This window comes from Cupressus sempervirens, chromosome 10 (genome assembly GCF_028749045.1).
Source record: "Cupressus sempervirens isolate cs-2001-9-10 chromosome 10, ASM2874904v1, whole genome shotgun sequence".
Lineage (NCBI taxonomy): Eukaryota > Viridiplantae > Streptophyta > Pinopsida > Cupressales > Cupressaceae > Cupressus > Cupressus sempervirens.
Window position 1 is genome coordinate 742,013,852 of NC_143127.1, and position 288,358 is coordinate 742,302,209.

A 288,358-nucleotide genomic window follows, 5' to 3' on the forward strand; every position below is an offset into this window, starting at 1 on the left:
CATGACTTGTTATCTGCTCTCCGGTATTTGTTCATAATTACTCTATGTTTAGGTGTTTTAGGCTTTCTATATCTCTTCATTCGTTAAGTTTTAGGTTTGTAGTTTAGTTCTACTATGTGTGTTGCACCTTGTTTTAGCCCTTTACGTGTATAATATTTGTCCATTTTCAGTCTTTGCTGCAATTAGATCTGAAATGTGCTATCAACTCTCATTCTAAATCTGGGCTTTAGGTGAGCCTCATATAATTGATTTTAGAGTAATGCTTTTGGGAACTCAATTTGTTTTACTTTCCTATTTTGCTCATTACTAATATTTTATTTAGGATTTTTTATATAGCTTTGTAATGGATTGTTGGAGAAGAGCATTGGCATCTGCGAACTTGAAGCTAGAATTCGATGTTCTCTTGATTTGTAACAAACTTATGTAATTCTGGGACTTTCTCCTTTAATTTTGTAAATCTTTAACGAGTTCACTGGGGTATGCCCCTTTTAATTCTGTATAATATTGGACTCTTGTCCCGGGCAAGACTGGAGGTTTTCTTCTTCGTTCTTTCCTACCAGTGCCTGTTTGTACGGAGTTACGCTTATGTACTTCTTTATTATTTAATAAAATATATCAAGGCCTCGACCATTCATTGATAAAAAAAAGAAAAAAACAATTTCTTTAACAATATTTATTTCAATAATTCTCTCTGTATTAATTAATATGCTACATAAATTCGTTTCAATGACCGCGACTCTATTTCAAGCCAAATTTTAAATGATTGAAGTTAAATTCTCTTTCTACCCGAAATTGGGACACGTGTACTCAAAGATTCTACCTAAAATCTTGACTATTGACTAAAAGAAAGATTGACGGCTTGAGATGAATTTTGGGCTGATTTGGGAAATATTTTCACATGTGCCTAGAATCATGACACATGTTCGGTCATTACAAAGCTCAATTAAGTGTCAGGACTTGGTTAATATTATTAATAATTTGTTTATAAACAATTATCACAATTATCAATATATTTTAATAATCTAAAGATAATTAAACTATATTACATTTTAATTTTGAAACTAAATAATAAATATGAATAAAAATATGGCATTTGTAATTATATTTTTAAATTTTAATTATTTTATTTGAATTAAACTATTGTCATTATAATTTATTATTAGTACTTGGCAGTAGACTTAGGGCTAAGTATAATTGTGATACATTTTGGATTTACGACTTTAACTGGTGATTAAATTTGTTTATGTTTTTATGAGTAAGAATAAATCATTGTTATTTCTTTTATCAAACTAATATATTACATAGCATAGATGCAAAAAATTTAACTTAAACTTTTTTATAAAATATTTTTCTAAGTTATGATTGGATGAATTCATTTAGCTCTTATATTAGTCAGATTTGATAAATTTCATTTAGCTCTTATATTGGCCGGATATAAGAGCTAAATATTTCATTTTCAATGTGATTCATTAACGTTAATATTTTGATTTTTTAATGTAAGTGCATTGGTTTATATTTAATATTTTAATAATTTATTTTTTATAAATTATAATACAATATTACTTATATTATATAATGATTTAAGATTTATTATTATTATTATAAAAATATTATTATTTTCATATTGTAATTATTTATTATATAATAGAACATATAATATAATTATTTATAATATAATATAATTATAACCATATGATATATGTAATAGAACATATATATCAATGATTATATTTATAAATAAAAATTAAATTTAAATTAACATCATTATAGAAAAATATAATTATATAACATTTTTATTAATTAAAATATTTTATATATTATAATAAAATTATTAAATTTAAATTATATTTATATAAAAACTAAAGGCAAGTACTAAGCCACTATGTGGCACTTGTTTCATATCTTGCACCAATTTTATTTTATAAAATTTAATATATCTTCATTGAATTTTTTGTATCATCTTTATAATAAAAAGTTTATGATAGAAAAGAAAATCATTTTTATAATAGAAAAGAAAATCTTTTATTTATATTATATTATAACTATTATAATAATTATTATAAATTATATTATATATATATATATATATATATATATAATATTTAATATAAATAATTAAATTAACCCAAAATTAGGACACGTGTACTCAAAGCTTCTACCCAAAATTTTGATCATTGACTAAAAGAAAGATCGATGGCCTGAGATGAATTTTGGGACAATTTGGGGAATGTTTTTCCATGTGCCTAGATTCATTTAGAATCGTGACACGTGTCTGGTCATTGCAAAGCTCAATTAAGTGTCAGGACTCGATTAATATTATTAATAATTATGTTTAGTCTTTAAAAAAAGTTATTACTTAATCTCGACTCGGCGATGTCGTGATTGTTAAGTAAAAGGTAGATCAACGCCAATGCCAATGATCTAGGATGAATTTTGGGTAAATTTTAGGTCCCCATCACTATTGTTAAGAAACATCCATATTCATGACACATTTCCTTGACAAGTGTCACGATTCTGGATGACTCTTGATAACAACGATAGCATTCCACAAATTGACCCGAAAATTATATCGATGATTAAATTTGATTTTTATTAATTTATTTATTTAAAATGAACATTGAACAAATTTTAAAATTCAAATGTATATTAATGTAATAAATTTTTGCTTTTTATTATTATAGTTATATACAGAACTACATTATTGAGTCTTTATGTCGTTTACATGTACATTGTACATACTATTAGTAAAGTACCTAAAGGCATTAATTACTTAATACTTTTGTTTTAACTTTTAACTATTAACCTTCTATGTTTTTAGAGTATAAAGTTGAAAGTTCTGCAAGTCAAGAGTCCGATATGATACGGTTTTCAAATTTCAACTTTTTCAAAAACTGACAGAATTCCATTTTGTGTTCTAAAGACTGAATTTTGAAAGTGTGAAACTTGAGTATCAGAGGACAACACCAATTATCGAATCTTGATTCTAGGTATTTAATTTTTTATAAAAAAATTTAATTGTAATTTGTAGTAATAGAAATCTTGATTTTAATTGTCTTAGGCTTACATTTTACAATTTTTTTAAATAGGGCTTGAAGAAGAATTTTGTGTAATAACTAGTAGCAGGCATGAGCAAAAAAAAGTCAAAAACCTCCCCTACGAGTGCAAGCATAAAGGAAAAGAAAGGCATTAAAGAACTCAGGTAAGTGCTACATACCCCAGGTTTCAGCGATGAATGTCATGATATTTTTTATCATGTTATCCATGGAGATTTTGGAATCATGGGAATTAGACATTCATTGTTTAATAAGTGGAAAGATCCGCAAAAGGGGAGAATTTATTACAAATATAACAACAATATTCGTGCACATACAAATAAACTGGTTGCTTTGGTTACTAGATTAGCAAACCTCGTTGTACCCAAAGTATAAACTTGCCCTGAAATTGTAATGTTATGTGCTCAGAATTATGATGAAAATAGAAAGACGATTGTAAACCAAAACACTCAAGAGGAAATTTTATCCATAATTGAGAGTGAATTTTTCACTTTGTTAGACCTAGGGCTAGGGTTTAAACCAAAAAGATTTAACGAGCGTATTGACTTGGATAAACTAGCATAGGCTTATGACAAACTGGAAAGAATTTTTCAAGATTCATATATTAAGGGTTTAGTAAACTCAGAGTCCTCTACTAGTGTTACACTGGACATAGACCATAAGCCTCCTTATCAGTATGATATTTTTGTGTCATGGGTTCAAAATACTATTTCTTTGTTATCATTTTGTCTGGGATTGGATAGTAATAAGGAAGTGGGGGCTTGTGTTTTTGAAATGATTTATAATATCCATTATCGAGGTCAATCAGTTAAGAAGGTAGATGTAAGATATAATTTTGTTGAGCACATTGTTGAATCTATGCAACAATAATTACTAATGATTAAACAAAGTACAACTATAGGCAAGATGAAGACATTTAAGTTCACATGTTACTTATGCTACCTTCTTTTAGCAAAGCATTGCCAATATTTGAGATAGAGAACAACAAGCTTGATATTAAGGTCTATAAGTTTGATGAGAAAACCCAAAAGAAATCAAAGACTCCAAGTCCAGAATATGAGTGGACAAATAAGATGAGGATGATTGCTAACAATAAAAATTACAACCATTTTGTAGACTTCTTTTTGGCACCTATTTACCAAAAAATCATAGGCACTACGGTGCCTAGATTGCCTGTGTCTTGTAAAGATTGCATTCAACTCAGAAGTTAGATCCAATTGGTTGATTGGTTCTTCATGGAAGAGTACATTGTCTTGAGGTTTTACGGTTTAGTCATTGAATCCTGCAAACTTCCAATGCATGTTATAGAAAGGATTTTTGCATTGGAATATGTATAACAGATGGAGAGCGCAGATGAACTTTTCACTCGACAACAAAAGAAAACAATATTTCCTTCCTTGTCTTTCATAATTGGAGGCCTCACATTTGAGAGAAAGGCTTTCGAAGTGGCAAATGACTTGGTAACTTTTTTTGGCTTTGATTTTGTCAGTTACTAGAATTATGATCCACTAAACATAATAAAAACAAGATTTATTGCCAATGGGAACTCCGCGAGCAAATATCAACATTAGGAGATGTCATTGATAGAAAAGTTAAAAAAATATGAATTCATGGGATGAGGTTAAGAAAGAGATGGAGAAACATGCAATAGAGAATAATATTCAATGCAAGAATTGTCATCCCAAATTACGACATTGCACATATCAGAGCCTCTAACATACTTAAATTTCTACAAGAAAACATCTCAACCTTCTAAGAGGTCTATGCCGAGAGAAATTAAAAAGGCATGCCCAACTGAATTGTGGTGTCAAACCAAGATGGCTAATTTTTGGAAAATGAGGCAAAATTTGGGTGAACCAATGACTTCAATGGGTTTTGAGAAAATTGAGGAGGATGGAATTTTCAATGATTTTTGGAATAAAGAACATCCAACTGTACTAGATGATTTTGGCAAGTTGTAGTGACAATGATATTGAAAGACAAAAGGACCTCGAGTTTGATGTTGACATTCAAGGTATTTAGGGTTTCAAGTCAACTGGGGGTAGACATATTGTTAATCTTCAAATGAGTGATTCTACTAAACAAACATATGGTAAAGGGGCAACTATGATACAAAAAATGGGTTACGCAAGTATAGGGCCCATTAGTGCAAGTGGTGAAGGGATTTGGAATCCAGTTCTAGTACCAGACCCACCCAAAAGAGGAAGTAAACTAATCATTGGACTCTCTGATAAGATTGAAGATAATTCATCTAGAAAGGGCAAAAAACATTATACTTCTACTTCTGAAGGTCATTGCAACACATTATTTGTTAAGTCTTCAAATCCAGTTGTAGTTGATCCCACTGGCACTGGCACTAACATTAGCACTAGCATGGATGAACCTTGTGCAAAAAAGAAAAAAATTATGACAATTACACCGCAAGAAATGTCAGCGGTTACTTCACCAATGTATGCACCAATAGCTTCTGTACAAAATCATGAAAATAGTCCTAAAACACCAGGATTTGGAATGGGCCATCTTTAGTATGTTGGCAATCCTCAAAATACAATTATAGGTGGAGTAAGTTTAACCAGAGTTGGAGGAGCATACAACAATACAACTGATAATTCACCTTTCAAACACTCAATTGTGTCAACAAACCTATATTTTAGTTTGAATGAGTTTGCTTCAAAGTTTGAATAGACAAGTGAAATAAATAGGCAAATTATGAAGACTTTGAAAAGTGATGCAATTGTTGAATGTCAGGGATCTACTAACAGAATATTTTCAACATATGATCCAAACAATGAAATGATGAACTTCATAGCTGTTATGCCCCTGGGTAGAGATAATAATCCACCAGAAAATGTAATAAATCATAACGATGTACAAGTTACCAATCTTCAAATGGATTTGTCACAAGTGAAAACTATTGACAAAATCAATATATCAAAAGAGAGCAACAAAATGATCTACTCTACACTTCTGAAAGTGGAGAGGGAAAACAAAACGCTTACAAAGAAAATAGAAAAGTTACATGCAGACCTTGATAGTGTGAAGGCCAAGGAGAAAGTAGTAGATGATAGGTTCAAAGAATTGCAAAATAGGAAAAAGAATTCTTCTCCTACAGAGGCAATTGTCCAGCAATAAAAGATGAATGAACAAGTGAAAATTTTGACTAAAGAATTGGATGAGTGTCAAAAAAGAATTCAACATGAAAAAGCCTCTACTGCACAATTGTTCAAATTTGTAGAGAGTAGTGCACAAGTCAATAATAAATTGAAAGTTGACCTGGACTCTGCTATCAAGGAAAATAATAATTTGAAGATTAAATTGGAGAATGAAAAAAAGAGAGGAGTCTAAGGCAAGGATAATTTATAATTTGCAAAAAGAACTGGGGAATGAGAAGAAAAAAGAGGAGTCTAGTGCAAACACAATCCACAATTTCAACAAGCAACTGGAGAATATGAAAAAAAGAGAGGAGTCAACTGCAAAAACAATCCTTGATTTGAAGAAGGAATTGGAGAATGTGAAGAAAATGAAGTCTAGTGCTACTACAAGCAATAACACAATCCACCGAATTGGAGAATGCAAAGAAAAAAGATGAGTCAGATGCAAAGAAAATCCTAGATTTGAAGAAGGAATTGGAGAATGCAAAGAAAGAGGAGTCTACTCAAACACTTCATGATTTGAAGAAGGAATTGGACAATGCGAAGAAAAAGGAGGAGTCCACTATAAAGACAATCAATGATTTGAAAAGGGAACTCAAGGATGGGAAAAAAAAAGAGATAACTATTGCAAATACAATCCAAGATTTGAAAAAAAAAAATAGAGAATGAGAGGAAGAGAGCAACTAATTGGCAAGGGAAACTAGAGGAAATACAAAAAAAGAGTGAAAAAGAGATGTCTAAAATGAAGAAAAAGACAGAGAATGTAATTGCACAAAATAGAACAACATCTTCTGAAGACCATCATGCAAAGGATACTCTAATAAACATGGTTAAGCTTATCAAACAAGAAAATTGGGACAAAATAATGAAGAACAGTGATAGTTTGTTTGAATGGCTTGATTTAAATAGAAATCTCAGACTTCTCTTTGAAAATGTAAAAAAAGATGTTCAGGCTAAAAGAGGAATCTTCACCAATTCCTTAAAAAATCATGCTAATTTTATTTTGAGTAAAGTACGGAGATCCAGTGACTGGGATTTGACAAACCATGGAATAAATAACCACTTGGATGCCTCTGTAATGTCCTTTGCTATCTGTCACAATTTTGAACAAGTAATGGAAATAGATAAGCTCTCAAATTTGCTTCCAAAGACTTGATGAAGATGAATCACAACATACTGAACTTGCTAAATGTTGGATTACCAAATCCAACTAACTTAGAGGACAAATTCATTGGAAAATAAGATTACATGAAAAAGTTGCAGAACACCGTGAATTCTAATTTAGGCAACTTTCCTGAGGAAACCACTCTAGAAGGAATTGCAAGTTGCATCAAACCACTATCAATAATGAATGTAGTTATAGATAAATTATTTGATTCATATTAAACTATCTCTCTGAAGTATTCATTGTTGACGAAATTATAACTATTTAGCTACAACCTCAAAGAAATGGAGCTTCCAAATGATGCAAAATGGAGCACCTTAAAGAACTTCATTGGAGCTGGGTTATCTTCTCAAACTGTTATTTTTGCTATCAGTGGCAGTCATATATGATAGCACTAAGAAGTAACAACTAGGTGATAGTACTATAATCATTTTGTTACTTGTTCTTCTTTAATTTCAAATTTTGGATTTAATTTCAACTTTGTTTAATGTTAATTGTTACAAGAATCAAGAGCCAACATATCAGGATAGTTGGACAACTAGACACTGGCATACTATCACTACATAGAGCAAATGGAAACTTTTTCCATACTCCTACTTGAAAAAATTGTACAATTGGCAATGTGATTATACACACATAATGTATCATGTAGTAATAATCTGATTATATATACAATTACAAACCAACCTACAACTATTGTTACTCCTTGTATCTGCAAAAGGGAATGTAGGGTCATTTCAATTTGACATTGAGTCATTTGCAAAGGGTTGTAATTGTTTGTAATTGTTAAATGTATTATGTTACAGGCTGATTTATAATTATAAATTATAATACAATTTTTTAAAAATAGAGCTTATTCTGTTAAATGCATTATGTTACAATTTCTTAAAGAAAATAGAATCAACGAAAATCTAAAAGTAAAAATGTCTAAAAACTAGACTAAATGAAAATCTCAAGTTCAACATGAACTATTGTATTTGTTACTAAAATTCTACACATGCTAGAATTTTACCTTAATAGTAACATTGTAGAAGAAATCATCCAAATCATTCATTTTCTATTCATCTACATTTCATAATTTTGCAATCATATAGAAATCATGAGAAAAAGGAAATACAATGTTCATTGTATAAATCATTAACTGATATGCACAATTTTTAGTTTTACAAAGTATGGAATGAATAGAAAAATGTTGGAAATGAAAAATCTCACACAAGCCGTGAGTCTAACTACTGCCTTTTATACATATTGAGAACAAAGAAAAATATAGCACAGGAAGGAAGAGTTAGAGGTAACCCATCATTGCCTTTTCAGCTTTTGACTAGTTATATGATCTTTGATGCTACTCCTGGTCTAGCTCTCGATTTGACAATTCTTGGTCTTCGTTCTCCTGCACAGGAAAAAGTGGGGTTAGATCTTGGAAGATCTAAGCAATGACTGAATACCTACAACTACGTACCCACACATGCAATATTTTTCCTATTCCAAATACATATAAAAAATAGTAAAGTGTATTCTAAGTGTTAAAGTGAGGAAAAAGCATAAAATATAATGTTAAAGGGACATATTAATTCTGATATGAAACCTTTCATTATAATCAAGAACAAGCATGTTGATTTCACAAGCAGCAGGTGCAAATCATAGAAGGATAGTTTATGAGTGTCATGAGCCCATGCTCGAACCTCATGAAATACTCTTTCAAATATACAATAAATGAGAGGATAAAACCAACATGAAAACTGATAGATGGGGTTTGTCAAGAAAGCCTTGCATTTGAAACAGCTCTATATTAAGGGAATTAAAAACATATGGAGAGCAACTCCCTAGTCTTTGAAATGGGTGCCTCAAGTTTTTCCCAAATACAATCTCAAGCAACATCTTATGCACTCCTTGCAAGATTTCGAGGCATGTAAATGAAAACTTTAGGAGCCTCTGAGAATTCTTCTGCTCAACAACGTGAGAGTGAACATTTGCAAAAAGTTGACAAGACTGTATTTTTACATGTCTCTACTAAATTAATAGGGTTTTTACCAAAACAAAAAGATTTAGCAAGTTCTAATATTGTCTTTGAGGCCATTTTGGAGAAAATAATGGCACTTTTTTTTTGTTTGAGTACATTGGAGAGATTATGACAAATACAGAACAATACTACAATGAGGAGTATAAAGATAAAAACATCCACACCTATCAAATGCTATTTGATGTAGATCATGACATGAAGACAAGGCACTTCAAAGATGGTTTAAATGATGACGAGGCTCTTACATTGGATGCTACCCACTATGAAGATGTTTTAACATTTGTTAATCACAAGATATATCTGAAATAAAAGAATTGACTTGGGATTATGATATTAACTTTCAAGACAAGCATGAAGTTAAAGATTTCCACTGTTTATGCAGTACTAATTGGTGTAGAGACTTCAAAAGAAAGGTCACTAAAAGAGATTGCGTTTGTTTTTATTTTGGAGAGAAGAGGAAGTTACCTTCTAATAAAAGTTGATTAGATAAAGCTCTGGACTAAAGAATGGACTAGCACCTAGAAACTGTCCAAAACTTCAAAGGCACGAACAACAAGATTAAATGCTTTTGTATATAGTGAAAGCCCAAGATAAAACAAGGAAAAATTTCATAGCAATGAAACCCTCCACTTTGTTTCAAACAAATCAGGGTGCCATGAAACTGGATAAACAAACCTCATTTTTCTATAGGCTAGCAGGGGGTGAGACTGCACAAAAAACTAGCTTACAATGTGAACAAACTAACAAAAATGCAATAGAAGGCAGTGGAGGAGCTTTCTGCACTTGGCATAGTCCAAGTTTAGTAGGGTATGAAAGAAAGATGGTTTATTCCTACAAAGCTTGTAACAAGTCTACCAACAAATCTTTCATATTCATCCTCACAAAAACAAGCTGAGGGGTTTGTGGTTGTGGAGACAAATTTCAGGGTATATGCTTATTCAACTTCAAGACTACATTCATAAATCGTACACTTATTTTCAAGGCTTGAGTACCAACTTCCAAACCTAATTGTTGGGGCAATAACAAAAGAGAGTATATACAAAGCCTTTGCAAATGGCATTACTAGAGAACAGATAATATCATTTCTCCAACAACATGCACATCCTCGTGTTGCTTAGAGAATACCTTCAGTGCCTGAGAATGTAACAAACCAGATTCGATTGTGGGAGAATGATTGAAATAGAGCTCAGTTAACTTCTTCATATATGTATGATGATTTCCCTTTAAAGGATGTATTTGAATCTGCATGTGCATATGCAAGAGATGTTGGAGGGTGGTTGTGGGATGATACCAAGCATAGATGGCTACTTGTTCATGCAGAATCACATTAAGAAATGTGGGAGTTCATTTGACATCTCAAAACTCAAAATCCCTTTAGTCAAATTGGTTGCAGGTATATAACAGTGGATTTTCAATATGCGGGCTGAATAATGTGAAAAGATGAGAAAGTAAGAAACCTAATCCTCAGCAAAACATTTTTAGCAAAAATGATAGATGTTCTAAATTTGAAGATACCTTTCATATCCATGCATGGTGGCTTCAAGGGTTTTAATGCTTTCCATCATTGAAGCTCCAAATTTCCACCTCTCTCTAAAGCAGAGCAAACCACATTTAAGCAAAGCAGGTGCCATGGCGGCTACAAAAATCAGCAAATCCAATTTCTTCCTCTTCTTCGAAGTTCATTGAGAAAATGAAAATGAGCAATTGTTAGGGTTATCAACAATATATCTTGCCCTATTTGCTTTTTTGTATTTTTTTGAAGTCCACAAGATTTGTTTCCTATTTGAAAAGTATAAGTGTTTTGTGTCATGTTTTTTTAAGAGGGGGTGGGTTTTGTTTTTGGTGATTGTTTTATTTGCATATAGTTTTTTGTTAAAACAAAAATATTAAATGATAATCATAAATCATTTTAAATATTTTTTGTTATTTTAAATGCAAATAAAAGGGGTATTTTTGTTTAGTGATTAATAGGTCAATTTTTGATAGTTGATAAATGTTAAGTCTTAGGGAGTTATATTTTGGGACTTATTATTGGCATCATTGTTTGATTGAAGTTGTGATCAGTTGGGAAACATATAGAGGGAACATAGTGTTGTAAGTCAAATTTGACTCTATCATGGCAGTTAAGGGGTCTTTATTGACTGTTAGATTGTTTTCTGGGCAGTTTTGAGTGAGTCATGGGTTTCATAATGAGTTAGTGGAGCTTTTTTAGGGATAAGACTTTATTTCATGAGTTATTAAGTGCTCATTTTCGGGCTTTTTTTTTGGATTTCAACCCAAGAGATGGGGATTGTATTTAGTGAGCTTTTGAACTCATTATTAGGAGAGTTTTGATTATGTAGAGAAAGGTATTTGTGACTTTTGAGTCCTTAGCATTTTGTTTGCAGAAATTTGTAATTCATTTTTGAAAGTTAAATACAGGTGACAACAGTTGAGTCTATGTTATTTGAGTCCATTTTTGAACCTTCTTTTCTTTCTATAATTCTATGTGTATTGTCAGAGTGATTTGATAAGAACAATTTGTGAACTGTTATTATTCCTTGTTGTTTTGTCTCACTCAAACACCTAGTTGTAGAGGAGTAAGTTTATTTGCAGGTTGTAATCTATGTTTTAGAAAGTGAAATTGATAGGAGAGAGGCATTTGTATTCCTCCTTTTGCAAGTTCATTCTTCAAAATTTATTACAAATTATTTATGCAAGTCTTTACAAGAAGGGAGTGTTTTGTATCTACTCAAGTAACTTAATAATCCTTCTTTGTCATTTATGTTCAAACTTTCATATCACTTTTGGTGTATCGCCTATCTCTTTAGTTTAGGCTGTAGGTTTTTAGGATTATTTTCAGTAATATCTATCCTTTTTCCCACAAGTTTAGATTAGATTCATGGAAATTTCACTGGTCATTCAGTAGGAACCAGCCTAGAAATTGAAGGTTTTACTTTGATTATATGTCTCACCAAGAAGTGATTCCCATGTTATGCCAAAATTATTAAACTCTTTCAGTTCAGTACAAGGTGCAAATTTTGGTACTTAATAGTATTAAAACTAGAATGAATGAAAATCTCAACATGTTTAAAAAATAAAATCAATGAAAATCTCAACATGTGTAGACTCTAAAAGTAATAACTAGTTTCAATGAACATCTCAACATGTAAGTTTGTAACATCAACATGTTCAAAAAATAATAATTAAGCATCTATAAAAGGACAATGAATGAAGGCTATAAATTAACTTCTAAAAACATAATTAATTAGTAGATAGATTCTTAGATCAGAGCTACTAGCCTACTACTTGACTCATGCAGAAGTTAGAACTTGAAGTTGAGAAGCTGTTGTAGTTGCCACTCTGCCTGGACTGACTCAACATTACCATCATCATAATCCTCCTCATTTATTGCATATAACATTTCATTGTTTGTTGTGTTTTCTTCAGATTCACTGTTAGCATCGGTATGCATGCCAAAGTCAACATCATCTTCATTGCTTCCAATATTAGGACATGAACCATTGCCACTACCACTTGGGTTTTAAATGTTGGCAATCCCTCTTCTTTGACATTGGTTTCTCCAAATGTTGAGAGCCCTACCATAAGGGAAACTATCTACCTCATACCTAGAATTATAGAGCCTCAAACAATTATCTAAATTTTTGTCTAATTTGTTTCTAACCTTTGACTTCAGGAAGCCCAAAGTACTAAAAACTTTCTCATCCTCCACTAAACCCAATATCATTGTCAAACATAAATCGGTAAGCTTGAAATATTCTGGTATTAACTCTCTTAACTGATTGCTCTCACCAAGGTTTTTCCAAAGCTTTGTTACCACTTCCTCTTCATTTGGGTTCTCCATAAGATCATATTGTTCCCTCATTATGCTTGCAAAAGAATATGATTGATCTCTCAGTCAAGATTCATCTAAAATTCCATTTATAGTTACTTCATTGATTGCTTTAGATTTGCAAAAATGCTAAATCAAAGTCGTCATCCTTCTTCGAAAATCAGTCAGACAGTTTAGAGACCAATATTGTGGAAAAACAATTGACATTGCTTCGAGCACTTCCTCTGGAGGGAATCTGAATCTAATTTATGACGAAAGATTGTAGCAAACTTGCTTGACAGAGTCAAGCACAGAGTCTTTAATCTTCTTGAAGTCTTCACTTGTAAGACGTGAAAGTACCTTCTTTGGTTTTGATTCAACTTTGCTTCCTACTTCATTGGAGTTGGAGTTTGGGTTGACACAGACATAGTATTGCATTGGTATGTCAACTCCACGTACCTTGGCATAAACCTCATCGTTTGCACCAATATGTAAAAAGTTCCTAGGATTGTTCAAATTTGTGACTTCTATCCACTTTGCAAACTTTGATTCATCTAATGGTAGTAATTGATATAGAGTATCCAGGCTATTACATGTCATTTTACGCAGCTTATTATATTCTGCAATGTACATAACTCTTTGTTGAGCCTTTTTTATAATATTTCTCATGTCCTATAGCATGGGGAGAATAGCTGCTAAAGTTAAGAGTGTCTTAACATTAGTTAGACTTGAATATAGCTGAGGGAATCTATCTCGCATAGAGTGGATTAGTTCAAGTAATAACGGATATTTAGAGATTACTCGATGTGTTGGTCTATCCAAAGAGATCCATCTGGTATCATTGTCTTTAAGAAGCTTCCTCCCATCAGTAAGTCCCTGAGTAAAGTGTTGAAATTCTTAGACTCATTTTGGACTTCGAAAAAAGTATTGGTAAATCTCTTTGATTAGAGATTCCATTTTACTCACACAACCAAAATCATTGACAATTCGAAAAGCTAGATTCATTTGATGGGCCATGCAATGAATGAGACTAGCGTAGGGTGCCAAATCATTCTTGATCTTTTTACAATGACTACCTTTATGTCCTTGCATAACCGAAACTCCATCGGCTCCAACACACGCCAACTTTTTGGCAATCTCCATGTTATCCAAACCTCCACATTCAATTATAGTCTTTAATAATTCATATAAATTTTCAGCTATCACACTACAATTCAATTTAGCAACAAATAGTAGAAAGGGTTGATGACAAAGATCGTTTACAGTATAAATATGCATGCACACCCAGAAAGTATTATCAATTGTTGTACTTCATCTAGAGACAATGCAATGAAATTTGAGTGTTTTATTTTTTCCTTCATATCTTCTTTTTCACCCTGTGCAAGACATCTAGCTCATTCCCACCCGCTGTTTACTAACCAATGATTGTTTAGATAGTTTCAAACTTTGAAAAAGTGCAATAAGGTAGTAATTGAAGGGTAGTCCATCACAGGACGTGTCCTCTACTCAAAATATAAAAAACCACACTTAATTGAACTACTTTTCCCATATTTTGTATTTCCATTGCTTTCCTAATGAAATCTTCAAAGGAACTTTTTATTGCAGAATGCTTCTCTTGTAATTGTTGGTGTAGCTCGTATATTTCAACATTTTTGATATGTAGACAGTTGTCCTTTTTTTTTCAAGTTAGCACATATTTTTCAACTCCATTTGTAGTTTCCTTTTTGTAAACTTTACCAACATGCTTTTCTATGGTATCAAGTTTAAGCTGCAACCACTTCTCCTTCTTTGTTATCTTTGTGCAAATCTTACATTTGCATTTTACAAGAGGCACACCATCAATTGGATTGGCCACTAGTTCAATGAACCAGTACTTTTCCACCAATTCTAACAAAAAATTCCTTTTGGATAGATCCCAACGAGATCGATCTTTCTTTGATTCCAATTTTTTTTTCCCCTTTTGTGCATGAACATGATTTATGGAATCACCTTTGGTTTTCTCACCTGACTAGTCTGGGACCAACTCCAACTCTATAATATCAGCTTGTGACTTCCCTACTCAGGGGAAGTGCCTCCAAATCATGTTCAAGTTTGTCCTTGACTGAGATATCAGGGTCACCAACTTGAACTTCTTCAGTATGGTCAGAGTCTCCAACTTGTGATAAATCTCCTTTTTCGATAAGCACTGGAGATCTAACTTGTGAATCTTGTAGGTTGCCAACATTTCCACCACCAAAATATGCTGCTATGGTTTTGCATTTCGGTAATGGTGGCCTCTCTTCGCTTTCAGGGATCCTACCAAAACCCCTGTTACCCTTGTTGTTTGACATTGCAAGCCGATAAAGGCTGCAAAATATAAATCAACTTGGTTGTTGAACAAAAGACTCAAATAGTGACGACTCAAAGATTGTGAACAATGACAATAGACTACTTAGACTATATATAATAACAATAATATGATTCATTCTCCAAAAAAGGGTATTATTGCTACGGTACTATAGTCTACTATACTACCCAATATATTTCGCAAACCTATAGGTTATCTTAGCATGTGAGATGTCCAGTCACCAGTGGACACTGGATAGTAAAACTAAATTTTTTTTGGTACCATTGTACTAGTATGGTAGTACCACTGTTGACATAAAAAAAAAATTAAAAATCACTTGCCTTTTGCGAAAACTAGGGTTCACAAGTCAATGGGCAATGCACTCAACACTCTGAAACTTCGACAACAATAAGAAATGCCAGTCTCCAGACCAGAAAAGAGTGAATTGTGTAGCATAATAATATCTTATAGTCCAATCTAGGTTGGCGAATTACACGGGATTAACAAGTGGGAATGTCAAATGTAGCGCGAAATGCACCTTCCTATGCAAGCCTAACATTGGAAACAGTTGGTTAAATGGGGCTGGTGGTCGACACACTTCGAGAAAATAGTAGGCGACGCCCAACCCAAGGAAAAATTATTTTCTTGTAGTAATGGCGAAAGAACGTGGGCCAATAAGAAACAACATGGAAAGGATGGCAAAATGTTTAAAATAAATGTATCTAAAATGAATATTACATTGGTGATTGGACTGATATTTGTGACCAATCATGTGATGACTAATGGGTGACTACCACGGGTGTTGGACCCAAATGTGATAAATATCTGGCATCGATGCAGTTGACCTACATTGTATGCGCTATTCGCCAAATGACGATTGACCCATGAGACGAAATTGCCAAATGACAAAGATTCACTGCTAAAGTAATCTCTGAATGTAGCTATTTTACATCCACTAAACAATAATAAACATATCACTATAAATATAATCCTTGCACTAAATAATAATAAACATATCATTATAAATATAATCCTTGCAATATGTCACAAACATGTAAAATTGTCTACTTTCGATTGTGCCCAAAAGAAAACAACAACAATTCTTAACAAGAGGCGCAAGCGCCAAAGTTCCTGCTTTTGGTGGTGTTGTTGGCACAAGGACATGGAAACAAGTTTTTGGTGTTGGTCTTTAATTCATAAATAGAAATTAAGCATGATATGTTATTTTTTTGTAAATATGAGTACAAGTTTGAAGAAAAAAAAAAAAGAATTTGTGTATGTATAATCCTTTTTTGAACTTTTAGGAGAACTATTGAAAATTTGAAGGATGTTTTCATCTAATGGTAAAAGGTTGTATTTGATAATAAAAAATATTTAACTAAAAATATTGAAAAATGTAAAGAATATTTAACTAACAGAATGAGAAGCTTATATATTTTAAATAATTTGAATTAATATTAGAACTAAAATTTATATTTAATGACTGAATAATATAATTATACTCATTCACATGGGAAAATAGGTACATTTAAATAAAAGATAATATTTTTTTAATAGTTCTCAATATATATTGCAAAATATCATTAGTAATTAGCATTCTAAGTTTTTATTTATAAAAAAATATTTAATGAACAACTTGACACCCAAAAATGATATAAGATATTTTAAATTTTAAATACAGAAACAATAAACATAATTGTACTTACAATAACTACCATTTTCAAATTCTTTGTAACATTATTTAGTTTTTAGTTTTTAAAATTATTTGTTACATTATTTAGTTTTTATTACTTTTAATTATTTTAAAAAATAATGCTTTAAGGACAAAATGAATCAATTTTTTTTGAATTAGCACATTATATTATTATTATTAATTTGACTAATGGTAAAATGAAGTGTGGTGTGACATATCTTTTATAATAATTATATTAATTGCACAATTAATAGAAAAAGTTAGAATTTTAAATTTTCATTGATTTTTTATTTTAAAAATTAAAATTTTCCATTACTATTTAGTTAGATCTAATAAAATTTTAATTAAATACTATTTCTAGTTTTTCAAAAAATAAAATAAAAATATTCAAATTTTATAAAGAATTTAAATTCTCAAATTCTTAAATGATAAAGTAAATGTAGTGTCACATTATCTTTTATGATATTTTCAATCATAATAAAGAATTTAAATTCTGAAATGTAAATGTAGTGTACATCATCTTTTATGATATTTTCATTCATTAATTGCACAATTAATGCTAAAAGTTAGAGCTTTAAATTTTTACCGAATTTTTTTGTTTCAAAAATTAATTATCTCTCTTACTGAGGGCCAATAAGATTTTAGTTAAATAATTTATTTCTATTTCAAAAAAAATCAAAATATTAATTATCTCTCTTACTATTATTAGTGAGGGTCAATAAGATTTTAGTTAAATAATTTATTCCTATTTCAAAAAATAATCAAAATATTCAAAGTTATAAAAAACTTGAACTGAAAAAAATATTTGAATCGTATTGATTCAAGTAATATATTTTATAGTTTTTTTTTTTTGGTCCATAAGAGTTCCGCAGGAACTAATAATAACAAATTTACGTACTAGTTCTATAATAACAAATTTACGTACTAGTACTAGATCTAATAGCGGATCTGGGCATAGGAGGGAAGAGACGGAAAAATTCTGTAAAAGAATTGAAGACTAATTACAGGAAAGTTGCTCCAGCTTCATTATTTTTCACGCACCTGTTAAGCGCAGTAGATTACAAAGAAGTGAGGATTATATTCGGTAGATCTACACATATTTTTGTCGATTCACTCTTTTATGACTGGATATGCGATGCCAATCTCGGGCGGGAGACATGTTTTACAGAGAGCAACTTTAATTTCTGTTTTATTAACAAATCGAGCTATTATTCCATTAATTTCTGTAATCATACTCAGTACTCTTTACTTCTTTGCATTCTCTCACCAAAGCAATATTAATTTCGACGAATCGAATTCCCAAATCATCAAGATCCGTTCGGAGCATTCTTTTGTTAAATCTCTGGAGAAATTTCTTATCCATCGGAGTGCCCCAGGAGGATCTGCGGAGAAATCGGCGCCTGTTGATGGAAACCTGACATTGGCAGCCGCAAAAAGACTCGACGATGCAATGTCAAGAAGAGAAAACTTTGAGCTGAGGGAATTCAGAGTTGGCCATTTTCCTCTTAGGGTTTATGTTTATGACATGCCATCAAAGTTTACCTATGATTTACTCTGGCTTTTCCAGAAGACGTACCGAGAGACGGCAAATTTGACTTCAAATGGTAGTCCTGTACATCGCCTCATCGAGCAGGTATGAGAGCTCAGGGCAATAGGGTTTTAGCGAATCAGATTGATGGTATTTGTTTCAAGGTATTAAATATTAGCTTATTTAAAAGAAGCAATTTAAATTTATTAAATATATCATGTTGATTTTCTATCGTTTTCACAAAAAATCAACAATTAGATTCTCCAGTTGACAAATTTCCACTAATAGAATTTGTGCCAGTTTTTTTTGTATAAAATGTACATGATATATTCATCATAAATACAAAGAGAGGTAGTTTAATTATTTTAGCATCTTGGCACTAATGAGACATGGCATTGATAAGAGAGGTCTCCTTTATGTAATCATTTTACAAAAGAATTATGTGTACAAGCTTACTCTGAAGACTTGAAACTGTGGAATACGAAGTATACATGTCATGGCCAAAACATAATTGTAAAGATAGCGTATCGCATGCTTCTTTTCACAACTTGTCCATAATACACATATTCTTTATGCGGTAAGCTAGAAATGCAGGCTTACGGCTCTTTAAAGATCCACGCAGCATTTTATACTTGTAAAACTCAATGTGTTATACTTTTCTCGTCATCGATCAGTCGACATGTGTTTAATCCCACTTAAAATAGACATGAACTTGTTCAATTGATTGATGGGCTTTTGTTTCTCTTTTCCTGGCTCATTTGCAGCATTCTGTTGACTATTGGCTATGGGCAGACTTGATTGCTCCTGAAAATGAGAGACAACTGAAGACTGTTGTGAGGGTGCATCGGCAGGAGGAGGCTGACTTGTTTTACATCCCGTTTTTTACAACTATAAGCTTCTTTTTGCTGGAGAAGGCCGAATGCAAACAACTTTATAGGGTGTGGGCGCGTTTCTAAGGTTTTTCTTTATTTTTTAGCTTTTATTGTAATCAAAAAATAATTATAAAGCATAAAAGAAATGGGTCATTTTAAAAAATGGGGATGAAATTCACTTCACTACAGTGGTTTTATCAATTTTTTCAATTTGTTATAAATTCAATTTATTGAAATGTTTGTAATAGACTTTCAATTAAATTTAAATTTAAGTTTTCATAGTTTTACTGTTTTCCATTCCCATTTTTATTCTACTAAATAAAACAAAATAATTGTATTAAAAGTTTAGATACATACATTAAACTTGATAAGTTGCAGTTGAAATTCACAAAAGCATTGTTTTACAAACCATTTACAGAGAGTCGATATTAATGATAGAAGCCAAAAAACTGCCTGGGTTCTCTTAATGGCTACTATAGACAATGCTAACATGGGTGGAGCATAAAGAAAAAAATTGACATATTTTCTTTAGAGTATGTATAACCAGATCACATGGATTTCTATAAATAGTACTGAAAGTAGTCACCAATGTTCATTTTTAGATCTGGAGATTATTGGTGAACTTCAAAGTACAATCTATATGCTTGCAGGACTGAGACCAATAAACTATGACAGAAACTAAATTTTTTGAAATTAGAGGAGGACATCTGTTGATCAATCTTACTGATATTTCTCTTCCTTCATTCTACAATACTCATCACATATGGCAGGGTTGATTCATTCATTATAGAAAAAACAACTAAGTCATTCCATCTCATGGTTGACAATCTCTATTTTGAGGTGTTAAATCTGTGTCCATCCTTACCAACAATTGTCCAACCAGGCTTGAAAGTTGCCAGTTCCAAATTGAATTCAAACCCTTTGCCTTCCATGCAATTTCTTATTAGATAATACATTGCCTCCATTCGATATGGCATATAATTAGCAACATGCATGGTTCTTTCCAACAGCTCTCCCAAAGAGACTACTATTGTCTTTAGTGCCCAAGCTTCTTCAAAGTGAGCAGGGTTGTCATTAACTGAATGAGCATCTGTTTCCTACCTGGCTAGGTGCCCAAACGCACAGTCTTCTTGCTATGTTGCTGGTCTTCCTCAGCCTCTCCTAACCATCAGCATCACAATTGGCTGTAGGATTTTCTTGGGTCTTCCAGCTTGTTTCAAAATAGGAATTGTGCCCTAAGATTTTGAAAACTATCAAATAGATCTAGATTTGATTACATGTAAAGTTTTTCAGTGGCTTACCACATGTTAAACTTGGATGATAATTAATGAATCGTTGGATAGAGAGAATTCTTGAGGCAACAAGAATATGTTGGTATTTGTGTACAGCTATTAGATTGGACCAGCTTTCTCACTCTCATTCCAGGTGCCATTTATCTGCCTCATTTTAGTGTCAAGAATCTATTAGTTCTTTAGGCTCACAACCTGGACCATGTCAGCAAGTACAAATGACCAAATTTTATCTATTAGAGGTTCACTGGCCATGCAGGCTGGGAGAACTTCTTGGTTGAGTGCTTTGCTTACTTCTTGGATTTTAGCTGGGCCACCTCCTTAACTCTGGCACTTTCTCATGGATGTGCTGTATTGGCCCTCTTGTGATAATGAATGATGATGATATTGGTTCTTCTCTTTCTAAAGTTATGTGACAAATTTCTTTTCCAGTCACGGTCTTCAACTTTGTTCTTCTTAGAACTTTCTATTTTATTGAATTCCTTCCCTCACTTGAATATTTATATTTGCCTGTGTATCTTTGCCCCATGTAATCATTATTATTGGGTTGCCTTTTAAAAGACAAGTACTTTCAATCCAAGAACTTCCTTATTCTATTTTGAAATCCCATTGTCTTACTTTGGTTACTTGTGGATGTTAAAATAACATTTTCTTTCTTTCTTTGTCATGTCCCCACAATGTTAGGAGAGTCACAGCTCACAAACCTTAATAATAGGCATTGAACAACATCATGGTCAAATTACCATGGTGACTGACTCATATCTATTACTTTTCTGGTCAACTACTTTGGAAAATGAAAACTAGTGTATAAATGTTTTAATGCCCAAGTTAGAGGATAGAAAATGAGATAGAGTTCATTAAAGGTAGCAAGTTCATAAGTGGCCATTGTGGACAGTGATTAATATTATTAAGGTCAGTCACAAATTCCAGCGATCTAATATGTCTAACACCAGTTAAGATTAGTGAAGGGCAAAAGGGGATTTGTGAAGAAACACTACTCTTGAAGAGATGGGGACTGCCAAAAGAGACACGACCATTTTTCCAAGTGAAGGATTTAAGGAGGGACTTTGTTGGAAAGAAGGCATGAAGAAATGGACATCCGAACTTATGGAGGAAGAGCAGAAGTATTTATACATTGAACTCGCAATTATGAGGACAGAAAATGAGTAATATGGAAGAAGAGAGAGAAGCATTTGATCAAGCAAGAACTGGCAGTCTCATTATTGTTAAATTGAATAGCAGTCTATATATTGGTCAAAGAATTTTGCTATGCCATATATTGCCTGAGATTCTGGTGAGGCTGAAGTATAACAAAGATCACAAATTCAAAAGGGGAAGAAAGGAGCGGGAAAGCGAATGGAAAGGGAAACAAGGATAACAATTCTGGGTTTTGACACAATTGAAGAGAACAGACAAATACTTGCCAAAGGTTGAAATAGTAGAATTAATGTCTATTAACCTTGATTTAAGATTTTAAGCAGAAGAATCAATATCTAATACATAAACCTGTGTGCATTCATTTGTAGTATTTTCTAACTCTTCTGAATTTTAAGAAGTTTTTTTCTCATAAATATGTGTAACACTCTTGTGTCAAGGATAATGTATAACACATTTGTAGTATTTTCTAACTCTTCTGAATTTTAAGAAGTTTTTTTTCTCAAAAATGCATCCCTGATTTTGAGTACCATTCTAAATTGAGCCCCTATAAGCGCTTTTTGTGCGTGTGTACCCGGCTGTCACTTTGAGGCCCATGAGGTGTTTTATGTTTCTAACACCTTGCATTCAGTATATGCATGCGTCTTATGATGATAAATTGCCATTCTGAATCATTTTGTGAAACGTCATTTTGAGCATTGTTCAAATCTGCATTTTTGCATGTCAAACAATGACATGAAGCCTAGTTTGCAATTGAATATCTTGCACCTGGTAAAATTTCATGACTCGCCGCTTTGGGAGTATTTAGTATGCATATCAAAGAACCTATGTTTCAGTTTTCAAGTTGTTTCGATATGTTTTGACTAGGTTTTGAATTCCTCAAAGTTGGTTGTTTACTGTTGTCATGTTGATGCATATTTCCCAGAATTTTGGGAAGCCTTGTTTGACCAGTTATAACTCTGACCCAGTTGACCGAAATAAGAAAATTCCTTTTGCATTGCATTCTAGGGGTCAGACACTCGTTATGTTCCAGATTTGAGCCTATGATGAATCCATTTGATTGGTTTTCAAATGCGATTCTAAATGCAATTTGTGAAGTTTTATTGGTGTCTAGAAGTGCAGATTGATCATTGCCCAACTCGGGATGTCATAACTCTGAATCTGTGATATATGAGACCAAATGGATTGTACCACTGTGTTCTACTCTAAAAATACTTTAAGTGTGCTAGTTTTTAAGTCTTGACGAATCCGTTTGTACACTTTCCTAGGTCCATTCCGTTTGTGAAAATCATTGTTATGCTAGTGTTCCCAGTTCTGCAAATTCAAGTACCCAACTTCGAACACCTGCCAAATTTGTCTAGTTATTCATCACGAGCCCAAATCATGAACTTGTTGTCTTGCATTTTGTCACCACAAAATGTTGGTAACAACACAAAACTTTTTCAAGCTAGTTTCGCGTCTCTCTAAGTTGAATTTGATATTCAATTGTTTAATGTTGATCGATCAATTGACTTCAATTCGTATATTAAATTATTTTATTGAAGTCTTTCGTCAAGTCTTTTTGTGTTCTGCTTTTTATTGAGCCTATGTTTGATTTTTGAAGCCTTCATCGTCCTTTTCTTTGCTTTTGAGTGTGCGTTTGTTAGTTTTTAGTCTTTTGGTTTTGCTCAAGTCATGGCTTTTGGTTTTTATTTCGATTTGATCTAACCTAGAGCTTTATCAAAGTTGTTAGTCAAGAGATATGGCCGTTTTAGTGTCTCAAAAGTGGACCTTTTTGATGCAACAACATGAATTAAAAATATCATGTTATATTTCTAAAATGACATACACTTTATTGAAAAATATAAGTTAAATTCACTTTATGTTATGTTTTTAAGTTACTTTATCTTTTAATTTTTCACTTAAAGTAACTATAGCACACTTTATGTTATAATTTTAAGTTGAGTTACTTTTTGATTTTTCACTTAAAGTCCCTATATAAACTATATAGTTCCAGTTTAATTTTTGATTTTTAAATCAAATGTTCATTTAAATGTTACTTTATAAATGATATTTATGTGTTATATTTTTAATATGATATATAAATATTGTTTATGTCCCATTAAAGTAACATTTCAATGAAATTAAATTGATATATGTTTGTTAAATGACTAAGTTATCAAAAGTGGACCTTTTATATTCGATTACATGTAAAATCCACCAAAAGGGGACATTTTACATGTGACTGCATATAAAGTTCAATTTGAAATCATAAGTGGATCTTTTTGATGTCATTACATCAAAAGGCTATCAAAAGTGGACCTTTTTGATGTCATTACATCAAAAGGTAAGTTTTTGTGTCATTGCATCAAATAGGTGGGCATTTTCAAACTTGCTCATCAATTCATACTTATCTTGCTATTTCCATGCACATTATTGCTTCATGATTGCCAATTGTTGACATCAATGCCATGGAAAGTGCATTTTTCTTTAAAAATGAAGAAATTGTTCATTTTCTTGTCTTTGGTTTTTCCCAATTTCCAAATTCGAATTTGTGTGTTGAAGTGCATTGCATCTTGAAATGTTTGAGTCACTTTCCAAAGGTATGTTTTTCTTTTGGGTTTTTGTGCTTTGTGTTTGTTTGCCAGTTTTCTCCACTTTAGAGAAGTTACAAGTTCTTTCCCAAGAACTTGTTGTTGCTTCACTTCATGCGGGAAAGAACTTCTTGTTGCTTCACTTCATGCAAAAGCATCATCATATTCCACTTCCAATTTCCATGTCACAACACTTCGCATCTCATACAACAAATGCGATTACATGTTTTTCATTTCATTCACCATCGGCACATGCATGTAATCTCATTTTCTACTTCCATTTTCACTCATCTCACTTTTCGCATCCATTCGCACGATACGATTACACGAAATGCCTTACGTGTAATTGCATCTCAAAGGTCCGATATTGATGAAAAGCCACTTTTTGAAAAGTCAAAAAGATGTCATTTTCATCTTTCATGTATTTTGACTTCACCTTTTCACCAAAGATGACTATAAAGTTCATTTTCCCTCAAACTCCATTTTCCATTTCCATCTCTCCATGTGCATTCGTGCCTTCATGAGAAAATACATGTTTCCGCATCTATCCATGCTTTGCACCTCATCTGTCATTCACACTTACACGTAAAAACTCATCTTTCATCCGCTTTCGCATTCCATCTCATCCTTCATCCCTTGTTACATGTTGCACTTACATGTAATCATTTTTCATACAATAACATCTTGAAAACCCTAAATCACATTTTGGAAATCAGCAATCTCCATTTGCACGCATTCCCATGCGCTAAGCACTTTACTTCAAAAAAGAAGTTAAAAGTGTTGATGGAAAGTTATTCCGAGTTTACATTTGGACGTCGTCAAGAAGGTTTTCAAAGTGTCAGGGAATCCATAATGTATCAATCTACAAAGGAGAATTCACGACAACTTGAGCTAGAAAAGCTTGATCACATCCAGTTTTCAAATGACAATGAACAATTCAGCAAAGAGAGTCAAGCTATCAAAAGACGCAAAACCATGGTTATCAAAGTGAATGCAGCGATACAAAGTACAGGAACTCCCAATCCTGTGATCATCCGGGATAGCATCGCCAAGTACAAGGCCTTTCAGGACAATCCCTTGGATTGTTTTAATTCTCTTCCATCTTTCTTCTTCTTCTTGTTTCATGTTTGTAATTGAAGAGGATGATTACATGTGTAATTACATGTAATGCGAGTTGCATATGCATTTGCATGTGACTTTATATTTTTCTCTTTTAGTTAGACTAGGTCAAAGTTGGTCGAGTTGCTCCCACTTTTTCCTCCACCTTTTTCTCAACTCCTGTGCCTATATAAAGGACTGCCCCCCCATTGTAAAAATCATCTTTTGTTGTATGCAAGAAAGCTTTGCCATGTTTCTGCAAGCATAACTTTGATTGTGTAGGAGAAAAGTGAATAAAAGAAACAATTGGATTTGAAGCTTTGACTGGAAGCAATTATGATAGAGCAAACTAGAAGCCTTGACTGTAGTTTGTGCCTATTTTCTTGATTCATGTTATTATTGTGTGTTCAATAACAAAGCATAGTGATTTAAGAAGCAATTGGAGCTGAAGCTTTGACTAGGAGCGTTGTGGAAATATATAGCTAGAAGCTTTGTCTGTAGCTTATACTTTTTCTTAATTTGCAAAATAGTTAAGTTATTTTTACTTTTAGGAGTCTTTGTGCCCTAATTGTAAAGCTTTTCCATATAGAAGTACAACCAAACTTAAGAGCCAAACCGGTACATTTTTAGCTAGCCTGTGAGTTAGTGAAAGTTTATCGGTATCATTGTATCTAGCTCTTTATAGAAGTGTAGTTAGAGATTCACCCTACCCATTACTCGCTTCATGAGTAAGTGGTTTCTTTCTTGAAAGTTAAGAAGAAATGATATTGGTAACACCCATTTTACAAAATCTCTCGACTTTTTGCTTACCTTGAGTTGATCCAAGGAATGGTGAGAAGGGAGAGCCTTCCCTTTAAGGTAGGAGAGACTCTGTCTTACACGCTGTGGCTGGTCACCTATTTTGCGATTGGATTTTTACCCAAAATTGTTGGTTGCAAAATATCCACCCAACAGGACTTATACTCTCCTTGTGGCAGTGAACTAATGCCCTCATTTTTGTGCCCTAAAGTGTCCGTTTGACTTGTTTTTGAACCAAATGCATTTTATGGTTTTCTGACATTTTGTTTGCAGGCAATTTCAATTGAGCAACTTTGACGGTTAATATCTTTTGACCCTGACATCGTCAAGACACAGAATCTGACAGGGTAAGAGAATGTGAACTAGAGAATCAGTGTCAAATCTCAGGGCTCGGTTGTTGGTTTTGGTCAGTTTTTAAGGCCAGTTTCAGAGGCTTCTAGGCAGAAAGTCACAATTTACAGAAAGTGTCAAAATGAGTTTTAAAGTTTTCGGGAATTGATGGATTTTGAATCAAATTAGTATGATGAGTTAATTTGATCAGTTTGAAGGATTAGGCATTTCAAAATGAATTTTTTTTAGCCGGACCCACTTTGGGGCCCGACTAATTTCAGCAGATTGATAAGGCATAGTTGGGAGTCGAGATGGTTCAAGGAGATTTGAATGAATTTGATAAGTCAAGATATTGCTTCTTTAGGATAGTGTGATTGGTCTAAAATGAGACTCGAAAATTGTAAGTAAAATCAAATATTCTTGGAGATGACATTCAACATTGTGATCAAATAGGCTTACAATCTGAGACCACTTCACAAGGCAACAACACATATTTTCAATATTAGAAAGTCCTCTGCTACAACATTTTTGTTCGAAAGTTTATATGTGATAGATACTGATTATAAAGGCTATGGTCATCGTTGATGTAAACCATTTGAAGTAGGGCACACAATGGTCATTGTTGTCAAATTGTTGCTCAAGCCTTCCCGCATGAAGAAATACAATAAAGAAGTCTATCCCTTAGAATAACAGGGCTATGTTGGTATAGTGTGTTGCCGCTCGAGACTAGAGAGATCTAGTAGTCATTCTTATCAGTTGTGGCTCCACCAAGGACATTTGAACACCTTGTAATAACTTTCTCTGGCACAAAGATTGTGGCTACATTGGTGGCCGGTCTGCCAATGCCACTGGCACAAGCAAGAATTAGCTCACAACACTTAGTTCCACATTGCTTAGAAACCACACTACATGTCTGATAGTCCGGTGCCTACATATTAGCTCCTGTTCTATGCCAGGCATGGAAATGTGGATGACTTGATTGAAGAACTGAAGGGTGGAGTTCCCCCAAATTTAGTTGACTATGACAACAAAACAACTCTCCATTTAGCAGCTTGTGAAGGATGTACTGATATAGTCAAGGCACATGGCTAATGTCAATTTTGTGGATTGTTGGGGAAGCACACCACTATCAAATGCTCACCGATGTAACCACAAGGACATTTGTGATATTCTTGAAGCAGCAGGGGGGTTGGAATTGTATCAAAATGAAATTGACCTTAATGAGGTGGACTTGAAGAATTGGAAATGCATTAGCGAAGGTGCATATGGAGAAATCTATTTAGTGAAGTGACGTGGTGTTGATGTTGTTGCAAAAACTATTCAAGCCTCTATTGCTTCTAGACCCAGGATAAGGTGCTTTAGAAAGGAGGTTGATCTATGGCAAACTCTACGTCATTGAAACATTGTGCAATTTTTCGCTGTGGTGAATGACAATGATCACTTGATTTTTCTTACAGAGTATCTCCCCAATGGGAACTTGGATGATGTTTTGAAGAGAAAAGGGAGACTTGATACACATACTGCAGTGAAATATGCTCTTGATATTGCCAGGGTGATGAATTATCTTCATCAACATAAGGCAACACCAATTATACACCGAGATTTGACACTAAGGAATGTTTTGCAGGATGAAGAAGGGCATTTGAAAGTTACTGATTTTGGGCTAAGCAGAGCCTGTTAAAATGATTGGAGGGACAGGTTCATATCGATACATGGCTCTTGAAATTTATCGTGAAGAGAGTTATGACAAGAGTATAGATGTCTTCTCTTTTGCTTTCATTATGCAAGAGATGTTTGAGGGAGGACCTTCAAATAAATATGAAGATCCCCAAGTATAAGTAGAATGAATCGATTGAAGGAGATCTAATTGCTCGTGGGTAGCCATTTGGGTAGAGGTTTTATTTAGACCATTATCCCACATTCATGTCGTGAGGGTATTTTAAGAGGTTTATATGCCCCAAGACTCAATAGGTAAGTGTCTTTAAGACACAAGGCTTTTGGAGCCACAAACTTGTGCGAGGGGCCTACGCTGCCAGCTAGCAACGACGACATGAAACAAAATTTGAACTGAAACGCAGGTGAAGAATGATGACATCAGCAGCGACAAGAAGACCAATGAGAAGGTGCCACGTGGCACAAAAAACGAGGTGGGCTTGGATTTCGCTAGCTCGCAACGGTTAGCAGGAGGTTAGTGATAACCGCGGTGAGGTGGCGATGCAGTCAGAGTTAATTGTGTTGCGGTTTTGCAACATTAAATGTGCGGTTAGTGTGAGTAGCTCTGAAGGTTTGAAAATCGACAAATTGAGCGATCGCAAGGCAAAATCCGCAATTAGGAAATTGAGGTGCAAAGGTGCGAAAAACCTTATTTTGCGTGGTCGCAACTATTAACTCGTGGTCAGGGAAATGAGCTCCGAAGGTGTGAAAATGAGTAAATTGCATGGTTGCTCCGGTTAAAGTGTGGTTGGGAGTTAAGGCTCCGAATTCGTGAGAAGATGACATGTGGCAGAGCCTTGTGACTAGTGAGGTGGTAGATCCGGCTAGTAAGGAGATGACATGTGGCGCTCATGTGGAGGTCAACAAGAGGTTTGACTAGGTAAATTGAGGGATATAAACATTTAAAATGCTAAATATTCCTTCAAAGTGTTTCACGTGCAATTCTGAGGATTTGGAAGATTTAAATAAATTTGAAATATTGTATTAGTTGAAACTATATGAATTTTTAAAATTTTCAACATTAAAAAGCTTTTTCATGGCCAAGGGCTTGAATTTTCAAACGAGCACCAGGGGGGTCATTTTTATCCGAAATATAGAGTGCAATATACCGTTGGAAACAAGAGAAGACAAACTTTCCAAATCTACAATCAGAATATGTGTAGGTATTTAGTGGTAAAAGTTATAGGCAATTTTGTAATAATAGGGGCATTCTCAGTAGAATGAGTGTTTTTCATGATGAAGCATCAAAATCAATTAGAGAAAAGAAAGGGGAATTTGTTGGCTCTAGATTTGGGGAAAATGTTTCTACGAGTATCATTTTGCCTCTAAAATCATTTAGAACTGGTTTTGGCATGAGTTTAGTAAGATTTATATCTTCTTGCAAATCAGTTGCATGTTTCCATCTTTTGAAGATATTTTGATCAGTTAGTAGAGGCAGGTTGATAATATCTGATTTGCAGTTACAGGATGAGAGCAAAGAGAGGTTTTTTCATCAGCAGATGGAGGCTCTTCAAGTGGACAAATGGTAGCATCATAACAGATTTAGGATTTCTTCCATTCTATTTAGTCTCTTCGTTTCTCTTTCTCTAGGGTTGGTTCCAGGTTTTTGAATAGTTTTTTCCATATTTGTGATACCACCTAAGTTGGTTTTTAAGTTTTATGAGCAAGCACTCAACTGGGTTTCCACCATTCTTTAGCATTTTTCTTTTGTAATGAACAACAATTAATGAAATTACAGAGATAGACCTAGTATATTTAGCCATTTTATGAGTTATTTTCATGCATCCTACTGTATTTGTTTCTATGAAATGAAAAAAAATGCAGCAACAAGTTTATCTTCAATCTAATTCTTGTCTCCTATGTTGTCTGTGATGTTTTGTGGTTTATGAACAAAAAGCTTAAATCCAGTTGCAACTCCTTAAAGTTGTATGTCTTAATATGTTTGTTGTTGGAACAAAGAGCCAAGGAAATGCTTGATATATTTGACAGAATTGCAGATTTCACGAAGGGATAGGTCGAGTATGAGATTCAGTCTTGTGTAGATGTTTGATTGATATATGAAATGTGTCACTGACATCCAAGGATGTGTGTTAGTAATTTGTGGAATTACCCAATAGATAAGGCACTGATCAGCTACAGGATCTATATGTTTGTTGTTCATACCTTGGTTTTGCTAACTAACACATTAGTCAAAGTCTTTTCCCATTTATGTTGAAGAGCTGAAAGGATTTACCCGCACTTAGCTTGTCAAGTTCATAGTTCATGTTATTAGCTATTTCATGTCTATGTTGTTTGCGTAAGTAATAGAAGAATTGGGGTTTCAATCTGCTTTATTCAGATTTAGATATATGTTGTTGGAATTGGTACCATATGAACGAATTTGAGGTTCATCCGCCTAGGTCTTGCAGAGCCTAAAGGAGTATAGCCTTATAGTTGGCCTTGATATTTGAATGGGTATGTTGAACATGGGAATTAGCTGCCCCTAGATGTATTTTGTTCTCATCATTCGGTTTTTGAAACTTGTAGTTTTAAAACACCAACAAAATGGCGACTTTGTTGGGGAGTATGTGAAGCAATTCATTGTTGAAAATACTGGAATCTCTGGTATAATTTGTGCATTTTCAGTAATGTATGATAGACAAACCTTGAGAATCTAAAAAGAGATTCAATATAGCAGGAAGAATTTGCTACAACAGCCAGATTGTGAGGTGTTTTCCACTTCTTTGCTGAAGATTCATGTCTCCCAGTTATGCCTTATTCTTGACAGCAGTAACTTTGAAGATTGGTGATAAGTAATGTTATAAAGACCACTTGTGAGTTCTCATGAATTAATCCAAGTGATCACGAAGTGCTGCTGTAAATTTAAGAGTCAAGGATTAAGTTTCTTTCACTTTGTCAAAATGTAATAATCCCGTTTTACCCCTTGGACCTAAAGTCCAAAATTTGAGCATTGGTTAGGGAATCATCCAGTAATTAGCAACCTATAACCATCATTATTATTAAAGTGCTTGAGAAGATGAGTATTTAATTTAATTTATTGAGTTCATTAGGAAAATTCCTTATTATAGTACACAGACGACTTCCCCTCTCCTTGTTACGATCATCTTGATGGTAGGATGATGGTGCAGAGGGCGCGTGAAACAAGCTCCAAGCGGTTCCCTAGAGGATATCCGTCAAGTGCTCGAAATTACTTCACCTTTCCCTCCACCAACTCCCTATCTAAGATTACGTAATTTTGGACGAGAGATAGACTCTCTGTACTATAATTGGAATGCATTCTTAATGTTATCTAATCTTAAGAAGATATCTTAATACAATATACCTGTATTCCTTTATTGCAATATTTGTTTATATGTTATATATATATGTCTTTTTCTGATGTATATATCATCATATATTATATACATATTCAATAGCTGATAGCATATGTCGATCTTTATATATATATATAGATATTTACATGTATCCACTTAATTTAATATTCATCTAATCTTCATGATTCTATATATTTCATAATATCCTTTAGGTATCTTCAAAATTCAATAGATCAAAATGTCTATCTCTTACTTGCTCATATATATATATATATTCTACTATATTTCATAACCTTGGGATATATTAATATCCATGTCTTTATACCTTTTCATATATATATATATATATATATATATATATATATATATATATATATATATATATATATATATATATATATATATATATATATATATTCCTTTATATTTCGTGTCTAATTTAGAATGTCCTTTATATCCTTTTATCCTTCTTGTTCAGTATCTTTGCTTCATATTCTTCTTATCTTCAAATGAATGACTTCCTCCTTTTAATGTCTCGGTGCATGTCTTATATGTTTCTACGTATTAATCTTTGGTGCTAGTATAGAGGAGGGAATAAGGAACATATTCCTTACTATCTTCGGTGTCTGTTAAGTATTATTCTTCTATGCTTGGGTGTTATGTTTCAATTCATATATTCTATGTTATACTTCGGTGGAATGTCTTATGTCCTTCCATGTTTCATATTGCCTATGATCGATTCATGTCATATTGTTTAATAAAGGGATCGGTATGTGATACTCCTTATTTCTTATACTTCACATTATGCTATGCTATGGTGCCTTGGTAGTTTGCTGCTTGTGTTGTATGCTCTATTTCTATGTTCGGTGCCCTCTTCCATGCTTGGCGATATGAATTTGGTGAAGACCAGTATATAGTCGCTGATGCCTCTATTACTTGATCCATTGCAGTCTGTATCTCCATGTGAAGTCCGTTGGAAGTTTCAGCACAGATCTTGTTATAGAATCTGATGAAATTTGGTGCGGGTTGTGATGCGGATCAGTGTATTCGCTGCTGATGTTTCTTTTATCTCCAATCTTCTTTACGTCCTTCGAAGTCCTCCCCTCCTCCTAAATAATGCTCGACTCGGCCAACATAAATATATGCTGAAAAGGCATGATGGAAAAAGCCAATCTTCATAACTAGTAATTGCCATTAACTTTAATAATCATTTAAGATTATTATGAGTGATCATATGTAATTGTTGTTGAGACATAATTTTTGATATATGCCAAGTATTGATGGATATGAGATAAAGCAATCGCTGAGCATATAATTGTTATACTCCTTACTATTGGTGGCTGTAGATGTACCATATCTTTCCCCTAGTATGGTGTCCGCTGGCCATGAGACAGTTCACGTTGCCCAATTCATAGGATACTGACCATAATTAGATAAGTCACTTGCGTTCGTTTGTATTCGTAATGGATATTCTACTATCGATTTTAATTGTATCTTCTCATCGACCAACATCTATTACTCTCCACTTTGGCAATAATTGAGGTGTAAATCTCATCGGTTGAATATGTATACTATATATTATTATGGATGATAATAAGTAAATTCATTTATATATTATTATGAATTCATATATATAATAAAATAATAAATTCATATATATTATTATGAATGATAATGAATAATATAAATAATTATGAATGATAATTTATGTTATTATAAATAACTTATTATGAATGGTAATTCATACTATTATGAACAATTAAGTAGAGTTATTATGAATAATAATAATTTATATTATTAAAATAGATTATAGATATTTATCTATATCAATATTATTTCTTTTGGAAATAATCGATATTAATATATGAACTATTATTATATTTTATCCAATTATAATTATAGGATTCTCTTTAGGAGGGGTCATGACACAAAAATACAAAATTCCAAAGTTGTGTAAAGTTTTTCAAATACCTGTTGTAAATTTTAGATCAGCTTGTTGTTTTGTGCAAGTTGAGTAAATCTTCTCTCACTAAGTGAGTGGCGACTCGAAGTTATATCTTTGTACCAGTGCATTGTTAAGTTGAAGGTATTGTGAAGGATACAACGATTGGAAGGCAGATTTGAAGAAATGATCTCAAGTTCTTGGCAATGGTTGGAAAGATTATGAGAGATGTTGTGCAAGAGTTACTAGATCAGGATAGAATTTGAATCTGCTGTTGTTTGCAGCATTGAAGTGGTTTGCAAGCATCACATATTAAGGTATTTTTCACTTTCATGATATTTCTCTTCCATGAAAGTAAGTTATACAACAGTTTCTCCATCAAGTGATGTTTTTAGCACTAAGTAGGAGAGTTGTTTGATGCATCTCAGCATACTTTATGAAAGATAGATTCGGCAAATATGTTTACATGTTGGAGTATGTTAGAGATTGAATTGGCAAAAGGAGTTTTCAGATCTGTTGCAAGTTATAAATTCTGAAAGTTATTTTGGTGAATGAGTTGTAAGCTTGCAAAGAAATGTCAAATTTCTTTTCAGCTAGTATGCAGTCCATTAATAAAAATTGTAGATCTATTTCTACCAAGAGGTACTTGCCATTACTTTTTGATGGCATTCATGGTTTCCCAAACACCATGCTGTATGATCTTAGAAAACATTTGCCTAAGTTTAATGGGAGCCATTTGGATTCAGCTAGTCATCATATTCAGATGTTTAGTTAGTTGATTGGTGATTTTGAGATTGCTCATGAAGATGTGCATATGAAGTTGTTTGTTCAAACCTTGGAAGGTGATGCTAGAGATTGGTTTTCCTTTTTGCCAGCATGTTCTATTTCATCTTGGAGTGAATTGCATTCAGCCTTCATGAAGCAATTTGGGGAAAGAATAAGTATATCTGATTCTTTTGAGAAGTTCTTGAATATTCAAATCAAGATTGGCGAGCTTATTCTTGAAATTAATATCAGATTTGCAAGAGCCCTGAATGAGATTCCTCACTAGAAATGCAGATACCTATATTGGTCACCAGAAATTGTTAAAATGGTTCTATTTGTTATGACTATCTATGGTACCTTTGTTCAATCCTCAGTACCTTTAGAAGATGAGAATGAAGAAAGAGTTGTTAGAGATTGGATATATCGAGAGGAAGAAATTGAAGAAACTACACTCATTTCTGAAATCCCTCTTATGAAATATGGCAAAGGCTACGAAGTTCTCACTAAAATGGGTTATTTTGATCATGGTCCTTTGAGTGATAAAAAAACATGCTCTTGCTAGACCCTTGAGTCATACTGATCATGTGGCATTGACCTATTTGGGTAGCTGTTGATGTGGTATTGACCTATTTAGGTAACTATTATCATGGTGTTATTTAAGTTAATTTGTTGGTAACTGTTTTTTTATCATGCTCTTGCGAGACTCCTGAGTCAAGAATATGCTTTTTCAATTGGAGTCATCCAACTCATTGATTTGGATAAGACATCAATACCTATTATATCTTCTTCTATTTTCCTGCCAGTATTTCAATTTCAGAAAATCAAAGATGCAAATAGATTAAAAAAATAAAATAATAATGTGATATAATGTACCAGGTTCATAAGGTGCCCAATTTTTGCCTATAATCACCTTGAGCTTTTGTGGATGTTAGTTGGAGATGTGGATGTCAACTTTGCTATGTACTAATAATAATATGGCCTTTTATCAAGATTACGCAGAATAATCTTGTGTACTAATATTGTGAGTACATCTTATTAGTGGGATGAGTACATCTATGTTTGTTATTTCATTAAGTAATGTACATGATTTTGCCATGTACTAATAATATGACTTGGAATGATTTTTGGTTACCTGTTTGAAATCGTTCGGTGATCGGCAAGGCCGATTTCCTCACGAGGGTGATTTGCACGACCTTGATCAACTGTTTCCGACCTTGATTAGATTTCATAGTATGCAGAATGACAAAAAGGGTATCCAAATTTGCAATCGGTTCGCCAATCCAAGATCCAAAACCTACAAAAATAAAGAGTTTATGTTTGTTGTTTGAGGGGGTTTGGGGGGGTTTGCCTTGGTAAAAACCCAGTTTAGGAATAAGAAGTGTAATTGTTATCTCAGTCATTCTGCATTTAATAAAAACTAAAGAAGGAAGTAACCGTTATCCTTCTTTAGTGTAGGATTCAACTACCAATTTAATCATACAACCCTTGTCGATCACAACTCTTCACCTACACCTTCAAAATAAATCACTTCTATATATTATATATGTATTCATCACTAGGCAACCCTAACCCTAAATATATTATCCATAAAATCCAACAATGTTTGACCAAACATGTTACACAACCCTAATCTATCATTGGCTAGTACCACATGATCAATAACTTCCATTGCACATCAATCTAACATTATACACCTATCTTTTTCACTTTTTCCAATGTACAAACACAATTCCAAGACAACTAAAGAAGGAAGTAACTAGTACCTGAATTTGCAATCTATTCACCAATCCAAGATCCGAAACCTACAAAATAAAGAGTTTTTGTTTGTTGTTTGAGGGGAGGGGGGGTTGCCTCAATCAAACCCTAGCTTAGGAATTAGAAGTGACTGTTATCTCAGTGATTTAACATTGAGAAAAGTTATTATATTTAACCTACTAGATTTTGACTAGACATCAAGTGCAATAATAAAAATAGAGCATTGTTAAAAGCTAAAAATTTAGATACATATACATAGTGTAGTAATAAAAACAGAGCATTGCTAAATGGTAAAATATCTATTTGGTCATTTGGTAGGTCACTAGGTTCATGAGGTCCATGCATAAATCGTTTGGCGATCTGGCAGGCCCGATTTCCTCACGAGGGTGACTTGTGTGGCCTTAATCAATTGTATCTGACCATGAATTTGATTTCACAGTTTGGCTTAATGACAAAAAGGGTATCCGAATCTACAATCTGTTCGCCAATCCAAGATCCAAAACCTACAAAATAAAGAGTTCTTTTTGTTGTTTAAGGTTGGGGGCCAAGTAGCCGAATTGAGTATGGGAATGGGTACGGGTACGTGAGTACGAAATGCTGGTAAAAAATAATTTTTTTTAGGGTGTTGGGTATGGGTACGGTTACGTCCACACACATGCATACACATATATGTGTGTGTGTGCTGCTAGAAAACATACCAATATAAAAAACAAATGAAATCTAGAATTCAAATACCAACACATATGCTAGCAGCTAAACACAACCATTATAAATTTCAGATTTTGAAACTTGAGTATTTAATTTGAAATTCAGTTTTCGATAAAAAAAAATATCAAGCTAGTGTCATGAAATATAGTTATTGTTTGCAATAGAAATAATACTAGAAATCACTAATCAGCTCACTAATCAGAACCATATGGGTCATCATCACTATCAAGATTGTCATCAACATTGACGTTAGATAATTGAATCCCATTGGTACTTGCACTAAAAGTATGTTGACTACTTAAATCCTCAATTGGCAATGTTTGTGCAGCAATAGAAAAATCCAAGTCAGTACGCTTTGGTTCTACATCCCACAACTTTGCTGCCCTTCCTTGTACCCATCATTTTTGTGAGTAAGAAGGCACAAGTTTAAATGCACATATACTAAATCCTCAGCTTTGCTTGATGCTAACTGATTGTGCTTTGCTGAATGGATAAAGGAGTATGTACTCCAATTTCGTTCGGCTGAAGATAAACTAGCAACCTAATGAAGCAAAGGAAGATCTCATTGGAGTATCTAAAATTTAAGTAAAGTAAATCAAATGAGTTTGTCAAAATGACAACTAGATTTAGAGAGTGTGTACAAATTCAGATGCTTGCTTGTGATAAAACTTTGATTGCCAGATTTTGGAGGTTTGGCAATTTGTGGCTATTGAGTTACCACCAAGAGTGAGCATCCTTCCTATACTTGTAACAAATAGCAGAAGGACTATGTCTAGTGGATGATACAAAATCAGCAAATTCACTTGTAATTGCATCTTCCATTTCAATAATAGGTAAGAGTTTAGCAATAGCTTTCCTGAATCCTTCACCTACTATTGCATCACGATATGGTGGCACCCTTGTTGGCAAAGCAAGAATCTCTTCACTATAATATTTGGGACTCAATGTGAAGGCAAGAAGATGGAGTGGGGTGGTTATTTTGTTCTATCACTCAAAACATATTGATTGTACCTGTTTAAAGAAGGTTTTTGAAGGGTCTTGCTCTTTGGCGTTCATGGCGGATCTCATATTCTCAATCATTGAGTCTATTCCATCACAGACCTCCCCCAAGCATGGCTTAGCCATATTAGTAAAGCATATCATACTTGGGATGGGCTCTGTGAAACTGAGAAGGTATGTTGCACGATCCCACCAAGCATCTTCCAAAATCCTTTTCTTGATAATTATTGCCCTGTCAGTGTTGGACTGCTTCCATATGGTCCATTGTTGGCTGATCAGCATAGTAGAAAGTGCCTCTCGAACATTCACCAGCCGTCTCTCAAGACAATAGTATTCGATGCAAATCTAGTCTTAACAACCTATTTGAAAATAAAAAACAAGTAATTAAAAATAAAGAATACATTTATAATTTTACTAAAATAAATCATTGAAGTAAAACATAAAGATGAAGTATTTGAATTTTGAATTGCCTTCAATAGCTCCAACCGTGAGAATGATCTAAAAATAGCTTGTGAGAAGTGATGGTTTATTATGAACATTTGGATATATTGAGCTTCATCATACATTTATTTAATCCTTGTTATTTTAGTACCCAACTTTTGTAGGATGAGGTTGAGCTAATGCACAACACAAGGTGTCCAAAATATATGTGGGAATCGTGTCTCAACTAACATACCAGTGGCTTTATAGTGCTTTGCATTGTCTGTTACAACTTGGACAACATTTTGAGGACCTACTTCATCAATGCATTGTATGAGAATGTTAGCAATAAATTGTGCATCCTTTACTTGGCTTTCACAATCAACAACTTTTTAGAAACATTGCCCCTTTAGGGGACATTGCAATCACATTAATTAAGGGTCTATTTTTTGCATCCTTCCACCCATCAGAAATAATGGACACACTTGTTTCTTTCCATGAGGCCTTAATAGGAGCTAATGAAGTTTCTATGTGTTTGACCTCCTTTGTCAATAAAGTGGTACGAACCTTCTCATAACTTGGGCTTGTGTACCCTTTTGGAGCTTCATTTATTTTTCTTACCATTTCTTGCCAATAAGGTGATCTTACGACATTGAATGATAAACCGTTTGCATAGAGGCACCTAGCAATCTCTTCATCAGCCATATCTCTAGCATCATTATTAAATGCCATCTCTAATGGTCCTCTTGCTCTCTTCGGATTACTAGCCTCATTTTCATTTCTCCTCATAAATGGATGGCTTTCTACCACAATATCAGGAGCAACAATAGGTGTATGACTATGAGATGACGAAGCATGTGACTTCCGTGAGCCCCTTTCTTTAAGCAATGGATGTCCCATCCTACTTCCAACCCTTTTGTTTGCTTTCTCTTGTTCCTGAATAAATGCTGCTACTTTAGAAGCTGCTATATGTACTTTATCTTTTCTTGGACAAGCTTTGATTCCCTTTCCAGGAATTCCACACAAATGCCCTTTCACTTGGCTATAGGAACTTGTATACTGGATGTCACACCTGGGACATATCCAAATACATGTCCCTCCACCAGGAACATGCTCTAATATGTTCAATGCCTCTATAATGGTGAAGCTGGGTTGACAATGAATGTTGTTGTGCATGCCATGATAAATTTGAATAACAAAGTAGCACTCTGCAATCACAGATAGCTTTTAAAACAAATTATTTGAATTCAAATAGTTAAATTTGAAATAAAAAATAATTTGACAAACTAATACTACTGACTGATAGTAAAATAATATTATTACTAAATAAAAAATGTAATAGTAAATTATATATTGAAAAAAAGAAAAATCGATGAACTTTTTAATGTTTATTTTAGTCTATAATAATTATAGTCTTACTATAATTTTTTTCAAACCATAAATAGTTGATACAAGCGAGAGATCGTATTTTATTTAAAAATTTAAATGAGGAAAGTTTAAAATCTTTAACATAGTCTTGAGAGATCGCATTTTATTTAAAGATTTAAATTAGGAAATTTTGAAATCGTTAACATAGTCTTTAAACTTTGGAAAAAAACAAATAAAGTTAATAAGAATAATAAAAAAACTTAAAATTTAAATCAAACCTGTTTTGCAGGTCAGAGGTGAAAGCTGTCGCAGGTAACAAATCGCAGGTTGCAGGTTGTTGCAGATGAAAATCTGAAACCTTCCGTCCTTGGTGAAAACTTCCAACAAACACAGAGTAAATGCAAGCAGAAGTCGCGGGGTAAATGCAAACATAGCCGCTGTGTGAAAGAAAACAAAACAAAAAACCTAAAAGAAACGTCGCGAAAAAGAAAAAGATAGATTTTTAGGGTTTTTTGTGTGGTCAAAGTCAATGTTGATAGGAGTCGACTTGGAGTCGATGTGGAATCAGCAGTGGAATTAATTGGAAACGACACAAAAAATGTGTGAATCGTTTCGGAGAAGAAAATACGGTACCCTGTGTGTGCCCACAGTGGATTCACACTAGTTTTAGATTTGGAATCGCCTCGTACCTAGAAACGATGCCCTTAGGGTAGCGATTCAGCTACCTAGGTTTGTGGGGGGGGGGGTTGCCTCAATCAAACCCCATATTAGGAATTAGAAGTAACTGTTATCTCAATTCTTTAACATTGAGTAGACTTATTATATTTAACTTTCTAGATTTTGACAAGACATCAAGTGCAGCAATAAAAATAGAGCTTTGTTAAATGTTAAAATTTTAGATACTTATACATAGTGCAGTAGTAAAAACAGAGCATTGCTAAATGATAATTTTTTCCTCTTTGGTCATGTTTTCTTTAAAGCATTTGAAGCTGCATTATTTATATTAAATACTCTGAACACTTATCTATGGTTCTATTAGCTATGACTATCTATGGTACCTTTGTTCAATCCCCAATACAATTGGAAGATGAGAATGAAGAAAGAGCTGTTAGAGATTGGATACACGGAGAGGAAGAAATTGAATAAACTACACTCACTGCTGAAATCTCTCCTAAGAAATATGACAAAGGCTACAAATTTCTTGCTAAAATGGGTTATCCTGGTCATGGTCCTTTCAGTGATAAAAAAACATGCTCTTGCTAGACCCCCAAGTCATACCAATCATGTGGTATTGATCTATTTGGGTAACTGTTGATGTGGTATTGACTTATTTGGGTAACTCTTATCATGGTGTTGTCTAAGTTAATTTGTTGTTAATTGTTTTTTTATCGAGCTCTTGCTAGACCTCTGAGTCAGGAATATGCTTTTTCAACTGGAGTCATTCAACTCATTGATTTGGTTAAGACATCAAAACCTATTATATCGTCTGCTGTCTCATGGCAGCATATCACTCAATTTCAGAAAATCACAGGTCAAATAAATTTTTAAAAACATAAGAATGGGATATAAACACTATGTTCATGAGGTGCCCAGTTTATTGTTACATCAGTCACAACAAAAGGATACTGATATATTCTTAAGTATACCCATATATCCTTCTTTGTCAGAACTAGAATGGTCTTTAAGCGAGTCTCCTAGTTTGACACGTATGTAGGTATATTTGCAGATAATTGTGAAAGGTTCATGTATATTCCATAAATCTCCTTGGGGTTATATCATATATAAACTAATGCAATAACCATATTGAGTGGATGCTAAGAATGGCCCAAAACTGAGTAGTTACAAAGATATACATTTCTACAACCTTGTCCCTACAATATTTTACATTATTTACATCACTTAGACAACAACTATATGCATGTACAATGTCTACATTTATGTACAATTAATTACAAATTCGAAAGGGGAAGAAAGGAGCAGGGAAGAGAATGGAAAGTGAAACCAACATTCTAGTTCTTGAGTGGAGAGATCCTGTTGTACACAAATCCAACTACTTTTTGTACGTGCTCAATGTTTGAGATCCTTGCCAATAAATGCTGGTTTGGCAAGCTATACGAATCTTAACTACCTGTACTTGGAAGCTCAAATGATCCTTAAATACAAACTTGGTGCCCTGAATATTGAGAGATGACGTCTGCAAGAGACCCATCAAATCTTTTACTTCTGTGCCAGACCGTACTTGCCAATCTTCTGATACGACAAAGTTGACATCACTATCTAGGCAACGACTGGTCGGCTCTGGGGAAGGCATCAACTCATACTGCCACAATGAATGTATGATCAAAGAACCAAAGAATAAAGAATTCTGTTAATTGTACACTTACTGGGGTCCAAGATTATGACATCCAATCGAAATTTCAAATGAACAAAGAATGAAGGATGGGGGAATGGAGGAACCCGTTACCCCGAGGTTTGATTTGCCATATATTCCTTGTACCTCTCAATGCACTCGTTGATAATATCTTCATCAAGCTCTTCCATCCATTGAATATGAGCTTGGGCCTCCTCAAGTTTGTCCCGATCCTCAATTGATTGATCATGCACTTGATCCCTGAACTTTGTAGCCCACGAGACGCAATGGTGAGTCCATGGCATTCATTCATCATTACCCCATCGAACTCCTCGCAAGGGCCAAACTTCTCTACTTGCTCATCCTATGCATTGCACAATGTATCTACGAGTGTGAACCCATCAACATCTCTCAGGTTCAACTGAGCTACGTCCTTCACAAAATTGGCATACTTGGAGGCGAGCTATTGAATATTTGCAGGCAATGATGCAAGGCATTGACATGTCGTCATCAAAAGATCTAGCCTAAGACCTAGTTGACGTTCGACAAGCCCTTGGAATTTTGAGGACTCATTTCCAAGGATGTCGATCTCATTTAACTTTAGTGTAACACCACATTGGGGTAAGTTAGGGCGAGTTTTTGGGATAGGGGGACAAATGGCTTCAAATTCAAGATGACATCAAGAGGACAATGAGGCAAGGGGTGTTGTATACTATACATATAGAACTTGAAATGCTAGTTATGAAATGACATTTCAATATAACATACTAGATTGAAATACTAGAACATAGCAAAATTGCAACTTGAACCAAAATCATTGAACACTAAACACAGTAACATAGTACATACCTAATAGTAACATTTAAAAATCAAAATTCAAATAGAAATTCAAGTACGTGTCTTAGTAGCAATGTGGTTGCAGAATGGTGGAGGTGAGGGTACTTCAAGTACTTGATGTCCTAGGGATAGGTTCTTTGAGGTTTTGGGGGGAGTGGGTGCGAGTCCCCGAGTTTCACAAATTAACTCAGTCTCGCCCAACTTGGCGATTTCTTTCATCACAGTCCTTTGCTTGGTGTACTGGGCAATGCACCCATTGCTTCTTTGATGTCAAAATGCACCTTCACTGCTTTCATGTACCTTTGGATGGATTTGACAAGAAAGCCTTGAACCTTATGTAGCTTAATGGAGATCTAGTTGTCTACTGCTAGTGCTTTCTTCTTCATTGTCCTTAAGGAATTCATCTCGGCTTGCATAATCGACTCTAGGGCAGATGCTTCAGGCATCATGGATGCAATAGGTGAGGCTAGCTTTCAAATTATCTCATTTAATTTTTCTATTGAGGCTTGTGCCTCCATATGGTCTTTTTTATAGACCTTTCATTCACTGCGTTGGCTACGTCATCAAGGACTTTGAGCTTGACCCAAATCTTTTTCTTCTCGAGGTTGACCTCTCGTGTCTGATAGTCCTTAGGATTTAGCTTATATTCATCGTTATCCTTGAGAGGCATGACTATCGTTGCCACTGTCTCGTTCCTCTTGGTTACAACAATAAAACCCACCCGAGCCTTCTTGGGTTGCAGGGTCATTAGCTCATTCATTATATCTTGAAAGAGAGTGTGACAACATGATCGTTTGGATGTTTTCTCTTGTGCGTATCGACTAAACAATGTAGTGGACCCAAGATTTTCTCCTCGACATTTGCGGTTCTTGCAAGTTGGGCATCTCGCCACCTTGCTCGGTTTGACCCTCATCCATGGGCGGTGCTTGTTCATCTTCAGAAGGAGGGTTCTTGAGATTTGACATTGTTGTGTCCTTTTGTGTTGGTTCTTTTTCCTTTTGAGAATTGGATTGCAGATTCTTCTTTGGATCCAAGTGTAGATTAGGTAGTGGGCTTTGCTGTGGATCTAGCTTTGGACTTGGTTGAAGATTGGATGATAGATTGTCCGGAGGAGTGCTAAATATAGGGGTATAGTTGCACCTGAAGGTTTGTCTTCCCCTTGTGCCTTCACTTGCGTCTCAACCCGTTTCTTCTCTTCTTGTATCTTCTGGGCTTCCTCATGTCTCTGTCTTTTCTTTGTGACTTCTATTGCTCTGCGGTGAGTGTCCTTGTTTATTTGCATTTGCACTACATGCTCAGGGGCCTTTTTTCTTTCCTTTCTCTTCTCCTTCTGCTACTCCTCCACTTCCTTCTTTTAGGCCGCTTCCTCACTTTTAATCGAGCTTCGTCTTGGAAAGCATGCTCATTGGCCTCTTGATTTCTTGTGGCTTCTTCTGTATGCATCTTTTATTCCTTAATTATATGGAGTTGCTCTGCCTTTGCCTTCGCCTTCGCCTTCACCTCCTATTCCAACCTTATCCACTCCTCCTCGACTTCACGTCTTCTTCTATTTGTTTGAGGAGTTCTTAATCTTCTGAGGTTAGCATCTCATTATCTTCTTCTATCTATATGAGGAGTTCTTGATCTCTGCCTCGATATTCGACCTTCTTGACACCCTCAATGTCTCTATGACAAGCCATTATGTAGAGGACATAAGCTGTCATCTCTTTGTGTCATCATCTTCCCGAGGCTTCAGGTCTAGGGTGTCTGAAATGATCTATGCCCACTTGAAGTAAGCATTGCTAGTGACAATGTTAATTATGAAGTAGTACATCTAGGGTGCTTACTCCTTAGCACTCAACTCATAGAAAACATGGCACAACATCACTAACTATTATTCCCTAAATGTGCAAAATGAAATCTGCTCGTAGAATGGTCCCGAGCACTTCAATGCATCCTTTTGTGGCGTGCTGAGCTAGTGCGAGTTCAAATATTTTTTGTGATCATTCTTCTTTTGTAAATAACTTGTTCATGGCAAATGCTTTGTCCACCATCTCAACTTTTGATCAGTTGGAGATGCAGAGGATTATGTAGATGGATAGCAGATCAAAAGTAACTATGTGGATACCATTCAACAAGGTGCATGAGCGGGTAGCTTTTGAATAATGGCTTGCTAGAGTACAAATGAAATCTGAATACTAGAGTGGGTCTGGAAAGGAAGAAGACAACATCAATCCGGACTTTGAGAGATGCTAGCTATTTAATCTTCACACGGATTTTGTTACAATGTCTTTGATCACCTCTAAATCACAATCACCAAGGTTGTGTCTGTTATGTTCTTTATTGCATTTTCTAACCTAATTTTTTTGACTTGTCCATCCACTTTCTACTTCATGGTGAGGGGTTGCTTCTCCATATCTCTCTCTATTTATCTTTCTTCTTGATGACACTAATTCAGGCTCAACTTCTTGCACTGATGCAAAGGATGACACAAATTCCTTTGTATTTACTTGCAAAGTGAGGCATCATCATCAACTCGTGCATGATATAGAAAACTTACTGAAAATATAAATGCAGTCCGGGATTCAGGTTTGGGAAATCCATGTAGGGTGTCTTTGGAACTGAAATATGAGGTAGGATGGAGTCTTCGAGCTTGGAGACCAGAGCTATTATTGTTTAGCAAAGAATTTTATCAAGGGTGAAGGCCAAACATAGTTGACCTTTAAACCACTAAAAGCCTTCTCTATTTTTGGATGGTAAACAAGATGAAGGAATCTTAGGGATCAAAGCATGTAAGGTTTCTTAACAATTTAGAACACTTTACCATAGAGAAATTTGGGGAGTTGGGTTAAAAGCTCGAAACACAAGCAACTGAGGGGTCTTCAATTAAAACGGCCTGCTGGCTACAAAAACTATTTAAAGACGTGGTTGCGAAGGTGTTTGATAAGTTGAGAACCAGAGCTTTGAGCTGTTAAGTTATATCAAAAAAATATATATAAACAACAATAAGGAAGAGCTGAAATACATACAAGAGACACTCAAGATTATCTTGGGAAAACCTATCTAGATGAAGGGAAAAACCCAGCCACACAACAAAAAAAATCACTTTTATTGATCATAAAATATATAAGTGTACAATCCTTTTCGCTTGATACACTATATAGAGAATGGAGAGACTCTTCATTACATAAGGTTTCTTCAGTTTCCAAATACATAAACTCCTTGTATTTGTTACAAACGTAAATGGCAGAATACTTGACATATTAATTAGAGATCAAATGATCTAAATATACAAAGAGGAGAGTCGAATAGAATAGAAACATTCTATTCTAGACTACACCTAAATATTAGAAACATTCTAATATTTACAGATATACAATAAGATACGATAGTGAGCATTAAAAAGAAACATAAATATTATTCTAATACCCCCCCTTAATGCTCAATCTATTTACTACACCAATAGATCCCTTGAATTTAACAAACTTGTTAGGACCAAGGGGTTTTGTGAAAATATTTGCTGGTTGCTCTGAGGTAGGGACATAGAGTAACTGAATAGATCCATCTTCTACTAATTGTTGGATGTAATGGCAATGAAGCTTTATGTGCTTGGTTCGTTCACGAAACACTGGGTTCTTGGCAAGTTTGAGTACTCCTTGATTGTCTGAAAACAAAGAAGTCGGACCTGCTTGAGGAATATGCATATCTGCAAGCATCTGACAGAGCCATACTGCTTCACAAGCTGCCTTGACAGCTCCTCTATATTCTGCTTTTGTAGAGGAGAGTGCTTGTGCTTGTTCCTTCTTATTGGTCCAAGTAACTACTGCAGATCCGATACTAAACATATAGTTAGAAGTAGATTTCCTGTCATCAATTGAGCCGGCCCATTCGGAATCGATGAATCCATTAAGCTGAGGAGTAGCACTCCTTGTGTAAAGAAGACCATAATTTGAAGTACCATGTACATAGCACAACACACGTTTCGCGCAATCCAATGATTAGTCTTGGGGTTCGTCATGAACCGTGAGATGTAGTTGACTGCAAAACTGAGATCAGGTCTAGTAGTAGTAAGGTAGATGAGACTACCTACTAGTTGCCTGAAGAGTGTTTCATCTACAGGATGAGAATCAGATTGTGCGGACAATTTTAGACCAGTCTCCATAGGAGTGGAGGCAGGTTTGCAATCCTGCATTTGAAACCTGTCAAACAAATTTCTGACATACTTGGACTGAGACAAAAAAAATACTATTGTCAGTCTGCCAAACCTAAATACCTAAACAATAATGAAGCAATCTGAGATCTATCATATCAAAAGTTCTGCATAGATCCTGTTTGATTTCTGAAATCAAATGTTCTGAACTCCTAGTAATGATCAAATCATCCATATAGACAACAGGGAAAAAAATATCATTACCAGAGTGTTTAATATACAAACTACTGTCTGACGGTCTACACTGAAATCCCTGAGCAACCAAGTATTGATCAATCTTTATGTACCAAGCCCGAGGGGCTTGTTTAAGACCATAGAGGGCCTTCTGGAGTCTACATACTTTTGGTTTTGAACCGGCAACCTTGAAACCTGGGGGTTGCATCATGTAGACTTCTTCCTGTAATTCACCATTGAGAAAAGCACTCTTAACATCCATCTGATGAACTTTCCAACCATACTGAGCTGCAATGGCAAGAAGAAGTCAAATAGTGTTCATCTTGGCTGTTGGGGCAAAGGTATCCTCATAGTCAATGCCTTCGTGCTGGGTGAATCCTTGAGCAACAAGTTTGGCTTTGTATTTGTCCAAGGTACCATCTGCATGGTACTCGACCTTATAGACCTAGTTACAGCTAATGGGTTTCTTCCCAGGAGGAAGATCTGAAAGAACCCAGGTGTGGTACTTTTGAAGACTTTGAAGCTCAGCATCCATTGCCTGTTCCCATTTTGGAATTCCTTTGGCCTCTGTATATGTCTGGGGCTCAAGGATACTGTGGATGTTGGCCATAAGAGCAACATTAACTGTGTTGTGTTAATGCTCTTATTTCTGGAGTTTCTACCCTCAATGAGTTCATCAAGATGAAGATCACTAATCGTTTGAGCCCACCATTTTGGCCGAAGAGTAGAGGAGCCAATATCAAATGTCGGAATAGTTGGAGCTGGAGCAGGAGCAGGAGCTGTATTATCCGGAGGTGGCTGAGGTGGTGTATTAGTACCATCATATGACTCATAAAAAATAGGACCCAAGTTAGAGATTGCTGAAGACTGAATCTCAGAATGTTGCGGGGAGGTAGAGAGCTGAAATGGTCCGAGTTCCTCATCAAACACAACATCATGACTGAAGATTAAACGATCAATGTTTACATCAATCAGCCTGCAGGCCTTATGTGTGTGACTATATTCTGTAAGCATGAGTTTCTGGCTTTTGGAATCCAACTTAGTGCGTTTGACATCAGGAATCCATACATATGCTAGAGAGCTGAAAACTTTCAAATGGTTGATCCTAGGTTTGCGACCAGATCAGGGTTCCTCAGGAGTCGTATGTTTAACTGCAAAGATGGGTGACCAGTTAAGAAGGTAGACAACTGTGAATACTGCTTTTGCCCAATATTTTCTGGGAACATTTCTATGTTCTAGCATAGCCCTAGCCATTTCTGTGGTGGTACGTTTCGATGCTCTACAACACTGTTTTGCTGAGGGGTGTGAGGTGTGGTGAATTGACGTCTAATGCCATGAGTAGTACAGAAGGCATAGAAAGCAGAATAACAAAATTCCCCCCCATTAATTGTCCCAAGAGTACAGATGGGGGAACCAAACTATTTTTTTACTAGGGCTTTAAACTGCTGAAATATAGGAAAAGCATCTGATTTTTGCTTAAGAAAATATACCCACATTTTGTGATTGAAATCATCCACAGAGTAACAAGACCTGTTCCCAATAACAAAAGGAGTAGTCATAGGACCACATACATCAACATCGACCAGTTGGAGTACTTTAAATGCCCGCCATGATTCACCATTCTTAAATGGTGTCCTATGTTGCTACCTTGCTTGGCAAGCTCCGCAAACGCGATGGTTCTAGGTCTGGATATCAGGACTAAATCATCTCGAGCAAGTTGTGCTAGATATTGAATGTTCAGGTGACCGTATCGCTGATGCTAGAGGTTGCTGAGAGCGGATGATTTGGCAATGAAGGCACGCTTAGGGAATCGCCTGAATCTACAAGCCTATAAATACCATGATCCTCAAGACCGATAGCAAGTGTAGTGCGAGAAGCACGATCAATAATCAAACACTTATTTCCACTGAAAACGACATCCAATTGAGGGGAGTGCTTCATAATCTGACTAATAGACAGAAGATTGTGTTTTATGCCAGGAACATAACATACATTGAGGAACATGAGTCTTCTTCCTCCAAACTGAATCTGAACATGACCCTTGTTGACAATATTGTATTCCTTGCCGCCTCCAAAGATTACTGAGTCAGAATAGGGAGTGAATTCAACAAATCAATCACGCTTGTGAGTGAAATGTCGGGAGGCATTGAAATCTATGTACCAGGCAGAAATTTCACATGATCTGCACGTATGCTGGCCATTAAGGCATGGTAGATAGATTCTTTCTGCTCTGAGTGTTGGGCAGCATTGGCTTGCTTTTTAATTGAGTTTCACTTCTGATGTTGCTGATACAGATGCTCATAATATGTGAATATCTTAAATGATGCAAATTTCGAGGTGATAAAATGAAAGACCTAGAAAAATCGGAGAAGTACCCAAAAGAGAGCTCGAAAAACCTAGAAATAATATGTTGTCGAAATTTGGATCCGCTGGCTTGAAAATTGAGGCACAAAAATCGAGGTACCTAGAAAAATCTGACGACAACCCATTTGAGATCTCGAAAAACCCACCAAGAATCTATAATTAGAAAAAATTTTTGATTCCAAAAATTAGGGTTTCTAAAAAAAAGCCTTGGTTGAAAAAAGCTTGAAAAAAACTCAGATTTCTTGATAATAATGGCAGATTTGTTAAACAAAATGCTGTTGGCTTCCACCAATGAAGTTGTTTTTGGATTGTGAAGTAAAAAATGACACTGCTTGTGCAAGAAAGACACCATAAATTGCACTCCGAAAGATTGTGCCCAGATTTTCAAAAAATTTCGAAAGAAAACAGATCCAAAGAATTTGGAAAATTTCAGTCACGAAATTATAAGGGTTTACGAAAAATTCCTTATAATGGCTCTGATACCACATTACAAACGTAAATGGCAGAATACTTGACATATTAATTAGTGATCAAATGATCTATATATACAAAGAGGAGAGTCGAATAGAATAGAAACATTCTATTCTAGACCACACCTAAATATTAGAAACATTCTAATATTAACAAATATACAATAAGATACAATAGTGAGCATTAAAAAGGAACATAAATATCATTCTAATAGTATTTCCGTATGCATGCCTCAATGCATTTCATAAGACACATGTATCTATATTGAATATGATCTCAATTATAATCATAATTATTATCACAAATGTCCTCTTCAGCTGAAGATCTCCATAACAGGTATAATGACCATATTTTAAAAAAAACAAAGATAAAGATGTTTATCACAGCTAGAATCTTCAACACAAGCTATATGGGTTAACAAAGTTGGCAAACATTGATTATTCGAACTTTTGAGAATGCCAAACCAGAAATTTAGGGCAAGGGTTCTTGACACACGACCTGCAACTTAGAGCACAATGAGTCAGGTTCAAAATCCTAGCAAGTCCTTATAAAAAACATCGTAGGAACCCCTATTTGTAAGGCTACAAAAATTTCTAGGTCGAATGCTTGGCGTCTACAACTAAGGTACAAAAGAAACCCTAGAATACGAAAAGGGAGGCCCTAAGTTAGGTTTAGGACCCAAGGAATTTTACAAAAAGTTCTTATTTTATACCCGACTACGAAACTAAAAATGATAGAAAGCCAGAAAAATGCTGGAAAATGGAAAATCAAAACCCTAAATCCACCCATAGAAATGCAAAAAGGGACCTAACTAAATAAAATGTTGCAGGCACATGTCAAGAGATTCTTTGAAAACACAAAATTTACAAGCTTGGCAACTTGATTGCAAAGGTGCTCTCGGTAATAATTTCTAATCATTTAGTGATTAAAATAATCTTTAAAAGGCCCTTTTTTGGATTGGCTGGCAAAAGAAACATTTGATGTTGCTTATGACCCTTGATCAATGAAGGCTCTATGTTTTGGGCACTGGGCATTCGATTTCCATAGTAGTAGTAAAAGCATTATGAAGAATGGTTTAGACAAAACTGTGGTAAAAGAGGGCGACTTTGGGATCACAAACCCCAAAGGAGAACAAGGCAAAACAAAAAATCAAAGAAAAGAAAAGAAAACGAAAAAGGGGGACCCAAAGTTTTGCCCAGGGGAAAATGTAGGGATAGGTATGCAGGGCATAACACCACTTTGTTCCAATCCCGGGGGATATGACAAAATGAAACTATAATGAAGGAGCTACTAAGATTCAGAATTTGGTTAATCACTGACTAATTGCTAGTTCATTTCCTCCACCTACCTCCTATTCAATAAATCAATCCCAATCTGTAAACCAAACTCACACATAATCTCTCTCCAACCTAGAGCACATGCTTGCTCTAGAGCAACAAGAATAGCACATGCTTCTGAAAGATTATTGGTTTGTTGCCTTTTATAAATTGGAAAAAGGAACTGAACAACTCTAGAGCTATCCTTGCCAACATGAGTAGGGTTACATTTAGAAGAGCCATTAGTAGTTATCTTAAGGGCTCCAATCCTCAAGTCCAATCTCTAAAGAATTCCAATATCTTGTGGATCCACTTGGGCAGACATGTCACATTTATCTGACAAAGTCTCTTATAAAGTATCGATAATATTCATCCATAATTGGGGACAACATCTTTTTGTCTTGAAAAATTCTTCTGTTCCTTTCCAGCCACAATTGCTAAAGAATAAAAGTAGGACCTGTGTTCCAATCAATGTGTAAAACCCTTGGGTCTTGCTAGGGAAACTCAAGATTCCAAGACTCTGTTAATGAGGAAGCTTGAAAACAGCTCTCCTACATAGCCCCCATGAACGATGCCAGATTTCCTTAGCATAGGGACATTGGAAGCAAATATGTGATGAAGATTCCTCACTGCCATAACATAAGGTACACATAGGACTCCGAAAACATCTCTTTCTCAAATTATCTCAGATGAGGCACCTGTTTTGAACCACCAATTGCATAGTGGAATTACATTTTGGCCAATCAAATTTGTTCCAGACTTGTTTACACTAGGGAACCTCCATTTTGCTAAAAGTTCTGTGTATCCAACTCCTGGTATCCAAAAGCTACAAAGAATTACCTTTAGGATTTGGACTCCAACCCAATATATCATTCTCTTTTAAGGAACACAACCTCTGCTCCCTAGAATCTTGCTAAGCTCTTAATGATCCTCCTTAGAACCCATAGGGGGCCATTCATGTGGATCTTTCCACTGCAACACTTTAACTCGTCCTACATGCATAAAGGTCTTAAAACCAACCACCTTGTTCCAACCAGCCTCGTACAGAATGGCACATAAGTTTCAATGGTGAGGAAACATAGAACTGATGGGAAGATACTCATGCCAAGAATCAGCAAAATCAAAGCTTCTGAGCCCCTATTACAAATTCGGGGTAATTGCTTGATAAGTTTAGCACCTCTTTTAAGAGTAATCCAAATCACAAAACCCTTCCCCTCTCGGCTTACATTGGGGAATATCATTACTCTTAATGCCACCTAAAAATCTCAAAGATAGGATCCTAGTCTATTCCTGATCGTGATGTCAACACCACCTCTAATAGAATTTAGCTTCCAAGCCTGCTAGTTTATTTTTGTCTGCCAAAGCCTAGGCCCCCTACTTGCTTCAGCCTACAGACCAAATTCCACTTGACTAAGCGCCATTTTTCCAGGGATAAGATACGTACCCATAAAAACTGTCAAGATAGAGCATCGAAATCAAGAATGAAACTTGAAGGGGCACCTTGAACAAAACTTCATTAACGGGAGAGCTTGAATAACCAACTCTAAACAATCACCTGTCCAACAAAAGAAAGCCATCTATGGGTCCAGTGAGAAACTTTCTTATGAGATCTCTCAAGAATTTGCTGCTAAGGTCTGCTAGGAAGAGGATCAATAGAAAGATGAATCCCAAAGTACATAAGAGGAAGAGTTCCAATCTGGAATCTAAGAATATGAGCAATCCTGTTTCAAATATATCACAAAGTCTTGAAGAAGAAAATAGAGGATTTAGTCTCATTAATTTTTTGCCCAGAGGTTGCTAAATACTACCTAACAATTTCCTATAATTGATAGCTTTATTGAATTTAGTTAACTCCATCAAAGCTGTATGAGCCACAAACTGTAAGTGTGAGTGGGGGACTATGATGCTTTGCCGATTCCAACCTTGAATCATACCCTGTCTTACCCAGAAACTGATAGATCTTCCCAAACCTTTAGCCATAATAATGAAAAGATAAGGAGATAAGAGGATCCTTTTGACACAATGTCCTGGAAGAGTCGAATGACTCTGCAGGCTCGCCATTAATAAGGACTGAGTATGAGGGGGAAGTAACACAACTCATGATCAACATGATCCACTCACTGCCACCCCAAATGCTTTTGAGACCATGTGTAGAGAAGACTACTTGACCTGGTGATAAGCCTTAGCCATATCCAGCTTAATAGACATATCATTCTCCTTTGAAGCTGCCATCAAATGAATAGCCTCCACAACCTCTACAATCCCATCCAGAATTTGATCTCCTTGTTCTTTTGAAACCACAGAACCTAGCCTTGGTTTAAGCCATTCAGCAATCAACTTAATTATAAACCTATAGACCACATTGCATAAGGCTAAAGGATGAAAAGGATCCAAAGAGTCAGCTCCTTCCCTTTTTGGTATAAGAGCCAAAAGGGTAGCATTTATAGCCTTCAACATCTATTTATTCCTTTGAGATACATGTTGGCCATCATATATAACAAATTTGAGACACCTTTATCATGGCTAAACTCTGCCAGGGCTAACACATCATGTTTTTCGACATTTGTTGCTAGTTCGTCATGTTATTCGAAGTTTTGTTGCTAACACGTTGTGTTGTCTCCTCTTGTGGTTACCCCACACTCCGGCGGTGTTAACTAATGTTTCCATGTTAGTATGTGGGTGTGTGGGGAAAGGAAGTTCTCACCCCACAGCCTCACGGCGGTGTGAAGAAAAAAGGAATATGTTTTGCAGGTGTGGTGGGAGGCAGATGCCAAGAATATAAAGGAGATTTGTGCCCCACATCCCTGTTGGGAATCAACATGCTAAGTGATGCTTCTTGTGGGTGCGTGGGGTGATGATAATCTGCTGTGTTCTACACATTAACATTTTCTTTTGCCAAGGGTTGAAAACTCAAACCACACTACTTTGGCCCTGTACATGCAATCCCAGTGCTGCCCCATGCCTATTTACCAATTGCAGGTGTTGTTTCTTCTGACAAAAACATTTTTTGACACTAACTTGTTTCTGGGTATGGGCTTTTCTTTCTTGACTGCAAGGATGCATTCATTAGCCCCCAGTCTGTCACTTCTATGGATCAATATGTACACACAGATCAATTTTTATTGATTTGTTTAACTTGATATCCTTTAACCTAATTCCAGTTTCGTTGGGGTTTACACTCATTGCAAAATCTGATTTATGCTAGCTCCTTAAAAAGCAATTTTGTATCAAAATTTTGGGTTTGTTCTCCTTTGGTTTTCTTGTAGTGACTACATCCTGCAACTGTAATTTGCCTTTGCCTTCATTAATAGAAATCTCAGGTTTAACCTTCTCATATTTAGCTATCTTGTGCATGTCTTTTCCTCACAACATCTCATTGGTTTTGACCTGTGTGTGTGTGTCCTGGGAGAATACATTAGAGTTGAGATTTGTGTACTCTTGGGTGCATTGTTGATGATTATGTGCAGCTGTTTGTAGGGAGCAACCACAGTCAATCTGGTGCATTACCCCTTCAATTTCCTGCAATCCCTTCTCCTTTTTCCTTGCAAGTTGTTAGTTTAGGTGCACTTTGATTGGAAAGAAGTCGGCCTTCTCGGGAGATTCAACTCACATGCGCAACATCCTATACTTGAGGTTGACTCAATGATTCACAAGGTTGCTTGGTGGTCATGGGTGCAAACTTTTGTGATAATAGTTTTTTGGCACTCCTGGTCGGACTATCCTTCGAGTCAGCAGAAGACCGTTGGTTGCTTAGTTCAAAGCTCATCAGACACTGAGATTTTTTGGGTGTTATTCGTAGTGCTAACAACCTTTGGGGGTAGTTTTTTTTGAAGCACAATGGACCATAAGTGCAAATCTACTGGTTTCAAGCAGTCTAAGTGCTGGGATGCATAACAATCAATTGTGATCGTCCATGTTGTCAAGTTTTCTGTGAACTTGCTGCTTTTATGAAGCTCTAACATGGACTCATTTCATAGAAGCACATTTTGTTCCCCTCCCCCCCATATCGTGATGATTCTGCTCCTCCACTCTTCTATTATTCATATCAACCTCAACCAAAACCTTGTTATGGCCCAAATTTTCTTGCAATACCCAATGGCCATTATGTCCAATATGCTTACCACCCTCCCACCCTTATCTATTGAAGAGTTACAAAACATGGGACTGGAACTCCAGAGGCATATGAAATCAAGAAGCAATAAGAGTTTGATATGGGGCAATTTCTTCTCATGTGACATTGCAAGAAGTGCTTGTATCTCTAATTTCCCCTCTTCCAGGGCATCTAGAAATGGCTTGGTGTAATATCCCTTTGTAGATATTTTCCCAAAATCCTTGATACTAAAAGTGTAGATTTAAAAATCCGAACAGATAACCAATACGCAATGTTAATTCCAGAGTTTCAACAGATTTGTAACCAGCAGATTTACATACAGAAAGACTCAGCAAACTTGTTTATTCCTCCAATATTCAGAAAGGTACATATATAAATCAGGAATTATCCCAGATAACCATCAAATATGTTATTGTATTTTACAACAGCAATACAATAACATGCTAATAACCAAATGATCCAATCTTACAAACAGTAAAAACAGTCAGATTGACAAATATAAATGAAACCTATAAGAAGGTTAGGTTTGCGTCCAACCTTCAAACGCTTCTCCAAGGGTTTGCGTCCTAGAAGAACAAACCAACAATTGTTTCCAGTTCCTAGATTAATATTTGCTTGAATATTATAATCTTCATATCCTCTCATGTAGAGTCTGTTGTACCTTTATCACTTTTCCCAATGGGATGCACACATTTTTAAGCAATGTGGGATAAAGCACTTTTTTGTCCTCTAGTCACTTAAATGAACATAGTACTTTTTAAATAAAGTGACAAGTTAAATAAACCTTTAAACTCACTTAGCCAGTAAACCATAAAATCGCCAGGCATTAAAATAACTGACCAAACGAACTCGGATAAGCTTGTGCAATAGCTCGTTGGAAAGCTCTCGACGAGACGCTTCCAACCCAACATTGAAGTACCAAAAATGTTGAGCTCTGATTACTCACAAAAAATAATAAGCATCTGGACAACTTGCTAAAATTGCTCCGATGGGTCTAGAACTGGAAATGTCTAGGCCACATCTCGAATTGAACCCCGTAAAGAACCTTTTCACCCTTGAAACCTAGGCGAAGTGGGCTGGCCACAAAGAATTATAATGTCCCAGAAAAAGGGACATTATACTTGGCATCATGGTTAGGAATGCTTACAATATAGTATTTGAGGCAATTAACACCTTTATTAAGCTTCTTTGAGCACATGATATAAATCATCTAATATATTTCTCAATGGGTTCATGACTTCTAGAGGTTTTATTTTTAATGAGATAGCATCCACTTGTTGAGTCCAACAATGACGCAAAGTCTGATGCCATTGTCTCTACAACACTAATAAAACAAAAGAATAATTCAGAAAAATAGAAATCTCAGCACAAACATAATTTTTTTATTTTAATTGCACGTGAAAATGGAAATATAATATGTGAATCGATTAGCAATTAATTTGATTTATTTGATAAAAAGTGTGTGAATACTTTACAATTTAAATTGTATGTTCAGGTAAAAAACAAGGAAACAAATATTTCATTTACATAAACTAGTGTAAATCAGATTTTTCCCCTACATAAATTGAATTCGATGCAATCAAATTTGTAAAATTATATATGTTGTAATAAATTTAACATCTAAAAATATTTTATCTACTTGAGAGAAAGGGGGAAACCCTAACCTTCAAATCGTACTGAAGTTCTCTTCCAACTCATCTTGGTATGAAGTTTTGTTTCATTACTACCTTATCATTCTCATTTTGTGGCTTGATATATTTCAATTTTAATGTTTCAAGAAGGTAACAACTTAGCAAAGAAAGGTATATCAAATAACTGAGAGGCCAATATGACTGCAATGCTTTATTGGCACAACTTCAACCTAAAGTTCTTGTATTGCCTGCCTTGCTATCATGGGGCCTTGCACATTTCTCTTCTGGTGCCTTCTAAACCATTCTGCAGAGGGATTACTTTGCTATATCACTTAAAAAATAGCATCTGCAAGAGTGCTGTTTTCTTACACATTGAATCCCATTTTGATAATTTCATAAGATTAGTACAATTAATTAATTGAATTATTTTTTTATACTAGGAAGAGTTTACAAAACTGTAACAGTAAAAAACTTATAATCGGAGTTGTGCCCTTAGGCCTATTTATCATATCCATCTTTTGACTCAAGCTACCATGAGGATGGCATCTTTTTTATATCATTTATTCCGTCATCCAAAAACGATGAATGAGCATTTATACTAGTGTACATAGCTAGAAAGTCAAAAAGGAGTAGAAACTGTAAAAAAACTGCAGGGAATTCATTAGTCACAAGGACCAATGATATTATTGCTGCACTCAGCCCTGTCTGTTTCATATGCTCCAATAGGAGGGTCTATTGCATGTGGTACCTCTGCAGTCACCTCCCATCTGGGAGCATCGGTTCCATGTGATTTCTTTATCTGCCCATTATCTTCTTTAATGTTAATACCTTTCTCTTCGACCAGTTTCCTAAGTTCCTCAAATTCTCTCTTATCCAGCACGTCACTGTAGGTGTTGAAGTAATGGGCAGACTGTATGTGATCATAGCACCTTCTTGCATGAGGAACCTGCTCTTCGGTATTTCTAAGACAACTGATACCTGTGACATTATAAAATAGTGTGAGTTTTAAGTCAAATTCAGCAAGTATCGTCTTCTAACCCTGAAAAACTTCCTCATTTCTTCTTTTCCAAAGGAGCCAAATAACTTAAGGTGTAAAGACTGAAAACAGACCATAATTTGTTTAGTTTAGGATCAAAATCATCAATAAACCCTGCAATAACTTCAATCCAAAAAATGCCTGGCTTAGTATTCCAAGTGACTGGGGACCCAAAAAACAATGACCAAATTCTGGAGGCAATTCTGCAAGCGAAAAATCTATGTTCAATAGTTTCAGGGGCTTGACACAAAGGACACCATAGAGGATTAATGCCCACGGAAGAGAAAACAGTTCCAATAACAGTTCTTTTGAGCAGAACGAGCCATCTGAAACAAGATTTCTTAGGTTCAGTAGGTTGGTGCCAGAAAAAGTCTAGGGTGAAGTGCCATTTAGAGTTTGGCTAATCAGGCCCCAGTTATGATCTAAGCAACATAGAATTAATGAGTCATCTTTTAGCATACTATAGATTTGTTCAGTGGAAACATTCAAAAAATCTGTACCATCCTGCCATTTCAACTGACTTCGAAACTGAGCATAATCAATCACTTTACCAGGGAAATATGTAACCACTGCCTTCACAATCAGAGCGTAATTTTCTTTTAAGAAACTTGAATGTTATATTTGGATTGGGTCTCTTCCCAAGTTCCCAACCTATTGCCAGTCAACAATTCCTTAATGATTGAGACACCTTTGTCATTCTTCTGTTTAGCTGAGCAACTTTGTGTAAGAGCAAGATGCTTTTGGTTAACTCCCTGCCACACAGATCTGTCAAGGACAGAGGTGCACAGAGGGCCACCAATAGGGCTCCTAGAACAAAGTAGGTTCCTAAACTGTGTCCATGCTCTCCATAAAGAGCAGAATACTGTTGATCCAAAGACCTTAATTTCAAAGTCCCCCATGATAATGTCACATATTGACAAGTTTTTCCAAGATTTACCTTTGTTGACCACATACGTGCAAATGTTGTTTCTTACTAGAACTTTCCATGAATCATCTCCCAGCAGAGCCTTAAATATCCATTTGGATGCCAGTGCAATTCCATGAGACTTAAGATCCTTCAGTCCCAATCCTCCAATGTTCCTTGGCATGCAACACCAATCCCACCTAACTGCATGCCTCTTTTTTGTTACTCTGCCATCAGACGAAGGGAAATCTTTAAGGATTTTGTCAAGCTTATTAATCTGATAATTGGAGAAAAGCCAAGCTGAAGACAAGTATATAGAATGAGCAGCCAAGACTTTTTGAAGTACTTGTACTCTCTCAGCTAGAGAAAGCATATTTGTTTGCCATTAAAAATATTCCTTCTCTATCTTTGCATACACCCAAGCCTACATATCCTTAGTGGAGGGGGATACATAAAAAGGTATAACAAGGTATCTTACCACTGAGGAGGGCCAGCCCATAGCCAGCCACTGTTCTCAAGTCCCTGAGGGGAAGAACCATACAAGCCTAAAACTGTAGATCTATGAGGAGCCACTTTGGCACCTGAAGCTAAGCAAAAGAAATTTAACCTCTTGAGAACATTGTCAAAATTCTGTTCATTGAGTTCTACAAACACTGCTGTATCATGTGCAAATTGAGTATTGATTAACACCTCTTTTCTAGGAAGGCAGATACCTCGTACTGGTGGCCCAAGAGAGTTTTCTCTTAAAATATAAAAAACTGCATCTGCAGCAATTACGAAGAGAGCAGGAGCAACGGGGCAGCCTTGTTGATCTCTGGAGAAGTATAGATTCTGAGTGTTGACTTTATGGTAGTGCTCATTAACCACATGCAAACCATCCAATATGTTGCCTTCCCGACCATAGATGATAATCTCTTATCATCACCCCTGAGCACATTACATATTTTGTACATCGCAAAATTCATTATTCTTACATATATATGAATTAATGCCTTTTAATAGACCTCCAGTCGGCCTTGTAGTTTTGGCACCAAGAATAGGACCAGACGTATTAATTACAAGTTACATTCATATGGGTCTTGCCCAATCACATAATTGCAAGTTACATGGATCACCCAAATAGGGCCAGACTAGATAAGGATTGATATGACAAAGTTCACTAGCAAAATAGCTAAGGCTGACAGGCCAATAAGCCATGAGGTGTACTAGATCGGTCCTAGAAGGGATCCGACCTAGCTACACATCAACACTGAGATCTCTCCATTGATATCAATAACTGTGTTCGAGTCCTTGAAGAGAATCGAAACCCACTAACAATAAGATGAAGGGAAACCAAAAGCCCTTAGCATACCCATCACAAAGGGCCATTCAATTCTGTCATAGGCTTGTTGAAAATCAGGAAGTACCATTTCTGCCATTTGACCATCTTCCTTTTCCCAATGGAGACCTTCCCAACTGGCGATCAAGTTCTCGAACATATATCTGCCTTTAATGAAACCAGTTTGGGTCACACAAACAACATGTTTAAGCAAGCCAGTAATTCTTCTTGCCAGATTCTTAGCAAGAATTTTAGAGGACAAGTTGAGAAGAGTGATGGGTCTCCAATTCTTAATTTGAGACTTATCTTCCAATTTGGGTATGAGTTTAACTGCCCTTCTATTAATATATTCACCTAGGGTAACTTCCTCAAAGGCTTCATTGTAAAGATTCAAGAGGTCATGAGAAATCCTTTCACTATTCTGCTTATAAAATTTTGCTGGGAGACCATCAATGCCTGGATATTTATCATTAGGCAAGGCTCTAATAGCATCTTTAATCTCATCCATTGAAATTTGTTTCTCCAAGACTCTAGGCTCCTCATTTGAAATCTTCTTGGGATCATTTTTAAACACTTTTTTAAAGCCTCTTGGTTAATAGGGCCTTGTTCAGTGGAAAAGAGTTTCTTATAGAAATTAAAGAATGCCCCTTTTATCTCTTTTATGTTTCAAGATATACCTTCATCATACTGAATCTCTTCTGTATGCTTCCTCATTTGCTTAGCCCTGATCGAATTGAAGAAGTATTTGGTACTTATATCTCCTTCATTCAGCCAATTCATTTTGGCCCTAATCCTTTGCCCTTGAAATCTGTACTTCCGAATTCTAAGATCAGTTTTGGTAACATTTAAATCCTTCTCCAACTTTTCATCACGTAACACCTCTTGAAGATTCATCTCAATCAATTAAAGTTTAGATTGTAAAGCACACTCTAGCATGTTCTGTCCTTGGCTTTCTTAGTGCCAACAATTTGAAACAATTCCTACATGCTTTAGTCAAAGCATTCCATTGATCTCTGCAGTCTTTCTCTCACTGCTACATAATTTGGATAAGCAAGTAAACATCTCGATGGCCTCAGATGTGTCTTGGTCATGAAGCAGAGAGACATTAAGTTTAAAGGTCGAATTGTAGAAGCATCTAGCATTCCTCTACTGGGTCTTTTCAAAGAGGACAATCAAACTGAAGGGGGAATGATCAGAGATGGAGGCTGGAGAAACCTTAATAAGGGATGAGCAACCATCGCCACTAAAGGAAAATGGAGAAGAAGTGGCATACAGTTTGTCCAATCTACAATACACCCTTTGTTTACCCCACTTGATTATAACACCAGGTAAACCAAATATCAGGATGCAAACCTTTTTTCCTCTCAATGGGGTTCCTCAGGTGGAGCCTACTCTTCAACTTCTGCCAAAAATATTGTTCATTACCTTTCCATTCAAATTTGGACCCTTCACATTTGTCCTCACCATGTTCTATCATATTGAAATCTTTCGTGAGGATCTGCTAAGCTTCCAGGAGTGAGGAGGACATTCAATCCCATAGTAAGGCTCTTGCTCATTAGTCATTAGGAGCATGGATGTTACATACCCCAATAGTCTTGTCCTTCCATTTAAAAGTGATACAAAGTGCTCTATTACAAGGAGATATATCATGCTGCTCAATTTTGTCTTACCAATTAGGGCCTACAAGAATTGCCACACCCCTTATACCTTTGTCATGTTTAGAGACAAAGTGGGTGGCTTTTTCATACACAAATTTCAAAACATTGAAGGCATGATATCATGTAACCTTAACCTCTTGGAGAAATACAAGGCCCTTTAATCAATTTATTGTACCAATTCCTAACATATTTTCTATGGGCCATTTCCAACCCTCTTGACATTCGAACTGAATATATTCATTACCATCACTTATTGGAAGCTGGTCTTTGACTTTTATAAAGCCTGTTAAAACAAGCAAGCATTTCTGTATGCTTCATCTTACGAGGCTGGTTACTAGAGAGTGAAGTCCTCTATGAGGTTTTTCTTTTGATTTCTACTGACTACCTCAATAAATTGAGTGGCCTCCTTAGAAATAATGATGTCCTTGCATCATCATTTCTTTCTGTAAATCATTTGGATCTTCCCCCATGGAGCTTATGGGCTCAGGTTGGGAAGGGTTGTATTCTAAAATCACTGAATTGGAGACCTTGAATTTTTCAGCCCTCTCATCAATGGTGGTAAGAGCAAGTTGTTGAGAATTTTTCCTATTAATGGTATCTTGTTTAGTATGAGCCTTTTTAGATGGCAATAGGTTGAAGGGACTGTGGTAGGGTTCTTTATATTGCCCTAGGTGCAAATATTCACACCATTATTTCGGTATAACTTTATATTCATCCTTATATAAGGGATTAGAGAGGGAGATAAATTTATCTTCCCCACTTTTATCAAGGGTTTCTTGAGGCGCAAAGTTATTCTTTGTATTGTTATCATAGTAACACAGAGATGTGTCCCCCTTGTCCCATGTCTCGGAAACACAAATGCACTGGTTATTTGGGGACTTTGCTCCCTTGTCCCCAGCGGTGCAACCAAATTCTGTCAACTCCGCGTAGGATGAGGGGATGTCCCGATGTTCACTATTTGCTGATTCAACTATTTATGTCCAATGTTCATGTTCCAATTCAATGCAATGTTCAAGTATTTACTCTTTTACATCTTTATATCTTATATGTTCAAGATAAAATAGATAGAGGAGATCACAATAAAAGGTTCAAACCATTTGAGAGTATTTATGAAAGATGACAACATCAACCTTTACAATGAATGACATCATACAAAAAGAAGATAGTAAATAAGGGTATCTGACATCTACATGAAGATATTATTAATTGTTCGCATTATACATTGATTGAATACACTAATTGAATGGTGGTCAAGTCCTAAGTCATCATCGATTAAAATTGTGACGTGGAAGAGTCCTTAAATACCGGAGATGCCATCTACAATAGTCTAAAGAGAAAGAAGTGTGGCATATGTGATATGATGCAGCTATATAAGAGTGGGAATTTACATTGTGGGGGGGAATAATAACAAATGTTCCATTCCCACTCGAACCATTTTTTGAACCTTCATATGTAGATAGGTATTTCTTATCCTTAAGTTTTAAATTTATCTACTCATTGTAGTCTCTCTCTTAACTATAATTCTATGCATACTATTAGAGTTATTTGCCTTGATCTTTTCCTTTATGTCTGAGGATGTTCTTGCAGAAAAAGAAGGATGATTCTTTACACATGCTACCAAATATTGTGCAGACTCAATCGCTGGATAAAGTGAGGCTCTTGAAGAAAATATCCGCGATGACTCAAATTATGAGTATCCTTCTATATTAAGCGGGAGTTTGACACTTCTTCAAAGGCAATGTAGGAGCTCAAAAGATTGATACTCAGAGGGAGTCTAAAAATACATGTGTATGAATGCATGATTTTGACGGTCCTACCCTTGTGTACATCATGAGGTAATGATGACTTATCACTAGAAAGAAAGAAGATTGATATCAGTTTCAGAGGGAGTTTAATTAGGCATTCTTAGGCGAAGAGAGCTCTAAGGGAGTAACTAGAGGACTTGACTTCCTAGGATTGTTGTTTAGGGGGAGAATTTTGAAGTGTGATCTCTTCTCTGTAAGGGAAAAGATCAAAGTGATGTTCCTTGTAATGCATTATTCTTTGTGATAGAAAACTTGAGGTGAAAGCCCTTGTTCCACCCTTTGACTTGGTTCATGGTGGTTACTATTTTGCATATGTGGATAATGTCATGAAAGGTGATGATCTTTCATTGATATATATATATATATCTGGAAGGTAGCTATTGTAAGGTGACGATCTTATCAATAGTTTGACTTGTTGTCATGATAGACTTCATTAATTTGTTGTCCTATAGTGTCAGAAGTCATGATAACAAATGTATCATGATCAGACTTCATTAAGTTATTGTCCTAGAGTGTCGGGGATCATTACACTTGTCATGATAAAGATCATGACATTGTGATTTCTTGTTATTTGATAGACTACATTAAGTAGTTGTCCTGGAGTGCCAAAAATCAGATAACTCATATCCTATTAGGATATAACATATTCTTTTGGTAGGCATCAAGGATTTGATGCCAATGCACATACCAAAAGAATATAAGTATGATGAATATCACATGGCTAATATTTCCTGTTGAATCATATGATTAATATCACATGGTTAATATTTCTCGTTGAATCATACATAGGGATATATTGAGAGATAACATCTAAGTTAATGAATATATGTTGATATCCTCAAATCTGCCATTCTAGGAATATTATAATAAGATGATATCTCTTCATATACTTGAGAGCATAATGTGTTCTATAACAATCCTCCCTAGCTAAGAGGGAGTGTTAAGCTTGTAGCTTCAGTCGGATTGATTCGATTGTGAGATACATTGTTGATGGTAAATCATCATTTAGATAAATATTCTTATATATATTATAATACATATTATATTATATATATGATATATTATATATATCATATATAGTATATGTATATATGGTTATTTATGTTATTGTTAATATATTAATTATTATCTAATGTTGATTAACCATAGAGACTTGTCTCCTCTCATATTTACAAGTCTTCAAATCTGCATTTGGAACACACCAATAAAAATGGCAATGTAATTACATTTGCAGAAAACGATCTTTAATACTTCAACACCTTTGCCTCACTCTTAATTTCATACTGCACAATGCCACAAACATTCTTCTCTGCAGGATTAATAACACAATCCGGACCTTTGCAATCATTATCCTCCCTTGATGTCTAAGGGCATTAAAGGAAACTAAGGCTCGAATGAGCCAAACTTTGGCACAGAAAGCATACAAAGGCCACACAATACCATCTATATGAACTAAGGAAAACAAAGACAAACCAAGGAAAAAAATTTAAAATAACACACACGACTCCTCCAACCAACAACCACTTGGATACCAGGTCTCAGCACTGAGTACAGGCACTCATAATGAACCTCCCGAGGCTCATACCAGTTGCAGATGATTTTCAATATGCAATAAATATTGAATAGATCTCACCTTAATGAGTTGAATTATTGCAAACAATTGCTGTAAATAATCATATTTAATGCACGGGAAAAGTTCTTACAGGTTGACTGCAATGTTGAATAACATAAATTGTCAAAAATTTGCATTTGTATGCAGGAGGCTCTAAGATGGATAACAGATCAACCAGCATGGCAGCGCTCTAATGGAAGAGACCACATCCTTCCTGTTCACCATCCCTGGTCCTTCAAGTCTGTTCGTAGGTTTATGAAGAATGCAATCTGGCTTCTGCCGGACATGGACTCTACAGGCAACTGGTATGGTCTGTTCCTTTCATTAAAGGTTATCCTGGTTTTTCATTTTTCTGTACTGGTGTCGGTCTAAATGAATGTCAATGCAATGTCAGGTATAAACCTGGTGAAGTGTGGCTTGAGAAAGATTTGATTCTTCCTTATGTTGCAAATGTGGATACATGTGATGATGCTTGCCTGGTTCAGAGTTGGTCACAGCGAAAGACTTTGCTATTTTTCCGTGGACGTTTGAAGAGGAATGCTGTATGTGTGTCAATATATTGATATTTCTTACTTTTGTTTAACTTTGGAATGAATGCTGATTGATGTTTTTAATTATGGCTGTCTACTTCATTAATTCAGATCTCAGAGTAAGATAGTGAATTATGCTCTGGAATCAATTATGCTTCCTGTTTTGTTTGAAACGCAACATCCCTAATTGTACATATTAATATGTTATTTACTTTTAGACATTTATTTCATTTACTGAGATGCCAAAATAAAAAAGCTAATTACCCTCAGAAATAATCTATTCTTATTGTTTTGTTTGTAGTGAAAGAATTGTCATCATGGTAATTGCACTATTTCTCTATGGTATGGCTCAGATTCAAATATGCACGTGCTATTATTTGGAGATTGTATTTTGAAATATTGTATGCATCCTATAGTTTTAATGGCATTCAATGCTCTGTTTCTACAGGCGTCACTTGTAATATTTACAATTATTATCTTGGATTGGGTGTAACCTTATGGATTAGTGTTACTTTTAATGTTTGGTCAATTCTTCTCTAGTTGATAGCTTTCTCTAACCTTAAGACTTCTATGGATATGAATAAAATTAGATTCCTTGTCTTCATTCTTAAACCTTTTATGGGTCACAATGAATGGTTCTGCCTCATGATTCCCACCACAGCGAAATTGAAATATACTGGATCACAAGACAACTGTCTGCAATTTGAAATAGTTCGAAGAGAGCTCCATTGGTCAATGGCATTTAAGTGCATACTTTCTAGAAAACTTTCTATGTTATTTGTGACTAGTGCATCTGAATTGAACAGAATATTGGTGGTTATTGATATAATGCCAATCACTTCATCCTTAATTGATAGGAAATGACTTTGTCTGAACTTAAGATCAATGAGAGCACAATAAATTAGATCCTGGGTTTCTATCCTTGTGGCTATGAGACACGATAGTGGAACTATGTGGTGCAGGACACCTCATTTAATCTTGGTATCTAAGAGGGTTAACATGACATAATAAGGATTTTGATCTTTTGGATCAACCTAATATAATCTTTTGGTTCACTTTGTAAGGCTAAGAGTCCCAAATGTACCTTTATAAACCTTGGGCCTCATTGGACCAATAGGATTTAGTTGGAGTCTAAAATAGGGTGTCATAGGATTTAGTTGGAGTCTAAAATAGAAAAGGTCCTAGATCATGTTTGGATTATTGGATGGCTTGTAGAAATAAAATTGCAAAAAGTTGCAACATATTGCAAAAGTTGCAAAATTGTTGTCAAGCAACTTTTCAAAAAGTTGCTTAGGAATTTGCAACTTGTTCCCAAATAGTCATAACTTTTCAAAAATTAGTTGTGATCATTGTAATAGGTCTATTTAAGCATGATGTATCAAACCATGATAGAGAGTTTGGAATTGTATGAAGTTTGGTGGAAGTTAAATGAAACAACATTGATTTTCGTGTCAATCTGCTCTGTTTTCTGTGTTGTATCGACTTGGACGGATTGGCAGGTGAAATCCATTTGCATGGAAAGTTAGATAGGTGAGTTCTCTTTGCTATGCAACTGGTTTGAAGTCATTTCGTTATTTCTGAAGCGAGATCCATTAATTTTTGTAAAGACTGGTCTGAAACCCTCCTCAAATAAGGGTTTTTGTAAGATGTGGCCATAACTTGTTATTTTACCAGTGGAATTCAACAGCCGCTTGGGAAATATAAGTTAGGGATGTGTACTTAAGGATCCCAAAGGCTTAGGACAGGAAAAGTTGGGCAAGTATTTTTCCCATCAAGCCCTAGGCTAAATAAGACCATGCATTTAGCCTAAAGAATGGTGAATTTGTGCAAACAGTCAAGGGGTATGGATCTTTTGGTGGATTTGGTGAAGTTAAGTTGGAAGAAGACTCCTTGAACAATTGGATTAATTTGTATGAACCCATTTCTTGGTACTTGCTTTGTTAACCAAGCCTATTTAGGCCTATTAATTCTGTGAATAAAGTAGGGGTTAAGGGGTGCTGGAGTAGAGTTGGATCCTATCACTTTGGAGTCTTGTATAAGCTCCAAAAGGTACTCGAAATTGTGATTTGTTTGGTTGGTTGTTTGGAGGATTCAAAAGTTAAGGCTCAAAAACCAATTAGGCAGGCCTAATTGCTTCTAGGTCAGCCCACTAGTGAATTAAGGGATAGGTGTCTTGTAGGTGTCTTGGAACCCAATCAATGGTCGGATCCCTATCCAATAGCCTTGAGAAACATGTCCAAAGCATTTTTTTGAAGTTGTGAGTCAGTTTAGTCAGATTTCCACATTTTCCCTAGTTTAGGGAAATTTTCCCTAAAGTGAAAAGTTAATTCTTTCCCAGAATGTTCAAAGATGTATTGTAAAGTGTCTTAAGCTCTAGGAAGGGTGGTTTATCCTTGGTAGAAGTGAGTGGAAAGAAGTTGGAAGTGATAAGGGGTTGTATGGAGTTTTAGTGAAAGTTGGCCCATAAAGCACACTTTTGCTTGTGTACTCTGCATCAGGTGGTATCAAACAACAAGGAGATCTGAGGATTGGTGCTATGGCAGAGAGGTCTGAGGATACAAACAATGAAGAGATCCCTTTGAGGATCGCCAATGTGGAACTTGCCAAGTTGGTAAGGGAGCAAGCAGTAAGGAGTACGAAATTAGAGACAGAATTGGAGAAGTTGAAAGGAAAGGGAGGAAAAAAAGGGTGGTGAAAAATTTGATGGAGGAGGGGATGGAGAAGAAGCCCCAAGGCAGGACATAGGAGTGCCTGCAGATCAGAGGCCACTCCTTGAGGCCCTTGAAAGGGTAGGAAAGAGAGACAATAAGGAAGACTTGTGTATACTTACTGGAAAAATGGATTCAGAAGGAGTTGTAGACTGGTTGGAGGCAATAGGGAATTATTTTGAATGCAAAAAAACCCCTGAAGCTCGGAGGGTAAGGATTGCTAAAGGATGGAGGGCCTTGTCCTTACTAGTTGGTGCAATTACCTACAAGGTGAAAGAATGGAGGAAAACAAGAAGCCCATCTTTACATGGAAGAGAACGTCTGCAGCAGTGAGAAAGTAGTTTGTGCCTGATGATTATGAAGTGATGTTGCACAGGAAATTGCAAAACCTGAGACAAAAGGACTTGGATGTAAGTGCTTATACAAAGGAGTTCCTCAAATTGACTTTAAGAGCCAGGATGACTGAGAATGTGACCCCAAAGGTGGCAAGGTGTATGAATGGACTTAAGTACAACATCCAAGATGAGGTTAGCCTCTTTAAGCCTGAGACTGTTCACAAGTGTTTTCAGTTAGCACTAAAGATTGAGGAAAGGCAAAAGAGGAAAGGGGACCAAAAAAATAGAGTTAGAGGAGGAAATTTTAGAGGAAGAGGAAGATTTGGAGGAAAAGGGACTACACTTAGGCCCCAAGGTGAGTCTGGCAGTCAAGAGCAAGGAGACTTTGATAACAGAGGCAGTTTCAGAGTAAGGGGATAAAAAAGTAGAGGGAGATTTAGGGGAAGAAGCTCGGGTGTATTCACTGGAAGATGTTTCACATGGAACCGATTGGGGCCATCAATCCTTTAGATGCCCAGAGAAGCAAGGATCAATCAACCAAGGGGGTGAAAGATGGGTTCATTTGACTCAAGAGGATGACTCCCAAAGTGTGCATTCACCTTCAAGGCCTGCATACCCAGAGCAAGGAGAATGTTTGATGTTGAAGAGGACACTTTTGAAGGTCCCTAAAACCATGGAGCTACCCCAAAGGAGATCACTATTCAGGACCACCTGCAAGGTGAATGGCAAGGTATGCAAAGTAATAGTAGATTCTGGTGCTACTGATAATTTGGCTTCAAAAGAAATGGTAGATACGCTTAAGTTGCAGACTATTCCTTACCTCTATCCCTATAGGGTCTCATGGTTAAGCAAGGACCAACACACTTTGATAAGTGACAAGTATGGGTAGAATTTAACATATGGGAGTATAGAGACAAGACATTATGTGATGTAGCATAGATGGGTGTATGCCATTTGGTGTTAGGCAGGCCCTGACAATATGATGTAGATGCTAGGCATAATGGAAAGAAGAATGTTTACTCCATAACAAAAGATGGTACATCTTACATAATGAATCCACACCCTAATGATGGCAAGGAGAAATATATTGTGACCAAAGGAGAAAAGGAGTTCATGGAGACCCTAAAAGAGAAAGGCAACCCATGCTTTGCAATAGTTGTGAAAAAAGAACCTGTAGAAAATCCTAAAGATAGAGGGAAAGAGAAACAAGTAGGACCTAAGGAGGTGAGGGATCTGTTGAACAAATATAATGAGATAGTTGCAAGCAATGAACTAGAGACCCTACCACCACAGAGAAAATTTAGCCATTGCAGTGATCTAATCCATGGTGCAACTTTGCTAAATAAGCCAACATACAAGCTAACCTCAGAGCAAAATGAAGAGTTGGCAAGACAAATCCAAGAATTATTGTCGAAAGGCTTCATAAGGAAGAGCATAAGCCCTTGTGCAGTCCCTGCAGTGTTGGCCCCAAAGAAAGAAGGGACATGGAGATTGTGCAAGACTTTAGGGCAATAAATATGATCACTATGAGGTATAGATTCTCCATACCTAGAATTGAAGATTTACTAGATTTCCTAGGGGGTTCAAGGTAGTATTCCAAGGTGGACTTGAAGAGTGGATACCACCAAATAAGAATCAGGGAAGATGATTAGTTGAAGACAACCTTCAAGACAAATGAGCATCTCTATGAATGGCTAGTAATGCCCTTTGTTCTCTCTAAAGTCCCTAGCACATTTATGAGGCTTATTGTTAAGGTTGCAGCTTCTATCGGATTGATTTTAACATGAGATACCTTGTTGATGGTGAATCATCTTTATAATAAATATCTTATATATATTATATAATATATAATATATAATAATATAATAATAGATATGATATATTATTATATAATAATATATTACATATATGGTTAACATATTAATATTATATATGCTTAAGATAAGTTACATATATGGCTATTTATATTACCATTATATTAATATGTTAACTAGTGATGTTTAACTGTAAAGACATGTCTCTTCAAGAGACATGTCTCCTCTCATATTTATATGAGATCCAAATCTGCATTTGGAGATCATCAATAACAATGGCTATGATTCTGCATTTGCAGAAATGATCTTAGAATTAACATGGTATCAGAGCCACCTTGCAAATGTACAAGATATAAATCAAAAGATGTCTAGGATAATGAGAAATGAAACGAATATCAATTGATATTGCCATGAAATGAAAAGTCAAAGATTAATAGTTATAATGCAATGAAATACATTACCTTCAGCCTTAGAAGATATCATAATAGAAGGAAAGAGCACATGGTCATACGTGGCCCATGAACAGATTGATGATACTGGGTTGAATCTGTGTTGAGCTCATGTTTGAAACACATTGCTGCTGGATTGGGTTATGAGGGACAACCGGTTCAAATTTTGATACCTTGCAGAGAGGAATGTGCATAAAAATAGAAGAGGACAAGTTGGCAAAGGGCCAAAGCTAAGAAGCATGACAGGCTACGCTATAGGATGCTTTTTTTTAATACTTGCATCTACAAATTTGTACTTTTCTGTATGCATGGAAAAGTCCACCAATAATATTCTATTTCATGTACCGCTTGGCAGATTCCAAACCGTTCTTAAAATCTTGGATGTTGATACAAAATTGTGCTTAGAATGAATTCACAATTATGTAGAGACCCCGAATTGTATGAGCAAAATAGTGAATTAGGTAAAAGTTGGAGTCATCGAATAAAAAGGGAATCAAGTATAACATAAACTCCAACACGACGGCAGTCAAGTCAACCCTATCCACGTGAGTCATGTGTAGATGCAAGTACAGATTGGGTGCAAATCACAATGAGAAGAGATTAGAGCACGGGTAGAGGAAAGTTGAGGATAAACCCCACTCTCTAGAAAGATCCATTAATTATAATCGGTCTTTGTGCATATATGTAAATGTAAGAAAGAAATAATAAATGATATTCTTTTATATGAAAACCAAATACCTGGATTTTGAAGGACATCCTTATAATACAAGGATGACTCTAAAAGTCAAATTGACTGAAATTCGGATGTGTACTGAACTGAAAGAACTCAAGTCTTCTTGGTTATTCCGTCGAGTTTGGTCGTTCTCGTTGATGCAATTATTGTGTATTTTGTTCTATTCTATGGATGATGGCTTTTCTTTGCACATGCTTCAATTATCTCTCCTACCCTTGCCACAATTACAGAGGTCTTCTTGGGATGTAATCTTGACTCCATTCTATTGGCTAGCTTATGATTGGCGATTGTTGTATGAAGTGTTATTGCATTGATATGTCTGACTCTTACGATGGCCACAGGTATGCAGTGAGATGGACGAGTTTGGTGTTGAACGAACAGATAAATACTATGACTTTTGGGTGCAGAGATAAAGATGTGGATTTGAGACTTGCATTTTTATTTTTTATTTGTTTGGGTGGTCGTATATACATACTTATATACATACATGCGTACATACATACATACATACATACATACATACATATATATATATATTTGAAAATTTGAAAAGTGTGACAGAAACCTATAACATATTTGAAAGCTAGCAGATTATGGACATCAAACCAACATAAGTTGTCAAGGGAGTGGAGATGTCTGACGCCACCCATGTGACAAAAGTACTTCCTCCTTCCATTTTGTTAGTTTAATTGGTACGACGTAGAGTGACTAGAAGCCATTGTTCGAAGTTATTTGACCTATGTTAAAACCATGACTTCTTCATGCCTTTTCACACAAGATAGAGGTGAAGAGATCGAGTATTGATAGATAAGGTATGGAATTTGTTATTTGTAATTTTATTTTCATCTAATGAAAATAGTATGTTATGTAATTATATACACTTCTTATACAAAAATAATGTTTAATGCTACTTCAAAGGTAATGATTTGAGTATTTAAAATATTATGTTATATATAAGGTATTTTATGTTATGATTATTATAAATGTTATTGTTTGTAAATATATTATTGTTATATATATTTAAATAATGGAAGTTATATTTATATGAATATGGTGAAATAATGTAGTTTGTATTAATGAATGATTTGGTATGGAATACAATTTAATTATAATTACAAAATTTGAATATGATTAGTCTTAAAAGAGAATGACATTTGACATTAAAGGATAAAATAATTATATTGTTTCGAGGCAACGATCAGTATTACACCATTATGATGAATATCTGATTATTCCTAATATTATTATTATTATCTTTTAGAATCATAGTAGTCTCTCATATTTATGTATTTCTTATGTACATAAAGGAGCTATATGCCTTGATCTTTTCCTCCAAGAATGCTGTTGTAGGAAGAGGGAGACTGAGACTCAGAGGGAGGCTCACATTTGAGGCAACTTTGAAAGAGAGGGAGCATATAGAGGATGTGATTCAATCAACCTTTGGTGGTCTTGATCATATTAAATCAGAGAGAGTAAACCACGTTGTGATAGATTCACCAATGATATAAATTTGGAATACACAGATTGCAAGATGTGCGTAATATAGGTTTAATCAAAAGATCAAACAAATATCTTTGCATGAACAAAGGAAATTTGAGATGTTGTGGTGAGAGGTTAATGAATCTTTAAAGAATTCATTTGAAGCACCTACGAGTCTCTCTTTGATGAATGAAACTCAACGCATGAATTGTAGATTCATTCACGTGGCACAATTGTACTCAATCAAGATATTGGTGCATCGTGGATGAGTTTAAGAAAATGGAAGGACATGTTTGCTTCTACTATTAAGCTTAATGAATGTTTGGAGCTTCAATGGATGAAAAGAGCAAGTTGGAACTTAGAAAGAAGTTGTCAAATGTGATGTGATGCAAAAGTGTTCAAAGATATAAGAGTGGGAATTTTACATTGTGGGGGGAATAATAACCAATGTTTCATTCCCACTTGAACCATCTTTAGTAAGGAGATGTTCCACGACCCTCATGGTCAGATAAGTACTCGTATCTTTTACATTTAGCCATTCATTTATTTATAATCCTATACATACTATGAGTTATTTTCCTTGATTTTTCCTTTATGTCTGAGGATGTTCTTGCGGGAAAAGAAGGCTGGTACTTTACACATGCTACCAAATATTGTGCAGACGAGAATTCATTAGTCTTTTGATGATCAAAATAAAGTGAGGATCTTGAACATAATATCTTTAATGATTGAGATTATGAGTATCCATCTACATTTAGAGGGAGTATGACACTTCTTCGAAGGCAACGTAGGAGCTTAGAAGATTAATACTTAGAGGGATTCTAGAAATACATGTGTTTGACTGCATGATTTTGATGGGCCTACTCTTGAGTGCATCACGAGGAAGTATTGACTTATCACTAGAAAATTAAAAGATTGATATAAGATTTAGAGTGAGTTCGATAGGCATCCTTGAGTGAAGAGAGTTTCTGACGAAGTAACTATAGGACCTGACTTCCCAGGATCATTATTCAAAAGGAGAAATATTGAGATGCAATCCCTTGTGGATGATATCTTCTCTATGAGCTGAAGTTCTAAGTGAAATTCCTTGTAATGTGCTCTCCTCTATAAGAGAGAAGTTTGAGGTGAAAATCCTTGTTCCACCCTCTAGTAGCAGCTATGGTGGTTCATGGTGGATATCATGTAAGTTACTACATGATGCTGTTGTGATATGTAATGAAAGCTGATGATCTTTCATTGACATATATAAAGAAAAGGTAACCATTATAAGATGATGATTTTATAAATGGTAGACCTGTTATCATGATAGACTTCATTAAATTGTTGTCCTAGAGTGCTGGAAATCATGATAACGAACAGAAAAAAGGTAACCAGTGTAAGGTGGTGATCTTATAAATGGTAGACCTGTTATCATGGTTCTTTGGGCCGAATTTTGCCAGACACCGTGATAACCAACTTGTTATGGTTCTTTGGGCTGGATCATGTTAGACACCATGACATAGTTACTGCTGTAGACCACACTTAAGGTGGTGTTTTAAATTTATGGAAATTGCTTCAATTATGTGTTATGAAAGGTGAGAAATTTAGCCTCACTGGGAATTGAATATCATACTAAGATGATATCTCTTCATATTCTTGAGAGCATAATGTGTTTTATAAATCCTCCCTAGCTAAGAGGGAGTGTTAAGGTTGTAGCTTTTGTCTGATTGATTTTAACATGAGATACCATGTTGATGGTAAATCATCTTTATAACAAATATCTTATATAAATTAATATATATTATATATATTATATTTTATTATATAATAATATAATAATATAATAATATATTACATATATGGTTAACATATTAATATTACATATATTCTTAAGATAAGTTACATATATGGCTATTTATATTACTATTATATTAATTTGTTAACTAGTGATGTTTAACCGTAGAGACATGTCTCATCATGAGACATATCTCTTCTCATATTTATATAAGATCCAAATTTGCATTTGGAGATCATCAATAACAATGACTATGATTCTACATTTGTAGAAATGATCTTAGAATTAACACCTATGAATGAGGTCCTTAAGTCATATACTAACAAGTTTGTTGTGGTTTATCTTGATGAAATACTGATTTTCAGCAGGGATAAGGAGCATCTGATGGATTTGGACTTTGTTTTGAAAACACTTCATGAGGAGCAATTGAAGATAAAATTGGAGAAATGTGTTTTCTTGCAGAAGGAGCTTGTGTTTATTGGTTTTGTGATATCAAAGGACAATCTCAAAATGGATCCCTCCAAAGTAGAGGCCATCTTAAATTGGCCAACACCAAAGTCTGCAATAGAGGTAAAAAGTTTCCGTGGCCTAGTAAGTTTTTATAGAAAGTTTGTTAAGAATTTCAGTGGTGTCTATGCTCCTATGATTGATACAATAGAGGGGGGATGAAAAATGTAAGTTTGCTAGGAATAATGAGGTAGATAGATCATTTGAGTATTTGAACGTTGAAGAAAGGGGTAGCGCAGCAACCTATTTTGGTTTTGCCTGATTTTCATTAAGTCTTTACAATTGAATGTGATGCAAGCAATAGGGCCATTAGTGGAGTCTTGAGCTACGAAGGGAGGCATCTTGCCTTCTTTAGTGAAAAACTAAATGAAGCAAAGCAAAAGTATTCTACATTTGATCTAGAATTATATGCCATTGTTCAACCCCTGAGAAAGTGGAGACGTTATTTATTACCTAAAGAAATTATTGTATACACTTACAATCATGCTCAAGCTTTTTGAACAGACATGAAAATTTGAATCACACACATATTAAGCGGATGGAGTTCTTGAAATCCTATACATTCATCATCAAGCATAAGAAGAAGGTGACTAATAAAGTCGCCGATGCCCTTATTAGGAGGAATTTGATGGTAAAAGACATCCAATTGGAGAGCATAGGATTCAACTCCATGAAAGACGTACCGAGAAGATGAAGACTTCAAAGAAGCATATCAGGTTTGCAAAGAAATGGGAGACAAGTATCACACTAAATTTTTTGATTTTATTTTGCAAGAAGGTTTATTGTTCAAAGGAAGTCAACTTCGCGTTCCTAAGGGGTCCATGAGGACATAGTGAAAAAGAAACATTGTGGAAGTTTTACAAGACATTTTGGGATTGACAAAACCCTTGAACTTGTTAGGAGATTCTATTGTTGGTCAAGAATGCAGACAAACGTAAGAAGGTATGTAGAAGGATGATTGATTTGTCAAAAAGCCAAGGGGAAGACATCAAATGCAATACTTTATACACCAATGCCAATCCCAAATAAACTTTGGGATTTAGTAAGTATGGACTTTGTACTAGGGCTCTCCAAGATCAAGACTGGTTATGACAGTATATATGTAGTTGTGGAAAGATTTTAAAAAATGGCTCACTTTTTAGCTTGTAAAACCACACATGATGCATCTCATATTGCAGGGATACTCTTCAAAGAAGTTGTAAGCCTTCACAGTTTGCCATTATCCATCGTTTTAGATAGGGACTGTTCATAGGACATTTTTGGAGAACCCTTTGGAGAAAGTTGGAAACTCTGTTAGCCTTCTCATCTGCCTATCATCCTCAATCTGATGGGTAAACAAAGGCGATAAATAGGTCTATTGGTAACCTATTGAGGTGCCTAACCAAAGAATTGAAGAGCACACGATTATACTGAGAGGGGGGTGAATCAGTATAATAACGAATTTGCCAATTTAAAACTTATATTCGAACAATTTACTCCAAATGCTGAAATGAACAATTATGCAAATGAACACCATAACACAAGATTTACGTGGAAACCCAATGTGGGAGAAAACCATGACAATAAATGCTTTTATATAAACTTTGTTCTTTTACAATATATTGTAGGCTTCGACCTACTAGAGGCTATGACCCCTATGTTTATGAGCACTGACTCACTGGAAGCTCCAACTCCCACACTTTGCAGGCTCCGACCTATTGGAAGCACCTACTTCCACTTCTAATGTTAAATCTGAAACTCCACCTCTGTCTTCATTGCTTTTACAACTGATGATGGAACTATGTAATTTCTTTTGTCGTTGAAGTTAGCCAATCCTTCTTCAATAGACGTATAATTTTGGACACCTCACCCTTCTTTCTAAACTCTAATTAAATATATATCAGATTTGGGAATATCTGAATATATATTTATTTCTGCTCCTCTCTGCCAAGCTGCTTGCTTTCTTTTTTACAAATGATTCATCCTTAATTTATTCTTGATATTGTTAAAGACACGACTTTTCAAAATTTGGAGTTGTGTCCTTTCTTAACAAATAGTTTTTAATTTTAAATATGACTTAGTTACATTATCAGTCGATGGTAGCAATAACTTTATGAATTATTTATCTGTAGTCTTTAGAATGGGCCCTTGCCTTTTGCTTAAAAAGATGAAACATAAATAATCTCATTCATCCTCGCTGAGCAGTATTAAAATTGTGAGGAGTTCTAGGTGCTGAAAGTTGTCTTTTTATTCCATTCTTTTCACAATACATATCAAATTCATGTGATGTAAATTCTCCTCCTCTATTTGTTCTAAATCATTTTATTTTTGTATCCATTTCATTTTCAACTAGTTCTTTGAAGGCTTTGAACTTGTCAAGCGCTTCTGATTTTTTTAGGAAGGCTACCCAAGTCATTCTAGAGTAGTCATCAATAAATAAGATGGAATATTTTTCTCCTCGAAGACCTTTTGTCTTGGTTGGTCCATATAAATCTGAATGCACAAGTTCAAGTGGCTTTGATGTAGAGTACTTAGTTTTGAATGTGCTTCTTGTTTGCTTTCCTAGTTGACATTGTTTGCAAATGGTGTTTAAAGGTTTTGATAATATTGGTATGTCTCTTATAGCTCCTTTACCAATTTTCATCTTGTTGAGCCAAGAAACAAGTCTCATTTTTCATCTCTTGTAGAATGTATAAGTTGTTTGCTGTTCTATTTGCATTAGCTATCACTTTCCCATCCTCCTTAATTTCACACCCTTTAGGATGAAATATTACATTATGACCTTGATCACAAATTTGACATACACTAAGTAAGTTTTCTTTTAATCCCTTGACATATAGGACATCCTTTGTTTTAGATTTTCCATGATCTAGACTAAGAGTTTCCTTTCCTTTTATTTTTCGTTTTGTGCTTGCTATCACCAAATTTTATGGATCCATCACTAATTGGTTCAAATGAGATAAATTTTCTCTTGTCCCCTGTCATGTGCCTTGAACACCCACTGTCAACATACCATCTTATTCTGTGCATGTAAGGCTATTTGAACAAATAGAGACTTTTCTTTCCTTTTCCAAACCTTTTTGTTAGCGTGATTTTCTTTCTTTGCTGGATTTGTAGGAAAAGTTGTTCTACATTGATGGGCAACATGTCCAAAATTATTACAATTTGAACATAGGATATCAAGATCAACCAATGGAGCAAAATAATCTTAATTTCTGAAATTAGAAGTATTATTTTCTTTAATAAGTAGGAGGTAATTTCCACAGTAAGTCAAATTTCATGTTGAATCACTACTCATTAAATATGGGTCAATGAGTTTGACTCAAAAACTACACAGTTAAATCTTGATAGCAATATCATAATTTGACTTTTTGTGGAAATTATCTCCTACTTATCAATTAATGAGCTTAAGGGGCTTTCTAATGAATGGTTCATAAGGGACAACAATTGGTGAAGGTTTTGCAAATGGGGTTGCAAGTAGAGTGGGTTCAACCATGGAGTTAACTCTGAAGTTAAGCGCACTTGGGCTGGAGTAGTACTAGGATGGGTGACCTCCCGGGAAGTCCCGGTGCTTCACCCCTATGAGCATCGCCTAGATCCAATGAGTGCTAAGTGTTCCATTTATTCTCATGAGAGATGGATTCATGTTGAATACCCATGGAGGAAACTCCGTAGTTAAGCACGCTCGGGCTGGAGTAGTACCGAGATGGGTGACCTCCCGAGAAGTCTCGGTGCTTCACCCCTATGAGCATCACCTAGATCCAATGAGTGCTAAGTGTTCCATTTATTCTCATGAGAGATGGATTCATGATGAATCACTACTCATTAAATATGGGTCAATGAGTTTGACTCAAAAACTACACAGTTAAATCCTGATAGTAATACCATAATTCTTTTCTTTGCTTCTACAATTTAGTGCTTTATGACCAAACTTGTTGCAAGAGTAACAATATCCATTGAAGGTTTGGGAGAAATATTGTCTATGATGTGGGCTTTTCCAATCATTGATATGTTGTTTTGTTGTTTTACATTCTATTGCTTTGTGTAGCTACATGAATAGCAATAGCCATGGAACTCATACTGAGGTTTGTGCACATCATTAAGTTTGCCTTCCCTTTTTGATGTATTGTCTTCAGCAGCTTTATCACCTTCTTTGATGAATCCTTTGAAAGAGTTGTTACCATTTGAATTTCTTTTGAAACCAACTCATGTTTTGCTGGAAGAAGTTTTTTGACTGTCTATGGTTTCAGTTAGTATTTCTAAACTTTTCCCAAACTTAATACTGTCCCTTTGTTTGATGGTGCTTTCCTCGAATTCCATCTTCATTTTTTCAGTTTCTAATTCCAATTTGACACATTCTTCTGTTATGGATTTCAGCTTGTCTTTAATTTGTTTCTTTTCCTCTTCAAGAGTTTTTAATGCTTCTAGTGTTTCCCCGGACTCAGCTTTGTATTTCGTTATTTTCTTCTTTAATTTGATGTTTTCATTTGTGCATAATTGAGTTCTTCTTCAAGATCAACAACATTTTCTTCATCACAAGATTTGTCTTCTTCATTACATGATTCATTTTCCTCATTCTCATGAATGTTGCTTAAGTCAGCTTCAGCCATAAAGAGAACTTCATCCTCCTGATCGCTTGGCCATTCCTCACTATCTTCATCCGAAGAGCTTCTATCCTTTTTGGAATAAAAACTCTTTTTACTCTTCTTTTGAAATTGTTTCTTTTTATTAAATTTGTTGTTCCTTATCTATTTCTTCTTTTTGAAAGCTTCCTTTTCATCTCTGCTAGAATCATTTTGTTAAACGGACATTTAGATGCATAGTGGCCTGGTTTTTCTTAGTTAAAGAATTTGAACTTTCCTTTGCTTTTACCATTCTTTCCTTTTTGCTTTCTCATGAAGCAGGCTTCTTTATTTGATTCACTATCCGACCTCTCACTTGACATTTGGTTTTTGATTTTATTTTTCTTGGATGCTTTAAATGCTATTTCTTTCTTTGACTCATTGCTTCCGATTCTCATTTGATAGGGAATAAGGATTCCATGCAATTCATCTTGTGTCAATTTGTCTAAGTCTTTTCTTTCTTTAATTGCAGATATTTTAGAATTGAATTTCATAGGTAGCGATCTAAAAATCTTTTCAACTACAAGATTTCCTTTTACTTCCTCACCAAGAGCTTGCATAGAATTGACAACATCGTCAACACAATTAAGAAAAGTGGCTATATTCTCATCTTCCTTCATGTGGAGACTTTCAAATACTTTCCGATGAGTCTGTAATTTGAATTTCTTTACATTCTCGGTTTTTGCATAAACAATTTTCAACTTGTCCCAAATGTCCTTGGCCAATTTCTAATGCATAACTTTTGAGAATATTGATTCAGCAAGATTGTACAAAATTGCACGTTTCACTTTAGCATTGTTTTCACATCTTCTCTTTCCAGCTGTATTCGATGGCTGGTTTTGCGGTGGCGTGAATCGGTATAATAACGAATTTGCCAATTTAAAACTTTTATTCAAACAATTAACTTCAAATGCTGAAATGAATAGTTATGCACATGAACACCATTACACAAGATTTATGTGGAAACCCAATGTGGGAGAAAACCATGACAATCAAAGCTTTGTTCTCCTCTGCAAATGGATCAAAGGTATTTGACAGTAGAGGAATCTTCTAGGAGAAATGCCACTGGGGTGAGCAATTGCTTGACATATTTAGAAAGTTCTTTATTGGAAGCCTTTAGGTGGGCTTTAGATATCTTCAGCTCCTCGAGGTCCTCTATATGCTGATTGGTGAACTTCCACATTCCGACAATGGTGTCATGTCGGAAAGGGCCCATCTCATGTGCCTGGACATTGAAATCCGTAAGGGAGAGGGATGCCAAATCTCCTTCTTACACTTGAGCTATTTCCATAACAACATGGCCGATGTTGGTATCTCTCCCAAGAGTAGCCAAGGTATGTGGCTTTTTCGTCTTTTGGGTTGGAGTGGATGGTTGTGTTGTCTAAGGAATTAGATCCTTGGCAGGGGCTTTTTCCTCTACTCTTTTCCTATTCTTTTCCAATCTGTTTTGCATCGAAGAGCTCACTTGCTATTGGAGGAGTTTTCTTGTACTTGGAATAGAAGGAGAACAACAGGGTTAATAAAAGTACTAACAATAGGAGTTTTACCTTGATCTCCTAGGGCTTGTGGGTTCTCCAGCTATTGTGATTCTCCATCGGGTCCATCATCTAGGTGGCTCCCATTCGAGCCGTCCCTAATAATTACCTCCACAGTACCACCCATCTCCGTTTTGACTCCTTGTTCTTTTTCTTTGCCCTTCTCTTCTTCCCCTATAGCTTCGATATTTTGGGCCAGGCCTTCTCCACATGTATGCTGGATGGGAATGTGCTTCTCTGGTGATTGATCTCCTCCACTAGTGGTCTGTGCAGGACTTGATGTGAGAGACAAGGTAGTTGCAGAGCTAGTGGTGGCGGTGGTGGGAGAGGCCAGTGTGGGATTGTAAGCCGAAGGCTATGCTCTTGTTCTTTTCTTCCTCGCCTTGATCCACTCTACCCACTTATCTATTCTTTTGATGATGCTAGCCATCAGCTCAACCAAGGTTTGAGCTATAGGTATTGGAAGTGGGGTAGAATTGATGGGGGTTCCCTTGATTTCTTTTATGCATGTTGACGGTTGCATATGTTGCCCATCATCTTCAATTCCTTCCACATCAATGTACAACCTATACGTTTTTATTTGTTGAACTATCAGCCTTGTGTAAAATCTCTCTTCGCTCTCCAGTTCGCTGGGACAATTAACCCAATAGCTTTCGAGCTCAGGGACATGCCTAAAGCCCAGACCCAGTTGCAAGTTGTCTCTGATGTAGTTCATGGGGTTGAACTTGAGCCTGAACACTTCATAAGACTCCATCTTATATTTCTCCTCAAATACCTTTAACATGTTCTTGGCATTTGACCTTGATGCGCATGAATAAGCTTCGACAGTAATGGGAATAGAGATGCCTACTTTTCGTGCATTGATGCAAAGAGTATTTACTTGTAAGATCTGCTGGCGAAGCTCCACTAGGATGATCCTATTGTCCAGGTACCTCGGTAATTTTCAGGGGAATTCATCAAATCTGGCTATATTGATGTAGGAGAAGGAAGGGAACTGGATGAAATAGTTGCCAAATTGTGTGACACCGGAAATGGTTTTAGGGGACAATCTCCTCTTTGGGTAGCCTCGTAGTTCCCGACACAGTCCCATGGTGAAGGCATCGTTCACCTTTGCAAATTCCACATAGCTCTTGCGTAGTTGGAGACAAGGATAGAAATTGTACACTTGGATAGCCTCATCAAACTCTTCGACAAGAGGGAGCCCAGGGCACAATTGAACAGTGGCCAACGCATAGACTAAGAACAATGACATGAAGAACTGCCTTTGGACTTTGGCATTTTGTAACCATGAGGTTAATTGGTTGCTCATGATTTGAGCCCAATCTACATATTTGTTGTTCGTGCACACCACTTGCACCAAGTAGTAGTAATATTTGACAATATTCAGGACATCTTCATTACCCTTTAGCTGATGCAACAAGACTAAGATGTCTATGATCTCCCGCTTCAAATTGGTGCCATTTAGGGTCTTTGGCAATTTGCTTTTGCTACCCTTGGGTGTCTAGAACCATGTTGCTAACCTATTTCCTTTCTTCATAGACTTCTCATTATAACTAGACGTAGAATTCCAAAAATTCATTTCGTTAAAAATTTCGTGAATAGGCACCCGAAAGCAGTTTTGTATAGTGTTTCTATATATAGTGAGTAACACATTGTTGTTGGGCAATTTAATCTGGTGTGTGGATGGGTCGTAGCGTGAGATGCATTCCAATATCAACTTTGGAGCTTGAACTGCTACTGGGAACCCTGCAACACTTTCTTTCAGCTTCTGAGTAATTGGATGTAGGGGCTTGAATTTCAATCTCCTGCATAAATCCCCGAGATCGTAGAACCTCAGCTGAGTGCTTATAATTTTCAATTTATAATAGATCTCGTCCAGACTATCATGGCTTGTAAACTTGGTTGCCATGGCTCAAAACTTATAATAGGTTGTGATAGCCTTGCGCTATTGTGAGAATAAAAAATGCCCGTTTGAAGAGTGATGATGGCAAGATTTTCCAAATCCATTTTATAAACTTTCCTTCTATGATGGTTAATTGGAAATTCCCATGCCACATGAGTGAGGAGCGTTTACATTTAATTGGAAGTGACCTTTTATGTTAACAATCATATTTGAATTTAATGCCCAGTGGTTAATGGCTGGAAAATGACAACACGTCCCATCACTTTACTTTTCATATTTCGGACAATTAGATTTTCTTATCACTCCACTTCTTTAATCACATCAGCAATGACTTTCCTATTTTTCCAAACCTTAATCTTGGCTTCTAGGTTGGTAGTTCCCATGGAAGATACTTGCCCATTTTCCTGCAGGCCTTGGCTTTGAGCTCTTTCTACTTACCTGTGGTGTCGCATGAGGAGAAGCACTTTTTTGAAAATCCACTATTAGGCACCTTCGACATGTTTGCTCTTTAACCCACCACAGGTCTACCTTATTGATTATATACGGGGTCACACCTCTCTCGCCGTTTTCTTGATCTGCAAGTTGTGCCAAGGGAATCTTTGCAGAATATTCCCATATGCTAACTTAACCTTTTATAACCGACACCAATGTTCGCACGTGCGGAGTCGAAGCAATTTCAACATTTCGCCGACTAATGTAGAAGCTTGGGCTACGAAAGTTCGATATTCCGTACTTGAGACAATAACATGTTATTTCCACTTTACTTCTCATTAGAGGTGATCCAAAAGACCTACTCCACCCACCTAGACTCATGAACTACTCGAGTAACATGAATTCATCGATTTTCAACCCAACCCGGGTAATGTGATCAGACGTGCAAAGGGGGAAGGGGAAACCCGAAATCCCTATGAGAAGCAACATGACCTGAATACTAAACTAGACTTAGGTTTTATTTGCATGACTTGGACCTTGACACATGGGCTTGGATCAAATGAGCTACCATGTGCAAAAGTAATAGGGGATAGGAGCAAGGGCAACACATTCCAAATTGTTTATGGCTCACACCCAAGAGGTGTCTTGGAGTTGAGACATGTAAAGGACATGGATAAGAGGAGTGCACAAGCAAATGATTTTGCAGAAGTAATGAAAGAGATCCATCAACAAGTGAAAGATAAGTTGGAGCATACCTTTGATAAGTACAAATAGACTATTGATAGAAAAATGAGAGACTTGCAATACCAGGTGGCGGATATGGTGACGATTCATTTGAAAAAGGAGAGATTGCCTAAGGAAAAGTACACCTAGTTGATGATGAAGAAGATAGGTCCTCAATAAGTGTGGGAATAATGCCTACAAAATAGACCTACCCTTGATTTTGGCTTGTCTCCAATATTTAATCTTTCTGACATTATGCATATAAGGGTCTCATTAGTAATGTTAGTAATGCAGGTCAACAAGGTTCAGATCAGATAGACTTGATGGAGGATCTACCACAACAACTCAAGCTTGAGATTGAATGCATTTTGGATAAGCAGGTAAGCAAGAAGACAAGGAGGAGGACCTATGATGAGTTCTTAGTGAAATGGAAGAACCAAATCTTGGAAGATGCTGCATGGATGACAATAAAGTCCATTGAGAAGATTCGTGCAAAATTAGCAGAGATCCCAACTCAAGAGACTTGAGTTCTTTTGGCCATAGTAGTATGGTGTAGGGCACCTAATGTGATCTTGGTATCTAAGAGGGTTAACATGATGTAATAAGGATTTTGATCTTTTGGATCAACCTAATATAGTCTTTTGGTCCACTTTGTAAGATTGAGTCCCAAAGGCACCCTTTATAAACCTTGGGCATCATTAGACTAACATGACCTAGTTGGAGCCTAAAATAGGGTGTCATAGGAGTTTTTAAGGTGTTTTGTCTAATAATGACCTTAGAAAATGCCCTAGATCATGTTTGAATCATTGGATGGCTTGTAGGAATAAAATTGCAAAAAGTTGCAACATATTGTAAAAGTTGCAAAATTGTTGTCAAGCAACTTTTCAAAAAGTTGCTCGCGAAGTTGCAACTTGTTCCCAAATGGTCATAACTTTTCAAAAATCAGTTGTGATCATTGGAATAGGTCTATTTAGGCACGATGGATCAAACCATGATTAGAGGTTGAAATTATATGAAGTTTTATGGAAGTTGAATGAAACAACACTGATTTTCATGTCAATTTGCTCTGTTTTTTGTGTTGTACAAACTTGTACGGTTTGGGGGGTGAAATCCATTTGCATGGAAAGTTAGATAGGTAAGTTCTCTTTGCAATGCAACTGGGTTGAATTCATTTTGTTATTTCTGAAGCGAGATCCATTAATTTTTGTAAAGAATGGTTTGAAACCCTCCTCAGATAAGAGTTTTTGTAAGACGTGGCCCAAACTTTTTATTTCCCCATTGAAATTCAACGACCACTTGGGAAATACAAATTTAGGATCCCAAAGGCTCAGGATAGGAAAAGTCGGGCAAGTATTTTTCCCATCAATCTCTAGGCTAAATAAGACCATGTATTTAGCCTAAAGAATGGTGACCTTATGCAAATTATCAATTTAGGGGTTATGAAGGTTGGATTTTTGGGTGGATTTGGTGAAGTTGGAAGAAGACTCCCTGTATAGTTGGATTAATTCCATGAACCCATTTCTTGGTACTTGCTTTGTTAACCAAGCCTAATCAGGCCTAGTAGGTTTGTGAACAAAGTAGGGGTTAAGGGGTATTGGAGTAGAGTTGGATCTTGTAACTTTGTTGTCTTGTATAAGCCCCAAAAAGGTACTCGAAAGTGTGATTTTTTTGGTTGGTTGTTTGGAGAATTCAGAAGTTAAGGCTCAAAAACCAATTAGGTAGGGTCTAATTGCTTCTAGGTCACCCACTAGCTAAGTAAGGGATAGGTGTCTTGGAACCCAACCAATGGTTGAATCCCCGTCCATAAGCCTTGAGAAATATGCCCAAAGCATTTTTTTGAAGTTGTGAGTTGGTTTGGTTGGATTTCCACATTTGCCCTAGTTTAGGGAAATTGTCCCTAAAGTGAAAAGTTGATCTAAATTGATTCTTGCCTAGAATGTTCAAATGTGTATGTATAGTGTGTTAAGCACTTGGAAAGGTGGTTTATATTTGGTAGAAGTGATTGGAAAGAAGTTGAAAGTGATAAGGGGTTGTGTGGAGTTTTGGTGAAAGTTGGCCCATAAAGCACACTTTTGGTTGTGCACTTTGCATCACTATGCTACCTAACAATTGTGCTTACTGCTTAGAAGCTTACATAATGTCTAAATTGTTGTCGGTAAAATCTATATTGTAGTCGACAGGTAGAATAGTATCTGAAAGGGCGCATGACGATTGAGTCAACCCTTCGGGAAGATATATGTACACTGTTCGAAATGGACTTTGGATCATCATCATTGTAATCGGATAGTAAGCATTGAGCACATATTGCATATATGAATAAAGTATCTGTTCTGTGTTATATCTTGCTATACTACACGCGTTAAGTATCCTTTACCATGTACGGTAAACATTTGGCACTGTTGCTTGTCGAATCTGGGACGAAGGAAATGTTATGAAGATTAATGCTGAATTTTCTTAACAAAGATAGGAACAAGATAAAAGATAAGGATGAAATACGTACAACACAAGAAGTTTTAATTTTAGCACAACAGGTGGAGTGCAGACAGAAGCTTTAGCAGATTGCCGACAGACACCGAGGGGGTGAAGGGGTACAGACGAAGGAAGTGCACTCACTAGTAGGCCAAGGAGTGCTGAGGAATTGCTGGAAGAGACTCAACAATGATTGAATTTGGTGGAAGAAACAAGGGAGGAGTTCTTGAACCTATATACGCTGAGGATAGAGCATCCAAACAGAAGGGAAGCAACTAGCACGGCTTGAAATGCCGAGGGAGCACGAGCATGGAGTGAACTCTTCGATCTTGATACACTCGACGAACAAATACAGGCAGAAAATCAAACGACTTTGCTTGAGGGAGATCTTTCACCAGGTAACGCTGTTGTTGGAAGCAGGGTGGTCTGTAGTAGTGCGGTTGTGCAGAACAATGCGGGTGCTCAGAACAATGTGGGTGCTTAGAACAGCACGGGTTCACAAGTACCACAGAATCAAAAGAAAGTAGCAATGGCAGGACCTAAGGAGAAATTGCCAAAGTTTAATGGAGGGACAACAGATCCAATCAGACACTGCAAGACGTGTGAAACAATATGGACAGCAAACGGTGTAATAGATCAAGATTATTGGGCCTGGCAGTTTCTAGCGACCCTACGGGGCATAGCAATTGATTGGTTTGCAGACACGAATCCTTAGAAGCTAACTACATTGGCAAAAGTTAGAAAGGAGTTCATAGTAAAGTTCCGACAATGAAATTGTAGCAAAGATATAAAACACAAAGCAAAGAAAAAATGAAACGATCTGTGCCTATGCAAGACGGCTGAAAGAGTTGGTTGGGAAGATGGAGAGTCAACCGACTGACAGATTGAAAAAACGATGGTTTGTGGAGGGGCTACGGTAGGCTCTGAAAAAGAAAATGAAGATTGTGCCTCCAAAATTGTACACAAATGCATATGATAGGGTGACGGATTCTGGAAAGCAAATAGAAAACAAGTAAGAAGAAGCACAAATCTTTGGATTTAGATGGTTCGTTGTTCGAAAGTAGCAGTAGTGATGAAGAATCAAGCAAGAAAGTCTGAGCATTACAGAAAGATATGCTATGAATGATGAAAGAATTTAAGAATTTGAAAAAGAATCCGGACTTTGTGAAGGGAGAATTATGGTGTATGAACTGTAAGGAGGAAGGACATACAAAGGGTTCATGTCCGAAGAAACAATTTTGTGATATTTGCCCGTTTGATATGAAGTCAAAAGGACACTAGCAAGTGTTACTAATGAAGGAAGCATCCACCGGAAATAACACGAACAACGATGCAACCTTAGGAGGTTATTGCAACAATAACTGGCGTGGAAGGGGCGGAAATAATAATGACACTAATAATAATGGAGGCCGGAGTCAGATTCAATATGACGCGAGTGGACAACCAATGATACAGTGCCGTGCGTGCAACCTCTGGGGGCACTTTGCCAGAGATTGTACCACGAAGGAGACGTCGCAACTCTTATGCAGATGGTGTGGTCCAGGAGATCACGATGATTCAAAATGCCCAAAGTAGGGGGTAAATTTGCTAAGTATTGAAGCATGTGATGAGAAGGTACTAGCCATTACACGTGAGCAAGCTAAGAAGGCGAAATACCCTGATGCAGAAGAAGAAAATGAGAGGTTACAACAAGCACGAACAGAGTTGGAAAGACAGATGAAAACAGGAAAGTTGCAAGTAAAAGACACTATTGATACCTCGAAAAGGAACTTAGCTGAACAAAACATGATAAGGTAGATAATGCAAACAGAAGTCCCTATTAAATTAAATGACCTTTTCACAATGCCACAGTTACGGACGACCATTCTGAATATGACATTGCTTCCGAAAGCGACAGAGGAAACAGGAAGGGACAGTAGTGGAATGACGGCAACAGACCCAATGCTACTGGCACTCACGACAGGAAGGCATCCGGTAGTAGTCGAGATGGGCATTCTGGGAACTGTACTGATAGACACATTTGTGGACGGAGGGTCAGGCGTGAATGTGTTACCAGAAGATATATGGAAAAAGTTAGGACAACCTATGTTGTGGCCACCTACATTCCAGTTACTTACGATAGATCAGCATGGAATCAAACCTTTGGGAACCCTGATGGTGCAGCCGGTAACCATTGGAACACAACCATTTTTATTAGATTTTGTGGTCATTCCATTGAAAAGAAGAGGGTATGACACTATCCTTGGACATGGTTGGTTAGTGCAAGCAAAAGTGAAACATGATTGGAAACGAAATACCCTATCCATGGAATGCGGAGGCAGAAGATTTATAATTGACTTACATACACAAATGGTAGGGGAAGAGGTAGTGTCGTCGGACTTAGAAGGTGAAGGTGATAGTGATGATGAAGGAAAGAAGAGAATGGAACTAGACGAAGGAGTATTGAGATTAGGAGGGTCGATTGATGACGACCTAGACTTAGTGAATGGACTACTACACTGGCAGATGGAGGATTACAAGCTCTTCCCGAGCTGCAACATGTTGGGTGTCTAGGAAGAAAAAGAAGGAAACGAGTTTCCAAAAGAGTATAGTGAAATAAAGGAGGGAGAAGTGCAGGTGGATGAGACACCGACCCATACATTTAGTGAGGATAAACCGATGAAGTATAAAGAGCCTACGGTGAAAACAATGAACTTGGGAGATGAGGCGAATCAAAAAACTATTCTTGTAGGAGATGATTGGAACCCAATTTTGAAGGCAACAGCGTTCAAAATATTTATGGAGTACAAGAACGTCTTCGCCTAGACGTATAAAGAATTAAAAGGAGTGCCCCCAGAGTTGTGTCCATTGGATACCGCTGATTGAAGGTGCAGTACTTGTACAGAAGTGGCCATACTGAATGAACAAAAAACTATGCGACACGGGTCATGAAAGAAATCAATCAGATGCTGGAAGCATGAATTATTTTTAAAGTGCAGACGAGTGAGTGGGTATCACCGATCGTGATATCTTTGAAAAAGGACACCACGCAAATAATAATATGCATAGATTTCCAATGCCTAAAGCGGTAACAACTAAAGATTCGTTTCTGATACCATTCACGGATAGCATTCTGGAGGAAGTAGCAGGGCATGAGATTTATTCATTCATGGATGGATTCTCGGGGTACAATTAGATATCCATCGTTGAAGAAGACAAATTAAAAATAATATTCATTGTGGAAGATGGAGTATATGCCTACAACGGGATGCCGTTCGGACTGTGCAATGCTCCAACGACGTTCCAGAGGATTATCCTACACATATTTGATAAAATGTCTGTCGGAAGTTTTAAAGCATTCCTAGATGACTGGTCAATCTTTAGCACAGAGGAGAAACACATAACGACGCTTGGAGAATGCATGGAGAGGTGCAGACAAGCAAGATTGGCATTGAACCCGAAAAGTGCAGATTCATGGTGCCACAGGGAGAGCGGCTCGAACACAGTCTGCAAAGCAATGTTGAAAATGGATCTGGACAAGGTTCGCATAATCTTGGAGATGCCACCATTGACGGATGTATCTGAAGTGAAGTCATTTCTAAGGCACATCGGATATTACCGGAGATTAATTAAGAACTTTGTGAAGGTTTCCTACCCATTGGACAAACTCACTTGCAAGGGTGAACCTTACAAATGGGAAGCCGAACAGAATGAAGCTTTCGAGGGATTGAAAACAAGGTTGCCCACAACATTGATTCTAGCCTATCCAAATTGGGACAAAGAATTTCATGTTCATGTAGATGCATCGAATTATGTGATTGGAGCAACACTGGCGCAGACAGGTGACCACGGATTGGACCATCTGGTGTATTTTGCAAGTAGATTATTATCTAAGGCAGAGAAAAACTACAGTACGATGAAGTGAGAGGCATAGGGATGGTGTACGCAGTACAAAAGTTTAGACATTATTTGCTGGCGACGCCATTTGTATTCTACGTAGATCATCAAGCATTGCTATATTTGGTAAATAAGCCGATTATTCAAGGAAGGATAAGTCGATGGTTATTATTATTGTAGGAGTTCACATTTAAGATCGTGGTGCGGCCAGGGAAAAAGTCATGTAAGTGCAGATCATTTGTCGAGAATAAAATTGGGGGAGCCACTGGAGGGAGTTGATGATTTTCTTGACGCGCAGCTATTTCACGTTACAATACTACCATCCTGGTATGTACGTATCGGGGAATATCTATCGACGGGATAGTTTTCGAGCGAGATGCCACCAAATGAGAGAAGGAAATTGGTGTTGAGGAGCTAGACATTTCGGTTAATCAACGGGCTACTATACGAAATGGGACCTGATCAAATTCTAAGGTGGTGCATCCTAGAGGAGGAAATTCCAAAGGTACTAAAAGAAGCACATGAAGGACCGACAAGAGGACATATGGGGTCAGACACAACTGCGCAAAAAATACTGCTGGCAGGATTATGGTGACCAACCGTACACAACGACGCCAGAGAATGGGTCGTTGCATGCAACACATGTCAGCGAGCTGGGAAACCATTAAAAAGGGACTTCATGCCTCTGAATCCTACGTATGCGCAGGAGCTTTTTGAAAGATGGGGATTGGACTTTGTTGGACCCCTAAAGGTAAGCAAAACCAGAAGGTGCCAATACATCGTGGTGGTGACGAAGTACTTGACTAAGTGGGTGGAGGCACGTGCACTACCGGATAACTCGGCGGTGAGCACAACAATATTTATTTATGAGCAAATCATCACTAGGTACGGGATTCCATTACAGTTGACAAGTGACCAGGGAGGGCACTTTGTTAATCATGTTATTCGACTGCTCACTACTGAATTTTAAATCTATTATTCATTGTTGAGCTCGTACTATTCGAGAGCCAACGAACAAGCCGGAGCCACGAACAAGATCCTGGTCAGAGTAATTTATAAATTTTGTGCAGTTAAGGGAGAAGATTGGGAAGAGAAGTTACCATCAGCCTTATGAACGTACTGTACTTCATATAAAGTAACTACCGGACGTACTCCATTCTAGTTGATGTATGGATAGGAGGCAGTGGTGCCGACAGAATTCACGGTGCTGAGTTTGAGGATAGCAATCGAGAACAAGTTGGGCGACATGGAAAGCCTAAGGGAGAGATTGTACAACTTGAATAAACTGGATGAGTGATGACTGCAGGCACAGTGGGCCATGGAAGTCACACAAAATAGGCAAAAGGCATGGCATGATAAGCATTTAAAATTAAATAAGTTTCAACCGGGTTAGTTAGTTTTGAAGTGTAACAGGCGGAATGAGATTAGGCGATTGAAGTTCAAAGTTAAATGGGTCAGACCATACAAGATACGAGAAGTTGGCGATAATAGGGCAATCAAGCTATGGACGCTAGACGGGGAAGACGTACCAAATGCGGTGAACGGGTCAAAGTTAAAGATATATCATGAAAGAAATGTTCCCCCGCTGATGAAAAACTGAGAGCAGAATGGTAGTAAATAATGTATATATGTAAAATAAGTAAATGTAGATAGAATAGAGTGAACATAATTCCTGAAGTGCGGGTACAATAATAAAGGACAGTAATAGAGTAATAAAAGATAGGATTATTAAAAGAGTATGAAAGCAATAAAAAAAAATGATTATTAAGAGGATTATTCAAATAAGTAGTGAATTTAACGACCGTATCGCCTGAAAAGAAACAAATTGGAAACCGTATGGTCATTAGGGAAGGAACAGAGATCAACTATATAAGACAAACTAATAACCATACTGTCGTACGGGAGAGAAACTAAGGAAGGCACTTGAACAACAAAGTGGAAGAATTGATGTACAACTTGTACAGAAACACAGAGGGATAATGTGAAGCCCGTACGATGGCAATAGAAGAGATTTTGGAGACCGTATTGTGGCAGTAGAAGAGATTTTGAAGACTGTACGACATTGAGAAGACCATATGGGCACCAACTGTACGACAAACAACTATAAAGGGTGAGCCATCATTTTAATATTGCATCGTACAACTTCAGGCAAGCAGAGAGCTAGGAAAAATGGTGTACAACATTTGGAAAGCATAAATCCACTGTATAGACAGGAAAGGTTCAGGTATGACAAGAGAAGATTGGAAGAGGTGGAAAGAACCACCATACGACACTCAAAGACAGAAGGAAAGGAACACCGTACAACCAGTAGGAAGTAGAGGAAAGTGCCATACGACATTAAGGAAGCACACGCAAGACAAAGACATCAAATCAGTACACACCGTACGACTGGGAAGTCAGAGGGAGAGGCCCGTAGGTACACAGTATGGCCGTATGGTTAGATTGCCTGGAGGTTGGAAGTTGGCTGACTGCAAGAACCATACCGTACGGTAGCAGGTAGCAAGGAGGCCGTACGGCATGGAAGAAGCAGAATAGGGAACATATAACATCGACAATCGGAGAACTCAGAACAGAACAGGGAGCCATTCCGTATGCCAGAACAAGGAGTCACATCTTCATTTGCCCATACGGCTAAGAAGATTATAGGAGTACCGTATGATGTACGGACCTTGTGTTGTTTGAAACACTTAAAATTTTAAAGAGAAATCACTATCCATACAATCTCAAAAGGAGAGAAGACTGCAACTGTATAGTAGATAGAACTGGCAAGGAAGAAACTATACATGAAGCATAGAGTGAGGGCCGTACAGAGTCGTACAAACGCCAAGGCAGGAGAGGGATTTCTGAAACAAGATTGTATGGAGAGGTAATTGACCTAACCAATTCGTATTTAGCAAAACGACAGAAAGTGACAGTTATGCATTCAGTTGGCAAAAGGACCTGGAAAATGAAACTGGACGAAGATTCAATCATTAACAGGAATGTGAAGACATTGCCATCCAGAGTCCGTGTAGCAGCAGGAACCAGTATAGGGCCAAGCAAAAAGAAAGTGAAGCAACCAACACATTCGGCTGCTACGGATATTCCTACAGTGCGGAATGTTACATTCCAAGGGTTGAATGGTGCAGAATGCTAGAAATGGTGGCAGGAGACACCAGATAACCATCATGTGAAGGCCATCATTCGGAAAGCACAAGTGGAATGGGTGATACAAATGCTGGTATTCTGTATCAGAGACTATGAAGGGTTTCTACGCATCATGATAGAAACGTATGATAGGTTCTCCTAGAACTAGTACGTTTGCTTACTGTGGATGCAACTTAGTGGTGTCATTCAAACCGACTGACATCACACGAGTATTCGGGATACCTGGCCATTCTCAAGGGGGAAGGAAAATAGAAAGTAAACCTAAAAGATGAGCCTGGAAGTAAAGATGCAGTTGATATAGCTCGTGTGTGGGGACTTGACACAGGCGGAACAGGAAGCCCTTTCAGACACATCAAGGGGCAGAGGGTTGAATAAATCCAATGTGCAGGAAGGTCATTGGCGCTATCTGATGGACGTAGTGAAGAGTCGCCTCACAGGCTCTAGCCACGCCTTAGATATTTCATTTCCACATGTAGCGATGATGAATGAGATTCTGCACAGTAGGGTATATGATTGGGCAACATTGTTGGCCGAACAGATGTCAGAATTCATGACATTACAACACAAAACATTTTACATGCCTCATTATGCCATCAGCCTATTCTTGGAGGCAACGATGAGGATGATCCCAAATGATGTACTGGAGGCCAAACCGGGACCACTTGCGCTAGGCGAACCACTGATTATGAAGTGGAGACATTTGGATACACTTGGCATCAAGACCATCGAACAGAAACAATCGCGGCCAGATTGTGGAAACACGGACAATGGTTAGGAGGAGACCTCTTTGGAGGAAAGTGGGACCAATGGGGAAGAGGAAGAGGACGAGGAGGTAGAGCTAATTACAGCTACGCCATTGAGATTCCCATGGCTTGCACTTGCAGCTACGACACATTCGACTCCTGTTGGTATACATGGCATTCCGGGTTTTGGCCGGCTCAAGCAGCCAGTAGTGATGACACTAGTTTCGGTTGCGACGCAACCTGTCATAGAGGCCCGAGCTATTCCAGAGGCAGTAGCAGAGGCACATCCTTCACCAATGGAGATAGCCGCTCCAGAGGTAATGATGGAGCCTGCTCGTGAGGCTTTACCAGAGGTTGGAGAGGAGACACTCGTACCTGATACTAAGATGGACACGGAGATAGGGGTAATGGAGGTATTGATAGGCGAGGGTTTGGGGGAGCCGGGTGTCCGATTGGACGTAGTTGGTTCAGATGCAGTGGTCACGGTGGATACGACATTGTTAGCATCACTTGAGCGAGATAGAGAGATCTGAATCCAAAAGTTGAGCACGTACTTGAGTATGAGGTTCCATCGTACCCTAGCACCTCAAGTGGCATACCTGCAAACACCCACGTGGGAAGCAATTCCGAAGGAGAACCCCTTGCAGACACAGGAGGTGGAGCAGACATAGGATGAGGGACTACCTCATAGCGCTATTGAGTGTATGGCGGAAGCAGTAGAGAGGGCTATGGGTGTGCAGTAGGAACATCCAGTAGCGCTAGAAGCAAGGATGAGAGAGACATTCTTCGTTGATATAGAAGCTCTAGTGATTCGGGCTCGTCAGGTGGTGGCCTCTATAGAGATTCAAGGTTTGGACTTAGTAGTGAAGGAGCTGGAGAGAGTAGTATCCTTCATGAGACTAGGATGCCTGGCTGCCTTTACAGTCTGTTTTAAAGAACGGGGTTGGTTGAGTGTGGAAACTGTAGAGATGCAACAGAATTGGGCCACGACGAAAGGTCCTGATATGGAGAGCCGAGTGATGGCTTTGACTCACGAGATAGTGGAGATACACAAGGAGGCATATTACACCCTACGGAGGAGCCAGGTAGATCAGGTAGTAGCTGAGAGGGCTCGGGAGGAGTCAGCTGCCAGGTTAGCCACGGAGAGGGCAGCCTTGTTAGATAGACAGAGTTAGCTACAAAGATTGGCAGCAGAGAAGGAACAGTTTGTAGCAAAAAAGGAACAAGTAGCAGATGAAAAGGAGAAAGAACTGGGAGAGATTGTTGGGATGATGCAGTCAACTTTAGAGCTTTAGATGGAGGCGGAAGCGAAATCGGAAGTTCGAAAGGAGCAAGTCTACAAGCTACGGGCAGAGCTGAATGAACTGAGAGCGTAGACGACCACTACACCAGGGATGCATCCCTCTGTTTAGTACCTATACGTTGATGTAATTAATTGTTTATTTTGAGTTTTGTTGTATTGTCGTCCGGAGACAACTTTTCTTTTGGGGGGGAGGATGTTGTCGGTAAAATCTATATTGTAGCTGATGGGTAGAATAGTATCTGAAAGGGTGCATGATGGTTGAGTCACCCCTTCGGGAAGGTATATGTAAACCGTTTGGAATGGACTTTGGATCATCATCATTGTAATCAGATTTTAAGCATTGAGCACATATTGCATATATGAATAAAGTATCTGTTTTGTGTTATATCTTGCTATACTACATGCATTAAGTATCTTTTACCCTGTACGATAAACATAAATGACCTTTTAACACACAACACATTGTCAGTATTCATTCATTTTAAATAGGTTTATGCTAGAATGCTATTTTTTGATTGTAATGCCCCCATTTTCATGAGTATCCGAGTTTTAGGGATTGGCCTTTTAATGTGACCCTCGTAGGCTAGTATGGTGGATTAGAGGGTCTAGTTTGGGAGTTATGGAGCTCTTTAGGGGGCCATTGTAAGTTTATACCTGACCAGATCTTTCATTTGGTCTAAGACATTGATATTCAGAGGTTTCTAGTTTCGTTTTGAGAAACCTAGTATTAATAATAAGTCAGTGGATGTTAGAGAGGGAACCTTACTATTTTTAGTAAGGCATCCAAATTTGCAGTGGGAGCAATGGGTTAGCCAGTGATGAAGTTGTTAGACAATGGTTTTTAATTGAGTTATGACATTTATTTATTATTTAATGTGTTACTTTAATAATAATTGATTATTTTTAAGGGAATCTTATATTGACTTCACATGACTTTATAATGAAAGGGACATTTAATGATTATATAGTCAAATCATCAAATGCATTCAATGGATGTATTGTTAAGTGGCTCATTCAATGTTTGCCCTAAGTCAACGCCCAAAGAAAGAAAAACAACTATGTTTTTAGTAATGTGTAATGTGATTGAGAAGCTTCATGATCGAACTCATTGAATAAATTATAAAAAGGCATGAGAATGATTGGTTTCTGTAATGTCCCCTTTTTAGCATTCATAGCATGATGTTGTTGTTAGCCTATTTTCCCACGGTCCCATAGGCTAACTAGGATATTAAAGGGGCTTAGAGGCCATTTGGCCTAGATAGTTTCAGTTGCAGGTCTTTCTGAGGGGTTTTGAAGCAACTTTGGGCATACTTACTATTTATAGTAAGTCATCTTGGACATGGGCGGACATCCAGTGGCAACGGTATGTCAATGGTAATTGTTTAAAATCGACAAAAAGACTTGTTTATCATTGATAAGATTTGTTATGCATTGATAAAGCTATTTTATAAAGTTAAATTTAAATATTTAACTTTATTAATACATAGACTATAGTTTGTGGGAAATATTTAAATTAAAAGAGTCCCTTTTATTTTATAACACATTGGAGACATAAGTTACATAAAGAGAGTTATGTTTTATCCCACATTGAGAAAACGAAGGATGGAGCTCTTGTGAGAACAATATAAAAGAAATGGAAGAGCTTCTTTTATGCATGCTTGAAAATATCAAAGGAATTGGGAGATTTTCTGGAGATTATGTCTCAATAGTTTGAAGGACGAAATCCCTTCAAGCTGAAAATCTTGACGCCATTGAAAGATATGGTCTTGAGATTCAACATGGTAGCAGTCCGAAAAAGCTGATACGAAAAAGCAGTCCGGAAAAGCAGAACCGAAAAGCAGGCGAAAAAAGCAGTCCGAAAAAGAAGAATCGAAAAAGTAGGTGGAAAAAGCAGTCCGTAAAAGCAGTTCAAAAAGCAGATCCGAAAAAGCAATTCGAAAAAGCAAATCGGAAAAGCAAAGCAGTAGGGGCAGCATTGAAGAAAAAATGATTACAGCTATCTACAACCAGGTTCCTTTATTAGTATTGCTTTCTTAGGTGTTATAAGTTTCAGCTGTAAGTGTGCATTATACGGTATACCAGCATTATCATTTTGTAATCCATGTAAATGCCAAAAGTCTTGGCCATATTTCATGAGCATTGTATTAGAAATTTCATTGCAAATTAAGAAGATAATAGTTGCTGGTGTCATTTAAGCAATCCAATATCATTATTTATCAGCTAGTTAGTTTGCATACCAACTGTTTGTAGAAATGCCTGTTGGCTGTAGATGTTCATTTTTTATGCTTAGATCATATATATGCACTGAATATTGTCAAAATTAGTAGCACACTCACGTTAGGTCATTGTGTAGTCCACTTGGAGTCTTCTAGCACAAGATTCTCATTGATGCAAATTGAAAGAAAAGAGTCATTTAAAGCCAGCTGAAATACTATATCAGTCATACGTCCCTTGCATGTGAATTGTTTGATGAAATTCCTTGAGCTTTCATTAGCATTTTTTGAGAGCAGATTTGAGGAGGGTCATTACAGTTTCATTATGCTTGGAGGAATTTGCCTTTGTTTATGGTGATTATTGGGGTTTGGAGCTTGAGTTGCATGTTTCAGCATTGAGAAGGGAAAGTCTTTAATGGTTTGCTAGTTCGAGATTGTGAAAAAGCAGCCAAATTATTGCTAAGTTATGAGCTTCATCCAGGAGTCCAATTTCTGCTAATAGGCAGAAGATTTCATCTAGGGTTTGAAGGATTAGAAGGTATATCTACAGAAGGCTTGGAGATTCATATTGGCTGCCATTATACATTAGGAATCAAGCATTTAATTGGTAGATTATATACAGTTAGAACAGTGAGGGCAGAGACCATCATTTGTAGCAGACATTTCCATGCTAGGTTCTCTAATTTTGCTGTCACAAGTTCTGGGAATTACATGCTATATCTTTGTAACTATATGGTGTGAGAATTGTCAAAAAATTACTTCATAATGCTGCTGCCACATAATTTTTAGTTTGCATGCTAAGTGTTTGTTAAAATACCAATGGTGATATAGATGCATATTCATCATCAATTCATTAAAACTCCAATGAGTTTGAATGTTGAAATTTGTCTCTCACATTTGGTTTGTGTGCCAACTGTTTGAATTATTTCTAGCTGCTGTCAGTGCATCTTTACATTGTGTGGGTCATCTATATGCATTTAAAAGACACAATTGCATTTGCATTATGGTTCTTTGCCTAGACATCTTAATAAGCATTTGAAATATCCCAGCTGGATAGAGGGCTGGAAATGGAGGGTTTGTATTCAAATTTGTATCTTTGACCAGCGTGATGTCTGTTTTCAATTGTTTTGTATATTCTGATGTTTTGTGGTTTTGATGTTTTTAAGTTTTTTTCCGACTTTTGAGCAATGATTTAAGAATGCAAAGCACTGAAACTAATTAACTTGAATAATTGAAAATTCTATCGCTACCAACACCGCCGTTCGAACTGAACGAGGGAAAACAAATTTCTTTATTCTTTTCAATTCACATAACCAACTAGAGAATCATACCAGGCATACTCTACACAATTTAGAAAATTCGAGGCAACTCAATTCTTATTTTTCAGTAAATTGTACAGCTAATGTCCAAATAGGGATGACATCAACCTGGAACAAGAGTGGCTAGCACTGGGAATGATAGATGGATCTGGAAATGATACCGATCTGCAGTGCACAATGTCCAACCTGCTACTGGATAGTAATTCTGGGCTGAGAAAACCTGATACTGGAGTTTGATCTGAAAGTCGCAATTGCCAATCACATGTAGACAAACCAACCTGCCCCTACGTCAATCTCCAGCCTCTGTTCCTTCTTGTACGGCTCACTCAGGCCTCTACATTCCCACACCAAGTCTGGAACTGCCTTACAATTTGGTTTTGTGGCTCACTGTTGGCTTGAAATATACCAATCTGCCTTCAAACCCTTCCAGTTTGCTTGCAATTTAACCTGCCAGTCAAAGGATGTGCCGTAATTCAATCTGATGCAAGCTGGATGGGCGTCCAAGCCTGTAAACCACAAGGGGTTTCGTCTTTGGGCTTCTCTACTGAAGTTCTCTATATTTCAGAGCTCCCACTTTCAAGATGGTAATTTTTGCAAACAATTCTGAATTGACTCCTGTGTGATAAATTCCCAGTGGGCTTATGTCACTTTGAAAAGTCCATAGCTTGCGTGGTCTGCAAATTTTTAATGGTTCCCAAACCTGAGACCAAATAGTATGTCGTTTCAGTTGTCTCTAAAATACTCTCACAGAAAATCAATCTGCCTGTTGTATTGGGGGCTGCGTCCCAATACTCTATGGTTGAGAATCGACACCCTCAAGCCCTGGTCTTCTGCAAAAGCCGCTTGCAGTTGCCTGGAGATATACACATACCAGATTTGTTCATCGTTTCATGCCAGGAAAATTGCCTCCAAACATTTTTAAACCCTTCACATGAAGCTGCAATCCACTAATTGCTCCTGAACTTGGGCTTTTGTTGCCCAAAATTGCCCATTGTTGTCCATGGGGAAGGAGTTTTTAACAAAATCTGAGACTTTCTATCGTAAGATCCTCCAGTTAATTTAATAAATAATGGCTTTAAAAAAAACATTTGATTTCTTTATTTTAATTTATTTTGGGAGGCCTCTTTATTTATTGAAGTGGCCTAATAGAAAGGGAACATTACACTATTTGAAAGCATTTAAATCACAATTGACTTCATTTCAAGAAATCATAATCAGACTAAAACTTTGAAACAACAAATAAAGTGGTTGTATGCAAAGTGTTTGATGATATGCCTTGAGCTTCTGATCAGCGTTTGAGGTCAGATTTGGCAAGGGTTATTATAGTGATATTGCAACATTAAATGTATGCCAACAGTTCGAGTAAATGTATTGAGTGGAAGTACGATTTGGAAGTTATAACCCATTAGCGTTATTATAATGGTGTCAGAGCAGTTTCATAGCATCTTGTTGGGGGTGGGAATCATTGAGCTGCCACAGTTGATAATCAGTTTTTTAGAGTAACCAACATTCTTGTTTTCGTTCTAGTATGGGTAAAATGAAATCAATACAGGAATTTATGCCAGAGCTCATGCAAGCCTTTCAAACGAATGATAAGAATTTAATAAGGCTTCTACAAGATACAATTTTTTTGGATCTTTTGTTTGTAAAGAAAAGGAAAGAAAACAGTAATAAAAATAACCTTCAATACAGAGGAAAAGAAAGAAAGGGTAAAATTCGAAGAGAATGTTGATATTTCCAGTGCTCAAGAAGTTGTTAGCAGTCATGATAACAAGTCTGATCTTTATGACAATAGTTTTCCACTTTAGTGTATGATGATTTGAAAGCCATGGCATGTTTAGAAAGTGTTGTGGAAGTGACTTTTAATGAAGATTGCATGGAAAAATTGACGGATCATAGTTCTGATAATGACAAAAGTGGTGGAATTTCACATTAGCATGAGACAGTGGTGACTACACATGTGCAAGATGCTTCTATTCAGTTGTCACATGAAGGTACTTGAGATTTGTTACTAATGGTGCAACACGTGATGTGGATTCATGTTTTGGTGAGTCTGATTTTTCATATCTGACCTTAGAAAACAAGCTAGAAGGTTCATATGTTGACATGGAGTCTCAGGATTGTGAGTTGGAAAGATAAGCAATTATCTTGGAAATGGAAGTGTGTGAAGATATTGTCATATCACCAACTTCTACCTTGCTAGTTGAGCCATCCAATGAGGTGCTTAGAAACAACACCTTGGATGTTGATGTGTGCACTGATGATAGCACACAAGTTGCTACTAATCACGAGGTGAGTGCTTATGAAACAACCTCATATCGCAGTGTAGACTTCGGCTCAGAACCTTTGCAAGAGAGTCATTGGTTTCATAACCCTCACCATTTGGTTGGGCAACATGAGGTTAATGACTATATGATTGCCACAACCATAGAGCATTTTGATGTTTCTCGTCAGATGTTGGCTATTTTTGGTTGGGATACTCCTATGTGAGATGAGCACAGTGATAGTGACCTTTCCCTTGCAAAGTTCCATTCACTACGAGAAGCCACTGGGATAATGTTGCAAAGTTAACGAGCTCACTCATGAGCTCAAGGTGATTACAGATTCATTGGAGAGCACCTAGTTGTGTAATAGCTCTGGTAGATCACTCTCAATCTATGCTGAAGAATAATTCTTTTTCTTGAAAGTTTTATATTTTCTTGAGTTTTGAGACGTATTATTTTTTGCAATTTTCAGAATATATATAAAAAACAATGCTTTGAAATGCAAAGCAAACGATTATGATTCAAACTCAAACTTTATTTGCCACTTATCAAATTACAAGTGCTCACAGATGCACACACAGAAATGCAATAATTTTATTTAATTCAGAAGCTGGAATTGAAGAATGGTGCTAGAATAACAAATGACAGCAGAGATATGAAATCCGCACTATTTAATTACAGATCGCAGCTCCTAGTGTAGGAGCACTGCCAATGTATGGTGAAACACTGCTTGACATCCAAACACAACTCAAACTATAAACATGGACCTTGGAACAATGATCACAAATGTATGCAATGCAAATGCTGCTATTACAAAAACCCCCACAACAGTAGTGTGATGAATTCCTGTAAAGGAATGAGATGCCAAACTTGGTTCTCCTTCATCACTCCAAAACATTCCAGAATTACTTAATAGATCTTTAGCACAATACCTTCAAATCTCAAAAGAAAAACATAGATCATCTGTGACACAATTCATTGACAACGTGGGCCAACTCAAAATGCAAACCAGATTTGAGAAATCATCAATTTCTCCAAACCCCACATAGAAACCCTTTAACTCTCCAATTTCAGTAAACATAAGCATGTCCTTCTCATGGAGTGCCTTTTATAACATTTCAAAGGCAAAACTTCACTATCATACCAAACTTGATAGACCTTTCACTTAAAACCTCTTTGCTTTATGCTTAGGCACATAGTTGAATAATATAATTTATTAACTCCATTTTGCTCCAAAAATGACATTTTCAACAATATAATAATATTTTGACACACAAGGTCATTGTTTCTTATGCCCAAGATTCGAAACTTTTCAACTTGGTTCCGACGAGCTTATAATTCACAAGTCTTGCAAAAATACCTGAAGAATCATTAGAATCAGGTTCTAACAGTATATGAGTGATCCTGATGAAGAAAGACAATGAATGAACCTGATGTGGGTGACTTACTAAAAATAGATGCTCCCTCCAAGAGTCTTGGAGCCCAAAGCAAAAGCCAAAAATAAAAACTAAGACCATCATTCAATTCCTCTAACTCATCTGAGCTCATCGAAACCATCTATTGACTTCCTATAAATAGTTAGTTCCACCAAATAGAGCCATAACCCTCAATAAGGTCCTTTAATCAGCAATATTAGCATACAAGGACCTAGTAATAGGCTAAATCCATCCACTATTATGGTTATGCTAAAAAAGGGACATCACAGCCCTCCCTCCCCAAGATTGCTTATCCTCAAGCAATCACATGAATCAAAGAAACACATTGATTCTCTTAGATCCCAAGGATAAATATGTATAATGTCCTTGACGTCACCTGCAAACTCTTGTGATGATAACACTATCCACAAAGCTATCTTGAACATATTGTCACCATACCAACATTGGTGACTCACCCAATCTACTGTGATTCATGATCAATGGTGATTGAATATACTGTCACCATACCAAGTTACCAACAATGTTGACTCACATCCATCCATAACAAGGAAAAATGGGTATCTGATATCATCTACTACATCGAAATTCCTTGCACACCCTGTGAATCTGCCATGAGTATGAAATCTCTTTGTGCAACAAGAACTAGTACTCCCATAAGCATATGCACCATAACTCAGGTATTCATCCTCTGCAAAATTGTAGTAGACATGTTGACTTTGCAAGTAGCCTCTTGCTAACTTGCAACTAATAACCAACCCACACATGCATGAAACCAATTCCTCTACTTGTGGGTCAAAAGAAAAATGATGAGCGCTCTTCAATGTGTAGTTGCGATAAACTGCACCAATCTCCATTAGAGGCTCATCATCATCAAATAGGGTACCAAGAGATGGCTCCAATCTCTGTCCCCGAACATCTAGTTGGATAGGATCCCAAGTGACTCTCGTAGCAAACCCAACCACAAAATCCATGTGGGAAAGCATTGTAGACAAAGTCTCCACAATATTTCCCACCAAATGCCAAATGCCATGAGAACCCTGGATAAGAGTACCCTCAAAAGCTCTGAATGCTTCCTCCCGCAATTCAAGACTTTCAAGCAAATAGTCCATAAATGACTCTGTGCAATAGAATTATATGAAGAAACATCAACCTGCTCCCCTGCAATCCACAGTTTATCCCTCCAAAACTGTGGCACTACCAATTGTCTATCGCTATCAGCTGTATGAGATGAACTAATAGATTTGCTTTCAGTAGAAGGAAACAAATCCCCGTGAGAGATCGTCCCCAAATTAGATGATAACTTGCCCAATTCCTTTGAAGAAGCTGGTTTAGTGCCAGGAACTGGCACACAATTCTCTAAAGAAACCACCTCTATCACATCAAGCCTCTCAATAACCCGTTCTGCATCATATGACAATGTGCTAACCATTGGGAGACCTGGTGCAATAGGAAGCTCTCTACAGTACTCCAGTGATGCACTCATCTCATTTGTAGATACTGCATTCATATGAAGGACGATTGTAACTGAACACTCTAATGACATCCATCATCCCTATCCATGGAAGTCAATGCACTGCCAACCGCCACTATATGTAGCTGAATTGGATCTGGGGTTGGTGTAGACTATACATGCTCCCAACTCCAGGACTGCCTCTCTTAACTGCAGTTGTGACTCTTGGAGAGCTAACTGGGTGCTCTTCAAGGCCCTAGAAGTCGCCTTAAGGTCATGGGTGAGCTCAACTCTCTTCTTAATAATACCTCATAACATATACAGTCTCTCAAGCAGTTCTGCTAACAACTGTAAATAATTATGTCTCATAATCCTGATAGCCTCTGGGACAACATGAAACTCCTCAAGGGAAAGACCACCACCATAGTGCTCATCCATCATAGGAGCACTCCAACCATAGATAGCCAATATGTCTTGGGCAACATCAAAGTGCTCTAAAGCTGTGGCAATCATGCTATTGCTAACCTTCAGTTGCCCAATCAAATGATAAGTAACTTTTAATATTTGATAACTTTTAATATTTGACTCTTGCACATGTCCTCTGACCCAAATTCAGCACTGTGATAGAAAATTGTATCTGTATCACTCACTTCATGACACAACATCATGTGTGCTATCATCTTCGCATACATCAACGAACCAAGGTACTGCTACTAGATACCTTGATGAATGTCTCATCTGAATAAGTAGAAGTGTCTGCTATATCAATCTCTGTGCATGCTTTCAGTCCCCATGTAACTGCAAGTCCCTGTGAGTCACGATCCTGGAACATATCATCAAACTAATGAGTCCTCTGAAGTATTTGCTAATGTCTGATATGAACGATCATACTCACTGCAGCATGAGTCATCCTCATAAATAACGTTAATAGTACCCAGATCACGAGTACCAACTTCACCCACTTGTAAAAGCTCTACTGTCTCAGGCTTCTGCAAGCATGACTCACTGTTGTCATAAAAAGAAGAATCATTATGGCAGAAATCTACATCATATAACTCACTTCCAACACTAGAATCTTTAGTGTCAACACAAGGGAACTCTATGCAACCATTATCTACATATGGAAAAGTTGCTATCTTCTGCATAAGCTCACCACTCTGACTGCTGTCATGAGAAGCAGAGCTATTGGAGGAAACTGCTCTGATAACATTGTAGTGAGCCCTGTTGGCCCAGTCTCAGTCAATGTTGAAGAATAATTCTTTTTCTTGAAAGTTTTATATTTTCTTGAGTTTTGAGATATATGATTATTTGCAATTATCATAATATATAAATAACAATTCTTTGAAATGCAAAGTGAACGATTATGATTCAAACTTCCAACTTTATTTGCCATTGATCAAATTACAAGTGCTCACAAATGCACACACAAAAATGCGATAATTTTATTTAATTCAGAGCCTGGAATTGAAGAATGGCACTAGAATAACAAATGGCAGCAGAGATATGAAATCCACATCAATTAATAATAGCTTGCAGCTCCTAGTATAGGAACGCCGCCAATATATGGTGAAATGCTGCTTGAAATCCAAACACAGCTCCTCAAACTGTAAAGCAAACCTTGGAACAATGATCGCAGATGTATGAAATGCAAACACTGCTATAACAAAACCCCCCCATGACAATAGTGAGATGAATTCCTGCAAAGAAAGTAGATGCCAAACTTGCTTCTCCTTGCTCCCTCCAATATGCAACAAAATGACATAATAGATCTTCGACACAATACCTTCAAATCTCAGAAGGAAAAGACAGATCATCAGTGACACAATTCATTGGCAATAGGGGCCAACTCAAAGTGCAAACCAGATTTCAGAAATCATCAATTTGTCCAAATCCCCCGTAGAAACCCTTCAACTCTCCAATTTCAATAAACATAAGCATATAATGATTATCGATCCTTCTCATGGAGTGCTTTTTATAACATTTAAAAGGTAAAGCTTCACCGTCACACCAAACGCCATGTAGCTTTTTAGATACACTTTTCACTTAATTCCCTTTTGCTCCAAAAATGACATTTTCAACATTATTATGGTATTCTGACACTCAAGGTCATTGTTTTCTGTGCCCAAGATTTAAAACTGTTCAACCTGGTTCCAATGAAGTACGATGTTAAGGCGGCCAATATACAATACCAACATAAATAGCAACCTCAGTGTATTTATTTAAATAATAATAATAATTCACCTGTCTTCCGAAAATGATTGAAGAAGCATTAGAATTGAAATTTGACTCCACGAGTGATCTTGATGAAGAAAGAGGATAAATGAACCTGATGGGGTTGCTTACTAAAAATAGATATACCCTCAAAGATTCTTGCAGCCCAGACCAAAAGCCAAAAATAAAAACTGAGAGCATCATTCAACTCCTCTAACTCATTCGAGCTCATCAGAACCATCCATTGACTTATTATAAATAGTGTAGTGTTGGTTAACTAGGAATTGGCAGATTAATCATTATATAAATCGTAGGGTGGACACCATCATTTGCAGCTGACATTTACAATACCGGGTTCTCTAATTTTTCTGTCATAAGTTCTGGGAATTACATGCTATATCTTCGTAACTATATGGTGTGAGAATTGTCAATAAAATGCTTCATTATGTTGCTGCTGTAAAAGTTCTAGTTTGCATGCTAAGTGTTTGTTAAAATGCCAATGGTGATATAGATGCATATTCATCATTAATTCATTACAATTCCAAGGAGTTTGAATGTCAAGAATTGTGTCTCATATTTTGTTCACATGCCAGCTGTTTCAATTAATGTCTACCTACTGTAGGTGCATATTTACATTGTGTGGGTAGTCTATATGTGTTTAAAAGACAAAAAGAATTGCATTTGCATGATGGCTCTTTGCCTAGACATCTTGGTAACCAGTTGAAAGCATTTAAATCACAATGGACTTCATTTCAAGCAATAGTTATCAAATTGAATTGGCAAGTGATATTACAACAGTACTAGAGCATTGCATGCATGCCAACTGTTTGAGTAAATATGTCGAGTGAAAGTACAAGTTGTAAGTCATAACCCATTGGGGTTATTACAGTGATGTATAATCTATGATGAAGGTGAGAGAAACTTAGACCTAAACACCCAAGGGATTGGAAATTGGAATGTTTCTTGTGTTTATCCTAGGAAGAATGTGTTGAAACTCATTTCCCTTTTTGCCAATAGTCTTTCTTATGTCTTGCTTGCCCTTGCACATCTCTAATAACAAGATGGATACATGTCGTATAGAAAATTAATGGCTGAAACATTATAAAAATGCACAATACAGTATGTATGGTGGGCTAGTTTGCTGTAGTCTTGAAAATACTCCAAAATGGAAACATCTTTGATATAAGGCAACACTATGTAATATTTCTCAAGGGAGTGCTCCATAGAATCTCTCTATGAGATCTAGATGTGCTACACTATTTTATCTTTACATTCAATATAAGTGGTCTTTTCATGCCACTTTAACACAACATGGGTCTTTCAAAATTATTGCCGTTCATCTAATAATGGTTAAGCAGGTTAAATCTTAACCAGTAGGTTTCCTATTTGGCTGGTTCATATTACTTACCCACAAGTGAGACATTGATTCAATGTGCAAGAAGTACAAAGGGAATTGATTCATTTATTGGCGTACATACCCTGCCTTTCTCTAAAATTGAATTTGTGCCTCCTCTATGGAGCATACAAACCTTCACCATTAGGACTGCTCAGATTTTGCAGGCTAACTCGGGTTGTACAACCAAAAATAGAACAAAAAGATATGTAGATCTAAGTTACCGGACCCTTGTACATAGAATTGAATCCTGATTCCAGTGTGACGCTGATATTGATTCTTCTTGGATTCTGCTTGGGCATCCAGATTCCCTGTCAGAATTCCGGTGGCATTTGGAGAAATCCACAGGTGCCCAAGGTTGTGGGTGCCGAAAAACATGCCCCTCATGTCATTGTTTTTGTAAATTTTCTGCAAATTTTGTTCTAAAATTCAGACTTTTATAATATCCTTTTATTGCTGAAGATGATCTTCTTAATGTTCTGAAAGTAGGAGTTTATCACCTTTAATTCTGTTCTGAATTTGTTTTATCTCTACAATATATTCGTATAGGTAGTATTGCTTGAAGGAGCAGACTTAAGAGTTTATTGTGTGTCCTCAAACTACAATAATACCTACCTATTATACCATGACCAAAGGGCATGTCCCTTTGAGGGACATGACTCTCTCTAGGTCGGCTCATACCGCACTTCCATAAATCGGCGACCAATGGAGATAATTAAACATAAACTAACATGATTGTTAAGTTATAGTTAGTGTTAAACATTAATAATTACCAAGAATCACGGCCCATCCTTTTATGAAGTGTAAGACATATAATGCCTTAAATGGTATTTGTAGGAAGAAGATTATGGTGTGGTCTGCACTTTCAGACCAGTATGATATCACTGTTATAAACTTAACACTCCCTCATAACTTGATAATCATACTGAGAGATAACATATCTAGCATCATCAATTATGATGAATAAGCATAGATTGATACTCTATATTGATATGAATCTTTTGAGAAAATGGTATCATGTAACATATGATACCGAGTCATATAACCATCTTGTGATATGCCTTATACTCGTGATGTCAGTATTGCATGTAATGCAATACATAGGATAAAATCCGAAGAACGATTAAGTTCTTCATTTATCTAGGTTGTGGTTCATAGGAACTGACAATCCTATATTACAACTTGATCTTGAATTAAGATCTACTAGAACACATGATAAAGTCTGAAGAATAAATTCTTCTTTTATCCAAGTTGTGATTCAGAGACATGGAAATGCTTATGTTACAAATGATCTTGAACTCACCTAGATCTAACAATAGTTCTATATTGTTCAATACATTATTTGAGAAATCGTCATTTCTCATAATGTCTTTATACAAGTATTCATTACTTCAGAGATCGTCACCTCTTAAATAATGAATACAGATCGTGGAGCCCATAATAGTCAATAGCCTGACAATAAAATTATTTTATTAATAATTTAAAGAATAAAAATAAATTACAATTCAACCATACCAAGTTTTTTCCTGAAGTGATCTATCTTCACTCTAGAAAGAGGGTTGGTGAAAACATCTGCTGTTTGATCTGCAATACAAATGTATTCTAATTTTACAGTATTCCTGTCTACCATATCTCTTACATAATGGTAAGGAATTTCAATATGTTTGGACTTGTCATGAAAAATTGGATTCATCGGAAGCTTGATGGAACTCTGATTATCACAATGAATAATCGTAGGATTCATGGTTTGCCCAAATAATCCCACAAGTATCTTTCTAAGCCAAACTGTTTCTCGAGAGGCCATCGCTGCTGCAATGTATTTGGCTTTTGTGGAACTTTGTGCTACTGAAGACTGTTTTCTGCATATCCAAGAAATCATTGTTGATCCTAAACTGAAACAATATCTTGAAGTACTTTTTCTGTCTTTACCACTTCCACCCCAATCTGAGTCAGGGAATCCATGTAAATCTAAATCAACTTTCTCATATTTGAGCCCAAGATTAAGAGTGCCTTGTAAATATTTCATAATGTGTTTGACTGCAACTAGGTGAATCTCCTTTGGCTCACACATAGATTGACTTAAGGCATTAACAACATAGCAAATATTAGGTCTTGTATTTACCAAGTACATCAGGGACCCAATCATCTATCTATAGAGAGTAGAATCTGTGGAAGGTGATTCGGCTACTGTTTCTTTAAGTTTATGTAGATTAGTCTCCATTTGAGAAGACATAGATTTGCAAATCCACATTCCAAATCTCTTCAAAATATCTAACGTATACTTCCCTTGATGAAGGATAATGCTTTCAGAATTCTGTCGTACTTCTAGTCCTAGGAAGTAAGGAAGGAGCCCCAAGTCTTTCATCTCAAATTCTCTAATTAGATCTTTCTTGCATTGATCTATAAGATGATCATCCCTTGTTATTAGTAAATCATCGACATACAGTATCAGAATTACCATATCATCTTTATCCCTTCTATAATATAGATTTGGATTGGCTTCATTTTTGGAGAATCCTAAGCCGGTGAGATACTTATCGATTCTTTCATACCAAGCCCTTGGAGCCTGTTTAAACCCATAGAGAGCTTTCTTGAGCCCGCAAACAAAAATGTTAGAATCATGAGTTTCAAATCCTTCAGGTTGCTCCAAATATACTTCTTCTGTAATCTTTCCATTCAGGAATGCTGTTTTCACATCCATCTGACATACTTTTCATCCCTTCGATGTTGCAATGGCTAGGACTGCTCTTATAGAGGTGTATCTGGCAACAGGAGCAAAAATTTCTTCATAATCAATCCTCTCTTTTTGAGAGAATCACCTGGCTACCAATTTGGCTTTATATTTTTCAATGCTACCATTTGCAGCATGCTTTATTTTAAAAGTCCATTTGTAAGAAACAACAGATTTTCTTTCAGGTCTTGGAACAATTTCCCAAACATCATTTTTTATAATAGATTGGTATTCTTCTGTCATAGCATCTTTCTAGGCTGTATGTTTAATAGCCTCTGAAACATTTGTAGGTTCTGATTTAGTTAGATCATTCATGTTTGTTGTGTAACTAGAAAATCTTTTAGGTCTTTGCTTTCTCTGATTGTTTCGGATGGTGTAGCAAAGTTTTGTGCTTCGTCTATTGTCTTAATGGCCGAAAGTGGTCTTTTCTTAGAATTTTGAGTTTCTTCAAGATTAAGATCTTGAATTTCATCTTGAATTTCTTCCATGTTCTCTCTCTGAGACTTAGATTCAATATTTCTTTCAGAAAAGGAGAGGGTGCTTTAGAACTTAGGGCTCTTTTGAATGCTAGATCTTCTTCAAAAATTACATCCCTACTAAGTTTCAATATTTTTCTGTCCAAGTATGAAAATCCTATATGCTTTAGATGTTTCACTATACCCTACAAAAATACCTTTCCTTCCAGAGGGTTCTAACTTAGTTCTTTTTTATTTTGAAACATGGATATATACAGGGCACCCAAAAATCCTAAGATGACTTATATTGGGTTTACCCTTAGTAAAGACTTATTCAGGAGTTTTATCTCTAAGGTAGGAGTGAGGGCTTCTATTTTGAATATAGACAGCAGTGCAAGAGGCTTTTGCCCAAAGATAATACTTTAGATTTTGATCAAATATCATAGCTCTAGCAGCTTCTATAATTGTTCTATTCTTTCTTTCTGCTACCCCGTTTTGTTTTGGGTTATAAGGAACGGTATACTCCCTCTTAATTCCTATTTCTTTACAAAACCTTTTAAACAAATCTGTGGTGTATTCCCCTCCATTATTAGTTCTAAGAGTTTTAATTCTATGTCCTGATAAGTGTTCAGTTAAGGTTTTAAATTGTTTAAATCTCTTTAGGATTTATTCTGATTCTTTGGATTTTAGGAATTAAATCCAAGTTTTCCTAGAGAACTCATCTATGAATAGAATATAGTACTAGAATCCTCTGAGAGAAGGAAAAGACATAGGTCCACATAAATCTGAGTGGATTAATTCCAAAACATTGTTAGTTTTCCTAGTGCTATCATGAAATAGACTTTTGGTGTTCGTACCCAGAGCGCACCCTTTGCATATGCTCGAGTGGTCTTTATTTAGTTTAGGTAAACCAGTAACCATCTTCTCCATAGTTGATAAGGTTTTGAAATTTAGATGTCTTAATCTGCTGTGCCATATTTCATTTATGTTCGTAGCTTCGTGAATTAAGGCTTGAATAGGTCGACTAGGTTCTGAATTTAATTCATACAAACACCCTTTTTTCTAACCAATCAATTTCGCTTTCTTAATTGAGGAGTTCTTGGCCCAGGTTATGACTTTACCGTCCATGAATGCAATATTAAGTCCATCATCTTCAAGTGCTATAACTGAGATTAGATTTCTTTTTATTCTTGATACATAGATTCCTCCTTTGAGAAGAATAGAATTTCCTGATTTTAGTTTCAAGGTGCAATTTCCAATTCCTTTGATGGAATGTGCTGAATTATCACTGATGGTGAGTTCACCATTAACTTTTTTTGACATAGAGTCTAGTGCTTCTTTGTATCCAGTAATATGTCGAAAAGATCCACTATCAATCACCCATACTTTACTTGAGACTTCATTAGATAGTGCCGAATACAATACGTGATTCTTAGGATCATAGTTATCTTCTTCCCTAGATATGTTTGTATAGTTCACTTGTTTAGAATTCTCAGGGCAATTTGATCTATGGTGTCCAAACTTTTCACATTTGAAGCACTTTATTTTGGATAGACTTTTCTTAGATTTGTCATTCTTTTGATTACCCTTTTTCTTGTTGAAATGTGTCTTCTTGCCTTTATAGGATTTTGTATTAAGAACATGAAGTTCTTCATTTTCTATTTTCAATTTCCTTCCTTTCTTTAGTTTTCTGGATTCTTCCTGAAGACAATCTCCCTTAAGTTTATTGAAGTCAGGAAGTTTATCCTTGGCACTTACTCCTTGTGCGAAAGTTTCCCATGAATCTGGTAATCCATCTATAGCCATCAGTGTTAGTTCCATGTCACTAATGATGGTGCCTATACTTGCAAGTTCACCTCTTACGCTGGGAACCCTTAGGAAGTAAGAATTCATCGATTCTCCCTTCTTTATTTGTATGTGATTTAGTTACCTTTTTAGTGCGAGAACTCTAGTTGCATTGTTAACCTCATAAGCATTTAGTAGTGCATTCATCATAGCAAATGCTGTTTGATGTTTTGTTAGCATAGGTACGATATCATTCTTTACTCCATCTAATATGATCTGAATGGCTTTCCTATTTCCTTTAATCCAGATGGATTTATGAGGTTCAACTGTAGGTTGTTTGGATGCTGATTCAACAAATTGTTTTACATCATTTTTTTCAAGAATCATCATGATTCTGAATTTCTAGGCATCAAAGTGTTCTTTCCCATCAGACCTGTCCTCGGGTCTGATTGTGTATGCCATTGAAGATAGGAGTATGATGCTAGATATATTAAAGGTTTGATTACTTAATTTGTAGACCCTAGGTTTGACTACTCGAGCTCTGATACCATGTAAAGTTTCTACAAATTTTGTTCTAAAATTCTGATTTTTATAATATCCTTTTATTGCTGAAGATGATCTTTTTAATGTTTTGAAAGTAGGAGGAGTTTATCACCTTTAATTCTGTTCTGAATTTGTTTTATCTCTGCAATATATTTGTCTAGGTAGTATTGCTTGAAGGAGCAGACTTAAAGTTTATTGGTTGTCCTCAAACTACAATAATACCTACCTAATATACCATGACCAAAGGGCATGTCCCTCAAAGGTACATGACCCTCTCTAGGTCGGCTCATACCACACTTCCATAAATCGACGACCAATGGAGATAATTAAACATAAACTAACATAACTGTTAAGTTATAGTTAGTGTTAAACATTAATAATTACCAAGAATCGCGGCCCATCCTTTTATAAAGTGTAAGGTATATAATGCCTTAAATGGTATTCGTAGGAAGAAGATTATGGTGCAGTCTGCACTCTCAGACCAGTATGATACCACTGTTATAAGCTTAACAGTTTTAAAATCTAAAAAGCATCTAAAATGTCAATTTTGACCATAAAGTATCCATTTGGTCATTTGATGATCGTTCATTCATCTCTCAAGCATTTTTCACTATTTTTGCTTTGTTGTACAGCTGTAGGATTTTTGAGCTTGGAACCAAATGTTGCCCTTGATTCCTATGACGATAATGAAATGATTTTGGATATTGAATATGAAATATGGCTTGTAATTTAAATTTCCTTTGTGTAATGACATTTTAAGACTTTGCGAAAGTATGAATATGATATATGAGGCATTTTATTTATAATTTTATTGGCAATTACCGGTTTATGAGTATTACACTTGTGACTGATTATTATTATTATTATTATATGTTTGATGTTTTGGACCTGTATTGCCCGGGGATTCATTTTTGACATAATTTGACCTGTCCTGGAAACTCAAACTTCTGGAAACCTATCGTCTGGCTGCCCATAAAACTAATACTTGAATATTGATAATGTTTTTGACTTCCATTCACATGTGAACTCTCAATTTAAATTATTTAACACATGTTATATTGTAAGTATCTATAATGTATATAAGCATGGTTAATTCACATTTTCATATGAATATTTAAAAGATCCTTGTATATTTAAAATCTTCCCTATTTTTTATACAGCTGTCCCCAGTATTGCCCTCTACTCCATTAAAAAAATCCATCTTGGAAACCCATTTTCCTGTCCCCCCATTCTGGGAACTTGAGGTAACATAGTTTTGAACCAATGAAGAATGTATTAAGATATTATACATAGTTTTGAACCAATGAAGAATGTATTAAGATATTATCTCCGTAGTTAAATACTTTCTATAATGGTCAACTACTTGTTTGTAGCCCGTCTTTCAGTCTAGATAGGAATGTTTCCTATCCTGTCTTCAGTTTTGTTTCTAATTTCGTCTTTAGTCTACGATGTTTCTTTTACAAACAACGTCCTTGTAATTCTTTATAAGGAACACATTTGTTCCTCTGTTAATCAATCAATCATCCGGAAATCTGTTAATCTGCCAATTCTTGAATCTTGTAACATGGTATCAGAGCAAATACTTCAAATTTTTGAGATTTTTCTCATAAACCCGGCTAGGGTTTTAGTTTTGTTGTGAAGACTTTCGTCCATTTGAATCTTGGAGATCATGACATTTTTTCCACTAGGGTTTTCATTCAAAATCTGAAAATCCCGAACTGGAAAATCAAGCCATTACCACTTGCAAATCACGATTTACTGGTATCCGAACCGGAAAATCGCTCCATTACTACCTGCAAATCGCGATTTACTCATTTTTTTACTAGATTAAATCGTAGGTTGTCTTTGAACTCACGACTTCCTTCCAACGTCTCAGCCTAGAGGTCTAACTCTATTTTTAGCACCGTCTCAACCTGAAGTCGTGAATTTTTTGGCATTTTTTGCAAACAGGATTTGGTTCTTTTGCGCGCTTGCAATAGCGAAATCATGTTTTTTTGGCTCACACACAGTTGTCTCTGGTTGAGTGTCTCTTTCTGGAACAAAAACCGACCATTTTTATCAATAGTCTGCCATTTTTTCCTGCAGATTCGACCTGCATGGCTGCCACTTGATTTTTTGCCCAAAACCCTAATTTTTGGGTCCTAATTTTTTTTTGTTTGTAGATTCTTGGTGGGCTTTTCGAGAGCTCAACTAAGTTGTCGTCCGATTTTTCTAGGTGCCTCGATTTTTGAGCCAACGGATCCAAAAAATGACAGCATATTTCTTCTGAGTTTTTTGAGCTCGCTTTTGGGTCACTCTGATTCTTTTGGATCTCCCGTATTTTTGCCTTGAAATCCGTGCCTGTTGAATTTCAATCTTGAAGTTTGTACTTGAATTCTTCGAAATGGCATCTTTGACTAATCTGATGTTGGAGGGCAGTCTATGATTCAATGGCAATTATAACCACTGGAAGCAGTGCATGTTAATCATCTTCAAGTATCATCGTTTGGATGAGCTTGTTCTAGGCACAAAGAATCGTTCGACCTCTGACCAAGTAGAACATGACAAGTTTGATGATCGCAATTGAGAGGCTGTTATGCTTCTCAAGCTCTCTGTTATCGATGATCAACTACCGCAGATTCCTTCCAGCAAGTTTGTTGCAGAAATTTGGAAATATCTGAAGGAGCTGCATGAAACATCTGACAAGAGTCGGGCATTCTTTCTGAAGAATCAGCTATTCTCCATTATGATGGATGAACGTATGTCCTTGCAAGAGCATCTGACAAAGATTAAGGACATCCATGAAAACTCGAAGCTATTGGTCGAAAAATGGAGGAAGAGGATATGGTAGTCATCACTCTGAAAAGTCTACCATCGTCCTATGAGTACTTCATAGAAACACTCAACATTACGTCAACTAATGTTGATTTGAAGTTTCCAGAATTATGCACCAAACTTTTGTAGCAGGATTGTTGGAAACAACAGTTTGGCAGCAGTGCTTCTACAACCTCCTTAGAGCAGGCATTTGTTGCAAAATCCTTTCAACAGAACATCGGCAACCATCAGTCTTCTTAGCCTTTCCAGCATCAACCTTCTACGCAATCCCTAGATGGCTCTACGAAGCAAAATGTACAGTGTAATTACTGTCACAAGTTTGGCCATATGAAGTTCGAGTGCCAGAAACGTTTGGCTGCCCAAGCAAGGCAAAATGCTTCCTAGCCAAAAACACAAGTTGTCAAGCTTCCTGATCAAGGCAAAGCTGCATTTTTCACCTTTTGAATCTGTTTCTGTTTTTTCTGGGTTTGTTGATTTTCTCCTTAAAAATCATTTCATGTTGTCCGTAATACGCAAGGTTGCATGAGATTCTAGGTTATACCGTTTTTACCACAAAAATGAAGTTTTGTAATTGCAATCTGTTTTGAGTCATAGGACTCTTCTGGCAAAGCTTCTTGGTTTCAGCATTCTGTAGATCCAGGGAGGGTCTCAGTTATCCCAGAATGTTTCGACATCCGTACGTTGACCATTAAGGGAAGGTATTAAGATATTATCTCCTTAGTTAAATACTTTCTATAATGGTCAACTACTTATTTGTAGTCCGTCTTTTAGTCTAGATAAGAATGTTTCCTATACTATCTTTAGCTTTGTTTCTAATTTCGTCTTTAGTTTACGTTGTTCTAAAAAGAAACAATGTCCTTGTAATTCTTTATAAGGAACACATTTGTTCCTCTGTTAATCAATCAATCATCCAAAAATCCGTTAATTTGCCAATTCTTGAATCTTGTAACAGAATGAACATTGAACATGTTGCATGTATGAATCTATGAATATACATACATACTAACTCACTGGACACATTGAATGTCATCTACGAGATTTGAATTTCAGCGAATTTTTACCCTTTCCAAACTCTATCCGAATTTTATGATATTTAATATAATATTATTTTATTTTACGATGATATCGAGTTATTTAGTTTAAATTATTTAGCAATGTTCAACTATTTTGACAATTTTATGGATATATTACTAATATTTAAAAATACATGAATTTATATAATCTAAATTTAATGTCATTTTTCCCCCGAATTTTCACCCTTGCCGAATTTTATTTGAATTTTATGATTGATGAACTCGAATTCAAACCTTGTGACTTAGCAAGTTAGCTAGCATACATACATGCATGTACATGTGTGTGTATGTGCATGTGCAAGCGTGTATATATATATATATATTTGAAAATATCTATATATGTGCCCATGATACTAGAACACGATCTGCTTTTTTTTGCCGAATTTGGGAACTTGAATATGAACCCGAATCTGTATCAGAACCAGGATTGGCAACTTAGACGTAGACATAAGTTAAATGGTAGGCAATATTATATTCACTTGGAGATGTCAGTTTGTAGCTATCTGAATGGGTATCCCATTTCAAACTAGGGTACTTGAGTAAAGGAGTAATGCTACGGCCATAGCATGTATTATTAAATCAATTAGAGAATGTAGGAATAGGGACATGGTTCTATCTTTATTATGGGAAAGACAGACAGTTATTCTGGAATCTAGTGGTGACTAGGCCATATATATAAGCTATTTTCTTCAGTTTGATTCATAGGAAGTGACCTTTCTGATAAAACCACTTTATTAATTGCAATTTAGTTTAGTAGTGTTATCTTATCTTCGTAGTTCATTGGGTACTTTGGTGAAATGCTATTTGAACAACCAGCCCTCAGAACTCATAGATATCAGCAGATATTCATTTATCTTATCTTTAATATATACATGCTGGCCTTCATGTTTCCCTTCTTTATATTATGAAAATATTAATATTGATTAATTATTATTTTAAGGGTGCATCTGTTTACACATGATTTAATTATTGTCTGTAAATGTCAAAGTCTGTTCACATTGTGTCTATAAGTTTCTTCATGAGATGTGAGATGTGCTAACAAATTAAAAAGACAACTGAGTTTGATTATATATTGATTCTAATCGATAGGTACAGATCCACCCGTGGAATATATCAAATCTTTCATATTCTTTTACCTCTTGTTTTTCGATATGGTAAATTTAAGCATCTATTCAATCTTCACTCTTGAATTATAGTATATATTTAAAGGTATGGAAGACACTATGATATTAAGAGATCCTATTTATTGTAGGGTGGAAAGATTCGCAGCAAATTAGTGAGTCTTCTTCAACATAACTCAGATGTCATAATTGAAGAGGGTTCGAGTGGAGAAGCAGGCAAGTTGGCAACACAAAATGGCATGCGCAGGTTTGCTTAACAATTCTCTTTCTCAGAAAAATTATGCAATGCATGGCCATATAACTTTTTTGAATAAAGTTTACAAGTTTACTTGTTTTCCTTGCTGGAAATATTGCAGTTCTGTATTTTGCTTAAGTCCTGCTGGAGACACACCATCTTCTGCAAGGTTGTTTGATGCGATTGTCAGTGGATGCATCCCAGTCATAGTGAGTGATGAACTTGAGTTACCTTTTGAAGGTATACTTGACTACAGAAAGGTATACTATTATTGAACCTGAAAGATGCTTATATTTCAATATTGTTTGATTGTTAACATGTTTTTGATAAGCACAGATAAAGCTGGTAAAATTCTGTGTAATTACAAATGCATCCTTTCAAAAACATCCTTCTACTTTTCTTCATTTTGAATTTCTTTTAATGTATTTTGCAATGTATTATAAATTGTTCTAATTGGCATTTGTCTAGAGCCAGTTTTGATATTATCTAAGGTTAAATGGTTTGGTTTGATGGTGTCTGCTTGAAATAAGAAAATTCAAATATTGGATTCAAGAAAAGCACACAGGATACTCATTCTCTAGAAGATAGCTTTTAATGTTTCATGTATGGTAGGTAATTTGTATTTGGATGGAAGTTTCCAAATTACAAATTTTGCCTGTTGCCAGTTGAGAAAGAAGTTAGGAAGAGTCAATCAGACGACTTTTAACATCTGAGAATGACTGAAGAGCATCATCTAGCAAAATAAATTTGGGTTCTGGCTGTAACAATCAAATTAGTACGTGAAGTAGCTGAATGGTAATATTCAAGCAATACATTGCATTGCTATAAGAGGGGAGCTACAGGAGATTATCTGAAAACTAGTTAGTGCTTTGTGATTGGGGAATAGTATACTATTATTGACCATAATTAAGCATGCTTTAGACTGAACTATATACAGATGACTATGGGGAAGCCCAAATGCTTCACCCCCATGAGCTTCACTCAGGTGCAATAAGGGCCAAGTGGATTATTCAAGTTCATGAGGGGTTCTTGTGAGCAACTGCTCATGATACGAACACTTGACCATTTCTCTATTGTTCACTAGAAAGGGATTTTAGAGACAACTAGATGTTTTAGCTCTTTTGTAATGTAAAACCAAGGTTGTATTGTTTACTATGGCTAAGATGTTAATGTTGAGGCTTGGTAGGAGTTCCACACCACTGTTTCTGGACCTGTACTGGTTTCTGGTTTACAGGCCTGAAATTGAGCAAGAGAACCATTTCGTTCCATTGACACTTGTGATGGATATGCCCTATTTGTCCTTAGGTTGATAGGATTTCTAGCTCTACTTATAACTCTAAGTTTTCTTTTCTTTTCAAATTTCATGGCTTTGGAGACTGACAATCACATTCTACAGGTGCATGCAGACAGAGTCCAAAATGCTATATGTTGTGGAATGACATGCTTCAAACTTGTGCTTGTTGTTATATTCCTATATGAGTCAAAGGCATATCCGCTTAGTCTTTTTTATAGATGACAAGAAATCCTTACTTTGCCTAATGTTCTTTATGGATTTCTTTTCAATTTATTGACAAGATTGTATAATTAAGTTTTCTCTTCTTTGGCATTGGTTTCACTTTATAAATTTGCCACCTCATAAATTGTCTTCTTTTCCTACTCTTGACCGTTTACATGTGAGGAATAATAGAAGTGAAGCTATGTGCAAAATACTTGGTGGAATAAGTGCTATATAGGTCACAATTTCTTTTGTTTTGACCCCTAGTATTGTCTATATTGGTTACTAGTTTGGTAGTATAGGATTTGAACCATATCTATACATGCAAAATAATGTGCTGTCATTCCTGAACAATTGAAGGTTGAGAGCAAGGAAGGTCACATCTAGTCTCTAATCTGCTGTGGGAGTCAAGATAGCCATTATTGCCTGTTTAGGAACTTTGGTAGGTATCTTTGTATCCGATATAAATATGATTGCTGTATGTGCGTAGCTCAATTTATTGGGATATAAACCAAAGTAATGCAAATCGGAATCAGCAAGGCCAAATCGAATCGTGAATTGGCTATGAATTGGCAAAGTTTTAAAAAAATCTTTTAAATTTAGAGATTTTAACAATTTAAAACTTATTTCATGCATCCTTTATTGAATATAACTTAAACACACTATAACATCATCAAATAGAAGTTGACATTCAGGCGATTCTCAGAACTCTGTTTTCAGATAATAGAATGACTCCAAATACTGTTACAGATTACATGCACCTCCCACGACGATGCAGAAATATCCCACACTAGAGTGCGTATATCAGACAGAAGGTAGGCACCCAAGAAATGGCACACAGTCCTCACATTATAGCCGCCCAAAACTCAGATGAATTATGCCACTAGTAGAAGAGTAATGGTGTGCAACTGCAGATGATTAAGTGCTCTAACAACAGTCAACAGCCACGTCCAGAATGCAGATTTAAACTCCCAGTCAGGGTGCTATTAATTACAGTCCTGTAGGATAATTTTGCCCTCCGAATATGCACTTCAATCCTCTAAAATAATCGCTCACAATTGCTTAATACCATAACACTGAAATACACTTGAATATGTAGATGTTTCAACAACAAATTTCCAGTGAATGAACCCTCGATGGAAACAAATATACTTGACACCAGATTATAACGATAAATTCAGAGATAAGAAATTTTCTTTGTAATTGCGTATGAAATGTACGATCTCCAGCAAAAACCAAATGCCAATTCATGGAGCCAATTCAGGCAATTTTTTCCATGAATCACATGAATCGGTGATTCATGAGAAAAAATTGGCTGATCCGATTCATGACTCATGAAAAATCGCCCAGGTTGAATTGAATCGCCAAACCGGCAATTCAGGCAATTTCATGGCGATTCTCGGAACTGTGATACAAACAAACAATTCAAATCCTTATATTGCCTTCTCTTTTCTATTTCTACCTTTGGTCATGAGTGCAGCCTTAATTAAACAGACCTGAATTAGGTCCACACCTGCAATAAGTAGGAATGTTTGATAGATTAAGAGCATTACATGGAAGGATACACTTCAGATCGATATTTAATAGGAAATCAATCATGTAATTTATGAGACTCATCTTGGTTGTCATGTGTGTTATTTTTCAAGATTTCACACACATGTTGGATGCATTGATGGCTATAAGTTATTTTAATTGAAGACTTCCTAAGCATTTTTATGCAAATTGACAGTGACCACATGCTTAAGTTGGTATTGACAACTAGTAACAGGTGTTCTATATTTGATAATATTTCTTTAGAGTAGTTTCACAACATTCCATGCATCTTATTTGTATGTATATTTGAGTCACATTTATACTTTTTTGGTTGTATATTGCATTAATCTCTTTCTTTCATGCTTTGTTTTTTATTTTGAGTTGTGCAATTTACGATATGCATAACTTACTTATATGCTTGCCTATGTATGTGAATGCATTTTGTAGCTGGCTCTGTTTGTGTCCTCATACGATGCTTTAGAACCAGGATGGCTTATAGATTACTTGCATGGCATCAAGCCAGATCAAGTTAAGGAGATGCGCTCCAATTTGGCAAAGGTATGATGTAGGAGAAATTTATAGAGTGGGCTTTGATTATGGGAAAGTGAGAATCCTTTTCCACGGAACCAAAGCAATGCTATTATATAATTTGGTGTCTAGTGGTATCTTTTTATGCACATGCTTGCTTTAATATTTTGAATGCTCAATGTACCTAACATTATGAATTACTTTTTGTAGTTTTCAAAGCATTTCCAATTTTCAAGCCCAGCTCAACCACTTGGTCCAGAGGACTTAACTTGGAAGATGGTATGTAATACACAGTTGGAAGAAAGGGATTTGAGATAATATTCAGCACAATATTAGGGTTGCAATTTATTTCGTTAAAAGGCACATCTTCAGTATGATTTTCAGTTTCAAATTTCAATACTTATGTTTTCTTAATTCTTCCATTGCCATTCACATTATAAATAATTGTTTTTTATATACAGTTTTCTATATTTGCATACATAGAGAAATGAGATGCTTCTTGTTATATGGTTATTTTGTTGTCAAATCTCAATAAGTGTGAAGTCTTACATTGGTGAGGCAATTTCATAACATGGTTCTGCTCTCAGATTGGGGGCATGACAGTCCTGATTGGTTCAATGATTGTATTATCTTTATAGATTGAAATAATGGAATAATTAACTTCTGGTCTGTTTGCTTAATCCCCGATAGATGTTTGATGGATGATTTAATGATTTCTTTGATTTGATGATTTGATATTAGTGAATGATGATTGAGTGAATATGTAATTCATAGAGAAATGGGTGATGATTGAGTGAGTTCTGATTCAAGTTATCAGCGAGTGATGATAGATAAGTGATCCTTGATTGCTTGGAATGTTTCCGTCTTTATATATTATTGGAGAGTCACCAGCTTCCATAGGAATTGAGTCACCATTTCTTATTGTGGCCTTTGAGAATAATATATTATTCCCAACTTTTTCTCCCTTGGAACTCCTCTTTAAATGAACCTTCTATTGGTTTTGAAAACCACAGATTGGAATCCTACAAGCCTTGCCAACTCGATGCTGGGATATTCAATCGGTTAAAGGCCCAACTTGACGGAACTGAGTGATGTAATTTGAGTTCCTTGCACTTCTGGCTTTGCAAGACCAAGGCGGGTGCACCTGATCTTGAACAGGTCACTTAAGTCTAAGATAATTATAGCAGATCGATATGAATTTGAAAGAAAGTTTCTCAAATGGCAAGAACTATGGAAAACTATACTTTGCACAAAAAATTGTAAAGATGCTGAAATTACATTAACTTCACAACTTCAACTTCAGAAGGTGGGTTCTTTAAACTTGTATGTTCTGAATTAATAACAAAATAAATGATCATATAATTGTATGAGTATTTGAAATGAAGAGCGATTATGAGTTGTTAAAACTTAAAACAAATGAATAAATTAACTCTCAATGGAAAGATCAGGAATTACTGCCAGCAAATGGATTATGAACTATGAGCAATTTAATGACTAGTGCCAGAATTAAAAAGGGGGCGATAGAGTCGATATTATAAGTTTTAACGTACAACTTTATGAAATCTTATATATTTACACTAAATAATTTAACTATCAAGATGCGATGAATCAATTATATTTATGCAATCTCCAACTAGTCTAAATTGTTTTGAACCCCTATAGAGACAAAATAGACACAAATATGGAAACAATTTAATATTTCACTATCTGTGATTATCGAGTTTGAAAAGCTACAATTGATTCAATCCACTTATCTGATATTAAATTACTTACTGAAATAAAAAATGATCATAAAGGACAAAGCTATATAATAATTCTAACTCTATAGTCTCACGTAAAGTTTCTGCAAATTCTGTTATAAATCAGATTGAAATAATACCTTCTTAGTTGCTTGCTGAAGATAATCTTCTATATCAGACTTATATGAAGTGTGTTCAATAGTATAATCTGAATTCTGGAAATGTTCTTACTTTGCAATAATTCGTATAAGGCAAAAATGTAGGGAAGCAGACTTTATTTTGTATTGTGTGTTCTCTAACTTCATTCTAACCTTATATTTATAATGTACCCAAGAGGCATGTCCTTAGAAAGGACATGTCTCTTCCTAGGTTGGCCCTTATATATAACTTAGTTATTATACTCCAAGATTGGCGTCTCCTAGTTAACATAATTTGTTAGTAAATATATAAATAACAATCATGCAAAGAAACATTAATAAATGGTCCTAGGAAGGTCGCCGATAAGGCTAACAATCTAAAACATATTAAAGAGGCAAATCCAAATGAGGATATACATGCATTATATGATCAGTACGATCTGTAAAATCAGATCAGTATGAGATCGAAGTTATAGAATTAACACTCCCTCTTAACTTGATATTCATACTGAGAGATAACATATCTAGCATCATCAATTAAGATGAATAAGCATAGATTGATACTCTATATCTATCTGAATCTTCTAAGCATGTGGTATCATTGAACACATGATACTATGTCATATTACTTCACCTGTGATATGACTTATCACTTATACTTGTGATAACAGTATTGCATGGAATACAATATACAAGATAAAATCTGGAGAATGGTTGAATTCTTCTTTTATCTAAGTTGGGACTCATAGGTATTGGCAATCCTATATCCCAACATGATCTTGAGTTAAGATCTACTAGAACATAGGATAACATCTAGGGAATGATTAAATTCTTCCTTTATCCAAGTTGTGATGCATAGACATAAAAATGTCTACATCGCAACATGATCTTGAACTCATCTAGATCTGACAATAGTTCTCTATTGTTCAACACATTATCTAAGGGACCGTCATCTCTCATAATGTCTTTTATACAAGTGTTCATTATCTAAGAGATCGTCACTTCTTAAATAATGAATACAAATGGTGAAGCCCATAACAATCGATAGCTTGACAATAATAATTTTAATTAAAAATTATTAATAATTAAAGAATAAAAATGTATTACAATTCATACATACTAAGTCTTTTAAGTGATCTATCTTCACTTGAGAGAGAGGTTTGGTAAGAATATCTGCTGTCTGATCTGCAGTGCAAATGTATTCTAATTTTATAGTATTCCTATCTACCATATCTCTTACATAATGGTAAGGAATTTCAATATGCTTGGACCTGTCATGGAAAACTGGATTCACAAAAAGCTTGATGGAACTCTGATTATCACAATAAATAATAGTAGGATTCATGGGTTGACCAATAATCCCACAAGTAACTTTCTAAGCCAAACTGCTTCCCGAGAGGCCATTGCTGCGGCAATGTATTCAACTTCTATGGAACTCTGTGCTACCGATGCATGCTTTTATGCCTATCCAACATATCATTGCTGAACCTAAACTGAAACAACATCCTGAAGTGCTTTTTCTATCAGTAACACTTCCAACCCAATTTGAGTCTGTTTACCCATGTAAGTCAAAGTCAACTTTCTCATACTTGAGCCCCAAATTAAGAGTGCTTTGTAAGTATCTCATGATGTGTTTGACTACAACTAGGTGAATCTCCTTTGGCTCATACATAAATTGGGTTAAGGCATTAACAACATAGAAAATATCAAGTCTTGTATTTACCAAGTACATAAGAGACCCAATCATTTGTCTATAAAGATTAGAATCTATGGAAGGTGATTCTGGTGCAAGGCACCTCCCTTTTTGATGCTTTTAGGTGTTCTTGGGGTTGGTTGAGATGTTTTTAGGTGGGTTGAGATCTATGGTGGATCAACCATATGTTGTAAGAGCCTATAGTGCTCACTAGGCGAAAAGTTGCTAAAAGTTGCCATTTTGGCTTAGAATAGAGGAATAGTGGTTTTTTGGGGTAGGATGAGTTCGAGGGGTGATATAGGACTCTATGGATGTTTGCTAGAGTCAAGGCGGTCATACTCAACCATTGAGTTGTCAAATTGGGCTAAAATGCTCATTGTGCAAAAGTTGCTAAGCAATTTTGAAAAGTTGCTCAAGCAACTTTGACTTTGCAAGTATAGAGGAACTTTTTGGTTAGATCGGTTATAACCACCCATGCTTGAGATATAAGCATGGATTATACTTGGAGAAGGCTAATGGAAGTTTTGATTGCATTTCATGTTTTATGTACTTCTGTATGGACTGTTGTGACTATATTCCCTAGAATAGTATTGTTTCTCTGAGGTTGTATGGATTGTACGGATTGGTGTGGTAGATCAGGATTCATGGAAATGTAGAGGACTCTACTAAGTTTCATTTAAGTTTAATAGTTTGCTTTTAAATTGCAGGTGTGTAGAGTTAGGAGTTTTGGTAGCTTGCTGTTTGTACAGAGCAATCACAGTGTTGTTTGTAAAGAAATGGCTCTAACCTAAGAACCCACCGGTGGAATTGATTGAAACCATGGGGGAAGTAGGGTTAGAGCTTGTAAATAATGTTTTTGTTTTCATTTTTGTTTTTGCAAAGATTTTCCATTGCCAAACTGGAAACCCTATGGCTGACTGTTAAGAGCAGGTGAGCCAGGATAGGGACAACAGTGCTTTGGTACGTGCGCCCATAGCCTTGTGGAAAAGGTTGAAAGGTATTTGTGGAAGCCCTAGATGATCCCCTGACAGGAACTGGAGGTGGAAGGAGTAGAACTTAAGGTTGAAGGGCATTTTTACAATTGCTTATGCTCACTGGTCTAGAGGCCTAATTAATAGGCTTAGAACTAGGGCTTGGTTGAAATAGGGGTTATGGGTGCATTTTGAAGTCAAGCTTTTGGAATTTGATAGTGTTCACAAGTACCTTAGATATTCTCAAGGTCTTGTGTCAGGTCATTTGAAGAAATTGGGATTTTTATTATCAAACAGTGAAGATAGGCCTAATAGGCCTTGGAGCAATTAGGCCTCCTAGTAAAGTTGAAACCCATTACTTTGGTGAGGGGTCCAAAAGTGTCGGTGAAGGTTCAAAGGGACTTTAAATGGTTGAGTAGACTAGTAAGAGTCTAAGGAAGTATGTGGAGAGATCCTAGGTAGAGGATTGGGCTTTTTAGGAAGGAAGTCTAACAAAGAAGACTAGGTTTTTTAGGACTAGTTGGACTAGTTCAACCTTGTAAGTTTGGAGTCTTACAAAGATCAGCTATGCCTTGGAGGAGAAGTTGATCCCAAGGATCTTCGAGATCCTAATTAAGAAGAAAACCTAAACCATTGGATGGTTAGAGCAATCAAAGGAGCATTTGGAGTGAAGAAAACCTAGGATACCTAAGTCCTTTGCATCATATTCTATTGCTGCTTCCTTAAGTTTATGTAGATTAGTCTCCATTGGAGAAGACATAGGCTTGCAATTCCACATTCCAAATCTCTTCAAGATGTCTAATGTATACTTTACTTGATTAAGTATGATGCTGTCATAATCAGTCCTTAGAGTTTTAATTTTGTGTCCTGATAAGTTTTCAGTTAAGGTTTTGAATTCTTTAAATCTCTTAAGGATTTCTTTTGATTCTTTACATTTTAAGAAGTAAATCCCCGTTTTCGTAGATAAGTCATCTATAAAATGTATATAGTACCAGAATCCTCCAAGAGAAGGAACTGACATAGGTCCACATAAATCTGAGTGGATTAATTCCAAGACATTGTTAGTTTTTCTAGTGCTATCATGAAATGGACTTTTGGTGTTCTTACCAAGAGCGATTTGCATATGCTTGAATGATCTTTATTCAACTTAGGTAAGCCAGTTACGATCTTCTCCATAGTCGATAAGGTTTTGAAATTTAGATGCCCTAACTTTCTGTGCCATATTTTGTTTATATCAACAACTTCATGAAATAAGGCTTGAATAGGTTGACAAGGTCTTGCATTTAATTCATACAACTATCCCTTTCTTTGAGCAATCAACTTTGATTTCTTAAATGTAGAGTTCTTAGACCAGGTCATTACGTTATCGTCCATGAATGCAATATTATGCCCATCATCTTCAATTGTTGTAATAGAGATTAGATTCCTTTTTATTCTTGGTACATAGAGTACTCCTTTGAGATGTAGAGAACTACCCGACTTTAGTTTCAAGGTGCAATTCCCAATTCTTTTGACTGAATGAGCGGAATTATCATTGATGGTAACTTCACCATCAACTTCTTTAGATATAGAGTCCAGTGCTTCTTTGTATCCTATAATGTGTCGAGATGATCCACTATCAATTACCCATGCTTTGCTTGATACTTCATTTGATAGTGCAGAATACAATACACGATTCTCAGGATCATAGTTATATTCTTTCCTAGTAATGTTTGTACAATTTACTTGTTGCTTTGTATTCTCATGGCAGTTAGATCTATAGTGTCCAAAAGTTTCACATTTGAAGCATTTTATTTTGGATAGATCTTTCTTAGGTTTGTCATTTCTTTGATTACCCTTCTTCTTCTAGAAGTGCTTCTTCTTACCTTTATAGGATTTTGTATTGAGAACATGAAGTTCTTCATCTTCAATTTTCAATCTTCCTGCTTTCTTAAGATTCCTAGATTCTTCTTGCAGGCAATCTCCTTTAAGTCTATTAAAGTCTAGAATATTGTCTTTAGCACATACTCCTTGTGAGAATGTTTCCCATGAATTTGGTAACCCATCTATAGCCATAAGTGTTAATTCCTTATCTTTAATTATGGTCCCTATACTTGCAAGTTCGTCTCTTAGACTATCCACACTTAGAGAGTAAGAGTTCATAGATTCTCCAATCTTTATCTGTATATGATTTAGTTGCCTTTTTAGTGCAAGGGTTCTAGTCGCATTGTTAACCTCATATGCATTTAATAATGTATTCATCATATGAAATGCTGTTTGATGTTTAGTTAGCATAGGTACTATTTCGTTTTTCACTCCATCTAATATGATCTGCATGGCTTTCTTGTTTCCTTTACTCCAAATAGTTAACATCAGGTTGCTTGGATGCTGAATCAACACATTGCTTCATATCATTGTCTTCAAGAATCATCGTAATTCTGAATTTCCAAGCAACGAAGTGTTCTTTGCCATCAGACCTGTCCTCGGGTCTGATTGTGCTTGCCATTGAAGATAGAAGGATGTTGCTAGATATATAAAGTCTGATTGTCAATTTGTAGAGCCTAGGTTCGACTACTATAGCTCTGGTACCATGTAAAATTTCTGCAAATTCTGTTATAAATTAGACTGAGATAATACCTTCTTAGTTGCTTGCTGAAGATAATCTTCTATATCAGACTTATATGAAGTGTCTTCAATGGTATAATCTCAATTCTGGAAATGTTCTTACTCTGCAATAATTCATATAATGCAGAAATATAGGGAAGCAGACTTTATTTTGTATTGTGTGTTATCTAACCTCATTCTAACCTTATATTTATAATGCACCCAAGAGGCATGTCCTTAGAAAGGACATTTCTCTTCCTAGGTTGGCCCTTATATATAACTTAGTTATTATACTCCAAGATCAGCATCTCCTAGTTAGCATAATTTGTTAGTAAATGTACTGACAACAATCATGCAAAGAAACATTAATAAATGTTTCTAGGAAGGTCGCCGATAAGGTTAACAATCTAAGACATATTAAAGAGGCGAATCCAAATGAGGATATACATGCATTACATGCTCAGTTTGATCTCTAAAATCAGATCAGTATGAGATCGAAGTTACAGAATTAACATCTCATGCAAATAAGATAAAACAATTACGCTCAGTGGTTATGCAGAAATAAAATTGCAATGAGAACACTCAGATCTGATGCTCAATTCGCTGCAGTTCAATCCCAAGTAGCATATAAAATTTTCCCACAAATCCAATATCCACCGGCTTGGGTCAAGAATTCAACTCTCGCCAATGAAGGTATAACATGTGAATAGAGTGTATATATATTTTTCAGTATGCAGAAAAAGGAATTGCGTATTATGTCCAAGTTGTATTCAACATCCCCTATTTATAAATGTGAAGAGGCACAAACCAAAGGGTTGTGTCTTTATGAAAAGTCACAATTAAACAACACTTCTCACATAACAAATCACTAACATATGCTTTGTGATTTTCCTTACGCAATTTACATTTTATTAGGAATCGTATGTACCAGACTCCAGAAAATAGTTATCGGATCAACCACTACTGATGACTAATTTTGGATTAAAGATAATGGTTTGGATTCTGATGGCTCTCCCCATGCATATAATTCCATCTGATCTACCACAAGTGCATTTGTATTAAATCACCCTTTCCTGCATACCTGGGCTCTGTATTTTGCTTATCGATTGAGTTACCTATCATTTCAATGCCATTACAGCCTCAGTTTTGAACAACACTTGGATATGATGCACATGTACACTAGGAACTCCATATTCCGCATATGCACAGATCCTCCCTCTGTGTGCGTTTAATTTTCATGGTGCTGATACTGGAAATGATTGGGTTCTTGTCCAGACTAGCTCTCCTTATCGCAGACTCCATAGACCTGCACCAAAAAACAAAGAATTATCAAAGAGCGCTTAAATTTATAAATATACTATTCATGCTCAAACGGTTCTGAAGGGTGCGTACATAAAGATATCCATAATCATGGATAAGGAATGAATTCAGGGATTGCATGAGATATCGGAGACTTCTACAGCAGAGAATGCATTGCATCCTTCTATTGCAATACGACAATCACAAAATTAAAACACCAACTTTGACTTTCATGAATTATAGAAAAGCATCTAATGTTTGTTCATATTTCACGGGAACAAAAGAATGACCGATATGCATATCTTAGATTTGTAATCTCAATCTGATGCCCGAATCGTTAACCATCTATGTAGTTTAGTCACTATTGTTTACAAGCACAGAAATGACATCGAGGGTGAAAGATCTTCAAGATAACTTGTGGAAGAAACAGAGATGCGGACATCTATGTTCTTGATGGCCTATTCCAGGCTCATGCCAATATAATTTCTTTTCCTTAACCGATATATTCCAGATAACCATACATTCACATCACTGGATAAATCATCGCTTCCATCGTGAGGATGATTCTGGATAACATCTGCCACAAATACATGAGTTTTCGTCGATTGGTTGTGAATCTGAGAGTCGGGGCCTTCATATGCCTTTGATGAACTTCTACCATTCCGAATGCAACAGGCACTATATACATCCACATCATCACTTTCTGATATGGGTAATCTTTTTGCCAGGTGAAACATCAGCTACTTGCTTTTCATACCAACATCTGGGAATGCCATGATGTGGCCTAATCAAGGTGCTGCTGCTGTACAGAATTTACTATTTTATTCACCTCTGTAACGTGAGTTTTACTTAGCTATCAACAATGATACTGCAATAATGCTACTCATTACTGTATCCTCTTTTGCCTGTAACCTGTATCTATGATCCAATACATGTGTCATGTCTGTATAAGATATTTATATCTTTCACTTGCTATGCCATTTCCTTTCACACTGCTATGTGGAATTTCTGAAATTACATTTAGGACTAATAATATCCAACTATGTCCTCTCAGCAGAGCCCCTTCACAAAGAACCAGATTCTTGAAATGGGATGAAAAAGCAAAATCTGATGATCAAATGTCTGTTATGACCTAATTCTGTTCAAAATGATGCATTTATACTTATGCCTTTATATTAGTTCAATCATTTCTTTGAATTCTTTGCAGAAAAACAGCCCTCTCACTTTGAATATTTTCCCCTTCAATGTAAACAAAATATAAGACATAGGTATTGAGAATTATTGATTGGCTGCACAAAGAGATCAAATCCTAAAAGCAACACAAAAATGACGAAATTTAAAATGAAAGAATTGAAAGGGGGACAAAATATGGAGACCCCAATCTATAACAGAATCAGGGCTCCACCACCTTCTCCCCTTTATATCTTCCAACGTGGGGGAGAGTCATATCTCTTCATTATGTCTTCCCTTTGCAATGGTCACAACCTTTCATAATTGCCACCCTTTGGAAGAGACAACCCTTCACCATCATTGCCCTTAGGAAGAGTCACCACCCTTTATCATTGCTGTCACTTTGGAATTCACTTCCTTATTCCTTTTCCCTTCCTTTCTTCCTCCATTATTATTTCTTTAATTCCCATGCTCCACCCTTTTAAATGAAGTTCTCTTCTACCCCTTCTATATCTCATGTTTGAGGAGACCCAACTTTTCCATTCATGCCTTTTGATCAAACTAAATTTTATTTACTTTTAATTTTATCCCTTTATATTATAATTCAATTATTATTATTTATTATTAAATCCTATTTCAAAAAGGTGACATAACTGTCCGTCCTTCCCAAATTGCTTGTTCCACAAACTCTCCAATTTTTACACAAATCTTTCAATTTGAGTACGTAATATCCCCCTTTCACAAGTATTCAAATTTTTCCCTAAATCAGATTTTTTCTCAAACAAGTAGGGTTTAAGAGATATCTTTCACTCTTGTTTGAAGCCTTGCAACATAGTTAGGGTTTTTTTCTTTATAATCATAACTCAGCTAAATTTCTTCAGCAACAAAAATGACCAAATTATTAATTTGCCAAAATTAAAATTAAGGTGATCCAACTAGAGAAGTTTTAAATAGAGTGATTTGACTTGGTGCCCTAGAATCCTTCTACCCTAGGCCCAAGAGTGGATATACCACACCTCTTGTCCTAATGTGGCCTGTGGCATACATATGACGTGACATACCTAGTGTGGGGTCCTATTGCCATTTCCCTCCATGTTGCCACCCCTAACTTGTCTTTAATGATTGAACACCCATTTTCCATGATAGGGAATGTGAGTGCTCTTCACAATAGGTTGCCCCTGAGAGTCTATCCTTCCTAGTCCCAAAGGCAGACCACCTTGTTCCTTTTTGGCACCATGGGGACTTTGTGTGTCAACCATTAGGTGGCATACTTATAAGTTGACCTCATTGCCACTTCCCCAATTGAAAATCCTGATTTCTCTCATCATGGTGGGTTACAAGAGTCGAAGATAAAAAAAATTTAGTATCTTACCAATTCACATATTCTATTTGCTCATATATTAACTAATTCATAGGTAATGAATTGATAATGTATTTATTGTACTATAAATATAAACAACGATTAATTTAGCTTCAGACGTATATCACTGCATGTCTATGCTCAATCATTTGCAATTATATGCACATGTTTCAGTAGTAAGTAGACACGGATAGACTCATGTTGCTGTGCATACATATTGTGTTGCTCATACTAGATATTGCTGAACACACACACACACATGTACTGAAATGGATTTCTGGTTATATGAATGTGCTGATGTAAGCCTTCTTTCTAGTGATCACTGCCCTTTTCTTATTCGATTATTGAATGATTAATACTAGACTAATTGAATTGATTGCAGTTCAGTACGCTTGAACAATTGATTTGTGATGAATGATTGAATGATTTTCTTTGATTTGATGATTTGAAATGTTAGTGAATGATGATTGATTAAATGTGGAAATCATAGATTGAGGAGTGATGAGTGAGTGTGTGCTCATGGATAAATTATCCTTCAGTACTTGGAGTGATTTCTCCTTTATACATTATTGATGAAAGGGTCATCACCTTCCATAAGAATTGAGTCACTACTTTCCATTGTGGCCTTCAAGAATACAATATTTTTCCCACTTCCGTCGAATTTTGAATTTCATACAAGAAATGTAGGGAACTTGTAGCGCAACTCTTAGTCAAGGGTTTATTGAAGATGTTTGAAGTTTGATTTGATGCTTGCCAATATTGAAGATTAAGGACCTTCTCATGAAGCAACTCTCGAATATAGTGCATGTGAATCTCAATGTCCTTGTTCCATTGATGATGGACTTGATTGTGAGAAATCTGAACCGCACTTTGGTTGTCACAAAGCATGACTGTAGGATTTCGGAAGGGAATGCCAAACTCAGTGAGAATATGCTGAAGCCAAATGGACTTAGTAGTATTTTAACTGCTCCTCAATACTTAGCCTGAATAGATGAAAGAACAGTAAGAGATTGTTTCTTGCTTAACCAAGAAACTGGACTAGAACCAAGTGAGAAGCAATACACTGAAGCAGACTTGCAATTGTGAGAGTTGCCAACCCAATCTGCATCTTTATGTCCCACCAAGTCAACATTTACATCTTTTGCATAGTGAATCCAATAATTGTGGGTGCCTTGCATATGGTGAAGAATCCACTTAGTTGCTATCCAATGCAACTCATGGGGCTCTTCCATAAGTGTGGAGACCATGCCAACAACTTATGAAATATCAAGCCTCATGTGAGTCAAATATTTGAGGCTTCCTTCCAATCGGTGACATAGGGTAGCATCTACCAAAGGTGAAGAGCAATAAGCCTCAAGTTTGACCCCTTATAGAAATGAATTTGGCGTAGGCTTACAATCAGTTATGCGAAATCAAAGAGCATGTTTAGAGGGTACATGGGCTGTCCAATGAAGATACGAGAAGGTGGCTAAATGATCTTAACCCCTAGGTAGTGGAGTAGGCCTAAGTTAGACATAAAGAAACAATCATGAAGGACATTTTTGACTACCTTGATATGAGATGAGTTACTCCTTGTGATCAACAAGTCATCAACACAGAGAAAAAGGGAAGCGGGAGTATCATCCTACTAAAAAATATAGGCATTTGGATCAGAATGGCACTGAGTGAACCCAACAAACAGAAAGACAGAGTCCATCTTGGTATAGTAGGCCCGACGGGCCTATTTAAGGCCATAGAGAGACTTTCGAAGACAATAAACAAGTGAAGGATCCTAGAGAAATTCCAGTGGTTGCTCCATATATATCTCCTCCCTGAAGGTAACCATGAAGAAAAACATTCTTAACGTCCATTTGATAGACTTCCCATGTGTGAACTGCTGTAATGGCAAGGACAAGTCGGATAAAATTCATCTTGGCAATTGGCCCAAAAATCTTAGAGTAGTCAATCCTAGGACCGTCTCTATAACAAAGTTTTCTCAATAGATCCACTTGCATCGAACAAGTTTCCTCCCCTTACGAAGAGGGACTATTTTCCAAGTATGGTTCTGCTCTAAGGAATTTAACTCCTCTTGTGTAATATCGTCCCACTCAAGGATAGTAGCTTCCTGAAGATGTTCTCTCATTTGAAGGATCACTGACCGAATCACTTACTGATTCCAAAGTCTGATGAGCCCAAAGAGGTCCATTGTTGGAGAATGACGAGAAACTAGAGGAATCATCACCCTTTGAATGATGACTAGGAGAGGAGGAAGATTTCTCAATAGGATAGGGAGGATTAAAATTCTTAGAAGAATCTCAATGTCATTTGAATCATAATATCTCTATAGGATAGGGAGGATTAAAATTCTTAGAAGAACAGGATAGGGAGGATTAAAATTCTTAGAAGAACTATTTTCTCATTCTTAGAGAGGAATCATTTTCATTAATTCAGATGGAGGAGGAAGATTTCCCAATAGGATAGGGAGGATTAAAATTCTTATAAGAACTATCATCATTGAGTCACAATATCTCCATAGGAGTGAAGTGGTAAAGGACCAAAAGTATCCTAAAAAGGAATACAATGAGGATACCTAACAGATATGCAAGGCTTTCTTTGTGGATCCATTGGCTTCTATTTCTCTATAGTATGGGCCCATGCGAGAGACCGTAACACTTAGAAGTGTTTGACTATGGGTTTTTGATCGGTCCAAGCTTGAAAAGGAGTTAACCCCCTTCATAGCTCGATGAGGAACCTAATTTTGGATATAATATTCACAATTGGTGACCTCTGCCCAATAGTCAAGTGCCAATGATCTAGAGTAAATCATACAATGACCCTTTTTTATTAGGATTGATTCTTACATTTTGAAACTCCATTTTGTTGTGGAGTGTAGGGAATTGTTTGTTGAAGATCAGTGCCTTCTGAGATGCCAAACTGCTTAACCCTCTGGTTGACAATTTCCCCCCGTTGTTGGTGCACGAAAGCTTGATGCTTTTCCTTGATTGTTTGTCTGCAAAGGCTTTGAATTCCTGAAAAGACTCAGACTACAGAATTTTGTTTGAGAAAATCTACAAAGGTGTACTCAGAGAGATTATCAATGAATATCAACATATTTGGCCCTGCTGAAAGAAGGATGTGGAAATGCACTTGCCAAATCATTATGTACTAGCTTGAAAAGCTCTGCTGCTCTCTGTGATTTTCCTTTATTAAATTTTTCTTCAGGATGCTTGCCTAGAATGCATCCTCGAAAAACTCCATCAAAAGATCGAATAGAAGGCAAACCTATAACACACACACACACACACACACACGTGTTATTATTATTATGATTTACATTTAATAAAAATACTGTTATATATAACAGATCAAAGCTATCTATTAATATCTTATAATATGCATTAGTGAAGAGACGCGATTACTAACGGGCTATCTTAAACAAGTGGTAATTATTTTGAATAAGTACCATGTAGGGTCATGACCCCATGTGGGAGCCTTTTCATAAAGTTATCTATATGTTCTAACATCTTCCAAGTGCAGACTGGTGGTAATATACAGAGCACAAAAATGACGATCATATTCATAACTGCAGTAATATATATATATGATCATTCTGTCAATCAGAACAGTGATTATTATTATTTATCAATAATAATAACAAGCACAGAACAATGCAAAGAAGAAAAGATGAAGTTATAATTCTGAAATTACAAGTTCAGATTCTTAGTCTATAACAGAAATATCATCTGATAAGATTGAACTGATACAGTAAATTTATTATTTTTCTCTATCTATGATCTGCATTCATTAACAGAGTTACTGTAAGTAGCAGTAGTTCAAGTGGCCAAACTGTTGATGCCATAAATGACCCACCTTATCTGGGTGATTGAGAAATGCAAGTGAAGGAGCTTCAGGAACAAAGTGAGAAATGTGATAGAGCCTGGACTGATCGTCTACCTTTCCCATTGCAATTGTAGACCCGTAATACATCTCACTAATTACCACTGTGCTTGGAGTGAACTCAATCTAGTTGCTAGAGCCTATGTGAGTGACTTGATAGACAGATAAGAGATTATTTCATTCACCCATCTGAGTAGACCCTTCCTCATGCACTTCAACAAGAGTGTCAGCACTCAAAATAATAGATGGCATAGAACATGACTCCAAGGAGGAAAAGCTATGTAGCCATGTGTTGTGAAGCACCTAAGTCAATAATCTTAGAATTCATCCGTCAAGCAACAACAATTAAGGCTTTGCCCTTTGCTTTCCACTTACTTGTGTCCTTTGAAGAGTCCTTAGATGAACTTGATTTGATAGAATCATGCACTGTGATGTTGTTCTTTTCGAGAAGATGAGTCAAGTGATCAATTTGCTTCTTTAGATATTTATATTCATTATGATCAATTTTTGTACAATCGGAACACAGTTTTCTCCTCCTTGGGCTTATGACCTTTTGAAGAAGATGCATCGTTAGCTATTTTTGGGGCAGCCAATTTTTGTTCTTACTCCTTTTCTCCTTGGTTCTTTTCTTTATTTTCTTTCTTATGAGACCCTTTTTGATCTTTTGTACCCTGATTTGCAGTCAATGCATGAGGTTTAGAGGGATTCTTTGGGCCCAGTTGGATCAGCTTATCTTGTTCTCTTTTGAGTTCATTTGCAGAATTATCAAGAGAAGGCATTTTAGAGCTGGTTCTTAAGGCACTTTTTGTGGTGTAGAAGTTAGAAACAAAAACTGAATGGTTGGGACCAAGTTTGGAAAGAATGATTGGAATCAATTGTGAAACTTTCTTGACTATCCCACACACCTTCAGTTGCTATCTTACAACTTTTAGTTTTGTGAAGAAGTCATGAATTATATTTAATTTACATGGATTTAACCCTGTTAGTTCATTTCCCAATTGGTGTTCTCTTAAGTCATCCTTCTAGAGTTGTCCATACATCATTTGAAGTTGTAGAAGGTTCAACATGAAAAAGAAGATCATGAGATAGAACCATGCATAGAGTATCATAAGCTTCATTGCATCTCTTAAACCATATTAGCTTTTCTACAAGTAGCAACGGTTCAGTTCCAGGACCCATAGTTACTGCAAACAGCCCCAATTTCTTGAGATAGTTTGTCATTTTTGACTTCCACTCACAATAGTTATAGGGTGTGAGTGTTGGTATTGTAATTTGATCCATTTAAATGCAGAAAGTAAGTTTGTTTGTTGTGCAAAAAGAGAGAAAAAAACTCAAAGAGAGCACACTAGATCAGAAATTACACCCCTCACCCCCAAATATTAGGGCACTGGCTAATCTCCAGACAAAATGCACCAAAGACAAAATAAAGTCAATGTTTTTTGTTCAGATTCACGAAACCACAGGGATTTTTTCTCAAACTTTTTGTTGTTTTCAATCACAAAATATGCAGATCCTGAAGATCAAATGGTGAAAATTAAAAAAAAAATCAGTGTGTTTTCGATTTTTTTAAATTTAGTTAACGGTACATTTTGTAGGGAGGATAGCCGCGTCCAAATATTAGAAGGTTGACACTTACTATTTTAGTGCATTTACAATGCTGGAGTTAGTTTCCAGAGTTTTTCAATGTCCAAACAAGGATCCAAATATTGAAGGCAAAAATAATAGATTTGCATAAGAACATCAAGTCAACACCACTGTATTGTGCTAAAAAACCAACTTAAAAAAAAATCAACAACCTCAATCTGAGATCATATGTGAAAGTTGTTTGAAATTAAATAAACAATGATTGCCCTTCAAAATTGCTGAGAAAACCAAATTTTTGGAAAATGGGAACTTTTGAGGCAAAAAATTGAACTTATGGCATCACTGCAAAGAGCATGAAAAATGACCCCTTTTAAAAAAGAATTGAACTGAAAAATACCTTTGTTTGATTGAGAATGAATTATTTCAAGGTAGTGCAAAAATAAAAACTGCAATCATGAGGGTTCCAGTTAAAGCTTTCTGATGGGATCTACCAGTAATTTATTGGCAACATGAAAAAACTAATTGATACCTAGTTTTGCAATATGAGGAACATAACCTTGAAAGCATTTTTCTTTATCACTTATGAAAAATGTGGCCCCATTGTAAAAAAAACCCCCAACAAGGAAAAAATCACATGCATAGCCTCCAGTGGCTGATCTGCACAAACTTTATATAAAAAATGGGAGTTTTTGAGCCCCTTCCAAACTCAATGGAATAGCCAGAAATGTTTCCAGAATGCCGAAAACTGCTGCAATCAGCCAGACCTCCAAAAAAACATATATGCAAAACTTGGATTACTGGAGCTTAATAAAACTTTTCTAGTTCTCTAGCTTGTGCAAAACTCAAGAGAAAAGATAAGATTTTACAAGATCTATAAAAATAGTGTAATCTTCCAAAACATGTTTTCGTACTATGTTAAAACTTGAGAAACATATTACAATGTAGAACTGAGTTGAAAGAGATCGATCAAATAAACTGTAAATGAAATGAACAACATAACAGTGATACCGAGAGAAAATTGAAGTGAAGTACTCAAAGGAAAAATAGCATCAGATTACTATCTCCAACTATATGAAAAGTACAAGTTAGTGAGTTTATAAAAACTTGGGAGAGGGAAGAGGTAGCAAAATTGACCATTAGGGAGGGACTCCTTTAGCGAATTAAAGATAGAAAGAGCATCTTCCCAAGATAGCAAACGCCACCTCCATTGTAGGATGTTGACACCTCAAATTACCCACTCACTAATTAAACTCACTTTATTTAATGTAAGTGGGCTTAATGAAAGTGTAGGAAAAACCTAGAAATAGAGAAAAGAATAAACCCAACTAGGAAAGTAAAATACCTACGTTAACAAAAAGGTTACACCAATTCCTTCCCTCTTGAATTTGCTTGCCCTCAAGAAACTTTAGATTCAAATGATCAAATACATCAACACCTTCCCAAATTGCATGTTCCATGGGCAAACCTTTTCATTTAATGATGTTCTCAAATAAATTTTTTCCTTAGTCCCTTTTCTTGAACATAAGTATAATTTCTGGCTCCAAGATTGATTTTCCTTCATCATCAAGTGGTGGCAATTTGGGGCATGGAATAATATGTTGCCCCAACACCTTTTTAAGGTGAGATACATGAAATACATTTTGGGTTTCGCTACTTTGTGGTTGTTCCAACTCATAAGCTACTTCTTCAATCTTTCTCAATACTTTATCTAGTTAATAAAACAGGGGTCTAAGTTTATCCGGTTTGTTGGTTGTGAGAGATGATTGTTTAGTACGACTACAACCTCATGAATACCGAAACCCTAACTTAAAGATTTGCTCATTTCTTTTCTTATTCACACATCTTTTTTGCTTGTTTTGCACTTTGATGGAGGTTATCTTTAAGTGTGTTTATGATGTCTATGTTTTACTCTGTGAAATCTTTAGCTCCTAGAACACAACTTTTTGAGTGAATCAAGTCTCCGAAAGATGTTGCTGCATACCTATACAATACTTGGAAAGGGCTCATCCCTATGGATATATGTTGAGTGGTATATAACAATACTCTCCCAAATGAAACCATTTATCCATGCTTTTTCTATCTTGTAATGTTATTCCTTCGCTACTCCTCCAACCATTTGTTAACAATTTTTGTTTATCCAACAATTTGTGGATGATAATTGGTGTTTAGCTCTTATTCCGACTAGTTTGAATAATTCTTACCAAAATAAGTTGAGGTTACGAATGACTTGATTGCTTACAATGTTTTGGGGTACCCCATGCAACTTGGAAAGCTCTTGGAAGAACACTTAAGCTACTTGGGAGGGTCTGAATTATGCTCAGGTAGCCATTAAATGTGTGTATTTAGTTAGGCAATCAATCACTACATTTGTGTAATCTTTCTCTTGTATCTCACGTAGTCCTGTTATAAAGTATACATATGCGCTTCCTCTTTTTGGGAATTGGCAACGGTTAGAGTAGTCTTGTTGGATACATGTGCTTCTCTTTGTTCCTTTGACACACCAAACATTCCCGAACATTTTTTAGTACATCTCCTTTTAAGGCCTTTCTATGGAAACCTTTCCTTGATCTTCTTGTAAGTCTTGTAATACCCTTGGTGTCTAGTTGATGGATTATCATGGTAATTCTTCAAGATCTCATAACTCGACATATATATATATATATAAGATGAGGTCATCCATAACGAGATATATTTGATCTTGTATCTTTCCTTCTATTATATCATTTGAGATTGAGTCCTTGGCATATTCTGTGAGTATAGATCTCTTCCATTCTATGAATACTATTGTCATAGAATTAATGTGGAGCTTCCGTGATAAAGTATTGACTACAATGTTGTTCTTTCCCTTTGTGTATTCAATATCAAAGTCATATGCTTATAATTCACTCACCCTTTTTTGTTGCCTATAATTTAGGTCTTTTTGGCTTAGGAAGAATCTCAAACTATTGTGGTCGATCTTCACGATGAATCCCATAAATCAAGTATTGTCTAAATTTTGTAAGGTCGTGCATAATTGCTAACATTTCCTTATCATAGACCAATTATGTTCATTCTAGTCTTTGTATTTCCTACTTTAGAAGGTTATGGGGTGATTATTTTGCATTTGTACAACCTCAATGCCTTCTTTTGGGGCATCACAATATCTCTCAAAGGGCAAGGATATGTTTGGTATTGCCAATATGGGCAAGAGCTCATCACTTCTTTTTAAGTCTTTCAAAAGCTATTTGTGCATTTTTATTCCAAGTGAATGCTCCTTTGGTTAAATTCGTGAGTGGGGCGGTTAGCTTTGAAAATAATTGCATAGCCCTATGAATCCCCTGAGGTGTATTAGGGTTTTTGTGTTTGGCTTGCTTTGAATTGCATTAATCTTATTTTTTGTCCACCTTTACACTTTGACACTAATCTTTTGCCCCAAGTTCAAGATTTCTTCCATACACAACTCACATTTGGATAGTTTAGCATATAAGGAATTTTTCTTAAGTGTTTCTAGTACTATATCCTCATGGTTTAGGTCTTCCTCCCAGATCCTACTATAGTTTAGGATGTCATGAAAGAAAACCATTAAGAATCTTCTTGCTGGCTAGAAATATGGTACGTGCAAGATTGAAAAGTGATTGAAAATCGATCAGGTACTTCCAATCCAAATCTTGTGACCAATCCTTCATCAATAATACGTGGGTTTCACTTTGTGAACTTCAATTATAGCACATGTGTTCATGACATACTAAAGGATCCCCCTATATTTTAAAAATATTGCCCCAAACTCCTTTTTTATGACCTCCATCCAATACCCCCCACACTTGTTTTCCTATATACACCCCTGCCCCCCACTCCGCCCCTATTTAAGAAATATATTGCCTCCCTTTTTTGTCCATTTTAAACTCTCCCTAATATGAATGCACGTGGTATTGTATTGCCCCTTTAGTGAAGACCTTGTGTTCAATAAAGTTGTAGGTTGTCCCACTATTTTTCCTTTTATGACGCCATAGATTCTATAGGGATTCTGTTTGGATGCTTTGGAGATGTGTGCGAAAGTTTTTCTTTCTTCACCTTCATCTTCATGTTTTGCCCTTTTGCTTGGATTTTCTTCATTACTTTATGGTATTAGTTCAATTTGGTGTTCTTGACCTTTTCCCTTATGTGTATGTCTTGTCTCCCATTTTTCTCCACACTTAGGCTTGTCTTCTTCCCATCCTTCAGATTACAAAAGCGACTTGGATTCCACATGTCTTTACTCCTAAATCATAATTTTTCCTCTTGGCCACACTTCTGTCAGGTTCCCATTTCTTTTTGTAGTCAAAGCATAATCTTGTCCTCTTTAGTTCCTTGCTTTCATGTAGGAATGTTCTTTTTGGCCTATTCTTCCCATGGAAGTGCTTATCTTCTTTATGGAGGTCTTGGAGTGTGTTTTGATGGATTTTTTTTTGTATCTATCCTTGGTTGAGATTGTGTCAAACTTCACTGCCTTTTCGTTTGCCTCTTCCAAGTTTGTTGGGCCCAAGGCACTTGTCATACTTCTAATCGATTCTTTCAATCCATCTATAAATAGGTAAGTGATCCTTTCTTGAGAAACTTTCGGTACCACGACTGCCAACCTTTTGAATTTGATAGCAAATTCTTCCATTGATCCCTCTTGCTTCAGTTGGGTTGGTTGTTTGAAGTACCACTGTTGGTGTGTTTTATCATATCTTTTTATGATCTTTTGTGTGAACTCATCATAAGAGTTGTCTACTAGTGATGTGGGTGATAAGGCCATGGTGCCACCATTCATGTACTGCCTCTGTTAAGTGAAGCACTGCAAATTCAGTGGCAATTTTTTCTGTCATAGGGCTTAATTAGAGATAGGTGTCTAATTTCTACACCCATGAACGTGTTGTGATTCTCCCCAATCCTTCAAAGTTAGGAAGGTTTATTTTATTCACTGTTTCTTTCTGGTTTTTATCTTCTGTGTTTTTTTCTTATTAGAGGTGGCTTTCATCTTGGCATCACAATAATCGTTAAAAGAGGTTCCTCCTAAGTTTGGGGTCAATTCTAGAGTATGCCTCTATAATCTCATCAATATTATTCATAGGAGGGATGTTAGTTTCTTCTTCTTCCCTATGTTCCTCTCTAGGTAGGAAGGGGTTTCTTGTTGGCCTAGGATTTGGTTATTTAGGAGAGCCATTTGCAAAATTATTGGAGTTAGTATCCTTCTCATTATTACTCATATTTTGAATGGCTTGAAGGAGTTGATTGGTTTTTTTGCTTCATGAGGCGTTGAGTGGTTTGGGTTGTTTGTTCCGTGGAAGCCCTCAACTTGTTGCTCATTTGCTCACTTATAGTGTTGATGAGTTTCCTTTTCTCTCTTTCCAACTCTCTTTGAGCTCTTTAGCTTGTGTGCATCAAATGCCCCTTACAGGATGGAAAGAAAGATGCTATGATACCACATGTAATGTCCCTTTTCTAATTTGGCCTAGAATTTGCCCTAAAATCACAGTTGTACAAGATTAGCGTTAGAGTTTACCATATAAAGGGTTCTTGCAATTGCGTAATCTATGATTTGAAATCCTGCAACATTGTTAGTGTTCATTTATCAATTAGAATCATATTGCCATAGATTTGTTTTTAACATGTATGAAAGATATAAATTGAATCAATAGATTGATAGAATTAACTTAAATGTGATTTGGCCATAGAGATAACAAGGTAAGATGACTTAATGAGGTGTCCTGGAAACCTCCTACCCTAGGCCTGTAGTGGATATACCATCCCTCTTGGGCTCATGGGGCCCTTGCCATACATATGAGGTGGCATACCAAGTGTGGAGTTTTATTGCTGTTTACATTCATTTGGTTGTCTCGAACTTGTCTCCAATGATTGAATGCCCATTTATCATGATAAGGGTTGTGAGGAGCATTCATAATAAGGTGTCCCAAAAGTCTATCCTTACTAAGTCCAAAGGCAGTCCACCTTGTGCCCCTCTGGTCCCATGGGGGCTCCCTGTCACAACCATGAGGTGGTGTGCTTAGAAGGTGACCTCATCACCATTTTCTCATCTGTAAAACCCTCATTTCTCCCACCACGGCCAAATACAGTAATCAGTGATTAAAAACTTATAGTACCTCTCCAAATCACATATTCTATATGCCCATATATTAACTAAGTCATAGATAATGAATCTGCAGTGTAATTATTGTGCTATGGCGGGCTAACTAGTATAAACAATAATGTATTGAGCTTCAGAACTATGTTGCTGCATATCTATGAGCAATATAAGGTTGAGGTCTTGTTTATGATTATATTGGCTACGAATTGATGCACATCAGATAGAGTCAATACCTTTCATTTCATGTAAAGACAATTTTTCCAATTTCATTTGCTAATTATTTCATTGGTGGATGGGTTTATGACATTATGTGAACACTAACATGAATTCTTAACACCTGCCCTTTGTGTGAACATTAGAACATCACATCAATTGGAAATAAAATCATATTTATGCATGCTTTTAGGTCTGTGTACTACCTTCCGGATCTCGTTGCACATGATCACGTACTTATGATGACTTATCCCACTTTCACTTCTAGTGAATTTATCAGACTGGCTATATTTTCATAAAGTCTAGCAGTAAGATGATGTCAGTAGTCAGTTGCTAATAATGTTTTATTTTGCGTACAATAATTAAATGAAATAAGATGCCACTAATACAAAATGTTACCTCATCATTAGTGGCTAACAAGAGGTGCTTGTTACCCCTCCTTCCTTTGATGCTATTTTGAGCATGTCATTCAGAAAAGCTTTCATCTCATTATTTACTCCTGAAATGGATAGAATTGAGTGCTACAGGATAATGTTTTACCTTGTAGCCATGTCCCCCATATTTTGTTTCACTTTAACTGTGCCTTCTGATCCTATGACTCACAAGCAAATCTTTCTTGATGTTGAAGACAATGAAAATGAAAATACTCCACCGCAAGCATAGTCTAACTGAAAAGTGATGAGATATTATCTGGTTGAGGTAAGGATGAATCAACATGACGAAAAATAACAACTGAAGCGATTACAGCTTGCTATTAATGTCAAGCCGGCAATGAAGTGCTTGCCAACATCAAGAATAAATCCCGTAATGAAATTTTGCCTCCATTTACTTCAAAAGTAAAGGCTCAGAGTGCTCATTGGCATTTCTGCAGTAAATTGAAGTGTCATTATCTTTTAACAATGTGTGGTGATTGATAACTCTCTTTTACTTATGTGTTGATGCAATTTAGAACTTCTAACTCCATACGATAATGTTTCATGGAAAAATTTAGCTTAAAATTATCTCATGGGAAAGGGTTATATAGGCTATCTAAAGGAAATCTACAGATGCTAAAGAAAAGACAATATGTGAGATTAATTGCAAGAAAAAAACTGGATGCATATGTTTATTAGTCTCTTTTGATTTACAATTTTATGTTGAATCATGTAAAACACCCAAGGAGGCTTGGGAGACTTTGGTAAAATTGATTAGATTGATATTGATGATTCTTCATGTAAAAGGTTTTGACTACCCACATGACTAATGATAGCAATATTGTTAAGGAGGATTTGCAATTGATTCTTAATATGTTATCCAATCCTGGTCTTGAGTATTCAGTGTTTGTTTCTAGCTTTCATACCCATCAGCTTTTTTATGGGAGAATCATGCTTGGAAACTAGTTTAGACGACTTTGCCAGTCTCCTAATCCAAGAGGAAGAAAAGTTAATTCCAAAAGGTAGCATCAAGTCTCTTAAACCACAAGCATTAGTGGCTAGTGAGCCTAATGTACACAGAGGATTAGGCAATCCTGAAAGAAGTAAAAGAAGAAAAAGAACAAGCTAGTCAAAAAAATTGATTCTTTTCCCTCCCAAGGGGAGTCATTCAACAAAGAGAAGTCTAAGTCTGCATATTGCAAGAAAACAGGGCTTGATGAACATCAATGTTGTTCAAAACAAATTGATGAGTTGATTTTTTTAAGGAGAAATAAATCAGATTACCTTCAATGATGTTTTGGGGTCTATCTTCTTCTTCTTCATTAAAGTCAAATAAGTACAAGGGGCAAGCACTTGTAAGTTCTAAGTTACAGAGGTGGTTATTTAATTCTAGAGCTTCTCATCATATTGCCTCATCGCAAAGTATGTTCTCTTCATTCGAGTCTTGTTCATCATCACACATCTTGATGGCTAACAACACATATGTGCATGTTTATGGGAATGGAAATTGACATGAATGATATAGTATTTTATAATGTTCTTTGTGTGCCTTTAATGTCAACCATTATCCTTCTTATTTATTAGATCACACATGGTGGTGCGGGAAAGAGTGTTGAGTTCATGCTAGGTTCTGTTATAATTCGAGATTTGCATTTAATAGTTGTAATTGGGAAGGTTATTAACCAATCTTGAGTGCATTTATTGCTCTTACACTACTTACAATGTAATGCCCTTTAACTTGAGCAATTCAATGAAGAAGGCTTTCACCAGTTTTTAATATGGGTTGTAGATGTGATACCAACTTGCATTTGTTGCAGTTTGTATGCTATTTATACCTTCCAAATGGATAGGAGATTGTTAAATGGACTCAAAAATTGAAATTATGATAATATTCATTCCCGTCTTGTTCTTGTCACTTATTTGAGGATCTAAGAGGACTGGAAAATCCAGCTCGTAGCACCCATAACCTAAGTTACTGGTTCAGGGTCAGGTTTGAGGATGGGTGCGGGTACATGAACCCAATACATGGGCATGTGAAATTTTTCTTTTGGGGTTTGGATACTTATGAGTACGTGTGTGTATATATATGCATTATATATACAAAAAAAGAGGAATATACAGAATTGTAAACCTAAATCATTTCATAGTATGACACTTGATCATTAATTAATGCCAAATGCCAAAGATAAATTTTAAATGCCAATTTAGTTGAAGAAATTCAAATAATCCATATCAACAATATCATATAGGTCTATGCTTACAATTCCAATGAAAATTATTACAATTACTGAATTACAAAATGTAGATCATGAAATATGATTCAGTGTTCGTCAATCATCAAAGGGATTATTAACAAAATCATCACCTAGTGGATTTTCAGCGGCTCCAAGATCAAGAGCATCATCATCATCTGAACCCAAAATGATTCCACTTGCACCAGATCCACCATGTGGTATGTTGTTATCAACATAATCATCCACATCAATTATAGTAGCTCTAGCAAGATCCTGAATGGTTGCATCCCAAAGCTTTGCTGCCCCCAGTTTGTACTAAGGATCCTTATGTGACACTTGATGCAAATTGGAATGAATAAACACCAAGTCTTCAGCTCTTTTTGCAGCCAACTGGTTATGCTTCATTTTGTGGATAAAAGAGTCTATACTCCGATTTTGTTCAATGAGATAAGTGTTAGTAACCTAGAGAGAAAACCAACAAAATAAACAATAAAAATTGCAATTCAAATTCAAGAATATTAAATTCTACAATACATGTGGCCACAAAGGAAAAACTTGTGAGAGTATCTTGATTGCAAGAGGTTGGAAGTTCATGTAATCTTGACCATGGATGTACCGCCATGTGGTAGCATCCATTTTGGATTGGTCTTTGACAACACACAGGCTCTGATTTTTTCCTGAGACAAACAATCCAAATTCTTGCCTAACAATTGACTCCACTTCTAGATCTTTGAAGAGTCTACTTAATGCTGGTTTACCTATTATCAACTTCTCCCAAGGATAGAAAGTACAAAAGTGCTATTGTACCTTGGAGATAGAGCATATGCAAGGAGGTGCAATGACGTGGTCATCTTGTTCCAATGATGAAGACCAGTTGCTTCCACGCTTTCGTAAAAGGTGTCTTCAGGATCATTGTCTCTCCTTTGTATTGCCCGAGATATCAAATGATGTAAGTTATCTTGATTTAAATCTCTCAATAAACAAGGACAAGTGAATGTGTTATAACTTACCATTTTTATTTTCTCCAACATGTGTCCATGCTATCACAGGCATCCCCCTAGCACGGTGCATCTGTGTAAGAACCCCAATTGGTTCAATTGGTTCTAACTTGAGCACTGTGATATCCCTTGCAATTAAGCTTTTAAATCTTCACTTTTGTGTCATGTGCATTTTGTCAAATAGTGGTCATGCTTAATTAAAAAACATTACTTCATCATGCTGTCATAAAATCATACTGACAACATATATAAAGTCTGAAATTGTTGAACAAGAGACGGGCATTAAACCAAATAGTTGACATTTAATAGATGATGGTGATGCTCAAGGCATCACGCCAAACATTTTGATAAACACGTTTCCAGCATCTGTATGAACTTCAGGTTCTCATTTGAAAATCTAAATAATTACAAGGAAATTATTTGCAAATAAGTACTCCAAAACCATTTAACATATAATAATGGAACCTGGTAATCAATGCAGCTTTCTAGAAATCCAATAATGATGTAGCCGCCTAGACTAAAATGAGAAAATCAACATCAAAGACGCTGGAAGTCCAATGAATGTGTAATGCTGAAATGGAACCCTTTTCAAGCACTCTCAGATCCTCAATGGCTCACAGGGCTCCTGGTAATTACAACGGCTGCCCTTAATTATGTCTCACACTGAACCTTGTGGCAAGAAACTATCAATTACACTTGCTCATTATACCTAAAGCTAATTCTAAAAAATAATTGTGGATTCTAAACACCAATTCCTTCACCATTGAATTCGATCATGGCCCTTGGTTAAAGCCATAGTGTTGCACAATTCATTGGGCATTGAATCAACTCAAAGTGCTAACAAAACTTGGACAAGTTCAGAACTTGAAACTTTTGTTCCAAATTTCTTTTCACCCAAACATAATTATGCATCAAGAATCAATCCATTTCCTATTACCTTTGGCTTTTATAGTTCCCAAGTAATAAAAATCGATCACGAGGCTTAATGAATACACTTCTCATAACTTTAAGTGTATTTTCTTTTGTGGCATTTGAAATATAACACTTAATTATATTCCCCTCTTGTTGCACACATTAAAATATAAAGTATACTTTATTAAACACTTATATATCCCTTTTAAATAACACTTTCACTTATTATATAGTATACTTATACAACATTTAAAACTCCCTTTTAGATAAAGTCCACTTAATTAATCAATGGTATGCACTTATTTATTATTAAAGTATAAACTTTAATAATAATTATAATGTTGTAAATCTATCATTAGTTATTATTTCTCAATTCTGGCTGAACCTGAGAGTTAACCATTGTATCTACTATGCATCTAACTACCATACCAAAAATAGTAAGTGTCCATCTCTACCAACTTCCAACCTACTATAATTAGTAAATCCCCGAATACCTGATCAACAAAGATGCCAAGGGTCATCATTCCAACTCAAGTCGGTCGAGGTGCCCTACCAAATGTAGAAATATTGGATAAATAACTTACTAAAAATAGTAAGTGTACCTAATTGACTTAAACGAAGAGCAAACTCGAACATCCTTGACCTTTGGAGCAGGAAAATAGCCTCTAGCACTACCAACAAAGACCCTCTATCCATTTGATAAGCCTATGAGGTTTAAATAATAGACTAATCCCATGAGCTATGATGCTCATGAGAATGGGGACATTATAATTTGTTTCAACAAAACGAAGCATAGACATGATAGGTTCGGTGAATTCTAGTATATAGGCCATACGAACCAACCAATCGTCAGCCAAGATCAATGCCTTGACCTTTTGGATCATCTTTGAATTTGATTGCTTCCATATACCCCATTGGTTGCTAATAACCATTTCACTTAATGCCACTTTCACCTTTGCAAGCCATCTTATGACAATTTTGTGAGATGCAAACTAGGTCTCAGCAACCTAAGATCATGTTAACGGTAAGTTAATAATATATTTAAAATATGTAAATAATGCAAGAACTTTTTTTTATTCAATAATGTAAAACATGACATAAATGAAATTAAATAAATCAAATTTAGCTTTAGCAACTCCAATTCTGATAAATTTCTGAAAATTGCTTGTTACATATGGTGGTTTGTCACAAACATCTGAATCTGCTCAGCGTCCTAGTATATTTCTTTCACCCACTCTATTTTGGTGCCAATTGCTTGCATCATCAAATTGAGAGAGTAGGGTGCATGGTATCCAAAAGACGTGCTCATCTTGCCTCTACCAAAGCACTTGCAGCCTAGCAAACTTTTGCATTGCCCGTAATTACTTTCATTACCCACAATCTCTTTTGAGTTAATGAGAATCCTGGAAATAAACACTGCATCTTTCACTTCCCCTTCATAGTCATCTGCCTTCAAAAACATTGCCCCCTTAGGGGACATTGCAATAACATTGATCAATGGATGGTTTTGCAATCTTTCTATCCATCAAAAACAATAGATACACCTGTTTCACTCCATGAATTTCTAATTGGTTTTTATATTTTTCCTCTCTTTTTGCAACAAGGTGGTATGTTATTGCTGACACCATGCCCCATTAATATGGTGATCTCACCTCTTTGAATGAAAGACCATTGGCATAGAGGCAAGGAGCAGTTTTTTCTTCACCAAGATCCCTTGCCTTCAATTTAAATGCCCTCTCCACTGGACCTCTCTTGCGGTTGGGGATCGGTTGTCCTTCATCTTCATCTTCCATAGAGGGGGGGTAGGCAAGAAGGGATGTTACTAGGCTGCAACTGTTTGAGAGGGTAATGTCATTTTTTTTCCTTTCCAAAATTATAACCACTTTGTTTTCCTTTTGCAATCTATTTTTTAGAATCTTCTTGTTCTTTTATTAGTGTTGCTATTTGTACAACAGACAACCCCTTATTATCTGGGCCCTCACACATATTAATTGCTTTACCACTAGGTCCCATAAAATGAAGTTTCACTTGATAATAAGAGCGATTATATTGCACATTGCAAAAATTACACTTCCAAACAAATCCCCCCACCTCTAGGAATTTGTGAAATTCTTATGCTATGTCTCTATGAAGGAGATCCTTTATTCAATTTTGAATTTTTGACCTTCCTCTCCACCCTCTAAACTTTGACTACTAGCCATTGTTGCAATCTATGAAAAATGGAGGAAAAAACATACTTGAAGAATCTCGTCTTAAACTTGAAAAAATCTATATGAAAAAAGTGCAAAAAAATTCCTCAAAAGACTAAATGATAGGGTTTAAATGCATACCTTAAACACTTCAATCTCCTTTGTGGAAGCTATTTGGCACTCCACAATTGATCTCCTTCAAATACAATCACTTGCCTTCAAAATGCTAAGATGGAGAGAGAACATTGTGAGAACAAAATAAGGTAAAAACAAAATGGATGTGTGTTTGAAGGCCACATATTGGGCTGTTTTACGGTTAGGAAGCAAAAAGAATATATTTTAATTTGTTTGGGGCCACTTTTTTTAAGGTGGCACCGTCAGTCCACCTGGATATGTGCTGGGTGCACGTGAGGTGCATGCCTAGCAATGTGGGTGCACATGGGTGTGCGAGAGTGAGCACCTTTGCATACCCATAGTGCTGGGCGCGCACCTTGTGCACCCCAGTAGGTACCTACAAGCATACTCGTACCAGGTGTGTATTTGAACCTATTTCTCTGCTTCTGGGTATGAATCCAGTAATATAGTACATAATTAATGTTCAAATAGGATGTACTGTGGCCAATGGGAAATATTTGTAAGGGTAATTTGTGAGATGAGTTATAGTTGGTTATAACTTATAAGTCGAATCAATTTGTAAAGGATTATCTCTCCCCCACTTTTAGTAAGGGAGTGGTTACATGAAGGGGGCATCTTTCATTCTGAATTATAAATCATGGTTGATGTATCACTTGATTTCATAAGTAAAGGTATCAAACTGTAAGAGTATATTGTCCCACCTTATAATCTCTTCTGCTGTGCATTTGTGTTATATTTAAGCATTATCCCTTCTATTATTATTGGATATTGAGTTCTTACCATTTTCCTAATGCCCCATTGCGTCTTAATCTATGTATATAAAAAATTAAAAAAATATGCGGAGGATTTGACTGATAGACAAGGATGCATAGCTCTTCCTTAAGTTTGGACAGTCTTTAAGTCATTTCTTGAATTTAAGCTTTATCTAACAGAAGATTTACCAAAAATGTTGTCAAATGTTGCAGATTGCTGGTAAGCTGAGAGCAATTAAAATGCATATCCGTCGTTCACAACGGGTGGTCAATGGCTCACGTAACTCCTGTATTTGTGAATGCAAGCATGCTAATTCAACAAAGCACCAGTGATGATCATCTTAGGGATGCTTTGCCCACTAATGACTAGTCATCTGCGAAGTAAGATATAACTGGTGTTACTAGCTTAAGCATTGTGGTCATACCATCACTAAGTAGTGGATTTTGGGGCTGTACTGCAATTGGTGACTGTACCGAGTTTCTCATTTTTTGATAGAGGTAGTTGCCTGGCTACCCAAGTCTCAAATACTCTGTTGTAACATAAACTTTTACTTATAATGTTCATTTATGCATAGTATTATTATCACCCTTGTTCTTCCTTCACAAGTGAAAGTTTATCAAGATCAGCAACATTTGTGGTAGATCTTGAAGAAAATTGAACATCATCTAAGAGAAGTCTGTAGCCATTCCTGCCTTTATCCGCTTCTGAAACAAGGGGTATTTAAATATTGTACAGATAATCACTTATTCGCATGCAAGTGATTGCCAATTTATTGAATGGGAACTACTTAATAAATATAGCCACATTATGCTCAACTTTTCTATACATTATGGTTTCTTTCAAATCTATTTACAATTTTTTCTTGTTCTTTTCCTTTTAGACCACTCATGGTAAAAGTATTAACAAACCATTTCTTGTGAAGTTTCTTTGTCTGTACATGTAAAGTTAATTATGTTCATCAGCATTTAAGTTTTAGAGAAAAAGCCAATCATCATGTAAGAAAATTGTACCCATTTGTGACTTTATCCATAGTCGTCATCATCTCTTATATGCATTTTAGTTGTTTCGGTTTGGAAATCAGAAAGTTTATGGCTTGGTTTTCAATAAATCAAACACACTACAGTTTCTTTGAAGTTTATTTACAAATTTCACGTGTTCCTTTCTAGAAATTTCATGCTAACAGGACTAGCAAACCTTTTTTTTAAGAAGAGCAACCCTAGGATTGTGTACTTCTATATTTCAGAATCTCCATGTTCATCTTCCTTGTTTGGTATTATTGTCTGCCAGTAGTAGCCATGTTGGGCAGTGGTGATGAGCATTTGAAAGTTGTGGTGTTTCTTTTACTTTATGCACCTTAACTCTGCAGTGTATTTGGTCTGTCTCATCTTGAATGCATATTTTAGAATTTCCATTTTCTTATATAATCTTATATGAATCTTGCGAATCTTAGATGAACTATACACCATGGCCATAAACATTGCAGGACAATTCCAACATTATATTACAAGTTTATGCCACTATTAAGACATGTACTAAGTCATCTTTGGAGTTGATGTGCCACTATTAAGACATGTACATAAACCAATGGGAAGTCAGAACCTAATGAATACAATAGTTCAATATATAGCATATGATAAGTCCATAATTGATAACGTATGAAAACATTTGAGCTCTGGACTATAATTTGTAGTTAAACTTGTACTAGGAATTCTGCATCAAATTTCATTAGTTAGGCAGTTAGGGTTAATCAATGAGCGAAGGGCAAGGGAATTGAGATGTGATGAGGACCTTATAGGTACACATTTTCAACATGCTCTGAACCTGTTCACAAAATCTTACTTAGTCGAGTTTAAATATATAACTATCCTAGTCTTGTGGAAACATAAGTACATTGAATATTGATTGATTTGTTAGGATAATTAAATTGTTTATTATTGGAATGTGTTACTGATGAAGATCAAGATGCGAAGTTGCATGTGTCCTTGACTCAAGTAACATCGCATGAGGATGTATTATAAATGCATAGAGCATTCCATTAATGAACACTTTGATAATTATGTCTAAGTTTGTCATATAGTATCAGTTGATGCCATCTAGACAACAGGCATGAGGCGGTCACCAATGCTTTGCTGGTAACAAAATCACAAGATTAGTCCAATTTCAATTGGAAACACACATTTTTCTAACATGGAGGTGAAATGATTAAAAATATTTTGGTTAGCCAAATTGAAATCAATACATTATTCTGCATGGATTCTTAGGCCCCTTATTTGTTGAAGGTGCCACTTCCATTCAAGGATATTCTACTTCATTAATAATCCAAGGTTTTTTCTTTCCCAGGAAAGGTCTGGGTTGTAGTTATATGGGAACCATGAATAGAGTATATACAACATTGTTTATTGAAGCACATATTTTTATAGTTACTAAAGATTATCCCTTGCACCGTAATAACGCGTAGTGTCCTAGAAAGTATGGGTGTAGGAGCAAAATTTATATTACTCACCATTTCCTTCAATTTTGTTGTGATAGTCAATCTTAGGATGTCATTTCATGTTTGAAATGTAGTTGTGATGGTTCATTTTTGTTTCGAGGTCATTTGTGCAAGTTTTTGTTCCAATTAGGTTATATTAGCCACTTGGTCAAATTGGGTCAATGTTAGTCAAAGTTCAAATCTGCTTCAAATTTGGTCATATGATGAAATTTTTTCTTGGTGTACCATTGGCCCCCCTTGGTCATGGTTGCTTGGGGCTCAATTTGGTTATGTTGGAAAATGCAAGAAAAGATGCAATATTGCAAAAGTTGCAAAATGCAACTTTTGTCAACTTGTGAAGGTGAACAATCACCTTTTGGGTTTCTTCATCAAGATGCCTTCATGGAAGGACAATGCCATTTGCCACTCTTGAAAATGTAGAGGAGAAGACAATTTGAAGAGTTACTGAAGATTGCTACTGTGATTTTGGTGGGATTTTGTACTATTACAACATGTAGGTCTTTACTTTGATTTTGCATAATACTCTTAATTTTTGATGGGGTGTGTATAAGGATGTTTTGCTTTGCATTTGGCATAGATTGATAACACTTTACTTGTGATTTAGTAGGCTCATTTGTACTCTGATCAAATTCAATTCAAGCTGTGGTAGTAGGACTATTAGGTAGGGTTTAATCTCAATGGGCTATCTCTCACCTTGAACCCTCTGGAACCATGGTGTTCCAAGGAGAAAGGGGAGGTAGTCCTATGTATTATATGTCTCTACAATCAAAACATTTGCTTGTCACCTTAGTCATACCGTGTTTTATCATTTAAGCTAGGCATTTGTACATGTGACTAGCTAGGGTTTGTTGCTAATGCACAACAGAAGATTGGGAACAAAGTTAGCTCATTGGGATAGGTTCCTTTGAGCATATTTGGAGTGCTCATACCCAAAGCCTTGAGATTCAACATGTGGGTATTCTTAAAAGACCTCGAAAACAACATTTACCCTAATTTTTAGGCCTAAAATCTTTACATCTAGGGTTTTTTGGTTTAGTGATCCAAAAGTGGGTTGGAGACCCAAATCTTTGGTATCTTGAAGAACTAAAAAATGGGTGTCAGAATATCTAGTTTATTCCTTGGGTGTTTTGGAGAGATTGAGTTAATGCCCAAAAACTTGATTTAGAGGCCTAATTGTTCTAGGTTTGTTTTACATTTTCTCTTTGTGGGTACTTGGAATGAAGTTTGCAACCTTAGAAATGGTTAGTTCTAAGTGGGATGAGATGTCTAAAGCCTCTAACATGCTCATGGGAAGCTTGTAGGCAAAGATCCTAGGGAGTGCTAGTGTGATAGCCTTGGAAGGTGAAGAGTCCAACTAGGGATTCATGAAGCTTTGAGTGTGGTTGCATGGATAGGTGAGTTGGTTGTGATAGGTGGACATTTGAGGACCAATACTTGAACTACCTAATTGCCTCAACCATTGGTGGGTCTTGGTGTTGGCTCCTGATTTAACAGTTTTGAAAATAACCAAGAAACTAGACAAATGCATCTAAGGCTAGCAACTTCTTATGATGGATGTACTTGACTGCAATCTTGGGCCAACTATAAGGCATAACTCCTCCTTCACTTCAGGCTCTGCCAGACCTAGGCGGGTTAACCTTCAGGTTCTAACATATGGTACCAATGCAATTAAACATAAATCTGAACCTAATAACAATAGATGAAAACCCCTTTTATCTTCTAATACTTATGCAATAACACAGGAATGAAATAGCTACAAATCATAACCTATGAACCCATAAGCTAAGTGAGGGTTAATTCCTTTCAACCCACTACAAAACATGAAAAATTGAACTAATTTTGATTAAAAGATTTGTGCAAATGAACTTCATATCAGCTTGCATCTGATTTAGTGATCAATGTCTTATCCATTGAAACATAGTCATTACCAACAGGATGACCTAACTTATTTGCTTTACAATTAAGTTTGTCAACTGAAATCCCCAAATCCCATTCTTATGAAATATCCCCTCCATACACCCAAAAACCCTATTAGATCATTGAAGCATTTACTTGACCCCTTGAATAAACAACAACAACAGATTTGATACACAACTCATCCAAGATGTCTTAAATCAAATGAACCTTATTCACTCAATCTCAAAGCTAATGACATATGAAGAATTTGGAGACAGAATAAGAAAATCCAGATGGTTCATTATAAATCCCCTTTGTATTCATCCTTGCAAAGATCGAATACACAAACTAGTAACACTAAATGAAACTCTAAATAATTCACATGATCTAGCATCAAATTCCATTTATCTCAGAATAACAAGACATGAAAATGAAAAGAAAATCTGCACATAGACGGATGTGTGGCCTTCACTGCTAGAGCTCAGCTCAATAGGCAAGAAGCAAAACCAACTACAACCTTGGTTTCACAGTAGAACACTGGAACCTTGTTGGTATCACAGAGAAAATTGCCAACCTAAACAACAAAGAAAGAGAAAGAGAATGACATAGGAGAAAATAATTCTTGGATTTGATCAAACAATGACAAGTGTCCCCTCAGAATTCTTTTCCAAGAAGCTAAAAACATCTCTCTAATCTCTCCCCTCAACTACAAAATCAAATCCTCATCATTTGGCCTCTACAAGCACAAAATATCTGAGATATTTGATAGGAAGAATAACTGATTTTGATACCTGATTTGAACTCAAAAAAACAACAAAAAATCAGTTAAAATTGAACTCTAAAGGATGAATACTTTTCTAGAATTTGTTTTGGCATCAATAGACTCCAATATATGTTCCCCAACTGATTCTAACACTCCAGAATGAATTCTGCCCCTTTTACTGAGAATGCCTCGAAAATTACAAATCTTCTTATAACTCGAACTGGTGAATTGTTGTGCAAAATTTAACCCCAAATCTGAAAAATTCAGATCGTCTCGGTTCTAGTGGTATACTGCACTACCTATTTTGGACATTTGAAGTTTAGGGTCTTGAGCCATGGCTTTGTATTAAAATGAAAAATTATTATTATTTTTTATATAGTTAGACTATATAAAACTTTGAAATTCATTTAAATCTTTCATCCTTTTGAAAATTTGATGCATTTGAACTTTTTTGAATTTTCATTTTATTTTCAATATTTTCTCTGCCCCCTTGCCACTTGTTGATTTTCTAGTGGTCATAGCAATCTAAAATATTAATTAATTAATTCCCTTTAATATTAATATCATCCGATAGTATCGTGAGCATTTGAAATCTTCTTTACGTTCTCATGCACAATGAGGATATTAATATTTTATTTATATCCCATATATCTCGTAGTAGTGGAGCCTTTGAATTTTTCTTTTACGCTCATACGTTTCAACTTTGCTTTACGTCTTTATGACCTTAGCATAAGACTGGGCCCCTTTAAATTCTCCTTTATGTGTATACGAGCTTTAAATGCCTTTACCCTCTCATGATGAAGCCTTTCTCGTAGCATCGGGACCTCTAAAAACTTATCTTTCGCTCTTACGATCTAGGCCTCTTTATGTTCTTCCGACCCCAAGCATAGCACTGCGAGACTGTAAAATTTGTTCCTTGACCATACGGGATGGTCATAGCATCAAAAAGCTTCTCAAATTAGTTTTTCCTCATATACTTGGCCCCTTTTTTGCAAGTCAAAACTTTGACTTCGGCCTCACCGGCCCCTCCACACACCTTGGCTTTAAAAGTCGTGTGGCTTTGAGACAACATTCATGTCGAGTGTTGTAATATTTAAAACACAATATTCTGAATCGTGATCAATGTGGGACAAACAAGTGAAGGTGATTTTCTTTCAATGCCTGTGCTTTTCCCATTTATCAAACGCTGGCAAGAAGACTGATGTAAAGGTTATGCTTTGTCAACGTGGTGCTATATCCACCCCGCCCCCCTTGTTGAGGATTCATCCTCCTAACCGCGACTTGATTGATGATTCACAGAGTCTGCTCCTTGCGTAGATTCCCTGCCTCTGACGTGGGCCTCTTATAATGTGAGTTGCCCCAGCTCATTCTGTTATTCAATGCCACTACCTTTTCTTTGTTCATGTGCGATCTTCCTATTCTGTGCCTTGTTTTTTATGGCTCTCGGAGGTCGTCTCTCTTCTTGCTGACTTGGGCGGCAATTTTTATTCGCTTGGCATCTTCTTTTATGACGGCTTCCTGCTTTGCTCATGACTTTTATTCCTTGCACGTCCCCCATTTCTTTCTTCTTGCAGTGGTTCTCTATTTTCTTACCACAGGTTGCCCTTCTCCTAGCTTGGGCTCTCCTCTATTTGCTATAATGAGCTCCAGGAAGCAAATCTACAGTAGTTGGAGTTTTCATACAACAAATTGGAATGTTTCCCTTGAATTGAGAGCAATCTCCTTGCTGCGTTATCTGGGCACCTACCATTTACTAGATCACTTCTTTCTTTGCCCACATCCATCCCGAGGTCGAGATTGAATATGTCTGTACTGCTGAAAATTGTACATAGTCACCATGGCCACATAGTCATCTGGAGTCCAATTAGTGACATCTCATTTGATTGTCATGCTGCCATTGGATCTAGTGGGTCATAAGCACCAGTTGGGCAAAGTGCAAAGACTAGAGTTAAAGTGAAGGCCAACAACATTTGAGATGCAAATTTTCCATTGCTGACTCCTCTATCATGGCATGGCTCCACAATATTCCAAAGCTCTAATCATTCCTTTTGGTCTTCAAGCTATAACAATGCATATGAATCTCAAGGCAACGATTGTAAGCCTTTGCATCTAGGGCAACAATCAACAAATTCTGCAACAATTACTCTATACCTTCCATTGCTCTGTTCTACGCTTTCAAAGGGCTCCAAGACAAGGAAAACAAAAAGTCTTGGTTGGCAATGTCCACAGGCGGCAATAGTTATTTACCTACTAAGTCACTCGAAGTTTTTGCTACTGGAAAACTCATTATTCTCTCTTACTGCCTCTGTTTCTTCCTCAGGTTTGGAAACTATGGGAGAATTACAACTCCCAATTAAATTTGGAAACATTTTCATGATGTGCATTCTCCAATGATTTTCATCTTGTTATATGTTCTTTCTAGTAAATGTTGAGCAAGCAAGACCACTTGTTTCCCCATTTATTGTGCAATTTGATGATAAAATGATCCTCCTCTAGAGACAAATTTTTGTGCTTAAGTCCAGGACGTAGATAATTGAGCCATCTCATCCTGCAACTTTTGAATGGTAAAACTCTACATTTTCTAAATCAATACGTGCAATATCTCCAATTCTATGACTTGCCATAGAGGCTTGCAGGGATGATCTTAGTTCTTCAACTTCTTACTTGACCATTATCGTCCAATTTTATTAGGTCAGGATGTAAGCATAGCTTCATTATTATACATCTCCACGAAGAAAAACTCAAGCATTTCATATAACTTAATGAAATTAGCTGGGCCCCAAGTGGGTCCGGCTAATTTTTTTGTTTGTTTTCAGACAACTAAATTGCAAAATTGACTCATTCATTATTTGGCACTAGTTTGAACCAAAATCCATCATTGAAACATCATTAAAACTCAAAAAATCACTTATTTGCAAACTGCGACTTTTTGCTAACAGAGCCTGTCAGTTGGCTTTAAAAACTAACCCAAACACCTGACTAGGCTCCGAAATCTAGCACATTGATTCTCTGTTCTACCTACTTGTACCTTGTTGAATCTTGTCTCATGACGAATTCTCAGTCAAAAGATATTGACTGTGAAATTTGTCCCTTTAAAACTGCCTGCAAGAAAACATGTCAGTAGACAATAAATTGCATTTAGTTTTGGCTTTGAAGATTGGGTAAACAAACACTTGGGGAAACAAAAACTGGGGCATTGCTTCACTGTCATGGGGAGAGCATAAATCTGGGATTTGGACTCATGACGAATAATTGGGCGCAAATGGCGAGTGGTCAAAGTAGGCTACTTAGAATTTGCAGATTGGAAACACTGATAGAAGGCATTTTTTACAAATGGAACTGACCTGGGAATGTGTGCAAACAGATTCGTCAAGATTTGAAACTTGGCACATTTGAAGTATTTTCAGAGGACAACACAATGGTACAATCCATTAAATCTCACCTATCACGGATTTTGACATACGACATCACAAACAGGGGTACTAATCAATCTGCATTTCATGACACCAGTGAAACTTTATAAATTGCAAATGGAATTGTATTTGAAAACTAATCAAACAGATTCATCATAAGCTCAAAATTGAAACATAACATGTCTCTGACCTCGAGAATGCAACACAATAGGAATTTCATCATTTTGGTCAACTGGTCAAAAGTTATAACTCGTCAAATAGGGCCTCCAGAATTTAGAACAATTCACAACAGCATGACATCAGTAAATGACCAACTTTGAGGGATTCAAAATCTAGTCAAACAAACTCAAAATGTCTCAAAATCCGAAACATAGGCTCTCAGGTATGGACACTAGATACTTCCAAAGTGGCGAGTCATGAAACATAACTGGGTGCGAGATATTTAGTTGCAAATATGGCTTCTTGCCACTGTTTGACACTAAGGTGAAAATGCAGAATTAACAATTTCTCAAAACGGGATTTCACGACATGGCTTGAAATGACAATTTAACTTTATGGAACGAGTGGATATGCTGAATGGAAGGTGTTAGAAACATTAAACACCTTACTGGCTTCAAATGGGCAATCGGGTACATGTGCACGAAGAGCATTCATGGGGGGCTCAAAGTGATTCAAAATTTGAAATGGACACTCAAAATGGGAATGCAATTTTGAGGGCCAACACTTGGAACTAACCCTTGTTTTGGAGCTTTCCAAAGCTATTGTGACCTTACCTTGTTTAACAACTATTCTACTTGCACCATATTGGTATCAAAGCCATACCATCTTATTAGGAGTGGTAGATATATTATAGGAATTATTTAATATTATATTGATTATTTATTTAATTATAATTTTATAAATATTATGAATATATATGTTGATTAAATCAATTAGTTTAATATCATTTGATCAATTATATGATATATTATAAATAATTTGTATTAGTTATTTTTTATTGATATTATATTATATTATATTTTATATCAATCTTAGTAATATATTGATTAATATACTCATTATTAATAATGATTATTATTATGTAAATAAAGAATTAATTAATATTATTTTATTTATAGAAAGGGATATTACAATCCTACCCTCCCAAAATTGCTTGTCCTCAAGCAATTATGATTTTTTTCATTTAGACAACTTGTTTGCTTTATATAATGGAATTCAATGTTACAAAAAGGGGTTGAAAGATAAATTGATAAGTGTGCATATAATAAATGATATAATTGATTTAAATCAAATTAGTGAATGTAGGATTGGTTCATGTCTAATATTTAGTGCGGAATTTATCAATCATTTTGAGAATTAAAGGATATAAGATGATTGATAGCTTTTCTTATTGTTGTAGGTGATAATATCACGTGTTCCTTCTTTCATTCTCTTCATAGAAGGATGGAAATTCTAATGTCATAGGGCATAAGATACTCGTCTACGAGTAGGCTCCCTCAAGGCTTTTAGAATCATGTTCTTATTAATCATGCTTTAATAGTTATCATATTGAATGCGATTTCTCTTTGCTTCTTTCTTTATCTCTTTTGGAGGATGAAAATTTCAATGTCACAGGACGCTAGATACTCATCTACGAGTAGGCTTGTGCAAGACATTTAGACTACATATTCATACCCATCTAGGCATCTTTCCTCAAGGATTTTTGGAATCATGTTCTTACCCATCTTGGGCTCTTTTCTCAAGTCATTTGAAACCATGTCCTCACCCACCTTAGAATATTTCCTCAAGGCATTGAAATCCATATCCTTACCTATCTTAGAATCTACCTATCCCGTGAGGATTTACTCTACCTCTCCCATCTTGACAATAAATTACTTGTATTCATGAACTTATATTTATCATTTATTTAATCATGTCTCTTAGCTAAATTATCAGTTGCATTCAATAGCTTGATGTTTTATCAATTGAAATTCTTATAATTGTATTCACCCTACAGGATGGCAAGATCATGCTCTAATACCACTGAAATGTCCCCTTATTAGGATAGTCATGATTGATACTTATATAGTCAATAAGCCAAATAATCATATTGTTGGAGATTGCTTTTAGCTTTAAGAATGAGAATTAAGATGTAACCAAGTTGCTTAGACACCAATCCTTAATAGGTGTTCCCTCAAAATTAATAGGTCCAAGTCCATTTCACAACAATTTAAGGAACACTGACCCCCACCCTCTATTGGGATACAACCATTGGTTGGAATTTACTTATGCCTCTCCTTGATTTCATCTTAGACTTCTCTTCTTAAATGCTTGATAATAATAATATTAGAAATAAATAATAAAATTAATTGTCCTTATCCTCTAAATAATGTAATTGTTCTATTTCTAATAGTTGAAGTGACATTCTTGTCAACTATTAATTCTATTCAATATTTGTCATTGTATTTAAGTTACATTTTATTTGATTTAATATTAAATTTTTTTATTTCATAATAATTATACAATGTTATTAATCTCAAATATAATTAATTTGAAGAGTCCTTATATATGATATTTTAGAATATATAAGTTGGGAAGTTTCCCCTTATTTTCTTGTACTTGTTTCTTTGGTTTCCTTATGTTGGGGGGGGGGGGGGGGGCGTGGGTGGGAGGGCGCATGAATAAGAAGTAACAATATTTTAACCTATAATTTTTTAAAGCTAAAATCATTCACATGCATCTAATTCATCTAATAAACATGAAAGCAAAGCATGCATGAAAATAGATAACACAAGATTTTGGTAACTTAGAAACCCTCCAAAATGAGAAGGTAAAATTGGGGTGGGGATGACACCCACAAATTATCACTATAGCAATATGTAACTATTTAAAGTTACAAATTTTGACCACTTCCAATGATTTTCCCTATGAAAGGCCTGTCCTGTTAAAGACTTTACACCTTGTTAAAAGCGACCTGGTTAAAGGACTTACAAACACTCACTTGGAGTGTTACCCTATTAAAGGATTTAATACCTTGTTGAAAGGCTTACAACATGGCTGTTAGACCAACCTATCATCATAGGATTTTCATTCCTAATACAATGGCTAGAGAGTATAGAAAGTCTTAACCTGATGACTTGCAATCTTCAATTGCTGATTCCAAATCCTTGTTCAGCTCTGTCTATTTTGATCCTTCCTTGATCTGATTTGTCTCTCCTCAAAATTTTGATACTCTATTCTTGATCAACTAAATTCTACAATGTTGTTTTGCTTTTTCTATGTCTTTACACCCCTTTGCACTTCACTAGCATTCTCCCATAAACTCTTACTCATGCACACACATAATGGAGTTTCATCCTCCTTTTAAAGGCTTCAAAGACTTAGGATTAGGTATGAATCTATGACCATTATTCTTCCATCTTTTCCTGCTCAATTCTTTCACTTTTCCTATTGGTTGCATGCTTTCTCCATTTTTCTTATTGGTTACATGCTGATTACATAGGGAATGCAAAAGATTCGATCTTATGTTCAAGATCCTTTGAGATTCATCTTGTGTCAGCTCAAAAAATGGTTTACATCTGAGTTTGTGAAGGCACAAACTCATATACTGATTTTATGTTACTCACCACTTACTAATTGTTGATGCTCGACACATATAGGAATTCTGTGTCACTCGGCTCCTACAGTAATTTTGTTTCACTCGGCATCTATACTTTGCTCGGCACCTATAGTGGCTCGGCATCACTTATCACTTGGCACTTGATACTTGCTTGGCACCTGTTGAATTTTTGGCTCGACACACACTATAGCTCAGCATCATCTTGAGAACTGGTTAAGTGTGTTGACACTTGAATGTCAAAACCAATCTGAGACCAACAATCTCCCCCTTTGACATGAGTGGCAAAAACACTTAACTAAGCATTATGAATCTGATCTCTATGAGTATACTATGTATCCTGTTCGGCATATATACAAAAATTTCAAAAACTTATTCAAAATTTTGTAGATGATTGTATACCTCAAAAAATTGTAACTCCCCTGAGCTAATGTGCCATTTTTGTAACCAAAATTCCCTTAAGCTGAATTTGTCTCATGCTGATGTGTTTCATACTCTTTGCCTTATTTGCTCTGTGTCTGGTTTGTATCTGCTCTGTTTGTATGCCCCCTTTGTTTTTGCTCTGTGTCTGCTCCCCCTTTCACACATCTCCTTATTACTTTCCCAAAATTTTGATTATCTCCTATCTTTATTATATCTTCCCCTTTACATGAATATCTTCATATAATATTTCTTTAAAAATGTAATTTCTCCCCCTTTTTGACACTTATGTCAAAGGTTCCTAGGAATGAATAGAATATTTAGCCAAAAATGTTTTATTTACCTCCATTATCATCTTCAGAGAAGCATCCCAATTGTCTAAGGTAATTTCTAGTGCTTTGAGATGGATGGTTGTCTCTACTGCAAGATGTACTAGGCCTTCTAAGGTAGAAAGATTAGGGTCTTTCTTTAAAACATTTTTTGCATAGGCCACTTCTTTATGTAGTGCTTCCAGATGTGGGGTAGTAATAGATTGAATTTGCATTAATTTGGCCTTAACATTGGCCTCTTCTTCTATCAATACAACCAACTCCTTCTGAGTATAAAGCATTGTTGCAAAATTCTTCTCACTTTAAGCTGGATCCATAGGTGGCTGTGTGCTAGATATCTTTAGATTCCTTTCCAAGCTCAGTACTCTCTGGCTAGTTTCTTGTGTGAAATATGATGAATCACACAATTTGGAGTACAATGAGAATATGTTCTCAAGTATTGTTTTAACTTTCTCAACCTTCTTAGCCAGTTCAACTTGTGATAGTGCTATCTCACTAGATATCTTCTCATTAACTTTCATTTGAAATTTCTTTTTAGACCATTCTAATAATTTGACATTAGTATCAAGGTCTTCATTTTGTACTTGGTCCACTATGTTGGACAATTGCTCCATGATGGGCTTTGTTTCATTAGGTATTGGCAAGCTAAATGCATCAAGAAATATGTCTTTGATTTCCACTAATGCTTACTTTTGTCTATACTTATTTCTGAGTATCTCCCGCTTCTTCTTTCCCTCTAGTGCCTCTTGCACTTCATTTATCTGTGCTAGGTTCATTGTCTTATAGTCATAACTTGATATGACTATTTCCTCATCAAGTGCAAGGTCTCCATAGTGAATTACCGTCACTACCTTGGTGGAGGTCGAGCTTGGTGCTGAGATTTGCAGTGGTACTGCATCAGTGCTCGACTGCTTGGTAGGAGTCCCCATAGTAGGAAAATTTACCAGTGTTTGTATTGCCTCTTGCTCTCTATCCTTGGGGGTTTTATCCTCTTCCTTATCTTCTTCTCTTCTGCCTTGATCAATTACAATGATTTGAGGAGGTGCACCTTGGCTATGTGCTATAGGAACATTTTTTCCTATTTGTTCCTTTGCTGACTCCTCGACAGTTGTTGTTACTATCACTATGGGATCAACCTTAGTAGTTGTGTCTTGTGCTGCTTTCTCTTTTGGTTGATCATCTGTAGCTATGGGTGGTTCTTGTGTGTTCACCTTCTCCTTAGTAATTTCCGCTGCAACTTTTTGCAACTCTTCTACATTCACCAAAATAGGATTTGTGCACAATTGTGACTGCAGTGTTATTTAGTGAAGGATATTTTTGAGATCATCTGTAGTTAGTGGATTGATATTCTAACTTGAGGTATCAGGAACATCCTATACAGTTATAGTTTCTATAGATGTAGGTGCTATATGTGGATGACTTGGTGGTGGCAATTGGGTGTTTTGGACACTCTGTTCTTGCTGCTGCTCCTTAGCTGTTGCCTCGTCACCTTTATGTATCTCTTTCTCCACTGTTACCTCTTCTTTTTCTTTCTCTCCTTCCTCCTCTTTTTCATTTTCCTCTTCCTCTTCATCATTTCTTCCCTCAAAGGGATCTTCTTGCCCTTCTTTGACTGTTGTCAACCCATAAATCAATTTCTACATTTGTGTGGATTTCTTTAAAACATCCTCTATTTTATTTTGTAAAATACTGAAGGCTCTATATTTGGGTGCAAATTTGCTCCCATATTTCTTACTAGCCTTGCTTACTTGACTATTAGTTAGGTCAAGGATCACATGAGCCAATGTTGACTCCCTTATTTCCTCCTCCATATTTAGGCAGTAATGCCATTTATTTTCTACAATAGAGCTTAGCTCCTTAGGCATAGAATTGTCAAGTTCAAGTGGAGTAGTCTTGAACTTGGCTATCATAGTGTAGATAGACTCTTCCACTATGTTTTGTTCTTCTCTTGACAATTTATTAAAATCAATGGTCTTTACACCAATTAAACCAACATTATCTCTAATATTATCACAAACATTTTCCAAATTAGATTTGGTGGAATGTCTTACCACTCTGAATTGATCATTGTCAGATTCTATCTTTTCTTCATCTGACTCTAGGGGTGCAACATATTTTCTTCTTTTCTTTTGCTCTGCAGGCCCTCCTTGCTGTATGGCTTTTTGCTTCCCCTTTTCCTTTGCCACTTGTGTTGTTGCCCTGGTGTCTACCCTTGTAGTTGGCTTGGCTAGGCTCAACTTTGTGTCTTCCTTCTTCCCCTTGGGTTGTGCAACAGGCTATTTTTGTGCTTTTCTCTTCTTAGGTTCAGACTTGGGTGCTTCCTGCTTGACACCTTCCTCTTCTTCTTCATCCTCACCCATGCCTTGGGTCAATGCAAGTGTCTCCTGTCCTTGTTCTTCTTCGTCATCTTCAACTTCTTCATCTTCTTCATCCTCAACAGGCCTCTCACCAAATTTAGCCTTTAGCTTCTTTACAAGTTTGTCCTTTTTCTTTAATGTGGAGGTAGTCTTCAACTCCATGTCCACCTTTGATCTCACCACATCAAATGTCCCAAAATGTGGTGCACTCTTGTCTACTTCTTCTGCTAATAGTGCAGTTATGGCTGCAGATGCTTCATCTATGTTTATCTCATAGCCAAGAGGTCTTAGCCATCTGACTCTTGGTATTGCTGCTTGTATGTAAGTATAATCAATATCTACAAGAAAGAATACATCATTTAGATGCTTTTCTACCAATGAAACTGGTATTCTTAGCCTTTGCTTCATGGTCTTCTTAAAGTTTTCAAAATAGCTAGTCATTAGTGTCTCAAAATTAACTCCCATTTGTTCTATATATTCATTTACTTGAGCTATTATATACCTATTTTCTTTCCAGACAACTTTACCAAAAAATGGAAATTCATTCTATACATAGAAAAATATGCAAATTAAAATTGCACCAAACTTGAACTGTGCTGCCTTGGTTCTCCTTATTGCTGCTAAGTTCTCATTGATTTGCTGCAATTGCAATTTTGCAAGATCATAAGTATGATCCTTTTTCACTAGTTTGTAACCAACATCCATTGCAATGCATGGTACACTTTTAAGTCTACTGGATTGATAAAACTTGTGTGATATAACTCTAACAGCAAAGTCAACAAGAAGGTCTTGGATATTATCTATTGTCATTCCTCTCTTGTTCCATTTGGCACCTTTGTTCTTTTCAATTGCTTCCTTGGAATCACTTCTAAGGGTCTTTGGCCGATCTAGGGTTGGATACCTTATTACTCTATGCACAATCCTTTTTGTTAATTTTATTGGACCATCCTCCAATTATAAACTTCCATCATGAATCCTGCTACGTACTATCCTGATCCATTCCGTTTTAAAGACTAGGGAATTCTAGGGCACGTGTCAAACCCTTTTTCTCAACGATTTGATATTCTTCTTTCAAAACTCTATTTTCACAATCTCTCAGTCTTCCCTCATCTCCATATCCCCTATGGCTCCAATTTTGCAGTTGTAACATCTTCTAACATCTTGGACCATAACTACTTTAGGTGGAATGACAGATAGGGTTCCGTTTGGGTCATTTTTGTATGTTACTTCTAGGATTGGCCAAAAATCTGGTTGTTTAACTTCATTTGACACAAGTTGGACTTCAAATGGTTCTTTCTCTTGTGGTTTCCTAGAATTGGAGGCCATTTGTGCTAACTAGGGTTTTAAACACAATGAAATTTAAAAATTGCGTAGCTCGACACAAATGTAAATACCTTGAATCGATGAAATTGTGCTAAATAACTATTGAGATTGGTTCAAATGCTGGATTCTCTGCTTTGAAGTCATTCTGCACTCTTCTTTATCTTTGCTCTTTGTTCACAATGAAGAAAAATGATTCAAAATGCGATAATATACCCTATTTTCATAGCATTTAATATTTAGTGCATTTACAACTGTTCACTCAGCTTCTTAAGCATTTTTGCATTTCTCATCTTCGTTTACCTTTCCACCACTTAACATCCATTGAAGTATTCTTTACTCGATTTCAAACTCAGCTACAACTAATCATTTAACTTCTACTAATTTTGGCAATCAACTTGGCATGTATTGAAATTTTACTCGGCATCTGAGGGCAACTCGACAACACTTATGACATCTTGAAATTTTAACTTTGCATCTTTATTCATGCTGATCTTTCCTTTTCAGTAGTTGCTTGTTTAGGAATTGATGTATGATAAAGCTTTGTGTATTAGTTCCATATGCCTTCTTGTGCTTAGTTGGATGAAGTGTGACCACTTGACCTTTTAGGTGAAGTGATCCCTTCATTTGATGTGCTGCTCCCATCATTCTTGTTCCATGTCTTATTCATTTCTCCTCTGATGTGTTCAATGTCTACCTTCACTTTTTCTTTGTTGATCTCTAAGTTGGGTGCCTTTGACCTTGTTGGGCAATTCCTGTTGATATGACTAGTCTTCAAACAACTAAAACATGTAGGTTGGCTGAGCCATCTACTATAGTTTCCACTGAAATGTGTTCTTATGCAATTTTCAGGGATGTGTCCATATTCTTGACAATAATGGCAATTGTACCTAGTGTTGCAGTTCCAATTGTAATGATGTCTATGATTATTTCCCTTTGTTGGCTGATTAGGTGTCCACTTAGGCTTTGATCTGCACTCAAAAAATCTATGTCCATACTTCTTGCAATTGTAATAGTGACCTTCAAATCTTGGTGTTCTGATAGTTTTAGTCCTGTAGTTATGTGCTTGATGTCCTTGCTTGTTGCACTCGTGACAGTGACCCACATTATTAGGTTTGTCATGCTGATGGGAGTTTTTGCTCCTGCATACATTAGAGGTATGTCCCTTTTTACCACAAAAATGACAAGTAGGTTTAGTGTTCTTACCTTTGTTACTTCTTTCTTCTGTAGTCTTGGATGACTCTCCTTTTTTTAGTGCTGGTGTAACCTAGTCCTGAAGTGTCATTGCTAGCTTTTGGTGATTTCAGTAACTGTTCAAAGTACTTGATGGCCTCATTGGGTTTCTTGAAGTTCTCTGCAATCTCCTTCTCTCTTTTCAAACCATTTTGTAGTTGTTCATTTTGCATCTTCAGTGTAGAGATCTCAATATCCTTGACATTCAGTTCATGATGTGCATTCATCATTTGATTTAGGGTGTCTAGCTACATGTTTGAAATTCTTGCAAGCTCAATTGACTTTTCTTCAGGTCTGTTGGCAAGTTTCCTCTTGTCTTTTTCAAGCATAGCTTTATCTTCAATGACTCTTTTCTTTTGTTCAATTACTTCACAAAGCATCATGGCTTGTGATTCTTGTTCAATCTTGAGTGTTATGATCTCTTCTACTTGGGCTCTATTCTTCTCCATTAGGTTTTCTATTGCTACATCAAACTCTTAAAACAATTTTGAGGTGTCAATCTCCTTGTATTGTGTATCATTCTCAACTATGGCAATCTCTCTTCTTCTCTTTAAGGATCTTCTCAGTTCTTGTCTTGCTTCTTCCAAAGTGTGTAGAGCAAGCTGTATATCAATTGCATGATTCTCTATGATCTTCCCAAGTTTGTATACTTCCATTTCCAGATCTTTTCTCCAAGTTGTAAGGCTCCTCCTTGTGAGAACTTGGCTCTGATACCAATTGTTAGAATTTACAAGTGGGAAGATATAGTTCTTGGGGGGGGGGGGGGGGTGTGAATCAGAAGTAACAATATTTTAACCTCTAAAGCCTTTTAGCTAAAATCATTCACATGCATCTAATTCATCTAATAAACATGAAAGTAAAGCATGCATGAAAATAGATAACACAAGATTTTGGTAACCTAGAAACCCTCCAAAATGAGAAGGTAAAATTGGGGTGGGGATGACACCCACATATTATCACTGCAACAATATGTAACTATTTAAGTTTACAAAGTTTGACCACTTCCAATGGTCTACCCTGTGAAAGGCCTGTCGTGTTAAAGACTTTACACCTTGTTAAAAGTGACCTAGTTAAAGGATTTACAAACACTCACTTGGAGTATTACCTTGTTGAAAGGCTTACAACATGGTTGTTAGACCAACCTATCATCATAGGATTTTTATTCCTACTACAATGGCTAGAGAGTATTAGAAAGTCTTGACCTGATGACTTGCAATCTTCAATTGCTGATTCCAGATCCTTGCTCAGCTCTGTCTGTTCTAATCCTTCCTTGATCTGATTTGTCTCTCCTTGGCTTCAAAGACTTAGGGTTAGGTATGAGTCTATGACCATTATTCTTCCATCTTTTCCCACTCAATTCTTTCACTTTTCCTATTGGTTGCATGCTTTCTCCATTTTTTCTTGTTGGCTGCATGTTGATTACATAGGGAATGCAAAAGATTAGATCTTATCTTCAAGATCCTTCAAGATTCATCCTGTGTCTGCTCGAAAAATAGTTTACATCTGAGTTTGTGAAGGGACAAACTCATATGCTGATTCAGTGTTACTCGACACTTAGTAATTGCCGATGCTCGACACATATAGGAATTTTGTCTCACTCTGCTCCTATAGTAATTCTATTTCACTCGGCATCTATACTTTGCTCGACACTTATAGTGGCTGGACATCACTTATCACTTGGCACTTGATACTTGCTCGGCACCTGAACTTCACTAACACCTATTGAATTTTTGGCTTGACACATGCTATAGCTCGACCTCTGAATTGGTTAAGTGTGTTGACACTCGAATGTCAAAACCAATTTGAGACCAACACCTTATGTCCTCCTTCTACCCATCTAAATTTTTTGCTCATTATTATTTTTTTGTTTCAGCCTTAATACTTTTTTGGAAGGCTTCCTTTTAATGCTCCTTTAACTATTTTAATACTTAATCTTAATCCTTTTAATACTTCTCATTGCTTTTTCCATTGACTTCATTTATGATTTTTATGATTTGAACCTTTTCATGGCAATAATAAACCATGCTCCTTTAACTATTTTAATACTTCATCTCAATCCTTTTTAATACTTCTCATTGCTTTTTACATTGACTTCATTTATGATTTTCATTATTTTAACCTTTTCATGTCTATAATAAACCATGCCATGCATATGGAATGGAATATATTCAATAAAATTTACTTTCCATTATTTACTTTTTCTTTTTCCATCGGTGGTGATAATATTTTTGTAGTTTTTTTGCCTTTAAATATATGATGTCTCCTGTACACTTTGCTAATTGTCCCGGTCTTTGACCTGTGGACTATTGATTGAATTAGATAATTACTAGTTTATTTTTAATTATTTAATATTATGTTGATTGTTTATTTAATTATAATTTTATAAATGTTATGAATATATATTAGTAATATCATTTGATCAATTATATGATATAGTATAAATAATTTGCATTAATTATTTTTATTGATATTATATTATATTTTATACCAATCTTAGTAATATATTGATTTTTAAAAAAATCTGAAGAACAAGGGAAAATCTAAGGTGTCAAAGTGACAATTTTTTTTCCAATATAACCCATCAAAAATTCGTAGACAATACTATCTTACTAGGTACTAGCTCCTTAATAGAAGCTTAGAATTTTCCATGAATCATACAAGACTATTCAGAAGCCTCTGGGCAAAAGGTAAATGCTGAAAAATCTGAAATCTTTTTCATCAACACATCGTCTGCACTAGAAACTGATATTTGCAATATGATGGGATACCAGAATGGTACATTCCCATGCAAATATTTAGGTATTCACTTAGAAAAGCATAACAAGAACCCCAAAGTTTGGGATTCAATTCTAGAAAAAATGACAATCAAATATCCAATTGCAAAGGAAAATGGTTAACCAAAGTAGGCATACCAACTACAATTAAAGTTGTTCTCTCGACCATCCCATCTTACCAACTCTCTTGTCTCCCTCTCCCCAGAGGCATTAACAAGAAACTAGAGAGCAAACTAAAACATTTTATTTGGAAAGGTATGGACGATAACAAAAAATTAGCTTTAAGAAAATGGGAAAATGTCTGTAGACCCAAAGAACAAGAAGGATTAGGTATCAAAAACCTAAGTTGGCAAAATGAAGCATTCAAAGCTAAGCTCATCTAATGTATGTATCAAGAAAAGGAAAGCAAATGGAAAGGATCCTTAATAAAAATACATAGGAGAAGAAAATCCTATTTCACTATTTGGAGTTAAAAGCCCACCACATGGTTCTAACACTTGAAACTTTATGTTAACTTGCCGATCACTTATAAGTAAAAACATTACTTGGGACATAGGAAGGGGTGAGAAGGCTCTATTTTACGAAGATTCTTGGGACGGTCTCCCTCCCCCAAACAATTACCACCTCTCTAATAACATAAAAAATACTCTAACACATATTTGGGGGAACTAGGTAGCCAATTATGGTTGTCCCACAGTTGTGAATGGAGAGACTATTTGGGAATGGAGACCCTAAGAAGAAACCAATTTATCACAGATTGAAATAGAGGAATTCTCAAATTTCTTGAACCAAAGACCAGTATCATATAAAAATAGGCAGGACAAGCTGATATGGGCACCATCTAAAGACAATATCTACAAAATGAAAAAAGGCAATGTGATCCTTAATAACACTCGGTATGGGGAAGATATCTATATTCCCCTTAATCTATGCTGAGATCCTACTAGTCTTCCCAAAGCAAGCATTTTCCTATGGATTGCAATACAAAAGAGAATATTAACTGCTAATTGTTTCACCAAACTTGGCTTCAAAGGACCTTCAAGATGCACTCGTTGCAAAGCTCATTTAAAAGACACATAGCATTTTCTATATCAATTATCTTAATCTAGGGAATCTTCTAAAAAGATGGTCTAATCACTACAAGAAAAAAAATTAGAAAATTATGGAACATCTTGCCATCCCTTCTAATATGGGAACTATTAAAAGAAAGAAACAAAAGATTTTTCAATGATTCGCTCTTTGACATCCCCTCATTTCTTAACAATGTTGAGACAAGCATTCAAGAAGTTATGAACAACTATCTAAGAAGATCAACTGAGGAAGGAGTATTTTTAGATTGGGATCCAGAGATGAAGAAAAAATGGTCTAACTTAGTCAACCCTCCACTAATATACACTAAGAATTTTTTTAAAGTTTGTAAAGATTGCATATGGAAACCACTCCCACTAGGGCAGACAAAACTCAATTTCAATTGAGCACCAAAAGGAAATTTAGGCATTGCAGAAATAGGGTGCATCCTAGATACAGATTCTGGAAACTAGATAGTTAAACATTTGAAACCTATTGGGAAGGTGTCAAATAACATAGCCAAACTAGAAGCTCTAAAAGAAGGGCTAAAACCAAGTTTGGAATGTGGCATTCAAAAACTTGTTATTAAAGGAGACTCCCAAATTATTCTCAATGCATTGGGAAAACAATCAACCCCCAAATGGTGCATCAATTCCAAATTGGAAATGGTTTTGGCTCTATTAGATTTATTCGAAGACATCAAAATCCAACACATTTTGTAACATCTCATTTTTCTAGGTCTTAATTAACAAATAACACACTCAAAGAAATATAGTTATCACTTCAATTTCATAGGAAGACAGTTATATCATTCATGTTCATGTGAATAAGATTTATCGTTAAAATTAGTTGGACAAAATTTCTTAACTAAGAACTTAAAAGATCATCAAGGAATTTAATAAAAAATAATAATATCCATATACCTTGGAATCTGAATCGATAAATCAATGTAGGGATGCTTCTGCAAGCACTCGAGTTAGTCCACAAATATCTCTATAACAATATCACAAAACGACTTCTATCCAACATTGTTAAATCAAAATCAAATGATGAATATCATTAAATACCACTATATAAAATTAGGGCATCACTTACCATTGTAATAATTAGGGCATTGGTTACCACTGGAATCTTTTAGGGCTTTTGATACCATTGATTCAAATAGGGCTTCTAATACCACAAATTCAATTAGGGTTTCCAATACCACTGATTCAATAGGGCTTATGATACCATGGATTCAAATAGGGCTTTCGATACCAGTGTATCATTTAGGGTTCCAGTCATCACTCAATCAATTTTAGATTCCCTTCCTTTCAATTACTTAACTCTGACAGTAACTCAAGATTAGAAAATATACTTATATTCGATATTCATATAAATGAAAAACAATCTGTAAATCTATCTCTTGCAGTAGGAGATTACATTATACAAAATCATGCATGAGCTATTAAATAATTCATATTAAAATGATAAACATTGAAGTGTAATAACTGATTATTGTTTCATGTGATTTCCTTTCTCTCACCTCATCACCCATTTTCTTGGCTACACAACCGAGTGAGTCCTAGGTGTTAGTCTCAAAACAATTGGTTCCACCAATTTTACATGCATCCAACATTTCATGATATGTGTTTGCATGATCATGTTCTTTAAAGATTCTAAAATTTGATTATTTAATTCTAATATCCATCGGTAAATGTTTATGGATCCATATGATGTTTATTTTGGCTTCAACAATGATTTATAATACTTGTCTTTCATATTAGTACAAAAATATTTTATTTTCTTAGCCAAAGTAGTGTGCCCAACCTGGGTCTAAGGCTTAGTAAAGATTTAAAATTGCTTTGTAAATTATTACTGGTTCTTCTTGAGAGTACTATCCCTTATCTCAAAGGCATATGGAAAATACTTAATTATAGGCTTGCACTGAGATGACTTCTAAAGTTCTGATATAAAATCTATATTCTATTATGGAATCAATATTCTAATTTATAACTTGCTATTCATAACTTAAGCTTATGTGCAACCATCATGAGGAACACAAGATACTTTGTTACAGGGTTTAGATTAAAGATCTCCTTCTCTAGCTCTTAGGGAATCACATATTATAACTAATTTGAAAGAGTAATTAGGAGAATGCATGACCTGATTGCCACCCCCTTGTGATAGAGAATGAATGCAATATCTGGTTCTTGCTCTTGCTGAAATATAATTAGAAGCCTTTCAATTATGAAGCCCCAATCTTGGCTCGCGACACTTGAAGCAGGTTTCACAAATAAATAAACAATAACTAGGAATTGGATGGATTACAATCAATACGATTGTGGTATGATGGGAGATTTTCCAGAATAAACTACAACCATGAGCTGTCATTGGAATGGACTTAGCATGATCCACGTGACCTGTAGCAAAGTGTTTCTTGCTCCTGCAACCGGATTTAATGATCTCCCATGTTTTTCCTTGCTCTATACTCATTGATGATTGAAGAAGGAATGAGAAAGTCATACGAGATGGTAAGTTATGAACCTGATAATGATCTCAGATTTACTCAGCTTGCTAAAATGTAGTAACAGGTGGATGTAAAGGTAGTGGTAATGCAGTAAGAAGGGAGTTTCTCAAACATGATCAATGGAACTCTATTAAATGGTTGGCTTGGCTCTTCGGCTACCTTTAGTTTTCAAGAAGACTCTTCAAATACATCATAAATTCAAATTGAAAAAAGGAGAAAATAAAAAGATTGGAAGAGAAGTTGGAAAGACAATTCAAATTGCTAAATATTAATCATGCCTAGTGTTACTTGATTAAAAGAAAAAATATTAAAAATAAAGAACAGAATTGGAAGATTATAATTCAAATGCTATTATGTTCTGAACATTAATATAATCTTATATTTTATCATACATGTACACATCACTTTATTAAATATTTAAATTATAATGATGCCAAATCATTTTAATATTTAAATGCATGTATTAAAAAATTTACTAAAATAATATGATGAAAGATAAATTAAAATCCTTTAAGATACGTTTTATATTTTAACTCAATTATTTTATTTAAATTAATTATTTAAATAACTTATGGGATTCCACAGATGTATCCTATTTCAAGTCGCTAGATCCTCTACCCATCTACCTAGTGATGGTGATGCTCCTGCCTAATTCTTTTCTGACAATGCTTCCATCCCCTTCGACATGTTTCCTGCAAGGAAATTCCTTGCAGTTAAATCATATTATCAAAATGAATTATTTAATCATAATTAATCATAACGGTTAACCATCTTCTCAATTCCATGAATTCATGATTAACAATCAACTAATCACGTTATCTTCACTTGAAATCATAATGATTAACTATAAGTGAGGATAACATGATTAGTTGAATGTTAATCATGAATTCATGGAATTGAGAAGATGGTTAACTGTTATGATTAATTATGATTAAATAATTCATTATGATAATATAATTTAACTACGAGGAATTTCCTTACAAGAAACATGTCGAAGGGGGTGGAAGCATTGTCAGAAAAGAATTAGGTAGGAGCATCACTATCACTGGGCAGATGTGTAGAGGATCTAGCAACTTGAAACATGATACATCTGTGAAGCACATGAGTTATTTAAATAATTAATTTAACTAAAATAATTGAGTTAAAATATAAAATGTATCTTAAAGAATTTTAATTTATCTTTCATCATATTATTTTAGTAAATATTTAAATACATGCATTTAAATATAAAAATGATTTGGCATCATTATAATTTAATAATTTAATGAAGTGATGTTTACATGTATATATAAATATAAGATTATAATAATGTTCAGAACATAATAACATTTGAATTGTTATAATTTTTTCAAATTATAATCTTTCAATTCTATTCTTTGTTTTTAATATTTTTGCTTTTAATCGATTAACACTTGGGCATGATTAATATTTGGCAATTTGAATTATCTTTCCAACTTCTCTTCCAACCTTTTTATTTTCTCTCTTTATTTTTCTCCTTTTTTAATTTGAATTTATGATGTATTCGAAGAGTCTGCTTGAAAACTGAAGGTGACCGAAGAGCCAAGTCAACCATTTAATAGAGTCCCATTGATCATGTTTGAGAAACTCCCTTCTTACTACATTACCACTACCTTTACATCCACCTGTTACTGCATTTAGCAATCCGAGTAAATTTGAGATCATTATTGAGTTCATAACTTACCATCCTGTATGATTTTCTCCTTCCTTCTTCAATCATCGACAAGTATAGAGTAAGGAAAAACATAGGAGATCATTAAATCTAGCTATGAGAGGAAGAAATGCTTTGCTACGGGTCACGCGGATCATGTTAAGTCCATTTCGGTGGCAGCTCATGGTTGTAGTTTATTCTGGAAAAGCTCCCATCATACGACAATCCTATTGACTATAATCCATCCAATTCCTAGTTATTGTTTATTTATTTGTGAAACCTACTTCAAGTGCCATGAGCCAAGGTTGGGGCTTCATAATTGAAAGGCTTCTAATTATATTTCAACAAGAGCAAGAACCAAATATTGCATTCATTCTCTATCACAAGGGGGCGGTGATCAGGTCATGCATTCTCCTAATTACTCTTTCAAATTAGATATAAGATGTGATTCCCTAAGAGCGAGAGAAGGAGATCTTTAATGTAGACCCTGTAACAAAGTATCTTGTATTCCTCATGATTGCTACACATAAGCTTAAGTTATGAATAACAAGTTATAAATCAGAATAATGATTCCATAATAGAATATAGATTTTATATCAGAAATTTAGAAGTCATATTGGTGCAAGCTTATACAAAAGTATTTTCCATATGCCTTTGAGATAAGGGATAGTACTCTCAAGAAGAACCAATAATAATTTACAAAGCAATTTTAAATCTTTACTAAGCCTTAGACCTAGGTTGGGCACCTTGCTTTGGCTGAGAAAATAAAATGTTTCTATACTAATATGAAAGAAAAGTATTATAAATCATTGTTGAAGCCAAGATAAACATAGTATGGATCTATAAACATTTACCGATGGATATTAGAATTAAATAATCAAATTTTGGAATCTTTAAAGAACATTATCATGTAAGCACAGATTGTGAAATGTTGGATGCATGTAAAATTAGCAGAATCAGTTATTCTGAGAAATCCTAACACCTGGGACTCACCTAGTTGTGTAGCCAAGAAAATGGGTGATGAGGTGAGAGAAAGGAAATCTGCAACAACATGAAATAGTAATTAGTTAGGACACATCAATTTTTATCATTTCAATATGAATTATTTAATAGCTCATGCATGATTTCATATAATTTAATCTCCTTCTGCCAAGTCATATGGTGTGCTAATTACTAGGATACCCAGTGTATGGCAAGATGACCCCTGGCTATTCTGGGTAGGGAGGACCTTTCTTGTTAGAGATCGTGTGGGGATAAGATTTGGTCCAAGGTTGGGTGGTTGAGCCCCTAACAATGTTCACCTCTCCATAAGTTATTAGACATACAACCGACAAAGATAAGTCATATACTCAATTGGTTGTCAGAAACAAGTATTATCACTTTTATGATTAGTATGCAAGAAGGTAAGATTAATTGAGTTATTTCATCGTTACACTTAGATGCAAGAAATAGATTTATGGATTTTTTTTCAAATATATGAATATCGAATATAAGTATATTTTCTAATCTTGAGTTGCTATCACAGTTAAGTAATCAAAAGGAAGGGAATATGAAATTGATTGAGTGATGACTAGAACCCTACATGATATAGTGGTATCAGAAGCCCTATTTAAATTCATTGTATTAGAAGCCTTATTGAATCAGTGGTATCAAAAGCCCTGATTGAATCCGTGGTATCAAAAGCCCTATTTGAATCAGTGGTATCAAAAGCCCTAAAAGATTCCAATGGTAATTGATGCCTTAGTGATTACAGTGGTAAGTGATGCCCTAATTTTATATAGTGGTATTTAATGATATTTATCATTTGATTTTGATTTAACAATGTAGGATAGAAGTCATTTCATGATATTTTTATAGAGATATTTATGGAGTAACCTGGGTGGTTGTAGAAGCATCCCTACATTGATTAATTGATTCAAATTCCAAGGTACATGGATATTATTATTTTTTATATTAAATTCCTTGGTGTTTTAAGTTCTTAGTTAAGAAATTTTGTCCAACTGATTTTAACGGTAAATCTTATTCACATGAACATGAATGATATAACTGTCTTCCTATGAAATTAAAGTGATAAATGTATTTCTTTGAGTATGTTATTTGTTAATTAAAACCCAAAAAAATTAGATGTTACACATTTATAAAGAGGGAAACAAGGAAGCTTATCTCTTAGCCAAAATCGGTGTGAATGGAATAGATTTCAAGATCGAACCTTGAGTACTTAGCAACTAATATTAATTTTTTGGTTCATTTCCCTCTTCAGTTTCTTGTTTGATTGATTTCTTTTTCCTTTCCCTACCCAATTTTATTTTCCTATATTCTCTTCTTTTATTTTGATCATATTCGTGCTTCCTTTTCCTTATACCTATCTTTAGCCCTTGTGTAGCAAGTCCAAAATTTCACACTTTTATTATCCTTTGTTCTTTTTATCCTTCTTTAGAATGACTCCCATTTTAACCCGCATTATTACTTTCCCCTTGCTCATCCCTTTTTGGAGTCTGCTAGGTCTTTTTTTTAGTGATGTCTTTTTCTCTATGACATTAACACATTCTAGATGACTCTAGGATTATCTAGGATTCATATAAAGTAAGTCGAGTTGTCACTAGTTCTTTCATTCTCCTCTCCTTTCACCTGGTGTCTCGTATTTTATCAGTGACAAGTGTCTTTAGGGGTAGTTTTGTTAGTTAGGATGGAGTTTGCAATTAGCTTGTTTCACACATTTGGAGTGTTTACCATGTCTTTTAGAGGCTTAGTGAAGCTAGAATGATGGAATAGATTGCTCAATCCGATGGACGATATGACTAGGGTAGCCATTATTAGAGTTTTAGGAGAAAGATCCTTTAACTATGACTTTACCTGGCGTACCAACAACTCTATAGTAGGTTCCCCATTAGGATATCATTTGACTCTCCTACAATCGATTTGATCCTACATGGTTAGATGGTCTAGATGAAGCAATTCTTAGTATAGATGAGAATTTGAAGATCCCTTTTGCTGAGGATTACATGTGTCACCCTCCTAACAACTTTGCCCATGCCATCGTACCTAGATGACCCATTTTGCATATTAGAGACCTGACACTGTTCAACAAGGAATTTCCAAAGATGTGAGCCAACGCTACATTTCTGCTGAGGTGGAGAGGAATTGTGGAGGACCAGGGTAGAAAATGACTTCCCAATTATCTTAGAATCTTCGTCTCCTTTATTGAACTAGGGATTGATTTCTTAGACCTTGAAAAATTGGATTTTACATTGCCAAATTTCAACAAGTCTAGCTTTTGTTTCTACTCCCTTTTGGTTAGGTTTTTCGTCTAGGATGTTACTCACTTTAGTTATGTGTCCTTGTGCAATTTTTTCTCTATTTTGTTCATCTCGACCTATCTGTTCTATAGTTTGGTCTCAACTCTTCAGTTTCCTCTGTGGTTTTTTTAGTCATGGTATCGCTTTGAATATATGTAATCTTTCATGCAATTATATATAATTATGATATATTTAGATTTAGCTCCTTTTGCATTAATTTTTTTTATGGTTGATAGTTGATTTAGTTTTAGAATTTCAAGGTTATTCACCTAGACTTTATATTGGTAGTTTCTACAATTCTGAAGAAGATTTTATCACTACTTAAATATTAGACATTAAACCTAACAAGCATAACCAAAATTTAGCACTAAATGATCAACTGATGTTGTTCTCATAAATCAACAATGTATGTTGGTATTTTCATTTAGCATAATCTAGAATTTGTTCCCCTTATAATAAAAATTTCATTAAGCCTCTATTATTGTCATCCATTCATTTATAAAGCTGCATATTATAAATGGGGGAAAATACTTAAGAGTTCTATAAGCTTAGTATGATAGAAAATCCCGATGAGAACCAACAGGAGCTAGTTGCCAGATATATCAATGGGTTGAAATATGTAATCTGAGATAAATTAAGTTTGCTTATCCCTAAAAAAGTGGATGGATATTTCAACTGGCCATTAGAGCCAAGGAAAAGCTTAAGAGAATAGGTGACAAATGCAATAGAGGAAGAGGTTGTAGGAATAATAGAGGCAAAGGTAGTTTTGGAAGGGGTGAAAGAAGTAGAAATGAGGAAATTAATAATAAATAAATAAAGGGGAGAGTAGTCATAGAGGTGGACTAGGCTATAGGGGTTAAGAAGACAAAATAAGAGAGGTAGAAGCCAAGGCAGAGGACCACGTAAAGGTAGTAGAGTCTTCATAGGGAGATACTTCACATGTGATCAAGTTAGGCATACAAGTGGACAATGTCCTAACAAAGCCTCAAGTTCATCTATGGGTAGGGAGAGCACAAATCAATTAATTATGGAAGAAGACAACACTACTAGTGTTAATGCACCTATTAGAAGTACATTGGATGGTGAGAATCTAATGTTAAAGTGAACTTTACTCAAGATACCCTTAAAGCAATAACCCCCTCATAGAAAGACATTATTTAGGACCCGAGGAAAGGAATATGAAAAGCTATGCAAGATCATAGTTGATTCAGTGTCAATAGAGAATGTGGTATCTACTAAAATGGTGGATACATTGAAACTCAAGAGGCTTTTAGACATAACAACTCATAAAATCTCTTGGTTGAACAAAAATAAGAACTTTACAACTAAAGAACAAGCATGGGTGGACTTTGAAATGGGAGAATACAAGAACACAATCCTATGTGAAATCATCCCAGTGGATGCATGCCATATGATCCTTGGAAGACCATGAAAATTTGATGTAAGAGTTCAAAATGATGGTTAGAAGAACACCTACCAAATCACTAAGAATGGCAAGAAATACAAGATGGACCTTACCTAAAAAATTAGACAAAAGGTGAGTCACTAGTCATGTTGGTTTTTGGCAAGAAGTTTATGAGCATGATGAAAGAAGAAAAATTTCAGGTGTATACAAATATTATGAAGCACAAAGAGGATAAGAAGGTGTCAGAGCCTTTACCAAAGGTTGTTGAAGATATGCTAAAATAGTATCCAAGCATAGTTGTAGGAGAGAAACCCTATACCTCAACACCTATAAGGAGTATTAGTCATCAAATTGAATTAATATTAGGTTCCACACTCCCTAACAAGGCTGCCTACAAGCTCACACCTCAATAAAATGTAGATATTAGTAGACAAGCATAAGAACTATCAGACACTAGACTAATTAGGAAAATTGTGAGGCCTTGTACAATGCCCTTGATCATGGCCCCTAGAAAGAATGACAAATGAAGATCATGTGTGGTCTCTAGAGAAATCAACAAAATAACAATACAATACCAATTTCCCATGCTAATAATTGAAGACCTATTAGATCACTTAGGTGGATCATGCTACTACAAAAAAATGACCTCAAATCTGGCTATCCTCAGATAATGATAACATATGGTGATGAATGGAAGACAACATTCAAAACTATTGAGGGATTTTATGAATGATGTATCATGCCCTTTGGATCGAGCAATGCTCTAAGCACATTCATGAGACTTATGAATGAAGTCCCAATGAAATTTATAGGGAAGTTTGTCATTGTCTATCTTGATGGCATTTTGGTGTTTAGTAGGTCAAGAGAAGAGCATTTGGAGCATAAAAAAATGGTGATGCAGAAGCTTCAAGAGGAGTAATTGAAGACCAACCTAGAAAGGTGAGTTTTTCAAAAAAATAGAGTTGGTCTATTTGAGTTTTGTTATATCACAAGGTTGCCTTAAGATAGATCCATCAAAGGTGGATGCCATATTAAATTGGTCAAATCCAAGAATAGTAGGAGAAGTAAGGAGCTTCCATTGCCTTGCAAACTTTTATAGGAAGTTTGTCAAATATTTCAATGGAATTTGTATGCCTATGCTCAACACCATCAAGGAAGGAGTCAAATGTAAGTTTGAGTGGACGAAGAGTGAAAAATATAGTTTCCAACTCCCTAAGAAAAAGGTAGTAGGGCTACCAACATTAGTGTTGCTTGATTTGTGTAAGGTGGTTATAGTAGAATGTTATGCTATCAAAGATGCTATTGGAGAAATGTTAAGTCAAGGACATCCTCTTGCATTATTTTCTATGAAGTTAAATGAAGCTAAGAAGAGGTATAACACTTATGATCTTGAACTTTATGCTAGGGTCCAAGCATTGAGACAATGGGGACACTATTTAATGCCAAAAGAATTTGTAGTGTTCACTGACAATCATGCCTTAAGCTTCCTAAATAGATAAGAAAAGTTGAATCAAAGACATGTCAAGTGGATGGAGTAGTTGCAGTCATTCACATTTACTATAAAGCACCCAAAAGGAGCAACTAACAAGGTAGTTGACGCATTGAGAAAAAGGGTTTTAGCCATGTAAGAAATCTAGTGGTATTAGACTAGTTGAAGTATCTATACCATAATGATGAAGAATTCAAAGAACCTTATTAAGTTTTCTCTAATCTTGCTAACTGGTTTCATAGCCAATTTTTTGATTTGGTGTTGAAGGAGGAATTTCTCTTCAAAGGAAGTAGGCTTTGCATTCCCAAATCATATATGAGGAAGAACATAGTAAAAAAAAAAACACAATGGTGCAATTGGTGGATATTTTGGAACAAAAAAGACATTGGAACAAGTAGCAAGGTTTTACTATTGGCCCATGTTGCAATTTGATATCAGGAGATATGTTGAAAGTTGTGTCATTTTCCAAAGAAAAGGAGTTTCCTCTAATTCAGGTTTGTACCAATCCCTTTCTATCCCAAAAAAACCATGGGAGAACATCATCATGGATTTTGTGTTAGGTTTACCTAAGACAACTAGGGGTGTGGATAGTGGTTTTTTTTATAGTGTATAGATTTAGCAAAATGGCCCACTATGTGCTATGGAAGAGAAATCATGATGCTTCTCAAATAGTAGGACTATTCTTCAAAGAGTGATTAAGGGTCCTCCCCTTATACCAAAAACACATAACAAAATTACAAAAAACAAAAATAGTTTGCAAGAACAAAACATGGGCTTCTTATTATCTCTACAAATGTGGAATTATCAAATTTGGAAATATAGTATGTAAACCCACATTGGCTCCTTCCTTACATTAAACTACAAGACAAGGATGTTAACTATCACCCAAAACTTTCCTAGACAATATATGGGCCTTCCTTGTATAGGAAATTTTTTACTACTTGGGAAGGTTCTAGACATTTATCCCTAACCCCTGCGGCTGACCAACCCTAAAATTGCATATAGAGTCTACTCAAAATAATTAAAAATTTTATTTTAGGATTTTTAGGTAGCCCAAATTACAAAGACCTAACTTTTGAACCATCAAGTCAATTGGCGATTGTGACTCCATTTAAGAATCGCCATCTCCTATTCTAAATCACCTGACTTGGGCAAGCTCTAGTCAATCTAGTTTCAACCCACATCTAGGGCCTCTTAAGGCCTTCAAAATCGAGGTCAAAGTTTTAATGGAAAAATTCATATACAAAATATGTAATAACTTAATGAGTACTCATGGTTTGGTAGTCAACCTCAACCGAAAGGCTGATATATCCAAGATGAACCTCCACCTCTAAAATTAGAACATTCAAAGTTCATTTGACTTACCTACTAAATATAGAGTTTCCACAAATTAAAACTTTGCACCTAGACAACCCTTATTCAAGAGACATAAATGAAATATTTTTGGGTGATGCAAGAGTGATCTTACACCCACGATGCTCATGCATCAAAGAGGTAGTTAGAATTCATGAGTTTCCATTGTCAATAGTCATAGACAGGGACATTAAATTTGTAGGTCACTTTTGGAGGACCTTATGGAAGAAACTAGGCACCCATTGTCATTTTTATCTTCCAAACATCCACAAATGTAAGGATAAACTAAGGTAGTGAGTAGATCACTTGGTAACCTACTAAGGTATTTAACCAAACAACATAGAACTGCATGAGATCAGATTCTTGGCTAGGTATAGTATACCTGCAATGACTTTGTCAACATATCAATAGGGAAGAAACCATTTGAAGTGATCTATGGGTATCATCCTAGGGAACCTTTAGAGCTAAGGGATATCCAAAAAATATAGAGTATGAGTGCCTCGGGAGAGATATTTTCATATGCAATGAAGTCAATTTATGAGGAAGTCAAATCATAGCTACAAGAATTAGTTGCCAAATACAAGGGGAAAGATGATTAGAGAAGGAAATAAGTCCACTTAAAATGTAGGAGACTTGGTTATGGCCTATTTGAAGAAGGAAAGGCTTCCTAAGGGTCAGCCTACCAAGTTTCTAATAAAAAATGTTGGACCTTGTAAGATCATTCACAAGTTTGGATCCAATGCCTTTGAGATTGAACTTCCTCCAAACATAGGGAATTCACGCATCTTCAATGTGGTGGATTTAACCTTATTAAAAGGATAGAATGTATTTAAAGAGCATGGAAGAGAATATGAATGAGGAAGTGGAACATGAAAAATATTTATCTCCAAGTAAGCTAGTCCAATTGGAGTGCATTCTTGACTCCAAGATGGTAAAAAAGACAAGAAAGAGAACATAAAAATAATATTTAGTCAAATGGAAAGGATTCAAAGATATTGAAGTTGTTTGGATGCTAGAGGTAGACATACTCAAGCATGGAGTCACTCTTCAATAGTTAACAACTCAAGGGACTTGATTTTTCAAGTAAAGGGGAGTATGGTGTAGGAGTAACATTGATGTTACTCACCATTTCCTCCAATTTTGATGTGATAGTCATTGTCATGATGTCATTTTATGATTGAAATGTGTTGTGATGGTTCATTTTAATTTAATTTGGAGGTCATTTTTACAAGTTTTTGTTCCGCTAAGACTATGTTAGCCACTTGGTCAAACTAGGTCAATGACACTTAAAAATCAAATATAATTCAAATTTGATCATATGATGAAATTTTATGTCTTGGTATAACATTGGCCCCCCTTGGTCATGGTTGGGGGGGGTCTCAATTTGTTTATGTTGGAATTGTTGGAAGTCTAATGGGAAAGTAAGATACTGACAGGAGGGGGGGGTGAATCAGGATCTATAAACTTTTACCCTTTCAAACAAATATCAAATTAGATAACTTAACCTCAAATTTGTATCTCAACAATATCATAAATCACATAAATATTTACTATTATGTATTAGATCTAACAACTAATCACATCCATGAAACATGTAAGAAAATGATCAACATGTAACACAAAGATTTTGGTTACCCATAAATTCTCCAAGGTGAAGGTAAAATTGGGGTGGGGATGACATCCACAAATCTTCACTACTAAAATAATAAAGTTCACCTATTAGGGCTACAATTTTGATCACTTCTGATGATCTACTCTATGAGGGGTCTACCCTGTTAAGAGCTTACAAGATTTGTATAGTCTATATTGATTAAAGGAATTAAAACTTACAACCTAGTAAGCACTCTATTAAGAGATTTACAAAGATTTGTTAGGATCACTGTGTTACGAGATTTACCCTAAAACACTTTCTAGAATATATCAATACCTGATCCTTTGGTTTGCACTTAAAATTTTGATATCAAATCTCTTCTTTACAATCTCTTATATGATCTCTAATTTGATGTATCTATACTATGCCCTTCACTGCTCTGCTTGATTTCTTTGTTTGGTTTCCCTTCACACTTCACCTCTAGCATCCAAACTTGCAATCTTTCACACACACACATGAAATTAGGGTTTGGTTTATCTTCTTATAACCATATGCAAAAGTTTCCAGATCAAAATGAATGATAAAGATCTCTCTCTTTTGTTGCTTAGTCCTTCCATTTTTCTAATTGACTAATCACCTTTCATAGGGACTAATGATCCATAATAGAATGCATGATCATCTCTGTATTTGACTCCTTGAATAAGAAAATACATCTCTAGATCAACAAAAATGGTTATTCTTGGTGTTTGTGCCATTCCAAATAATTATGTCAAATCTAGTTTACTCGGCACATGAACATTCTGATGCTCAATCATAACTATTCTGCATGGTAACACTCAACATTCAATTTCTTGGCATACATTGTATAAATCAGTCTCTATTATGCTTGACACTAGTATTCACTCAATACTTATTGAATTGGCTTAGTTTGGATCACTCAACGACCATAGACTTTCTCAATAGTAACTACTTCTTGGTTCATACATGAAATATATACAAATCTAATTACAAGGTTCAACCTATATACGATGGCTCGGTCATAGTGATGACCTACCAACTTTGCCAAGTATATCACTAAGTGTTGAGACTAATAGACAACATGAATTAGGGATCAATAATCTCCCCCTTTGACATTAGTGGCAAAAACACTTTGTCATGATCAAACATTACATACCAATAGCAAAAAGTACCCCCTAAGATTATAATTCAAAAATATTTTCACAGTTCTGATTCAAATGTCTAGACTTCTTATGACTCTAAACTAATATACACAAAAATAAAATTTGAAAAAATAAAAAATGATCAAAAGTCTATACAAACTTTTATACCATAATACCTTTGATAACGCATCTCACTAATTCCCCCCTTTTTTTGTCACGATTGTTCTGATATGTAGCTAGGGTTCAGAGATTACATCATATTTCTCCAAAGATGGTTTGTGGGAGTTAAGAATCATATCCATTTTATTATCCTAGTTCTTCTTCAATTCATCAAGAATGTGACTCTAAATCTCTAATGTGGCTACAATATGAACCATATTATATCAAATAGATAGTTGCTAATTGCTTTGAATGAAATCTTTAGAAATCTTAATGTGCTTTTACGTGACTTTCAAATGTGGAGTCATCAAAGATTTTATTTTTAGTAGCTTGGCTCATATCTTTCCCTCTTCATGTAACAATTCAATCTAGTTGGTCTACAAAAATCTTAGCTTGGAGAAATGAAAAGAACTAGAACTAGCATTAGAGTTCAAGATACCTGCACTCTTTTGCATTTCTGCATCAATCTGATCCATTTGTTTTCTTACCTCCTTTGTAAATCTTGGCACATAACAAAGTTTTTTGGTTAAAGAATTAATGTTAGTTGTTGTCTTCTCAACATTAGTAGCTTTGGTGGATAACGCAACCATATTTACAATTATCTCCGTTGAGACTTTCTCCATCGCTTTATTATCATATCTCTTCTCAACTCGCTCCATCAGCTTCTACTAAACATCAATATTTGGCTCATTTATTTTATCTATGATATCTATAAATTGATCAAGAATGGGTGCTTGTTCATCTAAATCATTAATAAAATTTTTATCTAAAAGAACATCTTTTATTTCAAGAAAAATGAGTTTCTTTTGATACTCCCTTCTGAGCTCGGCTTGCTTAGCCTTTCTTGTAAACAATTCACTCAAAATTATCATTTTATCCTCTATTAGAGTGGACTTAGCCTAGTGAGGTATGAAAACATACTCATCTAAGGTAACTGGTTCACCTTTGATTCCCTAAGGTGAGGGTTTAACCTTCTTCTTCAACCTTCTGGCTTTTGAATATGGAGTGCTAGGGCTTGGCAACGTTAATTGCAAACCTTTGGTTTGAACTGCCAGATTCACACTTTGTGATCCTTGTATCACATCACTCTATTTTTTTGGTCCTCCTATATTCTCTACACTTGGCTAATTGATTTGTGATAGCAAATGTTTATAGTTCACCAGTTGAACTTGGTATCCCTATCTCTTTTTCTCCCTCACTCAAAGGTCTTGAGATGATTGGCCTAACTTCACCAGTAGTGGATTTCATACTTGTGTTGTATGGCTCTCTTTGTTTCCTTCATTCTTGTCAGTATTACCCTATTCAGTTTGATCTTCTTTATCAAGCTCTTCTGCACTTCTCTCATCACTAGCCAGAACACTTTGCCACTTGACATGTACAACATTTCTCTCTTGCAGTGGTTATGCATTAGTATCAATAGTAACGATAGATGCTTCTATGATAGTGACTGTTACTTGTTGAGTTTGATCTTGGTCACCAAAATTTGGGTATTCTTTAATTTGTACAAGCATTGGATTTTGACTGAGCAATAATTGTGGTGTAGGAACCTGTATAGGTATGTCATCCTTTGGTTCTTTCTCGTCCAATACACATGTATCCTTAGAATCACCACTTGATACATAATCAATAATGATGGCTTGCTAGTGCTCACTTGTTTGCACACTTTTCTAGATTTCTTTCACTAAGCTTCTATTGTTTGTTCACTAATTGCTTCATTCTTATTCTCATCATTAGGTATTAATCCAAAGATTATCTTCCATTTCATCTTACTTTTCTCTACAATCTCTTCTATTTTGTTCTTCAAGACAAGGAATGCCCTTGTCTTGGGTATAAACATGTTTCTATACTTATCCATGTATTGTAAAATTTTCTTTCTTGACAACTTAGACATGATATGAGCCAATGTGGCTTGTTTAATTTGTCTTTTAGTCTTTATGACATACTTCCATCTCTCATCAATCCAATTATAAAGCTCATTAGATACATTATTGCCTATTTCTAAGGGCATAGTTTTGAATTTTTCCATCATATCTAGCAAGGCTTCTTTTATCTTGCCTTTATCCACTATTCATAACTTTTCATATTTAATGAATTTAGATCTAGATAGGCCTACACTACTCCTTATGTTATCACATACCTCAGTAATAATTTGTGGAGGCTTGTGCATGACTAATCTGTAGTGAATATAATTATTAGATTTAGTCCCTTCTTCATCTTCCTCATTGTCTTTCTGGACTACCAACTTTCTTCTAGGTCTCTTTCTTAGCACAACTTGTTGTGCATCTGGATTCCTCTTTGTTCCACTGGTGCCTTCATGCACTAGTACATTTGGTACCAAATTTTGACAAAAGTCTTTTCACAATTATGGCATCACAACCTATTGCCATCACAATTTAGGTCTCTTGTTCAACACAACTTGTTGTGCAACTAGCTTCCTCTTTGTTCCACTAGTTCTTTCATGCACTAGTACATTTGGTACCAAATTATGATGAGAGTCTCATCATAATTATGGCATCACAACCTATTGCTGTCAAAATTCAGTACCAAATGTCCATCGCTAGGTTTTATGGTTCTAGGTACTCCCTTCTTTTGTGTCTTAGCTCTAGCTGCTATAATAACTCTATTCCTTGGACTTGATTGGCTGGGAGGAGTAGGGTTTAGTTTGAATATTACCTTCTTCAAAATTTTCTTGGTCTTGGGCTTGGCAATAGTAACTTGCTTACCTTTCTTTGGTTTGAGGCCAATAACCACTATTTCTTTTCCTTTCTTCTTGGCATCACCATGCTCCTCCTCACTTCCTTCATCATCTTCACCGCTTCTATCTTCACCTTAACCTTGAGTAAGTTGCAGAGGTGCTTCCTTTTTTAGCTCCTTCACCCAATTTTCTCTCCAAATCTTTAATCATTTTCTTTATCTTCTTATTCATTGTAGTAGTTTTTACTTCAATAGTGATCTTTGTTTTGGAAACCTCATACTTGCCAAAAGGTTCATCCTTAGGATCAACCTTTTCTTGCTAACAATATAGTGATGACTACAATTAATTCATCAATGTTAATCTCATAGGTAAATGACCTTAACCATGCTACCCTAGGAATCATTGCCTAAACATAGGTGTTGTTGGTGTTTTTACACTATTAAGAAACAAAATACTTAATACCAAGATAATAAAGATCAACATAACATAAGGATTAGCTACTTCCCATAAATAGTTATATGTTCTTCAGAAATGGACCCAACTTCAACAAAATCATGAAAGATTTTCTAATCTTTTGGTGCACCCGAGGGATAAAAGATTTACAACCTAATAATATATTCATATTTCACTCATTTCATGACATTTTGTAACAATACACATTCCTTATAGCAGATTGGTCACAATTCTTCTTAGATCTACAAATAATTCTGGGCAATAGCAGCTAACTAAGACTACAGGTTAAACGTAAACAAGTGCTGACCAACTTTGACATTCTTCAAACATTAAAGTAAAATTGATTTAGATTTAAAACTTGATGCTTATACATGGTTTCTCCATATAATAGACTAAATTAGCCGATCAGTGCCTCATCCATTGGGGTTCAAATTTTATCTAATTTCTTGACCTAATTGACTGCGTTACAATCAATATTATCAACAATTTTCACTGTAACTCATTCTCACACATATCCTCCTTACTACCATGGAAATGCTATCATATTCACTGAAGCATTTACCTAATTCATTGAATTAAAATCAATAATGAAATGATATACAACTTATTCAAATTGCATTCAATTGAACAAGCTTTGCTCATGTAATTTCAAGATAACCAAGTAGTAAAAGTGGAGACAAGATTTAGAAAGAATAGATATGGGGACAATTCATCTTTGTATTAATTCTCTTTGAAAATTGTATAATAATTGAAATAGAACTCAAAACAACTCAAGATAAGACATTAAGATCCTATAACATTAATGTATTCTTATATATTTGTAGAGAAAATAAATCATAAAATTTACATCAAGGACTGGATCGAACAAAGCTTAGTAAAGCTAAAATTTTACAATGAATCAAAACCCTTCTTTAGCCCTAGAATCTCACTTATATAGTGTGAGATGCAACAAGCTTCAAGCATAGAGAAACTAATAGATGTCCTTAAGAAAGAAAAAATATTTACATTATTATTGTCATAAAAGACAAAAATTGGTGCAAAAAAATGTCTTTCATCATGAATATTCTTTGGTGGGACCACTTTTTGCTACATTTCTTTACTGCTAAGGATTTCATCATTGGATTCGATGCTATGGCAACTCCTTGGAAGATGCAGCCAAGGGAACTGCATGTGATGGATCTAGCTCATATGTTTGTAGAGTTACTTCAACTCGAGAAATCTAATCCATGTCATCACATACTGCCAAAATTATAGTTACGTCTGATTCTTTTGTTGTTATATTATCAGTTTGAGCCTTGATTCTAACAGATAAAGCTAGTTGTCCATTCTTGTCCTCTTCTACTTGTACTGATGTATCAATTATTTGAATTTTATCTTGATCATCATCAATTTCATCAAGTTCTAACTATCTTGCATGGACAATTTTTCTATCCACTTGTTAAAAAGTAGGTCATCTAGCCAGTTAAAGCTTAGAATATCCTATTGCCTTTTAATTACGTATTCCCCAATTCTATCAATTTCAAGAAAATCTTTCCTCAGAGAATCATGAAATAACTGTACCTTTACAACTTCTTCAGTTGTAGCTACCTACCATACATTCCCTTCCTCATTTATGATCTTATTCATTTGAAGGTAGAATAAGTCATTCAATTCCTAGGCCCATTCCTCTTTATTTTTCAATTTATTCCTTTTTTGGATGGCATTTGGGAAGAGTTCAAAATTAATAATCTTATATTTGTTTAGATAATTAACGATCCTCTTTTGTAACTCAACTCTTTTATCATCAAATTCTGAGAGGTCATTGGCAATATCATAAGTCTTTTCTATATGCTAATAGGATAAATTGATAACAGAAAAACATAGAAGAGTAACACCTTTACTCCTTTTACTCCATTTGTTGACAATAGGCTTCAAGGCTTCATCATTTGCCTTTATTTCATCCCAAATATTTATTGCCTTTTTTAGTTTCTCATAAAATGATGGCCAATGAATTTTATTAACCAAATACATGGGAGCTTTCCTTAACTTATCCTAATATTGCACATTAAGCTCCATATGTAATGCCCATAGTTTACTCTTTTATTCTTCAAAGTCTTCTGTAGTATAAAATTTGGGTCTTTGGGGGGTATCAAGAATCTCAACATTGGGAGTGGATTTAAAAGGCTCCACTAGTGGCTATGGATAAGTAATTTGGGGCCTATTAGATTCTCCCACTTTTCTCTTTCCTAATCATTTGTCCATTTTGGATACCTAGGTTTCGAGCTGATGTATCCTATTTCCTCTCTCCTCATATGCCTTTAATATTTCTTCAAACTTGGCATTTAATTCTAGGAATTTACCTTTATCCTTTTTAGCAACTACCACCCCAAAGTCCATCATCTCCCTAGTCATTTTAGAGACCTTCTCATTGTCTACATCATCTTCTTTATAAATAATGAGACTATAGATATGCTCTACACTTGAAACTTCCTATAGCCTGGTCTTGTCTTTTTCCCCAATAGACCATATCACCAATGCTTGATGATCATTTCTGTAATTTAAACCTTTATGTGCCTATATGATTTCCTCAGTTTTAAAATGAATATATTTTTCTTTCCTAATAGAATAAAAAATCATAGCGTTGGCTATGTCCCACTTAGGTAAAATTAAATCTCTCAAGTCTCTCAAAAGTTTCCTTACCCCTTCAGGAGTTAGTTGTGCAAACTCTTCCATGAAGTTAGCTTTAACTTCATCTTCTATTTCAGAATCCAACCTATCTGGTTGCTCTTCTTTTATTGATTTACATTTAGCCTCAAAATTACCAATATTTATATTCTACAAAAATTGGGCAAATGCTCTAGTCTTTACAAAATTTCCATCATCAATAAATCTTTTAGAAGCCTGTGCAATTACAAGATCTATCTACCTACCTCTATAGTTTGTGATAGTAAGGTCAAAAGATGGCATAGGAGGCTCTTTAGGTACTCCTCCTTCAACATCAACAATGGTAATCACAATGTTCCCTTCCCCTCCAATTTTCCTCATTTGTTCTCTCAGAGATGCTTCATTATCTATTCTGAGTGGAGTTTGGGATGGTGAATATTATTTTACATGAGAAGATGAACCCTGCTCTATTCTCTACTTCTTAGGTACATGTGTGTCGAAAGGGCTTTAAGACCTTGGCCTCTTGTATGGAGGAACATATTGTATGTTCTGGGCCACTACATACCCGACCTTTTCCTACAATGTGTATTGGCCTGGGGTCACAATCATTCTACTAGCCAGTCTTCTCTCCACCTCAACAACCCTATTTGGATGTGCTTTTGCTAAAATTTCCTTTTTCTCATGCAGTGTTTGCATTATCCCAGCAAAGTTATTCATTAACATATCTATCTTTTTCCTCCAATGTTTTTTATCAGCTAAAGGATCATATTTTGGCTCAAAAGCATTTATGAAATCTAGGACTTTACTATAGACTATCCATTTTTCTTTCCTAATTTGTTGTTCCTATGATGAGAGCTTATTTTTTATTATGTCCTCAGTGTATCCGAACCTTAGCTTTACTCCTTTCTCTGAGCAGGTCATAGAATCACTCTAGGTCAATAAAATGGGCATGGGATTGGGCCATGTAATACTTATCTAAAAATTTCCCCAAGTTTCTCCATCCCTTCTTAACAAACACAAAATCATGAATAATAGTAGCCATTGGAAAGAAAGTACCTTTGGATTTTCCTAGCAAATCACTCTCATCAACTAATCCAATTTGCCATAATAATTTTGCAATTCCTACCTTGAAAGGCACCTGGTATGGCAACACATGGGGTTTTCTAAGAAAACCATAAACTATGAAGATAATAGAGACAACATATTAGATGATATCTCCCCAATTATGACTTACCAACAACCCTTTAGCATGATCTTTTGGTCTTATTAATTCTAATAAGGACAGTGGTATTCTTGGGCTATCCCCTCTCAACAACAATCTGAGCCTTAAAGCAAAAATACCTGTCAAATTTGACAAAGTTGGCATCAGTGACCTCCCATGTCATGTCTACACTACATAACTGAACTAGGAGTCTTTCTCCATCTCTTTCTAATTCTAGTTTCATTTATTTGGAGGAAAAAGTTAACTCCTTTACATAGACAGATATACATTAACATTGAGTACTAGCAAAAGGGCCTATTAACTTTAGCCTATGCTATTCCAATCAGACCATTATGAACTTCTTCAACCAAGAAGATGGCAAAGTCCAGAATTGAGCTCATTCCATACTGCAAAGTTTGAGCAATGATAAGGACAATAGAGCCTAGGATGTTATCTTGTTCATACATACTAAATATTTTGCAAAGAGAGAAATACAAGGCCTATGCCCTAGGAATAAAATATTTTTTCAACAAGGGCTCTGGGGTATTTTGTGTGACTAAGGGAAATGATCCAATTTTAACAAGATGTTGTTGCAATGGCCCTCCCCTTAGATGTACCCTTTATGCATCATATCTAGCTTGGAGATCCTCCATGTCAATCTCCTCATGAACAACATGATTGGGGTTCAACTTGAATACCTCTCTGATCAGTTTGGGTGAAATCCTAAAAAGGTTATTGCCTACATGGTTCTTTACCACCCTAGTAATTGGATCATATTTCTTGGCCATATCTATTAGTAGGCCACCATCAAAGAAAACTCTAGGGGCAATCAATTTACCTATGTCAACTTCTCAGACGTTGCTTATTGGGGTATTTGATTTCCTCTCTGCAAACCATTTCTTGAAAAGTTAGCCTTGCATAGATACCTCTGCATCCCTCAAGCATCTAGCTTTGTCATAGAAACCCTCGCTAACCAGTAACCTAGGTTTTTTCAGAATCAATTCCCTTCCCTTAGTCAACTCATTTATTGATGGCAGAATTTATTCCAAAAAATACTCATGAACTACCCTTTTCAAATAATATACTTTTCTAGAAAAATCCTTGCGTGGAGGCATTGTTTGCAATTTATCCTAATACAATCACAAGAGCTTTTTACTTGTCAGAAGTTTTAGTCAACTTACTCACCTATTCTTGCTTTCTTTGCCTTTGTAAATCACTTTGCAAATTGTTGATAACCTTGAAAATTCTTGCCCTAGCTTTGGAACTTTTCATGCTGTAAGAATTTTGAGTTTTCTTATTCAACAATGGACAATTTAGGATCTTATTACAACATTAAGTCTCACATGAGACAACATTGATAAGGTTTAATGCTTCAATAGTCAAATTTCATATTGTGCCGTGAATTTTAAATTTCCACTGTCGATCATGAAGCATTAGATGACTTGATTTGAAAATAGAAAAGCTACATTAACACTTTTGAAAATTTTCTACATGTCAAGCAGGCACATTCCTACATTTCATAAAGTTAGAGCACTTTCACAAAGTGGTGAAGCACCGATTGTCGATCTTCCAAAGATTGACAATCATGAAAAATAATTACAACCTTATAATTATGGTTTTAAATTATGGCCCCATTAATACACTCATCTTCTAGCTTGGAAAACACATGGATCATCCCACCAGTCATCATGTTCCACATCATAATGCTTTTCTACCTTAGAGTGACTAGGCAACCTTCTGAAAAAGTTGTCCCACCTGGTACACGTGGCACATAGGCACTTCCCTGCTTCATCTAAATTTTGAGCTTGTTTATATTGTAGGTAATAGCTACCCATTGATCTTCTCAAGATTAAAAACATACATAGATCATGCATTTTAAATCCAGTCAGTGAAATTGACCAATTATTGCATTGCCTTTTTCCAACATGTTCTAATAGTTGCCAACTTGTACATACTACATTATTACCTTTTAAGACTACAGACCCATAACCTCATCACATGCTACGTTTCAAGAAGGTGCTTGCCCGCATTCCATAAACTTTGAGCAACTTCATCTTGTGGGTAAGCATTGTTCTTTGATCCTCCAAAGATTAATAATGCATGTATCTCATGCCTTTTGGAATACTTCAATGTCTTGCATGACATCACTAAGGACATGTCAAGCGGGCACTTTACCACTTTAGGTAAACTTCACACATCTTCATGAAGTGGTAATATGCCCATCGTTGATCTTTACAAGATCAATGATGTACAGATGTAACACCAAAAGTGACCCCACTTTCTCAGTTCGACCAATGATATCACTGGAAATTCTAATGTGCTCTGACAATTTTGAAAAGTTTTGACAAATTTTGACATTCTCCAATCTTTGTAGTGTATTAAAAGGTCAGTGTCACCAAATGCTATGTGGTAGATAGGCACATTCTTGCAATTGCTAAAGGTCAAGAAACTTTTCAATGTAGGCATGCGCTGACCGTCGATCTATCCAAGATCAACGATCGATGAGAGTAACCTATAGTGGTTAGAGATTATAAAGGAAATAAGAAAGGTGAAAACAAAACCACATTTAAGGTAGGGTTTACTTTGAAGGGTTTTTTTATTCGTAAAACGTAATTAAAAAATAAATTATGGGAAAATGAAAACTTAGGAAAAAGGCTTCCTACGCCATTCAATTATAATATTACTTTCCACTATGTTGAGGGCTATGGCACAAAAATAAGGGTTTATGAAATTTGAAAGATTTCATCTAGGGTTTTAACAAATTTCATAAATTTTAAACACAAAGCTAGGGTTTTTCACTATAGGGTGTGACAAAAATTATAAAGAGTGAAAAACTAGGCCAACAAGTGTGATCAATATCATCTAGAAAACATACATCATGATTAAATTTTTCAACCAATGACCTTCGGTCCTTGACCTCTTATTCATATTTTTTTAAATTGTTAAAAATAACTACCCATTACATTTTCAAAAGTTTTCACCAATTTTCCAAATGAACTCATTCATCTACTTTGTTACTAGTTTTCCTTGTTCCTACAACATCTCCAATTATAGGAAAGTAGTTCTGAATGTAAAAGAATATGTATATAATAAGTGATCCAAACTTACACATATAATTCTTGGCCTTGTGAATGGAAATCAAATTCTTAGCTAATTGTGTCCACTGTAGCTCGACAAGGTCATATTCATGATCCATCTTAACAATCTTCCATGTTTGGTCAACTCTAATGCAGGGCAAACTATTCAGTCAGATCGATTGGTAAAATTTGTGCGAAATCACTTGAATGAAAAACATAATCAAAGGGTCTTCAATGGTTGATATTGTGATTCCTCTTCCATTCCATACTATCTTGGTGTTCGATTTAACTCCCTCTCAAATTTGACATCTCATTGTCTTTTTTTTGTTGCATGTAGGGTATCCAATTATGACATAAATAATATCCTTAATAATCTTTGTTGGTCTAGTCTCCATCCATAGTTGCATGTCGTGGATTCAACTAAGGATAACCTTAATCCATTCAACCTTGAAATTTTTGGGGAAATCAAGGGCAAGAGTTAACCCTTTCTTGGCAACAAGTTTGAATTTTTCCTTCAATACTCCTATGCACAATTTCCAATAAGCACTTATGATTTCACAATCTCCCACTTCTCTAATTTTACACTTATAATAGGATCTCACATCATGTATCATGATAACCTTGGGTGGAATTGATGACAGGGCACCCATAGAGTCACCCTTCAATGCAATTTTAGGGAGGACCTTATACTTGGGCAAAGGACATGCATCATTGTTGACTAATTAAACATTACTAACCTCAATTCCTTGATTCTTTGCACTTGTAGATGAGCTAGTTTCCATTGTCTTCAATTTAGGGTTTGATCACAAGCTTCTATAAAACTCGACAATTACAATCTTTCACACTTTGATACACTTCACCAAAGGCATGCTTCAAATATCCTTAAAATACTACTCAAAGTTCTCTAGATGGTCGGCTCTTTGAAAATTTGAATGCAAGGTATGCAAGATAATTTCAAAATTTTACTATGTACCTAAAAAAATTTAATTTTAGGGTGCCATTAATGCATAGTACATATTTTAGGTGGTATAAAACTATCTCAACAAACATAAGACAACTTGATTTTTACACTACACTTTAGTAGCTCGGTCAATACATTAGCTTGGTCGATACTATAATTTAGTCACTGTTAGGTAGCCAATACTAGCGATCAACACCAATTGTTCACTACCACAGTTTATGTATTATTTTCTTGGTTCACACTTTAGATCTTCCCTAATACATCTCATCACTGGTACATTTGGGTTCATTTTTCAAACTTTATTGGTCAAATTTTCAACCCAATTTTCGACCAAATTTTGACCAAATTTGACCAACCCATTGGTCAAAATATTTCTGGTCAAAATTTCAACCAGCTTAATAGTTGGTCAAAATTTCAACCAATCCATTGGTCGAAAACCTTCCAGAGCCATTGTCTAAGTTCAATAAGGAATTGGTCAAAATTTTGGCCATCGAAGGTAGAAAGTTTCGACCAATGAAGGTAGAAATTTTGACCAACAAAGGTAGTAAAAAATTTAGGCCTCGGTGGAAATTTTGACCAATGAAGGTAGAAATTTTGACCAACAAAAGTAGGAAAAAAGTCAAGCATTGGTGGAAATTTTGACCAATGAAGGTAGAAATTTTTGACCAATGAAGGTAGAAATTTCAACCAATAAAGTTAGAAAAAAATAGGCATTGGTGGAAATTTTGACCAATGAAGGTAGAAAGTTTCGACCAATGAAGGTAGAAATTTCCACCAAAAAAGGTAGAAAAAACCCAAGCGTTGGTGGAAATTTCGACCAATGAAGGTGGAAATTTCGACCGACAACTAGGTGTAATTTTTTTTTTTAGACATTCTATAAAATAGTTCACATGCCTTGCGTATGAAATGACATTTTGCATGCATCCTGTAATTTCTCATCCGACTGATGATGGATTACACAGAGTGATATGAAACCATGATTCTAAAACACACACACAATCAAATCCAAAATGAACTTGCACTACAAATGGATTGTGGAAATCTAATATTGTTAATTTTGCATGCATGTCTACCAAGACAAATATATGTTTAAGTTGTGATTTTCCTAGTAGACATGCATGCAAAATTACCAATATTAGATTTCCACAATCCATTTGTAGTGCAAGTTCATTTTGGATTTGATTGTGTGTTTTTTAGCATCATGGTTTCAAATCACTCTACGTAATCCATCATCAGCCGGATGAGAGAGAGTGTAGGATACATGCAAAATGTCTTATCATATGCAAGGCATGTGAACTATTTTATAGAATGTTTGAAAAACATCGATAGTAACTAATATGAAGAGTATATAATTAGTTATATGATTGAGACAAATCATGTACATTGTATGAAGGCAGTCCATGTCTGATAGGGCACACCAAAAGATAAAACATATGATAAAAAGACTTATTTTCATGTTTTGAACATATGGAGTACACATAACATAACTTATTATTGCACAATTCAACTAAGTTCAGTTAATCTCGACAGGGATTATCCCCATTTAATGGTGAACATTTTGCCACATTTCAAGCCTTTTGATTATATAAAGAAATGGATAGCATGAAAAGTTTAAGTAATTTCAAGCCATTTATTTACTTGATATATAATGTGAATAGAACTATTATGTTGCTCAACAACAACCACCAAATAAAATTATCATTACGTACCCAAAAAGGGATGGATGGGATGTCAGAACCGACCTCCAACTAACTACTATCACCATCCCTCTATATTATAAGTTATAGTGGTGCTCTAGATTTTCTCTATTCCATCATACGCTTACATATCATACACTTTACCATAGTCCATATCAACAAGGTCAGAGAGATCAATTTCATTTGACTGGTATGTGGAAGACCTTGATGTTGAGAAGTTGTGTGATTCACGTGGAGTGGAAGGTGTTTTGGCCCCTTGGAACGAAGCTTCATCTCTTTTACTGGCTTCTTTATTTTTACTTGGAGAAGCATATTTCTTTGAATTGTCCCTATGGCTCCTTGCAGATGATGCCAAGAGTGTCCTTCTTGTTTTCTTCTGCCATAACATAATGTTCACAAAGTGTTAGAATTGTCTCTAGATGAAAAGAAACTATAGAGGCTCAATTGACATGTGATCTTAGTTAATGTAGAAAATAGATTATGAAATATCATCTGAAATGTTGATGCACAAGTCTTCCTAAAACAAAAATGTAAACCATATCAATTAGAAAACAAAAATACAAACCATATCAATCCTAAAAATGATTTATACTAAGTAGCCAACAACATTTCATCCATATTTTATATAATATTGAGCACCACATTTATCATATGTGTTTTCTATCTCAAGGAGCTTAACTAGACCAGTATTGGGTTGATGATGGCCTAATACTACCTTGTTTTGAGACTGCTATGACTATTAAATGTTGTAGTGATTCGTACTATTACCTACTTTATTATAGGTTTTGAGATGGGTTATGTACAGAATCCCATTTGAATTTTTTAGACTCCTTGCTTGAACCATATTATAAATAATGATTTCATGTATTACTAACAAACCTACACACTATATATGGAAGTACACCTAGTTCTAAGGCCAACCAATGTTCATATAATTTAATTTTATGTCCATAATTCCTTGTCATATTTGCCTCTAGTAATAGTTTCATTCAATGTACACTCGTTTATATCATCTATATAAAGAGGATTTTGTTATCATTTGAGGACAATAAATAATAGAGGTGGAAAAGATCTATTAGCAATTGGAGAATAGAAGTTGGATGAGGATATTAAGATCTGTCGAACCTATTCTTAGTTAAATACATACGAAAAACTAAATGTCTTATAATTCAAAGAAAGCCAATAATAAATGAACATAATGTGTTTTTGGAATACAGGTCAACGCTTATAGACTAGCTGATATTTAAGTTCCTAGTTCTATGAAACATTTACTATTTACAAATCAGTAAACTAATGTGACAAAATATGAGAAACATTTCAATTCTCAGCTCTAGAAAATGTACCTTAGAACACATGTCTTTTGATGAAGTGGGCTATTCGAGCTATGTAGGGACCACAAAATGATCAATGAAAAAAATACACCTATTTTTGCCTGCAAAGCCAAGTATTAGCAAAGAATTACCTGCCTTGTACTGAATCAAAATATGAAGGAAAAAATATTCTTAAATGATCTTGAAAAATTAGTAATCAAATATGGTTCTCACTCAAAGATGATTATTTAAAAACACCAACTTCTTACCTTCAAACTTTCTCTGAACCACGGTAACAATATAGAGAAAATGCCTAAAGAAAACTGAAAATAATAGAAAAAGAAATTACTAAGTAAAAAATGAAAAGAAATAGAAATTAATAATTGACATTATACATCAAGCAGGGCCATAACAAGAAATTATATTCCCTGTAGACTGTAGATCTTGACAGAAAAACTACCTTGAGAAGCTAGAAAAATTGTTGGATGTGAAGATACACATGCCCTCAACAATGCATATGAAAGGTGGGTTTTGATTGAATCGATAAAATGAAAATTTAATGTAAATAAATGGTTCACACCCTCCAATAATCCCTACAAACGAAACCAATTTCATTCAGTGCTAAATCTCAACTAAGTACTTGTCGAGTTTGCCAAAAAAAATTATGAGATTTTAAAAACAATTCTTTATGGATTATAATTTATATTGTTTTTAATTTGCCAATAGTTGCCTAATTTTTATCAGTCCAAATCCAAGTCAAAGTTTGATTTGCTAAGTAAATGCCAAGTGCAAAACTTGACTCCCAGAATTATACTTTCACATAAATTTCCAACTTATTCAAAAACAAAAAATTATGACAAATCCAAGAGCCAACCTAAAGAAACTCAAGGGAAAGAAGCTTTGTTTTTGTAACAAGCTCATCGGTCTCTTCCTTCATAGACATCTAAATTATCAATTTCCATATAGTTAGCATTTGCACTGTAGATAAATTCTAGTCAAACAACAATAAAACTGTATAGCTGACACAATTGTATCTTGCTTTAATCCCCGTGTAAGCACGATAGTTAAAATAACCCATGGATAGCTATCATCAAAGATTAACCTTGGGATTGTAAATAAAGATAGTATATAATCACACGTTACAGAGTGTACAAAAAACCAGTAAAGCATCTCGTTGTCCTATACTCATGCTTTCCAGATCAATGCCTCTATAAACAAGCACAATAAATAATAAGATTTCAAATGAAAACCAAATATTTCAAATATCTACAGTTACAAATGCAATTGACCTGCTATGGTTCAAGAAAATGAAAACTATTAAAGTAATATAGCTGCAAAGTAATGAAGATAACATGGAAAAACAATTTTTACTCCGATGCTCTCTTACTCTCTTCTGAATGGACAACCTTGTCAAGAGCAGCCTCTAAGCCCTAGAAATAGCATTGCACAAAATAAATGCTAACTAAAAAAATCTATTTAGACTAAATAATGGACAAGATAGAGCCATTTTCATTTCTATCTAATAACAAATCAATCAAATTCAACCTTGATATCTGCACCTCCAACAAGATACTACAATTCCTCTATAGATACAAGACCTGCATCATTCAATCTGTCAATGGAGAGAGCATCGCCTAGTGTTATAGCTCTTGCATCCTTTCCATCTTGATCAACAGAATCTCAAGGCCATGTCCCACTCAAGGCAAATAAAAGCATTTGAAATAATTATTAAAAATCAATATTATGATATACCAAGGATATCAATATCACCATCATAGTTATAGCAGATTGTTTTGTGAACAAAGAAGGAATGTATAGAAAAAGGAAGTTGGAGTGACAATTGGAATATAGAATTATGTAGCTTGGATGATACAAGTGATCATGCAAAAATTTATTTTAGATCCATTTACTTCCATACATATCAAGAAAAAATGTAGACCCACCTAATTGAGAAAGAGTGATAGCTTTGCAGGAGAGTTCCTGCCAATAGGGTCCACAGTTGCACAATCTTCATTGTGAAGATCATAACGGACCATGTTCCAGAAGCAAAAGGATTTGGTGACAAACATGAGTACTCCTCTATCATAGGTGCATAGAAAATAGAAATACTTACCCTTATTAACTAATACTACAAACTTATTCAGGTATATAATTTGCATCTTAACACTAAGTTGCAAGTGAGTTTTAACCAGTGTTCCACAGGGATGCCCCACCAAAAAATCTCACATCGCCTGTATGGAGATGTTTCCAAGTCTTGGGGACTTGGGATTAACGCACCCCCACAACACCACCATAGATAAGAATCCATTTATTTATGAGAATCAAGCATATTGGTGCACCAACACAACTTCTCAATTCTTTATAAAACAATCAAGAGTACACACTACCTATTCAAGTTTTGATGCATGTAGATAGGGATTTTGAATTGATTTCCATCACAGACATCAACATTGGAAGGAGAGTGAAATAAAGTGTCAGTATGCAAATAGCTTGTGTGAAGCACTAATAGTTTAATAGCATCAATTTCAAATATTTGTGTGTATGATGATTAATTACTTACAAAAAATGCAGACAACAACCCTCACAGTAATCCAAATGGGTGCATTGGTTCAATGGCTCAGTCATAGACTGGTAGCCAATTTTTGTATCAATAAACTCTCCTTACATGCTTGCAGGAACACCATGGGAATATGAAATCAATGTTCATTTCCTTATTCTATTTATTGATGAGATCTGATGCCACATATTTGAAAATGGAGAAACTTGTCACTTTATTGTCCTAAATCCACATAATAATTTCCATGTGACATTTATGGAAAGAACACATTTAACTCTTACCCTAGGCTAATTATTACGTAGGCCAGGTACAAATATCATCCAATACAAAGCAATGAGAAACCACAAAGGCTATTTTGAGAACAATAATGGAATAGACAATTTTAAAGTTAGACCAAAAAATTAAAAATTGATCAAGTCATATGTGAGATTTGTTTCAATTGTAATCCAACAAGTGATAGATGCTCAATTATTCACTTAATGTTATATGTCTGACAAATTTTTTTTTTTTCAAGTACTCCCATGTAATTTAAAGAAAATATGGGCAGTTTTTCTGTTAAATCAATTGGTTCTCTGATGTTTTTGAGTATATCAAGAGCTATTATGTTAGTGAGATAATTCTGGGCAAGAGGCAAGCTCTATATGGTTGAATTTGCCAATTTGACATAAAAATAGACAACTTTTTATGCTACAGGTATGTTCATCTAAACTTTGAGCTTCAAAATGTATTTACCGTATTAGAGATTTGAATTATATATTCAAATTTTACTTTTAGTAATTTTAACATCAAACCAAATTCCTATAAGTATGAGCTTCAAATCTGAGATTTTGGAGAACCATTCTTCCATCCCCAATCTCTCTCAAAAAATAATTTAGCTTATGCTGAGTGACACCCAATAAGTCTTCTCCATCATGGATAAACATTGGAAAATCAATGTGTAACTGGGACAGGGTATCTATCCCTACCCATATTTGGTCAAGTTTACTTGAACATTAGAATCTAATTTTTTATATGGCAAATTGTGTTCAAGACAATATTAGCAGTTGGGTCTATTCTCAATGAGGCTAATCTTACCCGGTATATTTATCCCCAGTGTAAATCTATTGCTTCTTCTTAGCACCTTCTCTTGATTGCTAGAATGTTGGCAACATTTGATCCATGTTTCTTGGTAGATGATAATCTACAATTACTTGGTATGAGATTCCATTCAGTTTCACTAAAAAATGACAAAAATAACAACACATTTTAGTTTGTTTTGTCTCGTGAAGTCTTTTGGCATTCCATGGGAAGTAGGATTGACACAGTATTCCAAGGCAGAAGGAAGTGTTGATTGCATATTTAAGTGATTTCATGCTTTTCTCTAACTACATCTATTAGTGGCTTCAAGTTTTTCTCTATCATTTTGCATGTTACAATGGTCCTCGAGATACCTAATGGTAGAATCTACATTTTTCTAGTAAATGGGTTGACTGCATTAAAACATAAAGGTAGAAGAGAAGAATGATGCCTAGATCTCGAAAGATACGGCGGATGACCTCATAACAGTGATTATAAAGTGTGAGAAAACAAAATGTGTATAGTCATGGGTTCAAATCACCTATTTCTGTTGGAGACAATTCAGGTAACATTTCCCAAAAAAAGAAGAAGCCATAGAGATCAAAATTGAGACTTGGTATAAAAGGCATGACATGTGAAAAGAAACTGCAAACATGTACATTGAACAGGAAACTTGCACTAGCATGTCCTCATGTTCCTTGATCACCTTTTATGAATTCTCCTATTTCTAATATTTTAGGATATCCTAGTTTCTGTTGAATATAATTTGATGAAGCCCCATTTTTCATTCAATAATTTTTTCAGCTTCAGGTTTAATCACTATATGATATCATTATACTTAATTTTTTAGGATGCCTTAGTTTCCACTGAGTAATACTTGATTGAGTAAAAGCCACCCATGATTCAGGAGCGAGAATAATTGTATGGAAAATTGTGAATAAGGAGATCATCAGACATGATCATGGTTGAATCAACATATTTAACACTCAATATTGCAAAGGTGGCAAATAAGCTGGCTATGAGTCAAGGAACAGAGAATGAGACCTTGACTATGACAAGTCAAGCAATTGGAAGAGTATGGAATTTCACAACATACTCCTATGCTTCCAGCCCCTGGTAATCTGTCAACAGAAGATGCCTTGAAGATGAGGCATGACCTACTAAAGGTCAGAGTGAAGAATAGAAAACCATGCTGATGTGTGCCCTGAAGAGTATCTATATTAGAATGATCTTTTCTTATCATTTAGTGGACAATTAAAAAAGATGACAAATATGATAGATGAAGGGTCCTTGATAAAAAGGAACTTGGCACAAAATGGATGTACTTGGCAACATCAATAGTTTCAATTTATCAAAACAAATAACAATGTAAGATATAATGTTGATGTTGTTAGATTAGGCATGTTTGTCATTTATGCCAAAAGGTGCTATCTTAGAGTGTTGTTTGTGAGATGTTCAAAATGCCTTCACTAGCTATACCACCTTATGAGGATGACAACTCTTGGGCATTGTTTGTGTGTTTCAAATCTATTCATGACACTATGGAGACAATGTGAAAAGTGTGTTTCAATATTGTTCATGGCAATATGGTGACATCATGATGGAAAGATAGGATCACTAGATGATTGTCAATGGTGTTGAAAATGCAATGTGTTTACCACATGATGTGTTTTTCGTTGAAGTCAAAACAAATAGTTCTCAACAAAAGATGAATGGACAACTGTTGATTATTTTCAAATTCCAACAATTAGCAGTTGAAGAGTCTCATGGTCATGTAAGGTTTCAATAGAAGCTTTATTAAACCAAACAAATCTAAAACTTTCTATGTGAGAGGATTTTGATACCAAATCTTCTAAGTTGTTTACTGATATGGCAAACAAATTATAGCCTGTTCGAGCACACCTTGCCAATTGCTTGGCAAAAAATATCTGCAAAGAGATAGGTCTCTTGATCTTAGCAATAACCCTAGCTGATCCAAAATCATCTAAACAATTAATTGTCTTATCCTTGCAATCCATAACAGCTTGATGCTGTTCTAACCAATCCATCCCCAAAACTATGTCATATGATCCTAAAGGTATAACCCTAAGGTTTTTTGAAGTAGTAAAAGGTTTCATTCGAATCTTACAGTCAGGAGCAACAATATCAGCGTTCACCCTAGAACCTGACACTAACTCCACTTGCCATCTATTCCTTTCCCTAACAACATGAATTCCACTATATGCAGCTAAAGTAGAAGAAATAAATGAGTCTGTAGCTCCAGAGTCAAATAAGATAGATACTTTCATACCTTGAGTATTACCCTAAGCTTCAATAACCATGTTCTGGTGTTCAGCCTACTTTTGATCCAGGGTAGCAAAAACATGGTGGTTCTCAACAGAATCATTAACTGTCACTTCAAACCTAGCTGGCTTAGGTCCAACCTTCAGCTTGTCCTAGTTAGGGCACTGAGACTAGTAATGACCTAACTATCCACAATGATAACACTCAACTGATTTCCTAAATCCCATGTTCTGACCAGAAGGACTAGGAGATGGATTATTACTCTGCACACTCTGAGGTGGTTGAGATGGTCTAGGCCGTTTTGAACCCTTGGAGTTCTTATCAAACTTCCTCTTCTTGAATTTCCCACTTGAAAATCTTTATTTCAAACTACTCTATGGAGGCTTTTGACTCTCACTGACATTCAGGGTCGGTGGATTCATGCTAGTTTTGTATGAAGTCCCATGATAGCCAGACTTCATCTCAATCAGCTTTGCTTGCTCCGAAGCTTCCTGCATAGTCACAGGTCTAAAAGTTCTCACTTCCTCCTCGATCTTGGGCATAAGCCCTCTGATGAAGTGTTGTATCATGGCCTTATCATTTTTTGCCCACCTAGAAATTCTTTAAAGCTCGTAGAACCTACATTCATAAGCTTCCGCTATAGAGTCAGACTACATAATCTAAAAGAACTCCTCTGCATGGCCCTGACGCATATATTCAGACATGAACCTCTCCTTGAAATGCTCTACAAAGAGCTCCCAAATAACTAGAGAGATATTAATGCCAAGCTTCTCCAACTCCTATTCCCACCACAAGGAACCGAATCCCCTCAAATGCATAACCATCCATCTTACTTTCACATTACTCAAGTAACAGTGTAAGATAAAGCACCACTCAATATTCAGTAGCCAAGCTTCTGCTACTGTACCCTATTTTGTACCATAAAATAATGACCCTTTCACCTTGGAAAGATCCTTGAGTTGAGCTCTTACCACTAGATCATCCTCTATCGGAAGGTTAATACCCTGCATGAGAGGCATTCTAACATTCGCTCCCCCACCAAGAATCTAGTTATTAGTCTCAATATTATCAAGACGTTCCAATATCCACTGAAGCACCATAGCTTGATCGGCTTGGTTATCCTGGTTGATTCCAACCCCAACATTATGATCAAACTGACCATCCCCAGCAATATTCTAGTGCCTAGGACCTCTACCATGGCCCCTTCCCCTGCCTCTACCTCTGCCAACAAAGTTATCCTCAAGAATGCCACATCCTTGAGCTCCTCTAGTGATGGGAGGCATGATAACAACCTAAAAACAATTAACTATTAATAACTCATCGATGATGGGTTAAACCCTATAACCCAAGAGTCTTGGTTATATTAACCGCGCTCTGATACCAAATGTAATGCTACACTAAACATAATGAATAAATTTGAAACAAAGAACAAGTACAATGAACGTAATTTTTTAAATTTATTTATTCAACATATTACAAGAACAAGAACATTGATTGAGCCAATCTCAATTTGTAAACCTCAAAATAGAAGAAGATATCATCAAAATAAATTTCCATTATAATGCTAATACATATTGAGTTCAATACAATAATGAAGTATGATATCATTCTTAAATGCCTATGTCCAACTTATGGACCCTACAAGTAACAAATTTTGATTCAAGATGTAACTTCAATAGTCATCCTTAGCTACTTGTTAATCAACTTGAAGCACCTAAAAACACACAAAAATGCAACACAACACAAAGAGGGCTCAGTACACACTGAGTTGAAAAGCCTAATCCACCTGCATACATGTTAGAATAGCATACACATAACCATAATGCAAATATCTGATCCACTTAACGTAGTGCAATTCTCAAATTAATATGCAAGAAGTATACATTTACTTAACAATGCTAAATTAAACTCGCACTAAGAATAGCCAGTAAATGAGTCATATATATACTAAGATGTCATCATTATGGTGCTAAGATATTGCATCCGTGTATGGTAAGCTCATAGAAAACTCATAGTGGGATTCTCTATGGTACTCGTGAAATGACGTAATAGAGATTTGCCTTGTTCTCTATACTTAACCTTATTGGTTTAAGTCATAGGTAAGGCCAATTATCTTTTATATGTAATTAACCCACCCAATACCTTTTAAATTTATCACTGAATTAATTAACTAAATAGGATAAGCCAAATTTAGCCACCCCGATATATGTTCATCACAGCTATTCTTAAAATACACATCAACAAATTTACAAAAGAATGTACATAAAATCAGTATACAAATGATAGTACATGCTTTCATCTATTTGTTACACTTCTTATTCTGCCAATTTCAAAGGTAAATTTAGATAATTATAACAATAGAAACAAAACCTATAATATCAAAATTACGCAAATACAATTAAACTGTTATCTCAGCTTAACAGTACTTACTTAATCCTAATACTATACAATCAATTTCCTGCTGACATAATCATCTATATTTAACTTCGAAATGACCAAGATAAAAAGTCAAAATGCATATGATATTCTTGTTCAATATAAAATTCTCATCAAACATATATCATTAGTCCATCTTTTCCATTAAAAACAATTTCCATATCAATAATGAGCTGAATAACATCATTAGCATAATAGATTCTAATTCATAAAATCTTCATTTCAAAAACATCATATAAATACCATCGAAATGCTTCATAACATAACCAAAAAAATAAATCATATCTAACAGACTCTACAATGTTCAAGCTCTGTCAATGTTTTAAATAGAAGAATATTAACAATGATACCTTATCTTCAACATTATTTCCGATTTCCATTTGCAAGTTCTACTTACGGACAACTCATAGGCTATTACCAATTTTTTTGCATTTACACAAACTATTTGACAATAGGCTACTGCCCATAACTAAAATCTCAATAACATACAAAACTGCAAAACTATAATCAAATCATTATGCCATTCACACAGGTACTACAAAACTTCTAGCATGCCAATAATCGTAATTAACTAGAATGGAAGTCTACTATATTTTAGGACGCACACTTACTATTCAACATAATGTCCATTTTGGCATTGAGTAACATCAGCTATCTAATTTTCAACTATCACATAATACCTTATACAATTGTGAATGAAACCGGATCACATGTACAATTCAATAAACATCAGCTATTATAACTTGATACCTTTCTATACATTTCCATAACATAATAAGTAAATTTTGTTGTCACAATGATATTTCTACCTGTTTCAAGCTTCCTTTTAACTATTTAACAAAATGTCACTACCATCAGTTGTCATATACTATTCACTATATTATCTACGTTATCATTTAACAACGGTTTAGTACCTTAGCTGAATCCCTAGGTTTCAACAAACTATTTTTAATATATAATGATTGAGCCTTAGTTTTCAAGTGCTTTGTTTAATATAATGACTTAACCCTCAGTCCAAGTTAAATTTTAAAGAGAGTGACTATGCCCTTGATCAATCATGAGTCTGCAATCTAATTTGAGCTCGTGACTATAGCCAAGCCATGTGTACCCATGAACTCTGAGATATGGGTTCTCTTAGAGCTCAGCTCTATGGAAGCCAAATAACCATAAGTTTTACACAATCACATGCATGCTTACTATCGCAAGCATGAGTTTCTGACCGGGTTCAAATCGGAGAAAAAAAATGCATGTTTAGGGCAAAGCCCAAATATATATATATATAGCAAAACCCAAAATGATATCTCCATACTTCACATTCAAGTGTGGATATTTACAGGGCTAAGCATTGCACACAGTGCCATGCTCTGCATATACCATTCTTGAGTGTCAATACACATCATATAAAACTAATAACCATTTACAAACATGCTTATCGAAATAGCAACACAATTGAAAATAGAGAGAGAGTAGGGTAAGAAATTGCCCCTACGTAAGATACAGAGGATGGAAAATGCTTAACATAAAGCTCATCACCAAAGCCCCAAATGCCAAGTCAAAACCACACTTCCCAATTTTCCAACATCGATAAACTTGAGAGAAACCTTGACAAAAAAGAATAGCAGAAGCTGTGTGTAATACAAACATGCTCAACCTCATAAGATAGGGCTTGTTCCTAACCATGGTGACTATACTTCAGCAACACCTCACAGGTGTTTCACTTCACAAAGTAAAGCGGGCCAATTCCTGGCCAAAACCTAGCAACATTAAACCAAAATGAAATGGCCAACCAGGTGATGAATGACATATTAATGCCTTCATAATATGCATTAAAAGAAACTTAAACCATACACAGAGTCATGCATACGACAACCACCTCCATAGTGGCTTGCTATCAAAGAAAATCCCTAAGTTTTGCATTCGAAACCCATTAGGGTTTTAGGGAAATAAAATCTTCATTTCAAATTTAATATATGAATAGCCACATATGTCATAACAGCTGCTGGTTTTTAAACCCCTTTTTAATAGCAATTGATTTTAGAAAATAAACTTAGGTAAATAAAGGCCCCTTTAAAAAAAAACAACACGCATATATATATATATATATATATATATATATATATATATATATATATATATATATATATATATATATATATATATATATATATATATACATATATACATGTATGTATGTATATACATACATACATGTATACATGTATATACATACATACATGTATGTATACATATACATATCTATCTATATACATATACATATACATATGTATACATATACATGTACATATGTATACATATACATATACATATGTATACATATACATATACATATATATCTATATATATATATATATATATATATATATATATATATATATGACATGCCAACGTATGGTTAGGAAAATATCAAGTACATAAACTCTTATCCTTAAGCAACATTGTTAAATTAAATTCAACACAGGCCAATGGATTAATCGCAACTAAATCATACCAAAGCTCCGCAAATGTCCAATATACAACGTATTAATGTTAATATTGTTACACTGAATATAAATCATGATAATCATAAATAATATGCTGACGTGCAATAAAATATGTAAGCTACAACTATAAAACCTGAGCTTAATATAAAAACTTTTCAATAGTTTTACCAGTCATATTTTACCTGAAATCTATACACAACAATATCATTTAAACTAGAAACATCAAACATTAATTCTAAGTACATCAGAAAGTTTGTCAGATTCATAAGTGCCTCTACCAAAGCTCAAAATAGAGTATTTCTGAAATAGAAAATTTTGTCCAACAATAATCACATGTCCCAAGGACATTAATAAAATCAAGTTCTACAAAAATAAAAACATAACATTTGAAAGGATCTTATAACAACAAAGTCCTAATATGCAAAAAATTTGAAGTAGTGGTCAGGCATGACACCCTCCCCCACTAGGCTTTGACTTTCTCTTGGAAGTCAGTAAACAAGAACGGATGAGCTAGTATCATCATTTCAGTGTCCTCCCAGGTAGCAGATGTTTCATCATTGGGGTCCCATAGGACCTTGATTTGCCTTATTTCTCTTCCTCTTAAACTCATAGTTCTACTTTGCATGATCTACACAGGCTCCAACGATATTTGAGCATCCATAATCTGCAAATTTTTCCAATCAAGCACATGAGCAATATTAGGAATATACTTACGCAAAACTAAAACATGAAATACATTATGTATGCGAGAAAGACTCGGTGGCAAGGCAAGTTTGTAGGCAATAGGTCCAATCTGTTCTAGAATTTCAAACAGACCCATGAATCGTGGTGCTAACTTGGATCCCTTTCCATAATGAATTGGACTCTTACGTGGTCTTATCTGAAGAAACACTTTATCACCCACCAAGAATTGACAGTCAATTCTATGCTTATCAGTGTATTTTTTTTTGTCTATCCTAAGCAGTAATAAGGTGCTCTCTGATCCTCTTAACCTGCTACTCCAAATCTTGCCACATATCAGGTCCTAAAAGAGTCCTATCCTCCAAATTATCCCAACTAAGGGGTGTCCTACAAGGTCTACTATACAATGCTTGAAAGGGTACCATACCTATGGAACTGTGATATCCATTATTATAAGAAAATTTGACCAAGTGTAGATACTCCTCCCATTTATTCTATCTATCCATTACGTACATCCTAAGCATGTCATCCAGAATCTGGTTGACACATTTAGTCTATCCATCTATAACTGGGTGATAAGCTGAACTGAAATTCAACTGAGTACCTAACTCTCACTACATGGATCTCCAAAGAGAAGAAGTAAACACTAGATCCCTATCAAAAATAATCTTTTTAGGAATTTTGTGTAATTTAACTACTTGCTCCATATATATCTTGGCAACCATTGCTGCATTATAGGATGATCTAACTAGGATAAAGTGGGCAACCTTAGAAAAATAGTCCACTACCACCATAATAGTGTCATGCCTACAAGCTATAATAGGCAATCCAATGATAAAATATATAGAAATGGTGTCCCATTTCCATTGTGGAATATTATGTGGCTGCAATAATCCTGCAAGGTGCTGATGTTCAACTTTAACCTGCTGACATTCCAAGCATCGAGCCACAAAATCTCCTATGTCTCTCTTCATTCTAGGCCAATAGTAATGCTGCTTAAGGTCAACATGCATTTTCTTGACACCCGAATGAGCTGAATACGGTGCTTTGTGGGCCTCAAACATAACCAAATTTCTCAAATCACCCAACTCAGGAACATACACACTCCCTCTAAACAATAGTAAACCTTTAGAATTCACTGAATACCCCTCAAAATGCCCTTCCAAGATGCTGCCACTGTTAATAAAAACCTTAACATCCTGAAACCAATGATCTGTAGAAAGGTTCTGTAAAATCTTATCCTTAAGATTCACTGTTAGGATCAAAGAAGATAATTCATGTCATCTTCTGCTAAGTGCATCAGCGACCACATTCTCCTTCCCTTGTACATATCTAATCTCAAAGTCATATTCACACAAGAACTCCATCCATCTTCACTGCCTAGCATTGAGGTTTGGTTGTGAGAAAAGATACTGAAGGCTTCGGTGATCAGTATGTAACTCAAATCATTGACCCAAAAGAAAATGCCGCCACTTAGTCAAAGCATGCATAATCACAGCAAGTTTGAGATCATGAGTAGGGTAATTCACCTCATGACTCTTTAGGTTTCTGGACTCATAATCTATAACACGTCCTTCTTGCATCAACACTGCCCCGATGCCATCCAAAGATGCATCAGTGCAACCACAAATTCCTTAGCTGAATCAGGGACTGCCAGAACTGGTGCACTGGTCAAACATTCCTTAAGTTTCTAAAATGCTACTTCGCACTCCTCTATGTACACAAATCTCTTCCCTTTTCTCTGAAGAGATGTGATAGGATGTGCTATTCTAGAGAAGTTTGACACAAATCTGCAGTAATAGCTTGCTAAGCCCATGAAACTTTGAACCTTGGACACATTCGTAGGTGCTGGCCAATCTACAATAGCCCAAATTTTGGATGGATCTATAGAAATTCCATCCCCTGAAATGATATGTCCTAAGTAAAAAATCTTCAATTTGAAGAATTCACATTTCTTAGGATTGGCATACAGTCCGTTCCTATGAAGGCATTCCAAAACCTACTCTAAATGTTCTTCATGCTCCTTAGCAGTGTTAGAATACACCAAAATATCATCCAGAAAAGCCACTACAAACTTGTCTTGGTAAGTTCTAAACACACCATTCATTAGGCTCATGAAGATAAAAGGTGCATTTGTTAACCCAAAAGGCACTACTATGAATTCGTAGTGCCCATACCTAGTGCGAAAAGTTGTCTTATGAATATCAGCTTCCTAGATTCTAAGTTGATGATACCCAAATTTCGAATCAATCTTTGAAAAAACTTGGGCACCCTTGACTTGGTCAAACAAGTCATCAATTCTAGGCAAAGGATACCTGTTCTTAATAGTGACCTTGTTTAACTATCTATAATCTATGCAAAGTCTTAAGGAGCCATCTTTCTTCTTGACAAAGATTACTAGAGCACCCCAAGGTGATACAATAGGATGAATCAAACCTTTCCCCAAAAGCCCCTCCAATTGAAACTTAAGTTCAACTAGCTCTTGAGCTATCATTCTGTATGGAGTCTTGGAAATTGGTTCCATTCTTGGCACTAAATCAATTCAAAAATCAATTTCTCTTCTCGGAGGTATTCCAGGAATCTCCTCAACAAAAACATCTGAAAAAATCTGCAAAACTAGATGATCGAGAGAAGAAACTTTAACTATGGAATTTTCTAAGTCATTTACTAATATGGCAAACAAACTATAGCCTTTTCGAGCACACCTTACCAATTGCTTGGCAAAAATTGTCTGCAAAGAGATGGGTCTCTTGATCCCAACAATAACCCTAGCTGATCCAAAATCATCTAAACAATTAATTGTCTTATCCTTGCAATCCATAACAGCTTGATACTGTTCTAACCAATCCATCCCCAAAACTATGTCATACAATCCTAAAGGTATAATCCTAAGGTTCGCTGAAGTAGTAAAAGGTTTCATTCGAATCTTACAGTCAGGAGAAACAATATTATCATTCACCCTAGAACCTGACGCTAACTCCACTTGCCATCTATTCCTTGCCCTAACCACAAGAATTCCACTATATGAAACCAAAGCAGAAGAAATAAATGAGTCTCTAGCCCCAAAGTCAAATAAGATAGATACTTTCATACCTTGAGTATTACCCTGAGCTTCAATAATTGTGTTTCAGTGTTTGGCCTGCTTTTGATCCAGGGTAGCAAAAACACAGTGGTTCCTGGAAGAATCACCAACTATTGCTTCAGAACTAGCTGGCTTAGGTCCAACCTTCGGCTTGTCCTAGTTAGGGCACTGAGACTGGTAATGACCTAATCATCCACAATGATAACACTCAACATAAAACACCGCTCAATATTCAACATCCAAGCTTCTTTTGTTGTACCCTATTCTGTACCATAAAATAATGGCCCTTTCACCTTGGAAAGATCCTTGAGCTGAGCTCTTGCCACTGGATCATCCTCTATAGGAAGGCTAATACCCTACACAAGAGGTATTCTAACATTCGCTTGCCCACCAAGAATTTGGTTATTAGTCTTAATATTATCGAGACGTTCCAATATCCGCTAAAGTACCATGGCTTGATCTGCCTGGTTATCCTGGTTGTTTCCAACCTCAACATTCTGATCAAACTAACCATCCCTAGCAATATTTTGGTGCCTAGGACCTCTACCACGGCCCTTGCCCCTGCCTCTACCTTTTCCAAAGAAAGTTATCCTCAAGAATGCCACGTCCTCAAGCTCCTCTAGTGACAAGAGGCATGATAGTGACCTAAAAATAATTAACTATTAATAACGCATCGATGATGAGTTAAACCCTATAACCGAAGAGTCCTAGTTATATTACCCGCACTCTAATACCAAATGTAATGCTACACTAAACATAAAGAATAAATTTGAAACAAAGAACAAGTACAATGAACGTAATTTTTTTAATATATTTATTCAACATATTACAAGAACAAGAACATTGATTGAGCCACTCTCAATTCGTAAACCTCAAAATAGAAGAAGATATCATCACAACAAATTTCCATTATAATGCTAATACATATGGAGTTCAATACAATAATGAAGTATGTCCAACTTATGGACCCTACAAGTAACAAATTTTGATTCAAGATGTAACTTCAATAGTCATCCTTAGCTACTTGTTAATCAACTTGAAGCACCTGAAAACACACAAAAATGCAACACAACATAAAGAGGGCTTAGTACATATTGAGTTGAAAAGCGTAATCCACCTGCATACATGTTAGAATAACATACACATAACCATAATGGAGATATCTGATCCACTTAACATAGTGCAATTCTAAAATTAATATGCAAGAAGTATACATTTACTTAACAATGCAAAATTAAACTCGCACTAAGAATAGCCAGTAAATGAATCATATATATATACTGAGGTGTCATCACTATGGCGCTAAGATACTGCATCCATGTATGGTAAGCTCATAGAAAACTCATAGTGGGATTCTCTATGGTACTCGTGAATTGACGTAATAGAGATTTGCCTTGTTCTCCGTACTTAACCTTATTGGTTTAACTCATAGGTAAGGCCAATTATCTTTTATATGTAATTAACCCACCCAATACCTTTTAAAGTTATCACTAAATTAATTAACTGAATAGGATAAACCAAATTCAACCACCCAGATATATGTTCATCATAGCTATTCTTAAAATACACATCAAAAAATTTACAAAAGAATGTACATAAAATCAGTATACAACATGATACTACATCCTTTCATCTATTTGTTACACTTCTTATTCTACCAATTTCAAAGGTAAATTTAGATAATTATAACAATAGAAACAAAACCTATAATATCAAAATCACGCAAATACAATTAAACTGTTATCTCAGCTTAACAGTACTTACTTAATCCTAATACCATACAATCAATTTCCTGCTGACATAATCGTCTATATTTAACTTCAAAATGACCAAGATAAAATATCAAAATGCATATGATATTCTTGTTCAATATAAAATTCTCATCAAACATATATCATTAGTCCATCTTTTCCATTGAAAACAATTTCCATATCAATAATGAACTAAATAACATCATTAGCATAATAGATTCTAATTTATTAAATCTTCATTTCAAAAACATCATATAAATACCATTGAAATGCTTCAAAACATAACCAAACAAATAAATCATATCTAACAGACTCCACAATGTTCAAGCTCTGTCAATGTTTTAAACAGAAGAATATTAACAATGATACCTTATGTTCAACATTATTTTCGATTTCCATTTGCAAGTTCTACTTATGGACAACTCATAGGCTATTACCAATTTTTTTGAATTTACACAAACTATTTGACAATACGCTACTGCCCATAACTAAAATCTCAATAACATACGAAACTATGAAACTATAATCAAATCATTATGCCATTCACACAGGTACTACAAACATTCTAGCATGCCAATAACCATAATTAACTAGAATGGAAGTCTACTATATTTTAAGATGCACACTTACTGTTCAACATAATGTCCATTTTGGCATTGAGTAACATCAGCTATCTAATTTTCAACTATCACATAATACCTTATACAATTGTGAATGGAACCGGATCACATGTACAATTCAATAATCATAAGCTATGATAACTTGATACCTTTCTATAAATTTCCATAACATAATAAGTAAATTATGTTGTCGCAATGATTTTTCTACATGTTTCAAGCTTCCTTTTAACTATTTGACAAAATGTGACTACCATCAGTTGTCATATACTATTCACTATATTATCTATGTCATCATTTAACAACGGTTCAACACCTTAGCTAAATCCCTAGGTTTCAACAAACTATTTTTAATATATAATGACCAAGCCTTAGTTTTCAAGTTCTCTGTTTAATATAATGGCTTAACCATCAGTCCAAGTTAAATTTTAAAGAGAGTGATTGTGCCCTTGATCAATCATGAGTCTGCAATCTAATTCGAGGTAGTGACTGTGGCCGAGCCACGCATACCCATGAACTCTGAGATATGGGTTCTCTTAGAGCTCGGCTCTGTGGAAGCTAAATACCCATAAGTTTTACACAATCACATGCATGCTTACTATCGCAAGCATGAGTTTCTGACTGGGTTCAACTTGGAGAAAAAAAATGCATGTTTAGGGAAAAACCCAAATATATATATAGCAAAACCCAAAATGATATCTCCATACTTCACATTCAAGTGTGGATATTTACAGGGCTAAGCATTGCACATATTTCCATGCTCTACATATATCCATTCTTGAGTATCAATACACATCATATAAAAGTGATAACCATTTACAAACATGCTTATCAAAATAGAAACGCAATTGAAAATAAAGAGAGAGTAGGACAAGAAATTGCCCCTACATGAGATACAGAGGATGGAAAATTCTTAACATAAAGCTCTGTAATAAAGCTCATCGCCAAAGCCCCAAATGCCAAGACAAAACCACACTTCCCAATTTGCCAACATCGATAAACTTGAGAGCAATCTTGACAAAAAAGAATAACATAAGCTATGTGTAATACAAACATGCTCAGCCTCATAAGATAGGGCTTCTTCCTAACCATGGTGACTGTACTTCAGCAACACCTCACAGGTGTTTCGCTTCACAAAGTAAAGCAGCCCAATTCCCGGCCAAAACCTAGCAACACTGAACCAAAATGAAATGGCTGACCAGGTGATAAATGACATATTAATGCCTTCATAATATGCATTAAAAGAAACTGAAACCATACACAAAGTCGTGCATACGACAACCACCTCCATAGTGGCTTGCTATCAAAGAAAATCCCTAAGTTTTGCATTCGAAACCCATTAGGGTTTTAGGGAAATAAAATCTTCATTTCAAATATAATATATGAATAGCCACATATGTCATAACAGCCACGAGTTTTTAAACCCCATTTTAATAGCAATTGATTTTAGAAAATAAACTTAGGTAAATAAAGACCCCTTTAAAAAAAATAACATGCATATATATATATAGGGTTAGGAAAATATCAAGTACATAAACTCTTATCCTTAAGCAACATTGTTAAATTAAATTCAACACAGGCCAATGGATTAATTGCAACTAAATCATACCAAAGCTTTGCAAATGTCCAATATACAACATATTAATATTAATACTGTTACACTGAATATAAATCATGATAATCATAAACAATATGCTAACATGCAATAAAATATGTAAGCTACAACCATAAAACCTGAGCTTAATATAAAAACTTTTCAATAGTTTTACTAGTCATATTTTACCTGAAATCTATACACAGCAATATCATTTAAACTAGAAACATTAGACATTAATTCTAAGTACATCTAAAAGTTTGTCAAATTCATAAGCGCCTCTACCAAAGCTCAAAATAGAGTATTTCTGAAATAGAAAAGTTTGTCTAGCAATAATCACATGTCCCAAGGACATTAATAAAACCAAGTTCTACAGAAATAAAAACATAACATCTGAAAGGATCTTATAACAAAAAAGTCCTAATATGTAGAAAAACCAAAGTAGTGGTCGGGCATGACAAGATCATTACATTCACACATACGTTCTTAAAATGAAATCTGAATAAAATGTGGAAGATTTAGAAGCTTTAGCCTCTAATGACCATAGATGGATTGGTCACCAAAAGGGCTTGTAGCTTAGTGGTAGATCATCTCAACATCAAACTGGTGGTCCTCAGTTTGACTCCTGGCTAGTCCACAAAAAATTTTACATTGGTATGAAAGCCAAGGTTAAGTAGACCGGGGCTATGATAGGAGCCCCAAGCACTTGCAGTTTGGATCAAAGGGAATGTAGGAAACACCTAAACCATAGATGGACTAGTAAACAAGAGAGCTGGTAGTACACTGATAGAGTTGGCCAACAACAAATAGATGGTCCCAATTTTGATTCCTAGCTAGTCAGTGAATTTCTTTATTACTAATCTAGTTGAGTTGTCTTTCTTAGCTTTATCCCTAAAACTTGAGTTAACAAAAGTTTGAATTTTTTATTTTACTTGATTTGGGTCATTCTTTATTCAATACCAATATTAATCCTAAGAATGCAAGTCATATATCCACTCTTAAGAATTTTCTTATTGTTCTAGACTTTTAGTATATCCAAATAAGCCTAAAGGCTAGACAATGCATAGTGCAAAAATTTTACCTTTGAGAGAAATCATCACTTTAGAAAGCTTAAATAACAGTTCTTCTATCCCATAGGCTATCTTTATTCTTGTGGATATTTAAAAACTTATATTCAATTGTGTACACTACACAATTGCTCAAGTCTCTAAAGTAGCTAGTATGATATCAATGGTCTTGATTCTTGATAGTAGCATTCTAGCCCGTCTATTTGGGATGAGTAAATATAAGTGTGCTCTTGTACCAACATATTACAAGGAGAAATAGTCAAGGGTCATGAGCCCAAAAATGTCAGAAGTGCAGATGAGAAGTCATGAGGTAAAGGTATACAAGACAAAACTGAAAGTGTACCTCCTTGCCTATCTCCATGTCTCTCTATGTGTGGGTATATATATATATGTATGTATGTATGCATGGTGTGTGTATGCATGTTTTTGTGTGTATGTAGGCTTTTTTAGACATCATTTAAGCATTGATATACTACTTTGTTTTTCATCAACTTGTAGAAATACATTACAAAATATAGCAAAACAAGGTTTTACCATTTCTAGTGGGCATAGATGAGGATGTTTGCATGGTCCTTGTTGTCGACAATGCACCAGGCAATACTGGACTACCAACCGAAGGAGGAGTCTACACTTCATCATGAGTTGAAGAATAGAATATTGTTAGAAAAGACATTTTCAATGGATAAATATCAAATGGGATACTAGCTAGAAACGTCCACAAAAAAAGGTAAGTGTTATAATGTTGATCAAAACAAACAAAGTGTTACTTACACAAAGGTTGTGTGCAACAACCCTCACCATGTTCACCACGTGATGTCATAATTGGCACATATGTCTATACAAGAACACATAAAATTAGAGATCATTATCCATAAGATACTATAAAATATTAATATCTATTGAACTTCTATTATTGCTTTAGTCAAATTACTACTTACCTTCAAAGATTGGATTCTATGGTCCAATTCTATTCTTAGTGCCTCTTTCTTCACTTATGTCACCCTCGATGATAATGTTAACAAGTTATTAGTGTATCTTTGCTTAATTTTTTGGGTGATGAACACAGGGTTAGTACTAAGGGCAATGTCATGTAGATATGATGCCCGTATTTTAGATCGCATTTGATCAGCAATCATTCTAACTTTTTCCTATCATTTGTGACATCAAATATCAGTATAATTTCATCAAAATAACTCCAAAGCCATGAAGAAAAGAACATAATAATATGACATTTGTTTCTATATTAACATTAAAATTTACAATAATTAATGTTTACCTCTATTGAAGGTGTCTGAGATGGTGCATCCATATCACCCTGTGAAAAAAATTAGTAAGTCTTAGAAATCAGCAGCAAAATTAAAGTAATAGACTTACCAAAAAAAATATTAATAATAAAGTAGATTGTATATGTAAATCACTTGTCTTAAGCTAAAATTTAGTGTAACTAATGTTTATATCTAAAAAAATATTTGACATGTTCTACTTAATGTTAATATGTGCACATATGGTTTAGAAAGAAAAATTTGGTCATACAGGACCCCATCATAGTTGACATTGATCCTACCTGGACATTTCATTGATCATCATGATCTTCATCCATGTCATCATCATCATCATCATCATCATCACCACCACCATCATCGTACTTGTCACTTTGATCGTCGTCATCACCACCACCATCTTCATCACCATCAACATCATCTTCATCACCATCATCATCATGACCATGATTGCCATGATCATCACCATCTTCATCACCATGATCATGATCATCCTTAGCATCATCATCATCATTATCACCATTATCATTAGCATGACCAAAATCATCACCATCTTCTTCTTCTTCATCACTGGGTAATTGTCATTCCTGATAATCATTTACTTCCTCTTGTGCTTCTTCAATATCTTCTTCTTCGATTACATTATACTTTACCAGCCTTCCTCTTGGGTCATGTCTAACAAAAAATGACCAACCTAGTTTATGTGGAACACTAAACTAAAACACTTGCTTGCATTGGCTTGGAAGAACATAGGGCTCATCTTCGACTACCTCAAATGACCTTGTATTAATCATATTAAATCCACTATCGTGTTCAATAACAGTCCTATTGGGATCATTTTGATTCAGTCATAAATTGAACCATTTGATGACAAATAGAACTATTTTGAATGAATTAAAGTCGCACTCAAGTATATCATCCACAATGCCATAGTATCAATTTTTAGATTGTCGAGGATGTATGTCAGTTCTAGATGAAATATTGGTGATCGCGAAGACAACACTTATCTCAGAATCACATGTTTTCTTCATTTCGTCTAACTTTTTTGTGCAGAATTTATAGCCATGGTAGTACATATCTTTGTGGTGTTTGACCTACAATTATTCAAACATGTCAAGAAGCTTCTCATTGATTTGTGAGTTGATATTAAACTTATGTCTCATGATTAGTAATCTTATGCGTACCTTTGTATCTCTTAAGCCATATATTAGATCAAGTGCCATCGGCGTAATATTGGGATCTCCATTGCGATGAGCTTCTTTAACCAACGATGCAACACCATCCCATATAAATGAGCAACCATTTTTTTGAGACTGTTCAATCCATACTATCATCCAATCAAGATTATTTGCAATATACAAATGTAGTGCATCCCACTCATGAGAAACTATAAAGAAGACAATTACACTAGTTAGAAACAACTTATATATATTGATGATGGATAAGAATTATTAAATTACAAAAAAAAACTTATAATTACCTCTAACCCTCCTCAATCTACCTTTCCCTGTAAGGTACTCCCCTTTGAATTTGTCATTACAGTTGGGATCCCAAATACGATCTCCATGGATATCTGCTACAAACTTTGAAAGATATTCACTAATGTACACCATGGTCTAGTATATCATATATCCCTCTATCATAGAACCTTCAAGACATGCTCTTTGTTGAACCAAGCCCTTCATAAATTTCAAGTGCCTCTCAACCATCCTCATTGATCTAGCTTGTACTGGTCCACACAATTCAATCTCCTCAACTTGATGTATGAGGTAGTGTTCTTCAGCATTGAAAAATGTTGGAGGTAAATACTTTTGCATTTCACACATAAGCTGTGGAATTTTTCTCTTCCAATATTTTATATCTTTTATATCAATTTTTTTAGATGATAACCACCTAAAAGAGATTCAACATGCAGAAACACATAAAAAAGATTTCAAATAAAATTATACAATAGATTTCAGATAAAAAGCTACAAATCTAAGAAAAAACACTTCTAACCTCATGTATTTTCCAAGATCATATATAATTTGTTTAATACTATTGTCAAACTTTTGTGGAAGGGATAGAGGTAGGATGAACTGCAATCATTAAAAAATGAATATATCAATATATTATTAAATAATGCAATTGGTAGTACATTTAGTCTTACAAATATACTGTAAATAGAGAACATGACTTTCCTTGACGAAGGTATACCAATCATGTGTTTTCAACCCTGGCCCAAAATTACCTTTCTTTGATAGAAGAGTGCTTATATTTGTGGCAAATCCTGTTGGAAATTTTTTTTTTTTATGACTTCTTTTAATGCATCACTTTATTGCTCCATTAATAACCAAGGAAGGGCACTTGTATTTATGTGGTCTCCATTGCTATTTGATTCAAAGAAAGCTTTTATTGCATGATTGGATTCATGAATGTCAGTATAAATTTTTACAATTTGTTCTCTATCACGCATTCCATCCAACATTTTCCATAGTGTCTCTGTTACATTCTTTCCAATATGCATAGCATCAAACAAATGTGCAATTGGGAGATTCTTGTAGTACAGTAACCTACTAAATTGAGTAGGATAACTTTTCATTCCTCTAGAAAGTTGGTCATTGATGCCTTGACGACCTTCATTAGCATCAATTACAACATTAGTAAATATAAGACAATATAAAAATACAAATTTTAAACCTCAGACGACAAATTAGACATTACCTCGACTATTTAGTCGATTGTATTCTAACTTCCATAAATGAGGTGTCATTCTTCGTGGCCTTAATGACGTCCCTTCTTTCCCATTGAAAAGATATTTTTTGACAATTTGATACTTATGATTATTGTGGAGAAAGTGTCTAAACTCATCAAACACCTGCTTTCTTAAACTTCTTGAATGACAAGATTTCATCTTCAGACCACAAACTAGACATGCAAATTTTCCCTTTGTCTAAAGACCTAAAAGATCATGTATAATTAGTTCATGTACAATTATCATGCGCAACTTAAGCATTCAATAGTAATGAGTAAGAACTATAAAAAACCAAAAATATGTGATCTTAACAATATAACATACCGTAAAAATGAGTTAGCCCAGGGTCATCATGTATTGTCCATACAAGCATTGCATGGAATTGAAATTGTTGATGTCCTATCGGTCTAGAGATGTCATACATAGTGATGTCATTCTATAACTTCAACAAATCATCAATTAGGGGCTCAATATACACGTTCATGTCTTTAACTTGATATTTACCTAGCAATTGAATGAACATAAACATTATGTTATTATTATGACCATTTTCATGCACTATTTATAAATTAATTTAGATAACTATAAAATGAAAAAAATGCCTAGCACAATCACTGACAACATTATGTGCTCCCTCTTTATGGACATCTAAGGAGGAATTTTATTGTTAATAACAAAAATAGGCCACATTGAGTAAATAGATCTCATATCTCCATATGGATTGACACCGTCTGCCACCAATGAAAGTTTCAGATTACGAGGTTCTTCTTTAAAGTGTGACCATTTTTCTTCTAACTCTTTAAATGCAGAACCATCAGCAAGCATTCACATAATGTCATCCTAAATTCTATTGCATGCATGGTAATCTATAAATTGTGCCAAGCTAGCACACCTGAATAACCTTTGAAGACGTGGAATAATGAGAATGTATGGAAGAACCTTGTGAGGCACTTTTTTTGATATTTGATTTGACTAATATCTACTAACATGACAATCAGGGCATTTTGTTGCAAATTCATGTTGTTTATGATATAGAATGTGATCATTGGGAAAAGCATGTATTGTTTGATACTTCATTCCAATCTAATCCATAATGTTAGATAATTCTTGGTACGAATGAGGCAAAATGTTTAATGGTGGTAAGAAAAACTCACTAATCAACCTACAACAACAAATATGCATTGTTAATATAATGAATAGTAATTGTATGCTAACATTGAAGATGACAAAAATGACATACCTTAGCATATGTGACATTGCTACATTGGATATACCATTCATAACCTTTAAGTTCACCAACAACACTATAGCCAAGAGTAGAGTTTTTTGGGAACCTTCATATAAGGGTTCATGTGCCTTCTCAAGTAAAGGTATATCAAGACCATCTTCATCATCATTATCAGATTCACTAGTACCATCATTGTGAGCCTCTTCATCACCTACCCCGATACCATCTTCTTCAATCATGTCTTGTAGCACATTATCATCTTCTTCCACAGGAGCATTATCCTTAGCTTGGATATTCACACCTCCATGTTCCTCCAGTAGGAAATCCACATTTAGCAATGGATGAAAATCGTGGCCCCCTTAAACATGACCATGTTTCCTATAATGACTCTAGGCTATTGTGATTAGAATTCTTCAATTCTTTAAGCCCTTACATGTTTTTCAAGGACAATAACATTTATCAAGTTTTTTTCAGAACTGAGCCCATAATGTATCCATTGTCTCATTATTTTGTTTTGGGTTCATATTGTCAAGTGCGATCTTTCTTCACAGGAAAATATACCTGAAAATAAATTGGACATGTTGTAGTTAATGTTTATATCTACACATATGAAAATTGTTGATTAATGTTTTCAAATGTAACTAAAATGATCCTATAATTTCTAGAAGGCCTAGATGTTTGCAAAATGTGGATTTATAGACAATGTATCTTAGTTATTTGCAAAATGCCTCAAAGAGATGTCACAAGGTGAAAGTTACTTAGGTGCTAACAGTAGCATGCCATGACTAATCTTGATAGCAATGACTAATGTGATTAATGCATCAACTAATGAAGATGACTAAAAGATCGAAACATATTAATGCAATCTTCAAACAAGAACATTTGAGCTCAAAAGATGGGTAAATTTCAAAAACTCGTGAGCCAAAGATCATTACAATTTTAGCCATGAAATAATTGCAATTGAAATTTGTTGAAAAATAGGCCTGAGTGGGTTGGCCTAAGGGTCAAAAGAAGAATTCAGATTTCACTTAATTACAGATCAATTAGCTTATGCAAGTTTGGCCTCATGGTAGTTGTACAATTTAAAAAAACTTAATCCTTAGACCATTTGGGCCTAACATCAAGGGATGTAAATTTATGACTCAAACGTCTATAAAGGTTGGATGTTGAAATTCTTTGGAACATCCAAAATAATTCCATAAGCATATAAGAAGAGAAGATTGGCAAGTTTCACCTTGGAGGATGATTTTGGAAAATAAATTAGAGATCAAGATATCTAAACTCAAATGGATTTAGTGTTAAACTTAGAGTTTATACAAGAATATTATATTTGGAGGGTTTAAATGCTTGTAGATATGAGTTTAGAAATGCAGCATTTTGTTACAAGCAACAAAGTAAGTGTTGATAAATATTTTTTGGGAATCCATAAATGAGAAAGGATCTATTAGATATCTTCTTTAAGGAGAAAATATACTGGATGAATTTTGTGATTAAGTGTTCTAATTGAAATTCTCATTTTGTCTAGATACCAAAGAATGCAAATTGTATTTAAAGAATATATATTATACTCATAGAAATCATCTAAGTAGGATATCTTCATTGGATTTTGCTTCTTAGCATTTTGATTTTAGATGAAATATAAAACCCAAATGTTTGACAAGTGGTGTTGTCTTGTAGTTTAAAGATGTTGAGAGCTAAAGGTGGAATGATTTCAAGGCAGGAAAACAAGCTCCAATAATTCCTCTTCAGAATTGTAGCAAGAGTCCTAAGCATTCCAATCCAAATGATTGTGTATCAATAAGATTTAACACAAAATAATCCTAAGAACATTAAGTAAGTTAAGCTGAAACATATAAGAAAATGAATACATGTTCTTACAATTGAATAATGATTATCCAATATTCACTAGTTGTAGGTCAATCAAGACTAAAATATAGATGAGCATAAACTTCGAACATGAAGGAGAAGATCTTCTGCTTGATTTTTACCATTACAACACAATAATGTTTTGTCAATTTGTACTACTAGTGAAGGAAGAACCATTGATTATCCTCAAAGTCCACATTAATAAAGTAATCTCCAACAGTTAATCATCCAAATCTGAGTCCCTAGCCTCAAGGCCTAGCAAAGAAGTGCTTATGCACTCAAATAGGGATATCATTTTAATCCAAGAGCAATTGGAGTCTTGCCTGTTATAGAAAAAGAGAAAGTTCCATATTTTATGTTATTTGATGGATCTTGTTGAAACATAGGCTAGGTATAAGGATTTTCTTCATTGTGTATGATGAAATCTATTTCTAATTTTTGTTTTAAATTGGTGTAGACATTCCTCATAGATAGGATGATGATTCTAAGAAAAAGTCTTAACACAAACTACATTGTTATGGAATTTAGAGAGCCTATTTTCTACATACATTCAATGGAGTTGTGATAGATACTCATCAAAATCTTAAAAAAATACATCTGAAATTGTGGAATTAATATATATGTTGATACTCTTTTGAATGAGTCTTGTCATGTTCGAGTATGATGTTATAAATGGTAATTAGGATCTCTGTGAATACCTTTTTTTTAGTAATTGTGGATACTAATGGATATGACTGGGTCTCTATGATGACAAAAATTATACACAATATGAGTTCTGAATCAGAAAATATGATATTTTTTGCTTTGTCACTCTAATTTTATATCGCTGGTAATGGTGGCATTTGTAGTGGCTACGATGTCTCTCTAGAATTAATATAACTGAAATTATAATTCAGTGTAAGAAGCAAAAAAATTAGCCCACGATGGCTCAACTGGGATGCAAATTGGTCAATAGAAAGTTGATGACCTTTGTTTTGAACTGCTTTGAGAAAAAATGACTAACAAGGTGTTATAGGATACAACTAAATTAATGTCTTCCTTTAAAATACAAAGATTAAAGGTAAAGTCATTCCTTGTCTTTGAGCTAAAATATTCTGATCCTCTCAGATTTTTACTAATATCAGATTACTATAAAATATAGGGAAATTTGTAAAAATTCTACACAACGAATAGAATGCTTAAGAGTTTAGAATTGCATCAATGCCCACAACTATGTATAATAGGATTCTATTATGTTAAGACAACATTCAAGCTGGTTGCACATAAATTAATCTATAATTTAAAAGAGCATCACAAGACCTAAGGAAAATTACTTGACCACACCCTAAAATCTTGGGTATAAAATTACCTTATGTTAGCTTTCAGATCATCTGAATTTTCATATGAACTAACTCGTCTATACACCACCTATTCAAAAAAATTAAAATGTGCATTTTAGGGAACTGATTTGGTAAGGTACTAGGTTGGGCATGCTAAAGATACACCTTTATTAAAAAAATTGAATATGTTGTGACTAGTCTTGGTCAAAAAGTACCTACTCAAGGAAAATAAAGCCTATAAGTTGCAATGTCTTCTCCCACTCTGCAATCACAAAAAAATGGTAGCATTAATCTTGTAATAGATAGGATTGTAAGACTGATTCAAAATCTTTAAGCTAGGAATTCACAGAGATCCTAAGTACCATTTATAACATCATACTCGGACATGACAAGACTCATTCAATACAATTTTTCCCATACACTTGCATAGGCTTAAAGGCGAAAAATGGGTCAAACTCTATGCTCGTCCACCACCAATTAATTCCTCTCATGTTTTGATCCTTCTTTCTATTCTTGTCAAAGTCCAAGATCCTATGATACTCTGCATTTATCATCACTACACATCCTACCCACTTACAAAAAGCTTTAGCCTCTACAATGCTTACATCCACAACTCCTTCAAACACTTCTGTTTAATGAATGGTTGACTCAGGGTCATGAGCATAATGCTCAATTTCTACCAAAGACTATGTCTCTGAATAGATAAATCCATTCACAAAGAAGAAGTTAAAGACCTTATTTTTCCAAATGCTCTTGATTTTATAAATTCCATTAATAGTGAAGTCTAGGTAATGCTTCATCAAAATAGGACTCAAAACACCCAGGGTGTAGCTATGGAAGAAAAGAAGGTGTGTAGTGATATCATTTTTTTCTAGAGGGGTCTAAATCATGAAATATAACATACCCATATCCATTTATCTTCCAATAACTTGTTGGTTTTGAGAGTCTTTCCATGGCCAAAGAAGCCTATATTTACGTATTTGCTAATTTTGCAAGGGGCACATGATGGATTTATACAAAGTAATGTGTGGTGGCACATGATAAAATAGAGACTAGCATGTGATCATGCATGCTAGTACACAATGATACCAAGTGCTGCACATAAGTGCACATGCTATGGAGAAGAGCACACAAGTTCTGGAGACTTGTAAGGTGTGCTCAGTGTTCCTTGAGGCCTAGATGGTTGCACCACAATCAATAATAGAAATTGGTAACTTGAAGAATAGTGAGAAGGCAAGGGTATTTAACACAATTATGGCACCTGTACACTTGCTCCATTGTATCCTGAATAATGGGCCCAGAGGTAGCATCCAACCCACCTAAATTATTTGCCATAGATGCCTTCTACTTCCATCTCTGACACATCTATATATACTTAATAAAAAAGAACGTTAATTATTTCTAGCTTTGCTCCAACTCCTTTAGGCATCAGTTTGCTATGCTACATCCATAATTGAAAGAGATTCACCTTGTGAGGGAAATTTCACTTAGTTTTGACTTGAACAACATTAAAATATGTAAGCCAATTGAAATAGGAGGAAAATAGGGAAGAAGAAGTAGATGGAGATGAAACAATTTCTTCAGATAAATCTTTGTGCTCATCATTAGCAGAAGTGGAGGTGGATGCCATGGAATGCAATTTGAGCTTTGAGATGAAAAACAAAAATAGAATAATGGGAAAGTAAGGAAGAGTGTGTATTTATTTTGGATTTGAGCTTGTGTGCAACTGTCAAGAGGCAAAAATGCTGTGTATCTATAGGAATAGTGCTAAAAATGTGTGGAAGGAACACAAAAACATGTTAAGTAGAAAAGTCAAACATGATACAACGCATAAATGAAGGACCGTGAGTAATCTTGCTACCACTACTATGATGATGATGATGATGACGTCCTCAGCTTTCACCTACAAAAGTATGCATAAGATAAATATCTTCTAAAAAAGGCCACAAAAATTTGGTGAAATTTCATTTCTAAAACTGTTATTTTAATTGGTTTATCATTCCAACATTGAGATTTGTGGACACAAATTTTATCTAAAACTAGTTATAGCTTTAGAGTAGCCTATTTCACAAATGATCAACTATTACAAAGTTCACTTCTTGCACAAAAAAGTCCAGCCTTCCAAGCAACATCAAGATATGACCTCAAGGACATTCCAATAAATACCTGCACCAATTCAACATCCAATATTGTATCTTAATAAGGTGCAGATTTGGAAGATCAGTGAAATGTATCTAGCATATGATACTATTGCTAAGATCATTAAAATGTATCTAGCATATGATACCATTGCTAACTTTATTTCTAGAGAGAACCTCCAGTACTTGAAAGCTAGAATATTTCAAGAATGAAAAATTAAAAAAATTATATTCTTACCAGTTTCCTGTGAGTGAGCTTAGTTGTAGCTTTCACACTACCAAGATGATGAATATTTGAGGCAAATTGTGTAGTAATAACTATTCCTTTTGCAGAAGCAATCTTTCTCAATAATACTTTGGCAACATCTGTTTCACTGGTAGCTCTTCCAGGTGAAAGAATGTTTGTGGAGTCACTCATCATCTAACAACAGAACAAATTTCAGCAAGGAGCATAATCTAACAACTATCAAGTACATTTGATATTCTAAGCACTCTGATGGACCATAGAGAAGCTGATCAATTCCTGAGCATGGAAAATAAAATAACAGTTTTATAATTCATTGACACAAATTAAATAATAATTATCTAAGAAGTATTCAATTATATTAGACACAAAACCTTGATCCTTGGGAAACAACCATCTATTCATTGATTTTCTGCTAAGACACTAAGTCAAAGGTATTCTATTTCCATTTTTCATTTGACACCCTATTAACAAACAAATAGAAAATATTTTTAAAACTATATCCACAAAAGTCTTCATCAAATGGGTATATGAAACTTCAATAGAACAAAATGTTATGTGAACTATAGTTAAATAATATGGCTCTAGTTTTTTTATTAATATTTGCAACTATTATATGCCATTACAATTTTATTTTCAAGCTTCTTATGCAAAAGGATTTGCTAGAAAACAGTCAGAGGTCATTCAGTGAACTAGAAATTGAAACCTTCTTGAAATCCAGTCAAAAGATTGATGTTAGATATTCTCTAGGACAATTGAGGGATACAAATCCCTGTAATCATCTCAATCCACATATATGATGTGGCTTTGAAGTTTTGAATGGTTCAGAAAGATACATATTTAATAAATAAGCTTCTCAAATACAGAGTAAAGAATTGTTTGGTTTGGCATCTCAAAATTCTCCCTTGATCCCCTAAAATCAACAACATTCTCATCTTCCAGGGAGCATATATGCTAGCAATCATATCAAGCCCTAAAACATAGAAGACAATAGCATAACATTGCTAAGATACATGTCGATAAGGATAGATGGGAGAAGGGTGTGTGGAGATAGAAGGACCTTTTATTAGACTGAGATACAACACCCATCTAGAAAAATGCTGCACTCTTAGAGTGGTGTAGGGTATTTGTGGAATTTTCTACTTGTATAAGATTCCCAAGCTTCACCATTCATGGATTTTGTTATCTTTTAATTGCTGAAACTTAGTTGTTTCTAAGATTTTAATGCCTTTCAGAAGAGTAACATGAAGAACAGGTTTCAAGACTTACATTTATAATGCTTAAATGGGTATTCTGATTTAGTTTTCAAAAACCTATCCTTTGATTTTAAACAAGATTTAAACAAGAGTGGGGCAAGGTTGTGAATTGAGTTGGTGTCAAAAGATGTTTTGAGAACTTTATCCACATGTTGAGAAAAAAAATTCCATTGCCTTGATACAACTTGTAATTGTATGTTCATGTGTTTGTCAATAGTCCACAATCTAATATTCTTCTCTTGTAGTTACTCCTTGATATATGAATATGATTAGTATCAAAATTTGGAATGTACGAGGAAACCCATTTAGCAAATTGTTGTTTATCTACTTTCAGATCTTACACTGTCAAATGCTTTTGTGGTGTTTCTCTGCATTGATTTTGCTGTGGATAAACTTAGCAAGCTTCTCTTTCTTGACACCTACCATTGAAGATAAAGATGCTTTTCCTTATCAAAATAAGCTTTTTCCTTTCTTTTCTAGCAATCTCTAGCAATTTTTAGTTAAAATATGGTGGGTATGAAAGCATGGAAGAAAAACGAGTGCATCAATTGTTAGGGATAATTAGATAACCATTTTTCTTTATAGTTATACTTGGAGAGCATTGATAGGATTGAATGGCAATGAACATATAGACCTTGCTCAGTTGAGTATTATAAACATTAACCACCACCATGAGAATTCAGATAGGGCATCTTGAGTTTTGAAACCTTCTTTGTTAATTTCATTCATTGAGATTCTGAATGAGAAAATTTTCAATAAAGAAATAGAGTCTAACAATCTTGCTTGTTAGGCATGTAGGTAGGTAGTTAAATCAGCAATAGAAGAGGAAAATCAATCTGGATAGTACATAAATGGTCAGAAAATCTATTAAATTATCAAATAAAACCATAAATCTATGTTCTTTCAATTATTGAGAGTGATACAATTTGTATAACTTGTATATAAGATGCAAGAGAAAGTTATTCATATTTCAAATTTTGCAAATCTATTTTTATCTTTCTTTTATCCCATAGATCCTACACACTCTTTAGATTCTGATGTTGATTGAATTATTTTCAAATATCCATTGATGGATTCATTGATGATGGGCTTACAAACAAGAGTTTTTCCCATGTTCACAGGAAACAAATGATGAATCCTCAATACCTAGTGAGGATGATCAAGGAGCCTTGTTTGAAAATAGTGATTGTGAGTCTCAAGCAAAGAAAGAAAAGGAAAATGTTGAGGAAACTAAGACAAGTGAATCAAAAAATGGGAAAAAGAGTAGCTCAGGCAACATTCCTAATAAGGTGATGCCCAAAAAACCTAACAAGCTTCTCCCATGTCCAAGGTGTGATAGTTTGGAGACCAAGTTTTGTTATTACAACAACTACAATGTCAATCAACCAAGGCAATTTTGTAAGAATTGCCAAAGGTATTGGACTACTGGAGGAACTCTAAGAAATGTTCCTATAGGGGCAGGTAGGAGGAAGAACAAGCACAACAAAAATAACACTACTACTACATCAACCTTGATCAACTCTCATGGCTCTTTGCACTCCATAACCTCTTGCTTCTCCCTTCCCATTCCAATGTAAAATGACCTAAGCTCCTCTATAATTAGCTTTGGATTAGAGAATGATGCACCCACTTTCTCTAAAAATGGAATCCATGAATTCCCATCATCTTCCAAGAAGGTGTTTAAGCTTGTTGGTCACATGAATATGAAAGATTCAATAAAGGCTTGGTGGACAAACAATGCTAAAATTGGTAGTACCAGTTGTAGTAGGAGTCCATGGCCCTCATACATTGAGAATATTTCAATTTGGAGCTCCTCAGCTAATGTGTTGGGAAAACACCTTCGTTCAAGCCATCAACCAGAAACCCCCATTATGGTTCAACCTCCATTGAGGATTTATGAGTCAATCTAGGAAAACCTAGAAATTGAAACAAAGATTAAGCCATCCAAATCCACTAGCATTTTCGAATAATTCCACATGTATGTAAAATAGTTTTATTTAATTCTCTTACAACCCAATCCATGAATACTAGTTGTAAAACATAATAGCATACCCATATTCGCCATGGGCAGAGATAAAGAAGGTCTAGAACAAATGACTTCAAAGCCACGAAAAAAAAACAATTGTTTCACTTCAAACCCTAGACAAAAATAATGGTTTCAATACTTACCCTCTGCGATCCATTATATTCAAATTGAAGAATCACATGCTTAGTGACCAATCATCATCATTGCTTGTTCTCCTTGCTTGGGGTTCATATCATATTGATTTGTAGGTCAAATAAATGCAAAGGAAATTTATCGAGAATACTCTCTTGCACACGCATCAAGTATATACAATGATAATGGGCATCAAGAAATTGCCCTTTTACATATTAAGCTCATGTTGGTCAAAATTTTGACCAACATGGGCATGTATTGAAAAAAAAAAAAAGTGTTTCCTTGCATATTCTGACCAATTTGACCCCATTTTATTAGATGGTTGAAAATTTTGGTCTAAAAATGTGGTCAAATGTACTAGTGCATATTATGCAGATATGGACTTCACTACATCATATGTTAGGAACTAGTGTATGATATATCATTTGAAATAGAATTCCTTACATACCTTCTTTGCTTAGTTTTAGGTAGTGTGATCAGCTGATCCATTGGATTGGGTGATCTCAGCATCATTAGCTCTGCTACTCTTACCTTTCTCCTTCTTTCTCCATGTTTGATTCATTTGGTTTCTCACTTGTTCAAAATTCAGAACTTCTTTTCCTTTGTTCTATTCATTGTTAGGTGTTGGTGCCCAAATCTTGTACTTTCTTCTTAAGTGACCAATCTTATGACAACTATAAAAAACTAAACTACCACTCATCCAACTCTTGGATTTGTTGTCCTACATTTTCTCACCACAAAATGCAGGTAACAATACAAAACTTTTCAACTTAGTTTTGCATTTCTCTGAGTTTAGCTCACTATTTAATTCGTTAGTATTGATCAACCAATTGATTCCAATTAATATAATGAATCCTTTTACTAGAGGCTTTTATCAAGTCTTTTTAGTTTCTCTATTTTTTGAGCATATGCTTGATTTTTGAAGCCTTTAATGTCCTTTTTCTCATTTTTGAGTGTGTGTATGTTGGCTTTTGGTCCTTTGGTTTTACTTAAGTCATTTCTTTCAATTTTCCCTTCGATTTGATCTATCTTAGGGCTTAATCAGAGTTGACAATCAAAAGATATGATTGAGTTAGTGCCCAAGAATTGGACCTTTTAGGTGCAACTGCACGAACTAAAAATTTGATGCTATATTTTTAAGTTGACATTCACTTTTCGAAAAAGTATAACATGAATTTATTTTATGTTATGTTTTTGAGTTACTTTACCATTTTGATTTTTCACTTAAAGTAACTATAGTGCACTTTATGTTATATTTTAAAGTTGATTTACTTTTTATTTTTCACTTAAGTGATTATATTAACTATATAGTTTGATTTAATTTTTGAGTTTTAAATCAAATGCTGTAGTAAATATTACTTTTAAAATGATATTTGCATATACTAAATTAACTATGTAGTGTAAATATTATTTATGTCCCATTTGAGTAATATTTGTTCAAAAAATAAATTAACATGTGCTTAATTCATCACTTAAGTTGTGAAAAGATTTCTACAAGTATAGTTTAATTCAAAATATGTCGTTGCACCTAAAAGGTGCAATTTTGAATGGAAACACATAAAAACATGTCATTACATTTTTGCAAAAAGATGCAATCACATCAAAAAAGTGAGATATGCATATTGCAAAAATGTGCAATGACACCAAAAAGGTGTGTTTTTCCTTATGGAGGTCATGTTTGAATATTTAAAATGTGTCATTGCACCAAAAGGTGTGTTTTTCTTAGAAGACATGCATATGCATCTTGGAAACCTGTTTTTGACCAAGATGCATATTTTTAAAACATGTCAATGCACCCAAAAGGTGCACTTGGGTAATTGAAGTTTAAGACATGTTTTTAAAACATGTATATGCATCTCTACAGTGCTTTTTTCTTATAACATATGTCTTTGCATGCCAAAAACCCAATTTTGCTTCCAAGGGAAAAATGGATCCATGCATGTGCTTTCCAATAACACATTTTTGCATAGAGATCTTATATTTCTCCATGAAATTTCTTGAAATCTTCTCCTCTAGGGGCATTTTGGAAAATCCAAGCATTCTCATACTAAAATTTTTGAATCTCCTTGCAAAACACGTTGATTTTCATGGCCTTCTGGACCCACATATTTGAGAAAATGTCTAGATTTGGAGGTTTTTAGATCACGTTTTTATCTAAGAAGAGGCATTTTGGAGTTTCCATACATATTCTTGCTATTGAAAAGAACACTTTTGTATTTCAATGCTAAAAATGATTTATTCTGGGGCAGATTTAAAACACATTTTTGACCAAAAACATTGCAATAACTTGGATTCACTGAAAGTGTTGAAGTTGGAGAGATTCTAGGGCATGTTTTGGGCATTCTCATCCAAAAATGCATCATTGGATGCTCATTTCAAATTCCTCATTAAAATATTTGAAGACATCCAAGTTTTTTTGAGAATTTGTCAAAGTTGGAACTTCATTCCCTTCATTTTTGACATTTTAATCTTCAGGTAAGTGGACATTGTCCTTTTGGCTAATTAATTCATGCTTATCTTGCTGATTTGATGCATGTTTTAGCTTGATGTTTGACATTTGTTGATATAGATGCCATGAAAAGTGCATTTTCCTTTTTAAAAGATGAAAAGTCTCATTTCCATGCTTTTGGTTTTTTCCTAAATTTCAAATTTGAGTTTGTATGTTGAGGTATCTTGCTTGTTGACATGTTTGAAGGTACATATTTCTTTTGTGTTTGTTTTCTTGTTTGCTTGTTTATTTTCTTGTTTTTCTTCATTTGGAAGAAGTTGCAAGTTCTTTCCCAAGAGCTTGATCATGTATCATTTCACTCCATCTTCCATCAATGAATGCAAGTGCATCTTTTCATTCCACCTCCATCAGTAAATGACAAGGAACATTGCATCATTTCATTCCATATTCACCATTACACTTCATGACCAATTACATGTAATTCTCCTTTTCATGTCACAACACATTGCATCTCATGTTTTGCATGCAATTACATGTAAACTCACTTTTCATTTACATTTACATGCAGTCTCATTTCTCATTCGTAATTGCATGACACATATACATGTAATTCACTTTTCATGCGATGACATCTTGAAACCCCATTTTTGACATCAAGTCACTTTTTAAAAGTCAATTTTTTTAGTTTGCACATGTTCCCATGCATTCCATTTCCATGTCTTAAAGCACACTCATAAACGTTCACTTCCATCTCATATTTTCATCCTCTTAAGCCATACTCCAACCTTCACATATTCATGTTATCTCTTTTCAAGATCATCATATTAGATCTTTGAAGTGGCTAATCCATACTCTAAAGCTTTGTTGTTGATCAGGAATCAACACTTTTATGGAAGCCATATCCTTTGATGATGTAGTTACATTTTGGAATTCTCATATTGCAACACAAGGACAAGGGATGCCCCCATGTGCAAGATTGAAAGGCAAAATGAAATATTAATATGATAAAGAGTTGGTTCATGCAACTCCATCCCAGGTTACATCAATTCTTGATAGTGTGTCAGATACAAAGATCAGACATGTAGATATGACCAATTTCTTGTGATAGAGAGAAGCTCCCAATAATCATGAAATGAAATAGATTAAAAGAAGTAAAATTTATTTGGTGTCTTCTTTTCCTATGGCTTCCTTAGAACCTTTTTTTTTTGGATGTGCAAAGCATTTTAGTCTGAAGTCAAAAACCATCAAAGATGTTGATGGTAATGTTATTATAAACTTTGATCCTGAGGTTATTGAGCTGATTTTCAAAGTTTCACAAAGTGCAGAGTGTGTGGATTTTACCAAAGAGACATCTTTGGAGATATGGAATGAAAATAAGGAAAATTATCAAAAGTATGTTAATCTATATTGGCCAACAACTACTCAAGATGCGGATTCCAAAAACTACTCAAGATGGCCAAAAAGCATTCATAGATCTAGTTTCAAGCCAAAATACAAAGACTTAATTATCCTTCTCAAAAGGATATGCAGTCTCAAGGATTCTAATGATTCCATGGATGTATAAGTTTATTTTCAAAATTATTGATAATAAGGGCGATATATTTTGGGGAGAACTTATCACTACTGCACTTTGTGAGAAATTTCTCAATGTAGGAATATTGACACCGTTCTACATGAATTCTTATCTTGTCTATATTGTTGTTGCTATGGGGTCTTTTTCTAGGATTTCTACCAAATGAGATTGTCTTCAAATTCTAGTTTGGGAATACTATGATTAGATTACTCTAACTAATAGTAAATACCCATACATAAAATTCAAGATACATTCTTTGGACATTTTTGTTGTTTGTTTGATAAGCAATTGTCTGCTAAAAGTTAGTATAATGAAGCTTAGGCCAAGGTTAATCAATATGGTTACATCTTTATTCAGTTTCTAACTTTTACCTATTTGAGAGTTGGGTATTTCAAAGGAGAACCATATACCTTACCTAGGTATTCTATCAACAAGATCATTTTAATGGAATTAGCCAAACTACTCATGGAGGTTCAATCTAATCAACATGATTTGCATAGACCAGGTTTTGGTATTTCTTCTGCCATGCCCTTGGTGATTGGTCATTACCTTATAAAACCTATACATAAAGAAAAGGCCATGGAAGTAGAAATTTAGTTGGTTACATTGAAGAAATTCAAATCAAGATTTAATTTTGATTATGGAGAGTTGAATTCAAAAATTAAGAGAGCATTTACTCATGCCCATCGTAGAGAAGATATTTGGATTGACATGCAGATAGAGTTAATAAAGATGGACTACTATAGGTTGAATTTGTAGTAGATCATTGATCTTAATATGGTTAAGATCCCATCTGATTCCAAGTTGAAGATGATGGTAATAGTCTTGATCCAAAATATCATCAAGCTCATTTTGATAAATGATGCCCTTTCACTATTCAATGACAGAAAAAGGAAGGTACATCTATCCTTGGTAGATTTCAATCCATTCTAGAAAACACTAACAAATGGTTGAAAATCAAAGGTCTTAAAAAGGTCAATCTAAAGTTGGTTTTGGATTGTGAAAGTTTTGTTCATCCAGGAAGAAAGTTGCAATTAGAAATTGTTGATAAAGATGGAGCATCTTCTTCTGAAATAAATAAATCTTGCAAAGTCAAATTAAAAGGTGGAAAGGGATTTAAATTATCTCAGACACCTAAACAAGTTCAAGAGTTAGAAGAAGAATCATATGAAGAACTTGATGAATAAGATGAAGAGTAAGAAGGAGAAGTCATGATCATATCTCCTCCATGACCTACATAAACTCATGAACCATCCATGTAGGAAGCACCTTTTTTGGGTATGATAGATGATGACAAAGATTCATTTTCTACTATTTTCACACTTCTATCATGACTTCAGAATTCAATACATTGGCTCTTCCTAGATCTTCAACAACTCCTATTTTAACAATTGAACAATGTGAACATTTAGGAAATGTGTTCGAAGATTTTCCAACTCTTAGAGAAGGTCAAGTTTCTCAACTTGACACATCCTTGGCTAGTTTTGAGTCGTTCATGATAGGGTCCTATCATGCACCTATGAATTCAACTGTACAAACTAAATCGTGCTCGATCACAATAGATATACAATTAGGATCAATGCCAATGGTCTCCACTGTACTTGCTTCCAAAGATGAAATTTTTAGTTTTATTACATGGTTGAGAAGAATCAAAATGAAGTGAAGAAAGGTTTTCATACCCCTAGATGATCTTCCTATTAAGAAAAGTAAAACCAAATCTTTGAAAGATAAGATTATTTCAAGGATCTTAGTTGATTCTGAAAAGACCAAGTTTGCTGAATTTCTAAGCCATTGGTGAAAAAGCCAGTTGAAGAGCTTACACATTGTGATTAAAAATTTACCAAGGTAGAAGTTGGGAAAAAAATGGGTTGTTTACAAGATGCTCAAGATGCACTTGCTAATGTGTAAAAGAGCAATCATGAATTATGGGAAAAGAAAAACCAGCTCAAGCAAGAGGTTGTTCGATTAAACGAGGTTATTAAAGACCAATCCTCACATCATGAAGTTGTTATATCTTAGAAACCTAAGGAGAAAATGGTAGTAGAAGCTACAAATTCTTGGATGGGAGAAGTAATTTCTAAAGGAGTACAATCCATTAGAGATACAACCAGAGTTCTTGGAATGAGATCGCTATGATTTGTCTATATCTTTGGCTCAGGAGGCTAATACTTTGAAAGAAATTCTGAATGATTGGGATGAGATCACTAAATCTGATCTAGATTCCATGGTTACATGTGACATTCTTCCATCTTGTGCAATATTCTATAGATGTCAAGGACTCATGGGTTACAAGGAAGAGACACGGAGAAAAATTGTAACAAAATTACAAGCTAGTTTAGAAGATTGCTCGACAATAGAAGTTGGAATCACATGTGACTTAGAAAAAATGGGATGCCAAATTCTTGATAAACATGGTAATTTGGTTGTAGTTGAAGGGATAACTTTAGATTATACAATCAAGATCAATGCTGATTTAGATTCTGAGGATTTTGGTTCTCATACAATGAACAAGTTTGCCTTGTATAAATCTTTAACAAAGCACTTGCAAGGTTCTCTGGCAAAAAATTCCATGATTTTGAAATCAACATATTTTGATGCAATTAGAATGGAAGCCATCTCAAAGAAAATTGAGATTTATGATCTTCCTATAGTGTGTGATGTTATCATCAAATTCAAGGCACTAAAGAACAATCTTTAAGATTTTTATTTTGTTTTGATGTTTGTAGATCGAAGAGGATGTATTGCATGAAATTAAGTAATTACATATAATATGATTTGCATGTGTAATGCCATGTAATCCAATAGTTTGTCTTTCAATTAGACTCCATCAAAGTTGGTTGAGTTGTTCCCACTTTTTCCTTGATCATTTTTTCAACTCCTTTTCCTATATAAAGGAGTGTTCTCTTATTATAAAAATCATCTTTTATTTGTATGCAAGAGAGCTCTAGAGAAATTGTGCAAGCATAATTTTGATCGTGTAGCACCATTTTGAAAGAAAAATGAATACAAAGAATCAATTGAGACTTAACTTTGATTGAGTAAGATTGTTACTTGTGCAAGTTAGAATCTTTGACTGTGATTTCCATTTTCCTCTTTTATTCATAGGCTATTTTGTATTCTTGATAATTGAATTTAAAAAAAGAGTTAGAAAGCAATCAGATCCGAAGCTTTGACCAAGAGTGGTTGTAGAGATATATAGACTAGAAGCTTTTTTTGTAGCTTATATGTCTTTCTTGATTCAAAAAATAATTAGGATATCTTTACTTTTGGAATTCTTGTGCCCCAATAGTAAAGCTTATTCATGTAGAATTATGATTAGAATTAGAGCCAAATTGGTACACTTTTAGCTAGCCTTTGAGTTGGTATTAGTTTATCAATATCACCATTTCTAGCTATTACATAGAAGTGTAGTTAGAGATTTCATCTTGTCCATTACTCGCTCCATGGGTAAGTGGATTCTTTCCTCAAAATTAAGAGGAAATAATATTGGTAACACCCCTTTACAAAATCTCTTAACTTCTTGCTTACCTTGAGTTGATCCAAGGAATGGTGAGAAGGGAGAGCCTTCACTTTAAGGTAGGAGAGACTTTGCCTCACACACTTTGGCTGGTAATCCTATTGCATGACTAGATTTTATCCAAAACTGTTAGTTGCAAAATATCCACCCAACATAATTTTCCTCTGAAATGTGTCCTAATACAATTTGTTGCAACATGACCATATTCACTACATAAATGACAACTATACCATATATTGTAATCCCAATTGATTCTGTTACATTTCTTAGGTTGATTCCCTTATTTCTTGGATGCCCATTTAGATTTTGCATTAGATCTACAATCTTGTGCTCTATGGCCATACTTCTGACAATTGTAGCAATGTCCTTCAAATCTAGGTGCAACTTGTGTATTGCTAACCTTTGATCTACACTCATGTTCTTGATGTCCTTGCTTCTTACAATTATAACAATATCCATTGAATTTTGGCTTAGGATTGGACTTACCAACCTTGCTTCTATAGATATTTACTATGTGGTATGGGTTTCCACAATGATAACATGTGGTTTTATTCATATTTTTCTTTGCATTCCTCTGCTTTCCACTTTTTGATGATTCTCCTTCCTTGGTAGATGATAGGTTCTTAGTATAGCTTATTCTAGAAGTGTCATGGGGTCTTCTCTGTGATCTCATCAACTCTTCATAGTTTCTCACAACTTCTTTAGGTTTATTCATCCTTTCAATGAATTGCTTTTCAAATCTTAGCTCAGTCCTTAGATGCCCATTCATAGATTTTAGATTTGTGATTTCCACATGCTTCCTATTAAGTTCTTGATTTACACTTAACAATTGGTTAAGCATATCAATTTCTTATGTGTGAGTTCCTACACATCAGATTTCCTTTTATCAAGTCTTGTGGTCATTTCTCTCTTATCATCATTAGCCATAATCTTATCCTCTTTGAATTTCTTTTTCTATTCAGTCACTTCAAATAGTCTTACTGATTGGATTTCATGTTCTTTCTTTAATCCTCTTATCTCCTCATCTAGTGTGTTCTTCTTCTCCAATAGATCTACTATTACTGCATCACTTTCACTAGGATTTCCATCATTAAGTAGACTTTAAGTGTCTTCCTCTTGATATTGTGTATCATTCTATATGATTGCCATCTCCTTCCCTCCTCATTAAGAATTTCTTTATTTCCTCTCTGGTTGCTTCAAGTTGCTATAATGCAAGTTGTATATCAAGCTTCTAATTCTCAATGATCTTTCCCAGTTTATAGGCCTTCATATCCAAGATCTTCACTCTCAAGTGGTTAGACTTCTTCTAAGAGAACAATGCTTTGATACCAATTGTTGAAAGTCCAATGGGAAAGTAAGATATGGAGGGGGCAAGGGGAGGGGGGGCATGAATCAAGATCTATAAACTTTTACCCTGTCAAAATAATATCAAATCTGAGAACTTGAAGTCAAATCCTTATCTCAAAAATATAATAAATCACATAAAAATTTACTATTATGATGTATTAGATCTAACAACTAATCAAATCCATGAAACATGTAAGAAAATGATCAAAACATAACACATAGGTTTTGGTTACCCAGAAACCCTCCAAGGTGAAGGTAAAATTGGGGTGGGGGATGACACCCACAAATCTTCACTACTAAAACAATAAAGTTTTCTTATTAGGGATACACTTTTGACACTTTTGATGATCTACCTTGTAAGGGGTCTACCCTATTAAAATATTAGAAGACTTATACAGTCTACCTTGATTAAGGAATTTAAAACTTAAAATTAAGTAAGCACCATGTTAAATTTTTTCAAACGTTTTTTAAGACTACCTTGTTAAGAGATTTACCTTGAAACACTTGCTAGAATATATCAGTACCCGATCCTTTGATTTTCACTTCAAATGATGATAATAGATCTCCTCTTTACAATCTCAAATGTAATCTCTAATATGATATATATGTATTCTTCCCTTTACTATTCTCCTTGGTTGCTTTGTCTAGTTTCCCTTCACACTTTGCTTCTAGCATCCAAACTTGCAATGTCTCTTGCACATACATAAAATTAGGGTTTGGTTCCTCTTCTTATAGGCATTTGTAGAAATTATTAAATCAAAATTAATGATCTAGATCTTTCTTTTTTCTGCTTAGTCATTCCTTTTATCTGATTGGCTAATCACCTTGCATAGGGATTAATGGTCCATAATAGAAAAAGTGATCACCTTTGTAATTGAATCCTTGAACAAAACATACATATCCAAATCAACAAAAATGGTTTATCTTGGTGTTTGTTTCATTCAATAAAATTATGTCAAAACTGGTTTACTCAGCACTTGAACATTCTGATGCTCAATCGTAACTATTTTGCATGCTGACACTTGATATTCACTTTCTCAACATACACTATATAACTTAGTCTCTATTCATATTGACACTAGTATGCACTCAATACTTAGTGACTCAACTTAGACTAGAGTAATTGATGACCATAGACTTTCTCAACTTTCACTACTTCTCAATTCATACATGAAATATATACAAGTATAATAACAAGGCTCGACCTATATAGGATGGCTTAGTCGTAGTGATGACTGACCAACTTTGACAAGTATATGACTAAGTGTTTGACACTAATAGACAACATGACATAGGGATGAATAGGAAAATGCTTCAAATATTGCAAAATTGCTATCATCATCATATACCAATAACATAGACCTACATTTTTAATGGTAGTATTGGCATGTTGATGAAAGTTGCTCACAATTTTTTTTCCACATTGGGTGATGATTTTAGGGAGAAAACTTGCAGATTGAGGTAAAGGAATGACAACCATTTTAGTGTAGGCACTAGGTCTTTTTAAAGTTTTCTTAACATTCAAAGATTTTATCCCACATTGAAAAGGTAGGGATAACTTGATTTATTATTATGTAATCATGATAGCATTTTTTATTTCCTATGATAAGGTATTGTTTGAAAGATATCATACATGTGGGGGTAAAACATTGATTATTCAAGTATTCAACTCTTCAAGCACTCAAAAACATACTTATATCCATGGATATATTATTTGGAACTTATAGATCTATTGAAATATTTGAGACATCCTAAATTATCATTTCTACATAATTCATCTACATATAAGAATTCATACACATTTGTGGATAACAGATCTAAATCCATCTTTAGAAATCTGGAAAGTAAGGTGAATATTTGCATTTGTATTACTTTTATATATTTTATCTTTTCAAGTTATGAAGGAAAGCCCCTCCCACTCCAAAAAAATCCATTTTTAATGTCTATAGTAACAAATCTATACATTTTCATGGCAACATGTTTTGATTTTAGAGCTAGGGTCACATGTTTCTATGCAACTTTTGGATTTTAGTTTTTTGGTATAGAGTAGTTTGAGTTTGACCTAGACCTAAGCCTAGTTTTTCCTTGACACAAATTTGACATTCCTCTAGGTCATTCTTTACCAGAGGCTCATATATTTTCAAGATCAATGAATCTTAACTCTAGGGTCCCAAATCCAACTTTATTCCAATTTCTGACATAGTTTTGGACAATGAGCTTTCAAATTTGAATTAACCCCTCTTACTAGTCATAAAGTCAATTTTTTATTCCTCTTTAAAAAAAAAAATCATAGCACTTACTTTTATGTATCAAATATGATCCTTTCATATGTTTAGCTATCATATGTGTTTTACATTATTTGCAATTTAATTGGTTAATCTACTTGCACTAAATAAGCACATAATTAAAAATATAATAACACAATATTAAATGGAAATAACATCTTATGGAAAGAGATATTTTGAGTATACATCTTGGAAATGGACTTTAATTCAATATTGGCACATCTTGCATCCATTTGTTGTAGTGCTAATCTAATTTGGGCTATTTGGAAAGTTATGCTTGAAGATCCCTCTTTCTCTTTTCCTAATGTAAATATAAATTTAGGGTTTCAATATATAAATATTACATATTCATTTCATTGCACATCCCCTAATTTTTTATGTTACATTTTGGTTAACCCGATGTCTTACATCTCCTTTTTTATTTGGGTGTTAGAGCCTATTTTGTATTCTTACATATTGTTGATGTAATTGATAGATCTTATCTTGGAGTTACATTTGGCACTTTCATTTCTAGATATACATATATGCATTGTGATATTGAAACTTCACATTATATCTTTTCTCAATTCCTAATTCTTTTATCTCTTTTTGTGCATGAGCTTTACCAGTTTGAGTATCACCTATAAAATTCCTGTTAGAAAAATGTTGTACACTCATGGGTTATTTTGATCCCAAGTCCTCCTTCTTTCCTAATGATCTTGATGAAACCATCATGATTCTAATCATACTATGGAGAATAATTGCTCTCATTCTTCTCATGATAATGATATGCATTACATATTCCTATTACTAAAGTCCAAAATCTTACTAATGATTTTGAGAAATTAGAAAATTGGTTAGCTCAAGAAAATTACAATGTTGATATCATTATCACCATATAATCCTTAAGATAACTCATTCACAGTAATGAAAATTCTATTACCTTCTTGAATATAATTTCTCATTATATTGATTCCAATGTTAAAACGTTAGTGGATATTTCTCAAGAGATAGTATATGTTTTTCCTTTTAAGAGTGTTGAGACTTCCTTATCAATTTCCACTTCTATTCCTAGTGTTCCTACTTATGTGTCACCACTTGTTACCACTACAATTCAAGATTCCAATCCTAGGAACTTGAGTCTTCCTCTTCCCACTCTTCCTATGATTGTTCCATGTGTTTCATTACTTTCATCTATGCCTTCTTACCATAATATTCCCTTTACATATTCTAATCCTCTTCATTCCAATTCTGCCATCCTTCATGCTTCTTCCAACATTCCTCCACTTTACATAAAATTCTTAACACATACAATGTACCTCTTCCTATCATTTCCTCTACCAATCCCACCAATTATAGCCAAGATCAAATGGTTTTTCCTTGCATCAACAAATTTCTTCATTGAATCGATCCAAATTCAACATTTGCACATGTGACATATCTACTTCTTTTTCCTTTGACATTATTTGAGCTATTATTTCCCCAAACATTGAGATTCCACTTCTTGAGACTTATTTTGGTAAGGGTGATCTTGTAACTCATGTTAAAACTTTTCAAACCTTGTATAGTGATTTTGATCATGACTATAGTTTCATGAGTAAATTGTTTACTATGACCTTTCAAGATAAATATTTTCAATGGTATTTATCCTTAACTCCCTATTCCATTTCCTATTTCAAAAAAAATACTCATGCTTTCATTCAACAATTTCAAAATAACATTGGTCCTAAAATTTATTTCAGTGACTCTATGAATTATAAACAAGGGGTTAAAGAAAGGGTTAATGGCTTTATTAGAAGATTTAAACATTTGCATTCTCATATTTATTATCATGTCCTAATTTTTATGTATACCACATTTATTTGTAATTTTCAAAAATACATTAGAGATAATATTCCCCTTTTTGAGTTTATCTCTCTTATGATTGTGTGCAACGCTTCATCATTATCAACAACAAGTGAAATAGTTTGAGAGAAACACTCTAATGGACCATGTTCCCATTAATAAGAGTGATGCTACATCTTATCCTAATAAGGTTTTTAAGCCTAATAATTACACCAAGATAAAAAATAATCCAATATAGTAGAAGATCAAGTGACAACAATGTCCAAAAGTATGCCTCCCTTGTCCCCTAATTTAAGACCTAATCATACTTACACTTCATTGTGTAAATATTTTCATAATGTAATGAAAAAGTTACTCAATTCAAAAATTATAAAACTTCCCCCTATCATACTAATTGACCCCAAAAAACTTCTTCTTAAATCCTTTTACTCCATATCTTTTTGCCAGTGCCATCATCAAATTGGTTGTCGCACAAGAAAGTGCCAACCTTTGAAAATTAATATCAAAGATCTCATTTATTATAATGCTATATTTATTGATGCTAATGTTAACCATGAAAAAAAAATTGTTGCAATTCCTAATCAAATTTTTTAAATTTCCATTAATCCTTTACCATTTCACTCTATCAATATTATTTCCCAACCCTCTTCTTCTCCTACACATTATTCATGATGATATAGTTGAAGAAGCCAATTATATTGTTATCCATGTTGAGAATGTCCAACATAAAAAATAATCTCAATATAAACATATACCTTACATACCTTCAATTATGTTGAGAAAATTAAAGCACCTAATGGTCCTCTTTACATATTGCTAAGCTGACTTGTATTATTTCTATGATTTCCTAGCAGACCCTTCTTCCATGGTAAATTTCATAAATGAAGAGCATCTTTTCAAAAGTAAATTGCAGATTTTTTTCTATGATATATCTAATATATGGATTTAAACTTACAATGGTATTCTTTATCATCCTCATGGTTCTATTTTTCTCCTTGTAGAATTTTATGGTAAAGTTGTGGATACTACTTGCAATTCCATTCCTACTTTCAATCGATTCCAAGTTAATCTTGGTCTTCCTTAATTCATTTCCATGAAATTTTAGCTTCTCCTATTCACAAATCACTTAAATTTCCCCATCTGATGAGATCAAGATCATTAACCATTATCTTTATCATCATTATATACATCAAGATATTATTTACCTTGATTTCTTTTAGCCTTCTAATATACCTCAACCAACATCAACTCATTCTGATTATCTCTTTTGATCTTATCGATTTTAAAAATTAAGAAGATTGTTGAATTTGGTCAACTTAAGCTTGAAGACATGTTCAACATCATTCTATTTCTATCTCTCAACCTATCCTGGTTCCTTTAGTTCTTCCATTAGAAGAAGAAAAATAACCGATGTGAATTGATCCTACCCAACCTCAAGTATCTGCCAAGAGCATATATAATTGACACACTCATGATCATCATAAAAAATAGAAAAATAAAGCTAAATCTTGCACTCATGTATCCCAAATTACTTCATCATCTTATATACCTTCACTTCCCTTTTATGATCTCATGATTGAGCCTATAAAGGAAGTGGATGTAAGAAAATATAAAATGGATAAATATGACAATACTATTTCTATATGTTAGAAATAATAAATAGTAAAGGGGAGGGGGTGGGAAGGTGTGGGGGGGGAGGGGTTGCATTAGTATTTCAACAATTTTTACCCAAAAATGGATTTCAACATAGAACCATAAACCTGCACAAATGGGCACATTGAAAAGTAAAGTGCAAAACACAATGAAACTCACCATATTTGTTAACTAGAATAACCCTGACCAAGGGGAACCCTTGGTGAGGATGGCACCCACAAGGAAATTCACTAATAAAAAATACTATGTTAGGAGTATTGACCCTATTAGGAGTCTATTATATTCATTTTGTACATCTATCCTTGTTAGAGGACTAGACATTCTTAGAGGTCTCAACCTTTCTAGGAGTTGTATTACAAAAGGAGCTCACCTATCATACAATGATATATAGTCTATATAAGATATATAAATATTGTACCAAAATTGAATATATTGATATATTTAATATATGATTAGTCCTTTGTGTTCATCACATATGATCAAGCCCATGTAACATCTGATTGTACTTAATTATCAAAACATAAATATCCCAATATACATCAATCTTGCATAACATAATCATAGAATAGTATATCTTTGCACATCCAAAATGTCTTCTTATAGACCCTTCTATTTACCATGTTTAGTCAACCTGATTAACAAAATGTGTAAATAGTTATCCAAAACTTATTATCACAATATGCTAATTTAGGTTGACATCTAGGATGTTGTCCCTACATTTTAAAGTAATTTAATTGTCAAGATAATTCGATTCCTTAGCCAAAATAATTGATCTCTAACTTATATTATGAATTTTCTATAATATCCTGTCTTCATGTTTTCCAACTAAAACTCATGCCAATAGATATAATAAAAAATAAATAAATAATCTACATACTCTATTTTATCATATTCCAAAATTGTGGCCATATATCTAATGTCAATGAAGCTCGTTGACTGAAATTATTTCTTTGCTGATAATAACCCTCTGTTAGAAATTTTTCTTATCAATCAAATCCATAATCCATAATTGTAGGTTAACTTCATGTGACCTTACCTTATGAGAGTGTTTTCATAAATGGAAACATATGTGTATCTGTACTAGCCAACTTTCCGAGAATATCCTTCTTTGGAATTGATGGCAACACTTAGTAAAAAATTGGATAAGTGTCAAAACTACAAAACCTCAAAACTAATCACAAACTTTATTCATACGAAAAACTTCCATCTTTACTCTCCTTTAGTTCTTACTGTAATTTCCTTTATGCTATATACATATACATGCATTGCATGTTTTTTATTGCGTTAACTCCCCCTTTGACATCAATGACAAAGGTGAGTGATCTATTTAAAAATTAAAATTTTAGTGCATTCGAAGATATTTTTAAAACCTCAAAACATCTAAAAAGTTTCTTCTCAATCTCTCAAAATATGTATCCCATGTCTTATTCATAGTCTTAGCTACTTTTATAATACCACAAATAGCATAAGATACAATCTATTCTCTATGTAAGTCAAGTGGTTTGAGTACCTTAGATGTCTTCTTAGAAGACTCCAATAGTTCAAGTTGCTTCTATATCATCTCAAGCTTAGAGATAAGAATACTTCACAATAATACAAATATTCCCAAAACTCTACCCCTTTCTCTTTATAAAACACTAATTGCATCAAATATCTTACTAGTTGTTTTATCCCTATCAGTTACACTTTTATATGTTTGTACAAATTCATTGGCTATTTCTCTAATTTCTCCTTATCATATTTTATACACTTAGTAACATCTTAAACATACTTTAATGATTTTGTACATGTGATGTACATTTTCTTTCCCTTTTTAACACATCCTTTTATGTATCTAATGTATTCATCTATAACTTTGACGTCATTCACAATCTTTCCACATACCTTTTGGAATGCAAATTTTGCTTCAAATTATCTTTCTTCTCTTACATTGGCTATCTCCTCAAGTGATGAGTAATGCACATCAAGGTAATTTATCACATTTGTTAGATTATCTATTATATTGCTTCCTTAAACTATTTTTTGACGTGGCAAATAAGTTTGTAGTCTATCAAGTGTTTGTTCCAAAATCTTGGCATGCTTCTCAATCTTCTTTTTTGACCTCTCTTTAGCTTTCACAAAGGCCATTAAGGATATATTCACCAAATCATCCTCATCCAAGTATTCCTTTACCATGCTAGAGATGTCTTGTTTATGACACTTGCTAACAATGATTGAAATGATCTTGAATGTTTAATTGGTATATCTTCTAATGTCTTTTCCCTTACCTCTACTATATCTACAATGTCTCCTTGAGTAAATTACATTCCTTATGATGGTGTAATACTAAATATTCTCTTGTGTACTATCATCTATTATGGGAAATAAATGTGTACCTTCATTTTCAATAGATCTAAAATTTGATTGATTAACAACCTCATCCCTTTGTTTGTGTTCTATTCATCTTTGTCAATCTAATGTCCCAGTCCAATGACTCATCCTTATTCTTACTTTTTGTATCTAATGTGATTGGAATACTTGTAACATAAAATTAAGGTTGCTTCATGATGCTAAAGAGCTAAAATCTTCAACTTCCTCTATAGGCTTCTCTAACTAATCCTTGATGGTTATTGTTGATCTCAGATTAGTTTTGACAATTGAGTGTCAACATACTTAAAAAACTTTCTAAGTTGATGTCGAGTATAATATAGATTTCAAGTTACAATATGTGCCAAGCTAGAAATTCAACAAGTGCCAAGTCATTCAGATGCCAAGTAGATGGATAGTTCAAGTCATTCAGATGCCAAATAGATAGATAGTGTCGAGCAAGTTTCAACTGCCAAGTGACTAATAAATGCGAAGCCAGTATATGTGTTGAGTAAACTATAGTTGTCAAGCAAGATAGAATTTCTATATGTGTTGAGCATTAGTAATCAACAAGTGTCAAGTAACATAGTATTGACATATGAGTTTGTAAATTCATAGACTCAGTTGCAAATCATGTTGCATGATAGGTAATATATAGATTTTGAATCTTAAAGACAAGATTGAATCTATTAGATTACCTATGTAATCTTCATGCAACCAATCAAATAATTGCAATGCTAAAGAGGCAAAATGAATGAATGTCTATCGTAGATTCATACCTAACCCTAAGTCATGAACACATTTTTAAGAAGGACGAAGCTCCGTAATTCAAGTAATCAAAGAGAGGAATGACAAAATGAAAGAGAGGGAAGAACAAGAGGGTGATGAATACATTCAAGGTGACTTAGTAAAATAGGGGAATTACTAGATCAGTTAACATTAGAATAGAATATTAGCACTTCATACAAAATCATATTAGATCAAAGAGGATCAGATCATAATGGACTAGACATCAATATAAAATCAGCAATTGAAGATTGTAAGTGATCAAGTCAACACATTCTACTATAATTTCTAGCCATTGTATTAGGAGAATGAAAATCCTATGAAGATAGGTTGGTTTAACAACCATTTTGCAAATCCTTTAACAGGGTGACATTCCAAGTCAATTTTTTGTAAAACCTTAAGATAGATGCACCTTTAATAGGGTGTTAGAGCCTTTAATTGGGCAAGCCTCTCATAGGGCAGACCATTGGTAATGGTCAAACTTTGTAACCTTGACAAGTTACATATTGCTATAGTGATAAGTTGTGGGTGTCATCCCCACCCCTATTTTACCTTCTCATTTTGGAGGGTTTCTGGATGATCAAATAATGCGTTATCCATTTTCATGCATGCCTTTACATTCATGTTAATTAGAAATGTTACATGCATTTATTGATTTCAGTTAAAAGTTTGGTACTTCTGATTCACCCCACCCCTTAGAAGTATACTTCCTACTTGTAAATTCCAAAAATTGGTATTAGAGCTACATTCTTACAAGGAGAAGCCTTACACCTTGAAGAAAAGATCTAGAAATGGAGGTCTAAAAGCTTGGAAAGATTATAGAGAATCAGGAGATTGATATACATCTCATTCTACATTCTCTAGAAGAAGCTAGGGAAGAATTGAGGAAATCCCTAAAGAGAAGAAAAGACATCACCATAGCTAAGAATGATATATAGTACAAGGAGATTGACACCACAAAAGTGTTTGCCAATGGAGATTCTAAGGAGTATGATGCAACAATTGTAGACCTAATGGAGAAGAACAGAGCTCAAGCAGAAGAGATCAAAACTCTCAAGATTGAACAAGAATCATAAGCCATGATGCTTTTTGAAGTGATTGACTAGAAGAAGAGAGCTACTGAAGATAAAGCTATGATAGAAGATGACAAGAGAAACCTTGCCAAAAGACTAGAGGAAAATTCAAGTGAACTTGCAAGAGTTTCCAACATGCAACTAGACACCCTAAGCCAAATGATGAATGCCCATCATGAGCTGAATGTCAAGGACATTGAGATCTCCACAATAAAGATGCAAAATGACTTGAGAAGAGAAAATGAAATTGAAAAAATCTTCAAAAAACCTAATGAAGCCATCAAGTACTTTGAACAACTACTAAAATCACCAAGATCCAATAATGACACTTCAAGACTAGGATACACCAACACTAAAGAAGGAGAGCCATCTAAGACTGTAGAAGAAAGAAGTGACAAAGGTAAGAACACAAAACCCACTTGTCATTTTTGTGGTAAAAAGGGACACACTTCTAATATGTACAGGAGCAAGAATGCCAATCAACATGACAAACCTAAAAACATGGGCCACTGTCACAAGTGCAACAAGCAAGGTCATTAGGAACATGATTGCAAGACTAAAACTATCAGGACACCAAGATTTGAAGGTCACTGCTATAGTTGCAAGAAGTATGGACATAGAGCCTTTGAATGAAGATCCAAGCCTATGTGGACACCAAACCAGCCAACAAAGACAAATAGTCATGGACATCACTACAATTGGGACTACAACACTAGGTAGAGCTATCACTACTATCAAGAATATGGACACATTCCTGAGAATTGCATAAGAACACAATTTAGTGGCAACTACAATAGGTGGTTGAGTCAAACCACTTTTTTCAACTACCTAAAGATAGGACACATCAACAAGTATTGCCCAACAAGATCAAAGGCACCCAACTCTGAGTTCAACAAAGGAAAAGGGAAAGTTGATGTTGAACACATCAGAGGAGAGATGAATAGGATATGGAAAAGAAGAGATGGAAGCAACACATCCAATGGAGGGATCACTTCACCTAAAAGGTCAAGTGGTCACACTTTATCCAACTAAGCAAAAGAAGGTATATGAGACTGATATTTAAATTCTATATCGTACATCAATTCCAAGACAAGTCAGTACTACAAAGGATATAAATATCATGGATACGGATGCAAGTTTATCCTCAAAAGCTTTCATATTGTTTCCAAGTATTAAAAGTTGCCTTCAATTTCCAAGTGAAATCATAGTATGTGTCGAGTTGTTCGACAGAACTAGTGGAAGCCGAGTGATTAGTTGCTGCTGAGTAAAATTGTGCTAGTTGATGCTGAGTAAGGGTAAATCATTCAGCTACTGAGTAAGGAAAATTGCATTGATACCGAATAATACAAGAAAATGTATACAAGCTGAGTTAATAGCTATATGAGCACTAAGCATTTAATGCTAGGTATTGAAGGGTATTTGTTTGATTTTTTGACCATTTTTTTCATTTGAATGCAGAGCAAAGAATGAGCAGAGCAAAGAAATAATTTCAAGTGAAGGCAAAACATTCAAACAAATTTGAATTGAGATTCAAAGAAATTTCATTGATCTAAAGGTATTTATTCGAGTGTTGAGCTACATAGTGTTTGAATTTGTTAAATCCTAGTTTGTGAAAATGGTATACACCTGTAGAAACCCCAACAATAAGGAGTCATTTGAAGTTCAACTAGTTAATAGGGAGGTAAAACAACCAAAATTCAAACCAATCCCTGAGGTAGCCTACAAGAATGATCCAGTCAGCGCGCTATCCATTATTCCCCCTAAAGTAGTTATGATTCAAGATGTTCGCAAATGCTAAAATTGCAAAGTAGGAGGGATAGGAGACATGGAGATTAAGGAAGCATATAATAAACTATGTGATAAATGAGTGTTGAAGGAATAATATAGCATAGTTGAGAAAAAGGGACTTACCCGTGCCCTTGACTTTCCTACAGTCTTTAAAATAGAATGGATCAAACTTGTTCTAAGTAGAATTCATGACGGCTACTTATGGTTAGAAGGAGGACCAGTAAAGATAACCAAGAGAATCATCCACTGAGTCACAGGGTATCCAACCCTAGATCAGCCTTAGACCTTAAGAAGTGACTCCAAAGAGGTTATTGAAAAGAACACTGGTGCTCAATGGAATAAGAGGGGTATGACAATAGAAACAATCAAGGACCCTCTCATAGAATTTTTTGTTAGAGTTATCTCTCACAAATTCTATCAATCAAGTAGATTGAATAGTATTCCTTGCATTGTAGTTGATGTGGGATATAAGATTGTGAAGAAGGATCATACATATTACTTAGCCAAGCTGCAACTGCAACAAATCATGGAGAACTTGGGAACCATAAGAAGGTCCAAGAGTGCCCAATGCAAGTTTGGATCAATTTTGATATGCATATTCTTTTATGTTTAGAATGAATTTCCTTCCTTTGGCAAGATAGGCTAGAAAACAAATAGATCTATTACCGTACAGATCAATGAATACATAGAGAAGATGGGGGCAAATTTTTTTACAATTTTAACAAGCTATTTTGAAGACTTTAAGAAGTCTATGAAATAGAGGCTTAGGATACCTATTTCCTTAGTTGAGTAGCACATCAATGATATTTTTTTCTTGGTTGATATAGATTATACATATATTCAAGCAGTTGTACCAAGATTTAGATGGCTTAGGCCACTTGGTTATGAGATCAATATTAATGAAGCTTCTACAATAATAACATCTTTACTTGTAGAAGAAGTTGATACAAGTGTTAAACCCTTTGGCACTTATGATGTTGTCAGATCCAAGGTGGAGATAGAATTGAAGATAACATCAGTTTTGAAAAAGAAAGATAGACTGGTGAAGAAGCTAAAGGCCAGATTTGGTGAAGGCACAATAGAAGGTGAGGAGGATGATGAAGAGGAAGGTGAGGAAGAAGGAGAACAGGAACAAGGGACACTATTCTTGACACAAGGCATGGGAGAAGACATAGAAGAAAGTGCCAAGGAAGAGGAAGCCAACGAAGCACCTACTAAACCTTAGCCAAAGAAAAGAAAAGCTACCACCAAACCAGCTGCAAAGCCCAAGAAAGTTACCAAGCCAAGCCTTGCCAAGCCCACAACAAGAACAAGCACTAGGGAAACTACTAAGCAAATCAAAGAGTAGGCCAAGGAAAAGAGGAAGGTAGTAGAGCAATAAGGGCCAGAAAAGGAAAAGTTGAGAAGAAAATATGTTGCTCAACCTGACTTTGATGTAGAGAAGACCGAGTCAAAGACATTAGTCATGCATCTAAATCTAATTTGGAAAATATTTGTGATAATATTAAGGATAATGCTGACTTGACTAGCTTGAAAAATGTTGATTTTGTTAAGTTGAGTAGAGAAGAACAAAATATGGTGGAAGAGGCTATCTACACCATGATGGCCAAGTTCAAGACAACTCCACTTGAACTTGATAATTCTGTACCAAAATATTTGTATTCAATTATTGAAAATAAATGGCATTATTGCCTTAGTATGGAGAAAGAAATAAGAGAGTCAACATTGACTCAAATAATGCTTGAGCTCACAAAAGGTCAGATCACAAAGGCAAGAAAAAAGCATGGGAGAAAATTCTCTCCCAAGTATAGAGCCTTCAAAATTCTTCAAAATAACATTGAAGATGTTGTAAATAAATCAACAAAAATATGGAAGTTGATATATGGTTTGAGCAAAGTGAAAATAGGATAAGAGGATCCCCTTGAAGATAAAGAAAATGAAGAAGAAGAAGAGAATGACAAGGAGGAGGAAGAAGAGAAAGATTTAATGGAAGACATAGTGGAGGAGACACAACAAAGGACAAATAAAGTGGCAACTACTAAGGAGTAGCAACAAGAACAAAGTGTGCAAGACACACAACTGCCACCCTTAAGCCCTCCACATGATACCACCACACTTGCAGATACCATAACTATGCAAGATGTTCTTGAAATCACTGGTTAGAACATCAATCCACTAATTGTAGAGGATCTCAAAAATATTCTTGACCAAACTACATTGCAAGCACAATTGTGTACAAATCCAGTTTTGGTCAATGTGGAAGAACTGCAAAAGGCTATCGCAGATATAACAAGAGATAAAGTGAATCTAGAAGAACCACTTTCTCACATCCCTATAGCCACAAGTGGACAATGAATATTTCAAATAGTAGTAGAGACATCTATAAAGGTTGACTCCATAGTTCAAGTCTTGACAATTGAACAAAAGACATAGAGTGCAAAGGAGAAAGAGCCTACAAAGGAGCAAACATGATAGATGGATACATCAATATCTACAACACAAGTACAAGGTGTAGCCCCATAGATCACGGTAATTGACAAGGATTTGAAGAGGGAAAGGAAAATCCTAAGGAGAAGGAGCAAGAGGTAATACAAACATTGGTAAATTTGCCTACAACAGGGACTCCAACAATGCTTCAAAAGTCAAGCATTGATGCCATGCCATTATAAATATCTACACTAGGCTTGAGCTCAACAAGAGTAGCAAGGGTACTTCACTATGGAGATCCTACATTAGATGAGGACATAGTCATCCCCAAGTATGACTATGATAATATTACTCTTGAGCAGATCAATCTAATGCAACAGGCATTAGAGAGGAAAAAGAAGTAGGAAATACTCAGAAATGAGTACAAATAAAGGCAAACTTTACATGAAATCAAGGACATCTTTCTAGATGCCTTCAACTTGCAAAAACCTGATGAAACAAGGCCAATCATGGAACAACTTTCAAATATAGTGGACCAAGTGCGAAATGAAGACCTTGATACAAATACCAAACTACTAGAATGGTTAGAAAGGAAATTTTAGGCAAAGGTAAATGAGAAAATCTCTACTAAAATTCCACTTTCATAAGTTGAATTGGCTAAGAAAATTGAAAAAATAAAGGAAGTACTTGAGAATATTTTCTTTTTATACACAAAGCTATGTGATCTTTTCATCTTCACACAAGAAACTAGGTAGAGAATTACGAACTTGGAAAGAGACTTGAAGTTATCTACTATGCAACTACCAAGAGATCTGGCTCAAAGTGAGAAGCAGTTTTACACTACGCTTCACACTCAGAAGGAATTAGATATATTAATAGCAAATGAGGCAAACATCAAGGCCAAGTTAGTCCAAATACAATCTACCATAACCCCACACATTGAAATTTTTCAAAAGGAACTAGCCTATGCAAAAAAATTGTTGAAGAAAGATCCTAATCTTTCCACATTAGATGGCTTAGTTCACCTTACAGCAGAGTCATCCATCCAGATTAAATCACTGGAAGTGGCACTACAGAATTGGGATGCTACTCTGCAGATAGTAATGGAGGTAAACAAATCCTTTTTGGCAAAATATTCAGTCAATGTATAGACCCCTTTGACATAAGTGTCAAAAAAGGGGGAGATAAATTTTGAGGTGGAGAAATAGAAAAGCCAAAGGGAAACTATAACTACAAGGGAAGATATGTGAAAGGGGGAGTTAGAATAGAGTAGATAGAGAAATAATTACAAGGCAAGGCATAGATAAAGAGTATCAGAATTAGCATGAGACAAATCCAACATGGGAAGTTTTGGATACAACAAAAGCACATGAACTCGGGGGGAGTTACCAATTTTGAGGTATAAAGTCCTTCACAAAATTTGTAACAATTTTGAAGTTTTGTATATATGTCGAACATAATGTATATTATACTCAAAAAGATTAGATTCATCATGTATAGTTAAGTGTTTTTGACACTTATGTCAAAGGGGGAGATTGTTGATCTCAGATTGGTTTTGACAATTGAGTGTCAACACACTTAAGAAACTTTCTAAGTTGATGTCGAGTATAATATAGATGTTGAGTTACAATATGTGCCAAGCCAAAAATTTAATAAGTGTCAAGTCATTTAGATGCCAAGCAGATAAACAGTGTCAAGTCATTTAGATGCCAAGTAGATAGATAGTGCCGAGCAAGTTTCAACTATCGAGTGGCTAATAGATGTTGAGCCAATATATGTGTTGAGTAAACTATAGGTGTTGAGCAAGACAAAATTTCTATATGTGTCAAGCATCAGTAATCAATAAGTGTTGAGTAATATACTATTGACATATGAGTTTGTGCATTCACAAACTCAGCTACAAATCATGTTGCATGACAGCTAATATACATATTTTGAATCTTAAAGATAAGATCGAATCTATTAGATTACCTATGTACCCTACATGCAACCAATCAAATAATTGCAACGCTAAAGAGGCAAAATGAATGAATCTCAGCCATAGATTCATACCTACCCCTAAGTCACAAAAACCTTTTTAAGAAGGATGAAGCTCCATAATTCAAGTAATCAAAGAGAGGAATGACAGAGTGAAAGAGAGTGAAGAACAAAAGGGTGATGAATACATTCAACGTGACTTAGTAAAACTAGGGAATTCCTAGATCAGTTAACGCCAAAATAGAGTATCAACACTTCATACAAAATCATAATAGATCAAAGAGGATCATATCATAATAGACTGAACATCAATTTGAAATTAGCAATTGAATATTGTAAGTGATCAGATCAACACATTCTACTGTAATTTCTAGCCATTGTATTAGGAGAATGAAAATCCTATGAAGATAGGTTGGTTTAACAATCATTTTGTAAATCCTTTAATAGGGTGACATTCCAAGTGAATGTTTTGTAAAACCTTTAGATAGGTGCACCTTTAATAGGGTGTTGGAGCCTTTACTAGGGCAGGCCTCTCATAGGGCAGACCATTGCTGATGGTCAAACTTTTAAACTTTGACAAGTTATGAAGGATTTGATCAACACAAATTCACAAAGCCTTCAAATACATGCATGAAAAAACCTATTACAAAAGAAAAAGATGAGAGGAGGAAAGGGCTTTTATCTGAAAAATATGCTAATGTATTTTTAGAAATGGAAGAGATAAAAAAGATTACAAAAGATCAATCCTTATAAAAGGAGATCAAAACCCGAAAGGGTAACCTAAAAGGAAAAGCTATTTAATAATTACTAATTAATTATTAAATAAAGATACAAAAAAATGCATAAAGGGAAATCTTAAGAAGGGAATAAAGAAAATTTAATAAATGAAATTAAATCAATGCTTTACTCTAACACCCCCCCTTAAGATGAGCAACAATGCAACTACAAACAATGCAGAAAGAGAAAGGAAATTACAATGCAATGCTGAAAGCAAACTTGGGTCCTAGCAACAAGGCCTGATGAAGTACCCAATCACAACAAAATCTCTATGAAATGGAGAAATAGAGAAAATCCGGTGGGAAAAACTCTATTCCAAAAAGAGATAGCAATAAAAGAAGGAAGGAAGGACTCATCACTAAGACCCTCCAAGGACAACTTCTTTCACCCCAAGCATAGAATGTAGCTAAAGATACTGTGGGGATGTAAAAGGTTTAGTGAAGATGTCTGCAACTTGCTCAGTAGTAGGAATGTACTCCAAGCTCAAGGCACCATCCTAAATGAGATGTCGAATGAAGTGCATGTGAAGCTTAATGTGCTTGGTTTGTGTGAAATGTGTATAGCACTCTAATTGTCACACCACAGAAAGGTGGGACTATCAAGAGGAAATCCAAACTCTGTCATCAATTGTTGAAGCCACAAAACCTCCTGACTAGCCAATATAGCTACCTTGTATTCCACCTCAGTAGATGATAATGCATGAGCATGTTGCTTTCTATAAGACCATGTGATAGGACTAGAACCAATACAAAATACAAAACTAGAAGTAGACTTGTGATCATCAATATCACTAGATCAATGTGAATTTGTGAAACCAACAATGTGAGGATCTCCTGATGTGTAGTGAATGCCATAACATGTTGTACCTCTAATATACCTCAAGATATGTTTGGATGCTTGCTAATGACTCTCATGAGGATCATGGGAGAATTGAGAGACAAGTCCAACCACAAAGAAAATATCAGCATGTGTGTGTGTGTCAAGTACAACAAACTACCCACAAGCTGTCTATATAGAGTGGAATCTACTATAGGAGTAGAGCAAGTGGTAGATAAAAAAACACTTGACTAAAAAGGTGTGAGGGTAGGCTTGCAATCAAGCATGCCAAATCTCTGAAGCATATCAAGAGCATACTTTTTTTGGAGTATGGCTATCCCATCTAAAGACTGAACAACCTATAGGCCCAAAAAATAGTGCAAAAATCCAAGATCTGTCATCTCAAACTGCTCTCTCAATGCTTGTTGAACACCCTGTATCATGGAGACTGAGCTTCCCATGATGATGAGGTCATCAACATAAAGCACAAGTATCAATAAGCCAGCCACATGAAACTGAATGTAAATTGTAGGATTTGAATGACACCGTGTGAACTGGGAAGTAAGAAAAAATGAATGCATCTTCTCATACCAAGCCCTAGGGGCCTGTTTGAGACCGTATAAAGACCTCCAAAGTTGGCATACAAATGAAGAGTCTTGCACAAAATCATGAGGCTGCTCCATATAGATCTCCTCATGAAGGTCTCCATGTAAAAAGGCACTCTTCACATCCATTTGAAAAATTGTCCATCCCTGTGAAGCTGCTAGAGAGAGTACAAGGTGAATAGAGTTCATCTTGGCAATAGGGGAAAAGTTTTTAGAGTAATCAATACCCTCAACCTGTGTGAAACCCTTTGCAAAAAGATGTGCCTTGTACCTATCAATAGAACTATCTGCAGCATACTTGGTACGGTACACCCAATGGTACCAAACCAAATTTCTTCCTTTCTGAAGAGTACACAAATCCCATGTGTGATTCTTCATCAAAGAAGAATAGTCCTCATCCCACTTTGAGTGTCTTGTTGCCTATGAAATTTTTTGAGGATCATCAAAAATGACATGACTGAAAAATCCACTACGTGTAGTCTAAGAACAAGTATGACAAACATCTATAGGATCACCTGCCAGAGGTCCAGCTGCATTATCAGTATCACGAGCCCACTTGGGCACTCAAAAAATTCTAGTGGAGGAGGCAAAGGAGGATCAATCTCAAGATCTTCCTTAGAGGAGGCATAATCCTATAGAGGAGTAGATGAAGTACTGGGTAATGAAGAAGAAGTTGAAGATGGAGGATCCATAGAAGGATAACACTCATCAAACTGAACATCCCGCCAAAACAAGACATCTCTGGAATTAGGATCAAACAACCTGTAAGCCTTCACATCCTCAAAGTAGCCAACAAAAATGAGTGGTCAGCTCTTCTTCTCCATGGCTTTCCACTAAGCATTTGGAATAAATGCCCAAGCCTCACTACCAAAAATGCAGAATGTAGAAACATCAAGCTTGACATGAGTCCAAGCCTCCTTAGGAGTCATGTGTCACAATGCCTTATGAAGCATCTAATTCTAAATATAGTTGGCACAATTGATAGCCTCAACCCAAAATGAAGAACTCATAGTAGGAGACTATATCATACAATTGGCCATCTCCCGTAATGTACTATTATTCTCTCAGCAACCCCATTTTGCTGAGGTGTATAGGAAACAAAGAACTGATGTTGTAAACCATGCTCAATGCAAAAATATCTAAAAGACTAATTCACATATTCCCCCCCATTGTTAGTATGGATATGCATGACTAAAAGAGTAGATTTCTTCTCCACAAAAGTCTTAAATATTTGAAATGAATCAAAGACATTAGACTTGTACTTCAAAAAGTACACCCATATGCGTTTGGAGAAGTCATCAATGAAGGTGAGCACATACCATGCACCTAAAAAAGATGGAGTGAGAAATGACATAAGATCACTGTGTATCAACTCCAATGGTGCCTTAGCACTTGTGGATTGACCTGCTAGAAAAGGATCTATGTGATGTTTGCTAAGTGCACAACCTTGACACACACAATCAGTATAAGAGATCTAAGGTAATCCAATCACTAGCTCCTATGTACTCATCTGCTGTAAATCTATGTAGTTGACATGGCCAAAATTCTCATACAAAATTTTTCTCACTATATCTACATGAACAATGAGAGAAACACTTGTAGAATTGGAGCTCTCAAAACCATCAAACTGATATAAGTGAGACTGAAGATCAAAACTCCCTATAGAAATAATCAAATTAGGATCATGGAGGTCTCGAATAACCACATCATGTGGTGAGAACTCAACTATCTTTCCAAAGCTTGAATGAAAAATCTAAAAGATAGATAGGAGGTTTTGTAGAAATGACTGGAACCAAGAGAACATCCTATAGTGAACCACCCTCTAAAGAGATAGTTTCTGAACCTGTGACTGAAAGTTGGGAAGAATCACCAACTACAATCTATGTAGTAACTGTAATAAGGACATAAGATGGGAACCGGATGCCCCAAGCAATAGGTATTTAAAAAAATAAAAAAATAAAAAACTTGCCAAGAAGGTGAAAAATTGGTAAACAGGCGCCTCTTGTTCCCAATGCTCCATCTTGCAGTGCATCTTCTGGCTATTCTGTATAGTTTCTTTCATGCTTTTTCTTTCATGCTTCTTGCTTATGTATCCATGGATTGAGTCTTGTCATAGCTCGGGGGCATTCCCCCTTAGTGTCACTATTTTTGAGATTCTCCTCATAGAATCTCCTACGAGACAGTCACCAGTCATTCTGACTGTGTCTGCCTACTGTTGCCAGTGTCACTCTTTTCGAGATTCTCCTCATAAAATATCCTACGTGATAGTCACTAGTCATTCTGACTGCGTCTGCCTACTGTCGCCAGTGTCACTCTCTTTTTGAGATTCTTCTCATACAATCTCCTTCGCTACAGTCACCAGACATTCTGACTGTGTCTACCTACTGTCGCTAGTGTCACTATTTTTGAGATTCTCCTCATAAAATCTCTTTCGCAATGGTCACCAGTTGTTTCAGCTGTGTTTTCCTACCATTGCTAGGTTCATGTCTCAAGATTCCTTTATGGAAGATCTCTTTTACATCAGTCACCAATCGTCCTGGCTATGTCTATCTACTGTCGCTTAGTCCTTCTTATTTCTTCATCATGAAGATTCCTCTTTGACCTTAGTCACCAGTTGTTTTGACTACGTCTATCTACTGTTGTCACCCTACTGAAGAGATTTCTTTTTTACATGTTCTGGACATTTGCATTTGACATCAATCTTGAAAACATTGAACTCAAAAAAAAAATGATATACTTGTTTGGATATGCTGAGCATTTTATTTGTTTGCTTTGTTTTGCTTTATCATACCTCCTTGAGCAACTCGATGATGTCATCTTTGACTAGAGAGGTAATGACTGGGGGCATGATCTTTTTCTTTGCTTTCTGTTTGCAGTTTAGTTCCAATAAGTTGATCTATTCCTATAAGAGGGGTGTCCACTATAAGAGCCTCCATCTTGTATTGGATGGCCGTGTGTACCTCGACTCCTTTTATACAGATATGTCAATGACATTGGTTCTTCTCCTTGTTTGTTGGAGTGAACTCTTCACGCTATAGTACATACTGATACTCGTCCTATTAAGTGAATGTACGGGTCACTGTGAGTATATCTAGCACACTTCTATCTCAGGTTACGAATGCAAGGGTCATTGCGGACAGAATGAATATTGAATACTTAGCATAAGAGGAATCTCCCGTGTGTTTGGTGTGCCTATCATGCAAGCAACGTTTAGGTCATCCTAGCATTTATGCTTTGATGCTTATGTTAACTTGCTACATTAAAAGGGAAAAATGTTCTGGTCATTCTGGCTTCTTGTGCCTCGAATGCTTACATTTAATCCTGACATCCCAATAACGTATGTTATATTCATATTTTTGTGATTGCAATGTCAGTGGGAGTTGTATAACATATGAGTTTTATTTTATATCCAATGATGATAAATTGTCAAGGCTTGGTAACTAGACCTAGGGTTGCATTTAACATAGTCTTGCATTACATACTTTATTTGCATTAGCATGCAATTCGATGGTAATTCTGTTCATACTCCACATGCATCAGATTCCTCCATGGCTGCACAAGCATTTGGTTCATCGATTCACACTTCTCAATGGAATACCTGTGACTGTCAAACAAAAACATGCAACACTACGTAAGATGTCAGTTCATACATATGCATTCTATCTAAGTACAACATACATTTCATGTACATCAAAGCAAAACAAAATAGACAATGACATGTACACAAGAATACTCAGCTCAAAATCTCGTATATATATGTATCAAAGAATGGGTCAGTACAAAAATGGGCGCTACTCGAGCGCAATCGATAAAAAATGATACATGTGGTGCTAGCACACTAATCGATACATAGCTAGGGATCAAAATCAAAAATCAAGCACAGAGCGTCTAACTCTGTCTCAAACTCTCACCTCTAAGAGGAGCAGGAGGAGCAGGGGTAGTAGGTGGCGGAGGCAGTGGTGGCATATTCCAGCCTGACAGGAGGTCATGCACCTCCGAACTCTCGTGCATACTTAGAGAATCGCTGAACCTGCAATGTCTCATCTGGCACAACACTGGTATATGCAGCATAATAATATGCAGCCCGAGTAGATTGGAAGTGGATCTCATCCTTCGTCAGCTCCAGCCTCCACTCTGCAGTCTCTGTATGCTCCCTCTAAAAATTTGTCTCCTGCTATCGCTCTACCAGCTGCGCATCCCAGACCGCCACTATAATCTGCAACTCTCCCAACTGTCGGGAGGCCTGACGAACCCGCTTGCGATACCACCACACCATGTCCTGTACCCCACCTACCGGCTGATCTGGCATGTCCTCATCTACCATCTCAGGTGCCTGCTACGGTGGAGGTATCAGTGGCTGAGGCACCTGCTACTGTGGGACCTCCTGCTGAGGGGCTTGCTCTTCTGTCCTCTACCTCCTCCACTGACTGTATCCTGCCCCATTGCCCCCAGCACCTGGGTCTAATCCCATCTAACGTAGGGGAATAGGCATCTGCTGTACTCGGTGCTAGACCTGTGGTGGCATCTGTGGCTGTGCCTGCTGCTGCTGGGGCACCTGTCCCTATCCCTGTACCTTCCCTTCCATCCCTAGTGGATTTGTGAAGCATGGGAACAAATGGCTCATCAAAAATGCCTGATATGCAGGCATCATCCTTGCATCTACTACCTCTGGCAGGTCATCCCATTGAACAACAGCTAAATTGCAGATATCTATCATGGATCACCCTGGATCCATCTGCGCTCAATATCCTTCTGCACCCTGGCATAGGCACAATACTCAAGTGAAATATCCTGTGGTCAACCATACTGCCGCCACACTCATGAGATGAAAAATCTCTCGATCAATGATGTCGTCCTGCATGCCAGTGATCGAGAACTAAACATCCATGGCAGCTCTCTGGGGGCATCATCCCAGTCCTCTATCTCTCTCCAGGGTCGCCATACAACGGACACTAGGTCATCAAGATGTGTCTACTAGTGCTCAGTCTTACCCAGGTGGGCCTGGGTAATATGCCCTCGATATCTACATATGTAGGGCTCTATAGACTCCCGAGCATCCTCAAAAATTGGCCTACATACAGGGAGATGCTCCCAGGCCCAGATCTGTAGAACATAAACTCCTACTGCCATGGTCTTCTTCTCATGGAAGACAACCTCGTGCATCTCATGGAAAAGGTGGGCCAAAATGCACTGACCCCATACAAAGATCTCTGGTGCCTCTAGCATCCTGCGAAGCATGACACCCCATCCACACTCCAACCCATGTTGTTCCCTGTCAGGACATAGGAAGCAACTCAGGAATATACCCAACACAGATGTCAACCTATGTGTGGGTCCATAAGTATGCATTAACTCATCCCAGTTGATGGCCCTGCCTCTCGGTAGCTCTCTCCCGAATACAATGGAAAGTGCCTCTGTCCCTAATCGAGGCACTGTATCATAGACGACCCGGGCACCATGAAACAAGATCCTCAGTATCCTCCATATATCCTCCAGGGTAATCGTCATCTCACCCATCGAAAAATGAAATGTGTTCATCTTCGAATGGAAATGCTCTACCGAAGCAGTCAGTAAGCCGTGATTCACCATCACGGCTGGAATCTAGCATAGTGAAGACAAACCCAATCGGGCAATGTGTGCCTGATCTGCGTCATCCAAACTCCGCAATAACTCTCCATATGGCAGATAATGAGATCTAAATGAAATGTCTTTGAAGACCTCTTGCACGCACAACAAAAAATGACAAACAAACGATCAGTATCAAGTCAAATCGAAGCATCAAAATGAAATAAAGTGCAATTTCTAAGTGCAAAATCACAAAATTTTCACAGAATTTCGCACGAGATTCATGAAATCTCATGCAAAGACATTCAGTTTCACGCAAAATAATTCTTTCTTCGCGCGAAGAATCTAGCCTTCGCGTGAAAAAAGATCTTCCCACGCGAAGATAGAGCTACCCGCACGAGAATCTCTTTTCTCATGTGAAACACAAATTTCCTCGCATGAAGAATCTCCACCTTCGCGTGAAACCAAAATTGTCCCACGCGAAGATCCTCCAGCCGCACGCGAAGAAACAACCTATCTTGTTTGTTCGCACGGAGAAAAAAGATCTTTGTGCGAGAAGAGATCAGTCTCGTGCGAAGAAAGAATTCACAATCCTAAAACATGCTAAAAAGTGCAATAAATAACCTCAAAATACGTGAAATCAAAAGTACGAAGATGAGAAATTGATGACTCACCGGTGGTCTATAGTTTGCTGGCCGACTATGTCGTCTGGAGCGCTCAAAATGATGATATCTCACATTCACTACCATGTCTCTATCAGAGCTCAAAATCACTACAAGACAAAAGCACAAATGAATTGAAAATGACCCTTCGAGCCCTTATATAGGTGTTGACAAAATTTTTCAAAGTGCTTGGATTTGCGCAAAAATCACACCCTTGGCTAATTGGACCATTCTGGATCCATTTTTGGGATCAAATTTGAAATCTAACACACCTAAGAGTCTCAAAAATGTGTTTTAAAATTTTGGGGACCGATGCGATTGAACGCTTGTGTAGCCCAAATCTTTCTAATACTTTGTGATTCTTGGAATCCTTTCAACTTTACATTCTCCATATTTTCAAAATTCTTTTTGAAAATAGTCAACTCAAGTCAACCATGGTTAAATCTGGTCAATAATTGGTCAAACTTGGTCTTTGTGACTTTACAATCATTTCAAATCAGCCCTGAATCTTCTTTAGATCGTTCTGATCTCTTCTAGCTTTTGCTAAATCTCAAATTTCTTCTATATCTCATGATATACTGCTTCAAATCATATTTTTGGTGTGTCATCTTTCAAATTCGCTCTCGAGGGGGTAGGGTGATTACATCATTGAATACCTATTTCTTGGGGCATCTGGTTCCCATCTTATGTCCTTATCACTTGGGGCATCTCATCACTCGGGGCATCTTGTTCCCTTCTATCTAGCATCTTTTCCATCTATCTTATCTTTTCATCAATTGATCAACCTTATAACAACTGTTCTCAGAGTTTGATGGATAGGTATTGGGACAGTCTAAACCCCAACTCCTGAGGATCAAGCCTCGTTCTGGGGATGATTCTATGACTCATGATTGGACCTTGTTAAATTTTATCAATCTCAGGTATCTAGGTGTTCTATCTGGATCCTTGAAGATTACACTCTGTTCTGGAGATAGTCTTCTAAATGCTTTCAATCTCAGTTATCTAGATGTTCTATTTGGATCCTTAAAGGTTAAACTTTTTTCTGAAGAAACCTTTTAAATGCTTATCAATTTCAGGTATCTAGACGTTCTGTTTGGATCCTTAAAGATTACGCTCTATTCTAGAGATAGTCTTTTAAATGCTACCAATCTTAGGTATCTAGGTGCTCTACTTGGATTCCTTGGGATTAAGCTCTGTTATAGAGATAGTCCTTAAAAGCTTATCAATTGGTCTCTGTGTCATCAACTTCGGAACCAATCTCATCTTCACATCATGCTTTTTGATTTTCTTTGAATTGAACGTGCTGCTCGCACATTCATTCAAAGAGGGGAAAAATGTAATACCTCAAAATTGGCTCATTGTCATTATACCAATTTTGGTCTATTTCTGATAATTTCTAAGTCCTCTTCTAATAGGCAATTCTCATTCTGCTATTCGCTACTTGACTTAATTCTAAGATGCAGAAAACCCTAATCTGCATTCATCATATTTCTTATTTAATTCCTATAGTACACACTCATATTAGTCACATTAAACTTACTTGATTTAATTATAATTTAATTATTAAGTATTTATACTTTAATTAAATTATAATTATATCCTAAGGCTAATGTACTATGAAATTAAATTTATTTAATATAATAAATATGCCTATATTGATTAATTAAATGTAATTATTTAATTAAATGGGAAAGGTATTTCTAATTAATTAAACAAAATTATTTAATTAAATTGAGTACTTACTTCTAATTAATTAAACAAAGTTATTTAATTAAATGGGAAGCCATTCCTAATTAATTAAATGAAGTTATTTAATTAAATAAGAAAAATGTCTCTAGTTAATTAAAGATTATTTAATTAAATAGAAAAAGTAATTATGAGATCATATCTCATTTTATTAAATTAAATATCTCAACAAAATCTCTCTTCAGTTCAAAAAGGGAAATTTCCAGTTCATTATTGATAAAAAATGAGTTAAATTAGTTAACTCCCTTTTCTACTCAAATTAAATCAGTTAACTCCTTATTTTACTCAAATTAAATCTATTAACTCCCTTTAATTTGGGAATCTCGTTTTATGATTGAACCTCATCTTCAATCTTGACCGTTGATCTGAATTGATCTCAACCGTTGATGGATTTCAGGAAAGTCTATTTAAGAGACCCTCATCTCTTCATTTTGGAGGATGAATTTGGAGAATTTGCATCGAATTGCTGCTGGAATTCATACTCACATTTGCTCATATTTTTACATACATCTTGCATTCTTAGTTTAGATTCATCTAGCTTAATAATGCATACATTTTTAGTTTAATGTCTTTTATTTCTTAGATTAATTGCTTGTACTTCATGTAGATTACTTGCACATTCATATAGCTTAAATTTCATTTCAAATCCTTCGTTCTTATAGGGTCTGGTTGCTTAAACACCTTGGATCTGAGCATATTTGACAAGCAATTCCCTTTAGATAGAAGGCAACAGGTCACTTTGCAGGTTGATTTTCGGATGAATAATCTAATGTTCATTTTGGGATAAATCCACATATAATGACCATGTTGAAGTGTGTGTGTTAGTAGAGGCCACATATTCACGCATACAGTAACACTCTGAGCAAGTGAGGTAACCAAATTAGGTGAGTGTGTCATATGATGGAAAGCTCCAGAATCAAGAATCCAAGGAGCTGGTGAAGACAATGTGCATGCAAAAAGAGCATGTGCTTTCCCTGTAGGTGGAGGTAGAGGCTTCAGAGAAGCAATACTAGACTGTTGCATGGCCTCCTCTAATGCCTCAAGACATTTCCAACACCTGAAAACTAGATGTCCTTATTTGCCACAAAAATTTCAAGGTACACATGTATACTTCTTAGTTTTGGAGGAAGACTCACCAGACTTAGAAGTATTGCCCTTCTGAGAGGGTTTTCAAGCATCTGATTTGGGAGGAGGCTTGGAGGAACTCTCACTGCCTGTTGAATCTGTCTTATGTTTTGGTTTCTACTTCAACTTTCTTGTAGATGTTTGAGCTACCAATGCCTTTATCTTAGAACTAGTCATAGTATCGAACTATGTGAGTTTTGATTGCTCTTTAGTCAAGCGATCACAAAAGACCTCAAAAGAAGGCATAACAAATCGATTCCCCAAAGCATCTTTGGTGGAATAGAATGTGGAATCAAATATCTAAAAATTCTCTCAAATCTTTGAGAGAATCAAATAGATGCACTCAGTATCAGTCTTCATCTTTCCACAACTCTACAACAAGGATCTTTGTTGAGTAAACTTCATCAAGAAGTCATCAATAGTTAGAAAGGAATTTGGTGCAAGTGATGTAAGCTCTATCTCTATCTGAAGTGCCTTGAACTCATTCATAGTATCAAACAAGCTTTCAAGCTTGGTCCACATAGCCAGAGGAGTATTACATCTGTCCATACGAAACTGTGAACTATCTGGTACCTGTAATGCAATCAATCCAATTGCCTCATCCATTTTATTTCGATGATGCATGATCTCAAAAGGTCTCTAAAGAATAGGTTGAACTGCATCTAAACATGACCACAACCCTTTTAACTATAGAAGCCATGTCATTGAGGTCTTCTAGGTGTGATAATTGTGAGGGGTTAGAAGTTTTAGAGAAGAAGTGGTCTTGGCCATTGTTTTAGAAAGGGTTTTTTATTTTTGTTTTTGATACATTGATATAATAACAAAAAATAAGATAAAAAATGCCCCCTACAATGCAATAAACCAAACCCCAACTTACAAATAGATTGCATAAATGAGAAAAGAGTAAAAAAGCTTTAGATACAAATCAAAAATACCTAGCACCAAATACTAATGAAAAATAGAGAATCTGTAAATTTCTAGAGAAGAGCTTTCTGACGCTTATTTTGGAATGAAAAATGGAGCTATAATGAAGAAGTTATGCCCACCAAAAGATATAAGTCATTAATAGAATTCAAATGCCAAAACAAGTATCAATCTGAAAAAAAATCCAAAAAATTCCTTCTCCATCATATCCGTCTCGGAACTAGCTTTTTGACACTTCTTTTAGATCGAAAAAATACCCTATTTTCTCAAGTTATTACAAAAAAATTGACAGGGCCCTTGGAAGAAGATAATTTTTTTTTAAAAAATTAAAAATTAAAAAATTAAAAAATAACAACCACTGAAGCAGTGGCAAAGTTGAGCTTGGATGACTCAACATAGCAGTGGAGTGGAGCATGGCCCAGGTAGAGTCGGAGCGGCAACGGAGGTGAGGCCGAGGCGGCACGGTGGTCGCAAGTGAGTGATGACCTGGTAAACTGAACACTGATGGCTATGTCGGTACCATTGCTGGAGTAGTGCCATATAAAGATTTTTTGGTGTCGAGGAGGGCCTATGGGTTGGAAAATGATTTTTTTGTGCATTTAAAAAAAAATTATTGAATTTTTGATAAAATTCTTGCCTTGAAATGCGTGCAAAGGTCATATGACGTTGTTGGGAAAGTTTTTTTTGCCTCCTGGATCAACATTGTCCAAATCTAACAACCTTTATATGGAAATAGGGGTTTTGACACCTTTTGGATCCATCCGTGACATCTGTTTGGCCTCAACCAAATTTTAAAAATTAGAAACCCCCCTATTTTCTTAGAAAAAACCTAAAAAAACACTAGATCTAATCTACCAAACCCTTGTTCTTTCTTTTCTTCAAATACCAAATAGGCTACAATAGATCTAGCTCTAATACCATGAAGGATTTGATCAACACAAATCCACAAAGCTAAAGTAGATCTGGCTCTGATACCATGAAGGATTTGATCAACACAAATCCACAAAGCCTTTGAATACCTACATGCAAAAACCTATTACAGAAGAAAAAGACAAGAGGAGGCACGAGTTTTTCTCTGAAAAATATGCTAATGGATTTTTAGAAATGGAAGAGATAAAAAAGATTACAAAAGATCAATCCTTATAAAAGATGATCAAAACCCAAAAGGGTAACCTAAAAAGAAAAGCTATTTAATAATTACTAATTAATTATTAAATAGAGATGCAAAAAGGATGCATAAAGGGAAATCTGAAGAAGGGAATAAAGTGAATTTAATAAATGAAATTAAATCAATGCTTTACTATAACAAATGCACCATGTGTATACTTAATTTTTAAGACCTTTTACCCCTTGATTTTGGAGATCTCCTTGAATATGGATGTATTTATGCTCATTCTACTATCTTTTTTCAAGTTTTTATTGATTTTTAGTTGTTTATTTTCTATCTCCAAGGTCCTATAGAGACTCACTACGTAGGAGTTCTCCTTAGTTAAGGTTAAGTTCAACCTCAACTTGAGGCATTTTTCCTTGGAATCCTGAGCCAAATTTTGGGTTTTTAATTTTATTACCTACCTGGTATAGTTAGTTTTGATTTTGGTCCCAAAACCTCTATAAAAGGAAGCCTTCTCACTTGATTTTGATGATCCATTATTTTAGAAAGTTATTGATCTATTATTCATATGCATGAAGTCCACCCATGCTATCAAATTGAAAACAATATTTATAGCTTCATACAATTCTAACGCAGTGCAAGGCAGGAAAATCCCCATAGGAGATGTCCTAGTCCCCAGCAAATAACCACACAATAGAAATACAATGCAAGAAATAAGATCTGATACCAAACACAACGTTTTATTCATTAAATAATTGATTACATGCAATGTGTCAGTTTGTAAGGCCTTCCTGGTTATGACCAAATACAAAGATAGTTCAACAAGATCCCTCAATATCCAACCCAAACCCCTTACTTATACCCAACTAAGCTACATGTCTACCTAGAAAGTTATAAGTTAAATAAACCCTTGCATTAAATTCATATTTAAGACACAAGTTGGCTAACAAAAAACATTAAATACAAAATGTTAACCCTTGTGTTAATCCATGATAACCACACAAAAATACTTAGGAGAAGCCCCCAAGTTTACAACACTAATTAAATGAACATAGGAGAGATAACCAAGACCACACATGGGTCCTCACACATCTGTAGATCGATCCACATCACGATCACATGCTACATGCATTAAATGCACCAAGTCAAAAAAAAAAACCTCAAGAACTCTAGTTGACACCATCACCCTACCAAGTGTTAGTAAATCAAACCAAGCATGTCTGTCAAACTCCCACAAGCATCATCAAGCAAGCCAAGCATTTCTAAGAATAGGTTACACCAAGCACAAAAAACTATGTTGAGTTCCTTTAGCTATTGAGCACCACAACGACCGAGCACCTTGATCAACACTGTACCCATTAATAACACTGTACCCATTAATGATTGAGCATCCATCCTTCTTCTTCAACTGAGCATGAAGCTTCTCCACCAAGTCCATTCGGTCAAGTCTCTAACTAAAAAAACCCACAGAGATGACCGAGCATCTCCAGTCTTCCATAGAAAATGCTAGAATATTTAGGAACCTCAGATGACCTTGCATCAGACTCCAGGGGTACAAAGAAAAGTGTGTCCCACAATTTGTTCCTCCATGAGAACCATGAGAACTAGACTTCCACTTCATCTTCACCCAAGGCTTTCCAATCCATATAGACAAAAGAAAAAATTTCAAATCACCCACATATGTGACATCCATCCAAACCAATTCCCATGCAACTTATGACCACTATCCATAAGAGCATCAAACTCCACATCCAAAAAACCAACATGTAGATCCAAAACATAATCCACATCAACAACAATATGTAATTCCTCAATAACATATGCAAAAATCTCATCAATAGCAATCTCATTGCCCACAATAAGATGCTCTACAACATATAACTCATCACTAACAACACCCTGATTATTCATGACCAAGCACTCTACAATTTCCTCATCAAACTCAGCCAACTAATCATGAAAATCGATATCCATCCTAACATCAAAAAGGTTAGGATCCTCTCCAGAAACAACCGCAAGTTGGTCTATAGGATTTGGAATAGACTCCACAAATTGATCAACAAAACAACCTCCACCTTGCCATGCCCTCTTCTCTCTTGAACAAGTCTTCTAACTAGCTAGACAACCCACTTATGGATCGGTAGATTCCAGCTCCAGTAGAATGCAATTTCCTTCTTCTATTCCTCAAATTGTTTAGAATAAGAAACTTCCACGCAAGAAATCATCTTATAATCCTTATCTCCACTATATTATAGAGATGTGTAATCATCTCAGGGTCCAATCTTCTTGAAGGCATCTTCCAAGATCTTCACAAACCCTCTGCAAAAAATCTTTCCCACAAATCCAAATTATTTGCAAGTCAGATCGCAACCTGCCACCTCACATGAAAAACCAAGAACAAATCACAAGTCTAGGAATATAGATTTGCACCACAAATCACACAAACTTCTTGCGATTATGCTCCAACAAGATCAACCTTCCATCATCATAACCATCGATCCATTTGCAAGTCATCTGCTATTGCAAGTCAGAACCACAATTTGCCAACTCACAACCAAGGACTCCAAAAAGAAAAATCCACTACCAAATCAAGATCTTCTCAAATTAACTTCTTCCAATGCAAGATTCTGGTGTGAACTGCCTCACATTCAATGATCTATCCACACACTCAAGAACAACTATGCTTTGATACCGCCTGACGCAGTGCAAGGTAGGAGAACCCCTATAGGAGATGTGCTAGCCCCCTGCAAATAACCACACAATGGAAACACAATGCAAGAAATAATATTTGATACCAAATGCAACTCTTTATTCATAAAAATAACTGATTACATGCAATGTGTCAGGCTATAAGGCCTTCTCAGTTACAACGAAATACAAAGAAAGTAATAGTTTTGCAAGATCCCTCAATATCCAACCCAAACCCCTTTCTTATACCCAACTAAGCCATATATCAGCCTAGAAAGTTACAAATTAAATAAACCCTTGCATTAAATGTATATTTAAGCCACAAGTCAAATCACAACAAACATTAAATATAAAATGTTAACCCTTATGTTAACCCACGATAACCACACGAAAATTACTTGGGACAAGCCCCCAAGTTTACAACACTGATTAAATGCACATAGGAGAGATAACCAAGACCACACATAGGTCCTTACACACCCCTAGATCAATCCATGTCATGATCACACGCTGCATGCTTTAAATGCACCAAGTCAAAAAATCAAAACCTCAAGAACTCCAGTTGGCACCATCACCCTACCGAGTGTGTAGTGCCTCTACCATTTGACTTCTGTAAGTCATCCTGACGGATGCAACCTTGTTGATCTTTTGTTGTGATGGGTCATGATTGTGACCTTGAGTGGTTTACACCATTGAGGTGATTGGATTTATGTTCCTATATCAATTGTTTTCTTTATGCTTTGACTATTTATGAGATTATGATGTGATTTATGGTTCACTAAGGTTTGTGACAGTGGTTACTAGGATCGATCTGCTGTCATGAGGTTGTTCCGTGATTACCCTAAGATGTGTACAAAGATTGCACTATGTACTATTACCATGCTACACTGGATTAGGTTCTTATAGCAATGGGTAGTCATGTTTATGACTGTGTTCACTTATATCTTTTAAGTGCCTTTAAGTGTTGTTTAAACAATCATTATTAAATGCTTAAATAATTAGAAATGGATTGCCCATTTGGATTATTTGGTTATGTGCTGCGAACATTTACCTTGTTATATTTTGATATGAGAGATATGTGTTACTTATGTGATGTTTTATATTTGAGAGGACTTGAGGGTCAGAAGTTATACTTTGATTTTAGTATCATAGATGTTAGAATACTATGTTGTTCAGTTGATCATTTTGCATGGTGATGCCTTTTTGAGATGACAGTCTGTTTTATAACGATATCTAGTTATCCGGTATTTGGACATATCACTTATTATGTTATGTGATAGATTTAATGCTATGGTTATTTGCTTCATTTCTGCGTTGTTATGCTTTATGTGAATGTAAGTGATGTAAATAGATTATTTTAATATAATTAAATAAATGGTTAAATTAGGTGATTTAATGCATTTATTCTTCGGCTATGTTATTATATGCAATTACACTTGATCGTGTTGTTTAGTGTGCATGATTTATATCCTTCGTAGTGGCACATGAAGTTATTGATTCAGCCATTCATATTTTACCAATGTCATCCTTGTATGGTCAATGTATCCTTATTTTAATTATTTTATTAAACCTTTCAGTGATTGTTAAATCCAAACTCATTTGCATTATGTGATTAGACCAGTAAGCATGTCTATGCATTTAGAAGTTTGCATTGTCACGAAAGTTGTTAAGGAAATTTATGTGTTTTTTGAGTTTTTTGGGTTTTTAATTGATTTATTTTAATTTTTGGTAGCTTTGCCATAGATGAATTCCTATTTCTAGGAATAGCTTGTTTTCGGTTGGGTCGATTCGGGGTTTAACTAGGTTGGCTAGTTATTTGCCCTAATCGATTATTCACTTGAAAAGTGAATAAATATCCAAAAAGGAATTTAATTCCTCACTTCTCACTTTCAAATTAGAAAGTTGGAGAGTAAAACCCAAAAATCATCTCCATGAGGATTTATTGTTTTTTTTGTTGTGGGAGCTATGGGTGTGGGATTGTTGTGAGGTTGAGCTCATTGGATGCAGCTTAGGGAAACCTTGGATTGCTATGATTTTTAGCTACTTCTGCGAGCTATTTATTTTACGGTTCAGATTCTCATTTTTCCCTTTTGGCTGTGAGGTAGGGCTTTCCTGTTTTATGGTTTAGGCTTTGTTTCTGCTTCTATTTTTGGTAGCCGTTTGTCTGGAGGCTGAGAGCTTGTGCTCCCCTCCATTTCTGTATGCTAGTTCTACTCAATTGGGCAGGTATGAACATTTTTCTATCTTTTTGGGATGAGGGTTTGGGGTTTTACGCCATGATGCTAACCATTTTTGTATGCGGTTTTTGAACTTGATTATTTTTGGATTTTTGGGGTTTTTGTACCCAAAGGTCAAATGGGTTTTAATTTTGAAGTTTTCAAAATTTTTGGAGTTTTTACCTCGTTTTGCATGCCACCCTATTTTCTCGAGTTTTCTTGGCACAATGTGGGTCGTGGATCTTGATGCTATGTTTGGATATTAGTCAAACCACTATTGCACTTTTGTGTTTGCATTGGGATGCGTATCACACCCGTACTCTCGACTTTGTGTTCGATTGAGTGATCTTATACCTAATTTTATGGTTTCTTTTGGACCTTTGTTATTGTTTCGTGGACACTAAGATTCATGTAGAATCTATGCTCCTAGATTGAGGCTAGTTGAGTGAGTTCATGATGTTTGGTCTTCTTGCATCATTGGGATTCATGTAGAATCCATACTCCTAGATTGGGGCTAGTTGAGTGATTTCATGATGTATGGTTTTATTGGCTTTGGCATTTGTGTAGAATCCATCCTTCCCGTGTTTCTTTTAGTTGGGTGTTATCTTTTGCATTGTGTTCTCATCCTGTCCTTGTGTTTTGATCTTTGTGATGGTGATGCACCACACATGAGTACGTGTGCATGCATTTGTTGGGTGATTTGTGAGGCCCAATCTTCTGTAGTACTTCAAAAAGTTATGATCATTGGGGTTGGGATGGAAGTATGCATGCTCACGGGCACTTATTGTAGGATGAGCATGGGTAGGGTAGGGTAGCATATGGAGGGGGCTTCTATCTCGCAGCCTGGTGATCATGGCGCCATGGGTTGCAGAGGAAGCTTTATATAAGTGATAACTAAATAAAATGTGTGAATGGTAATAAAACTTAAGATAATAAAATGTGTGAGCACCCGATTAAGTTTGAGGACACAATGTGTGAGTACTCATTTAACTTTGAGGACATACGATATGAGCTTGGGCTTTTTGATGCCAAGTGACTCTCCATGATGTCAACCCCTACTTAGTAGCCTATTGAGTGTCTAACCAGGACCTATACTCCTTGCATTGTCTTAGGTTCTTGGTTATAACCATCATACTATCTAGCGTGAGTGTTAGCCATAGATGTTGTTTTGTGTGTCTATGGTTGGATCTTTATCTCCATCAGCACAGTGGATGTGGACCTATGGGTGCGATGTGGTTGGGAGGCATAGCTACCTTCACCACTACTAGGGACCAGTGTACAGAGATGGTCTCTTATCCTAGTGCGACCATTGCTGAATGTTTATGCTTCAAGTTCTGGAGTATGCTTTCTTGTGATTTATGCTTTCATTGGAATGCTTGGATACCATGTTTAGATGATGTTAGTTTATTTGATGCATTCCTATATTATGGTGTTTAGCATATGCCTAGATGATATGAATTGATGTATTTGATTATCTATTGCTTATTGGTTTAGCATGTTAGATTTTCTTATTATGATGTTCAGCATGTAATAGGTGATGTTATCTACTTGTAGGATTGTATGATGCTTTACTACTAGCATGTTAGATTTCTATATGCTTATTTTGGTAGCATGTTTAGTAGTGACGTCCTGATTATGATAGTACTGACGATTTGATCAGTGGCTTGGGATGTTACACACGGGGGATGGCTAGGGCCATGATGGTCTCATGATGCCATTGACAATTGGGAGGAACCGCGTACTTAGTTAGTTGTTTTGTCACTATGATGTTTTTCTCAGTACGTTCTGTTATTTCTATGTTTTAGATGGATAGATGTTCCTCTTTCTTGTTCCTTGGCATATTGTTGATTATGCACTCGAGTTTTTGCTCCTCGATCTATGTGGATTTGATACTCCTTGATGTGGAGGTTCTGAATTCAATTTTTCTCCATTTTTCTACTTTTGTGTTTTCCTTAAGTGTTTTTGTGTTTCTATGGGAAACATTTATCAGCATGGTGCGACACAAAAATGTATCACATGCCCATTGAAACTCTGTCGTGCGTCCCCTAATTCTATCGCACACCTCTTGGAGAAATATCATGCGATACTGGAAAGTATCGCACCTCCTTGTAAGAAATTTCATACGAAACCCTTAAAATGCCGCACGCCTTTGGGAGAAGTATCGCCTAGTCCCTGTAAGTGTCGCCCTCCTTCAAAAATGTTGCACGATACTTTTCTATGCTGTATTAAAGTATCACTTGGTTTTCGCAAAAACCTATGCGGGCAGGCAGTGAGCACTTTTCGGTCTAGTCCACACTTTTTGAGAGTTGATTTGGATACCCTCTTTGGTGTTTTTCAACCCTATGGTGTCACATTTTTTTTTAGTTGTGTGTGTTTCTGTAGTCAGTCTCTTGGGGTTTAAAATATATCGTTTAAGTATAAGTTGTTTTTTTCCTTATGCTTAAGATATATTTTAATATATGCGACGATTTATTTGAGATAAGTTTCAAACCTCTTGGAGATAAGATAAAGATTCTAAGAAATTTCAAGGCTTCAAAAATCCAGACTTAGCCAATTTTTAGAGCTTCAGGATTTCAAACTTAGCCAAATTTTAGGATTCTACATTCTACCCTAGCTTGGTGTTTTGTTGATGAGTGGTCATTTCTTTGAGCCCTCATCTTGTGTGTGGTCATTGTTGGCTTTTGTTTGCGTGTGTTAGTTTGGTAGTGGCATTCGGAGATCCGTTGGTTGCCAGGATTGTGGTGAAATATTTCGTTGCGATCTTGTAATATATATATATATATATATATATATATATATATATATATATATATATATATATATATATATATATATATATATATATATATATATATATCTTGGCTTGTATTGAATCCTTGTTCCAAGGATCTCCAGGCGGGGCATTAAAAAGTGTCAGCAAAACAAATTGAGAATGCTTACAGAGATCTCATAAGAATCACCGAGAAAGCCAAGCATCAACAAGAATAGGTTCTTTTGAGGACAAGAAACTATGTTGAGTTCCTTTAGCAATCAAGCACCACAATGACTAAGTACCTCGGTCAATACTACACCCAGTAATGATCGAGCACCCATCCTTCTTCTTTGACCAAGCGCCAAGCTTCTCCACCAAGCCCATTCAGTCAAGTCTCCATCTAAAAAATACTACAGAGATGATCAGGCATCTCCAGTCCTCCATAGAAAATGCCAGAATCTTTAGGAACCTTAGATGCCCCTGCATCAAATTCATCCTTTGCAAGAAATATTTCAAGATAGGTTCAAGGAGTTCAAGTCTAGCAAGAAAGGGTTCATTGAAGGCCCTTATTTCATTTCATTTCACCATTTATGCATTTCCTTCTCATGATCTAGCTTCTTTATTTATTGGAGATAATAGAGTTGTGCATTAAGGAAGGAGATCTTCATTCATCAACCTTGTACAAGCATTTAATCATTCAACCCTTTAAAAATTCAAGATAATGCTTACATCTATAGATTTAACTATAGATATATTGCATTTTTGGACATATTGTACATTATCATTTCTACATCTTTCATCTACACACAAGAATTCATATATCCTTGTGGATAGAAGATTCACATCCATCCATAGAGACTTGACAAATAAGGTGAATGTTTACATTGTCTTACTTTTACATGTTTTATCATCTCAAGGTTAATTCCTAAATGTGAGCTTGATAAAGGAAAGACCACCCCCAACCCCCTGCAAAAGAAAAACACCATGTATGTAGGAGAATATCTACAAGTTCTTAGAGCAACAAATTTTGATCTAGGAAATAAGGTTTTCAATTTCTATCAAAATTTTGGATTTTAGTTTTTGGTGCAGAGAAATTTGAGATTGACCTCGAACTCAACCTAGGTCATCATGTACCCTAAGTCAACTTGGACCCTATAGGTTGTCCTTTACTAGAGGCTCCTAAATTTTTAGAAGTAATAGATCTTAGTTTTAGGGTCCCATATCTAGCTCTATTCTAGTTTCTGACATAATTTTACAACCAATTTTTATATTTAAATTGGCCCCTCCTATTGGTCCTCAATGTGAGTTTGATTCCTCATTTTTCATTTCATAGATCTTACTTTTATGCATCAAATATGGGCCTTTTATACGTTAATATATCATATGTGTTTATAAATGATTTATAATTCAATTGGTTAGTCTACTTGCACTAAATACACACATAATAAAAAATAATTAACTATACAACATTAACGGGAAAGAACATCCTACAAAAAGAGATCATTTGAGTATACATATTAGAAAAGTACTTTGCTTCAATATTGACACTCCTTGCATCCACTTGGGGTAGTGCTAATCTAATAGGATCCATTTGGAAGGTTATGCTTGAAAGTCCCTCTTTCTCTTTTCCTAATATAGATATCAAATTAGGGATTCAATATACACATCTCAGATACTTATTTCAACATACCTACTAGACTATCAATGACATCTCCTTTTGCAACATGCCTTTTTGTGTGATACACAATAAGAGGCACAATTCTTAATGGGCAAGGTAGTCACAATCCATTTTTCTTTTCCCTTTACTTTAGTAATATCTCCCTTGTCATGATTTTGGATTCAACAAGGACTCAAGTTGTTGGGGGCTTGATTGTGTCATTGTCTCCTTAATCTTGATGATATCATCTTATGCATTTGATCTACTTTAATGTGAATATTAGTTAATTTCATACTTCTACTAAAGTGGGGGATAAATGTACTATCTAAAAAAGTGGGGGATAAAAAGTGTACACTTTCTTTGCAAGACCTATTAGATCCCCATTTTCGCAATCCCCATGAACATGGATGAATTTATGCTGGATATGTTATCTTTTTCTAAATTTTTAAATCTATTTTTTACCATTTATTCTCTATCCCCAAGATTTTAGAGAGCACCCTAAGGCAAGAGGCCTCTTGGTTTGAGGTCAAGGTGGACCTCAATCAAGGCATTTTGCCTTGGGATCCTCAGCTCATTTTAAGGTTTTCAATTTTGTTTTTTTCCTGGCATAGTTGACCCTTTCAAATTTGATCCTAAAATTGCTACACTAGTACCTTTGAGATCATTTTTTGACCAAAATTTGTGACCATCTATTAAAATATTTTAGATTGGTCAGAATATGGAAGGAAAAATCTCTTTTTTTAAAAATCCATGCCTATGTTGGTCAAAATTTTGACCAACACTTAGTTGAACATGTCAAAATGAAAAAGGGTTGTGCTCACCCATTTCATTGTTTTGTTAAATTGAGAGGCGGTAGATTAGCGTAGAAGGTGGGAGGTATATCACTCGTAGGGCATGTGCATCTCGATTTGGATGTGAATATGCTTGGGCAACAAGGTCAACAAAATCTTTCTTGTCTTCGTTGGTTTCAAAGATACTACAGAGTGCGCGTGGGGGAGCTGCACAAGCAATTTAGGAGAAGAGGCAAAAATCAAGGAAGAGGCAAGGAATCAAGGTGCTTATCACATTTTTCTATCATTTTTTGCTCAATCTTAGCCATGGCACCCATTAGGTCATTTTGAACAAAGTTTTTCTCTACAATCTCTTTAGCAATTTCTGCCACATGTATATCATGCTTCATTGCCAATTGGTGCTTTCCTATGTATGAGCACCCAATTTTCTTAATCAACTTGTTGCATAAACTTTTCTAACTCTTTCAGGTTCATGTATGGTTGAGAAGAACAAAAATATCTCCTATATCATTTTGGACATTTATGGAGTCTTGGAGTCGTGACTATAGTATCTACAAAATTCTTCATAAAACACATAAATCCTTTTGTTTCCTAGATATTTCTATGAATGGGAACTAATTCTAGCTAAAAAGGAAAGGTTTGAAACCCATCGAGTCACTTTTTCAATCATCTAGGTTTCTGGCTTGAACAATTGAGACGCCCACTGGGCATTAATGTTTTGATAGTTGATATATGGAACACATGATGGTAGTTATATTTGAAGGTTATGTTTTCAGTATTTAATTGTTAGATGGGTTAAACTATTCAAGTAAAGGGATGAGTTTCCCTATACAACTAAATCTAGAAACTATTGTATCAAATCTTTTAGGTATGTTTTGCTTTAGCACCACATAGGCCACATAGCATCAACTCAATGAATATGAATTATTATGAGAAATTTTTAAAATAGAAAATGTGGTACATGAAAAATGAAATGGCATTTCAAACACCTAAACAATTGATGGCAAGGAGTCTATTCCATCCAACAACGAGCCTCCTTGGCATCAATGCTTTGATTGTTGATGCATTGCATGAATGGCAATAGCTAGATTTGATGATTATGTTTGCAGTGTTCAATTCTTAGGTGGGTACACTATTCAACTATAAAGATTAATTTTCGTATACTATTAAATCCAAAAACTCAAATTTGAAAAGTTAAATCTCTTTGCTATGTTTTTCTTTAGCACTACTTAGGCTCCATAGTATCAACTCAATGAATATGAAGTTTTTAAAGAAATAATGAAATTAAAAAATTGGGTACATGAAAGATAAATTAGCATTACAAACACCTAAAGTATTGATAGTAGGGAGTCCATTTCATCCGGTGATGAACCTTTAACTGGGACACCAAGAACAATAAGTGTAGTCATCGAAGCTATCATACCTGTGTTATAACTTAATTGTTTCATTAATAAAGATTCAAGAACCTATCAAACATTTTGTTTCTTTTTACAGATGTGAACCACAAATTACTTTATACATTATTATTTCATTCATTAGAGGTTCACTCACTAGGTAGGGGTGCTGCTCCACCTGCACTTGCTTTTATGACTTTGATTCCTTTTCCATGGGCCTCTTTAGCATATTTTTCCATTACATCAAGTGTTCAATGATTAGATTCAATGGTTATCTACAACACAACCAGAATTCAAATATCTTATCAAAATGTGTGGTACCAAATATTGTTGCATTCCATTCACTTAAGCATTTCTTAAAATTATTCTTCAGGAAATTGTGTGCAATTAAATGTAATGGGCACCCCTGGATGTCCCAAAAAACTAAACCAAATTGCTGAAAGGAATTATGTCAAACAGTTTGCATTCAACTTCTTAAAACCCCTTATAACTCCGAAAATCAAACATTTATTTGTTTTTTGTGTTTCATGCATGGAATTGGTATCATACAACATAAACAAGAAAGGAACTACAATAATATGCAAAGTGGAAATGAACTGCTGCTAATAAAATGTTATTTTTAGAATTCATAAAACCAAATACATGGCAGATTTATCAACTCACTAATTACTTCAGCAATATT

The 288,358-nt window shown here is 35.3% G+C and overlaps 1 protein-coding gene and 1 pseudogene across 1 annotated transcript; both read left to right on the plus strand.

The window, feature by feature from the left end:
* Positions 1–18,028: 18,028 nt before the first annotated feature.
* On the plus strand, positions 18,029–154,442 carry LOC149536025 (Exostosin family protein). Its single transcript, XM_089804890.1, has 9 exons — positions 18,029–18,853; positions 19,513–19,686; positions 65,771–65,928; positions 66,018–66,165; positions 119,624–119,739; positions 119,849–119,987; positions 123,203–123,313; positions 123,494–123,562; positions 153,840–154,442. Exons 1-9 carry the CDS (start codon positions 18,341–18,343, stop codon positions 153,957–153,959), a joined length of 1,548 nt encoding a protein of 515 aa, XP_089661016.1. The 5' UTR covers positions 18,029–18,340; the 3' UTR covers positions 153,960–154,442.
* On the plus strand, positions 22,072–28,796 carry LOC149536026 (serine/threonine-protein kinase 12-like; annotated as a pseudogene).
* Positions 154,443–288,358: the final 133,916 nt, after the last annotated feature.

Coding starts and splice junctions, on each gene's coding strand:
- LOC149536025 (XM_089804890.1), top strand. CDS start 18,341: ATGACTGGATATGCGATGCCAATCTCGGGCGGGAGACATGTTTTACAG. Junction 119,988..123,202: donor GTATACTTGACTACAGAAAG/GTATACTATTAT, acceptor TGCATTTTGTAG/CTGGCTCTGTTTGTGTCCTC. Junction 123,563..153,839: donor AGGACTTAACTTGGAAGATG/GTATGTAATACA, acceptor CAAATGTTGCAG/ATTGCTGGTAAGCTGAGAGC.